This window comes from Odocoileus virginianus, unplaced genomic scaffold, assembly GCF_023699985.2.
Source record: "Odocoileus virginianus isolate 20LAN1187 ecotype Illinois unplaced genomic scaffold, Ovbor_1.2 Unplaced_Contig_5, whole genome shotgun sequence".
Lineage (NCBI taxonomy): Eukaryota > Metazoa > Chordata > Mammalia > Artiodactyla > Cervidae > Odocoileus > Odocoileus virginianus.
In genome coordinates, this window is record NW_027224322.1 from 2,877 (window position 1) to 242,991 (window position 240,115).

Sequence of the window (240,115 nt, forward strand, 5' to 3'; positions counted from 1 at the left end):
ACTTTCTTTTTTTTTCTTCTGTAATAAATAAGACTGCAGTAAGCATTTTCCTGTATGATTTTTTGTGTGATTACATATCATAAGCATTCGATTATCAGAAGTTGGAGCCCTCTGTTCAGGGACAGAATTGAAAATGTGACTGCTGACTCAGCCTCTGGAATTTCATGAAGATGGGGTGATGGACAGGGAAGCCTGGCGTGCTGCAGTCCGTGGGGTCACAAAGAGTCAAACACGACTGAGCAAGTCAACTGAACTGGGGAGACTGAATTCTCACTAAACACAGAGACATTCTCAAGACGGCCACGCTCATGCTTGAGGCCAATAGGGACACCCTCTGGAACCTTTCAGTTTGGGGCTTTTCTTTCTTACAAGCTCACATCCCTCCACCGAGGGAGAAAGGAGAGGATGGGAAACCCAAACCAGCCTTCCTGGGGAGGGGCCGCCCCAGGGAGGGTCCGTCTGCCGTCTGCCCACGACCTCCTCCCTGGCTGGCCCCGCCCCGCGTGCCAGGATTACAGCGCAGCTGTCTACCCTGAGGTCAGTCGGTCCTGATCCATCATCCGTTGGAAATGGATTCATGACTTGAATTGGATTTTCCCAAAGGCTACTCTTTAAACCAGCTGCCCCGCTGGCCCAGCAGTAAAGAACCCGCCTGTCAAGCAGGAGACATGGGTTCCATCCCTGGGTTGGGAAGATCCCCTGGAGAAGGAAAGAGCAACCCACTCCAGTGTTCTTGCCTGGGAAATCCCATGGACAGAGGAGCCTGGCAGGCTACAGTCCATGGGGTCACAAAAGAATCAGACACGACTCACTGGCTAAACAACAACAAAAGAGATGAAAGGAGATTCTTTCAACAGGAATCTCCTGCCGGAACCCTGACCTAGCAAGCCACAGGGTTCGAGCAGGGACACCTCCGGCGCTCAGGAGCACACACTCCTGGCCCCTCAGTTTTCACGTCTGATTCTGTACACGGGGGCCCAGGCACAGACACACAGACCCAGAGGTGCAAACCCACATGACACACAGATATACACACGCCCACACACATGCACCCAGACACGGATACACATGACAACACAGACAGACACACACATGCACAGACAGACACACACAGGTACAAACACAGACTCACACACACACACGCACCCAGACACTGATACACATGACAACACAGACACACACATGCACAGACAGACACACACAGGTACAAACACACACAGACACACACATGCACAGACAGACACACACAGGTACAAACACTCACAGACTCACACACACACACGCACCCAGACACTGATACACATGACAACACAGACACACACATGCACAGACAGACACACACAGGTACAAACACACACAGACTCACACACACACACGCACCCAGACACTGATACACATGACAACACAGACACACATATGCACAGACAGACACACACAGGTACAAACACACACACACTCACACACACGCACCCAGACACTGATACACATGACAACACAGACACACACATGCACAGACAGACACACACAGGTACAAACACACACAGACACACACATGCACAGACAGACACAGGTACAAACACTCACAGACTCACACACACACACGCACCCAGACACTGATACACATGACAACACAGACACACACATGCACACAGACACACACAGGTACAAACACACATAGACTCACACACACACACGCACCCAGACACTGATACACATGACAACACAGACAGACACACACATGCACACAGACACACACAGGTACAAACACACACAGACACACACACACACGCACCCAGACACTGACACACATGACAACACAGACACACACATGCACACAGACACACACAGGTACAAACACACACAGACTCACACACACACACGCACCCAGACACTGACACACATGACAACACAGACACACACATGCACACAGACACACACAGGTACAAACATACATAGACTCACACACACACACACACACCCAGACACTGATACACATGACAACACAGACACACACATGTACACAGACACACACAGGTACAAACACACACAGACTCACACACACACACGCACCCAGACACTGATACACATGACAACACAGACAGACTCAGACATGCGCACACTGACACAGGTACAAACACACACAGACTCACACACACACACGCACCCAGACACTGATACACATGACAACACAGACAGACACAGACATGCGCACACAGACAGACACAGGTGCAAACACACACAGACTCACACACACACACGCACCCAGACACCGATACACATGACAACACAGACACACACACACATGCACAGACAGACACACACAGGTACAAACACACACAGACTCACACACACACAGCCTACAAACCACTGGGGAGTTTAAACCCTGACTCACATGCTCCCCAGGCCTGGTCACTTCCCGCAAGCCTGACAGCCGGTCATCACGGCGTCCCCCATGGCCCTGACCTGGGTCCCCCTTTCCCCCCAACTTCTGGTCACGGGGAAGGCCTGCCCCCTCCCCGGGCAGGGTGGGCGTGGCCATGTCCCAGGGGCCAGGCAGAGGCTCGGCTCCAACAGAAAACAGGTGAGAGGCAGCCTCCCCCAAGGTCAGGCCTCATCCCTTCCAGAGAAGCTCCCGGGGCAAGGTGCGCCGTGGTCACCTGGTCACCTGGGGCAGGGGGTCTGGCCCTTGGCGTGAGGGCTGCGGGAGCCTCTGAGCACCTGATGGAGCACCTGCCGGAAGTCCCGCTCCTCCCCAGCCCCAGGCTCCCGCGGAGTTTCTCAGCTTTGTTGTGAGTCTCATTTCAGCCCTGCAGATTTATTTCCCTCCTTGCCTTCCTCAAGCTGTGGGTATCTTTGTTGTGCTTGAAACTAGTAGCCCAGAAAAGCAGGAAGTATTTGAGTCAGAAGAATTCACCGCTGCCACAGACAGCCGGGAGCCAGCGCCGGTGTGGGGGTGGGGACCTGTGTCTTTCCAGGCCCACAGGGAGCAAGTTCCCTGGATGGGACTGAATTTGAGAATCCCTGCCTCCGTTTCCCAGCAGAGGAAGCCTCATGGATGATCAATACAAAATAAAACTGCATTTAGAATTCTGTGACCTATGTCCCCAGAGCCCCCAGCGACTGCCCCGGGAGCAGAGGGAACAGCCCCAAATCCACGGTGCTCCCACCGCAGCCTGGAGTGGGGCCAGCGCAGCACCTCCGGGTGGACCGGGGCTCAGGGCCTGTGTGCCCGTCTGTCGCTGTGTAACAAGCAACTGCCAACTTGGAGGCTTACAGCACACATTTATAGCCTCACAGGTTCCAAGGGTCAGGAATCTGGATGCAGCCTCAGGGGTCGTCTGCCCAGGGTCTCACAGGCTGTGGTTAAGATTCCGGCCAGGCTCTGTCCTTTCTGAAACTCAAGGTCCCCCACGCTCATGTAGTCTTGGTGAAATCCAGTCTTTCCTGGTGCAGAACTGGGGTCCCCTTTTGCTACTAGCTCCCAGTCGGAGCCAATCTCACCTCTCAGAAGTCCCCACAGAAGGCTCCTGGCCAGAACCCCCAGGCCCTCTCACACGTGGCCGCTTGCTCAAGGCCATTAGGACCTCTCTCTGACTTCCAGACCCCCACCACATCTCATCTGATTAGGCCAGGCCCACCCGGCACAATCTCCCTTCCCTCAACTTGGAGTCAGTTGCTGAGGGACCCTAGTTACATCGGTGAAGATGGCTTCTTCACCTTTGCCATGTAGTGCAACCTAATCTCCAGGGTGGCCTCACTGCATCCAGGCCCTGGGCACCCTAAAGGGGAGGGGATTATCCCGGTGTGGACACCTGGGGTGGGAATCTCAGGAACCATCTGGAGTCCTGGCTGTCTCAGGACTTGAGCTAAAGCACACGGGGGTGGGGCACCCCCATCCCACCCCCACCCCCAGGTGACGCTGAGCAAAAGCAAGCCACCGGCGGATGTCGAAGAGCCTCCCCTGGGGCCCGGACTCAGGCCAGCCCCAAACAACCCACCAGTCCTCACCTCGAGAGGCCACGAGAGGCCAAGACTCAGATGGTCAGGAGGGCCTGGGGGCTCATCGCTTCTGTGGTCTTGGGGTCACCCTGCACGGCTGTCATTAGGGTGGGTCTTTCCCCTGAAACTGTGGGTTCCTCGCACATAGACCTCGGCAGTCACTTCCGCTCTCGACACCCGATTCCTCATCTCTAAGGTGAGGGGTTGGAGCAGACTGCTCCAGACCTCCCTTCACCTCCAGCCTCAGGGACTTGATCTCAGCCCTGGGTACCCACACTTAAACCAGGGGTGCCCTTCCTGTGAGGGTGTGGGGAGTCAGGCCTAGGCACAAGCAAAGTCCCTGGTGGGCAGATGGAGACTTAGAACACAGACCTTCTGACTGTGAACCTCACCGGGACCTGCATGCCAGTCATCACTGCTTGTGGTGGCAATTAGTCAAAACTTGTACATAAGCAATGGCATGCGTGCATGCTCAATCGCTTGTCATGTCTGACTCTTTGTGACCCCATGGACTATAGCCCTCCAGGCTCCTCTGTCCATGGGATTCTCCAGGCAAGAATCCTGGAGTGGGTTGCCATGCCCTCCTCCAGGGGATCTTCCCAACCCAGGGATCAAACTCACATCGTCCTGCATTGCAGGTGGATTCTTTACCCACTGAGACACCTGGGAAGCCTAAGCAATTTACTTGTGTGACCATAATTAATATTATTTTTATATGGCCATACAGACTTTTAACTTTCTCTCTCTACATTTATCAACTTTCTTGTATGGATATTAACAGGGAAAATTTCTGCCATGCCAATTAATCAGGCCACAGATACAGGCAAACACAGGCATATTCCCCTTTCAAAAGAAATGCAAAATTACAGGATTTTGGAGTTGAAGGAGCCCCTGGGGACCATCTGGCCCGAGCACCCACTGGCTGAAGAACACACCATTAGCACTGCCCACTGATATTCCAGTCTCTGCTCAGATATCCATGTGGATTCTAGGTTCTAGGATTTGACATCCTGAGATGGTTCAAACATCAGCTTTTTGTAGCTTTCCACCTATGTGTCCTCCTGGGGTCACTTGACAAATACCTGACCCACTTCTGAATAAACATTTGTGAGATTTTTGAAGAAGTTATCAGAGCTTGTAGCCAACACTGCCAACTGCCTGCCCCAGCCCCTGCTCCTTTTGAAAGAACCCCATGGTCCAGATTATCCACACCACTTTCTGGTAGAGGTGCCTAGTGACCTGCTCTAGGCATCTGTGGGGGAGGCAAGCCTCCTGTTCTTCCGTGGAGCCTCCTGGCAGGGCTCTAGGTAAGAATCAACCTCATAGTGTGATAGAGATCTGAGACACAGATCTTCCAGACTGTTCTTTCCTCCTAAGGACCTCGAGATAAGCAGGCATGACCTCCAGCCTCACCTTGAAACCCTCACCCTCGCTTATCTCAATGGAAAATTCCAACAGGGGTTTCTGAGCACCAAGTTAAATTCCTCAGCTCAACAATCAGCTCGGCGTGTGGCCGCCTGCCAGGCTGGGCAGAGCAGAGGGGAGAGGCGCAGATGAAGCAAAGCGCCGCCCCAGGGCGCCCTGGGCTGCAGGACAGGAGGAAGGTGGCATCCAGAGAGAGGTCGCCCTGGCTCAAACCACGTCTGAGAGGGGAAGAGGGCGCATGCAGAGGAGAGCCCCTCGCTTGGCCAGAGGAGAGCGGGAAGGGTATCTGCAGGAGGAAATACAGACACATGGATGGACAGATGGATGAGAAACTTACAGCCAAGAGAAGGAAGGGCTTTCTGAGCTCCTGGAATATTGAGCACACATCGTGAGCGCCTGGAACTGTGCGCTAGGGGGCGCCAGTGAGTGCAGGTCACCGTGAGGGCCTGGAACTGCGCGCCAGGGGGTGCTGGTGAGTGCAGGGTCACCGTGAGGGCCTGGAACTGTGCGCTAGGGGGCGCCAGTGAGTGCAGGTCACCGTGAGGGCCTGGAACTGCGCGCCAGGGGGTGCTGGTGAGTGCAGGGTCACCGTGAGGGCCTGGAACTGTGCGCTAGGGGGCGCCAGTGAGTGCAGGTCACCGTGAGGGCCTGGAACTGCGCGCCAGGGGGTGCTGGTGAGTGCAGGGTCTGCTGTGGTTGGCGGGATGAGTGGGGAGTGTCCTTGTCCAATTCCACAAAGACTAGGAGAGGTAACAAACCAACGTAGCTTCTTTTTACTGAGCACCTACTATTCACCAGGCTCTCTGCTAAGCCCTTAACTCGAAATCTTTGATTTCACCCCTATCCGCAGCAACCCCAGATGGTGGGTCTCTCCCCAAGGGCCTTCTGCGGGCCTTCTTCTGGCTGTGCCCACCGTCACAGAGGAAGAGTCCATGTGGCCAAGGGACGCGACTTCTTAAAACCTGTGCCAGCCCCGACTTCCAGATCCCGAGAAGTCCCCAGTAGCCCCAAGCCTACCTCCCTGCAGGCCTCTGAGGGGCCTGTACCCCCACCCCCCACCAAAGCGAACCATGTCACCAAGCGTGTGCACCCAGGCCAGGAGGCAGTGTGGCTGGAGACACGTGAACGTGAAAGTCGCTCAGCGTGTCTGGCTCTCCACGACCCCATGGACTATATAGTGCGTGGAACTCTCCAGGCAAGAATACTGGAGTGAGTTGCCATTTCCTCCTCCAGGAGATCTACCTGACCCAGGGACTGAATCACATCTCCTGGATTGGCAGGTGGGTTCTTTACCACGGAAAGTGAAAGTCGCTCTGTCATGTCCAACTCTTTACGAGTCCAATGGCTATACAGTCCATGGAATTCTCTAGGCAAGAATACTGGAGTGGGTAGTCATTCCCTTCTCCAGGGGATCTTCCCAACCCAGGGATCGAACCCAGGTCTCCCGTATTGGGGGTAGATTCTTTAACAGCTGAGCCACCAAGGACGGCAGAGACACAAGAAGGCTTGATGAATGATGAGCGGTCTGTTCCCATACCAGAGACAAACACTGCCCCTCACCAGCACTGCCCCTCACCTCACTTCATTCAGTTCAAGGAGCTGCCATGTCACGAACATGCCTGATAAAACACACAAAACCCACCTGCACAACAGAGGTTGTTGTCACCTGGCTTAAGAACCAAGGCCTCATTTCTTGTCTCAGGGGGACAATGTTTTCACTTCCAATTACACCACTTATTAATAAACATTTGGGGACTTCTCTGGTAGTCCAGAGGTTAAGAATTCACCTACCAATGCAGGTGATACGGGTTCGATCCCTACTCCGGGAAGATCATACATGCTGCAGAGCAACTATGAAGCCTGATCTTTGGAGTCGAAAGGGAAGCCACTGCAATGAGAAGCCCAAGCACAGTAACTAGAGAGCAGCCCCCGCTGGCTACAACTAGAGAAAGTCCATGCACAGGAACAAAGACCCGTGCAGCCAAAGACAAATAAATGACTTTTTAAATGATACAAATGCCAACACAGCAGAATCTACTTTAAAAACAATAAGTGTTTTGAGTGCGGCCTCTGATGGGGGAACATTTATGATGTGAGCACATTTCCTGTCCCATCTTTCCACCACATACCTTCTGAGGTCTTCACCTTGTCTGCCTCCTCCCATCCCCACAGTCATCCACGGGGCATCTCTCCAGGCCAGCCTCATGGGGCTGACCTGGGAAGTGGATGGTGAGGTATGCAACTGAACAGGAAAGAAACGGGTAAGGACCCCTCACCAGGGCAAATGAGCCAATATATCTAATCCATACTTTAATTTTCAGCCTGCTTTTATGCTTAATGTGTCTCTCGTAAAGTTGAGTGTTAACTTATTCATCCTGTCTGCCTTCCAGTTTAGCCTCTGGCCTGTTTACCGTTAATACAATTATTGATACAGTTCTGCTTAAGTCTACCATCTTGCTGTTTGTTTTCTATTTCTTCTCTCTGTTCCTCTGTCATTCTTCTTTTGATTTAATGAAGTACTATTAATGTTTTCTAGTCTCTCTTCTTCACTGTTTTTTTAAGTACCTTATTGTATGTTTCAGTTCTATGATTTCCATTTGGTTCTGTTTTAGAATCTCTGACTCTGTTCTGAAATTTGCCATTTCTTTGCCCATGATATGCATCTTTCCCTATAGACTCTCTGTTGTATTTATCATAGTATTTTAAGCTCCTTATTTACCAGTTCTGGTTTGTGGGTCTGTTTCTACTGACTGACTTTTCTGTGTTTTTCTTCACCATAGGTCACATTTTCCTGATTCTCCATTTGTCTGGGAATCACTGTGTATCAGACATTGTGAATGGTGTGTTGCTGAGACTCTGGATTCTTTCCCTGTGAAAAGTATTGAGTTGATTCTAGAAGGCAGTTAAATTACTGGTGGTTCCTCTTTAAACTGCAGAAACTGTGCTTTACACTTTGTTGGGATGGAAACTGTTTTAGTTTGCCTTCAGTCCTAAGGTGAACCTTAGCCCTGGGACACAGTCTTTGCCCCTAAACTCAAGAACTTCTGGGGTTTCAAGTGGAAAGTCTCAGGGGTCCACCAGGCCCCTCTATTGAGCAGAAATTAGAGGCCAAGCTCACTGTTCCCTGCAGTGAGTGGGCGGCAGTGAAAATCACTGCTCAGCTCTTTAAAGCATCAGGCATTGCTTCCTCTGGGATTCTGGCAACCTCACCTGCACATGAGCTCTTGAGGGGACTGCTATGGATGTGAGGAGCATTAATGTACAGTGTTTGGGGGCTCCCTTGTTTTTCAAGGTTTCACCTCTCCATTCAACAACAGCAAGCACACATTTCTCAAGCTCACATGGAGCATTCACTGAGACAGACCACTTTCTTGGCCATAAGACACATCTTAACAGATTTAAAATGGTAGAAATTGTACAGTGTCTGCTCTCTGACCACATGGAATTACACTGGAGATCAGTAACAGAAAGATAACTGGAAAATCTCCAAATACATGTAGATTAAACAACACACTTCTAAATAATACATGTGTCAAAGAAGAACTCTCAAGAGAAATTTGAAAATATTTTTAACTAAATGAAAATGAAAACACAACAAAATTGTGGGATGTGGTAAAAGCAGTGCTTAGAGGAAAATCTGTAGCATTGAATATATATATTAGAAAAGAAGATCTAAAATCAATAGCCTTAAGTTTCCACCTTAGGAAACTAGAAAAAGAAGAACAAATTAAATCCAAAGTTAGCAGAAAAATTAGTAAGAATTAGAGTAGAAGTCAATGCAATTGAAAATAAGAAATCAGTAGAAAAAGTCAAAGAAACCAAAAGCTGGTTCTTTGAAAAGATTAATAAAATTAATAAACCTCTAGCTGGGCTAAGAAAAATGGAAAGAAGAATCAAATTACTAACATTGGAAATGAAAACAGGGACATCACTGAGATTTCATGGGCATTAAACAATAATAAAATGCTGCTATGAACAACTCTTTGCCCACACATTTGGTAACCTAGATGAAAAGGACCACTTTCTTGAAAGACATGATTTGCCAAAACTCGCATGAGAAGTAATAGATAATCTGAATAAAACTATATTTATTATTTTTTAAATTGCATCCATAATTAATAATCTTCCAAAACAGAAAGCTCCAGGTCTAAACGAGTTCATTGTAAATTCTACCAAACATTTAAGAAAGAAATTACACCAGTTTTCTACAATCTCTTTCAGAGGATAGAATCAGGATAGAATCAGAGGAAATATTTCCTAATGGAAATATATTTCCTATGGGGCCAGCAATATCCTAACACCAAAACTAGAGACATTCTAAGAAAACTACAGACCAATAACGCTTCTGAACATGGATGCAAAAATCCTCCACAAAATATTCTCAAATCAAATCCAACAATGTATAAAAAGAGTTCTACACCATGACCAAGTGGGATTTATCCCAGGTATGCAAGGCTGGTCAATATTCAAGAATTAGTTAATGCAATCCACCACATCAAGAAGCTAAGAAAGGAAAATCACACGATTGTATCAGTAGATGCAGAAAAAGCATTTGCAAAAGCCAACACCCATTCATAACAAAAAACCCTTGGCAACTAAAATTTCACCCCTCCTTTTCCAGCCATCCTGGCCACCAAACTCCATCCTCTGACTTCTCAGACCTGTAAGTTCTAGCTGCCCCGCCCTGAGCAGACCGAGAAGAGCCCTCCGAGGGTTCACACTCATGGGCATTTCATCCAGAGCAGTTCCCCTGCTTTCAAGGGTCAAGTCCCCTCAAGTCACTCTCCAGTGTCCTGAAACAATGTTTTACATTTTGGGTTGTTACTGGCTCTGTCATGCCTGACTCTTTGCGACCCCCTGGACTGTAGCCTGCCAGATTTCTCCATCCATGGGATTTCCCAGGCAAGAATACTGCAGTGAGTTGCCATTTCCTTCTCCAGGGGATCTTCCCAGCCCAGGGTCAAACCCAGGTCTCCTGCATTGCAGGCAGATTCTTCACCATCGGAACCACCAGGGAAGCCCATTTTACATTTTATCTTTGTTCTTGGTGGGAAGATTAGTCCAGGACAAGCTCCTGCACCTTTACTAAAACTCAAACACCCCTGGCATCACTTTTTACCTTCAGTTGTTGAGTTGTGTTTGTTTAGGGGGTGAAGCCTAGCTGTGGCTGGGCCATGGGGTGCTGGAGTTAACATAGGTTCAACATCAATTTATCAGCTAGGTGCTTGGCTCCATACACAGGCTCCTTCACTTAAGGAGAGTCGAGACACTTCTAGAAACTGCTGCTGAGAATGTTTGTTTTTCTGGAGGACAAACTGGGAATACTTCTCAATGGACTTGATGATAATACAGCCTTTGACTCAGCTGCAGCCCCACATGCAGAAAGCACCTAGAATCCAGAGGGCAGACTGAGGAAATGATTCAGTTCTTGAGCTCATCTGCTGCTTTTAGCTACATTTCATGCTGACGGTGAAATTACTCAGCCTCCTGCCCAGCCAGCCGTGGGGCACACAAGGCAGCCTTGGGGAAACGCAAAACTGGGACGATGGCGAGAGGGGGGACTTCAGCTCGATTTAGATTAACTTCTGAGACTGGGATGTGGGATTCTTAAATCTAAGAGTTGTCTGAACCACAGACCATTGGATTCCCTCCTTTCCCAGCGGTTCCTCAGCTTCTGCTGAGATTCCCTGGCTGCCCTCCCTAAGGACGAGGCTCTGGAATTGACCTCCCCCAGCACCCACCCACCCGGACCTTCCCCAGTGCCGAGGCTCATCAGAGGGGTCACAGTCCACACCTGAGAAGCCTTGGGTGGCATGAGCACCACAGAGGCTGCAGACCGCTGTGTCCACGTCCTCAGCCAGGACAAGGGAGTAGGCAGCAAGGGGACCAGCCAGGATGCTGTCAGCGACGTTCAGAGGGAGCCAGGCAGGACTATGGGGAGATCCAGATGTAGGGAAAACCCATCTCCTTAAAAAGTGGAGAAGCAGCGCTTTCTCCCCCCAAACGTTGTGTGGGCACGTTGGCTCCCTCTGCAGCTGAGAGAAGGAAGCTGCTTGAAGCCTCTCCCCTGCTTTGGGGGTTTGCTGTAGCCTTCGCCACTCTTGGCCTCATAAAAGCACCACCTCCATCTCTGCCTTTATCTGCACAAGGCGTTCTCCCCGTGAGAGTGTGTCTGCGTCCATCCTTCCCCTTTGATAAGGGCACTGGTCATGTGGGACCAGGGCCCACCCTAACGACCTCACTGCAACTCGATGGCCTCTGTAAAGACCCTCTCTCCAATGTGGAAGGACTGATGCTGAAGCTGAAACTCTAGTACTTTGGCCACCTGATGTGAAGAGCTGACTCATTGGAAAAGACCCTGATGCTGGGAAAGACTGAAGGCAGGAGAAGGGGACAACAGAGGATGAGATGGTTGGATGGCATCACTGACTCGATGGACATGAGTTTGAGCAAGCTCTGGGAGTTGGTGATGGACAGGGAAGCCTGGCATGCTGCAGTCCATGGGGTTGCAAAAAGTCAGACACAACTGAGTGACTGAACTGAACTCCAAATACAGTCACATTTAGGGGGCTGGAGCTCAGGACTTCAACATGCAGGTTCTGGGGGGACACAATTCAACTCATGACACCATGGACATCATAAATACTCATGAGAAGGTCAACACACATTGTAGGTTCTGTGTAGATCTGTCTCCATGAGGAGCAGCTCCTGACTGTACTGACTTGAAGAGTGTGATTCACATCCAAGGAACACCAAGGGTTGCTAACAACCCCTGGAAGCCAGGACAGAGGCATGGATGCCCTCAGAGCGTCCAGAAGGGACCAACTCCACCCACACCTTGACTTCCAAGCCTCCCGGACCGTGAGACCACACTCGCCTATGGGTTTAAGCCCTCCAGGCTGTGGTGACTTGTTACATCGCTCCCAGGACACTGGTACAGAACTTAGACCAGCTCATGCCCTTTGGGAGGTCAGTAGGCCAACACAGAACGTCACGCCAAGACCGGGGCCCTCCTGAGCGCGGCCCCGCATGTCTGCACGGGTCACACACGAGAGCCCCACCTGGGCCCGAGGTGCCAGGGCTGTGCCCAGGGTCTCCGCAGCAGAGGTAGCGCTGGTGACACGAATGCACACGCCCTGTGTCACCTGTTGGTTCCGAGTGACTAAGAGAGTTCCCTTCTCTGGTTAAGCATTGGGCCATGACAGCAGGAGCCAAGAAAGCAGATGGAGACCACGGGACCGTGGGGCCGTGACAGCGGTGGCCTTCTAGAGGGGCGGCGGGTTACCCCCAGCACTGCAGAGTCTTGAACCGCTTCAGTCGAGCTCCTGCAAGATCTGCTGTGCGGACAGGATTCCCTGCAGCAGACCTCCTGCTCACTCTTCACAACTGAAGGATTGGCAACATGGTGTCCCTGCCCTGGGGCTGGACTGGGATGGGGTGGGGCTAGAGTGGGGGGGCGTTGGGGAGTGGAAGCAGGGGACGGGGAGGGCTGGTGGGAAGGGGGTGGGGGAGGGGAAGGGGGAGGGGTAGTGGGGAGTGGAAGCGGGGGAGGGGGAGGGGGAGGGGTGGTGGGGAGTGGGAGTGGAAGCGGGGGAGGGGGAGGGGGCAGTGGAGATGGGGGAGCTGCAGCAGGGAACGAGGGGCTGAGCTGGTGCTGTCACCTCCTGGGTGACAGAGCCCGGAGACCAGGCAGGAGTCCTCACCTGGAGATCACCTTCCCACCCCCAGCGGGGTGGGGCTCCTCACGGCCACCTGCTCTGCAGACAGGATGCCATCTGGGGGAGCCCTCAGAGCAATGGGGCTCTTGCCTGAAGCTGGAATCCCCCATCACCTGCTCCCCCTGGGGGCCAGTCTGGGGTCCACCGGGCCCCTACCCTGCCCTGCCCACTGCAGAGAGGGGAGTGCAGCTCGGCAAGTGCAGAGAGAGGCTGAGCCACAGCCCTGGCGTCAGAGGCTCTGACCTTTGCTGGCTGTGTGACCTTCGCAGGTCACACGACCTCCCTGAACCTCAGGTCATCTGTAAATGATGAATAAAGTCGGGCCTTAGCCACGTGAAGATGTGAGTGCTAACATGTCAGGTGTGGACAAGACCCAGCATGGAGCCTGAAACGGCAGACACTCACAAGGAGACTTTGAAAACACTCTTTTGGTTGCAAGTCACCAAACCAACTCAAGCTTATTGGAATAAAAGGGATTTTGTTGGACATCTACTCGTGTCTGACAAGACAGAGGGCAGCCAGACCTGGAAGGGAAGAGCTGTCAGCTTCAGGGGTCCTCTGAGTGTCCCCCCATCTCCTGCCTGCTGCTCTGCCTCTCAGCACTCACAGCAGCCCATGGCTCTGGGACTGACAAGGGGGCAGCCCTGCCCCACCATCAGTCCCTCCCCTGCCCCAGCCTGGCTCCCCATACGGTCACCCACGGCCTGTCAGCTGCTGAGGAAGCTGGAGGAGGTGGGGAGAGATGGGGGGACCATGACAAACATGGTGGAAAGAGGAAGCTCTGAGCAGAAGGGCGCCTCCTGAGCTGTGCAGGTACCCTGCAGAGCGATGCCTGTTACTTTAATAATTATCATTAAGCTGCCTACAGACTCCAGAGCTCATCAGCCAATCTGTCTTGTATTGTTTCAGCACCTCAGGGTAGATGTACCTAAAATGCATCCTGATTCCAGATTGTTCAGAAAGCCACTCTGATGGATTGAATGCTTCTTGTTGTTGTTCAGTTGCTCATTCCTGTCCGACTCTTTGCAACCCCAAGGGCTACACACACCAGGCTTCCCCGTCCTTCACCGTCTCCCAGAGTTTTCCCAAGCTCACGTCTATCGTGTCGGTGATGCCATCCAGCCATCTCATCCTCTGTCGTCCCCTTCTCCTCCTGCCTTCAATCTTTCTCAGCATCAGGGTCTTTTCCAAGGATTCATTGCTTCACATCAAGTGGCCAAAGTATTGGACCTTCAGCTTCAGCATCAGTCCTTCCAATGAATATTCAGGACTGATTTCCTTTAGGATTGACTGGTTTGATCTCTTGCAGTCCAAGGGACTCTCAAGAGTCTTCTCCAACACCACAGTTTAAAAGCATCAATTCTTCAGTGTTCAGTCTTCTTTATGGTCCAACTCTCACATCCATACATGACTACTGGAAAAATCATAGCTTTGACTATATGGACCTTTGTCAGCAAAGTGATGTCTCTGCTTTTTAATATGCTGTCTAGGTTTGTCATAGCTTTCCTTCCAAGGAACAAGTGTCTTTTAATTTCATGGCTGCAGTCACCATCTGCAGTGATTTTGGAGCCCAAGAAAATAAAATCTGTCACTGCTTCCACCTTTTCCCCTTCTATTTGCCATGAAGTGATGGGACTGGATGCCATAATCTTAACTTTTTAAAATATTTGTACTCCCCCAAAATTCACATGTTGAAATCTAATCCTCAATGTGATAGTTTTAGGAGTGGGGTCTTTGGGAAGAGAATAGGGGATGAGGGCAGCGTTCTCACGAATAGGATTCTGGTTCTTGTAAAAGGTACTGAAGAGAGATCTCCCATTGCCTCGACCCTGAGAGCACACGGTGAACCGGGAAGCAGACCACCAGACCCTGAAACTGCCCATGATCTTGCCTTCCCAGCCACCGGGACAGTGAGGAGTAAATTGCCGTTGCTATGAGTCACCCAGCGGACAGGGCAGCCTTGCAAAGCACCCAGCGCAGTGGATGAACCTCCCTGCTGCAATCTCAGAGCCGGAAGGGCCCGTGGCCTCGGTCTTATCAGACACGCTGTTCTCTGTTATCCCCAAAGTGGGCTCTGTGGATTCTAGATGTGTGATGTGTTTCCAGGACAAGATCTGAGGTCAGATGGGTCTGAAGTGATGGTTCCTTGTGATCCCTTCTTGGAGAGTCAAGGCATGTTGGTACACAGGAGCCCCCACATTGAAACCAGCACGTCCCCCATTTGCTGGAGCCCAGACACATTTTTCACGGACTGCCTGTTAGCATGTCCTGGAATTAGTGGTCCAGGAAATGGACATGGGGGAAACCCACCCAGCTTGAGGCCAGCCCCTCCTCAGGGGTCTCTTTGGCGGGAGGTTCATCTGAGGGTCTCTGCTTCTGCCACGGCGCCCCAGCCTCCCTCTGCCTGACCCCGAGAAACCCCTTCCTCCGCTTGCCCTGTGACCTGCACCCACGCCTGCCCCGGCCCTCGCCGCGCCCACAGTCTGCTCGGCTCCCCCACAGTGCCAGGCCTCCCAGTAGCCCTTCTGGATGCTGTGTCCGTGTCCCACCCACATTTCCTCCCAGAGCCAGACTGACTCCTGAGAGCAGGCTGACCAGCACGAGATGCAGCGGACACAGCTTTTCTCTTACATAATAGATCTCAAAACTTTTTCTCCATTCGGCTCCTATCACAACTCATCCCGTGTCCCCATAACTGTGCCAAGACCTACAAGGGCGTCTAGAAGTGCCCTCGGGGAGCTTACTGCAGGATGAGGAATGCCAAAGAAAACGTCACAAATTCAGTACCAATATAAACATTAAACGATTCGTGTCAGCTGCACAATAAGAGTATACGGGTCAGCCCCCGAGAGTATGAAAGACACTCAGAATCATCACAAACACGCAGCGTCCACCCTCGCCCACCCAGAGACGTGTAGCTGGTGCACTGAAGAGCCACCAGCCTGGAAGGCCACGCTGGTGACGACAGGTGTCTGATCTGACCCCATCTCCCTTCTCCGGGTGTGCTGTGGGGGACCCTTCTCCCTAAGTCCTGTGGCCTGAGCACACAGTGGCCCTCCCCAAACACAGCAGAGTGCAAGTCGTCTTCCCAGGACCTGAACAGGGTGGGGCAAGTCTGCGGGGAGATTCTTTGCAGCAAGAATGGAAACTGGGAAGCCGCAACAAGCGCAGGAAGCGCTGTGATCGAACGTGAGACAGGGTGTCTCGAGGACACCAGAAAAAACTTCACCCCAGACACTTTCAAAGGGTGGAGGAGGCCCACTCACCTTGTTCCCGCAGGACACTCAGGAAACACTCACTGAACTGGTGAGTGAGCGAGTGACCAGCGGGTGAATGAAAACCACAAAAACAAAGTCAGGCTTTTCATCTGAAGCAAGGCAGAATGAAAGCGCCACGTGAATGAATGAATCAGTGAGTGAATAGGCGCCCCATTTCCTTTAGAAACTGAAATCATTCGAATATGGAATATGCTGCAGTAATCTGAATGGATGGTTTTCCCTACAATACAATTATCAACCATCAGACAAAAGCAAGGTCTTGCTCTAGACTGGGAAGCGGAGAGTTAGGGATGTACTTGACACGAACACACACACAAACATATATACACTCATACTCACACGAGCAGACCTGTGCATGGTGGCCCTGTCGGTCTCGTCTTTGCTCGCTCTCAGCCGCGCACAGACGTGTCTTTGTCCCCTTATCTGGGCTTGTTCTGGAAGCTGTCCGTCCGTCCTTCCGGGACTGGCCCCGGCCCAACCTCAGCCCTGTCCCTGCCTCCCACATCCTCCTCCTCCTCAAGGCCACAGGCCCTCCTCCCGGGAGCGGGCCTCTCATCTCTGTCCTGTCAGGACAGACAGCGGCTTTGGTCAGCAGCTAAGGTCTGGGGCTGAGCAAGGAGCCTGAGTCCCCTTCTCAGTGTAACAGGATGGGGGGCTCCCTGGAGAGAGACAGATGGTTCCTTCCCAGTTCTTGGCTGAGATCTCTGAAATAAAAGAGTAACAGGAGAAAGGCAAACTGAAGTTTAGTAACATATTTGTGCTGTGCTGCTTAGTTTCTCAGTCGTGTCCGACTCCTGATCCCATGGACTGTAGCCTGTCAGGCTCCTCTGTCCATGGGGATTCTCTAGACAAGAACACTGGAGTGGGCCGGTGCCCTCCTCCAGGGGATCTTCCTGACCCAGGGATCGAATCCGCATCTCTTATGTCTCCTGCATTGACAGGCAGGTTCTTTACCACTAGTGCCACCTGGGAAGTTCCAAATCCCATCTTAACTAATGACAAAACAGAAAGGTGGGGATTCAGTCGTGGGATTTTAGCAAGTAAACAGGGGTGAGGTTTGCTTGCGGATCTAAATGGTGCCTTCACGACTGATAAGGGTTTCTTGTGATTTACAGCCGTCTTCTATTCGTGGTGCAGAGAGGGAGACCCCCTTTATACATGGAGACACCCTTAAGATGTGCAAATTTCTCTTACCAAAGGGCAAATTTGGGACTTCCCTGGTGGTCCAGTGGCTAAGACTCTGTGCTCCCAATGCAGGGGCCCAGGTTCAATCCCTGGTCAGGGAACTAGATCCCATACGAGACAGCTAAGAGTTTACACGCCGCAACTGAAGATCCCACATGCTGCAACTAAGGCCTGGTGCAGCCAAATAAATAAAAATAAATATTTAAAAAACTGAGCGATCCAAGTATTTTAAGAAAGGAGGAGGGCAACTCCTACTCTGCTTGCTGGGCTTTTCCTGGGTTTGTGTGCACGCGCGCTCAGTCTGACTCTTTGAGACCCCATGAACTGTAGCCCACCAGGCTCCTCTGTCCATGGGATTCTCCAGGCAAGAATACTGGAGTGGGTTGCCATTTCCTCCTCCAGGGGATCTTCCTGACCCAGGGATCGAACCTGTGTCTCTTGCATCTCCTGCATTGGCAGGTGGATTCTTTACCACTGAGCCACCTGGGAAGTGTATGTCTGCCGTCTCTCAATCAGCTCAGAATAAGCCTCATACCAAAAAGGCATATTTTGGGATAGCGCATCCTGCTACCTTTTGGGGTTTAACACTTGTGCCCTTTGGGCAGTGAAACTGTGGCTGTGAAGTGAAAAGTGAAGTCACTCAGTCATGTTTGACTCTTTGCAACCCCATGGACTGTAGCCCACCAGGCTCCTCTGTCCATGGGATTCTCCAGGCAAGAGTACTGGAGTGGGGTGCCATTTCCTTCTCCAGGGGATCTTCCCGACCCAGGGATTGAACCCAGGTCTCCCGCATTGCAGGTGGACGCTTTACCGTCTGAGCCACTAGGGAAGCCTGCTGTGGCTGTAATGCCTGGGTAAATGCAAGGCTGCAGCTCATCACCTCACTGCCTGGGCTTTCCGAGGTTTCCACTTCTTCCTGTAGGAATAAGTCCAGTGCATCCACAGGACTGTGCTGCTCCTGCCTGATTTTCCCAGAGAGAAGTTCCGCTGGAGCAGAGCCAGTCTAGGCCTCCTTTTGCTGCCTTGAGACCCACAGGGGACAGGAACCGGGTCTTGCTCATCCTGCTTTCTTCCTGGCTGCCTTGCACACAGTAGGTGCACTAATGTACACTTCCAGTGGGCTGGACTCTGCTGGGCACTTGGCAGGGTTGTTATTTCATTTAATCATCCCAGTGATGCTAACTTGCATAGTGATTAGATTTTACTGTGAATAAACAAACCAAAAAAAAAAAAATGTTTCCTAAGAATAAAACCTTATAACTTTTGTTCTGCTTGAGGCAAAGCTGAATTTTAGACACTGCTTGTAACAAATTTTACAAACCGCTCTTTGTCTGGGGGTGTGGATATCAAGAACTCCAACTTGAGCGCAGACTGCAAATGAGTAAGTGGCGAACTATTTTTCTATTATGTTCCTAAAATAGCCTGAGTGCTGGCACTGAGCGCTTCATCTTAGCCCGGAACCCTTGAGCACTGTCACAGTAGACAGTCACACGAGGCAAAGCTCAGGCCGCTCCAGGCTGTCCTCAATTGTTTGGTGCTATCTTAAAGTAGACAAAATTTCCAGTGAATTTCTCACGAGAAAGTCTTCAGAGTGCTCTTCAGTAGAACCAAAACGTAGGGAAATGTTTGTGCTATTTTAATATTGGCAAATTCAGCACACAGAGCGCTCTTCAAAGCTACTGCCAAAAATACGGCGAGCATCTTCCTAAAATAATGAGAAAGACCTGAAACATGTGCATTCAGTCCCCGCCAGAGAGGAGTGGTGCTGAGCAGCTGATAAGGATGCTATTTGCTCATAAATACAGCGATTCTTCAGGGGGAAAATCTCCATTTGCTAACTGGTCCGTGTAAGGGCTGGAGAAACCCAGTGACCTCGGGGTGACTCCCTGTCCTGCAGTCCCAGCGCGGGTTGGAAAAGAATCTCCCGACACAGTTTCAGAAGGGGGTGAGTTTATTAAGAACAAAGAGCAGAGATAATCAGGGTGCAGCAAGTACAGTGGGCCACCTTCTAACAGGCCAGGGAGAGGCAACACTTTTTGTGGGTTCATAGCCACTTTTTATAGCCTCAAGACAAAGGAAATTCCTGCCAGAAGGTTGGCATTAAGTGATTGGTTAGGGAGCTATGTGCTGATCACTGAGGTGGGCATTTCTGCCAAATTTAGATTCAGGAAGCCTGCTGGTGAAGATCTGGCAATGGTTATAACGGGGCTCAGTCACTTTCCGAGGTGACCTTGGCTCTGGGCTCTGCTTCTCTGGCCTTGGGTCACGGCCTTGCCCCTGTGACCTTGGGGCAGGCGTCCACACTCACCAAAGATAAGCTACAAGGATGTGTGTACAGTAAGGAGTATAGAGCCAATGCGTTATAATAACACTAAATGGAGTATAACCTATAAAAACATTGACTCACTATGTTGTATACCTGAAGCTAATCTAATATTGTAAATCAACTATGCATGTTCAGTTGCTTCAGTCATGTCCAACTCTTTGCGACCCTATGGACCATAGCCCACCAGGCTCCTTTGTCCATGGGATTCCCAGGCAAGAATACTGGAGTGGGTTGCCATTTCCTCCTCCAGGGATCTTCCTGACCCAGGGATTGAACCTGCGTCTCTCATGTCTCCTGCATTGGCAGGTGGGTTCTTTACCACTTTGCCACCTGGGAAGCCCAGAGTTGCCACGTGCTTCAGTGAAAAAATAAACTTGGCTGCAAACCAGAAAAGAAAAAGCCTCACCAGATGCACAGATGTATACAAACTGTCAAATACGCCACAGGAACCAGCCCACATCTCAGATCACCTTGCAGTACGGGACAGAAAACAGGGCAGATCAAACACAGCCAGAGTCGCCCTGGCCCTGCCTTCCAGGTCACAGATGCTCAGTGACCACAAGGACAGAAAAGCTCACAGGGAGACCGGACCACAGGAAACACGATGAGCAAGCGGGAGGGGAAGAACGGATGTGAGCTTCGGGATTCCTTTCACAACGGCCACAGTGGGCCGAACTGGATTGTGGGAAAATCACCTCTTTGTTTCCATGTCCTGATGCTACCTGTGGTCCTTCTGCAGCAAAGCAGCATGTCAATGGCTATCTGAGACCCCACCCCAAATGATAGGGGAGAAGTAGGTGGAACCACTCCTACCTCTTGACAATCCCAGGAAAAGGGGGTCAAACAGGCTGACACCAAATACCCCTTCACGGCATCCTGGACACATAGAGGTGGTGTGTAGTCAGCCATGTGTCACGTTATGGGTTTTCAAAAGTCATTACACTGTAACCATAAGTCTAACACAACACTTAGAGGGGGCCAATGCTCTCTTCTGTCGCCTCCTTATGTTTTCATTGGTTTAGTTTTCTCATCATCATTTTTTAAAAATATACTTATCTATTTATTATTTTGGCTGAACCAGGTCTTATTTGAGGCTCAGGGGGTCTTCACTGCAGCACATGAACTTCTTAATTGTGGCAGGAGGACTCTCAGGTGCAGCACCCATGTGGGATCTACCTTCCCCAACCAGGGATCTAACTCGGGTGCCCTGCATTGGGAGCCTGGAGTTTTACCTAACAGAACTTCAAGGAAGGCCTTCATCCTCATCTTTAGGTACTTTTAAAAAAAATTGTATAATTTATACATAATAGTGTGCATGCGCTTGGACATGCATGCAAAATTTCTGTGAACTGTGACCAATGTGTATATGCGTCCTTGTACTGTGACCAACTGGCTCTACTTTTTTGGGGTTATCCATCTTCGTCTAAAAGTAGTAGGTCTCAGAAAGCCCTTTGTTGTTGTTGTTCAGTTGCTCAGTCGTGTCTGACTCTTTGTGACCCCATGGACTGCAGCACGCCAGGCTTCCCTGTCCTTCACCATCTCCCAGAGTTTGCTCAGACTCATGTCCATTGAGTTGGTGATGCCATCCAACCATCTCATCCTCTGTGGCTCCCTTCCTTTCCTGCCTTCAATCTTTCCCAGGATCAGGGTCTTTTCCAGTGAGTCAGCTCTTCGTATAAAGTGACCAAAGTATTGGAGCTTCAGCTTCAGCATCAGTCCTTCCAATGAATATGCAGGACTGATTTCCTTTAGGATGGACTGGTTTGATCTCCTTGCAGTCCAAGGGACTCTCAAGAGTCTTCTCCAACACCACAGTTCAAAAGCATCAATTCTTTGGCTCTCAGCCTTCTTTATGGTCCAACTCTCACATCTGTACATGACTACTGGAAAAACCATAGCTTTGACTCTATGGATTTTTGTTGGCAAAGTAATGTCTCTGTTTTTAAATATGCTGTCTTGGTTGGTCATAGCTTTTCTTCCAAGGAGCAAGTGTCTTTTAATTTCATGGCTGCAGTCACCATCCACAGTGATTTTGGAACCCAAGAAAATAAAGTCTGTCACTGTTTCCATTGTTTCCCCATCTATTTGCCATGAAGTGATGGGGCCAGATGCCATGATCTCATTTTCTGAATGTTGAGCTTTAAGCCAACTTTTTCACTCTCCTCTTTTACTTTCATCAAGAGCTCCTTTAGTTCCTCTTTACTTTCTGCCATTAGGGTGGTATCATCTGCATATCTGAGGTTGTTGATATTTCTCCCAGCAATCTTGATTCCAGCTTGTGCTTCATCCAGCCCAGCATTTCACATGATGTACTCTGCATATAAGTTAAATAAGCAGGGTGACAATATACAGCCTTGACATACTCCTTTTCCTATTTGGAACCAGCCTGTTGTTTCATGTTCATTTCTAAATGTTGCTCCTTGACCTGGATACAGAGTTCTCAGAAGGCAAGTAAGGTGGTCTGGTATTCCCATCTCTTTAAGAATTTTCCAGTTTGTTGTGATCCACATAGTCAAAGGCTTTAGCATAGTCAATGAAGCAGAAATAGATGTTTTTCTGGAATTCTCTTGCTTTTTCTATGATCCAATGGATGTTGGCAATTTGATCTCTGGTTCCTCTGCTTTTTCTAAATCCAGCTTGAACATCTGGAAGTTCTTAGTTCATGTACTGTTGAAGCCTAGCTTGAAGTGATTTTGAGCATTACCTTGCTAGCATGTGAAATGAGTGCAATTGTGCAGTAGTTTGAACATTCTTTGGCATTGCTCTTCTTTGGGATTGGAATGAAAACTAGCCACTGCTGAGTTTTCCATATTTGCTGGCATATTGAGTGCAGCACTTTCACAGCATCGTCTTTTAGGATTTGAAATAGTTCAGCTGGAATTCCATCACCTCCATAGCTTTGTTCATAGTGATGCTTCCTAAGGCCCGCTTGACTTCGCATTCCAGGATGTCTGGCTCTAGGTGAGTGATCACACCATAGTGATTATCTGGATCATGAAGATCTTTTTTGTACAGCTCTTCTGTGTATTCTTGCCACCTCTTCTTAATATCTTCTGCTTCTGTTAGGTCCATACTGTTTCTGTCCTTTATTGTGCCCATCTTTGCATGAAATGTTCCCTTGGTATCTCTCATTTTCTTGAAGAGATCTCTAGTCTTTTCCATTTATTGTTTTCCTCTGTTTCTTTGCAATGATCGCTGAGGAAGGCTTTCTTACCTCTCCTGGCTATTCTTTGGAACTCTGCATTCAAATGGGAATATCTTTCCTTTTCTCCTTTGCCTTACACTTCTCATCTTTTCTCAGCTATTTGTAAGGCCTCCTCAGGCAGCCATTTTTTCTTTCTTGCCTTTCTTTTTCTTGAGGAGGGTTTTGGTCACCACCTCCTATACAATGTTACAGACTTCCATCCATAATACCCAGATAAATCTGGACGGTTGTTTTCCCTATGCAGCAACCACCTCGTGGAAGGCACAGAGCGGTCGCATCACTCAGTGTTCCCCTGTGCCTCTTTGGAGTCAGTCCACTCATCCTGCAGTTCAGTTCAGTCGCTCAGTCGTGTCCAACTCTTTGCGACCCCATGGACTGCAGCACGCCAGGCTTCCCTGTCCATCACCAACTCCCAGAGCTTGCTCAAACTCATGTCCATTGAGTCGGTGATGCCATCCAACCATCTCATCCTCTGTTGTCCACCTTCTCCTCTTGCCCTCAATCTTTCCCAGCATCAGGGTCTTTTCTAATGAGTCGATTCTTCACATCAGGTGGCCAAAGTATTGAGTTTCAGCTTCAGCATCAGTCCTTCCAATGAACACCCAGGACTGATCTGATCTCCTTTAGGATGGACTGGTTTGATCTCCTTGCAGTCCAAGGGACCCTCAAGAGTGTTCTCCAACACCACAGTTCAAAAGCATCAATTCTTCAGCCCTCAGCTTTCTTTATAGTCCAACTCTCACATCCATACAGGACTACTGGAAAAATCATAGCTTTGACCAGACAGACCTTTGTTGGCAAAGTAATGTCTCTGCTTTTTAATATGCTGTCTAGGTTGGTCATAACTTTTCTTTCAAGGAGCAAGCGTCTTTTAATTTCATGGCTGCAGTCACCATCTGCAGTGATTTTGGAGCCCCCAAAAATAAGTCTTTCACTGTTTCCACTGTTTCCCCATCTATTTGCCATGAAGTGATGGAACAGAGATGCCATGATCTTAGTTTTCTGAATGTCGAGTTTTAAGCCAACTTTTTCACTCTCCTCTTTCACTTTCATCAAGAGGCTCTTTAGTTCTTCTTTGCTTTCTGCTGTAAGGGTGGTGTCATCTGCATATCTGAGGTTATTGATATTTCTCCCGGCAATCTTGATTCAGCTTGTGCTTCATCCAGCCCAGCATTTCACATGACATACTCTGCATGTAAGTTAAATAAGCAGGGTGACAATATACAGCCTTGACATACTCCTTTTCCTATTTGGAACCAGTCTGTTGTTCCATGTCCAGTTCTAACTGTTGCTTCTTGACCTGCATACAGGTTTCTCAGGAGGCAGGTCAGGTGGTCTGGTATTCCCATCTTTTGAAGAATTTTCCACAGTTTGTTGTGATCCACAGTCAAAGGCTTTGGCGTAGTCAATAAAGCAGAAGTAGATGCTTTTCTGGAACTCTCTTGCTTTTTGATGATCCAATGGATGTTGGCAATTTGATCTCTGGTTCCTCTGCCTTTTCTAAATCCAGCTTGAACATCTGGAAGTTTGCTGTTCATGGTTCTGTTTGGCTTGGAGAAGTTGCGCATTACTCCGCCAGCATGTGAGATGAGTCCTTCAGAGGCCATCACTCTTCTATCTCTATCTCCACAGCTTAGAGTTTCTGTTCTAGAGTTTCATATAAACAGAACTATTCAATACACACATTTTTGTGTCTGATTTCTTTCACTCACCATTGTTTTTCAGCGATTCATCCACATTATTGTCTGTCTTAGGGGTTTGTTAGTTTATATTGCCTAGTACTATTGCTCTATAACTATAATTTGCTAATCCATGCACCTATTGATAGACATTGGGTTGCTTTTGGCTTTGGGCTACTCTGAACATTCTTGCACATGTCTTTTTGTGGACATGTTTTTCATTTCCCTTAGGCAAATACCACTGAGTCTAATGACCAGATCACAGGGTGTGTTACGTCTCTAAGAAACTCCCAACCAGCATTCCAAACTGGCTGTACAATGCCATACTCCCACCAGCCTTGTGCGAGAGTCCCAGCTGCTACACATTACCCACATTTGGCCTTGTCCATCTTTCCAATGATGGGCAATCTGGCAGATGAAAATGGATCTCACTGCGGTTTCACTTTACATATTCCTAATGACAAGGATGTTGAACATATTTCCTGCACTTTTTGGTCATTTGTGTATGTTTTTTCAAAGAACTTCTTACTGAAGTCTAGTTGATTTACAGTGTTGTGTTAGTCTTAGGTGTACAGTTAAGCAATTCAGTTTTTATATAATATATATAAATACGTGTGTGTGTGTGTATATATATATATATATATTCCTTTCCCATACTTTTCCATTACAAGTTATTACAAGATATTGAATATAGTTCCCTGGGCCATAGAGTGTGTCCTTGTTTTTCATTTTATATATAGTAGTGTGTATCTGTTAACCCCAAGCTAATTTACCCCTCTCCTCCCCTTCCCCCTTGGTAAACATAAATTTGTTTTCTATGTCTGTGAGTCTATTTCTGCTTTGTAAGTAAGTTCATTTGTATGACCTTAAGACTCTACATATAAGTGATATATGACATTTGTCTTTCTCTGTCTTGCTTTACTCAGTATGATAATCTCTAGGTCCATCCATGTTGCTACAAATGGCATTATTTCATTCTTTTTAGTGGCTGAGTAATATTCCATTGTATAGATACACCACATCTTCTTTATCCACTCATTTGTCCATAGACATTTTTAGGTTGCTTCTGTGTCTTGACTACTGGAAATCGTGCTGCTCCAAGCATTGGGATGCCTGTATATTTTCTAATTAGAGTTTGTTCTTTCCTGGAAATATGCCCAGGAGTGGGATTGCTGGGTCATATGGTAGCTCTACTTTTAGTTTTTTAAGGAAACTTCATTCTCCATAGTGGCTGCACAATTTCACCTTCCCACCAGCAGTATAGGAGTATTCCCTTGTCTCCACACCCTCTGTAAACCTTCTTATATGAAGTGTCTGTTCAGTCTTCAAATCTCTTGTCCATTATTTAGATGACTCATTTATCTTTTCTTGTTGAGTTGTAGGAAGTCTTTCATCATTCTGGATGAAGTGCTTTGTCATATCCATGAATTAGGAACTTTTTCTCCCATCTATGGCTTGTGTTTCATTTTTGTAATGAAGTTTTTAAATAAGCAGACATTTTTAATTGTGACAAAATCTAATCTATCAATTTCTTATTTGATGATTAGTGTTTTTCTATAAGGGCTTCCCTGGTGGCTCAGACAGTAAAAAGCATCTGCCTGCAATGTGGGAGACCTGGGTTCAATCCCTAGGTCAGGAAGATCCCCTGGAGAAGGGAATGGCAACCCACTCCAGTACTCTTGCCTGGAAAATCCCATGGATGGAGGAGCCTGGTAGGCTACAGTCCATGGGGCTGCAAAGAGTCTGGCAGGACTGAGCTTTTTATATACTGTCCAAGAAATCTTTCCCTACTGAAAGGTTTCATAACGTTCTTCTCCATTCTCTTCTAGAAAGCTTACAGTTTTAGCTTTTAAGTTTAGGTCTAAAATCTTTCACAATTTAATTATTCTGTAAGGTGTTAGTTAAGGGTCCAACTTTATTTTCTCTATTGATATTCAGCTGTTTCAGCTCCACTTGCTAAAGAATAGATTTTCCTTTTTCCATTGAATTACCTTGGTGCCTTGGTTAGCATCGAGTGACCTCTGTGGTAGCCTGGATCCCTGGAACCTGGGTTTCTTAAAATATCTTTTTCACTCTTTCCTTCAGTTTAGGCAATTTTATTGACCATTCCTCAAGCTCAATAATCCTTTCTTCTGCGTTATCCAACATGTTGCCAGTACTATTCAATGATTTTTTAACTAGCAAGCGTTGTGTTTTTCAGCTCTACAATTTCCATTGTGTTCATTTTTAGGATCCCCAGATCTTTTTTTAATTCCCTATCTCTTCATCCATTATATCCATCTTTGTCACGTGTGCATGCATACTCAGTTGCTTCAGTCGTGCCCAACTCTTTGCAACCGCATGGGCTCCAGCCCACCAGGCTCCTCCGTCCATGGGGTTCTCCAGGCAAGAACACTGGAGCGGGCTGCCGTTTCCTTCCCCAGGGGTCTTCCCCACCCAGGGATCGAGCTGGTGTCTCTTGTGTCTCCTGCACTGGCGGACGGGCTTTTACCACTAATGCCACCTGGGCAGCCTATTTTATCATAGTCACTGAATACCACTCCTTGCTAATTTCCACATCTGTTGTCTTCTTTTGGAGAGTGTTGAGTTGGTTCTATCAGGTAGTGAAGTTACCTGAACCCTGCATAACACCTTGATATTGTAGAGACTTGGTTCTGGCTTTTGTTACAATTTATGTATTGTGATTCTCCTGTCATAGCCCTTAGGTCTCTAATGTTATCTACTCTGAAGGCATGGTTTTTCTGGAGTTTCAGTGGAAGGTTCCTAGTGTGCGCCCTCTAACTTGATGGGACTTGAATTCCTAACTTTGTCTTCCCAGCACTGCACAGCTGCTCTCTGCCTGCTCTTCCAGGCTTCCAGCTCCCTGTGGGTTTCTTGGAGTTTCAGTCCACACACATCCTTCAGGACTCAGACACGGATTCTGCATAAGTCAGTTTGCAGATCTTGAGGCTCCACTTTCTCTGCATCCTGCTTTCTGGAATCTCCTCCTCACTTGCCAGGTGTACTTGTAGTCTCAGACCCTCATGTCTATCCCCAGTCCAGTAACTCTTGAATTCCATTCCCAGTGCACCTTGAGGACTGGAGAATGTCCTCTGGGAAAGAAGATGTCTCCTTTTTTACGTCCCTGAATTCAAAGGTTGTATCCATTCTAGACTGTATCTTCTTTGATTACTCATCAGTGGGCAATTTTTTTTGAGGTTTATAATTGTTATTGACAGGAGGATTAGTTTGATGTAAGCTTCCTCCCCATCACTAGAAGTGAAAAGCCCTCTGTCACTTATTTTTAAAACCAACTGAGTTAATAGTTAATAAATCTGATGTGAGGGAAAAAATGATATTATTGCCAGTCAGTGAGTGTTGGTAGCATTTCTCTTTCACAAGGAAAAAGATAAAAAAGGAAATTGTTCTTCACTTCCTATTTTATACATTTTCACCAAATAAAAGGACTCTAGTCAGTCAAGCCACAGGCATTTTTCAAACACCCATGGGCCCACGATCCTGATCAGCATTCTCTGGGGGATGAAATGCAATCTTGGTTTGGGGGTCTCAGGAGAGAGCTGCTGAGAGCTGACAGAGGGGGCCTGCTGAGGACTGACTCTGTGTGCAAGAGGACAGCCACCCCCAGCTGTTCTCCCAGGAGACAAACAAGGCATGTAATTATCCCAAATGTGACATCCTCCTGCTGAAGCACCTTATTTGTGCAAAATTCCTGCCACTCAGTAGCACTCAGTGGAGATGAAATTATTGTGGTAAGAATTGCTGTTGTTCAGTTGCCAAATCGCGTCCGACTCTTCGCAGCCCCGTGGACTGCAGAACTCCCTATCCGCCACCATCTCCCAGAGTTTGCCCAGGTTCATGTCCAGGGTGTCAGTGATGCTGTCCAACCATCTCATCCTCTGTCGCCCTCTTTCCTTCTGCCTTCAATCTTTCCCAGTATCAGGTTCTTTTCCAATGAGTCGGCTGTTCGCATCAGGTGGTAGGAATATTTATTGCTAATAATTTCACAAATTTCAGCATTTTAACTGCCACTAATCACAAATCATCAGTAACTCATTTGACAGCCACTGAGACTCTCCAGAACAGCTGCGGTTGCCACAATGGAGCCGTTCTTGAGTTTGGGCCACGTGATAAAAGTGTAATTTGAATGGTTATTCTGACTTTGGTGCCTAGAAGAACTCAAATGGGGACAGCTCTGAATGGGAACTTAGATGGCCCATGGATGGACTTCAAAGTATCACGCTATAAAACGGTGCTCAGATTTCCCACTTAGATGTCTTTTTCTTTCTTTTTTTTTGGTGGAAGAGAGGACTTCAGTCTTCATCAGATTTTCAAAGGAGTTCATAACCTCCCCAACTGTAAGAATTATTGATCCTAGAAACCAGACTTTTTTTACTGTGAACTCAATCACCAAATATTTTAAAATATCCCCCAAATTTTATTTACTTATGCACAAATTATGTTCACAATCTATTGTCATCTATTAACATACAAGGGCACAATAACCACTTAAAATGAGGTCAATCATTAATAGTAGGAAATTTAGTTAGTGTTTCAAATTATTTGGGATATTATTAATTGCTCTTATCATATCTAATAGATTGATATTGAGGAAAATGAAGAGATCCTCCAAATTTGGAATATGTCTCTAGTTCTCTACTTTGTCTGTGATTTAGGGGAATTACTTTTTTGAGAAGCTTTTAAATTATTTAAGGCCATCTGTCCACTTTTGAGTTTTAGTTGAAACTAGATTACATAACCCATAAATCCATTTAATCTTGTTCATGCAAATGTATCAAAATGTTCTGAAAGTGATCTAATGAGAGAGAGATCTAATGAGAGATCTAATGAGAGAGAAGGCCCTCGGAATACATTGTGACATGACCTACAACCACTTACAGTGACGTTATAGATCAAATATTAACATTCGATATATAACACTCTTAGTTTAAAATACATGTTCATAGAAGTCCTAGTATGTTTGTCCTGCACCCCAGTTGTTTGATGCACCCCACCCTGGAGATCCCAGGTCCAGGAGATGATTTCCTGTAAGGCCTCCACAGGGATGACAAGATGAACAGGTACATGTCATCGTGGAGTCAGCAAAGATGCAGAAGGGGAATAGACTCAGTCAGAGATGAAGGATAAGATAAATTAAAAAACCCAACATGATTCCAAAGTTTTAATTCCAAGAGATGTGGAAAAATAACTGCAAGTGTTGCTATCCTGGGAGAGAAGAAGCGCTTAGAACGGCAAAACTGGGCTGTGTGGAGGATCTGTCCAGTATGAGATGATGAACGAGGCAACTGACAAAGGCCATTGGAGACGTTAACCTCTCAGGCGTGGTAGAGACACTGACCTTAGCCAGCCCCGCTCTGGGCATGATTTTGGCTCTGTGTTCTGTCCACTGCCTTTCCAGCCGTCCCTGTGAAGGGTTGTGATCCTCCCCAGCCTTCCTCCAGCTGTAATCCAAGTGAGCTTTACCCATCCTCTGTTAATTGGAAGAGCAAGACTGGAACTTTGTAGTCTTACTTCCCAGGTGATGCAAGTGGTAAAGAATCCACCTGCAATTCAGGAGAAGCAAAAGACGTGGGTTCTATCCCCAGGTCGGGAAGATCCCCTGGAGAAGGAAATGGCAACCCACTCCAGCATTCTTGCCTGGAAAATTCCATGGACAGAGGAGCCTGGCAGGCTATAGTCTGTGGGGTCACAAAGAGTCAGACACGACTGAACACACTGCAACAAACAAGAAGAAGATTGGAACACGAGTGAATGATGTTTGAAGCACATAGAAGGCCTTCTCAGTGGACCTGAGTGAGTCATCTCACGGCCCAGGTGACTGCCCTTCCGAGGGTGGTGTCGGAGCAGCTCTGAGTCACCCTCCAGCGGGGATGTCCCCTCCAGAGGTGCTCATTAACATCCTCCCCCAGGCAGCTCACAGGCTCACCTAGTGAGGTCTTGAGCAAAGGGAACACTACGTCCCTGTGGGGGCCCCTGCGTGGTGCCCTTCCCCTGGGCTGCTTCGTGTTCTCAAGGACCCTTCCTGAAGGTGGCATCTGTATCTTTGTGAAGGGCCTCGGTACCAGGCTTGGAGATGAATATATTGATCGTCTCATCTGGGTCATGAGACTTGTGGTGTAGCATCTCTGTCTCCTGCTCAGAAATAACCTCTCATGGGTAGTGTAGTCACCAGGAACAGGAAAAGGGCCACATGGGAGGGGGCTTCGTAGGGCCAGGGGCAGTCTTCCAGGCAGAAGCAGCTTCATGGACAGCGATGCAGGAGCGGCTGAGCGTCCAGAGCAAAGAGCAAGCCACAGCTCCTCGGGGAGCCACGGCTCAGCCTGATGGATGGAGTCTTGTGGGTTTCTGAATCCCTCAAGGGGCACCCCAAGAACAGGGGACACCCACAAAGCTATCTAATGCCCTTGCCCACCCCCTCACGCCCCAGCAGGAGCTGCTGCCCATTCATCCCAGATGAATGGGGACAGGAGCTCAAGGACCACTTACTGACTGCCTATGTGTCAAGCCCCGAAATAGCTCATTTCATGGACTGCCTGCGCCCAGACAAGGCAGGTATCACTCACAGGCCAGCTGCTGCTGCTGCTAAGTCGCCTCAGTCGTGTCCGACTCTGCGCGACCCCATAGACGGCAGCCCACCAGGCTCCCCTGTCCCTGGGATTCTCCAGGCAAGAACACTGGAGTGGGTTGCCATTTCCTTCTCCAATGTGTGAAAGTGAAAAGTGAAAGTGAAGTCGCTCAGTCGTGTCTGACTTGTAGCGACCCCATGGACTGCAGCCCACCAGGCTCCTTCTGCCCATGGGGTTTTCCAGGCAAGAGTACCAGGCCAGAACTGATCCCCAAGGGAGAAGCAGTCAGTTTCAGAGCACATCACCAAAGAAGGAGGAAGCACACGGATGGTGGTCCAGGAGGTCATGACCTCACGGGACCACGTGAGGACTAGCAACCTTGGTTCCGATGATTCCCGAGAAGCGGCCCTTTCCCAGATGGGGGTGGCTGATGGAAGAAAGGTGGGAGACAGGATTCACCGCAGTGTCCTCAGACACTGTGTAGGGACTGAACTATTCAGAAATACCTCCAGCCAGTCCCTGAGGCAGTGAGTCCTGTCTCTGGACAAAACCCAATTGGGACAGTCAGGAGGGGGGTCGGAACCTGTCCTCAGTCCCCAAGTTCAGCCAGATGCTCTCATTATGATTGAAGCAGTGAAACATCCAGTCCCCAGTGAGGGCAGACAGCTGAGCAAGATAAGGTCAGCACAGAAGAATTTCAGTGCTGGCATAGAGAGCGGCTTGACGTCCTGATGAAGATGGGTGAGGAAAGCAGGAGCGGCCTTGAGGAGCTGGAAAGACTTCTTCCAGAAGGGAGCTGCTGGGGACTTCCCTGGTGCTCCAGGAGTTAAGACCCTGTGCTTTCCCTGCAGAGGGCACAGGTCTGATCCCTGGTCGGGGAACTAAGATCCCAGTATGCCATGCAGTATGGCAAAAAGAAAAACATTTTTAACTTTTTAAAAATTAAAAAAAAAAATGTGTTTAAAAATTTAATTAAAAAATTAAAATAAAATGAAGGAGATGTTGGAGTGTTGATGTGTCTTTGGATGAGCAGTTCCCGGTATCTTGGGTAAGTCCCAAGAGAACAGCGGCTCTGTCTGAGTCCTTGGTGGTTCTGCCCCAGCCTCTGGCACAGCACCTGCGGGGCAGCAGGTGTGGGTGAGTGAGTGAGGGAAGCCATGGGCACCAGCCTGAGCAAAGACAGAGCCTTCACAAGGCATCAGGTGCTGGGGGAGCACTGAGCCTCCAGCAGGACTGAAGACAGACCTAGGGATGCTCTTCCATCCAGGACTGCGTCATCTAAGGACTCTGGGGTTCTAAGTGGTGTAAAATGTGATGTAGGAAACTCAGTCGCTCCACTGTGACAGGCAAATGCAAGCTCTAGGAGTGCAACCAGGAACCAGGTCACCGCCCCTCTGCCCTGCTGACCCACCCCACGGCAGTCCACTAAGATGTCCTGAGCAACAGCACCTCCTGGGTCACTCCCCCACCGTCTTCTCCCCGCAATAAACCTCCAGCATCCTTCTTGGCCACTGCCGGGTCCCCTTTCTGTCCCCTCTCCCAGCCAACTCCCAGGTGACTTCCTAAGAGCACAGACTTACCTGGGCACATCACTTGGTTAGAAACATACCAAACTGTTAACCATATTTACCTCTGAGGGGGCGGGGGGCGGGGTCAGGAGTCACAGGTGACTTCACGGTGGGCCTGCCCTCCCTTCTTCCCTAGAGCATTAACGTTCTCTCCACACCCCAAATAGAGCACTAACTTCTGGACCCTGAGTTTCCACCAGCGCATTTCTTCTTCCCTAATCCAATACTGACAGGTAGTCAGGTCTTTACCCTAAGTGAGAAGGCAATGGCTTTGTAAATCTTATCTGATCCTCCAGTTTTATTTTGTTTTTAAAGTTGAAGTATAGTTGATACATGATGTATAGAATAGTTGATATGCATACTCAGTCCATCAGTTGTGTCCGACACTTTGCGACCCCATGGACTACAGCCCACCAGGCTCTTCTGTTCATGGGACTTCCCAGACAAGAATACCAGAGCAGGTTGATATTTCCTCCTCCAGGGGATCTTCCCAACCCAGAGATTGAACCCAAGTCTCTTATGTCTCCTGCATTGGCAGGACAGATTCTTTACCACTGTGCCACCTGCTAAGTACCAAATAAACTATAGTTGCGTTAGTTGCTCAATGGTGTGTGACTCTGCAATGCCATGGACTATAGCCTGTCAGGTTCCTCTGCCCACAGAATTCTCCAGGCAAGAATACTGGAGTGGTTGCCATTCCCTTCTCCAGGGGATCTTCCTGACTCAGGAATCGAGCCCGGGTCTCCTGCATTGCAGGCAGATTCTTTACCATCTGAGCCACTAGGGATGCCAATAAGTAAACATGCCTCTGATTCCATCTTAAACCATCTTTAGAGTGTGGAAGGTAAAGCTCAGGTAAAGTCACTCCTTTTTGAACATCTACTTCCTGAGAATAACTGTTCTGTCAGGCCTTTTCCTAGAAGCTGGGGACACAGGAATGAAGTCACAGGTCCCAGAAAACATGCGCCTGAAGAAGGAAGCACCATCAACACGGGCTTTCTGAATGTGCTCTAAGGCTCGGGGTGGCGGGATGGGGCATTAGTAGTGGCCAGATCCTGCAGCCTGGTAGACTAGACTCAGAGCTGAATGCCCTGCTTATTTAACTTCTATGCAGAGCACATCATAAGAAACGCTGAGCTAGAGGAAGCACAGGCTGGGATCAAGAGAGTTGGGAGAAATATCAATAACCTCAGATATGCAGATGACACCACCCTCAGGGCAGAAAGCAAAAAAGAACTAAAGGACCTCTTAATGGAAGTAAAAAAAAAAGTTGCCTTAAAACTCAACATTCAGAAAATGAAGATCATGGCATCTGGTCCCATCACTTCATGGCAAATAGATGGGAAACAGTGAAAACAGTGACAGACTTTATTTTTTGGGCTCCAAAATCACTGCAGATGGTGACTGCAGCCATGAAATTAAAAGACGCTTGCTCCTTGGAAGAAAAGTTATGACCAACCTAGACAGCATATTAAAAAGCAGAGACATTACTTTGCCAACAAAAGTCCATCTAGTCAAAGCTATGGTTTTTCCAGTGGTCATGTATGGATGTGAGAGTTGGACTATAAAGAAAGCTGAGTGTGGAAGAATTGATGCTTTTGAACTGTGGTGTTGGAGAAGACTCTTGAGAGTCCCTTGGACTGCAAGGAGATCCACACCAGTCCATCCTAAAGGAAATCAGTTCTGGGTGTTCATTGGAAGGACTGATGTTGAAGCTGAAACTCAATACTTTGGCTACCTGATGAGAAGAGCTGACTCATTGGAAAAGACCCTGATGCTGGGAAAGATTGAGGGCAGGAGGAGAAGGGGACGACAGAGGATGAGATGGTTGGATGGCATCATCGACTCAATGGACATGGGTTTGGGTGGACTCCGGGAGTTGGTGATGGACAGGGAGGCCTGGTGTGCTGCGGTTCATGGGGTCGCAAAGAGTCGGACACAACTGAGAGACTGAACTGAACTGATGCTGGGAAAGATTGAAGGCAGGAGGAGAAGGGGATGACAGAGGATGAGATGGTTGGATGGCATCACCAACTCAATGGACATGAGTTTGAGTAAACTCTGGGAGTTGGTGATGGACAGGGAAGCCTGGCGTGCTGCAGTCCATGGGGTCGCAGAGTCAGACACGACTGAGTGACTGAACTGAACTGGGGCCTGACTCTATCTGTGAGGTCAGACCCCATTTCACCTGGGGCGCAGGTTTGAACCGGGTCCCTGCACCCACCCGTGAGTGCAAACCCTTCTCGGCAACCCAACCACTGCGAGTTCTTCAGCATCCTCTCTGAGGTCGGGGCTTGAGGGGTAGCCCCTGCCCTGGGGAGGTCAGCCCAGGATTGCCAGGGAAGTCCACCCTCCAGGGTTCCCCACCTCCCAGCCAACGCAAACCCTGGGCGCTCCAGGCATCTCTGGCTCTGCCTCCTTTGTCTGAATCCTCTGCCATGGCTGGCTCCGGGTCCCCACCAACGGCCGGAGCCCCCATCACCCCCTCCCCAGCGCCCACAGGCTCCCGACTCCGAGCCATCCCGGGCCTCCTGCCATTTCCCTGTTCACTGTCCCTCCTCGTCTCCGCACCCCCATCCCGGTCTCCCACTGGAACCCCCAGCCCCTGAGGTCTCCGTGAACTGGTTCCCGTGTCCCTGCGCCTCCGCCTAGCTCTCACGCCCCGAGCCCCTGTTCCCACCGGCGCCCCCAGTCCCCTTGCCCCACGAATCCTCACGCCCTTCCCCTGACTCCCAGCTGTCCAAAACCTCCTGCATCCCCACGTTCACGGTCCCCAGGCTTCCCTGCGCCCCCAGCCCCCAGCACCGGGACCCTTGGCCCCTGGAGTCCTAGCGCACCCGGCTCCCGGGTTCCCCTCCGGCGCATCCCCGCAGCCCGGGTCCCCGTGTCCCCCTCCCCGGGCGTCCCCAGTTCCTGTTCCCCGCGTCCCTGCAGTCCCCGCAGCCCGGGTCTCCGTGCACACCTCCTCCGGGCGCCCCCATACCCAGGCCCACAGCGCCCGGGTCCCCATGTGGCGCGCCGCGGCGTCCCTGCAGTCCCCGCAGCCCCGGTCCCCGCGTCCCCCTCCCGGGGCGTCCCCAGCCCCTGTCCCCGCGTCCCCGCGTCCCCGGCCCGCGCCCGCTGACGCCATGACGCCGGCGGAGGGCGGGGCGGAGCGGGGCCGGGCGGCCAGAGGGGCGCGGGCGGCGGAGCCAGGTTCCCGCGGCGCAGCGGGCGACGCGGCCGATGGACATGGGCACTCAGGGGTCGGGGCGCAAGCGGCTCCCCAACCGGGAGCGGCTGACGGCGGAGGACGACGCGCTGAACCAGATCGCGCGCGAGGTGAGCGAGGGGCCCGGCAGGAGCGGGGCGCGGGCGCCAGGGCTCCACCGCAGCTGTCGGGCGTCCGTCCGCCGGCGCGGCGGGCGGGGCGCGGGCCGGGCCGGCACCTCGGTGGGCCGGGCGCGGGTCCTCCGCCGAGGGGACCGGCCGGCGACACCGAGCCCTCCCCCAGGCCCCCGGCCCCGTCTGGCCGCCGCCCCCTCGCCGAGCGGGACTGGGGTGCCGCCCCCCCATGCGCACGCACAGGCCGGCCTGGTGGGGGGCGAGTGCCCGACTGGGTTGTGCGCCTCATCGTGGGGGTGATGTAGGCCCGACCCCCGGAGGCCTGCGGACAGTCCCCGGAGGCCACATGGCCCTGGCGAAATGACCCCGCTCCTGTGTGTGACCCACTGTCGTCTCGATTGTCACACAGGGCGCGGCTGGGGCGCGAACCGGGGTCTCCCTGGATCTCCTTTCTGGACCCAGGCTGAGAGCGGGCCCAGGCACGCTGAGAGAGTCTCATCAAAGTTTCCAGGGCAGAGTTTACGATAACAGTCGGCGATGAACTTGAAGTGTGCAAATTAAAGGAGTCCCGCTAGGGTACTTGTACAAGCGCCTTTTTCCTCCCTCAAGAGTTCAGCCTTCGGGCTAAACAAACCGCAGGGGAAAGATGCCAGAGAGACCGGTGGCAGCAGGTTCCCTGGGAAGGGGTGAGATTCCTCGGGCCCACAGGGGACAGAGCCTGGCTTGTCATGTCACAGGACACCTTTGTGCGCCTTCTGGATTGCCTAGCCAGCGTGCTCACTCTAGACAGGCCCCCCGCCCCATCCACCCTCTTCCAAGTGTTGGAGTGTGATGGAGAGGCTGTCTGCATGTCATTATCATCACGTGGAAAAACCTCCAGGCGGTGTAGACTGTGGTGTCTGGTTGCCTCACTCAGCTATTTATGGAGGTCCACTCTAGTACCAGTTCTTAGATGATTGGCTTTTATGGACTCGTGGCTGTTGCTCAGTATTTGTTGAATATTGAATGAATAAAGGCGTTTGTTTTTCTCCATGTGGGAAGAAACTGGGCTTTCCAGGGAAACTCCTATTTATCCCTTAAAACCCATGGTAGATTTGTGTCCTGTGTGAGACCTCCCCCATCAGACCAGGCAGATGTCTCCCTGCCTGCCCTCGGGTTCCTCTAGCTTTTGCTCCCTACACCTGCCGTGGTGGTCACGTGGCCTCAGCCATATCTGCTCACCTGTCCGTCCCCCGTGGAAGGCGACCACCACGCAGGCACTGTCTTACTCATTTTGTATCCCCAGCGCTCAACACAGAGCTGGGCGCATAGTAAGTGCTGCTAAGTCTCTTTTATATTGCCTAAAAAACAGAAGGGGTACAGGCACTTACAGTACATGTGGCTAAATATAGGCGCTTGCTAAATGTAGCAGCTTGAACATAATCCCCACCCCTGTGAAGATGGTCATGTAAGTAAGTGTTTAAACATAAAACCAAACAGGTGTTCTTTGGGAGGCCTGAGGTGACATGATCTGTGCGCCTTGTCTTTCCAGCAGTGGTTGCAGACCGAGGAAGGAGATTGCGGGTCCTGAAGTCCACCGCACATCTGCTGGATTTTATTAAAACAGACTGGAAGGAAAGGCCAAGGGATGCTCCTAAGGGGGAGCCTTGAGGTGCAGAGTGACCGGGAACCCACGGGCCTCCTCCCAGCCTGGGGACCCAGTTGGCAGTGACAAATTCAGACACGGGTGTCAGACCCAGGCCTGGAGCTACACGCAGCTCCTCTGTGCTATCTGTGATAGCAGGCTGTGCTATCCTAGTCAGACTCTTCCCGGCCTCTGTTTTTTCATCTTTAAAATGGGAAAAAAGACCTCCCCTGAGGCTGTCAGGATTAAAGAAAGTGAGCAGCAGATATAAAGTGAGTCACTGGCCAGATGTAAGGACTACTGGTGTGCACATCGTCCCAATAACCCCAGCCATGTAGCTGTTCTGAGCGCTGAGTGGCAGGTATCTGTCGTGTTGGAAGGAGCCGGTGCAAATACATTTTACTGCAAACTGAATTCTGTCTCCCAACTGTGAAAATTAGAATCACTATTCAAATGGCAAATATCTATTCACCATGCAGTTCTAGAGAGTTCTTATAAAAATCAACAAAATTATCTTAAAGTTTCATATGAATACTTTCTCATTTGCTCATTGACTCAGCAGATACACGGTACTCTTTCCGAAGCCATGTCCTAGGGAGACTGGGATTCAGGGATGGACTTAAAGAGCATCTGCCCTTGAGGAACTGGGGTCTGACTTAGAGCATGACAGTAATAGAAGACAGGAAGAGATCTGAGGTTAAGAGGATATTGGGCCCTGAAGGTTTGGAAATGAGAGAGTAACAATTTATCGATGGGACTAAGAATAGCAATCAGAGGCAGCTCCCTGGAGGAAGCGGCATTTTGAGTTATTCTTGAAATGACAGAAACCCTGACCTGGACTGGCCTCCACGCGGGGAAATGTACTGGCTGGAGGGCAGATTCTCTGGGCAGCGTCCCCAGGGCAGTGGCCCCTAGCCTCCACGGCGTCTCTGCAGCTGGCTCTGCTGGGCGACCTCTGCAGTTGGCTCTGTCCTGAGAGCTGGAAGCATCTTCCCCGACAGATCTCTCGAGTCTCCCCCACTGCTCCTGAGCCAAGCTCTCTGACCAGCACAGTGGACTCCCCGGCACGGGGGCGGGGCAGGGGAGGTTACCTGGTGATCAATCAGGCCCATCCTGGAAGTGGGAAATGGGGGGACTTGGCCTCCCCCGACGCTCTTGGGGACATGCGGGGGGCCCAAAGGAAAAAATCAAGAGGCCTTACAAGAGTGGCAGGGGGTAGGTCAGGCTTGGGTCAGGCAGGCCCCCAGGAATGTGCACTCAGAGGATAAGTGGAAAATTCCAGGCAGCAGTGTTGGAGTCGGGCGGGGACTGGGGGCAATGGAGGGGGGAGCCGGGGCAGGGCCACGGTGGGGAGCTGGGGCAGGGCCACGGTGGAGAGCCGGCTGCACCCCCCCCCCCCCCCATGGCTTCAGACTCTCTTTGTGCAGGAACGGGAAGCAGGGACCCAGTGGAAGCTCTACTTTCATATTTCCGCAGTTCCTTTATGGCCTCACTCCGGGCAAGTTGATAGTAAATGGAGCTGTAACTTGAAAACGCTGCAGATGCATTTGCAGGAATGGCTTGTTTCTCTCTGTCCGAGGTGGGATTCAGGCAAGATGTTGTCAGGAAGAAGGTCCAGCAAGCTACCTTGAGACACTGGAGCAGCGTGTCTCTCATCCCTGGGAGGGGAGTCTGAAAGCAAATGTAGTTTTCTCTCCCACTGCCTTGAGCGTTCTGCTCAGGATTCTGGTAGCATCCAAAGGTAGCAACCTCTCATCCTGAGCTCCACTGGGAGTGCAAGGGTCTTGTCTCAAAACACCCAGCTATTTGTGTTTCTAGCACAAGGAAGTCAGCTCTACAGGCTGCAGGAGACCGGCCCTTGGGTGAGCTCACCATCCGGTGAACGCTGGTGGGATTCCCTTCCTCTCTCATAGCACAGCAACCCCCACGACTGTGGCCTCCCCTCCAAAGTGGTCTTGCTGGGACGCTGCCCTCAGGGCACCCCCCAAGGTACCTCCCAGATCCCCCTGCTATTGGCGGAAGTTGACCCCTGACCTGTGAGTGCAGCTGTTCCGGGTTCATGACCCCTCCCCTTCACTAGAGAAGTGCCCATGGCCCCATGAGGGTCACCCTTCAGGGGAGGGGGGTGAAGACCTCGCACCCCAGGGGCAGCGACTGACCCAGGGGAGTGAGGATGCAGGAAGCCCCACCCCACCCGCTTGCCTCCTGAAGGAGCCAACGAGGGGGGTGCAGGTCACTCCAGGGCCCCCGAGGGAGGACCCCATAGACGGCAGCCCACCAGGCTCCCCTGTCCCTGGGATTCTCCAGGCAAGAACACTGGAGTGGGTTGCCATTTCCTTCTGCAATCCTGGACGGAGCAGTCACCTCCAAACCCCGGCCCTGGGCTCTGCTTCTGGGCAACCAGCTTAGGACAGCCTCCATGCCTCGCTCTGGGTGGTCCCAGAGACACAAGATGCTCTGTCCTAAAGCCCCTGGCCACTTGCTGTCCTCCCACCCCTCATCCTTCCAAGCAGTGCAGGGGTCTTGCTCTCACAACTCCTGGTAAATCTCTGGGGCTGTTAAGAAAGCACCCTGTCCTGTCCTGACAGCTTTTCCGCTCCAACCTTGAGGCCATTCGAGGGCCCAGCCTGGGCGTGGGGTGCCCCAGCCTCTGTGCAGAGCGGCCCGGAAGCCTGGTTCTGTCGGACCCCCGCTTCCCCGTCTTCTGGCTCTCGGCAGGCAGGTCTGGCTCTTCTGGAGTCAGAGGTGAGCCCCGACGGCATGACGCAGGCTGCTGGTGTCTGGGCATGACTTGTGCCCTAGGGTGAGATCACACGGGGGCAGCATCTACAACATGGGCTTCTTGCAGCTGGTTTCCCTCCGTTTGAACCATCACCTTCACTCGTTTCTTCCCAACAAATTTGCTTTTCTGAGGCTGGCCGGTGGATGCAGACCTTCTGGACCGGAGGGTGAAATCTATCCAGTGTGGCCAGCGGTTTGGGACTGGGGTGGTGTCAGAGCCCCTACTTCCAGGGTGGGAAGAGGTGAGGAGCCTTCAGACACCCCCACCCCCAGTTCTAACAGAACCACCATGGGGTGACCCCGGGCCCCCCCCCGGCTTGTCATCCTGAGACACATGCACACATCTTGGTGCATCAGTAACAGGCATTAGAAATATGACAAGACGAGCCTTCCGAGTGGCTGTGCGTCATGGTCTGAGCTGTCAGGGGAATGGCCTGCACCCCTGCCTGTGACCTGGGGCTGACTCCCCACAAGACGGTTCTGGCTGAGGGGTGGGCAGTCCTGCTGGGCTCCCATGATCTGTGGGCCCCGCCCCGTGGCTATTTCTGTCAGAGGGCCGGCTGTCTCACTGTCCCTTTTCTGGGCGACTCTGTGATGACTCACAGGTTTAGTAGTCGGGGCTGACAATGTGTGTGGAGGACCTGAAGCGTCTGCTCCATAGAGTGACCGTCAGGGACTTGGGTTCTAACTGAGCCTGTCACCTGCGGGCCTTGTCAGAGTTCAGGAGGGACAAGGTCTGAGGTGTGTCAGGGACCCCCAGAAGCTTCTCCCCTGTAAGTGTATGCCATCCCATCGGAAGAGTGTAGAGCGTCTCTGTTGGACATGGAGAAACCTCTCCAAGATGCTCGGCGACTTGTCTGAGGTCATCTAGTAACTCAGAGGTGCCAGGTCATCATCCAGGCTGTTTCCTGAATCAGTGTCTTGGCTTCACGCAAGGCCCTATTCCAGGCAGTGCCTTGGAGTTAAGCTGACTTGCTTCCCATCTCAGGGACTGTCGTCCTCAACTGACCTCTGAACCATCAGGCTTAAAATTCCATGAGAGAACCTCATATTCTTCTCTCCCTGACTGTTCCTCCTCCTCCTCTTTTATTTTTTTAATTCTTTCATCTTTATTTATGTCATTAAAGTAATTGTTTTCACCCTGGTCCCATATTCTCAGCCCATTCTCCACACAACAGCTGGGTGGTCCTTTTAAAACATGTCAGATTGTGTCATAATGGCTTTTCATATCCCTCAGTAAAGGCCAAGCTCTTAATGGCCTTTGTTGTTCATTCAGTAACCCCATGGACGGTAGCACCCAGGCTCTTCTGTCCTCCACTATCTCCCAGAGTTTGCTCAGATTCATGTCCATTGAGTCAGTGATGCCATCCAACCATCTCATCCTCTGCCACCCTCTTCTCCTCCTGCCCTCAGTCTTTCCCAGCATCAGGGTCTTTTCCAATGAGTCAGCTCTTCTTGTCTGGTGGCCAAGCATTGGAGCTTCAGCTTCAGCAACAGTCCTTCTAATGAATATTCAATTCCTTTAGGATTGACTGGTTAATGGCCTTATAAGACCCTAAATGATCTGGTAATGGGCTCCCCATTTGTAAATAATATGCATATGCACTATTCACTGATTTTTCTACTGTAGGCACCATGTGCTGGCCTCCTGATGGGAGGAGGAGGACTTGGATCTGTGGGTCTAGCTCAGGTTCACTCCCCCGCTTTCTCTCCCCTCTTCTTCACATCATAGTGACATTGTGCTTATAGATCCATAAATGATCGCTAGCAGAATAGACTGGTTAAGAGTGTGGGGGCCTGAGTCAGCTTTCCTTTCTCCTGGGTTCAGTTCCCAATCCTTCCACTTACTCCATGAACTCAGGCAAGTTCCTTAACCACTTTGTGACTTTGTGTCTCTGTTCCCGCATCTGTAAGATGGGAACATTTTAAGAGTATGCTTCTTCCCGGGTTTTATGGGGTAAATGAAGTATTTCATGAAAAGACCTCAGAAGGATGACCAACACATGCTCAGTAAACACTACTGGTGATGATGATGTAGTGTGATAGTGTTAACTACGGAGCCAACAAGTATGCTGCTGCTGCTAAGTCGCTTCAGTCGTGTCTGGCTCTGTGCGACCCCATAGACGGCAGCCCACCAGGCTCCCCTGTCCCTGGGATTCTCCAGGCAAGAACACTGGAGGGGATTGCCATTTCCTTCTCCAATGTGTGAAAGTGAAAAGTGAAAGTGAAGTCTCTCAGTCGTGTCCAACTCTTAGCGACCCCATGGACTGCAGCCTACCAGGCTCCTTTGTCCATGGGATTTTCCAGGCAAGAGTACTGGAGTGGGGTGCCATTGCCTTCTCCGCCAACAAGTATATGATAATGTTTTTCTTACCCAACTTTCTGCTTTTTTGGAGTTAATTATTTCCTTTTTTCCCCAATTGCTCATCTCTTTATGTATCTCTCATGGCTAATTTATCACAAAGTTTTGAACAGAAACCTTTGCAATATTATTTCTATGAGATTAAATGAATCTGTCAATCCCGTTTTGTTCCCTCCTGGAAATCTCCTCCCCGAGACCTCTGTCCAGCCTGCTGTGAGCGCTCTCAGGGTTTGTTTCAGCTAGCCCTCCCCTTGCCACCATTCTGAACATTCCCTCTGCCGCTTCTTTGTTATTGTCGTTGGATCCATGTACACTGCATTCTGTACTGTCTTCTTTCTTGAGTTACTAACTCATTTTGTTGGAACACACCCTTCAGTAGCTTTCTGAGAGAGAACGCCTTTTCTAAGGCTTGCATGTCTGAAAATGTCTTTATTGTACCCTCAACACTTGATAGTTCGGCTGAGTATAGAGTTCTAGGTTAGAATAATTTTTTTCTGAAGAATGACAGAGATCTCTATGTATACTTTGAAATTATTTCCAGCATGTATTGTTAACGGAGAAAAAGCAATGTGCAGAAAATGAAGATAGCATGCCGTCACTCAGGTGAGGAAGTCTGTGATCTGCCTGCATTTGCATAAAAAAGCGCTGGCGAAAGTACAGTAAGAGCAATGTGGAGATGTAAGTGGAAATGTAGATTGGTTAAGTGTAACTTCTTATACTCTTTTGATATTTGAACCCTGTGACTGTAATATTTTTTATATTATTTTCTTTCTTTCTTTCTGGCTGTGCTGGGTCTTCCTTGCTGCCGGCCTTTTCTGTAGTTGTAGCAAGCAGGGGCCACTCGCTAGTTGCAGCTTGCAGACTTCTGATTGTAGCGGCTTCTCTTGGTGCGGAGCTAGGCCTCTAGGCATGCGGCTTCAGCAGTCGTGGCTCATGGGCTTAGTTGCTCCCCGGCGTGTGGAATCTTCCTGGATCAGGGATCGAACTCATGTCTCCTGCATTGGCAGGTGAACTCTTTACCACTGAGCCACCAGGGAAGCCCTGTATTACCTATTTAATAAAATAAAATAAAATAAAATAATAAATATCAAAAAAGTATAATTAACTATTTTCTACCACAAAGACATCTTTTCCCCATTTTATTCTAGCTTTCAGGATTGCTTTGATCATTTTGATGCCTTATATATTCTCAGTATCTTGTGTAACATCTATTTTTACACTCTACAAGTTTTCAGGGTCCTCTCTTGATTCTCAGTATTCTGGATTTTATTTTTACATTCATTCAATCTGGAAATGTGCATCCTAAAATTCTGGGATATTTTCTAAAAAATTTCCCCTTCCCACCGTCTGTTCTGTTCTTTTAAAGAAACTCCTGTTATTAAAAGTAACTTCCTTTTTCCTCTCATTTTCTAGCTTTTTGTATTTTGGTGATACTTTATGGCTGACTGCTCAGCTTTATCTTCCACTCCTGCTAAACTTATTTGTTCTATATTTTATTTCTAAGAGTTTTTTTGTTTGTTTGTTTTGGTTCTATGGTTCCTTTTAATAGCATCCTCTTTGAGTCACTTATGCAGTACCTTTTTCTGTCATTCTGAGGAGTATCTGTTTTGGTTTTCTGGTTTTTCCTAAACATCGCTTTTGTCCCTGTGTGGTGGTCTGCTCCTTCCTATCCTTTGCGTGCTTCGGCCTGTGTCTCTAGCCTTGGAGCCCCTCCCCGAGGTGTGGTGACCCCTGGATCCGTTCATGTGTAAGGATGAGACACTAGAAAACTGTGAGGCGGTTTGAGGGAAGGCTCAGAGGGCTTCCCAGGTGGCACCAGTGGGAAAGAACCCAGCTGCCAAAGCCGCAGCCATGGGAGAAGGAAGTGCAGCCCGCTCCAGTATTCTTGCCGGGAGAATCCAGAGGAGAGCTGCGGAGGAGGCTGGTGGGAACAGTGTGTGAGATCGCAGAGTCCCGCACAGCTGAGCACATGGGGGGGTAAACGCCGAGATTCGGCCAGGACCCCTCCTGGGGCACGGTGGGGTGGCGGAGGTGTTGGCACCAGACGGTAAGTAGCTCCTCAGAGCACCGCACACAGTCAAGGCCAGCACCTTGACCACAGGGTCAGTGTTCAGAGCCAATGCTGCTTAATGCGAACAAACCAAGCCTCTCTAATTTGGTACCTAGAGGTGGAGTTTTGTTTTTGATGAAGGGGGTAGAAGAGATTGAGAAGAAAGTTGAAAAATAATCTCAGACTTATACCAAGGAAGGGGTAATGTCCGTACAGCCCAAACTAGAGAACTAGTCATGACAGTGCGCTTTACTCAGAGTGGAATAAATGTCAAATTAGGTGAGCAAACAGAGAACGTTTTTTAAAAAAATAAGATTATCATAGCTGCAGGCATCAAGAAGAATTCATTTGTTGGTTCGGAAAATTCTCTAAGATCTGAGAGATACTTTCCATAAAACAAATAGAAAATACCTGGAGGGGTTAGGTAGGCAGAATGTGATATGGTCTTGGCAGCGGGTGAACCCCTGGATCAGCAAGAGTGCAAGAGCCAGAGCCGTCCAGTGCCTCCCCTGGCGGATTAAGTTGCGATGTTTCCACCCACTCCTTGGCTCAGGGGAGTGAGTGAAGAATCCCGCAGTGGTCACAATAGTATTTCAGCAAACAGAAACTAGGAGATCTAAAGTTGTTTATTAGGCTTTTAACCTCCCTCACATAAGTTTATCCATTTTTCCACCCTTACCCTTGATGGCTTTTTATTTCTTATCTTCTTTTGTGATGTCTCTTGTTGTTGTGCTTTTTAATATGCTGTCTAGGTTGGTCATAGCTTTTCTTCCAAGGAGCAAGTGTCTTTTAATTTCATGGCTGCAGTCACCATCTGCAGTGATTTTGGAGCCCCCAAAATAAAGTCTCTCACTGTTTCCATTGTTTCCCCATCTATTTGCCATGAAGTGATGGAACCAGATGCCATGATCTTAGTTTTCTGAATGTTGAGTTTTAAGCCAGCTTTTTCACTCTCCTCTTTCACTTTCATCAAGAGGCTCTTTAGTTCTTCGCTTTCTGCCATAAGGGTGGTGTCATCTGCACATCTGAGTTTATTGGTATTTCTCCTCGCAATCTTGATTCCAGCTTGTGTTTCATCCAGCACTGTGGTGTTGGAGAAGACTCTTGAGAGTCCCTTGGACTACAAGGAGACCAAACCAGTCAATCCTAAAGGAAATCAGTTCTGAATATTCATTGGAAGGACTGATGCTGAAGCTGAAATTCCAATACTTTGACCACTTGATACGAAGAGCCAACTCTTTGGAAAAGACCCTGATGCTGGGAAAGATTGAAGGCAGGAGGAGAAGGGGACAACAGAGGATGAGATGACTGGATGGCATCACCGACTCGATGGACATGAGTTTGAGCAAGCTCTGGGAGTTGGTGATGGACAGGGAGGCCTGGTGTGCTGCTGTCCATGGGGTCACAAAGAGTCGGACACGACTGAGCGACTGAACTGACTGAACTTGTTGTGCAGTCACTAAGTCATGTCCGACTCTTTGTGTCCACATGGACAGCAGCATGCCAGGTTCTCCTGACCTTCACTATCTCCCGGAGTTTGCCGAAATTCATATCCATTGAGTCAGTGATGCTCTCCAACCATTTCAGGCACATGAGAAGATGTGGAGTTTTCCAAGTTGACACTGGGAGAGATGGAATTTCCATGTTGATTGAACAACTAACATGACCCCACCCTGAATGCCCTAAAATATAGCTTGAAGTCACCCCTGATGTAGTTTTAAAGCCCTCAGAGCAGAGCTGGCCAGCAGGACTTTCTGTGATGATGGAGATGCTCCGTGTCTGTGCTGCGTTGCTGTCGAGCACTTGAAATGCAGCAAGTACAGCTAAGGAACTGCATTTTAATTCATACTTCATTCTGATTCCTTTAAATATAAAGAGCCACCCCTGGTTTGTGGCTGCCTTGTTGGACAGCACAGCTCTTGAGCAATGATTTATTCTTTGTTGAGATTTGCTGTCCTGGAGGTGTGCTCTCTATTGCAGAAACTGTTGAGTCTCATCAGGAGAGGAGTGACAGGTGGACAGGCCTGGCGTCCCGCAGGCCGGAAGTGAGTCCAGCCCAGGGAGAATGTGCCGGGCAGTGGAAGAAGCACAGTCAGCCTTTTGATGTCATGTGTCCATAGGCAAGTTAGTGTGTCCGAGTCTCCTTCCCGTTGTCTGTGACAGAGGAATAATGTTTTCCGTGTGGTTGTAGTGATGAGTGGAGCTTCCCTGGTGTCCCAGTGGTGAGGGACCCACCTACCAGTGCAGGAGGCAGGAGACTCGGGTTCGATCCCTGGGTCAAGAAGATACCCTGGAGGAGGACATGGCAACCCACTCCAGTATTCTTGCCTAGAGAATCCCCATGGACAGAAGAGCCTGGCGGGCTACAGTCCATGGGGTCAAAAAGAGCTGGGCATGATTGGGTGACTGAGCATGCACGTGGTAATGAGCCACGCCACGAAATGGAGAGCGTCTGCTGGAGACAGGAAATACACGCTGGTTCTGATGAGTACCTGGGTGCCTGGCGGGCGCTAACTGGATAGTGGTCATTTTCTCCCTCCTGCTGGCTGTGTTCCTCTCTACCGAGGGACAGCAGTATTGCTGGCCTGGCCAGGATGTGCCCCAGGCGTCACTGATGCAGAGACAGGGGTGATTGGCAGGTGGATTCTTTACCACTGAGCCACTCTTCCTCATAAGATGAGGGCTGGAGAGAGAGACCAGGATCAAGATAAAAAGAGAGTGGTCTGTAGGAAAAGTGTGAGAAAAATACAGGAGACATGATCGCCTGTGCGTTGGGGGGAAACAGACAGCCCTTGGCTCTGGTTCAGTGAACTCAGAGGAAAAGCCCTCGCTGCTGCCCCTTTAAATACACTGACTGCATAAACTTTGTTTAGTATCAGAACCCCATGTGTTTTCTTATAGTTCAGAGCTTGTGTTCAATTCTTTGGCCATAAGATGGAAACGACCCTCTGCTTTCGATCGTTTTTTGCTTCTTCGCTTTGAACTGAAGAACCAGTAATAAGACGCCGTCAGATTTTTCGAGCCTCTTTATTGTCAGGCAGCCAAGCCCTGGTGCCGGGCCTCTGGTTAACGTCCTGGAGATGACGGCTCACTTCACCCAGGCCATGTCCCGCGCCATTTATCTTTGGGTTTGTCTGACCTCTCAGAAGCTACTAAGTTACCTGCCTATTTTTAACCTGTGTCTGGAGCCAGCTCCAGAAAGAAGTGGCCACATGAGCCGCGATGAGGTGGTGACCACATAGCCTTCCAGATCTTCACTCCCCTTTCTCAGGCTTTTCCTCTTCCTTTTGTGTTGGGGTTTCTCAGCCTCGGGGTTACTGACATTGGGCCAGATGCTGGGGTTGGGGGAGGGTTTCTGGACATGGTGGAATGTTTAGCAGCATCTCTGGCTTCCACCCGGGAGTGACAACCGCGAGGGCCCCAGGGGGCAGAACGGCCCCATGGAGAACCACTGTGCGTTTCCTGTCCCCACTGGGTCTGTACCTTAGCTCTGGACCACACGCCTCATCTCCAGAAACCTGGTTCCTTGGCTCTCACCTCTGATCGGTGGCTGCGGCCGCTCCCCAGGAGGGCAGAAAGCTCCGGCTGGCCAAACCACTGGTCCTGGGAGTTTTCCCAATGAAACCTCCTGAAGTTAGTCGGAGGGGTCGCATACTCTGGAAAGCTGTGGTGGAGCTGTTCTAGGAGTAGCCGTGCAGACTCAGGAAGTTGGGACATCCGCTGCAAATTCGATGAGCCTTTGCTGAGCGCCGGAGGGGGCCCTTGAGTCAATGGTGGGGTGGGAGGGGCGTGGGGAGAGGCTGCAGGGGGGCTGGAATGGACCCTGAGAGGCAGGTACAGCAGTAACTCTGGCCGCGTCCACGGAAGGTGGGCTGGCATGAAGGTGGGGGCTGTGAGAGATGGTCTTTTGTGTTACATCCTACTGGACAGAGTGGCTCCTTTCTGCCCACTGGAGACGCCCTTTGCCCTCTGGATGTGGAGGGCAGCTAGGCCAACATCAGGCCCAGTTCGGCCGGGACCCCAGAGCAGAGATGCAGGCTACCCAGCCGTGTCTGCCTGTCTTTCTGGGAAAAGCCCCAGGCCCATGGCTCAGGTGCACCCCAGGGACAGCAGAGCCGAGGGGGCGTCATCCACGCGGTCACCACGGTGCACGCTGCGGAGAGTCAGCTCTGCCCCGGGGCGGGGCGCTGCAGGGTTGACCTTCCCAGCCAGCTGGGGTCCCAGCCCCGCAGCCCACGGGCTCTGCCTGGTGCCCGCCGGCTCCATGCTGGGGATTCAGCAAGACATGAAGACGGAGAGGTGCTGCTGGGCGCTGCCTGGACACAGCTAAGCATAGCCACCTGCGACCCCCGCATCCTGTAACCCTGAGGGGGCATCTGCTTATAGCACCCACCCCCCGGGGCAGGGGAAGCAGCCTGGGCCAGTAAGTGGCCGGGCCTGGGATGATGCTTCTGGTTGACTTGATGTTCCAAAAAGGGCAGGGATGGGCAGCGCATCTGGCCAAGGGAGGGAGCCCAAGGTGCCACCTTGTCCTAGAGCCAGGAGGCCTCCGTGGCTGGGTATGACCCTAGCACACTTGCCTGCATCACCTGCTCTTTCAAAATCCCAGGTGTGCTATGGGCAGGGAAGACCCCAACTTCAGCCTCATCAGTGGGGGTGGTGCTGGCTGCCCATTAATACTCCAGACCCCCAGGGAGGCCCCACCAAGATCAGAAGGAGGCTAGGTGTCAGACGACATGAAGACAGGTGACCAGCATACTTCCATAGGGCTAAAATTGTCCCCGTGTCTCCTAAGAGGCACACAGTTGCTTTTGTCATTTGTAGCTGAACTTCTTAAAACAGATGACCAGTCCTGGGCCCTGTGAGGACCCCTCTGTGTGCCGGGGTCCCGGGGTCTTTCCTCGTCTTGTTCTTTAGGAAGTTCTGTGCACCCTCTGTCTCCCCGTTCTCCCAGGGTGAGAACCGGGAGAATCAGCCGTCCTGAGGGCTCACCTCCCCCGCCCATCCAGGGCCTCGCTTCCCTCAGGATTCCCCGGGGCCCGAAGGCCTGTGAGTCACCCCGGAGGCTGCAGAGATGAGGCAGGAAGTGACTGTTAGCTGTGGGGATGCTCTCTATTCTGTCGTATTGCCCTCCGAGGTTTAGATCTCTGGCTTCCGTTTTAATGTACAGTTTTCAAAGAAAACCACAGACATACAGCATCCCTCTCATGCTTGGAAAATTCAACTTTAAGATTCCTTTCACTTAGATTTTTGCTTGGTGAACAGTGCCACAACTTTCATCTATTTTTTTTATCTTTCCTAAACATCTTTTCCAACTTTCCCTAAACAGGATGAGGCAGATAATAAATTACCCTGAATATCGGATACCGTGGGCGGGTTGCCTTGCAGTTTGGTGTTGTGCTCAACACTAGCCAATCACCTGCTTTTTAAATATGATTAAATATAGAAAAATATAGCAGGTAAGAAGCACAACGTATATAAGATACATTGTATACTGTACGGTCACAGTTCATTCTGTCTGTATTGCTCTGTATCCAGCTTTTCACACGTTGAATTCTGTTGGGTGAGGATGCGCCTGGCCTGTTGGTGGGTTTCACGGGCATCCTTTAGAGGGTCGTCGTGCCCCCTGTCTCGGGCTCTGGCCGTGTTCCGTGGTAGATGATCCATTTCTTCCGGAGAAGTATAAGCTGGCGCAGCCCTGCTGCCCCCTGGATCTGGGATGCGGGTCCTTGACTGTTCTTGCAGCTCCAGGTCCTGGGCAGTAGGGTGAGGATGTGGTGTTGGGAGAACTCAGGAAAAGACGCCTGTTGGTGGCCGGGGTCTGGCTTCCCTCTGACCTCACCCTCCCAGAGGTCACTTCCTCTGGGAGGCCCCGGGCCCACGCGTCTCCCACCCCCAGGCCCGAGATGAGCATCCTCCCCAGTGTCCGCAGCTCCTCCCGTCCCCACAGCTGTGGGCCGGCTGCTGCCTCCCTGTCTCCACCCTCGGCCCCCCGGAAGTCTGTGTGCTGTCTTCTTTGGGGCTGAACCACGTCCAGTCCCCAGGAGACCCCTGCACCAGGCACATGGGAGGCCCTCACAGACCACCTGGTGACTGAATGCAACTCAGAGCAAAAACCAGCGTTCCTTTTCAGTTTGCTGGTGACTAGTATCCTCTGATTAAAAGGAGAGCCTTTGAAGGTGGCCTTTTTCTTCCAACTAGCTTCAACTGCCTTTACTGCATGCAGTGGGTTTATTGGCCATTCATTCTACGTCCTGACAACCTCCTCAGGCCCCAGAATAGGTCAGGAGCTGGGGTCGCTCTGTCTGCATGCTGGCAGCATCATCAGCGTTCATCAGTGAGGGGCCACATCCCCAGAACCACACTCAGCTCTGCTGCCGAGGCCAGGTCCGCGTCAGCTCCTTTCGGGCTCTTCTTGTCCACCGTTAGTGTGGCGGACAGTGTTCCTGGAAATGCACTGTCCTCCTCATTCCTGTGGTTAGAGACATAAGATCATCTTTAGGAGCCCTCCGGAGAAGGTGTGCATGGGAGGTCAGGGTCAGAAGACCCGGGTCTGAGTCCCCAGGGCACCATTTCCTAGCTTCGCCACTTTGGACACGCCACCCAGCCTGTGCGAGCCCCGCTGTCCCCACCTGTAAGGTGAGTGATAGCCGTGGGGTGAGGACCACGTGAGGGGCTCCGGACCGAGCACTCCTGCCCTCCATCAGGGCATCCAGGTCTCCTCGTGCACTGACGCTCTGAAAACGGGTCGGGGGTCATAGGCCCCAGACCGGGTGTACACAGGGGCCATCTGCCTGCCACCCATGTTAGATGAGATGTGGACTGAGACAAGCCTGCTGCTGTCCCCAGCTCCAGGCGCTGCTCCAGACTGCCTTCGGGGGAAGTGGTGGGTGGGGGGGGCATGCATGATGGGGTGTGCCTGGGACGAGTGTCCCCCCCCCCCCCCCCCCCCGCTTTGGCCTCCTTAACTACTATAAGGAGGGATGGCCCCCACCCACCAGCCTCACGGAGTTCACTTGAGGCCCAGGTGAGAAGGCACGCGAGATCATGCTCACAAGCCCTAAAGGGCTCTGCACACGTCAGATGGTGGCATTACTGTCGGAAAAGTTGGAAATAAATGCTTGACACCTGGGCGTCTCAGGCTGTCTTGTAGCTGCTCCTGGAGCTGGGAGCGGAGTGCTCACTGGCAAGAGCCGTGCGTTTTCCTTCACTTGGGGCCCTCTCTCTTTCTTATTTCTTAAATGTTACTGGGGTGTAGTTGATTTACAGTGTTGTGTGACTGTCTCTTGTGGTGGTGATGTTGCTTTCTTCTAAGATTGGAGGAGGAAGCCCTGCGCGCCTGGCGTGTCCATCAGGAAAGAAGCAGGGTGGAGGTGTGGTGGGAAGTACAGGAGCCGTGGCCCAGAAGTGGTCCACATGCAGCCCTGGTCTGGGCCTTGGACGCCTCTGGTCCTTTCAGGTCCTTGGGGAGAGGAGGAGGAAATGGACCAGAGTCGCCATCACCATGACAACCACAGATCCCCACCAGCCCTGGCTCAGGGAGGGGTGTCGGAGGGGCCAGCAAGGGCGCCCTCCTAACCTTTTCTAGTCTCTCTTGAAATCTCCTTCTGCTTAATTCCCTGCAGTCTGGCCCTGCGTGCCATCTGCATAGAACAGGAGGGAAGTAAGTGATAGAAGATCCGATCTCATATAAGGAAGCAGCCCCTGTTCTCTGCACACGTGTGTCCTGTCACTTACACACTGTTACTGAATCAAGCCTTTTCTCAAGGACAAAGGAGTGCGCTGGACTCGTAGACTTTTATTTGGATTTTGCAGTAAATCACATCCTTTTGGCTTTGTGGCCTCTTCTGCATTTTGCAGAATCACCTGTACAGCAAACCAGCAAAAACCACCAGTCCTCATGGGGTGGAGTCAAGTCAGCCTGTCACCCTGATGGGTTCTGGTCCCTGAGAGGAATGTTCACAGAGCTTCTCTGAAACAGTAGCTGTTAAGTTACTCACACTGACTCTGGGTATACAAAGTGCACTGGGCTGGAACTGAAGGTGGTGGATAGCGTCTTAGATCAGTGGTTCTCAAGATGTGGCCTCCAAACACAGTATCCACACCCCTTGAACTCTTTAGCAATGCTGGTTTTCAGCCCACCCACCCAACTGAATCGGAGCCTTGGGGTGGGGCCCAGCCACCTGTCCTGAAAGCCATCCAGGTGGTTCTGATACCCTCTGAAGTTTGAGAAGCTCTGCCTTAGATGAAATGAGCTACTAATTATTCTGATTATAAAGAAGTGAGGGAGTGAGTGAAAGTGACTTAGTCGTGTCCAACTCTTTGCGACACCATGGTCTATCCTTGGAATTCTCCAGGCAAGAATACTGAGTGGGTTGCCATTTCCTTCTCCAAGGGATCTTCCTGACCCAGGGATTGAACCCAAGTCTCCTGCACTGTGCAGGCAGATTCTTTACCATCTGAGCTACCAGGGAGTCCCATAAAGATGAGGAATAACCTTTATACTAATACTCCTGGTTAAAATAGTAGGACCTTTTCCTGGTCAAATGCCTGAGGAGTCAATCAGGCTGGGTAAACCTGCTTGTTGAGGAGCTGACCCTTCTCACAGGTTTTCCCCACCCCATCTCCCCTCTCCATGAGATCCTGGTGTGGCTGCCAGCCCTGAGGGTCAGCCTCCTGGCACATAGCAGGTGCTCAGTTAGTAGAGTTAATGGTGAGTGAATGAACAAGTGAATGGCTGAATGAATGATTGGATGGATGGTGGGTGGATAGATGCCTGAATGGATGGATGATTGGATGGATGGATGGAATTAGCCCAACTTCAAAGTAACATTTGAAAATACAGATTCTTTTGAAACTAGAACAAGATTTTTAAAGGTTTTTGATGGTTACTTGGGTATAAATGAAGATTTTCACTTACTGAGTGAAGCTGTTGCTCACAGGATCTAATTTGGCAAGCTCTGACTCCTGAAATGTCCATTCTGCCCGCCCCCCGCCACAGCCCCACCTTGGGCAGTTTGGTCAGTGACTTTGTCCCCCTTTCGCGAAATAGGAGACGGAAGGAGAAATAAAGCAGGAAACTTTCCATTCTTTCCCAGTGATGCGTACAATTGTTCCTTCTCCCAACTCCTCCTTTTCAGACTTTGCCCCTTCTGTTTCTCCATTGTGTTGTTTTGTGATGTTGGCACTTGGAAAAAATCTTTGAATGATCCTAGTGATGGCCATTTGGACAGGGCATGGGCGATCAGGTTCCACTGCAAGTCGCCAGTGCCCCGAGCTCACAGTCCCTAAAAAGGCATTCATTGTGTCCAGGGAAACCGTTAAGGCTGGTGGCACCCTACCAGGGGCTGAAGTAACTTGGACCAGGTTTGTAGAACATTCTCCACTGCGGTTTCCCTCCTGGGGAGCAGGGTTTGGGCTGGAGGAACTTAGGTGTATTCATGTATCCTGCCAGGTGCAATAAATAGCTGTCTTTGCCTGACCTTACCCCCATGTAAGTTCTAAAAAGCCCTGTGCGCACCAGGAGGAACTGAACACTTTAGTAGGAGCAGACTGATGCTGGGGTAACACATCAGAAGCATGTTGGGACACAGAAGGCAATTGAAATGATTAAATATTGGAGATATGCCTTGTAAAACCAAAAACTTAGCTAGACTGATGATTAGAAGAAGGCCTAACCTTCTAATCACTTCTAATCTAAGTGATTTTTGTTTGCTAAACTGCAGACTTCAGACAGATTTCCCAGCTTTTTAGTTTGTTTGTTTGTTGGGGTTTTTTTTGTTTGTTTGTAATAAAGTCCTCTTTCTGTTTCAGGATCCCACATTGCATTTTGTCATTGTGTTGCCCTTGTCTCTTCAGCCTGTGATGGTTTCCAGGGACTTTTGGAGAGTGTCAGCTATGTATGCAGTAGAATGCTCCTCAGTTTGGATCTGCCTGATTAGACTGAGCTGTGGACTTAAGGGAGAATTCAGGGGCACCTCATGTCAGCATGACATCCTTGACAACGTCCCCCCTGGCCCCAAGGCTAAGAGGGAGTCTGCCAGGTTCCTCCATGACAACGTTACTGGTTTTCCGTTTCCCTGCTTTGTCCTCAAGAAGTGCGTCCCTAAACCCAGTCCATCTCAGCAGCGGGGACATCTATTCCACATCTTAGAGGGAGGACTATCAAAGAATATGTAGTCTTAGGTTGAAACTATCAGTGTAATTAGCAAATTTGAGGAGCAATACTTTTAGGATATGCAGATATCCTGTGCTATCCTAAAGTTTATCAGTGGATAAGGCATTCTTTCTTAAATGTGAGTATCAAAATCGAGTTAGTAATTACTCTACAATAGAAATGAGTTCCACCCTGGAAACATGTTCGTAAGCCCTGGATGGCATCACCGACTTGATGGACATGAGTTAGAGTGAACTCCGGGAGATGGTGAAGAACAGGGAAGCCTGGCGTGCTGCAGTCCATGGGGTCTCAAGGAGTTGGACATGACTTAGCGGCTTCCCTGGTGGCTCAGAGGGTAAAGTGTCTGCCTGTAATGCAGGAGACTTGGGTTTGGAAGGACCTGGGTCAGGAAGATCCCCTGGAGAAGGAAATGGCAACCCACTCTAGTATTCTTGCCTGGAGAATCCCATGGACAGAGGAGCCTGGTGGGCTACAGTCCATGGGGTCGCAAAGAGTCGGACATGACTGAGCAACTTCACTTTCTTTCACTTTCTAGCGACTAAACAACAGCAAAAGTCCAACACATTTAGCCTACCCAACGAACACAATCAGCTATATAGTACTGTTCTATAATAGGTTTACAGTACTTCTCACACAAATAATACGTAACATTAAAAATCAAACACAAGAAAATAAAGAAAACGTTTTTAATCTTATACTGCATTGCCTTGAAAAGTACAGCAGTTCCAGCTGCATCATCGCTGCTTTCACACTTGCTCCCTGACATCCTGGGCTTGAGATAAAGATGCTGTACTACTGTGTCCTCCGTACAGTACTCCACAGTAAAGTACGCAAAAGCGCAACCACTTGTGGAGGACCCACACATGTGACCGTGGACACCAGACACACGAGTAACTTACATGATCGGACATGTGAGTTCAGTTCAGTTCAGTCGCTCAGTCGTGTCCGACTCTTTGCAACCCCATGGACTGCAGCATGCCAGGCCTCCCTGTCCATCACCAGCTCCTGGAGTTTACTCAAACTCATGTCCATTGAGTCGGTGATGCCATCCAACCATCTCATCCTCTGTCATCCCCTTCTCCTCCCACCTTCAGTCTTTCCCAGCATCAGGGTCTTTTCTAGTGAGTCAGTTCTTCGCATCAGGTGGCCAAAGTATTGGAGCTTCAGCTTCAGCATCAGTCCTTTCAATGAATATTCAGGACTGATTTCCTTTAGGATGGACTGGTTGGATCTCCTTGCAGTCCAAAGGACTCTCAAGAGTCTTCAACACCACAGTTCAAAAGCATCAGTTCTTCAGCACTCAGCTTTCTTTATAGTCCAACTCTCACATCAGTTTTAAGCCAACTTTTTCACTCTCCTCTTTCACTTTCATCAAGAGGCTCTTTAGTTCCTCTTTGCTTTCTGCCATAAGGGTGGTATCATCTGCATATCTGAGGTTATTGATATTTCTCCTGGAAATCTTGATTCCAGCTTGTGCTTCATCCAGCCCAGCATTTCTCATGATGTACTCTGCATATAAGTTAAATAAGCAGGGTGACAATATGCAGTCTTGATGTACTCCTTTTCCTATTTGGAACCAGTCTGTTGTTCCATGTCCAGTTCTAACTGTTGCTTCCTGATCTGAAAAGCAGAGGAACCAGAGATCAAATTGCCAACATCTGCTGGATCATCAAAAAAGCAGGAGAGTTCCAGAAAAACCTCTGTGTCTGCTTTATTGACTATACCCAAGCCTTTGACTGTGTGGATCACTATAAACTGTGGAAAATTCTGAAAGACCACCTGACCTGCCTCTTGAGAAATCTGTATGCAAGTCAGGAAGCAACAGTTAGAACTAGACATGGACATGCAAACACACAGAATTTGAAAGGTCACAGTTTGAAGGTTCACATGTAGGGGACTTACTGTATTTGGTGTAACCACTGAACCCAAGAATAGAGCTTGGTCAGGGGTTGTGGCCCCTGACCCTGCCTCTTCCTGGCCCGGCCCTGTGGCTTTTTCTGTTTCTCCTCGCTGTACGGACACTGGCTGGGGGGTGGGGGGATTCTCTGTGTCCCACCAACCCCTTTGAGTGTTCCGCTCACCCACTGCTGTGGACTGGATGCTCCAACACCTCCCTGCCCTGCACCTGGCCCCTTTCTCCCACCTTCCATCAGCAGGTACGTGCTCTGAGCAGCAGCTCCATTCCCCAGTTTTCTCATGGTGCAGCCAAGAGAGGCCATGCTCCGTTCCTGGGGAGACGAGACTTGCTTGGGAAGATAATTCTCTCTTTTTTTTTGGAGGGCATTTCAAGGAGACTAAACAGTGGATCATCACTGAATGAAGGTTATATAACGAATCCCTGGAGTAGGGAATGGCAACCCACTCCAGTATTCTGAAGGTTATATAACGAATCCCTGGAGTAGGGAATGGCAACCCACTCCAGTATTCTGGCCTGGGAAATCCCACGGACAGAGGAGCCTGGCGGGCTACAGTCCAGGAGGTCACAAAGAGTCAGACACGACTGAGCATACACGCATAAGATGTATAGAAGAATGACTTTTTTCATCTTCACTCATTGTCGCTTTTCATAGTTGAGACATTTATTGCCTCAGTTTAAGATGAGATCTCAGTTTTTAAAAGCACGGGTCTGGCGTAGATATACTCTTGAATATGTCACCTTGTAAAGAAATCCGTTGGCGGAAAGCAATCACCTTTAGTCAGCTGAAGCTTGTTTTACAGTTAAACCTAAATATTAATAGTTGCTGTTCAGTGCACATATTTTTTGCTAATTTTGTTCCCTGCTCTTTTACCAATGAAGTGAGCGAAGACTTAAGGGGAAAAGTCTAGTGGAAAGAAGGGTAAAGACAGCACCTGCCTTTTAGAAATTATCCTAAACAACAGTGAGCCATAGAATGTGAGAAAAATCAGGGGGGTGAAATGCAGACCAGACTATTAAAAGACAAAACGTCTAAATTGCAGAGAATTATAGACCTTTCCCTAGAAATGTCAACCTGAAATCCACACAAAGCAGCGCTCTATCAGCACAAATCAGATTCTAGGGGGCTCTCAGAATTGCAGTTCTCCCTAAGCTCTGGCCTGGCTTTTCATCCTGTGATATGGTTCTTTTCACCTTTTCCTGAGATTGATTATCCACTGTGGGCGCCCTTGGTGATAAGATCAGGGTAACAACAGCGGAGGGAGTGGTAGCAGCTTTTACTGAGTGGTTAAGACCCTTTGATTGTTAACTCACTAAATCCTCCCGGTGACACTGTAAGCCAGTGTTTGGTCTGAATGACGGTCCTCCCCACCCCCCCCATATGCTGAAGCCCTACCCCCAGTGTGGCTGTGTTTGAAGATGGGGGCCGAAAGGAAGTAGTTAAGGATAAATGAGCTCTTCAGGATGAGACCCTGCCCCGCTGGGGCTGGCGTCCTTACAGGAAGAGCTTTCGGGCCACGCGAGCACACTGGAGAGGGTGGCGCCCACAGCAGGAGGAGCGCCCTCACCGTTACCCACACCTGCCGGCGTCTTGACCTTGGACTTCCAGCCTCCATGACTGTTGTTTAAACGACCGTGTAAGTCATCTATGTGGCTTCTGCTCTCAGCAACACTACCCTCGTTACCCTCATTCTGTTCCCACGTTAGAGTTACATTTGAACGACCTGATGCGGGTGGAGGAAAGTGCTGAGCCCAGCCTTTTCCTGAATGGCCGTGTAGCACTTGTGTGTTTAAATGGCAGGAGCCTGACGGCGGCCAGCGCTGCCCAGCGCACCTCCCCAGCACCTGCCGGCACGTCCCTGACGCCATCTTGGACTCCATTTCGGAAAGCCCGCAGCAGCACCCCAACGGTGTCCACAGTGCCCCCTGCAGGCTGGTGTAAAATCCGCCTGCAGTTCTGAAGGCCGACGTTTCATCTCGCCTCTCAGTGTGGTGACTGCAGCCGTGAAATTAGGAGACATTTGCTCCTGGGAAGAAAAATTGTGACAAACCTAGACAGCATATTAAAAAGCAGAGACATTACTTTGCCAACAAAGGTCCGTCTAGTCAAAGCTATGGTTTTTCCAGTAGTCATGTACAGATGTGAGAGTTGGATCATATAAAGAAGGCTGAGAGCCAAAGAATTGATGCTTTTGAACTGTGGTGCTGAGAAGACTCTTGAGAGTCCCTTGGACAGCAAGGAGATCAAACCAGTCAATCCTAAAGGAAATCACTCCTGAATATTCATTGGAAGAACTGATGCTGAAGCTGAAGCTCCAGTACTTTGGCCACCTGATGCAAAGAGCCAACTCATTGGAAAAGACCCTGATGCTGGGAAAGACTGAAGGCAGGAGGAGAAGGGGGTGACAGAGGATGAGATGATTGAATGGCATCACCAACTCAATGGATATGAGTTTGAGCAAACTCCGGGAGATGGTGAAGGACAGGGAAGCCTGGTGTGCTACAGTCCCTGGGGTCACAAAGAGTCGGACACGACTTAGCAACTGAACAACAACAACAGCATATTTGCTTTGTGAACCTGGACAAGTCACATGACTCAACTTTTCTTGGCCTCTCTTGCCTTCTGGTGACGAACAACCAAAGCCATTTTTTCCTGGAAACTACCTGCATCCCCATTGCAGTGTGGACTCAGGGAGGAATTACCTGGAGAGGGTCCCCTCCTAGCAAGAAGGCCTGGCAGGCTTCCTCAGGAAGGAAAGAAAATGCACTGATATCACATAGTTTGTTACTTTTGCCTCATTTTCTCAGATTCCTAAAAGACACATCTTTTCAGGATTTTTCCCTTTCTCCTTTCTGGGTACCACAGCGCCATGAAATGCATCCATTCCACTGTTCTGGCTGCCCCAAAGGGATTCTCAAAGCAGCAAGAACTGAAAACCCAGAGGAGGCTTTCATCTGTCACCTCACTTCCGCAGTCAGCATGGTGGCTGCCGGGCTCCTGGCTTCTGCAGGAGCCAGAGGGAGAGCAGGGGCCACAATCTGAGAACATCCATGGTCCCCCCCTGCAGACCCCGGCTCAGCCCAGAGCTAACCTGGCCCTGGATCAGGCCCCTCTCTCCCCACCCATGGAGTGAACAGTACTTAATTAGCTGTGCCCAGCTGCAAGCATGGTGATGTAGCTGCAATTACCAGGTCAACCTGAGGGCATTCTCTATGTATTTTTAGATTTTATTTTCAAAAAGAAGATGATATTTTTCAGGCCACTGTTGATAGCAGACTGCAAAGAAGCATGACATTTTTACTTTCCATTTTATTTGTTCTATGTTTACTGCCTCCTCTCTCCGTATGTGGTTCCGCACAGCCACAGGGGCTGGTGTGAGCCCTGGGTTGTCTTTGTGCTCAGTTACCTGTTGGCTTATGTGTTCACTCTTTCCCTGACCTGGCCATCAAGTCTTGACTAGCCCCAACAGGTACAGTGTTCTGGGGCCAGAGACGGAGATGTGGTCCTCATTACAGCAACCTCACTTTCAAATATCGCTTGACCACTGGGCAGATTTTACTGATCACAAATACACAGAGGCTAAACAATATGCTACTGAATAGCAAGTTGGTCACTAAAGAAATAAAAGAAGAAATAAAAAATTAACCTGGAGACAAATGAAAATGAAAACACAGGAAACTGAAATCTATGGAATACAGTGAAAGCAGTTCTAAGAGGAAAGTTCGCAGCAATACAAGCCTACCTCTGGACACAAGAAAAATCTCAAGTAAAAACCTAACCTAACTCTCCCTTTTTACAGTCCACATCTAAGGGATGTCATATGACATTTCTCCTTCTCTGTCTGACTTACTTCACTCAGTATAACACTCTAGGTCCATCTTTGTTGCTGCACATGGCACTGTTTCATTCTTTTTAATGGCTGAGTAATATTCCATCATGTATATGTACCACATCTTCTTTATCCATTCCTCTGTTGATGGATATTTAGGTTGCTTCCATGTCTTGGCTATTGTAAACGGTGCCATTAGGGAGTTTGGGATGGGCATGTACACACAGCTGTATTTAAACGGATAACCAGCAAAGACCTATTGCATAGCACATGGAACTCTGCTCAGGGTTATGTGCCAGCCTGGATGGGAGGGGAGTTTGGGGAAGAAATGGATACATGTATATGTATGGCTGAGTCCCTTCCCTGTTCACCTGAAACTATCACAACATTGCTAATCAGCTATACCCCAATACAAAATAAAGTTATAAAAAACAAAACAACTTAACTTTACTCTTGACCCATGCTCCCATATTTCTAACTATACTACAAAGCCACAGTAATATATATAAACAGTATGGTATTGGCACAAAAGCAGACAAGTAGATCAATGGAACAGAATGGAGAGTCTAGAAATTAACCCATACTTAGAGGGCCAATTAATTTACAACAAAGCAGACAAGAATATACAATGAGTAAAAGACAATCTTTTTAATAAGTCATGTCAGGAACACTGGACAGCTATATGCAAAAATCAAATTAGACTACTTTCTCATCATATGCAAAAATAAACTCAAAGTAAACTAAAGACTTTGATATAAGACCTGAAACCATAAAACTCCTAGAATATGTAGGCAGTAACCTCTTTGACATCAGTCTTAGCAATATTTTTTTTATTGCTGCCTCCTCAGGTAAGAGAAACAAAAAACAAAAGCAAAAATAAACAAATGGGACTACATCAACTAAAATGCTTTTGCACAGCAAAGGAAACTATCTACAAAACAAAAAGTCATCTACTCAATGGAAGAAGATATTTGCAAATGATATATCCAGACATCTTGGAGTGTGAAGTCAAGTAGGTATCACTACGAAAAAAGCTAGTAGAGGTGATGGAATTCCAGTTGAGCTATTTCAAATCCTAAAAAATGATGCTGTGAAAGTGCTTCACTCAATATTCCAGCAAATATGGAAAACTCAGCAGTGGCCACAGGACTGGGAAAGGTCAGTTTTCATTCCAGTCCCAAAGAAGGGCAATGCCAAAGAATGCTCAAACTACCACACAGTTGTACTCATCTCACATGCTAGCAAAGTAATGCTCAAAATTCTCCAAGCCAGGCTTCAACAGTACATGAACCAAGAACTTCCAGATGTTCAAGCTGGATTTAGAAAAGGCAAGAGGAACCAGAGATCAAATTGCCAACATATGTTGGATCATAGAAAAAGCAAGAGAATTCCAGAAAAACATCTACTTCTGCTTCATTGATCCTAAAGCCTTTGATGGTGTGGATTACAACAAACTGTGATACATTCTTAAAGAGATGGGAATACCAGACCACCTGACCTGCCTCCTGAGAAATCTGTATGCAGGTCAAGAAGCAACAGTTAGAACCGGACATGGAACAACAGACTGGTTCCAAATTGGGAAAGGAGTACATCAAGGCTGTATATTGTCACTCTGCTTATTTAACTTATATGCAGAGTACATCATGAGAAATGCTGGGCTGGATGAAGCACAAGCTGGAATCAAGATTGCTGGGAGAAATATCAATAACCTCAGATATGCAGATGACACCACCCTTATGGCAGAAAGCAAAGAGGAACTAAAGAGCCTCTTGATGAAGGTGAAAGAGGAGAGTGAAAAAGCTGGCTTAAAACTCAACATCAAAAAAAAAATGAAGATCATCATGGCATCTGGTCCCATCACTTCATGGCAAATAGATGGGGAAACAATGGAAACAGTGACAGACTTTATTTTCTTGGGCTCCAAAATCACTGCAGATGGTGACTGCAGCCACAAAATTAAAAGATGCTTGCTCCTTGGGAAAAAAGCTATGACAAACCTAGACAGTGTATTAAAAAGCAGAGACATCACTTTGCCAACAAAGGTCCATCTAGTCAAAGCTATGGTTTTTCCAGTAGTCATGTATGGATGTGAGAGTTGAACCATAAAGAAAGCTGAGCACCGAAGAATTGATGTTTTTGGACTGTGAGGAGACTCTTGAGAGTCCCTTGGACTGCAAGAAGATCAAACCAGTCAATCCTAAAGGAAATCAATCCTGAATATTCATTGGAGGATTGGTGCTGAAGCTGAAGCTCCAATACTTTGGCTGCATATTGTGAACAGCTGACTCATTGGAAAAGACCCTGATGCTGGGAAAGATTGAAGGCAGGAGGAGAAGGAGATGACAGAGAATGAGATGGTTAGATGGCATCACTGACAAAATGGATACCAGTTTGAGCAAGCTCCAGGAGGTGGTGAAGGAAAGGGAAGCCTGGCATGCTACAGTCCATGGGGATGCAGAGGGTTTTCTACATGACTGAGCAACTGAACAACAGCAAGTGTCCAAGGAAGGGTTAATATCCAAAATATATAAAGGACTCATACAACTCAATATACAAAGGCAAACAACCTAATTCAACAGTGGGCAGATGGCCTGAATAGATATTTTTCCCAAAGAATTTATAAGATGGTCCCAGACATGTGAAAAATTGCTCAACATTGCTAATCATCAGGGAAATGCAAATCAAAACCACAATGAGATATCACCTCACACCTGTCAGAATGGCTACTATCAAAAAGACCACAAATAACAAGACCTGGTAAAGATGTGGAGAAAAACGAACCATTGTACAAACTAGTGCAACTACTATGGAAAACCATATAGGGTTTCTTTAAAAAAATTAAAAATAGAACTGCCATACAATCCAGCAATTCCACTTCTGTGTATTTTTCCAAAGAAAAACACTAATTGAAGAAGACATGTGCGCACCAATGCTCTTTGCAGCATTATTTACAATAGCCAAGATACAGAAATATCCTGTGTCTGTGGGTAGATAACATGGATGATGGATGGACATAGAGGGTATTATGCTAAGTCAGTTAGAGGAAGACAAGTCCTGTGTGATTTCATTTGAATGTGGAATCTAAAAAGCAAATGAGCAAACATAGCAAAATAGAAACAGAGTCATAGATACAGAGAACAGACAGGTGCTCTCTGGAGGGGAGGAGCATGGAGGGTCAAGTGAAACATGGAAGGGAGATTAAGAGGTAGAAACTTCCAGTTACACCATAAATGAGTCGTGGGGATGAAATGTACAGTGTGGGGAATATAGTCTTCAGTTCAGTTCAGTCACTCAGTCATGTCTGACTCTTTGCGACCCCATGGACTGCAGCACGCCAGGGCCTCCTTGTCCATCACCAACTCCTGGAGTTTACCCAAACTCATGTCCATTGAGTCGGTGATGCCATCCAACCATCTCATCCTCTGTCGTCCCCTTCTCCTCCCACCCTCAATCTTTCCCAGCATCAGGATCTTTTCAAATGATGAATATAGTCTTAGTTTGAAAAAAAGGAAGAGATTTCTGTCCCAGGCTAGGACACAGATCAACCTTGATGACATGATGCTAAGGAAGTAAGCCAATCATAAAAGGATGAAAACCACGTGATTCCACTTACATGGGGGGAGATCGACAGACAGGAAGCAGGTGGTGGGGGCCCGGGGCTGGGAGAAAGGGGTGGGGAATTTTTAATAGACAGAGTTTGGGAAGATGAAAAAAGTTCTGGAATGAGATGGTGGTGATGGTTGTACAACAATGTGTTGTACTTAATGTCCCTTAAGTATACACTTAAAAATGGTTAAAATAGTAAATTTTATGTTTTGTATATTTTACCATGAAAGAAAAGGGGGTGGGGAGAGGGGGAAGTTGAGGTGGGGTCTACACTGTAGGGGTAAGGTGTGGAGCAGGAGAGTCAGATGGCAGGTGGAGGTGAGAATGGAATTAAGAAAAACTGGGCGGTCTTCCACACAGGAGTTTAGCTGTATAGATGTTCGAGGATGATACATAGAGAATGTGTCAAAGTTAAGGAGAGGAAGTAGCCACTTTGGGCCACTTCTCTATGGTGACCTTGGAGGCAGCAAAAAAAAAAAAAAAAAGCAAAAAACAAAATCCAGTATACTCTTGATATAATTTTTCAGGCCAGGCTAAATGCTTCCAGGGAGTGTGTCCTCAAAAACAGATCATACCAAACAGATTATATAAAACAGATATCTTTGGGGTGATGGAAAAGTTCTAAAATTAGATTGCAATAATGTTTGCATTGCCCTGTAAGTGTGCTGAAAACCCTTGAATTGTACGCTTGAAGGAGATGACCGGTGTGGAAACTGTACCCCAGTAAAGCTGTTAAAACACGCACACAGGCAGAAATGATCATGGCTTCCTGTAACCCACCTGATCCCTTAGCCAGAGGCGCTCTGTCCGTTGTCCATTTCACTAGGAAAGGAGGGTGGTGGCGGGCAGTGGGCTGTCCCAGCTGTCGGGACCCTTCGCGCTTTTACGCCTGGAAAGCGTTCTAATCTGGATGTGTGACCTCATCGCGGGCGGCTCCTTGGTGGCTGGGCGACTCAGCAGTCCGCTCCCGGGCACCCATGGGGAAGACTTCCTCATCATGGGGGGGTCACCAGGACGAGGCCAGCTCTCGGGTGCCATCCACGCTTGTCGGTCGTGGGGTGGTGAGCCCTTGGGAGGTGTGAGGGTGCTCCCACTTCTCTGCACACACTCCACCCCCCCCCCCCTGCCCCGGTCACTTGGCCTGGCTCTCTGCTGTCCCTGCCGCCGTGCCAAGCACCTCCCCAGGCGGCGGCAGCTGGGTCAGCAGAGCCGGCAGGAGGCCCCAGGCTTTCCTGAGACTGCAGTAGCCCTGAGCACAGCTTTTTGTCTGCAAGCTGTTCACCACCTCATTCCTATCCATGTTGCCACCAGCCCCCGTGCCCCCCCCCAGGCTCCACGGGGGCAGGGCCGAGCCCTTGGTGTTTGCTCTCGGGGAGGCATTTGGGCTGGGTGACTGGAGGGGCAGCTGTTCCCACCGGGGTCTGAGTCTATAAAAGGGGCATAAAGCGTCCCTGAGCTCTCTGCTTAGACTCAGCGGGGACCATTGCTAAGTGCTCTGGGAGCTTCACGGAACTAAATGCAATGACCACAGTGACTGAGAGCTGGAAGGGGCCTTCGAGACTCTTCATTTCTCTCCCATCGCCCTTATCTGAGGGACGAGACTCAGAGGGCCCAGGACTCTCCTGAGGATACACAACCACGCAGGGTCAGGAGGCAGACTTTCTGCCCCGTTCCTGGCTGGGCTGCCTTCACCCCCTCAGGCCCGATGACCCCCAGCCCCCGTTACTATATTTAAATGCTTCAGTAAGAAGGTGCTTACAGCTCTGTAGCTCCAACAAGGCCTGTCTGCTCAGGGGCAAGGTGATTTACACATCCGTAATTAGACCAGCTTGACAGTCTTAGGAAATGGACAAATGGCTGTGACCCGTGATGGCAGTAAAGCCTTAATCTGGAGTGAAATCACTTCAGATCCAACTGTGTCAGCCCCAGTAGTGGACTAGGTTGTCACCCACATGATTGTAATGTTTTATCAGTTTATTTATGCATTTAGTTGGTGTCAGTTTACAAGTGATTTTTTTCAATGTCAAGGCTGTCTGGCACATAAAAGGCATTTTAAACTGTTTGCTGTTCTTTTATGATGTGAGTCACCAGCTTGGAAACCAGGACGTGGAGGCTTTGAGGGGTGGCCTCTCTGGGAGGGCCACTCAGCCAAGGGGACTCAGAGCTGGGGGCGAGCCCTGGTTGGACATCTCGATGACTGAAAAGACTCTTCTTGTGCCCAGACTGACTTAGGAACTACTCTTCTAGGGCACAGCAATCAAAAATAATTTTTTGATATCACAATTGCATAGCAAGGTTGCAGTGATTTTAGAAGACTCTCCAGGCCAACTCAGCACCACTCATATTCTAAGGGAGAAGGGTTTTGTGTTTAAAAGGAAGACAGATGCCTACCGTTTTTCTTGGAAGCTGAATTCACGGTGGCAACACAGATGTCTCTAAAATCCCCCACTGCTGGGTGCTAAATGGGATTCCTGGTGATCTCTGAGTCCCGTACAAATCTGTTGGCAGAGCGAGAAAGCACGCAGGGCAGGTTGTCTAAACCTCCTACATTCACAGAAGCTGATCTGCTTCCTTGCATTGTGATTGGGTGTATACACTACAGCGTTTAAACTCGTAATATGATTTAACTCAAAACAGTCTGTGTACTCACTGTAGAAAACATACCAGCTTGGTGTTGACTGACATCCAATCATGTAGACAAAAGGGAAAGTATCTGAAGATATTTTTATGTCTTTTTATATCCAAAAATATCCATTGAATCTGTAGATTGCTTTGGGTAGTATAATCATTTTCACAATATTGATTCTTCCAATCCAAGAACATGGTATATCTCTCCATCTGTTTGTGTCATCTTTGATTTCTTTCATCAGTATCTTAGAGTTTTCTGAGTACAGGTCTTTTGCTTCCTTATGCAGGCTTATTTCTTGGTATTTTATTCTTTTTGTTGTGATGGTTAATGGGATTGTTTTCTTAATTTTTCTTTCTGATCTTTTATAGAATATAGCAATGCAAGGGATTTCTGAGTATTAATTTTGTATCCAGCAACTTTACCACATTCATTGCATGAGTGCTAAGTCATGTCTGACTCTTTGTGACCCCATGAACTATAGCCCACCATACTCCTCTGTCCATGGAATTTTCTAGGCAAGAATACTGGAGCAGGTTGCCATTTCCTCCTCCAGGAGATCTTCCCCACCCAGGAGTCAAACCAGCATCTCCTGTGTCTCCTGCATTGGCAGGGAGATTCTTTGCTACTGAGCCACCTGGGAAGCCACCAACTTCATTAATTAGCTCTAATAGTTTTCTGGCAGCATCTTTAGGATTTTCTGTTTATAGTATCAGGTAATCTGCAAAAGTGACTTAAAGTTTTACTTCTTGTTTTCCAATTTGGATTCCTTTTATTTATTTTTTCTTCTCATTGCTGTGGCTAAGACTTCCAAAACTATGATGAGTAATAGTGGCAAAAGTGAACATCCTTATCTAGTGCCTGATCTTAGAAGAAATGCTTTGAGGTTTTCACCATTGAATCCAAAAATATCCAAACCCTCAGTTGAAATAATCAAAGAAAAAATAAGAGAAAACCTACTTTTTTCTCCTCCAATTGTTATTGAAAAAGATGCATAATTCCACCAACAGGACAGGTATCCCTTTCTGGTCTCCTCTTGTTTTCTGAAATGTAAGCTTTTGGTTCCCAGTCTCAAATTTATTCATGTAGTAAACTGTCAGTTTTGCTATTGAAGTTGTTTCTCTTTTATTTCATTTGGTTTTGACCTTGACTCCCTGGGCCTGTAATCTGGGTGAAGGGGTTGAGAGGATGGGAAGGGCGGGGACCTACCTGGCAGGAATTACCTGAAAGTGAAAGGGTTAGTTGTGTCTGACCCAACCCTTTGCAACCCCAGGGACTGTAGCCCATCAGGCTTCTCCGTCCATGGGATTCTCCAGACAAGAATACTGGAGTGGGTTGCCATTTCCTTCTCCAGTGCATGAAAGTGAAAAGTGAAAGTGAAGTCGCTCAGTTGTGTCTGACTCTTAGCGACCCCATGGACTGCAGCCCACCAGGCTCCTCTGTCCATGGGATTTTCCAGGCAAGAGCACTGGAGTGGGTTGCCATTGCCTTCTCCAGGGGATCTTCCTGACCCAGGGATCAAACCTGGGTCTCCTGCATTGCAGGTGGATTCTTCACAGCTGAACCTGGGAATTATGTATGTAGCCTTTAAAAAAGAAGAAGACAAAATTTTTGGTGGCAATTGTACTATGTATTTGGGCTTCGCTGGTGGCTCAGGGGTAAAGAATTCCTGGGCAGGAGTGAGACATGGATTTTTAAATCTTTGAATAGATTTACTCAAATTACATTTATGCCCCTTTTTGGGCCAAGTTGAGGTACATGTTTTATTATGTTATTTAAATACATTTCAAGGTCAGTAAATCAACTAATATTTATTGAGCAACTATATGTACAAGACTTCAGCTAGATTTTGAAAGCAGTGGTTCTTGGCTGTGGATCACAGACTCCTCAGAGTCACAGTGCTCACTACTCTTGTATTCACATGAATCACTGTTGAGGACAGTAGCACATTTCAAATGGAATATCTATCCAACACACATGTGGTTACTTACTCATAAATTATACGTGCACTACCTCCAATACTCTGGCAACCTGATGCAAAGAGCTGACTGATTTTAAAAGACCCTGATTCTTGGAAAGATTGAGGGCAGGAGGAGAAGGGGACGGCAGAGGATGAGATGGTTGGATGGCATCACCGACTTGATGGACGTGAGTAAACTCCAGGAGATTGTGAAGTACAGGGAAGCCTGGTATTCCAAAGAGTCAGATAAACAACTTAGCAACTGAACAACAGCAACCACAATAAAAGTGAATTCCTTGTACAGTACAAATAAAAAATAGAAACTAAAAGAAGATGAGAAAAAATATAATTTGAAGAGCATACATTTCACTTTGGAGAAGTAGGCCTACCGGACAAAGATAAATCTGCCTTATACCTGAACACACTTTTACTTTTCAAGCATTTGTAGATGCTATTGTCCCTAGTAAGGCAGGCAATGGAGATTCAACATGTGCAAAATTGGAATCCTCAAAGAAGAAGCCAAAATAAATGGAATGCAATAGATATTTCAAAATACAGGTTAATAAGACACCTTAAAAAGAAGATTTGAATTTTCACTGCTGATCCAGAAAACAGTCATAGTGCAGTCAATACCAAGGCACAGTCTAATAAAGTTACTAGACGCCACAATAAAGATTTCCATGGGAAGCTAAGCAAAAAGATCAAGTCACACATGAAAGGAAAAACATTCACGCTGGCCTGACTTCTCCATGGTAACATTCAAAGTAAAAGACAGTTGGAGCAATGGCCAGAAAGCCAAGGACAGGAAGGATGACCCAGGATGGTATACCCCAAACTGCCATTCAAATTTAGAAAGGAAAAAAGTTGTATGCATTTATATATGCGTCGAGTTTCTCTGAAAAGATGTGTATGGAAACAAAATTCCATTTTTGAAAATGCAAGGATTCAGGAATATCACTCCTGTAACCCCTTCTCAGATAAATTATTGGAGATGGTGTTCTCGATGTAATGTTGCTCAGTGGAACCACCTGGAGATCCTTTGCAGATCCCCGTCCCCAGGCCACACCCCACACTCATTAAGTCAGGTGCTCTGCTGTCTGCACCGAGTGACCGGTAGTTTTTAAAATCCTGAGTTTGAGAATCAGTGCAACCAAAAGGCAGCCTGAGCATTGTGCCTATTGAGCTGTAGAACTAAGATTAAAACCAGTGTGGAAGTGCTGTAACCAGAGGACCACTAAAAAAAAAAGGATTACAAACAGGGAATGAATCCAGTGGGGCAGCTGGCTGTGAAGAACTGCACTGAAATCAGTAACCTCCATATACACATGCAGTGACCAGTTAGAAGCTATAACGGAAAAAAAGAGTCCCGTTTAATAACTGCAAAAAAAAAAAAAGAAAAGAAAAACAAGAAATAAAGTTAACACCAGCGCAATTTATGTAAAGTAACCTTTAAAAGACCACTTAGAGATGCCAGAGACTTCAATAGCAGGACAGGCATACTATATTCTCAAATAGGATGACTTAATATCAGAAAAATATCAAGCCTCCCACATCAATCTGCAGAATGCCAGTTCCAATCAAAATAGCAATAGGATTTCTTTTGATATGTGATTGACAGCCTGATTCTAAGATACATATGGAAAAATTAACAAGCAATAATAACCAGGAAATTCCAAAAAAGTAACATTCATAGGCAGATTATCCTTAAAATATTAACTACATTATAAATCTATAATAAATAAGGCTGTATAGTACTAGCACATCTCAGAATAGGCAGGTCAGGTACAAGGTAGGAAATGCAGAAATAAAGAGCTGTTATTTACAGCCAAGGGAGCGTTTCAAACCAGTGGGGAAAAATAAATTATTAAATGATTATTTGGGGACAGATAGCAAATTGTATGGAATAAAGCTAGGTCAGTAAATGCTTTGCAACTTATATAAAAAATAACAAGAATATCAGTGACTTAAGTAGAAAAAAAATGAAGCCATAGATTTATAAGAAGAAATGAGAGAATCTTGAAATAATATTGGAAAGCCTTTCAAAGTAAGATATGAAACAGTTACAAGAGATGCTTACATTTGTCTTAAAGTAAACATGAATATATTCATTATGGAAAAAGTGAAGTTGCTCAGTCGTGTCCGACTCTTTGCAACCCCATGGACTGTAGCCTACCAGGCTCCTCCATCCATGGGATTTTCCAGGCAAGAGTACTGGAGTGGGTTGCCATTTCCTTCTCCAAGGGATCTTCCCGACCCAGGGATCAAACCTGGGTCTCCTGCATTGTAGGCAGATGCTTTACTGTCTGAGCCACCAGGGGGGTCATTATGGCAAAAGCCAACGTTAAAAATAAGTCAAGAGACAGTCAACCAACAGAAAAAGGCCCCAGGAGTTTCCCATCGGAGGGAGAGTCCACTTTCCCAGCCGCTGCTAATTGTGGGGGAAGCAGTGGACCACGCGTCCAGCCAGCCTGGACGGCACCACCCCTGGAGCCCTCTCCTCCTCTGACTGCAGGTTCCCCCATGCTCGCAGGAGGGTGGGCAGCAGGAGTGTTGGTTCTTCGAAGCCCTCCAGCTGGCGGGCTGCCCTCCCCAGCATCCCTGCCGCCTCTGGATCCCAGTTGAGGCTGGGACTTGGCTTGGCTCTCGCTCTCGCTTACCCCACCCCCCACCTTGCTCTGGGCCCTGGTCCACCTGCCATCCCTGCCCAGGGCCGGTGGCTGTGTGGATGCCCCTGTTCTCAGCGTGGGTCCAGCTTCATCCTCAGTGCTGATCCTCTTTGGCAGAAGCAAAGGAGCAAAGAAGATACCGATGGCCTCATTGCTGTCAGTGGGATTTTAAAATGAAGCCGAGGTCTTTGACGGGCATGTGCCAGTCATGGCAAGTTCATCCGCTTGCCCCGCACGGGGACAGCCCCAGAAAGATGATGGTAGCTCTTCTCTGTCTCCCGCGTCCCTGCCTGTAGTTAAGTGGCCAGACTGCTGGCAGAGGCTGTGCCAGCTGGGTACCTGTGAACCCCCAGAGGAGGAGCCACCAGGATTCCTGTGGGCAAGATGTACAATCTGGCCGCCTACGACAGCGAGCTTGTATTATGTCCCGAGGCTGCTGCACGCTGGGTGGCTGAGAGCAGTGTAAATTCATTCTCTCACAGTTCTGGAGGCCGGAAGGTGTCACTTGGGTCAGTTCTTTCTGGAGGGTCTTGGGGAGAGTCTGTTGCCTCTCTCCAGCTTCTGGGAGTTGCTGAGACTTTGTCATGTACACACACCCCTCCAAGCCCTGCCTTTCCCTGACTGTCTGTGTCTCTGTGTCCAGGCTTCTCTCTGCTTACAAGGATGAGGGTCCATCCTCATCTAGGATGACCTCAGCTCAGCTTGACTGCATCTGCAGAGAACCTGTTTCCAAGGAAGGTCACGGTCACAGGTTCTGGGTGGACGTGATCGTTGGGAGGATAGTACACAAGCTGGGACAGTGCTCCTAAGCTCACAAGTATGATTGTGTCCCTCGGGGCTGAAGTGTGTGCTGTGTGTCCTGTGCTCCAAAGCCCTTCAACAAGATCAGGAAAACCATTTTTTTCTTTTCAAGCCCAACCACTGAATGTATTTTTTCCCTTTATCTTGGGACTTGAAGACGTATAACTGATAAACTGACCTGAAATACCTGTCTGTTCTGCAGTAAAATCCATTAATAATACCTGGTAACTAGGACAGTTTTATGCTCCCTTTCTCAATCTGGCTATTTATAGTGAAACCTATTTTCTCTGAGTTAAAGTGCACTGGTTACCATTAACAGCTGGCACTGGTTTAACTAAAAGGACTTGACTTTTCAGTTTGATCCTATCACCCCAGACCACTTGACCATCTTGATTCAACGGTTTTAAAACATGATGGATAAAGACTGTGGCTGTTCTGTAAGACAAGGAGGGAAAGAGGTGAACAGCTAGACTTCCAGGCGTGGGGAAGGAGGGTACGCTGTCATGGTACCGTTCACCCAGACCAGGGAGGCAGGAAGTTGGTGGGCAGGGTGGCGCACAGGGATGAGTTAAGATTCCATCTGAAAGCGTTGTGTTTGAGGTAGCTGAGGGCTGCCCAGATGGAAAGGTCTAGCAGATGTTCAGACGTGGTGACCTGGAATTGGGAATTGTCTCATTCGGGGATGGTCCATGAAATCTCCTAAGGAGATGGGGAGAGGAGGGCAGAGGGTGGACAGACAGGGCCAGAGAAGAATCACCCAGACTCAGGAGGGAGACCGGCAGCATCTCATGCCTCGGGAAGACCCAAAGGGTGTAGTTAGAGGATGTCAGGGGGCCTGGAGGGAGGGAGGTCCTGGTGGCCTAGCCTAGGGGTCTAGGAAGGGCCACCGTGGACTGAACCTTGGGTGGCAGCAGTGCAGATGGAGGTAGGGTTTGTGGCATGGGTGTTGCGGCAGTCCAAACACAGGTTGCAAAAGAATTTCCAGGCAGAGTATCTCAGAAAGGAGTGAGTTAATTAAGAACAGAGAGCGGAGAGCTTGTGGGCATTGGGATCACGGCAGACCGACCTCCTCAACAGGCCCAGGAGAGCAGACAGTTTTCATGCGTTAGTACCCAACTGTTATAGCCTCAAGACAAAACTCCTGCTAGAAGAGTAGCATCAGGGAATTGGTTACGGTGCTATTCCCAGGTGGCACTAGTGGTGAAGAACCTGCTTGCCAATGCAGGAGATGCAGGAGATGTGAGTTTGATCCCTGGGTCAGGAAGATCTCCTAGAGGGTGGCATGGCAACCCAGTCCAGTATCCTTGCCTGGAGAATCCCACAGACAGAGGAGCCTGATGGGCTACGGTCCATGGACTCGCAAAGAGTCGGATACAACTAAAGCGACTTAGCACTGGGCACTGTAGGATGAGTACCAGGGCGGGTATTTTTGCCTAGTTTGGGGTCAGGAAGCCTGCTGGTGATGATCGGGGGGCTTTTGGCAAGGCTCCATTCTATACAAAATGGAAAGTGATACTGCTCAGAAACTGAATGGACTTCCTTGAAGATGTGAGGTCGGGTATCTGGAAGTGTGTTTTTGCTGTCTTCTTTGAACTTTTTTGTTTGAATACTAGAATTTTGAGCAAGTATCACTTTATAAAATAATCACTGTAAATGTATATTTTTCTACCCACTGGCTGCACCGTGCTCTACCGATATTTACCGCAATCCATTCCATAAGCCCCTCGTTCCCTCTGCTCTAAATAACACGGAGATGAACAGCCACGTTTAGCCATCTCTGCCTGCATCTGTGGCATGGCTGGAGGTGAAATCACTCAGTTCAGAGGATGCGAGCTTTTGTGAAGACTTCTTGAGCATACTGCATCTCATGCTCCCTTGAGTTGGTTTTCCACTACGTTGCAGAATTTCATGACAGCCAAGAATTTCCATTCACAAAACTGCATGTAGGGATTTTTCTGGAAGCTAATAAATGACTTCAGGCTTGTCATCAGCCCACTGCACTGTGCTGACTCTGAAGGATTTTTGAGTTTCTCACATATCTTAAAGAACACGTACAATTTTAATAATTCATGAAACATTTAAATAAACTTCTTACTGGTAAATAATGCAGGAAGTCTTATGGTGAAATAAACTATTTACTGATGCTTTTTGAAGTTAGCAAAACTAAAGCCTAAGGGTTTCGAATAAAGGTTAACATAAAACACAATGGGAATTTTGTTTAAAAAGAAAGAAATGTTGATTTTGTTATTTACTGGAGTGAATTGTTCTCCTGACATATTCATATTTTGAAATGATTCTAATTTAATAGCCTGCAGTTTTGAATAAAACATATAAATGACCTGAGAACTCTGAAACACAGGAATCCTGGTGTTTCTCACAGATTTGGGAGTCAGCCTGGGAATCCAGTCTTCCTGTGAAACTGAGCTGGTTCACAGAGGTAGCTACAATGTAGAATAGCATAGTCTGATGCTGTATTGATTATCAGCACAATATTTCAGTGAATTTTTACCCTAACTCATTTCCTGCCATAAACTACCAAAGGCACTACAAAAATAAAGCAATAATATGCTCTTTAAAAAAATTTTTTATTTTATATTGGACTATGGTTGATTTACAGTGTTGTGTTAGTTTCGGGTATATAGCAACAAATATATGCTCTTTATAAGCTTCATTAGTGTGAAAACTGGATGCTCTGTAGAAACGATCTTGTGTGCTTGTGGAGGGGATGTGTGACCATTTCAGCATAGCTGAGTTGGCTGGTGTAGCAGAGAGAACCCCCCAACCTGGGTGGGTGACACCCCCTGCTCGTGGCAGTCTTGACCGGGCGGAAGGGCTGGGACTGAGGTCCACACTAGGGGCGTTGGGGCCAGCTATTCCTCACTGGCTGGATTTGCAGGACAGAGGGTTTCCATGGCAACTCCCTGCTGCTTTCCTGGCCCCTGACCCCAAGGGTCATTGACTCAAAACACCCAGGCTCCCAGACCTTCCCCTTGGAGGAAACCCTGGATCCTGGCCACACCACCCACCAGCCACATGACTTGGGGCGATTTATTCAAAATTTCACCTTTTTTTTCCCCTCCATAACGTCCCTTGGAAAATGGCCGGGGTGGAAATTCAGTGAGAGACTCAGCACGCAGCAGGCCCTGGAGTCAGACGACTGTCCCCCACGCAGAGCACATGGCTGTCTGGAGGGCGTGGACGCAGCCACGAGGCGCAGCGGGCGCCGCTCAGCCGCGTTCCTGCTGTCCCGGTGCCAGGCGGCCCCTGCGGACTGGCGTTTCACTCTTCTTGCCCCTCCTCTCAGAGACTGGCATTTTTCTCTTCCCTGGAGATGGAGCAGGAGGCAGGGAGGGAGCCGGGGAGGAAGGCTAGCCCCGCCACTGCAGAGGCCAGAAGCTGTCTTCCTGTCTTTGTGAATGGGAGCACGGCTCACTCACCCACCCGTCACCACCCGCAGTGTGGTACCCACGGCTTCCATCCGGGATGGACAGAGACCAGAAACCAGCTTCCCAGGGGCCGGGGAGCCGCGCTCTGACGCAGGGCGGCTCCTCGGCCTCCCTTCCTGCCATGTGACCCGCAGACCGTGTGTTTCCCGCCTCCCCTCTTTCTTCTCTGTCACATCCCGGGCTCTTCTCTATGCAGCTGCTCCCATGACTTTAAGCCCCCTCACAACCTCTCCACGTCCTGCCCTGAACCCCCTCTCCTTTGAATTCGGTTTGAAGATGCTACATCCCCAACACCGAGCATTTTCATCCCTAACCAGCCCCTGCCCCCCTGTATCTCCTGGCCCCACCCCGCCACGGCCGCCTGAGCCAGGATCCCTCACCCTAACCCCGACCTCCTCCACGTCCCTCTGTCTGCGGAGCTGTGAACATAGCTCATGTGGTTGCATCGGTAGCTTCCTGGCCTGTGGGCTTCCAAGACTGGCTCCCCTCAAACCTGTCTTCACCTTGGTGTCCCAGCAAACGGAGACCTCATGCCATAGGTTCCCTTTTTTACCATCCTTGTGAAAGTGAAAGTCGCTCAGTCGTGTCCTACTCTTTGCGACCCCATGGACTGTAGCCCACCAGGCTCCTCTGTCCGTGGAATTCTCCAGGCCAGAATACTGGAGTGGGTAGCTGTTCCCTTCTCCAGGGGATCTTCCCGACCCAGGGATCGAACCCAGGTCTCCCACATTGCAGGCAGATTCTTTACCGTCTAACCCACCGGGGAAGCGCCTGCACCATCCTTAATGTCTCCCTATAGCTTCCAGGGTCACAGTCCAGGGGGTCTCCCTGTAGCTTCCAGGGTCACAGTCCAGGGGGTCTCCCTGTAGCTTCCAGGGTCACAGTCCAGGGGGTCTCCCTGTAGCTTCCAGGGTCACAGTCCAGGGGGTCTCCCTGTAGCTTCCAGGGTCACAGTCCAGGGGGTCTCCCTGTAGCTTCCAGGGTCACAGTCCAGGGGGTCTCCCTATAGCTTCCAGGGTCACAGTCCAGGGGGTCTCCCTGTAGCTTCCAGGGTCACAGTCCAGGGGGTCTCCCTATAGCTTCCAGCTGTAGTCCATGGGGTTGCAAAGAGTCAGACATGACTGAGCAACTGAACTGAACTGATAGTGTCCAGCACCAATTTAAAGCTCCTGGGATAACACCAGGGGCCTCTTAGCTCCCCTTCCCATCGCCTCTCTCTCCCACAGCATCTTGCACTGCAGACGTACTGAGCTACCCAACAGTCTCTCCCATCACTGTCCATCCTTCTCTACTCAGTTTGCCCTTCCTCCAGGAAGCCCTCCCTGACTTCCACAGTCTGGGGTAAGAGCATTCACACTCATTGCATATTCTCCTGAGAGCTTTTATCCTAAAATTTGGTTTACAACAAGTTTTTGGCTGAATAAATGAAGAAATTACCAACAAAGGTAATAATTGCTGATGAAAGGAAATGTTCATTACATTAACTGTAGTACATATTCATTGTAGAAAATAATTAGGAAAATTCAAACATAGAAAATAAAAACGATGCCCTGTACTGTAACCAAGCGTAAGACCTGTTAACATTTTGCCCTATTCCCCTCTATTTTATCAACGGTATTTTTGAAGATGGCTTCAATTATATGTTTAGGAATACTGCATCTTTTGTTCTCTCCTTTAAGGAAAGAAATCAGCACAACCTTGGTACCGAATGTTCTGTAAAACGTCTAAGTGGCCACAGAATGCGGCACTGAGGTTGTTCCACTGTGTCTTGTTTCCTCTTGTTGGATGTGAAAAGGTGTCTTACAGGTGCCTCTCTTCTCAGTTGTGAATAACACGGCAGATGAATGTCTTTAAGAATAAATCATGTTTTGTAGGAAAGTGTTAGTGGTTCAGCTGCGTCCGACTCTGAGACCCCATAGGCTGTAGCCCAGCAGGCTCCTATGTCCATGGGATTCTCCAGGCAAGAATACTGGAGTGGGTTGCCATTTCCTTCTCCAGGGGATCTTCCCAACCCAGGGATCAACCCAGGTCTCTGGCATTGCAGGCAGATTCTTTACCATCTGCGCCAGCAGGGAAGCTGATTTCCTTAAATGAGATATTGGAACTGCAGATAAAGATTTTAAACACGTAAACACATGTAAGGGTCCCAATACTTGTTTTCAAACTGCCTGCCTGAGAGGCTGTGTCAGTTTATGCTGGCGTCTGTGTCGTCTGGAAGGATCTCCCCACAAGAGGAGGTGCCGTGATGATTCTCAGCCTTTGTAAATCTGGGAGCTAAAAACTGGTGGCTCTTTGATTTGTCAGTCTTGAAAGCTCTTTTTCAAACTGTCAAAGCCTGCCTTGCAGCGTTAGTATTTATTTATTTCTTGATGACTTACTGCTGCTGCTGCTGCTGCTAAGTCACATCAGTCGTGTCCGACTCTGTGCGACCCCATAGACGGCAGCCCACCAGGCTCCCATCCCTGGGATTCTCCAGGCAAGAACACTGGAGTGGGTTGCCATTTCCTTCTCCAGTGCATGAAAGTGAAGAGTGAAAGTGAAGTCGCTCAGTCGTGTCCGACTCTTAGCGACCCCATGGACTGTAGCTTACCAGGCTCCTCCGTCCATGGGATTTCCCAGGCAAGAGTACTGGAGTGGGGTGCCATTGCCTTCTCCGTCTTGGTGACTTAGAGATTACTTATTAACCCGTTTGCATTGCCTGTTGCAAATCTGTTTTCTTGGTTGAGATTAGGAGAGTGTCTTTGGCCGTGCTGGGTCTTTGTTGCTGCCCACGGGCTTTCTCTGTTGCGGTGAGCAGGGGCTGCTCTCTAGTTGCAGTGTGTGGGCTTCTCATTGCAGTGGCTTCTCTTGTTGGAGCACAGGCTCTAGGGTGTGTGGGCTTCAGTAGTTGTGGTGCACGGGCTTAGTTGCCCTGAGCCTATGAAATCTTCCCGCACCAGGGATCAAACCCAGGTCCCCTGCATCGGGACTTCCAACCACTGGACCACAGGGAAGTCCAAGATCAGGAGTTGAACATCTTCCTCCTTGCCTGCAAGAAACACGCCTGCCCAGGTGCTTGATAAGCCTAAAATAGGTTCTCCACCGGGTTTATCTTTTAAGATGTTGAAGCCGACACAGTGTGTTAGGCAGGTGAATGAGGGCAGAAAGTTGGACTTAAGCGGGACCATAAAAAGGACTCCAACTCGGGTAAAGGCGTACAGGCACTCCTCTCTTTAAAAAGAACATGATCTTAAACACCGCCTGGTTGTTCCATCACACTGTTCCCTAGGCAACAGTTGCTGACGAGCAGAAGACTGCAAGGTCTCCTTAGCTTCCACCCAGCTGAGATGTGTCCATTGGGCACAAAGTCTCCCACATCGCCTAGAGAGTGGGCTTGAGTCAGCTTCTGGCAGGAGATCAGGACAGTCTGGACAACTCTGAATGTTAGACACCAAGCCATTTAACAAAAACCAGCTGGGAGGAGTAGGTTTCCTGTGTTCTTGGACACTCGACAAATGGTGGTAGATGGTTGTAATTCCGAAAGGGAAAAAATAACACATTCTCTAAGGACGATTTGTCAACTGGGTTTTTTTCACAGAGAGGAAAAAGCCTGAAATGTCCCCAGTAAAGCTATTTGCCATCGTTATAACACAGTTGGCGGGGTGGAACGCGGAGGCTGAAGTGGAGATGGCTCTGTCCTAGGTGTGGTGCTCAGCCATGTGGTCTTGGACAGGTCACTTGTCAAGACTGGAAAAGTGATGTCTGCTGGGAGCAGCGGCCAGGCCAGATCATGTCCGGAGGCCCTTCCAGCTGTGGTTTTAAGAGGGAGAGAGAGAACATTTGTCCGGTGGAGGCAGGGGTGGGGTAGGAAAGAGCCGGGGCTAGGGAGAGAGCTGCTGAGCTCCTGGTGTGGCTGCATCATCTCGAACCTGCGTCAGCTGGAATCCATCACTCAACCCCGAGCCATGATTTCCAAAAAGACGCCCGGGAATGATAATGCCCACCTTTCAGGGCTGTCAAGGCTTAAATGAGATAAACCCGGAAAGTGCCAACGCAGTGTCTGATAGAGCATTCAGTGGCCGTCTTGTGATGGTTTGGGGACCCCTTCATACTGGTCCTGGGCTCACGTGGCCTCACTGCCTGCTGTTTCCAGGACCTCGACAAGACTCTCTCCCTGTCTCTACCTCCATCCTAAATCGGAGAGTGGGATCCTTTCTCTTGATGGGGCTTCTGTGAGAAATAACAAAGCATGTAAGGCACTTCGATAGCCTCTGGTACACAGGGTTAAGTGATTGTTTTTGTCATCAGCCTCAAGGGGAAATGTTCCCTTGAGAGTTGAGTGGAGATGCTGAGCACAGCACACAGGGCCGGGGGTGGGGGTGGGGTTCTCACAGCGAACTCTCCCCTCCCAAGGTTCTCATCCACCCCTTGTTTTATCTGAACAGACACACAACATCTTCAGGTCCTATATGGAGAACCAGTCTATTCTATTGCATTTAAAAAGGGTCCTGGGATCCTGGATTAAGGGAACCCCTTCCAGTTCACGTGGCAATTACTGCTGTGACACTGCTCTCCCCCTTTGTAAGGGACGAGCGGTGGCCTTGCGTCTGCTCGTGACATCGGTCATGGATCGTGTGACAACGTGCACCACGCACAGACTCGACAAACAGTAGCGAGTGGTTCTCAGCTGCTCCAGAGGCTCAGATCCGAGAGCCAGAGGCTTTTCACAGCAAGTCAGGTCCCCAAACACTTAATCCCAACTGGTGAAAATGAATGGTCCCGTGAAAGCTAATTCATCTGTCACACGTCAGACACTCCGGCACAGAATAGATTCCCTCTGCTGTTGGACATCCAAGTCAGACACTCTCCAGTTAAGGGTAAACCATTGCTTTCCCGGTGGCTCAGACAATAAAGGATCCTCCTGCAATGCAGGAGACCCAGATTCCATCCCTGGGTTGGGAAGATCCCCTGGAGAAAGAAATGGCAACCCACTCCAGTATTCTTGCCTGGAGAAGTCCATGGACAGAGGAGCCTGGCCGGCTACAGTCCATGGGGTTGCAAAGAGTCAGACATGACTGAGCGACTAACACACACGATAGTGATGACGTTTGTGTTGGGTCTTTTGTGTTCTTAGGACGACTACAGAGCATAGCTGGGGCCAGGGGGCTCTGCGAAGGCTGAGGGGCTGCGGCGGGCAGCACACCAGCCCCCCCACTCCCTCCCCCCGCTTCCCTGGTCCCCCCGAGAAAGCAGCCCAGGCCCAGGGCCCAGGGCCCACGGCCAGCCCTGGCGTGGTGTGTGTCTGTGCACGTGTGCGCCTGTCTCCCTTGTGAGATGTCTCAGACCACCTCTAAGTAAATTAGGAGACATGCATAACCAGGCTGGTAACATACCTCTTACGGCTTTTTCGCTGTTCACCAGGTTGAGAGTTTCTTTTCCTCACTGTATCTCTGCATCTTTTACTAAATGAAACGAACAGTACTGTAGTAGGTCCTCAAGTTTCTAGAAGTCTATGGAAGCTCACAACTAGCAGGTCAGTCTCAGGACATGGAGTCACAGATGGACCCTTAGAGGTGAAGGGTCAATGCCCCCCATTTCTTATCCTCTTGATGACTTTAAATGTGCAGACAGCATAGAGCTTCCTAAAGTAGAGACGGAAGACGTGGTTCTTAGGCAAGAGAGTTATACTTTTGTGTTCAATGAGAGTTTAATATTTGAAAAATTAAAAATTGAATACAAATAAGATAGTCAAAAATTCTTAGATAGCCATTATGATCATAGTACTTGTTCAAACTGGAAAGCAGAATTTTTTCTGTACCCTACAACACAAATTTTATCTTGCCTTAAAAAAATATTGACCTAAATTTAAGCTTGTTCTATACTTGGTTAATTATTCTGGTTATTCTAAAAGAATATATATTTTATCTTATATTAAAATAAGACCTTACAAATATCTTAGAATGGATGATACATATTATAAAATATTTCTCTTAGCTTGAAGTGCTAAACAAATCTTGCAATGTGATTCATCTTGTATTTTTCAAATATTGCTATAAATAAGCTGCAAAATTCTGACTTTCAGTGTCTTTAATAAATTGTTAGTTTTTCAGTTCTTCACAGAGCATAATGAAATGCGTTTACAGTCGGTAGCACTGTTCAAACTTTATAGATTAAGAGTAGACTTATCAACGCGTGTATATTCCATCTGTGAGACAGAAAATTGATCTTGTTTCTATGTTAAATAAAACTCTGACATAGATGAGCTTGTTACCGAAGTTCCTCAGCGGAGAGTTGGGTCCTCTTTTATTACAAACACTGTTATTAACACGGTTATAAACTGTCTCGTAGACAGAGGAGCCTGGTGGGCTACAGTCCATGGGATCACAAAGAGTCGGACACGACTAAGTGACTAAGCCCACACATAAACAAGTGTGGAAAAAAAGAAACATGGGGATTCAGCCGCCAAGGTTTGAAGTCACCACCAGGAGGCAGTCCTCTGTCGCCAGTCGGCCGTGGCAGGGCGCCAGGAGGCCGCCAGAAGGCTTGGTGACGCGGAGTTTCGCCCTTTATCCGGCTCTGGGTGGGGGGGGGTGGGGGGGGGGGGGGGAAGCCCCGCCGGCCTCACAGGAGGGCTCTCCGTCTCCCCCCACCTTGAATCACTTCTTGTTTTCTCAGAAATCCAAAGCTGTGTGTTCTGTCTGCATCCCCCACGCCTGGCATGGTGTGGGGGTATTTTCATTGAATGGTATGGCACCTGTCACAGTTATAAGTGGTTACTTATCTGTGCAATTATTTGACATCAGTCTCCCCCCAGAGGCATGACTGCCTCTGCATGACTGCAGAGATGTCCACCTCGCAGGTGGGCTGAACCTTGGACAAATCAAGAGAAAAGAAATACAGATCTGGACTGGGGGGCATCTGGGTCATGCTCAATGAGGCGGGGCTGGCCAGGGGCCTTACGGGGAAGAACTCTGAAGGCTTCCCGGGAATCCTAAAATCCGTGCCCCCCAGGAGCATGGGGCGAGGATGTAAGTGCAGCTGTGTGTTCACTTTCTTTACTTTCTGTGGCATTCAGAAGTAGGTACAATATGATGGATAAAAATGCAACAATTACTGCTTACTGCTTGCAAGATGGGTTGACCGTATCAGTGAAAAGAGACATGCGCCAAAAACATGACCTTGCATCACTGTTATTTCCTCTAGCAAAGCCTAAAGAGAAACCTGGCATCAGTGATTCACCCTGTGATCATGCGATCAAGCCTGTGACTTTTTAAAGCAAAAATTAAGGAAGAAAAAAAAGCACTTTAACACCCAGGAGGATTCTTAACTTTGAGTCCACTCACCCTCCAAGGGCCTTTGGTTAGATTTCAAAGGATCCCTGAAATTGGGTCAGAAAAAAAAAAAAGAGCAACATCACCTCCCGTTATGAGTGTCAGCCGCAAACCTGAGCAGAGTTGGAAGTGCGCGTGGTTTCATCGCTGAGTACTGACTGTTTTTGTGGAACTTCTCGGTGGTTGCAGACAGCTGGGGAAATTCACATGGTCGTGTGGATATTAAGGTAGATATGAGCTCTGGTCACTCAGGGCACCAGGAAATAAGCTGGTATGGGGCCAGCTATTCCCAGCCTTGAGATGCCGGGGCCGGGGCTCTGCACACATCTCCCCAGGGTTCTGCCCAGAGGCGCTAGGGGGAGACAGTGAGGCGGAGGAAGGAGACACGTCTGCTCCGCCCTGTCTGCTTCCTGTTTCTGTAAGCCGTCGCCCTAGCAACCGCCTTCGCCCGGCCGCCCTGGCTGGTTCTGTTTCTAGCATTCTTCACGCTCTCAGAAACCACTGTTGTGGAGCCCAGGGAGGTTCTGGAGCGCAATGCCTTCTGAGTGTCTGGGGTACACTAACTCACCCCGCTGTTCCTCCAGCCCTAGCTGTTCCCCAAATTATTACCTCTGCGTCTCTTCTGTCTTCTAAATCATTCAACACGTGCTTAGTGGGTCCCATGTATTAAATTACTCCTATTAACATAAATGGTATAATTTCTTTTTTTTTTCCCCTGTCTGTATTGCGATTGATTGATTGTTGTTGTTGTTGTCAATAAGTCATGTCCAACTCTTTTGCGACCGCATGGACTATAGCCTCCAGACTCCTCTGTCCGTACAGTTCTCCAGGCAAGAATACTGGAGTGGAGTTGCCATGTCCTTCTCCAGGGGATCTTCCCAACCCAGGGACTGAACCCACATCTCCTGCATTGGCAGGTGGATTCTTTATCACTGAGCCACCAGGGAAGCCTGTGATTGATACTGTATCACAATTTTAACATATGTCTTGACAGTATATTTCATAATAGCCACTTTCCTTTGTAACTGTGTATACTTTGTTTTACTGATCTTCCCTGTAGCTGGATGGTAAAGAATCTGCCTGCAATGAAGGAGACCCAGGTTGATCCCTGGGTCGGAAAGATCCTCTGGAGAAAGGAATGGCAATCCACTCCAGTATTCTTGCCTGGAGAATCCCATGAACAGAGGAGCCTGGCAGGCCACAGTCCATGGGGTCGCAAAGAGTCAGATATGACTGAGTGACTAACAGTATACATTGTTTTAAGCACTTACAAATACCATTCTGAGAATGGCCACAGGCTTCACCAGCCTGCTTCACCAGGGGCACCCATGGTGGTATGATAGAAAAGTAGGAAAGAAGTGAACATGGTCAAAGCAGCCTAATTAGTTGCAGTTTCCTTTTAGGTTTAAAAGCCTCTAGGAAATAAAAACATAAAGGTTTTTCTTTACATTCTTTTCTTTTCAAATAAAGTTACAGAGGAAAATGAAACTTTGTGTTATTTCTCCCCTTTAAAAGTAGTACATGTGTATTTAAAAAAAGTGGAAAATAGAAGGAAACAAAAAGCTATCCATACTCTCATTATAACATAAAAACAACCATGGCACTATTTTAATTTATTTCCTTGGGTCTAGTAGTGAAAGTTGCTCAGTCATGTCCAACTCTTTGCAACCCCATGGACTATACAGTCCATGGAATTCTCCAGACCAGAATACTAGAGTGGGTAGCCTTTCCCTTCTCCAGAAGATCTTCCCAACCCAGGGATTGAACCCAGGTCTCCTGCATTGTAGGCGGATTCTTTACCATCTGAGCCACAAGGGAAGCCCAAGAATACTGGAGTGGGTAGCCTATCCCTTCTCCAGTGGATCTTCCTGACCCAGGAATCAAACCAGGGTCTCCTGCATTACAGGCAGATTCTTTACCAACTGAGCTATCAGGGAAGCCCAATTTGATTAGGATCTTTGTTATTTATTTTTTCATAGATGTTATTGGAGTGTGTATGTTGAGTGTATGTGCACTCAGCATTGTCATAAGCACTTTGCATTCTATTACATACTCATCAAATATACCATTTTTATAGCCAGACAGGATGCCATAAAGTGGATATCCCAAGATCAATTTGGCCATTTCTCATGGTCTAAAACTTTTAACATAAATTATTTTTTAATGTGGTAGAACACACATAACATAAAATTCCCCATCTTACCCATTTTAAGTATACAACTCAGTAGTATTAAGTATGTTCACACTGTTATGCAACCATCACCACCACCATCTCCAGAGCCCTTCTCATCTTCCCAGCCTGAAACTTTGTGTCTATTAAACACTGACCCTCATTCCTGTGGGCTTCCCAGGTGGCGCTAGTGGTAAAGAACCCGCCTGCCAATGCAGGAGACATAAGAGATGTGGGTTTGATCCCTGGGTCCAGGAAGGTCCCCTGGAGGAGGGCATGGCAGCCCACTCCAGTGTTCTTGCCTGGAGAATCCCGTGGACAGAGGAGCCTGGTGGGTAACAGTCCATGGGGTCAAGAGTTGGACACGACTGAAGAGACTTGGCAGCATGCACTCACTCATTCCTGTGTCCCCTCCATTTGGCAGCCACCTTCTACTTTCTCCACAAATTTGACATTTCTAGGTATCTCATGTAAGTGAAATCTTATAATGATATTTGTCGTTTGGCAGTGCACTTATTTCACTTTGCACAATGTTTTCAAGGTCTTATTCACATGGCAGCATGTATCTGAATTTCCTTTTCTTAAAGGCCCAATAATATTCCACTGTATGGATATACCACATGTATTTATCCATTCACGTATCAGTGAACACTTGAGGTATCTGCCATTACTAGCCAATAAGAAGTCTTTAGTGCAGGCTCCTTGGGAGCACTTACCTGTGGCCACCAGGAGGCAGCCACTGGAATCTCACCACCCCTCCCAGCTGTAAATCTGCTTCTCCTTAATTTCTCCTGTTCTTCCCTACTTACAAGCTTCCCAGGTGGTGCTGGTGGTAAAGAACCCACCTGCCAATGCAGGAGATGTAAGAGACGTGGGTTTGATCCCTGGGTTGGGAAGATCCCTTGGAGGAGGGCATGGCAACCCACTCCAGTATTCTTGCCTGGAGAATCCCATGGACAGAGGAGCCTAACGGGCTACAGTCCACGGGGTCACAAAGAGTCGGACACGACTGAAACGACTTAGCATGTGTGCACTCCCTACCTACACATCCTTTTGCCTCCTTCCACAGATAAAGATTCTAGAAGATACAGTTTTATTTTAAGTAAGTAAGCAAGTAAGTGAAAGTCATTCAGTCGTGTCTGACTCTTTGTGACCCCATGGACTATAGTCCATGGAATTCTCCAGGCCAGAATACTGGAGTGGGTAGCCTTTCCCTTCTCCAGGGGATCTTCCCAACCCAGGGATCGAACCCAAAGGTCTCCCACATTGCAGGTGGATTCTTTACCAGCTAAGCCACAAGGGAAGCCCCAGTTTTTATTATATTTTATGCTAAATGTAGGACATATGTTCTAAATAATCATAGAATATCCAAACTGAAAACTTGGAATATCTTTATTCAAAACTCTTAGTTGCTTCACTGTAGGACAGTTTCTTCTTTTTCAAAAATTGTACCAAAGAAGAGACTCTTTACCCAAAAAAGAGAAGTTTGTGGGCTTCTGTTGCCTAATCCCCTTCTTGGGAGACGCAGTCGTATCTCCTTATCTGGGCTGTGAAGTTCAAGTCCAGTCAGCTGAGCAGAACTTCCTTCAGAGTGTCTGAAGGAAAATAACTTTCCCAGAGTTCAGGCCACTTGTTCTAGAAAAGAAATTATGATTCCTCCTACTCCAGCTCAAGACTTAGAGTTCCAGTTCGTCTTCTGGTTGCAGGGGCTTAGCAAACCTGTGCGTTTCCCCTGCACCAGAGCTCCCCAGCAGGCTGTGGCTTCTGAGCCTCGGAGATACAGGCAGAAATAGAAGGCGGAGTCGATTGAGGCCGGAAGGCAAGAGGGAGGGGCAGATGGTCTGGGACAAAAGTTAACTCACATCACTTAGTGAATAGTGACTGGTTCCATTAGGTTGAGGTTACAGGAGCCTTGAAGTACTTTGTAACACTGTGCACTTTGTAAACCAGACACCCGCACTGCACCTACAGCCAGCATGTTATTTATTTAAATACTGACTTCGCATAATCTCGGACTGAATCCTAATAAACCGCGTGCACTAGGTTACTGCCGCTGTTACTCCTGTCTGACGGATGAGGAAACCGAGGGGTAGACAGAGGTTATGGAACTGGCCCAGGCTGGCACCAGGCTCCTGGCAGAGCGCAGCTCCCCGCACGGGCAGTGTCGGCCCGGAATTGAAGGCCATTCCTCCTCGGTGCGTCTCCCTGCAGAAAAGAATCATACGGCGATGCTGACAATAATAATTAGCTTCTCCCTGACTTCAGGGCTAATCCTCCTTCAAGTCACTTTGCCTGTTTATCTTTCATTGTTTAAAATTAGATTCTGGCCTTTAGGAAAGAGTGTCTTTTTCTGAGCCTTATAATTTCTTTCCTTTCCGGGGCTTTATCAGGTGGCTGACAACAGAGTCTCTGTTTACTTTCTAGGCAACGTTAATGCTGTTTAAGGTCTAATAAGCCTGCTGTCCTGTCTGTGTTATTACGGTGCAAGCACAAACTCAAAAAGCTGCTGAGTCCTTACTGCTCCCCTAATCGCAGAGCATCCGATGGAAGAAGAAACGGCAGGCCGGGGCTGGTTTACCGTTACGATGATGGGAGTGCTGGTATTCAGACAGGATAAAGAAATCAGCAGTGTAACTACTGAAAAGAAATAGAGTTTGTAACTACTTGCACGCTAATCCGAAAATTCAGCCTAAAACCGAGTCCAGTGTCTGTGATTATATAAACAAACATCCATAGTAGAGGGGAAGGGTGAGGGGGAAGGGATAGTTAGGGAGTTTGGGGTGGACATGTACACACTGCTATATTTTAAATGGATAACCAACAAGGACCTACTGTATAGCACAAGGAACTCTGCTCAATATTCTGTAACAACCTAAATGGAAAAAGAATTTGAAAAAGAATAGATACATGTATGTATAACTGAATCACTTTGCTCTACACCTGAAACTAACACAACATTGTTAATCAACTATACTCCAATATAAAGGTAATTAATTAATTAAATGTGCTCAGAGAACAAGTTTCCCTACTTCTCCCCTCCCCCAAAAAAACCATATCATTCTCACACACCACCGTAGTTTTTTGGGTTTTTTTGCATAATGGCGAGAAGATAAGATTTCATTCAAAATAGCATTTAGGAATAAAGAAATATGCAAGGCCTATGTGAAGACACCTAATAACAATATACCAAAGGACATAGATTTTAAAAATGGAGTGAGAGGTACCTTGTTTCTGAATTAGAAGACTCTGTATTGAAAAGACGTTAATACATCCATGAAGTAATTCAAATAATATCCCAGTTTAGGGGACAAGGTTGGCTTAAAGTTAAAAAGTAGACTCCGAAGCTGATCTGGAAGAATAAATAGTGAAATCAGCCAAGAAACTTTTGGAAAAGAATGACAAAGGTGATTTTTAACCTTTTTTGTTGCCTACAAGTTCTTTGTTCAAACAAAATTCTACTTCCCTATTCAAACACTGAGTGGGCCCTTTACCGCCTCCTGAATAAAGTTCAAGTTCCTTAAGCTATTATATAAAAAGAGCGCTCTAACAATATCGGAGGGTGTTCTGAACAGCAATACAATTGTATCACTTAAATAGAGCAGCTCTTTTGTTTACTGTGCTTCCTTCCCGTCTTTGTCCACGTTCTCACAGAGTCCTATTCATGATACATCAAGAACGCGGAAAGCTCAGCTTTATGGACAGGAGTGCAGCCAAAACTCTGGACTTGTTAGGGGGAGGCTCCAGAAAGAGGGCGAAGCACCAGGTGCTCGAAAATGCTGACCAAAGCTTTCAACCTGATGCCAGCCAATTAAGTGACATGGGACTCTACCTGCAGGTTCTCTCAACCTATGTGTAAACTGTGAATTCCAGAGTCCCTTATCTGCAGGAAAAATAACCCGTGTACTTCAAAATAACAGCCAGAGTGTGCAGCAGGTGCCAGCCTGGGGTCTCACCACTTACCCACTGCCTGCGTCTATTCTGAGTCACACGGGGAGCCGCGGAGGTCACAGGAGCAGCCGGAACCTGCCGCCTCGCGAGCAGCAGAGCAAGAAATCTATCCAGCTTTTCTCCCAGACCTCTGATTTGGAGGTTTTTCCACTTTGTTTTCTTTGTTATTGAACTATTTAGCTGATTTACAATATCTTGTTAGTTTCAGGTATAGAGCACAGTGACTAAGTTATACATAAATGTGTATATGTATATAAATATATGTACATATTCTGTTCAGATTCTTTTCCATTATAGGTTATTACAAAATATTGAATATAGTTTCCTGTGCTGTACAGTAGATCCTTGTTGGTTATCTTTTTTATATATAATAATGTATATCTCTTAATCCCAATCTCCTCATTTATCCCTCCTCCCCACCTTTCCCCTTTGGTTACCATAAGTTTGTTTTCTGTGTCTGTGAGTCTTTTTCTGTTCTGTAAATAAGTTCATTTCTGTAGTTCGTCGCTCAGTCATGTTTGACTCTTTGCAACGCCATGGTCTATAGCCCACCAGGCTACTCTGTCCGTGGGATTCTGCAGCAAGAACACTGGGGTGGGTTACCATTCCCTTCTCCAGGGGATCTTCCTGAGCCAGGGATTGAACCCAGGTCTCCTGCCTTGCGGGCAGATTCCTAACCATGTAAGCCACCAGGGATTCCCGGGTGGCTTATTGTAGACCCCACATACAAGGTTCATCGTGTGATATTTGTCTTTGCCTGGCTTGCTTCACTCAGGAGGCTTTGGTGGTGCGAGGGCCCCTGCTCTGTGTGGACTCCGCCACCCGCCCCAGCTGTGTTGCCCATCACGCCCCCCTTTCGGATCAGCCCTTCCCAGAGGGTCCAGGAAACCAAACTCAGTTCTTTGACTTCCTCAGTTCCTGTGTTCTTCCTTCCAGCCCACCTGCACCGTCACACCCTTGCCCTTGGCCTGACTGCACCACCTCTAAAAGCTCTGTCTCTCTCTTCCCACGCTATGGCCCCTGCTTCCTACCTTTCAGGGCCAGTGCTGACTTTCTCACTGCTCCTGACCATAACATCCAGCCCCACTTTCGAGTCTTTACTTGAAAAACAGAGGGCCACGGACATCAGAGGACATGGTGAAATATTTCTGTCGTGACCGTTACTTCTGTGCACGTTGAGCTATGGATCTGTTGGTGTGACTTCTCTGTGTAAGTCAGTAAGTCCTTCTATAGCATGGGTGTCTTGGATGAAGGCACAAGCTCCCTGGATCAAGGGTTCTCAACAAGTTCACTTCGCCTCCCAGGGGATATTTGTCAGTGTCTGGAGACACCTCTGGTTATCACAGGCAGGGAGGGGACCGATCCTGGCGCCTGAGGTATTCTTGTTGCTGCTCGGCCACTCAGTCACGTCCGACGCTGCAACCTCATGGACGGCAGCACGCCAGGCTTCCCTTCCTCTGCCATCTCCCAGAGTTTGCTCAAACTCATGTCCATTGAGTCGGTGATGCCATCCAACCATCTCATCCTCTGTCATCCCCTTCGCCTCCTGCCTTCAATCTTTCCCAGCATCAGGATCTTTTCTAATGAGTCAGCTTTTCGCATCAGGTGGCCAGAGTATTGGAGTTTCAGCTTCAACATCAGTCCTTCCAAAGAATATTCGGGCCTGATTTCCTTTAGGATGGACTGGTTTGATCTCCTTACAGCCGAGAGACTCTCAAGAGTCTTCTCCAACACCACAGTTCAAAAGCATCAATTCTTTTGTGCTCAATCTTGTTTGTGGTCCAAGTCTCACATCCATACATGACTACTGGAAAAACCAGAGCTTTGACTAGACAGACCTTTGTCAGCAAAGGGATCTCTCTGCTTTTTAATATGCTGTCTGAGTTAGTCATAGCTTTTCTTCCAAGGAGCAAGCGTCTTTTAATTTCATGGCTGCAGTCACCTTCTGCAGTGATTCTGGAGCCCAAGAAAATAAAGTCTGTCACTGTTTCCATTGTTTCCCCATCTATTTGCCATGAAGTGATAGGACTAGATGCCATGATCTTCCTTTTTTGAATGTTGAGGTTTAAGCCAACTTTTTCACTCTCTTCTTTCACTTTCATCAAGAGGCTCTTTAGTTCCTCTTTGCTTTCTGCTGTAAGGGTTGTGTCACCTACATACCTGAGGTTGTTGAATTTCTCCCGGCAATCTTCATTCCAGCTTGTGCTTCACCCAGCCCGGCGTTTCGCATGATGCACTCTGCATGGCTGTCACATCAGCAGGGTGACGCACACAGGCTGTGGCGTCAAGTGTGTGCCGGCCAGGAATGCTGCTGGCCATCCTCGGATGCACAGGACGGCGCCCGGCGAACTACTTCACCCCAGAAGTCAGTAGAGCCTCAGTTATGAAACCCTGCCCTGTATTTGTGTTAAAGTTCCCTCTGGGGAGGGAGATGGGAGGGAGGTTCGCGAGGGAGGGACATACGTATACCTCTGGCTGATTCATGTTGATGTTTGACAGAAAACAACAAAATTCTGTAAAGCAATTATCCTTCAATTAAAAATAAAATAGATAAAGAAAAGTTCCCTTGTAGTCTAATCCCATATTTCATACACACGCCTCAGTGGAAGTGGGGATAAGAGGAAGGGACTGCAATGTAATCTGAGTAACTAAAAATCAAACCCACAGGTCAGAAGAGGCATTTGGAAATCCTACAATGGGCTTAGGGAGCCACGCCCTTCCATTACGGAAGGCAGGTCAAAGCTGCCTGGTGAGGTGTCAGGTGTAAAGGTGCCTCTAATTGACCTGTCGGCTGGTACTCAGAGCTGACGTGGTCAGGAGTGCTATTTGATCTCTAGTTATTCCAGAATTTCCACTCTCGAGCCAAACATGTCTCTCCAGACGGCTGTTCTTGGCTCTTCCTTAAACTTCGCTTGACGTTCATCTGCAGTCTTCATTTTTCAGAGGTGAGGTTTTTATGTTCTATGTTAAGTCTTCTGGAAAGATATCTGGTTCATCCAAATTGATGATAAAGGAGGTACCCATAATCTGGTACCTTTCTGGAGGCTAATAGTTGATGGTTTTCTTTGCACTGTATTTCAGGGGCTAAAACGCAGAAGGGGAAACCCTTATTTTAGGCTGTGGACATGTGTTTTTAGTGTTTCCCAGGTGGTGCAGTGTAAAGAACCCACCTGCTAATGCAGGAGACACAAGAGATGTGGGTTCGATCCCTAGGAGGGAAGACGCCCTGGAGGAGGAAATGACAGCACGCTCCAGTGTTCTTGCCTGGAGAATCCCATGGACAGAGGAGTCTGGCGGGCTACAGTCCATGGGGTCGCAAAAGAGCCGGACACAACTGAGCAATGAGCACACACACACAGTGCGTTACAGTCTTTGTTTTCCTTTAGAAATATGTATTTTCTTAGGGAGATTATTCTGGGGATGCTGTTGTAGAGATTTCTGTACCTTAGGTTAGAAGGTTGCTTACTTCTGATGTTTCCATTTGTCCTGAAGTCGGGTCGTCTTCAAGTCAAGTTGTTCAGCAGGAATGCTTGATTTTAAACCTTTGAATTCGTCCTAAGTGCCCTCACATTTCCCTCTTTGCTGTGGGTACTGTTTAAATTTAGGTTATAACTCCTGTGTTCCCCATACTTCCTTGCTATGCGTGACATTTGCCAGTAATATTTGTAGCCTGACTGATTTCTGGATTTTTCAGTGAGCAGGGTAAATGTTTGTTTCATGGTTCTGATTGTTAGGCACTTTTTATCTCTCCTAGATGTTAAACTGATAGGCAAGATTACTGAGGCCAGAGCCAAATAAATCACTGAGCATCTAGAAGAAATATTGCTTTTATTTTTAATCATTTTATATTCCTAGATATATAATGAAACATTTCCTTTATTTCTTGCCAGAAAGTGTTCTGTTAGCTAGTAAATATAGTTCTTGAAAGTAAAGCATATTTTTTCTGTCTATTCTGATCAAAAATATTTTAAATGTACTCTTCCAAGTGCATGTAGAGATATTTTTTTCTTTGAATTAGGGTTGACTTAGAGGGACTTTTCAGCCTTTTCTTATATGATGGAGAAGTATGTAATGGATTTCAGTTGTTTTGTCCTCAATATTTTTAGAAAATAATTGGCTGATATTTGTAGTGTGTTGTGTTCATGAAAAACAGAATTGGTTTTGCTAAGAGATGCTTTACTGAAGGTGTTTCTGGCCGTTTCCTTGGCCACAATACATGAGGAGTGTTCCTGTGATCACTCTCATCTTGGTCTTAAGGATCAACTGTTCTGAGGAATGGATTGAAAAAACTGATACATTTCCCCCCAAGATTGCTATGGACTTATTCCCGGGCACTCTTGGAGATGAACTTAATCCCAGAGTAAAATAAGCTAGAAATTACTTTAAACATGGGTAGAGTTTGCCCTGTGCCAGCATTACTGGGCTGTCTGGAGCCTCGTGGAAGGCTCCGGGCGCGGGTCCTGAGACCAGCATCGTCTGGGCTGGGCCAGACGCGGCTCCCCGCACGTCCTGCCACTTCCGCTCCACCTGCCCTTCTCCTCCCTCAGCTGTGTCCACGGTCTCTGCACCAGGCCTGTGGTTCTTGCTGTCTGTCCTACGCTGGACGCTGTGGTTTTCTCCTCCCCATCTTAGCTCGGAATCAGGCCAGATGCTGAAAGTCCGGAGGAACCCCCAGCCCACCCCCGCACCCCTTAGTCAGCGGTCTCGCTCACGCCCCCTCTGTTCTTCCCCCCTCTCCTTTTCACTGTCCACTTTGCAGTCTCCAAACTGGCTCAAGTCTCTTCCATCCTTAAAAACAGATGGACAGGTGAAGACGTCCCTCCCCACCCAAAACCCTCTTCTGGTTTGTCTTCCCCAGGACTGCAGTGTGTCAGGTACTATATGAGCAGAAACCACTGAAAATGCTGAAATGCAGAATTTCAGCAAGAGAATACAATAGCCAGTGTTTATCTAGTTGCAAATTAAAGGCTTTCCGGACCCTGTTGTCATCCCTACATCTCCCTTGCTTAACACCGGTATTCACACCAGCCTTCTGAATAGTGGCTTCCAGAAGGCACTTCTGTTATCTGTTTCTCTACCTACCCATCGTCCGTGTTGACTTCTTCTGTTATTGTTTTGATGATAATTTGGCTGCCCTGGGCCTAAATTGCAGCACACAAGATTGTCAATCTTCATCGCAGCTTCCAGGATCCGACCAGGGATCAAACCCAGGCCCCCTACATCGGCAGTGTGGGGTCCTACCCACTGGACCACCAGGGGAGTCCCTGTGTTGGCTTGTTCTTGTCACTCCTCTTATTCATGAAATGTAGGGATCCCCAGATTCCTTCCTTCAGCCTATTTTCTGTTATATGCATGCTACCATTTTCCTCATCACCTTAAACCAGTTCATACTTGTGGTGCCAAAGCACCTGCTGGACGCCTCTAATAAGGCTTTCTGCCCCCGCTTCCTTAGTTCAGCCCAACCAAAACTCGAACTCATCACCTTGCTTAGAAAATCCAAAGGAATTTTAAACATATATACTAAATGAAAAAGAAGTGTGGTGAATTGCTGGGTACTAGGTAGTTATGCATAAAAAAAAATTCCTAAAGTCATGTCACTTTTAGAAGAGAGTTTCCATTCTCAGTTGCTGCAAACATATAAAATACACAAGATTAATGAGAGTTGATGAGAAGCTATCGAAGTCCCTCGTTTTCCTGGGAGAATCATCCATCCATCCGTCATTTATGGACTGCCCTCCATTCCCCGAGGTGAGCACGTGTGCCCATCCCTGAAGAGCCCACTCGGTCCTGGGGGACAGTGAGGACCACACAGGCAGGAGTGAGGCTGAAGGATGTGGTCGTAGGACCCCTGGCCCAGCGTGGGTGCTCAGTAAGCAGGAGCTGTGTGCCAGAAACGAGCTCTCTCACTGTCCAGTCACCTGCCCCCAATATTTGTGTCCCCCGGAGGCTGTCAGGATCTTGGCTCGAGGGCCAAGTCCACTGTGGCCTGAGCTGGGCCAGCTGACTGGGAGATGAATGGCATGCAGGGCCTGACTCTCTCATCTGACGCGCCTCCCAGTGCCCTGGTCTTACCAGAAGACCTTGATCTGGGTACATTACTTTGTAGTACCCATGGAGCGGGAGATGGGGCCACTGGTCCAGACTGAGCCCAGGGAGGCAGCCTGTCTGCTGACTGTCTGTTCCAGTGAGCATCCTTGGCTGGCTCGGGCACGGAGCTCCTCTGTGTCAGACAGCATACTGGACACTAAGGGCTTAGACGTGGGTTAAACACTGGGCTCCACTCTTCCAGCATTCCTCTGTGGACACATGATACCACCTTTGTGGGCCTCAGTGTCTACAGGCAGACCTCTTTTCATTGTGCTTCACTTTATTGCACTTCAAAGATACTGTGGTTTGCTTTTTTTTCTCTTACAAATAGAAGGTTTGTGGCAACCCTGTATTTAAGAAATATGTTTCATTAGGTTATCGCTGCCATAGATAGTGATTCCTCTGATGGATTTGGGCAAAGTAAATTAAATGCCTTCTAAAAAGGATTCACCATGCTACATGCCATTAAGAACATTTGTGATTCATTGGAAGAGCTCAGAATATCAACATTGACAGAAGTCTGGAAGAAGTTAATTCCAGCCGTCATGGATGACTTTGAGCGCTCAAGACTTCAGTGGAGGAAGTAACTTGCAGATGTGGTGAAAGCAGCAAGAGAACTAGAATTAGAATTAGCCTGAAGGTGCGCCTGAATTCCTGCAATCTCATGACTAAATGACACTCACTGACTCATTGGACATGAGTCTGAGCAAACTTTGGGAGATGGTGAAGGACAGGGAAGCCTGCCATGCTGCATCCACGGGGTTGCAAAGAGTCAGACATGACTTAGCAACTGAACAGCAATAACATGACAAAACTTATGACTGAGAGTTTGCTTCTTGTGGACAAGCAATGTTAGTGGTTTCTTGAGATGTAATCTACTCCTGTGAAGATTTGTTGAAATGTCAACACAGGATTTGGAGAGTTTGAGAGGAAGGACTCCAATTTTGAAAGAAGTGCTACTGTGGGCAAAAAAATGCTATCAAACATCATTGCATGCTACAGAGAAATCATTTGTGAAAGGAAGGATCAATCACTGTGGCAAACTTCATTGTCATCTTATTTTAAGAAATTGCCAAAAAAAATTAAAAAAAAGAAAAAGAAATTGGCCCAGCAGTTCTTAGCCTTCAGCAACCTCAACGCAGAGGCAAGACCCTCCTCCAGTGAAAAGATTATGACTCGCCAAAGGTTCAGATGACGGTTAGGGCTTCCCTAGTGGCCCAGTGGTAAAGAATCTGCCTTCGATGCAGGAGACTAGGGTTCAACCCCTCTAGGTCAGGAAGATCCCCTGGAGGAGGGCATGGCAGCCCACTCTAGTATTCTTGCCTGGAGAATCCCATGGACAGAGGGACCTGACAGTCTACAGTCCATGGGGTCCAAAGAGTCAGACATGCCTGAGGGACTGAGCACACACACAGATGATGATTAGCATTTCTTTAGCAATAAAGTATTTTTAAATTAAGAGCCTCTTGAAGATAAGAGAGGAGAGTGAAAAAGCTGGCTTAAAACTCAACATTCAAAAAATTAAGATCATGGCATCCGGTCCCATCACTTCATGGCAAATAGATGGGAAAACAATGGAAACAGTGACAGATTTTATTTTCTTGGGCTCCAAAATCACTGCAGATGGTGACTGCAGCCATGAAATTAAAAGACACTTGCTCCTTGGAAGAAAAGTTATGACAAACCTAGACAGCTTATTAAAAAACAGAGACATCACTTTGCCTAACCATATAGTCAAAATTATGGTTTTTCCAGTAGTCATGTATGGATGTGAGAGTTGAACCACAAAGAAAGCTGAGCACTGAAGAATTGATGCTTTTAAACTGTGGTGTTGGAGAAGACTCTTGAGAGTCCCTTGGACAGCAAGGAGATCCAACCAGTCCATCCTAAAGGAAATCAGTCCTGAATATTCATTGGAAGGACTGATGCTGAAGCTAAAGCTCCAATACTTTGGCTACCTGATGCGAAGAACCAACTTACTGGAAAAGACCCTGATGCAGGGAATGATTGAAGGCGGGAGGAAAAGGGGATGACGGAGGATGAGGTGGTTGGATGGGTATCACTGATTCAATGGACATGAGTTTGAGCAAGCTCCAGGAGACAGTGAAGGACAGGGAAGCCTGGCATGCTGCAGTCCATGGGGTCGCAAAGAGTCAGACATGACTGAGCGACTGAACAACAATGACAATTTTTAAATTAAGGCATATACATTGTTTTTTTAGACATAATGCTTTTGCATGCTTAATAGACTACAGTATAGTGCAAATATCTTTTTTTACTCGCTAGGATGCAAAAACCTCTTGTGACTCTTTATTATGACACTCACTTAATTGCAATGGTCTGGAACCAAACCCACAGTATTTCCAAGGCATGCCTGTGTAAAATGCTTTGTAAACTGAAAGGTGTGGTGCAAATCTGGGTAATCGCTTCATGAACCAGCTTTACTATATGGAGTGTTTTTTTTATTTTAGTCAAAGGGATCCATGGGAAGTTATACATGTAAGCTCACTGTCTGTAGAAGTAATATAGAAATGTTTATTCTGCTGTAACCAATATGACTGGTGATTCATGTTCATGAAAAACAGCTGTGATGGCTATGCTTTGGAAAAATGGTTTTGTGCGAGTTATCTGAAGAGCGAGGTGGCCAAGAACCACCCTGCTCTCCCTGCCGGCCCTTTGCCTTGTCCTGCAAACTTGGAAGGGTTTGTCTCGGTTGCTGTAGCTTTCAGAACCAAACCACGGAAGCAGGCGATGCTGGTGAACCTAGCAACAGCCCAACACCATGGAGACCAGTAAACGAGTTAGGGTGTGGCCCCAAAGTGGTTAAATGTTGTGGCGTTTGCTGGTGAGCTATGAGTCTGATGTTCCCAGAACAAAGTTAGATCATTCTACTTACCTTCTTGTCCTTTATTAGGCGTCCCTTACGAAGTTAAGTTCCTGCACGTAATCTTCTTGCGCATTAGAGAACTGCTTATGAGTTCTGGGACATTACACTTTTGGGGGGATGGCTCCAAGCAGCGTAAGCATGGTGGCTATTAGGAATGCCTGGGACAGTTGGAGCTTTCACAAAAGCTGAGGCCCCTCTCAGGACAGAGTCCCTGGGTTTAGACAGTATCTGGGTGCTTGTAGGTGAGTGACTGCCAGCACCTTGGAAGGAAAGTAGGGATCTTGACCAGAAGAAGGGAAAATGGAACCTGTGTCATTAACCTCACAGCTCTTTATATAAAGACCCTGGGCCCACACTGGAGCAGTCAGGATGGATGGCCACCCTCTTCCTGACCCCTCCCCCGTCCCCCTCCCCCATTTTGCAGCTCGGATCTTTCAAAGGTGCCCTGGGTTTCTTCTGCCAACCTCCCTGAAAATAGAATCTGGGGGCTTGTCTGATTTCTTCTTACTTGACACTCTTAGGTGATTCTGGTTTTGTCTTTCCCAATATAAAGGATTTAGATTACTCTGCCTAGTGGAGGAGGAAATGGTGACCCACTGCAGTATTCTCACCGGGAAAATCCCATGGACAGAAGAGGCTGGTGGGCTGCAGTACACAGGGTCTCGGAGTCGGACACGACTGAGCACACACACACGGCTAGTGACCTAAAGCTGTGAGCACCAGGGTGAAAATGTAGTGCATGTCCCTGGTTTCCATTCAACCAAATGTCACTTTCTTTGACTTCTGCATGGACTTTCCCAGCACCAAGTGTGTAGGTGCCACTCAGCAGTCATCCTCACAAGTGTCCTTGGTGAGTTTAAAAAACAAGAGCGGGAGAAGGAAATGGCAACCCACTCCAGTATTCTTGCCTGGAAAAATCCACGGACAGAGGAGTCTGGCGGGCTGAAGTCCATGGGATTACATGACTGAGCATGTGTGCACGAGGGTGGAGGGAGATGGGTTGGTAGCAATAAACTGGTAGAACTAAAAAAAAAAAAAAACAAGAGCGGGGGGGCACTGCCGGGAGGGGGCCCCAGGAGGGCTCCTTTTCATTGGAGAGCTTATCAAAATGAAGGCAACTACACCCTCTACACTGTGTTCTGGGGCCCTGGGGTCTAACTAACACAGAGAAGTGTAAATTCTGCAGCACTTGAAATACAGACTGACATTTGCCCTACAGCTGGGACCGGTCTGAGCTGTGCCCCCAGGGTGGCTGGCTGGAACACATGTCAGTGTCGTGGCCTCTCATCTAGAAGGATGTTGGTACAGCTGCTGCTGCTACTGGGTGGAGTCAGAAGTCTCTTGTGCCTTTACTATTATTATCTTACTCTTGGTGTTGTTAGTTTGTTCCTGGGACTAAAATTAATCAGCCAGTTGTTTCTTCTGCAACAGTGTCCTGCCACCTGGGGCTTCTGCAGCTGGGCCTTCCCATAGCTTCTGTGGGGGCTGTGGGTTTGTTGTCTTCTCTGGGGCTACACACGATCTCTCCCAATTCTCAGCCATGTCAACCCGTTGTTGCCCAGCTTCCCTCCAGATGCAGGGCAAGGCAGGCAGGCCCGGGTGCCTTGCGGGGGGTTTCTGGAGGCAGGGGGAAGACAGGGGGCCAAGAGGCAGCCAGGTGGCTCCAGCGACTGTGCTCCAGGGGCCCTCCCCTTCACCCTGGCCACTTTCATTATCACTAGCACGTTTCAGATGAAACTCAACACAGGGGCTAAGTAACTTGGTCACAGTCCTACAGTCAGTGACAGGGCCAAGAACTGAGCCAGAGGGTTTAATTCCAGGGCCCACTTCCCTATGCAGTTTTCATAAAGCTGATAACTAGCAACTGGAACGAAGAAGGCAATGGCACCCCACTCCAGTACTCTTGCCTAGAAAATCCCGTGGACGGAGGAGCCTGGCGGGCTGCAGTCCATGGGGTCGCTAAGAGTCGGACATGACTGAGCGACTTCACTTTCACTTTTCACTTTCATGCACTGGAGAAGGAAATGGCAACCCACTCCAGTGTTCTTGCCTGGAGAGTCCCAGGGACGGGGGAGCCTGGTGGGCTGCTGTCTATGGGGTCGCACAGAGTCGGACAGGACTGAAGCGACTTAGCAGCAGCAGCAGCAACTGGAAGGCCACCTGGGAATTGGGGGTGGGGGGGGGTGCAGGTATCTACAGGCGTTTCCCTGAGACCAGCAGGACAAATGAAGCCTGTTCCCTTTGCCCGGCTCAGGGAGATGTGGTCATAGGGTTCCAGGTGGCAAGTAGCTATAGAATCTGCTGATCTACATCAGAATATTCCAACTGAAAGTTCCCAGAAGGCGATTTTATTAATGGGTTATCCTTCTCATCTGTGGAACTGTTACTCAAATTATCTTTGCTTTCCACCAGAGATTCCCCAAATCCCATAAGTATTTACACAAAATAACTTACAATTATTTTTTCCAACGTGTATAATCAAGAACTGTTAACACACTAACATTTTACAAGTGTTATAGCAAGAAGACAAGCTATTAAAGGTATGCATTTCAGTCTTTCTGAAAATCATTCTTGCGAACCTGACACTGCTGTGCATTAGAGCTTGGCAGCTGTGTTTAGGACCTCATCAAAGTTGTTGACACCTGCAGTTTCTTCCACAGCGGCCACTCTGGGTCTTTACTGGCCTTGCATTTCTGCTGCCCCTACTCCCTCCTAGGTTAGAACCTCCCATCCCCCCCAGAACCTCCTCTGTCCACCCCACCCCGTCCCCCCCACACCCGTACACCCTTCCTTCCAGAGCACCCTCCCCTGAAGCCAGAGCGGGAAGGTGAGCGCACAGAGGCCGCCGCGCGCTCTTTACTGGGAGCTAGGTTAGGGTGGCGGAGATCAAGATCGGGAAACCGGACGACGATTAACATTTCAGTGCGCACTGGTGGTCTCTCAAGACGCCTCCTGGAGCCGCCTTTTAAGAGACCTCGGCCCAGCCTTCCTGTTGAAAGTTTTTATTTTGAGGCGGGGAGGTGGTCTCTTCTGAGAAGGGCGTCCGAACACGTGCCCCCTGGGCAAGATCAGCAGGGGCCGGGGCCGCCTGGACGCGGGGTAGGAGCAGGGGGCGCCGCGGGCGCGGGGCTTGGCCAGGACAGGCTGGCATTCTGATGAAAAGCTGCGTCCTTCATTCCCGTAGCTCCCGCCCCGGCCTGGCGAGGTCGGGACACGTTTTCATGATTTGCTTGTAGGACTTTTAAAGAACGAGTCACGCGTGTTCTGGGGCTGGAGGAGGTGCGTGCGGAGCCGCGGGGGCCCAGTCCCGCCGCGGCCCCTCCCTCTCCGCGCGGCCCCGGCCTCGCACGACCTCCCGCAGAACCCTGGACGGTGCGGTCAACCTCCCCCCGCCCCCACCAACCCCGGCCCTGAGACCCCGGATCCGCGCCGAACCTCATTCTTCCGCCGCGGCTTCCTGAGCGGGAGCCGGGCAGGGGGCGCACCCGACCCTCAGATGCTTGTTCTCACCCCCGCGGGCCGCGCATTCTGGTCGCCCTAGAAGGCGGCCCTTTCTCCGGGGGACGCGTAACGAGGTACCCCGGCCAGCAGATGCTGCGGAGCTCGGACGAGGCTGCCGTGTCCGTAGAAGCTCAATTTGGCCTGAATTTGGGGCCGCAGCCCAGCACCGACGGCGCGGGGGCGGGGAAGTGGGGGCCGAAGGGAGAGGGAGGCGGAGGCGGGCGGGGGCCCGGGCCGGGCCTGGGGAGACTGTCCGCTCCGCCCCCGGAGTACCCCGCCCCCAGGACCCCGCCCCCGCGCAGAATCCTCCCCAGCACCGACCCTTCCCCAAGGGGAGCCGGGTCCCGCGCGCACCTCCCAACTCCCGCATTTTCCAAAGGCCCTCAGTTCGCCCTCCTTCCGCGGGTGGTGGGTGACCGGGGCCGGCAGGGGGTCTCCTCCTCGGGTGGGGCCCGGAGACGGCTGCGTGGTGATTAATGACCGCGCCGGGGGGCGCGGCGTGAGGGCCAATCGCGCCGGATGAACCCGGACGACGGCGAGGGCGGAGCGCAGGGGCGGAGCTCGCAGGAGGGGGCGGCCCCGTCTCCTCGGCTCCCCGCGCCGCCCCCCGCCCCGGCCCGCAGGCCCCGGCCACCTGCGCCCCGCCCCTGCGGCCGCGCCCGAGCCCGGGAACCGCGGAGGCGCGCTCCGCCCGGGCGAGGGCAAGGTTGCCGTCCCGACACGCGGGTCGTCTCCGGCACCGCGATCCCGCAGTTCTCGGCATGAGGCTGCGCTGAGAGCCCGCCCGCGGATCCCGGGAGCCCGGCGTCCACTGAGGATCTTTGCTGGCTGTGTGAGAGGGTGGCCTTTAGCCGGCAGGATGACCAACCCTGCGGCCGCGCAGAACCAGGAGATAGACTGCCTGAGCCCAGAAGCTCAGAGACTGGTAAGAGGAAAACACGTCTTCGAAACATTTGGTTCTGACTGCGAATGTTTGGACCTCGTGGATGTGCTGGGGCCGGCCGAGGGCGGGCGCCACCTTCCACCGCAACCATCTGTGCCTGGTGAGGTGTGGGTGGGCCCCGCCTGGCCGAGGACCCCCTTATGCGAAAGTCCGTCCCCTAGCGAGGATGTGCGGCGGGGCGGGGGTGGGATGTGCTCTGTTCAGTTCGCGGTTTCATTTGTGCTGCCTGCCTTGCGCCCCGGAAAGCACGTTTCCTCGGACGGCGTTCCTTGCCAAGGCGAAAAGGAGCTCGGTCTAGTCCGCTCTGGCCGCACTGACGGGCTCGGCCCAGTTGAGTGTTTCGACCGCGGATCCAGCCGAGATCTGAGACCTGCGCGTGGTCTAGAGTTTCACTCAGAACTGCTAGTTTGGTGTTTTACAAAACACAGCACCTGGGCACTGGTGGCCAGGGGCGGTGCCTTCGCCCTGAGACTGGCACCCCCAGTGGCTGGGTGGTTTGGAGTGCTTATCTTTCTCTGGGCCTTAGAGCCTTCTGTAGTTCCCCAAGACTCCAGCTCCCAAATCCTCTTTGGCTGGTCTCCTGGGGCCTCTGCGTCTGGAGGGGACCTTCCATCTGTGGGCTTTTGCAGTTATCCAGTTCAACACCCAGTATTGGGACCATGGATGTGAGGCATTAGATAGAGTCGTCCAGCAGGGGATGAAGTGGGGACAGTTTGTAATTACCCATTTTCCTGTGGCTTGTGGCTGATCATGAATGGGAATATTTAAAAGTGAAAGGTGCAATTTGGAAAAGACATACATTATTAAGTTAATACTGTAGAGAGAGAGAGAGACCCTAAATTTCCACTTTATTGGGCCCTTGTGGAACCTTAATCGAAGTATGAGCCCCGAATAATCACTCCTTCACCAGACAGGAATTAACCACCTACTGAGTATTTCTGGAAGGTTCAAGATGAATAAGACTGCCCTGCTCTGAGCTTCCTGGTCAACCCCAGAAAGGTGTAGCAATAGATTCTGATGAACACACACTTGAAAATTGCATTCCTTACTGAGGACTGTCAGGTGGGTATTATTTTTAATGTCCACATTCTGTGTGCTCCCCTGGCCTCACTTAAGGTTTCAGCCTCGAACCAGACCCTTGGAGCTGGTTCCTACCCCTTCGCCTAATTGGGAACCTGCAGAGAGAGCCTTGCGTCAACATCAGGGACGGGCCCTGGGAAGAAAGAAGGACGGGAATGCTCTGAGAAAGGCCGATGCTCCCAGGAGCCGCCTAGGCAAGCCATAGATGGCAAGAACAGACTGATGTTAGTCCTGGGCAAGATTTGAGCTCAGAGGAATGAACTGCTGGGCACGGAGAGGAACAGAGTGACCATGGGGAGCGGGGTCTGAGTAGAAACAGCACCTCTTGCTCGACGGCACTCCATGCAGCATCTCCTTAAGCCTTAGCTTACCCCGGGATCGGGTCTGGTGGAGATGTGTGCCTCACAGAGATGCTGCTGGGAGCCGGTGCCAGGAGAGACTGGAACAGCTGCTTACTGAGAAGGCGCCCACCTCCTCCTGCCCGTGATTCCAGGATCCAGTACAGTCAGAAAGCTAAGGCTGTTTCTCTTTTTTGTAAGTTGTGAGCAGAATTCGTTTGGCAGTGATGGGAGGCTATTTGTGTCCCCTCCCAAGTCTCATCGTATTGGGGGTCCTATGCCAAGGTCCCCAGGTCCTATTTATTTGGCTGATGGGAGGCTATTTTCAGTCTTTATTCTTCTTAGTGTGAACGCACATACATTTCTCTGCAGCCGTGTTAAGGTACTTGATTAAGGATTACTCTGAGTTGTTACAGAACATATGGTGTATGCCTCTTATTACCCTTCTAAAACCCCAAAATGCTGAATTCTGAAACATCCTTCGTCTCAGGGATTTTCAGTAATCAGTTGTGAACTTGTAAGAGTTTTTGTTTGTTTGGGAAAGGGGTTGTTGGGGAGGGGTTTGTTTTTAATTAAAAAACAGCAAAAAAAAATTTTTTTAAAGCAGAACATGGGAAACAGAAGTAAAACACAGTCCTTATTTTATGACGTTAGTGGTTGAAAGGAAACAAGTGGGCTGGGGTGGGGTGGAGTGGGGTGGTGTGGTGTGGGGGTAGGGTGTTGGGTGGGCCATGTCTGAAGGACTTACCCAGCAGCCACCCTAGGCATTAGTATTCCAGCCAGAGAAGGGTGAGCATTTCAGACTGGTTTGTGCCGGCTTGTGTTCAGTGCTGAGTGACCCTGTGTCCCAGGAACAGGGGTCCCCACTGAAGGAGGAGGAGGGCCGGGGCCCCATGGGGGTAAGGCCAGAGCTGGGATTGGCAGGAGGACGTGGATTTGTCGAGCTCCTCCTCAAAGCAAAAAGCAAGATCTGAGCAGGAAGTCCAGGCTCCTTGCAGGAGTGGATGGTGTGGAAACCATGTTTCTTTAACTTGGGTAACTTCCCCGTGTCCACGCCGGGTTGTGTCAGCTGGCTGCTTTCCACACACTGAGCAGCACTGAGTCCTCACAAACAACCAGCCCCATCCTGAGAGAGGCGTCAGGGGGAACGTGGACCCCCCAAGTCTCATCTCACTGTAGGTACCTGTGCCCAGGTCCCCTGGCCCTGGCGAGTAGAAGCACAAGGTGCTAGGGTGCCTGGCCCGGCTTAGCCCGAGACTCTGGGTGTTGGAATCCAGGTTTGTTTTAGATAGATCATTTCCCCAAGCACTTAAGATGTAAAAGCAGTAAGTTAGGTCTTTTCTCTTAGTAGTAAGAGTGTCCCACTGGGGCAAAGATGGAGACTCAATTTCCCCTTTTCTTTAAGAATTAGCTTCTGTTCAGCCTGAACTAATGTCAGCAGAGCGGAAGCCTTATTTGCACTTTTTTTTTTTTTTTTTTTCAGATCCTGCAGTCTAAACTGCTACTTACACTGAGCACAGGAAATCGCGTTATTTATAGCGGCTCAAGTGTTTTCAGACAAAGTTGATTGGAGTATTACCTGATTAAGAGTGAGGTTCTTATCTAGTCTCCACAGAATTACAAGGTCGCATGTTGGTGTGATGTGTTTGCCCCTCAAAAGGCAATGTTCAGGAGGAAATTCTTATCCTTGAAAAATCAGGCTGTGTGACTCAGCAAAGGAAATGTTTACGACCGATTGGTTACTCATATGCCAGTGTTTCCAGAATATCTGATCATACTTAAAAGTTTTAACCTCGGTGTCCCATTGGCCGTAGGGTTCGGGTTACTAACCTGTTACAGCAGGAAGGCTGTTATATCTCACTGTATGTTAGACATGGGTCAGACAGAGAGGAATTTTTGTTACTTCACTGCTTTTACTTGGACACCCCAATTTTAGCGTGTGTATGTGTTTTAAAGCAGGTTATTTCCATATTTTCATGGAATGGATTTACCAGAATTTTACTATTCAGACTATCTAGAAAAAATAAATAAACTTCTAATTTAAACAAAGCACTGTTTTAACTACATCCAAGATTCAGTGATTCAGAATTCCTGTGCGTTTGCTAGTGGACCACTACTTAAATCCCCTTTCTGAGACTGATGTTTTTGTTTAGGGGAGGGCCAGAGTTTCAAGTGGTTTTCTCCTTCTTGCTATAAGTTGAGAGCTTTAAAACCTGTGTGAATACTTTGGTCTGGACTCTGAAGGAGAGCTACTTTGTAATTTAAATTACTGTAGAGATTTACTTTTCGTTTTAACAAAATGTTTCATTTATGCGTTTGTGTCACAGAGCTTGGGACTTCCCTGGTAGCTCTTATCAGAGCAGCATCGTTTCTGATCCTCAGGTCTGTGTTCTTAATCTCTGGCCAGCGGGTGTGGAATTCTCGCTGGGGGGAGAAACAGGAGTGGGCTTTGGGTGTGGGTGGGGTGTCTCCCCAGCAGACTCACTCCTGGTGGGTGCTTCGGCATGCCCGTCTCCTCCCTCGTCTCCTAAGCCTCCTCTGAGCTGAGTTCCCTCTGCTGTGACAGACACTGTGCAGGTAGACACAGTTGGCAGCGTTTCCCAAACCCCCAATGTGTCAGCACTCTTCAGCATTTCCTGTAGCCGTCTTCCCGCGCCCTGGCAGATCTCAGAGGCGGTTGGGTTATCTCCACTTACACATAAAGAGAAGATGGGCTCAGAAAGTTCAGGGGACTTTCCCAAGACTGCACAGCCACAGGCCGCGGGGCCCGTTGGGCCCAGGCAGGCTGGTTCAGAGCTGATGCTGGTCACTGCCACCTCCATCCCGCCTGCTCGGGTGAGGCCTGGCGAGGCGGCGGGAGGGCACCCTTGCTGTTGTCAACCTGCCTCGTGAGCTCTGGGCCTGCACAGCCCCAGGGTCAGGCCGAAGGACTTCTTTCTGCTAAGGCAGCCCCTTCGGACACATGTCCTCGCAACTGAAGTCTTGATTTGATTAACATTTCCTTTCTATTTCTGGTAGTTTTTCAGACAAAAGAACACTCAATGGGTTATTTTTTCTAAATAAGGACATGAATAGAAACCACATAGCTGCCAGCATTTTATTTTTCTATAGTTCACACCGTCCCCACATTTTAGCCATCACTTGGGTCAGCCCACAGCGGGAACTGCTGGGTACCAGCCTCATTCCCACATGTTGTAAAACTCCTCCCCACCGTCCAAGCAGACGAGCCTGTTGAGGATGGAGGTGAGAGCTTCTGGCTCTTTCCTAGCTGGTTCCAGGAGTATCATTGGGCAGAGGAAAGGGTGTTAGTAATTGTGCGCCACCAGCGTGAGAAAGCATGGGGCTGCTGGAGTGTCCAGTCTTTTTTTGAGAAGGAACAATGTCAGTGTTTTGTGTTACCTTAAAGGTGTGTGTGTCTGTGTGTGTGTGTGTGTGTGTGTGTGTGTGTGTGTGTGTGTGGTTGGGGCTGGGGCGGGGCTTCCCAGATGGCTCATTGGTAAAGAATCTACCTGCAATGCAGGAGACAGTTTCAATCCCTGGGTCGGGAAGATCCCCTGGAGAAGGACATGGCAACCCATTCCAGTATTCTTGCCTGGAGAATCCCATGGACAGAGGAGCCTGGTGGGCTACAGTCCATGGAGTCACAAAGAGTCAAATACAATTTAATGACTGAACAGCAAGAGAAGTATGCGGTTTACAAGGAAGAACCTGAACAGGGCAGGTGAAGCAAAGGGCATGGAGCCCAGATGCGTGGCCCGGGGGGAGCCTGTCACGTGGAGCACTGCTCAGGTGAGGCCAGGCTGCTCTTACCCATCACCTGTCAGTCACACACGAGGTTATTTGCGGCCATTGTGTCCTTGCTTGTAGCTCCAATATTTTGAGACCATTGAAGGAAGTATGAGCATCCCTCATCTCAGAAAAACATTTAAAATGTATTAACAGCATCTGGTCCCATCACTTCATGGGAAATAGATGGGGAAACAGTGGAAATAGTGTTTATTTAGACTAAAATAATAGACTTTATTTTTGGGGGGCTCCAAAATCACTGCAGATGGTGATTGCAGCCATGAAATTAAAAGACAGTTACTCCTTGGAAGGAAAGTGATGACCAAACTGCATAGCATATTAAAAAGCAGAGACATTACTTTGCCAACAAAGGTCCGTCTAGTCAAGGCTGTGGTTTTTCCAGTGGTCATGTATGGATGTGAGAGTTGGATTGTGAAGAAAGCTGAGCGCCGAAGAATTGATGCTTTTGAACTGTGGTGTTGGAGAAGACTCTTGAGAGTCCCTTGGACTGCAAGGAGATCCAACCAGTCCATCCTAAAGGAGATCAGTCCTGGGTGTTCATTGGAAGGACTGATGCTAAAGCTGAAACTCCAATACTTTGGCCACCTCATGCGAAGAGTTGACTCGTTGGAAAAGACCCTGATGCTGGGAGGGATTGGGGGCAGGAGGAGAAGGGGCACGACAGAGGATGAGATGACTGGATGGCATCACCGACTCGATGGGCATGAGTTTGAGTAAACTCCGGGAGTTGGTGATGGACAGGGAGGCCTGGCGTGCTGCGATTCATGGGGTCGCAAAGAGTCGGACACGACTGAGCAACTGAACTGAACTGAACTGAACAGAACAGCAAGAGGAGAACTTTTTGCACGGCAGATACTGTGCGCTTTTTTTTTTTTTAGTTTTTATTTATTTAGTTTTATTTTTGGCTGTGCTGGGTCTTGCTGCACAAGGCTTTCTCTAGCTGCAGCGCGCGGGGGCTGCTCTTTGTTGCGGCGCACAGGCTCCTCGTGGCGGTGGCTCTCTCGCTGCAGATCGTGGGCTGTGGGTGCACGTTCCTCAGCCGTGTGGCCTGTGGGCTTGGTGGGTGCAGTTTTCAGACTCTGGAGCACAGGCCCGGTGGCTGTGGCACCGAGCTTAGTTGCTCCGTGGCATGTGGGATCTTCCTAGACCAGGGATTGAACCCGTGTCTCCTGCATTGGCAGGCAGATTCTTTACTGCTGAGCCAGCCACCAGGGAAGCCCTAAGTGTGCACTGTTTGTATTCATCAGCTTGAGTGTGGGTCGTACTAACCTGAAGATTGTTTTGTGAAGTTTGAATAGGTAATTGCTGTTAGTCTGCTGTCTGTTAAGTAATGTGAATACTTTTGTTCCTGATTAAAATGTTTGTTCTTTTGGTGTGTTTCTCTGAGAAGCAAAGTCAGGAGATTTCCAGTAGCAAAATGGGGAAAGAGAACTCTGTGGACTGTCTCAGTGTAACATATAATTCACCTCTGTGTAGAGTGAACATTTCAGAGGCAAAGCAAGCTCCCAGAGATCATATCACCTGGTTTCCAAAGTGATGTAATTTGTCCAAGTTCACATAATGGGCCAGCAGCAGAGCCAGAACTCCCAGCTTGGTCTTGAAACCCCTCTCAGGACAGTCTCAGTCTTTGGAAACCCTGGACCCTGCTGAGAACACCACCACCTGGAGAGGTGGTTTCTATGCCTGGTCCCCCGAGACCAGAGGATGCGATGCCAGGACTCCACCTCTGGGCCCAGACACGGGTGGCCTTGTGAGGTCAAAGCTTCTTTGAAGGCTGCTGTTTTATCATAAAATTCCATGATTGTTTTATAGTCCATAACTCATCTGATTTGATTTTGATGGCAACATGGTGTTTTAAATAACCGATTAAACTTTACCCTGATTAATCCTTAGCTGTATGTCCTCCACATCATCAAGTAAAATTGGTAACTTGTTTATTTTGTGGCTTCAGCACTGGCCCCCAGGCCTGTGCCCTGAACCTGTGGTCAGGCTGTTTCCACAAGTGTGGACATGCAACAGACAGGTTCAGCACCCCCATCACACCCCAGAGTTTTAAAAAGGGTGTTCCCAGTCATGTCAGACCCAATGTCCCTTTCTATAAAAAGTTCTTAATATCCTTGTTACTAAACCTGAAATGAAATTCCTAGGTGGTAGAAACTACCTTCACACATAATTTCAAGTCAATGTAATATTTGAACTGTAACATTAAAAAGAAATCAAATGAAAGTAAAATGCAGGAACAGAATGTGAATATTGTGACTAACTCTTGGGAAGGTTTGGAACAAAGTCATGTATAATCTTACCTGATTTCCATGCAGATTGCATTCCTGGAATATTCAAAATATGTTGAAACTACTCATGACGTATTTTGAATTTACGTGTGAGTCAAAATCAGTTTGTAGGTCTGAAAGTTATAAATGTGGTTTTTGGATCTGCTTGAGTAGCCTGTGGGAAAGTTCCTCATCTTGCAGGCCTGCCCGAGGACAGGATGGTTGGCATGCCATGCCCTGCCCCCAAATGCCTTCAGCCTCTGCTCCAATCACTGTGACTTCCCAACACCTGCCCCCTCCCCCCAGCATTTCCCAAATGCCCTCTGAGAGCTGGCACATGCTTCCTGACAGCATCATCCCAAAGTGCCTCTCCTCCCTGGCGATCATAATTACAGTCATGGCTGGAAAAAGCAGGCCCCCTCGTGGAGAGACATACCATGATTGCCTGAGCGAGGGGGTTGGAAAGATGAAATTTCGAGACTGGAGTACATTTCCCCTGGAAACCGAGAGGCATGGGGAGGGCCGTGGGCACACACACAGAGGCCCGGGTGGCCACTGAGTCTGAACTGCCAGCCGGAATGTTCCTCCTGTTCCTGCCTGTGCGGGAGGACACATGGCCCCATCCACTCCGTCGCTTTGAATAGCATGCCCTTTTTAGAATCTATTGCATATGAGGAGTTGGGGGTTTATGTAGAAAACAAAAGTTGGTGGCTATTGTCAGTTCCTGTAGCCAAGTCAACTCAGCAAAATAATAAAGATCAGAGCATGCATAAGTAAAATAGAGATTAAAAAATCAGAAAAGTTCAATGAAACCAAGAACTGGTGTTTTGAAAGGATGAACAAAATTAGCAAACCTCTAGGCAGGCTCACCAAGGAAGAAAAGAGAGAGGACCCAAACAAAATCAGAAATGAAAGAGGAGAAATAACAACAGAGACCCCAGAAATACAAAGAATCATGGAGAATACTGTGGCAGCTGTATGCCAATAAATTGGACAACCTAGGAGAAATGGGCAAGTTTCTAGAAACACAGCCTGACAAAAATCGGGAAGAAACAACTAATTTGAACAGATTGACCACTAGAAGTTAAATAGAATCTGAAATTTAGGGGGGGAAAAAACCTCCCTGCAAACAGAAGTCTGGGACTAGACAACTTCACTTGGGAATTCTACCAAACACTCAAGGAATAACTTATATGTATCCTTCTTAAACTATTCCAAAAACTGAAGAAGAGGGTACACTCCCAGGTTCATTCATTCTGTGAAGCCAACAACACCCTGATGCCAAAACCAGACAAAGACACTACAAAAAAGTGAAAGCTACAGGCCAATATCGCTCATGAATGTAGATGCAAAAATCATCAACAGAATATTAGCAAACCAAATACAACAATACATAGAAAGGATCATACACACAATCAAGTTGGATTCATTTCAGGGTCACAAGGATGGTTCAACATCAGCAAATTGATCAATATGATATATCACATCAACAAAAGGAGAGATAGAAACCACATGATCACTTCAGTAGATGTAGAAAAAGCATTGGACAAAATTCAACCTCTCACCAGAGTGGTTATAGAGGGAACATATCTCAATGTGATAAAAAGCCATTTATGATAAACCCACATTCAACGTAATAGAAAAGAAAAGTGAAGTCTCTCAGTCATGTCCAGCTCTTTGCAACCCCGTGGACTGTAGCCTACCAGGCTCCTCCGTCCATGGGATTCTCCAGGCAGGAATACTGGAGTGGGTTACCATTTCCTTCTCCAGGGGATCTTCCCACCCAGGGATCGAACCCGGGTCTCCCGCATTGGAAGCAGACGCTTTAACCTCTGAGCCAATGGTAAAAATACCATTGGTAAAAATTTTACCAATACTCAATGGTAAAAAGCTGAAAGCCTTCCTGCTAAATTCAGGAATAAGACACAGTTGCCTGCTCTCACTACTTCTATTCAACATAATATTGGAAGTCCTAGCCATAGCAATCAGACAAAAAAAAGAAATACAGAACTTACCTGGTGGTCCAATGGTCAAGAATCTACCTTCCAATGCACAGGACATAAATTTGATCCCTGATCGGGAAAAGAAGATCCCACATATCAACAGCTAAGCCCATGCGCCACAACTAGAGAGCCGGTGCACTCTGGAGCCCGTGAGCCAAAACTAGAAAGCAACAAAGAATACACAGGCCCCAGTGAAGACCCAGCACAGCCAAAATAAAAATAGGTAAATAAGAAATACAAGGTATCTAAACTGGAAGAGACGAGGTAAAACTGCTACTATCTGTACATAGGATGATATCCTATATAGAGAGCCCTGAAGTCTCCACATAAAATCTGTTAGAACTAATAAATGAATTCAGCAAGATAGCAGGATACAAGATTAATATTTAGAAACCTGAACCTGTTGAATTTCTTTAATAAGAAAATATCAGGAAAATAACGTTTAAAAAAAATTCTGTTTAAAATCACATTAAAAAAACACAAAAACCTAGGACTAAACTTAACCATGGTGGTAAAAGAGCTGTATGCTGAAAATTATTAAGTGTTGATTAAGGAAATTGAGGAAATCCATGGGGTCACAAAGTGTCAGACGCAGCTGAGCAGCTGAACTGACTGAACTGAACTGAAGGAAATTGAAGATAATTCAAAAAAATGAAAAGATATCCCATGCTCTTGCTGACAAAGGTCCATATAGTCAAAGCTATGGTTTTTCCAGTAGTCATGTACGGATGTGAGAGTTGAACCATAAAGAAGGCTGAGTGCCAAAAAATTGATGCTTTTCAATTGTGGTGTTGGAGAAGACTCTTGAGAGTCCCTTGGACTGGAAGGAGATCAAACCAGTCCATCCTAAAGGAGATCAGTCCTGGGTGTTCATTGGAAGGACTGGTGCTGAAGCTGAAGCTCCAATACTTTGGCCACCTGATGCGAAGAGCTGACTCATTGGAAAAGACCCTGATGCTGGGAAAGATTGAAAGCAAAAGGAGAAGGGGGCAGCAGAGGATGAGGTGGTTAGATAGCATCACCGACTCGACGGACATGAGTTTGAGCAAGCTCTGGGAGACAGTGAAGACAGGGGAGCCTGGGGTGCTGCAGTCCATGGGGCTGCACAGAGTCGGGCATGTCTTAGCAACTGAACAACAACGTAGATCAACAGAACAGAGAGCCCAGAAATAAATCCACATACCTATGGTCAAACTTCAGCAAAGGCGGCAAGAATGTAAAATGGCAAAACAGTCTCTTCAACAAGTGGTGTTGGGAAACTGGACAGCTGCATGTAAATCAATGAAATTAGAACACTCCCTCACACCATATACAAAAATAAACTCAAAATGGTTTAAAGACCTAAATATAAGACATGACACCATAAAACTCCTAGAAGAGAACATAGGCAAAACATTCTCTGACATAAATCATAGCAATATTTTCTTAGATCAGTCTCCCAAGGCAAAAGAAATAAAAGCAAAAATAAAATGGGACTAATTAAATTCAAAAACTTTTCTATAGCAAACAAAACCATAAACAAAAGGAAAAGACTGGAAGAAAATATTTGCAAAGGGCATGACCAACAAATAGTTAATATCCAAAATGTACAAACAGCTCCTACATACAGCTCAGTCTCAATAAAACAAACAGCCCAATCAAAACATAGGCAGACTTAAATAGACGTTCTCCAAAGGAGACATACAGATGGCAACAGACAGATGGAAAGATGCTCAACATGACTAATTATTAGAGAAATGCAAATTAAAAGCCCAGTGGGGTATCACCTCCCGCCAGTCAGAATGGCCATCATTAAAAAGTCTGTGAATAATAAATGCTGAATAGGGTGTGAAGAAAAGGAAACCCTCCTACACTGTGGGTAGGAATGTAAATTGGTGCAGCCCCTATGGAAAGCAATGTGGAGGTGCCTTTAAAAACTAAAAATAGAGTTACCATGTGATCCAGCAATCCCACTCCTAGACATATCCACTTATGTGAGGAATCTAAAAAAATACAAAAGAATTTGTACACAAAACAGAAACAGACTCTCAGACCTCAAGACGAACTTCTGGTTACCAAGAGTGAAAGGAAGGGAGGCAGGACAAATTAGGAGTTAGGGATTAACAGATCCAAAGTACTGTATATAAGATAGACAACAAGGCTATACTGTACCGCACAGGGAATTGTATTCAATATCTTGTAGTAACCTATTACTATAATAGCATAAAGTATGAAAAACAGCTGAATCACTTCGCTGTACCCCGGAAACTAACACAACACTGTAAATCAATTCTACTTTCGAGAAAAAAAAAGGATTTTTTTTTAAAGGCAAGTCACGGAAAGGCTTCTGTGTCAGAGCCTCACGGTGGTTCTGCAGAGCGCTGCGTTGTAAGCCCCTTCAGCCCGGGGCCCTGTGTGCGCTCAGGTGAGTCTGAAGGCTTGCCCGACTGGAGCTCCGTTCCTTTCTCACGTGGACGGAGGGAGGGCCCCTGCTTGTTTCTAAACAAAACCGCTTCTTTGTCCTGCTTCAAGCTTCAACCGCTTGGTATCCCTTTTACGTTGACATGCGTGCGCTTCAGTCCTTTAACTTTTCCCAAGAGGTGATAAATACAGTGGTAACATGTCCCGTGGCTGAAGGAAAATTCTCCCATCACAGAGCTTTGGGGTCACTGATCCGCACATCAGCCTGGAGCAGTAAGTCTCCTAGGCTCAGCAGGGCGGGGTAGGAACTGCTTCCAGCAGCGGCACCCCTTTCCAGGCCCTGGGGCTTCTCCGCGGAGGGGGAGGAGATGACCAAAGCTGCCAAGCTCATTTCCCAAGAGTCACCCCAGAGTTACAGCTCATAAATCCCTGCCCCTTTCCCTGTAGAATTCTGGAGCCCCAGGAGAGTCTAAGAACAGAGGAAGAGCTTTTTATGTGATATGGGATAAGGGATGTGGGGATATAGAATTCCACACTTTGCTTGAATCCCAACAAAGCTTTGGAGCTCAGAAGAAAGTGTGCAGAATCAGGACTCTGGACTTCTTGTGAGGTTTTTCCGAAAACTATTGAGTCTGCCTCCAAGCACCTCTGTCCTCTCCAAGCAGGCAGGACTTGGGTTCCACCGGCATTTATCACATTGCTGGTTTTTGAAGATTTGGGGTTAAATTGGTAGGAGCCACGAAAGGCTACAAAGAGTATTAGAGCTCTTAGAGCCCCCAGACGCCCCTGGAATTCGGGTGCAGGGTACTGGGGTGGTATGTGGTGTGTGGTCGCTCCACCCTCGGGCAGGGTCTCCCCTTCCTGCTTACGAAACCCCCACCGCAGACAGGAGGGTGGGGAGGAAGGAAGCTGTGCCGGGCGGGCTAAGAGGGCAGGGCTCACCTCGCCCGGGGCTCTCTCCTCCGCCCTGGTGAACACTTCTGCTTTAGTTCTGCTCAGTCCCCAGGCCGGCTGGGCTGTCCCTGAGCTCCCTGAAGAAAGGAGCAACTGATGTCCCTGGAGCAGTTTTACTACAGCTGGGATTCCTGGTGCTCCGAGCAGGAGGCCTGTCGGGGTCCCTGATAGAAGAGGGGTGCATCTGACTGTTGGTCCACTGACTTCTGTGCCTCACCCTCGTAGAACCCACTTCTGCTCTGTGGTCTGATCTAGAACCAGAGCCCATCACGCCCTTGGCACAGAGACCCATCACCAAAGTAACTCCTGCTCTTGCTGGTGACATTTTCACATAGCCCGCCAGCCTGTCTCCAGCCTGGTCAGGGCCTGCGCGTCCCTCGAGACAGAGAAGCATTGAAACCACTGGGTGTCGCTTCAGGGGCTCCGAAGAGCTCGGGTACTGTAGCCCTTTCTGTTTCAGTGCAGAAAGAATGCAGTGAGAGAAAAAGTTTTAAGATAAGAAATGATTTATTATTTGGTAGAAACCAATGCAATACTGTAAAGTTATTAACCTTCAATTAAAAAGTGATTTATTAGAATAGGATGCTTATGAGGCTTAGAAGTGGGCAGGCAAGGCCATACCGCACAACTTAATGAAAATCGACTGGGCTACAGTTTTATAATCAAATGAAAACTGGGAAGAGGGAGACCATCTTTGTCTTTCTTAAGTAGATGTCATGCTTCCATCATCAGCTCCTCCTCCAGGTTGAGCAGGGAGTTTTCTTGTCCCTACATGGTCAAACTAGGTCCACAAATTATTGTTTTTTTATGTGTGCAGAGAGCATATCCTGCATGCCGGTATGCTAAGTCACTTCAGTCGTGTCCGACTGTGCGACCCTATGGACTGTAGCCCGCCAGGCTCCTCTGTCCATGGGATTCTCCAGGCAAGAATACTGAAGTGGGTTGCCATGCCCTCCTCCAGGGGATCTTCCCAACCAGGGATCAAACCCAGGTCTCCCGCATTGCAGGCAGATTCTTTACCATCTGAGCCACCGGGGAAGCCCAAGAATACTGGAGTGGGTAGCCTGTCCCTTCTCCGGGGGATCTTCCCAACCCAGGGGTTGAACCCACATCTCTTACATCTCCTGCACTGGCAGGCGTGTTCTTTACCACCTGTGAAGCCTGAGCACATCCCAGGGATCCTCAGCTTGCTGAGCTCACCAGGCAGGATGTGGGTCTCATGCCACCATTGTTTTATTGTTTGGGCACATGTCTCATGCTTCTGCTGTGTGCTTTTGTTGCTAAGCAAGCCTGCTTGGTTTGCGGTTAAGCAAACCTGCTTTCCTGAGTGACCATTAACTTACAAGGGTCTCCCATAGTTTTTCTGCTTGCAGTCCCTTAGTGAAATTAACGGTTTAATCACCTACTTTGTCCCTCTACTCTGTCCTCATCAGCACTTTGGCTGTCTGTCTCTCCAGCCAGCCCGTGTGCCCTTGTGGCCAGGGCGGCTGGTCGGAGGTCTCCGTGCCTCCATCCCGGACCATGGGTGGCACTGTAGGGCTGGCATCCCAGACTCTGGCTGGGTGGGCCCGGCTGTTTTTAATTAACCCTTTGTTCAGAAGTCCCCCGAACTCAAGACTTGTGCTGCTTTGTGTATTTTTAGCATCTCTCAGACCATACTGGTTGCCTCAGTGGCAGAGTGTTATCTTGTTTGTCTCCAATAAAATAAAATGTTGCAAGTGGAACTTTGGAATCAGGGGTTCAGCTTTTGAGGATTATTATAAGGCCACTTGGGCAATAAAAGAAACTTTCTTTTCCCAACCACCTCCATTGTCAAAGGCTGGCTTGCTTTAAAGCCCAGCATCCATAAGGCTCCGTTTGTGGGGTTCCAGGTCAGGTGGGTCCCGGGAATGGGGGAGCCGTGTCCCCTGGGAGGGGCTGGGCCTCTGGCTCTCATTCCCCACCAGCACTGGACTGTCGTGAGAAAGCCAGGGAGCCTGGATCTCATCAGAGGAAGCCTGGCTGGGTCAGCTCCTCCTTCCCCTCCTCCCTGGTCCTGGAGGCGCAGCGGGACAGGGAGGGGGGCCCAGGTCGGGGGTGGGGGGCAACACTGCGGGGGTGTTTAGTGGCAGAACCAAGGGCTGCCTTCTCGTTGCAGGGAACTTGGTTTTGGTTTCAAGGCTCCTTCACTTCCTTCCTTCCTTCCTTCTCTTTCTCCCTCACAGCCTCTGCTCCCTTCCCCCACCCTTTCCTTCCTTCCTTCAAAAATGTTTGCTCTTTGTTATGAAAAACGTCAAACGTACCCAAGTGGAGATGGCATAACAGAAAGCAGAGGTCATCACCCTGGAGTTGCAGCCAGCACCCCCGGGGCATGTTGCAGCCCAGACGGGCCACGCCCAAGGCTGACTCAGAGGTCTTGGGTGGGGCTGGGCATTCTGCATCTTTAACAAGCCCCGGGGGGCGGGGGGCCACCCCTGCTGCTGCTGGGGAGCGAGACCCTACCCTCCATCCCACCACCAGCCCCCACAGCTGTCAGCCTGCCTGAGGCCGTGAATGTCTCCTTTGTACCTGGACAGAGATGCTCTTGGTCAAAGAAGGAGGGTCTGGGGTCCGGAGCCCCTTCCAGGGACAGTGGACTGAGGGACGAGCCGCAAGACTGGTGGGGCCCGATGGCCAAGCTCTGGGTGGGGTTGGGGGGCACCGCAGCCCTGCGGGTGCCCTGGGGTCACAGCCAGCAGGCCTGGGGCTCAGTGACCAGTGGGAGACTTTAACCTCCAGTGGGAACGTAAGGACGACCCCTGACAGCTGGGGACGGTGGTGGGAGAGGAAGCCTGTGCAGACTCGTTTTTTAGGGGTTTTGTTTGATTGCTTTTCTATGTGTGTTTAAATTTTTATTTTGTATTGGAACATAGCCAGTGGCTCCCCTAGCGGCTCAGACGGTAAAGCGTTTGCCCGAAATGTGGGAGACCTGGGTTCGATCCCTGAGTCAGGAAGATCCCCTGGAGAAGGAAATGGCAACCCATCCCAGTACTCTTGCCTGGAAAATCCCATGGATGGAGGAGCCTGATAGGCTACAGTCCATGGGGTCTCAAAGAGTTGGACACAACTGAGCGACTTCCCTTCACATAGCCGATGAACAATGTTGTGATAGTTCCAGGGGGACAGCCCAGGGACGCAGCCACGCGTGTACACGTGTCCATCCCCCCCAAACTCCCCTCCCATCCGGGCTGCCTCATGACTGAGCAGAGCTCCTTGTACGGCAGGCACAGTGGGTCCTCGCTGGTGTCCATTCGCATTATTGCGGTGTGTACGAGGGCTTTGTTCCAGAGCCCTGCGAAGCCCTGCGAAGCTCGTGGCTTGTACTCTGAATTCCGTGGGTCTGTCAGCCCCTCTCCATCCTTCCCCTTCGGCCTTGGTCGTCATCTCCTGTGAGGTTGGGAGCTGGGTGGGCAGGGGGTCAAGGTGGAGAAATAAGCCGTCTTCAAGGCCAGGGGCATCCGCAGACTGTGTGAGTTTGGGTGGGCATGCTGCGTGGGTCTGGGGTCTGGGCTCTCATCCCCAACTCTCTGGTTCCCGGGGCCTTGGGGCCTCAGGCTCCTGACCTCCTTCCGGAATCCTCTCCCCTCTCGGCTCAGCATCATCCTTGGCACGTGGTTCATTCTCACAGGCTCCCTGACCGGAAGCGTCCCCTCCTCGCCTCCAGGGTCTCAAGCCCCTCCTCCCCCCGCACCCATCTCTTGGCTCCCCACCCTCATCCAGAGCGCTGTTTCTAAAGCAGAAGTCAGACCCCACTGTGATCCTTCTCCTTCAAACCTGTCAGTGCTTCTGCATTCCTTCCTGGAGATAAGGTTCCAGACACCAGGGCTGCAGCTGTGGGGGACGCCCGATCCCTGGGGACCCCCCCCACCCGGCCCTGTCCTGGCGCCTCGCCACCGGCCCCCGCGCCCCAGCTTTCTCCTCTTTGCTCCTCAGGCTGGGCTCAGGGCTGCTGATCCCTGGATGGGTTGTGTTCTCCTTCAGAGCAGCCCAGCACGTTTTTTTTCTCACGCACTGTAGCGCTGGTCACTTGTCCACAGCCCCCTGATTGCTTTGTGTCCACCCCTGAGACGGCCCCCAGCCTGCATTGTGAAAGCCCTTCCCTGGCTGGCTCAGCAGTGCTGTGTGGCCTGGGCTGGTGGTGGCGACAATCCTGCAGTCAGTCCCCTACAGGCGCGGGGCAGAAAGTAAAAGTGCATTAGGAAACTTGAACAGTCCGCCGTGGCTGTGACCCCAGGTGTGTGAATTGATATTTTACAAAGTGTCAGTCTGCAGTGGATTTGTCCTGCACCATGGAGGCTCTGGCTGGGGGCACACTGACCCCTGGAACTGCTACCCGATGGTTGCCAGCTAGAGGGCAGGGCTGGGCCCCCCTGGAAACGCTGGGTGAGTGACCTCATGCCTGCAGGTCACCAGGGTGGACCATCGCTAGTTGGTACTTTTTGGTTCACTGGACAACTTGATCTTAGCGAGGATTTCCTCTGCTGCTGTCCTGAATGGTGGGTGTTTGGGATGCTCTGTGTCTGTTTTGTGTTCTTGGCAACATCAGTGTTTTAGGATGCACTGGGTTATGAGGGATCTGTGTGGTTTTCTTTCAGGCAACTTGGGCTGTGTTGGGGTTGTTCTGCTGATACTAGTTTTGTGCTGGTGAAGTTGGCTGTGCATAGGTTCTGCGCCACTTAAAACGTTGGCTTGCGTATCCGCCAGCTTCTAGCCAGAGTCCCAGAGGCAAGCATGGTTGTTACCACTTCCTGTGTCATGAGAGCCTGTTCTCCACATATGAGTCATGTCAGAATCCATGAGATGAAGGGACTTCGTACGGTGGTGACTGCAAGCATTTGAAACTGTGCTGAACCCTCTCCCTCCCTCCCGCCTTCTGATCTAAGGTGAAGCGTGGCCGTGTTGATCTGTCCGCAAGGTTGACTAGCTCGTATCCTCGCAGGGAGTTTGTCCTGGGACTTGGTTCATCCATGTGGTCCCTTTAGCAACACAGGCCCAGGTCCCTCAGATCATGGACAGGACAGACAGGCTGGATGGACGTAAGGACCAGAGAGGGGGCGGGTTCTTTCCTGGGTGAAGGGTGACCCACCACAGTACCTGGGGTCTGATGATGGGCCTTGATTTGGGAGACCTGCCAGTCTGGTGGGGAGGTCACTCCAGGAGGCAGGAGCTACCTGTTCAGACAGGTCCCTTTGAGGATCAATTGCTTCTGTCCCGAGCGGGGCAGGACAGACAGGCTGGGGAGGAGGTGGGTGACCAAGCTCGGGCTCCCTCGGATTGCAGAGGCTCCCACGGTGTGTGAGCAGGAATCATCCAGGCCTCACCCCCTCGGGTCGGTTCTCCGCTGCTGCGTAACAAATGCCCACAGACATGGCAGCCTGGAACAGCACATGTTTATCAGCTCACAGATTCCGAGGGTCGGGAGTCTGGCTGCAGCCTCCCGGGTCCTCTGCTTGGGGTCTCAAACAGGCTGCAGTCAAGGTGTTGGCTGATCTGTGTCCTTTCTGGAGTGCAGGGTCCTGAGCCCCAGCTCCCGTGGGCATTGGTGGTATTCTCGTCCTGCTGGTGTGGGACCGGGGTGCGGTGTTTCCGTCCGCTGGGGCTGCTCTCAGCTCTCAGAGGCCCCCACACTCCTTGTCGCATGGCCCCTCATGAGCAGGAGACTGACCTCTAGACCCACTTTTCCAGGCCTCCCCTGGTGAGGTCAGGCCCACCCAGAACTCAAGTCAGCAGATGAGGGGACCTTGCTCATCAGGGCATTTGTCTCTGCAGTGTGATGGAATCCAGTCCCAGAGTGACACCCGTCGGACGTGCTCTGCCTACACTTGGGGGCGAGGAGTGTGTGGAGCGTGTACACCGGTGACGGGCATCTCGGGGACCACCTGGGGACCACTCGCCTCTCTCTCTGCCCCCCGCCGGCAGCCCATCCTTCTCCAGCCCCTGGCCTCTTTCTTACATCCTCACTCCTCATCCCCCTTCTCTTCCTCCTTGCCCTCCCTTCTCTTTTCCCAACTGCCCTCCTCCCAAGCTGATGGGCTCTGACTGCCTGGTTCTCCACTGGCGTAGATCCTGAGCCAACAAATCTGGAGCCCATGGCTCCCCAGGCAGGACTGCGGAGGCCGCTGCACTCAGCGTGCATGCATATCTCTTGCTGGCCTGTCCATGGGGCTGTCTGGACTGTCTGTGGCCAGGTGTCAGTCTCTTGGACCTCCCCCTCATCCTTCCCCCCACCACATGACACCCCGGCCCTCCAAGTTGTCTCATCATTCAGTGTAACATGGTTTAGAAAACTGAAAATGGCAATGAGGTATCAAAGTTCTGATGCAGCTGTGATTTTTGACACCATTGATTTGAAGGACTCAGGCTTGGGTTGGTTCATCAAGAAACCACATGAACAAAGCAAGTTATAGAATAAATTCCTTGTAAAGACATTAGCCAGCCGATCTGTGGCAGGGTAATTAAAGTCAGTTTTCAACTTAGATTAGAATTTAGAAAGAAGATGAATTTGTAGTGCTATGCAATATAATGTGGAGAAGGAAATGGCAGTCCACTCCAGTATTCTTGCCTGGAGAATCCCATGGACAGAGGAGCCTGGCGGGCTGCAGTCCATGGGGTCGCAGAGAGTCAGACACAGCTGAGCGCCTAACACACACACATGCAGTATAATTATAGGGTGGAAGTGAGGGGCCTCCTTCACGTCAGGACCCACCATCCTGATGGGAGCCTGGGGTGCAGGGTGCCCCGCCCTCAGGGAGAAATTGGACAATAGGACTCAGGCCACCTCACAGCTAGCCAGCCGCAGTGACGACACCAGAAGCATGCCAGCCGTCTCAGTGGCCTCATTTTAGGATGATCTAAGGAACAGTGAAAGCTGGGTCAGAACTGTTGGAAGCATTACAAGTGAATTCCCATAAAAATTTAAGTGGAAAGGAAAATGGATTTGTTTTAACAGCAGGAAACCTGGATCCTGGCACCTTTGCACCATTTCACTCACTGGGCGGGTTTATCACCTGCAGCAATGAATAAGCTCAAGATTTGTAGAACAGGAAACAGGGCTCAAGTGCCAGGTCCCACGGCACTGGTTAGTTTAGGTCAAGCATTTTGGAAAGCTTTTAAATAGAATACGGCAAATCAGCTGCAAGTTGACAAGTAGTTAAATGGAGGTGGGTTTTGTTTTATTGTAACCTTTCTAAACAGCTGGAACCACTCAGCTCTGGTCTGAGATGCTCTGAGAGAAGCTGAGGCTTGCCCAGGCCCCGGTGCTGAGCCTGAGGGTACTGAGCCTGGGGGTACTGAGCCTAGGGAACAGCGAGGGGTGACTGGACCGGAGTTCTGGGAAACAGGAGCAGAGTCCTGGCACCATGACCTTGGATGGGTCTGGCAGCCTCTCCAGATCTCTGCTCCCTGCTCTGTGAAGGGAGCGCTTGAACCAGTGACCCCAGGGTCTTGTCCAACTCTGATGCTTCTGTTCCTGCATTAATCTGTCGTCCCTCCAGAGGAATGCAGACCGCCCAGTCCTGCCACTTAACAGGCTGTGTGACCTTGGGTGCGTTGACCTCTTTGTGCCCTGGGTCTCTTACTTGTTAACTGGGTGTGGTAACATGACCGCCGCAATAAGGCTGCTGTGATGAGCCTGCGTGAAGCCCACTTGGCCTTTAGCAGAGGGAGCAATCCTGACTGCTCAAAATACTGTGATTCCTGGGCCCTTTCTAACACGTACAAGTCTGTGTTACTATGTGTTTGGTAACCTCCAAACCAGAGCATCATGGTTGACCATAGCCTGGAAAGGAGCCACTGGTCCGTCTCCTAACACAATCTCTGGGTCTGTTGCAGGCAGAGGCCAGGTTGGCGGCGAAGCGCGCAGCTCGTGCGGAGGCCCGAGAGATCAGGATGAAGGAGCTAGAGCGGCAGCAGAAGGAGGTAAGGCCGGGCCGCTTGGCAGGCCCCCGGGTGGGTCCCTTCCAGGCACCTATCCCTCCTATGACTCTGGTTAGGGTCAGGCCAGGCGCGGCATCCTGGACACTCGACCTGTTGGATCCGCACAGCGCACTTGCCCGCGTGGATCGCCCTGGACCAGCCTCCCGGCCGAAAGGAGCCAGGAGATGCTACTTCCAACTGTGGAGCCACAGTTCCCATCCTCTGAATTAATACGTGAAAGAACGGATTATTATTTTTTGAGGCTATCCAAACAGTCCCGTTTAAACATACTTCCCTTGAGGTTTTTACACTCTGTAATAGGTTTCATGAGACCTGAAGCCCCGTTAAGTATACATCGAACAGAATAAACACCGGATGAAATAGCCAGGGGGATGAATGGCCCTCCTGGGAAGTGGAGAGCATTGTGTTTACACATCCGTTAATGCTGTTTGCCTCTCTTTCACCACCTTGAGGCGGAGCCAGAAGCCACGTGGGCAGCATGGGGACTGGCTCATTCCCAGTTTGAGGGGTGGGCTTTCCCCTGACCTCGAGGCTCACGCGGTGGGTGAAGGAGTCCCTCTCCAAGGACCCCACTGTCTCCTGTGGGCCTCGGCCTCTGGGGGTCTGGGGAGCAGCCACACCAGGGCCCCCAGAGGGCTCTCTCTGTTGGGAAGATTTGAACTTTGTGTTGGAGAGGGGGCCAGATGCCTTCTCACAGCTGATTTTCATACAGAGTCTGGTCTCTGGTTCACATAGCCAAATTTTCTAAGTTGAACCAGTGTTTTAAAACTTGTCAGGCTTCAGATAAAACCCTGCACTTCCAGCTTCTTGTGAAACCGCAGTTTCTGCCAGGCTCCCAAGGTCACATTCCCCGTGGGGGTGAGTCGCTCACTCTCAGCCCCTTCCGTGTGAACTCAGGGGAGGGCGTGGCCAGGTCTGAACTTGAGGAGGAAACCTCTTCCAAGTGCCTGAGAATGGGTTGGAGGTTCCAGAAACTCAAACCCCGGGGGTTAGTTAGGAGAGTCATACCTGGGTCCCAGTGGTGGAAAGCTGAAACCCATCAAGGAAGGCGTGATGTCCCTGAGAGAAAGGCCACCCCCCCGGCCAGCAGGGGTGTTGGGAAGTGACCCCACAGTAGGGCAGCAGCCACCTTTCTTGGGCATCACTTGTCCTGTGTTTACATGCAAACAAAGACTAAACAAATATTTGAAAGTAGATCACCATGTCCTCCCTCCTTGCTGGAAATACAAATGCGATTGTAAGTTAAGTTCTAGCTTTTATGATACTTTGCCTCTAGAAATTAATTTAGTATTTTAATTTGGGGGGCTTTTTAAAAAATTTACTCGGAGAAGCTTGGGTTTGATGTTTTCTCAGTGCCTCTCCCACCTAGAATCACATTTACCGTTTTAAAATTGGAAATAGAGCCTCCCGAATTCTCAAGTTAGTTATTTGAACTCTGCATTTGAGCTGAAACTGCTTAAGACTGGGGTCACCTGCAGCCCCTCCCCTGCCCTGAGGTCGGTTAAGGGCGAGGGTGGGAGCCTGACTCTTACTCTTTTGTAAACAAACTCTGGGGACTGGACCTGACCCAGAGTAATTGTTAAAGGACGTTCAAAGAGGCATTTTCAGGAGAGGCTTCAGGGAGAAGTGTTTGGGCTGGGAGGTGGAGAAAAGGCAGAGACCTCACGGTTTCATGGGCCTTTGTCACCTTCTGTCTGAGACATGTCACCTGGGCTTTAGGAATCACCCTGACACCAAGAGCCAGCACTAGACTCTGACATAGAGCATACTCGTTGGAGGCCACCCCGGTTTTTAGGTTAGGGATTTTATTTATTTATTTTAGATTTAATTTTGTTTATTATTATTTATCGGCCGCCCCGCACAGTTTATGGGGCCTCAGTTCCCCAACCAGGGGTGAGCCCAGGCTCCACCAGTGAGAGTGCTGAGTCCCAACCACTGGACCCCCGGGCAGTTGCGAGTCAGAGATTTTAAGTGACAGATTGACTGTTCAGACTGCCTGGTGATGTCTGTGTAGAATATTGCTGTTCACACAGTACCTACTTGCAAACCCCAAGTGCGGGACACCAGCAGCCCCTCCCCTGTGCCCTGGAAGCCCACGGGCAGGGACGGCCAGGGGTTAGTGCAGCGGCCTTGTCAGTTTCTGGGGCGGGGGACTGCGTTCCCCAGCCTCCAGCAGGAGCGGTGCCTTGTTCACTTGTCTGCTTGCCCTGCTTCTCCTCCAGCCCCCGTCTTTTTATATCAAGGCCTTAGAAGGGCCTTGATATAAGAGTTTCCACAGCGAGTTGCTTCACCTTTGACTGGGTGCCCACGCCGCACCCCCCTCCGCTGGCGGTCAGTGTTTTTGGTGGCCTTGGCTGTCCCCTCCTCCCTGAGCCTCTGGGCTCGGGACAGATGACCTTGAACCTGTCAGGGGGGCTCGCTTTGGTTTCCATGGTGGTGTCAGTAATCATTTTACCATTTGTCTCACAAAAGAAGAGAAAGTTACTCTCACCAAGAACACAAAGGGAAAGTTTCTACAAAATCAAGGTGAAAGTGAATTACATAGTATGTGTGTACATACCTATCCTCCAAATTACAATATATTATATCCTTAATTATGGGCAGAATTGAATTAAATATATATTAGGCAGGCCAGAAAGTTCATCTCAGTCTTCCCGGGCGCTCCCAAACGAACTTTTTGGCCAGCCCCTACTGGATCATATGAGCAGCGTGTTATTCACAAAGTTCTTTGGCAGAAGTTCTTGTTTTAGAAAATAAAGGTTAAGAGGAATTAAGCTAAGTAAGAAACTATTTGAAGTGCCTCCTTTAAAAGCAAAGCACCTCTTTCTCTTTTGAGTCAAGGGAAGTCCCCCTCTGTTCCATGTTAATTCTGCAGAGTGATCTCTTGCTGAACTCCTGCCCAGCAGTTGCAATACCTCGAGCTGCAAAACTGGAGCTGCTACCCAAAGATGGGAAATGCAGTCCGAGCCATTTGATCTCAGTATCGTTAAATGGGCTTTGGATGTCAGCAGGGGAGTGACCTTGTGGAGTCCCCCACCAGGCACAGCCCTGCCCCCAGCCCACCACGCTCCCGGGACAGAGGAGCCCTAGGACTTGAACAACCTGGCCCAGCTCCTGCGCAGCGTGGCCTGCCCTCGGGCGTCTGGTGACTGCTAAGGACCTCAGGCTTTGCAGAGAGAATTTGATTAAAACCTGGGAAATCTGATTAAAAAATGCCACAGTTTGCCTCCCTTGGTCAGACACACAAGTGCTGTTGGTTAATAGATGCCATTGGAATTTCAAAAAAATTTTTTTTAATTTTATTGAGGTATAGTTGATTTATAACATTGTATTCATTTCTGCTGTATGGCAAAGTGATTCGGTTTTACCTTTATATTCTTTTTTGTCTTTTTTTTCCCATAGTGATTTATCACAGGATCTGATAATAGTTCCCTATGGTATATAGTGGGACCTTGTTTATCCATTCTTTATGTAGCAGTTTGTACTGAAACTCTGTATTCTTACAGTAGAATGTACATGGTCATAGGGTGAAACTGTTTTGCTGTGATTCAGGTTCCGGGGAACATCTTTCAGGAAAGCAGTGTGCTGGCTGGGGAGTTCTTAGCGTTCAGCCCCTGACACTTTCAGGTGTGGGAACAGGTTTCCAGGGAGTGTGGGTCTCAGTGTGAGGACCCAGAGGAAAGCGGCCTTCACTGCCTGGAAGGTACCTTCAGTAAGCATCACCTTTTTCCACGGGCCCTGTGTGGGGCTCCTCTGCGGGACCCTTCTCCCTGCCCTGAGCTCGGGGACAGGCAGGGGGACTGCGAGGGCGCCTTCTCTGCTGAATGCAGGGTCAGACCACGTGCCTGGCGACCCCGCCCCACACTGAGAATTTTCTGGGTACAGAAGGACACCCTGAGTCGGGGGCCCTGTGTGTGTCAGGGAGGAAGCAGAGAAACTAACTCTGGTCAGCACAGTGAGTGTAGACACCGAGCAGAGAAGCTGCCGGTGGACAAAGGCAGGACGGGCAAGAAGGCTTTGTGGGCAGGGAGCTGGGTGGCGGAGGCTGGAGGGCGGACGGGGGGCCTGGCTCGGCCCGAGCTTTGTATCGACCTGTGAGCCCACGAGCGCTCACTCACACCAAGGACAGCTTCGTTCGCATAAATCCAGCGTCCTTGGGGCAGGAGAGCATTGCCATGGACTGTTTCTGTCTGCTTCCTCAACTAAGGGACTTGGAAGGTTTAAGATAAAACACATGGATGTGTATTAATAGTCAAAGCGGACTGGAGTGGCGCAGGGGGTCGGCAGGGACCTCCTGGAGCTCCCCGGCGTGTGGTGGTGCTGGGCCTGGGTGCCCTCACCATCTGGAACAGGGTCTCTCCGGGTCTTATTGACAGGTGAGGAAAGCAGGCCTTAATTAGACAGTTAATTAGACAGAAGCTGAGAAGGTGGCCGAGCCAAGATTCAAAGCTAGAACCGAAAAAGCTGCAGAGCCTGTAATCTTCACCCTCTGCCTCCAAAGCAGGCGTGTCATCACCGGTGAAAACAAAGGGCCTCGCCAGTGTGTTGACCTCGGGATTAACACCGGCAGGGCGCACGCTGGCGCTCACGTGGCATGGGAGTGCAAACACCCACATAATCCTCAGAGGTTCACAAGCGGAAGCGCACCTTGAGAAACCAGTTTTTTTCCTTGGTGCTGATTCGGGGCAAGTCTTAGGAACACAGAACAGGCCGTGGTGTCTGCCCGAGTGTTAGAGAGACACGGACAGCAGCTGTTGGTCTGGCTGATTCTTAACGTGACCCAACTCCAAGGCTGGGGGGGTATGCACAGTTGTGCCCATGCGTGTGCCCACAAGTGTGCGCATCTGGAGAGAGGAGGCAGACGGCTTTCAGGTTTGGGGCCGTGCTTTCAGGAGGGAGGATGGCATGCAGGCATACTCCTGGGTCTCCCCTTCGCATATCATATCTCTGGACCTGCCTATAATTAGATCCAGCCCCACAATCTGTGTTACACAATCTGACAGCCCGGCGCACTGGCATTTTAAGTTGTTGATGAAGTGGAAATGAATATGCTTTGGAAGACCCATGTTTAACCTGTCGCATTGGTATTTCGGTATAAAAGTTGAGAAACATGACCCCTCTTTCCTTCTGGTGGCCAGCCACCCCACCGCTGCTTCTGAGCAGGGCCAAGGCCTTCCGTGACACGGAGGTGGGCTTGGCAGCAGGCAGACAGAGCCTGTGAACGCCTGGAGAGCGGTGAGGTCCCTGAAGGCTCCTGAGAGCAGGAAGCTGACGACACCACTGGAGGGTGTCGGAGGTGGGTGGTGGCTGAAGCCATGCTGGTGCCTGGGCGCCTCCAAGGCCGGCATGGAGAATGAACACAGAGGAGAGCTGAGCCGAGTGTCCCAACCCCCCCCGCCCCCCCACCCCCTGCTGGTGCCGGAGGAGCGCGGATCTGTCATCAAGACCCAGCAGACCCGGAGGACACGGGGGCTGGGAGCAGGCTGCCGATCCATCCAGGTGGTGCAGGCAGCCCCAGCCTTACAACTGAATGGTTCGGAGGTTCTCTCTACCCCTGCGAATGCTGAGAACCGATGGCATGACTGTGCTTTGTGACTGTTTCAGAGAACTATGAGCTCCTTCTTAATGTATTTATTAGGGAGAATATGCAGATATTCTTTAGGAAATTTTTAACTCTGTCTGAGATCCTTTAACGAATGGGAAAAAAAAATTGTGGTATGATGACCAGGTGATCTGATGATCAGGGTGTGTCTCTTGTTACTGACCTGATCAACATTTCTGTTGGAGACAGAACGTTTAATGTAGTACAGGTGTTGGATATGTTGATCTCTGCTCACCTGTGTAGGACTAGAAGCATGGAGTCTGAAGTCTTATAGCTGTAGCAGTGCCTTGGACCATGCCTCAGCAGAAGTTTTGTTGGATGAATGAATAAATGAATGAATGAGTGATGGAATAGGCATCTCAGTCTTACCTAGGGATTACTACAAAATTAGGAGAAACCTCTAGAGCAAACTAGTATGTCCCGGTATGATAATCAGCGTTTCAAAATTTGTTTCCAAAAAAAAAAAATTTGTTTCAGTTTTATCCTCGTGATCCAATCTGTTTGGCTGAAGTTTTCCTGATTTGTATCTGCATGAATCAGAACATGAAAGAAATTTTCTTAACTCTTTGTGAATTTGACCAGCTGACTTTCCAGTTAAATTTCTGTATGTTTTTTGCTAAATTTTGATCATGGGAAAAGAAATTTTATATTGGGAATGAAGTTCTTTTTCCCATTAATGGTATTAGTTAACACAAAATTTTGCATTAGACTAAGAGCAGGATTATCATAGACTTGTGTGGACGTGCCTGTATTTCATCAACATATCTAAAATAGAATGTAAGATCTGTTATGAAACTACTGATTATTTCAGTGAGACTACAAGAGCATTTTTTGCATTTCCATTTTACCAGTTTTTGCTTTGTTTCAATATGGCTTTGATTCATATTTCTAGGTCCTTATAGAACCTTTCTTTCTGATTTTTCTACTTCTGTAATTGAATTTTGTATTTCTTTCCCGATTTCTTTTGCCCTTCTCTGAAGATCTATCAGGTTCAAAAGGTAGGCTCTTCCTTATTTATTTTCTGATTTGCATGTACTCTTTTTCCCTTGCCAAGGACCTAGTCACCTTTCAGAAATAATGCCTTTGATTGAGAACTCATTAAAGTTCTTACTGCTTCTTTTACTGTCATATTAGTGAATTTGGGTTAAGCACGAATGCTTAGGTGTTCACGTTAGCCCCCCATGAAAAGCAGCCATCAGCACACATTTCTGTGTACTGAATGCTTTTTCTATCTCCATTTTTCTCAAGAAATTGGAAAATTGTTTCTTTAAGAAAAAAATTAACTGTAAGACAAAATAAAATCACACTTCAGAGTTTGGAAAACCATTTAGAATCAGACATTTGAAAAGAAAGAGTATCCTTGCATGTAATTTTATTATTAATAGTAAGTGTTGAAAATTTCAGTACATATTATCATACATTGAAATTATTACATACTGATTTAAAACTGAGTAAAAAAAGAAAATGATGATATAACAATAAAACCCAGTAGTTTAAAACAACCTGCCTTTCATCCCTAATATTCAGAGTGCTAACACGCATCTCTTTTTCCTAGGGGTATTTTGTAAAGGCAGCTGAGGTTTAGAAATAAATGCACTGAGCTGTCCCGATACAGAAAAGAAAAACAACCAAGTCACTGACTCCTGATCCAACAATAATGAAGGAAGGCGTGAACGGTTCCCTGAGGATTTATAGAAAAGTGTTGATAGGAAGTCTTTCCCATAAATGAATTGGAATAGTTTCTTGTTTACAAACATATTTAGCTTATAGATAAAGAAGAGTTATATTTGTCTTTGAGAGCAACTAAGAAAATCAAAACAAGGTGACCTAATCTCATGGGTTAGAAAAAGCAAGCCCTTTAAACACTGTACATCAGTGCATTTAAAGTTCCAGAGGCTTCGGCCCCGGGTGCTGCTCTCTGGTTAGACCCCAACCTGGAGCCACTTCTGACTTCTTTAGAATCATAACCTTCTCTGGAGAGTCTAAATTGCCTCAAATAGCAATTCCCCAAATTTCCATTTGGTATTCTTCAATGAAAATGCCCATTCACCAGGATTTAGAGTTCAAAGAAGTGTACACCAGACAAACAAAATGAGTAACATCTCCATTTCCTTCTGCACACGTCTCCTCAGCCTTCACTAGCCCTCTGGGAGCCACCCGGCACTTTATAAGAATATTGAATGCAGTGTTAATTTTGAAAAAAATAAAATTGTTTCTGGATTCCTTTACCAGCTGCAGTTGCAAATTGCCTCCCCCCCGGCCCCCCTCACTCTGCATAAATATTATCCCCCAAAATGTCAAGAGACCAGTTAAGAAGGTGCCAGGATCTATTTGAACTTTGTTAGTTTTTGCAGAGTCCACTTGGAAATGTATACTGAGGCTAGAGTTCCAAACCACACATAGAGAATCCAGGTCAGAATTTCACAGGCTAAGGGCGAGGCTGGGAACTGTCACGGTAACCGACAGAATAGGACAGAGTCAGCTAAAACCTAGACAGGGACTCCTCTCTGGTCGTGTCGCCTTGACTCATTCCTATCTGATGCTGGATCAAGAATATCTCCTCCTCACTTCCAGGGATACGCCATTAGAACCTTGTCGGAGTGGTCATGTGTACACACAATGCAGGCTTCCCAGGGGGCCCTTAGTGGTCCACCTGCCAACGCAGGAGATGCGTTGGGCCCCTGGGTCGGGAAGATCCCCTGGACAAGGGCACAGCAGCCCACTCCAGTATCCTTGCCTGGAGAATCCCATGGCCAGCGGAGCCTGGTGGGCTGCAGTCCATGGGGCCACACAGCGTGGGACACCACTGAGCGGCTTAGCACAGCACACACACCCAGTACAACTAAAGGGACCTCAGGGAGCCCTCCACGGAAAAGCAGATGTCCATTATTATAAGACAGATGTGTCGGAGGGAAGGGAAGTCTTTCCTCGTCCCTGAGACCCGGGACGCAGGAGAAGGAGGCAGGAAGGTTCGGGGCCCGCCCGGCGGCTGTCTGCATCACAGTTTCTCTTGTGTTGAATCAAAGCTGTTTCTGAAAGTCAGCTCTCGTGTGCCCGTCTGGCTTTTGCTCCCCTCTGCACGGCTCACCATCTCCTCTCACAGCCTGCGTGTGCAGTGTTGTGCACTCTCTAGGGTTTGCTGTCCCGCACCTGCTACTAACACCAGGATGGCTCCTTAACCGTGCTTTTCCAGGGGTGTCCTCTCCCCACGGATGGCTTGGAAACATAGCTAGAGTTACTGCAGCTATTTATAAGGCCACCTGTGAACTCGATGTAAGGTTTTAAATACTGGTTCTTATTTTTGTCCTAAAAAGAGCAACAGGTAGAATGCAGTATTTGACATAGGTATAGAATTGGCCAAAAAGGAAAAGACAGAAATAGAAAAATGGATAACGCAGACTTCTTTTGGAATTTACTTTTTGTCGGTTTCTGTAGCCCCATTCCTTTTTAAAAGCCACAATTTCTATCTTTGTAATCAAGGCATGAGATAAAGGAAGGTTGATGGCGTCAATCTTTTCATACCTGGAGTTTGACAGTGAAAGTGGGGCTAGCATGAATTGAATGCAAAATAGCTTTAAGCTGTTGTGTTTAACTTACACTGATGTTCAAACAGGACTGTGGGAAGTATTTACTTTTATTTCCTTTCTCAATTTGTAGTCTAAGGTAAGGAACTTACAGAAAAGTGTTTGGCTCATGTGCTTTAGCTGCTCAGGTTCTATATTGGTTGAATTTTTAAAGCACTGGTAAGTTCTCTCCTAATTTTCTTCAAACTTTCTACTTACCACCATTTCTAAGAGAAAGGGGCGAGCCCATTGAAGAGCCATATGTTTTAAATCTGGCCGACTTTCAAAATAAACAGAAACTAAACCAAATATAACAGCAGCAGCCTGTTTGGGTCATTGTAAAACAATTTCAAGTGTTGTCGTGCACTTCTCAGATGCAGTTTTCTCCCTCTGATTTTAAGTTTTTCGTGTGCAAAAGGAAAATCATATCTGTGTTATATGATACGGAGGTTTAGATGATGGTTTCTTGGTTTTCTTATTGGAAATGGAGGGAAAAGTGAGGAGAAGAGCAAAGCCCCTTTATTTAAGACTCCACCGGGGTTCCCACCTAAATAGGAATTGCTGTATTTTGGTGACAGCAGTAGCCATCCTGCATCTGCTTCTGTAATTCTAACTTGGGCAGTTGCAGTTTAGACAGACAAGGTGAAAGCATGGAGATATTGGCTAAAGAAAAACCCAAACTTTTTTCTTTTTCCCCCTGTACCAAGACCTCTTCTGCAGCAGGCTGCATGGCCATCTTGCCATCAGCGGCATATTATAAAGGCGTCCACAGCCCAGAAATTCTTAAGGGACTAAATTTAGCATAGATATCAGATGGCTGGAGCAAGTGTATCAGAAATCTAGGAAGCAGGACATCGTTTCTGCCCCTTTCCTTTGGTTTTCTCATCCCTGTTGTAGCAACACAGAAATGGCTCTCTGGTTTGGCTTCTCTTAAACAGGGGTCGAAAGGAGTCGGACACGACTGAGCCACTGAGCGCACGTGTGCACACACGCACGCACACACAGTGTTTTATTGCTGCAGTACATTTTCTCTGAAGGCACAACCAGCTTGACAACGGGGCTTGACATACTGCCGGGCTGTTTAAATTCCTGGTCTCTGCAGAGGCCTCCCCCTCGCCCCAGCAATGCTTTGTCCTGGCCTGTCTTGCCTGGGTGGGGAGGGTCATCTTCACGGGCTCACAGGTGGCGTGCGGGGGTCTGCAGCCTCCTGCAGAGCCCCGCCTGTTCTTCCCCGCTTTGCCTCGGCATGTTCCCTTGACCCTGGGGCTTGGGCAGCAGCTTGGGAAATGCATGTTGGAACAGTGTCCTATGCAGACCGTGTGTCACTTCTTGCCTCATCTTCTTTCCCTTCTGTCTACAGAAATACTATGGGCTGGATACAAAATGGGGCGACATCGAGCAGTGGATGGTAGGCCTCAAATATGATTTTTCAAAGCTTGGAACAGTTTGTGATTTCATTCTCCCACAGTGTAATTGCATAGCTAGATCCCGGGTGCCCCTAATTTAATACTGAGCGGCTGCCTTCCGGGGATGTTTGCATCTGGTCTGCTTGTTTACAGCCCCCGTGCAGGCTGCTTAGAAACGGTCCCGGCGAGGCGGCTGGCTCCTGGGGCCTCCAGGCTAACGTGGGGGGGGGGGGGTCTCCAGCCCCGCCACCTCCCCCGTTTCCTCTCAGCAGGATCCCCACTGGGGACACTCAGGCTGGGCCAGAGCCCCCCCAGTGTGAGAACCTTCCCGTGACCGTCCCGTCTAGCCAGGTTTAGCCGGAACCCAAAGGACGCGCTGTGTGGCCTCCACTCCCGATTGCAGTCAGCTGCCCTGTCACTCTCCTTCCGACCTTTATCCATCACTGCTGGGCCCTGCTCACCTCGAGCACTGTCCCTGAGAAACCACAGCTCGTGGGGGAGAAAATGCCTCTACCTTCTCACCCTGTTTCCTGGCTCAGCTCGTTCTTCCTTCGTCACTTAAGAGCTGGCCCACCCCTCATGATACGTCCTTGCAAGCCTCTCGGGCGGAGATGTTGCCCCACAGCGGGAGACTCTGGAAGCGGGGTGGGTTCTGAGAGCCGTCCGCTGGTCATCAGTTCACCCCCGAGTGCCCCCACCTCTCCTGTCCTTGCTTGCTGGCCTCACAGACATCATCGCATCCTTCCACCATTTGAGAACCAGGCCAGTATGCAGCTGTCCTATTAAATGTCCCTGATACAGAAAATGATCTAAGGAAATAGAAAATTACCTACATCTTAGAGATCTGTGTATAGTATAAAACAGTTGTTGAAATACAAAGAGCACACAATTCCTCTATTTAAACAATTAACTTCAATCTCTGTTATGTGTAAACCATCATTTTAAGCTTATGTGGCGTAGGTATAAATTTACCAAATCTTAAGACACAGTTAAAAGATGTGTCATGTTTTATATACCACTGAGAAGGAAAATGCTAATTATAATTGTGAGCAGCTTTGATTATATGTCCCGGCTTCAGAGAAGTCCAAATGCAAAGTGAAGCATCTTAGGATGCACAAAATGTAGTGGATAGGGTGGCATCCATGTTGGATCTCTTACAGAAATGGTTTCTTCTCTGATTCCTGAACAGAAGTGAGTAGGTTTTGAATGTCAGAAGTAGGTTGATTTAAATGCACCAGATTCGATTAGAAAAAGAAAAAAGAAGTAAGAGCCTGCTTTTCACCAAACACATGCTTGTTTTTAAAGCCAGAATGAAACATCCCAATGATTTGTGTGCTTAAGTTCCTCCCTCCACCCCCACCCGCTTTAGAAGAAGACATTTTCCCCCAGTGGTTTAATTGAAGCCTTTAAGCAAAGTAAATATTTGTTGACATTTATATCAGAAACACTGTATTGAGACGCGGTTGGACTGTCTTAAGGCTTCTCCTGTCCGCCTCTAACCTTTTTGTGCTGTCTCTTCATTGCTTTGGTAGGAAGACAGTGAGCGCTATTCTCACAGATCCAGAAGAAACACGTCGGTTAGTACTGTCTTCCTTCGTTCCCTCGGCGTTTCCACTGGAGTCTGCTGGGCCGTCCTAGTGGCTGGAATAACATTCATTATCTCTCTATCCGCCCACCTATCTATAAGTATATATATCTGTCTACAGATCTGTGTCTATATCTGTATCTAAGAAATTAACACTGATACAATTACCTGTACAAAGACTGTAAACTCAGCTTTTAGCATTTTGACTTGACTTTGTTGAGAGGAGACTTTGAAAATTTCCTCAGTATTTATGAGTGTTTTAATGAGTATTAATATGTTCATTACAGTTTTAGTGCTTTCTTTCCTGTTGAATACCCATAAATAATTTGCAGTCATATGCATTAAGCTATATAATTGTACATAACCAGCGAAGTGAACACCACCACTTTAATGAAGTTAATGTAAAGCCATGTTATCCAGAAACAGTCCTGTGATACTGTGCACAAACAGAGCCCTTTTGGTGAACGCCCAGGTTCTCAGAGGGGCCTGATCTGCCCCCAGCTGTGTGTCAGGTCGGCCACTTTCCTCTGAGAGCTGGGCATGTCATGTTTGTTACCTTATCTCCTCATGGTTGTTTTCACTTTTCTTTCACTAGGCGTCTGATGAAGATGAGCGCATGTCAGTGGGTAGCCGCGGAAGTCTGAGGGTCAGTAACTGGGATGGCTGGGTTTGCATGGTACTGTCTGCGTCTGTGGTCCTTGCCCTCCCACCCCTGTGTTCAAAGTCCTCTTTCATTGTCAAGATGCTTATTTAAAATCTCTCCAACGGCGGGATGTTTCTTTGTGATGCAGAGAGTTGATCGACGTGCATAAGCATTTTTGTTGTGTCTTTCTCCCAAAAGTGGAAGTCATCATTTTTTCATGCTGGGTCCACATCGCCAAACTGCCCCATTTAGATTAGGTCGTCTCATTGCTAGTATGATGAGAGGAGCAGAAGACACATTCTGTCCTTATGAAAGTGCAGGCTCCCATCCAATTGGAATCTCAGTGAAGTAACTACAAGTTAAAGCAACTTATGCAGTGAGGCTTTGCGTGGCTCCTTGAAAGCTGCTGTGGGCTGCCTGGTGAAAAGTCGGGGCACATTTAATCTATCCAGCACGGGGCCTTCAGCAGCCTTGCCTTTCATCAACTGTAATGAAATCTCCTCATCATGGACAGCCTGATGGTTGATAAACACAAATACACATCCTTCCTTAAACATTCCAAAAATCTTAATTATACTTGAAAACATGGTGTGCTTTGGGAAGTTAAGTAGAGAAAATGTGTTTGGCTTATTGGTTCTTTAACTCAACGAGTTAAACTCAACATGTCAGTGTCATTTATTGTTCAGTCACTCATTCGTGCCCGACTCTTTGCAAACCCACGGTCTGCAGCACGCAAGGCTTCCCTGTCCTTCACCATCTCCCGGAATTTTCTCCAACATGGAATCAGTGTCATTTGCCACTGGGTTAAATCTGCATCTCCCTGGTAATAATTCAGTCTCAACACAGCCTCTCATTTTACTGAAGGACTGTAAGGAGCAGAAGGCTCGATTTTAATCACTCTGATGACTTAAGTTGTGATATCACGCCTAACCTTCTTATATTTGCACTAAATGTGTGTTTAATTTGGCTGTTTGTAACAGAAAACTACAAAGGTGATAGCAGTTGGCTTTTCTTATCCCCAAGTTCTGCATGACCCAGCCAACCACAGATTAAAAATAGCCAAGGAGAAAAATTTCCAGAAAGTTAACAAAAAAGCTAAGCTTGAATTTGCTGCACTGGCAACTATTTGCATAGCATTTGACATTGTGATTACAACTATTCACATAACAGAGTCAGACATGACTTTGTGACTTTGTGTCTGAACGACAACATGGCATTTACATTGTATTCAGTGTTGTAGGGACTCTAGAGATGACTGAATGTGTGCAGGAGGGTGTGCATGGGTTCTATGCAAAAACTAGGCAATTTTGAATTAGGAGCTGGAGCATGTGCAGATTCTGGCGTCTGTGGGGGTCCTGGAACCGACCCCCCAACAGATACTGAAGGACGGCTGTGCCTTGTTGCTCTGGTATAAGCAGCGGGTCATTGTGCTTGAAGTGCCAAAAGCAGATACGTGGTGATCTCGCCAGAAAGTTACAGTTTAAAGGTGAAGTCAAAGAGCTTCCTTTCTGTTTGAAACCTTCTCCTTAGCCACCTCCTTATAAATTCCTCCTCTGTGCTATGACATGATTCATGCAAGAGGAAGTAAGATTCATGTAACCCAAACAGTATCCGTGCAAAACTCAGTCTATAGAATCTGCAGACAAGGGACAGAAAGTACAGCTGTTGAGCAGACCCCGGAGAAGATAAGGTCCTTAAAACCAAGTGAAGAGGATACTTTCTCAAGGAGGAGGGGGCTGATCATGTGAGCACAGGACTCACATGGCCGTTAGCCTCCACACCACGAGGAGGTCCACAAGGGAGCTTTTGATGGAAATAGAGCAAAACCTGATTGTTTGGGGGCCCAGATCTCTCTATCAAAACAGCATTTTCCATCTGTGATACTCCTTGAACTTGTATTCAAGATTTTTTATATACTTGCATTTTTCTGGGAAAATAATCAGTTCACTTTAAGATTCTTGGAGGGTTTCCTGACCCCCTTAAAACTGTTGTACTATTAGTTAATGTTTGGCTGTTTACAGCATTTATTTCATTTTTGAGGATTTTAACCAGAAATGAGCTAAGTTTTTATGCTGGACACCTTTCTCTGCCAAGATATCAAGTGTGTTTGTTTTAGGATATGAAGTTTTAGAGGACCTCCACAGTTCGGACGCTGAGTAAGAGAGGGGAGAAAGTGGAAAGTTGGTGGTGGGTGGTATTTGTCGTTAGCCGGAGGGTGTGTTCCTTGATGCTTTCCCATGATGCTCTTGATCTGAAGGAATAGCTTAAAGATTTTAAAGATGAAAACCGCAGACCTTGAGAACCTGGATCCTGGGAATGAGAGTCAAACCTTCTAATCTTTATCCATATAGAAAAAGCCCAGAGCAATTGAGGAGGCCACTCGGGGCCAAGGCTCTGTGACCACATCACCTCTCCATCCCCTCGGGCCCAGAAGCTCTGGTCTCGCCAGGTTGGTGGGAGAGCAAGGCTCCCCAACGCCCCCTGAGGGCGGTTCATCTCAGTCCATCTCTGGGTAGGACCAATTTCTACTGTTTTACATATCTTAATGTTTGAAAATCTTTATAGTTTGCAAAGTTCAAAAACCATATCTTTTATCTCCTGAATTTCTCAAAACACAGGCCATCTTCATTCCATTCCCAGTGATGATAAGCCGTTGAAAATGGAAGAAATTCTTTTTCTAGTGTTTGTATGGACAGCCTCAGAAAATCTAGATTTAGATATCATAAATCTAAGTTTTCTTTATTTAAAAGTTGATAGTGATGCATCTGTGGACCTTCTGTCTAGTGTAAATGGAATGCACTAGGTAGGGGAGGAAATAGGATTGTTCAGAATGCTTCAGATTTCACGAGTTATAGCAGCATCTGCCGTGGAAGTCTTATTTAACATTAATGGCTTTTATGTAGCTGCCATGCTATTGTAATTGTGTTTGTAATTCAGATGAGATCCTAGAAGTCATGAAGAAAATTGATTTTAAGATTTTCAAGATTGCTTGCCTTATGTTTCCGTTATATTGTACTTCACTTTTTACCTGATTTGGGGCAACTCTCTTCTGTTGTTTTTCTCTTCCATCCTTCCTCCGACAGTCGCAGCCTGACTTGGAGTACGGGGGTCCCTACGCCTGGGTGAGATGTGCTCTGATCCTAATAGTGTTGCCTGGCAGACAATAACCTGTGGTGTGTCCACTAATATTGCGGGTGTTTGTCTAAAAAGCCAAGTTCATCTTTGTGCGAAGAGACACACATGCCCCCCTCCAGCCCTTTCCTGGAGACTGAGGCCAGCGGGCAGACACCGCCACTGGTGTGCCCACAGCTATTCTTCCCAGAGCCTCCCTGCAGCTCTGACCCTCCACCTGTCCACAGTCCCGGTGTGGGTATTTGACCATCTCCTTCACCAGGCAGCCTGCAAGCACCACTGTTTGCCAGGCTCTGGGGTAGCAGCCTTGGGCACCAGATGGAAGAGATGGGGTCTCCTTGCAGGAAAACTCAAATAAGATCAAGAATTCCCAAGCCTCTACATTTCCTGTAACAGATTAAATTTAAAGTCATTTTATCTAATGAAAAATCTATTATTTCCTAATCTGTATCTTTTCAAATTAAATGTCCCAGATGGCTCTTTGGCCAGAAAGTGCTCTTTGAGAAAGACCCCAAATTCAGTAACAAAAACGAAGCCTTTAACTTCAGCATTTCTCTTTTGACATCTGTCTAGAAGAGTTTCTGCAGCTTATGTGTTCTTTAAACTTATAAATTTAAATTACACTCCAAGGTAGAAAAATGTAATCTCACCAGCATTAATCACACTCAGCATTAAAGTGACTCAGCACTGAAATTATATCGGATCATACACTTCTCTGCTTGAAGGATTTTTTCCAAAAAGATTTTGTGCTTCATTCATTCCATTGTGCTGAAAAATTATTCAGCAAACTCCCGTTTTTAAAATACATGTTTACCCTTAAGATGATAATTAACAGGGCACAGAAACAGCTCATCTGCTCAGACATTTGTCCCCAGAGCCACCCCGTGGGGCTGCTGTTCTCCACTCAAAACTCAGTTGAGTGTGTTGAGTGCCCTTCAAAGCCTTTATTTTGCCTTTCTTTTTTTGTTTCCCGTCCCTGGTGCCCTCGAAGGTGCCCTGTCTTCTGACCTAGTAGAAACAGATGGTCAAGAATCCGCCTGGAACGCAGGCGACCCTGGTTCAATCCTTGGGTTGAGAAGATCCCCTGGAGGAGGGACTGGCTACCCAGTCCAATATTTCTTTGCCTGGGAAATCCCATGGACACAGGAGCCTGGCGGGCTACAGTCCATGTGATCACAAAGAGTCAAACATGAATGAGCACATAAACACACACATACAATAATTTTTTTAAAAAAACCTATCTAATAACTGTTGCCTTTTGCATGGTCATGTGTGAAATTGGTTGATGCTTTAACAGCACTGCGTGTTATTAGATGACTAATTAGAAGTTACCATTAGATTCATTGGTTTTGATGGGGCATCTCTTTTTGTGTCTTGCTCATCCTTTTCCAGAAAATGCTGGTTGGTAAATGTCTCTTTCCTCTGTTGTCTCTTAAGAGCAGTGCTTCTCAATGTTACTGTATGAAAGATTCACCTGGAGAGCTTGTTAAGATGCATATTCCCAGGCCTCTGGGGATTCCGATGTTTTAGGGGTGACCAGGATGCAGGGGGTCTGTGCAGTGAAGAGTGCTGAAAAAAATTTCTATAGAGCAAAGCTAGATGAACATCAGAGACCTGATGAAGGTGATATGCCTCCTTTGGACTTTTTGTTCTAATGTCATGATAGTTAAGTTTCAACTCTCCTTATTATCCTCTTATGCCACTAAAAATGGTTCCACCGACCTGAATTCAACACAGAAAAACTACCCAAGAGGAGAAAGTTGGTGTGTTCGCTAAGAATGTCAGAGAGATTCTCACTCTAGAGATGCTGTCAGTGAGATCTCTGGGTTGAGGATATGTTGTAGGAATACATCCTCTGTGACAGAATTTCATTACAACAGAGAAGTGTGGATATTCCACAAAGCCTTCAAAAGAAGGTTTTTTTCCCGCATTTTCATGGAAGGCCAGAATAGACAGGGACAACTGAAGGAGTACCTTTGCCCTCCCAGGCCCCACCTGCCCTCTGCTTCATGCTGCAGGCTAAATTGGAGAGAGAAAAGAGGAAAGGAAAAATTCATCTAAAGCAGTATGTATGTTGTAAGCAATAATGGACAGCCAGAGGGTTTATGTATGCAGTACTTTTTCTTCCTTATTTATTACTAAAGTAAAAGTCACCTAAAATTTATTGATGTTAGCCTTCAATATTATATTAATTTTTTTCCAGAAACTAGTTTCTAAACAGATATCAAAGGAATAAGATTGAGATCTGCAATGTAAAGTCCTTGACATTTAAGATTATTTCAAATAATCTCATCAGTCAAGAGAAAAAAAGGAAGGTAGACTGAATAAAATGTCTGCCGACCTCTAAAGATTTTTTATTATCAGATTTATTTCAGAAATGTTTTAATGTACTCATAGTTTTAAATTTTACTTTTGAAGGATTTCTACATACTCCTTTTCATTTGGAAACCTCATATTGACTTGCTTTTGAGTTGTAACACAAGTAAATACATAATTTTTTTTTTTTATTTTGTTTTTTGTAATTTTATAGTTAAGGTTTCCTGAACATGGATTTATAATATCTGGAAATCCGTGTATTTATGTTCATCAACAGCACAGCTGCATAGAATGTCTGCCTACCTGCACCCTTCCAACAGGGAGACATGCCCTGGTCTTCCCATCACAGCTGCATAGAATGTCTGCCTACCTGCACCCTTCCAACAGGGAGGCATGCCCTGGTCCTCCCATCACAGCTGCATAGAATGTCTGCCTACCTGCACCCTTCTAACAGGGAGGCATGCCCTGGTCTTCCCATCACAGCTGCATAGAATGTCTGCCTACCTGCACCCTTCTAACAGGGAGGCATGCCCTGGTCTTCCCATCACAGCTGCATAGAATGTCTGCCTACCCACACCCTTCCAACAGGGAGACATGCCCTGGTCTTCCCATCACAGCTGCATAGAATGTCTGCCTACCTGCACCCTTCTAACAGGGAGGCATGCCCTGGTCCTCCCATCACAGCTGCATAGAATGTCTGCCTACCCGCACCCTTCCAACAGGGAGGCATGCCCTGGTCTTCCCATCACAGCTGCATAGAATGTCTGCCTACCCGCACCCTTCCAACAGGGAGGCATGCCCTGGTCTTCCCATCACAGCTGCATAGAACGTCTGCCTACCTGCACCCTTCCAACAGGGAGGCATGCCCTGGTCTTCCCATCACAGCTGCATAGAACGTCTGCCTACCTGCACTCTTCTAACAGGGAGACATGCCCTGGTCCTCCCTGTGTGCTGGGGCTCACCCATCTGGTCAGCACGTCCTTCACAGTCAGCCATGATCTAGGCACTCACTTTAATCAGATTTAATCCTCACAAGGGCCTTGTAGAGTATTTATTACACCACACGTTTTCACAGCCACAGCGGTGGAAGTTCCAGTGGATGAAGTAACTTGCTTAAGGTCACGTGACAGAGCTGCTGCTTGGCGTCTGGATTCACGTGTGCCCCCCCCTCCCCGCATCTCCTTCCGGTTTTCGCCGTTGCACCTCCTTTTTCCGACTTGAGTGCTGGCTGTGCCCCTGACACCTGACCGCTGTCATCTTGAAGCAGCAGGCATCCTTATAGGTGGATGAGAGCAGCTATAGAATCCCGAGCAAACCTTGACGAGGCCTTGGGAGGACAGGGAGACAGACACACTCTTAATCATTCTCTCTTTTTTTCCTGGAGAACAAATTATGAAATACATCCTCAGATTTCACTTTGAAAAAGTAGGAAGGCTGGATGAATGAAACCCTAATATAGATTAGTTTTTCCATGATGAACATTTGCATTTAATTACGAATTGAGTAGACCACTCTCTTTGAGTCTTCTGAGCACAGCTTCATAATGAGCCGCAGTTTTAAGGGTATCATGCCAAAGCAAGAGCTGAAAACTAGTTGACTCAGACGGAGGTGTCAGCCGTCTTGGCTGGCATTCCGGCTTCTCGAAGGCTGGGATCCCCGCAGTACCCCCACAAAACTGGAACGCGAGTGCGTCCCGCCGGTGCGCCTCAGTCCACCAAGACGTGGCATTGCTTCCCATCCCTGAGTGAGTGCCCTGTAGTCTCCACTGACCCTAAGAGGACAGCTCTGACTCCCGAACAGGGCTGGCGTCTCCTGAGCCGCAGAGGAGCCGCTCGGAAGCGTGGAGCCGGTGGGCAGCCTGCTGGGCCCCGGGCTCTGCTGGGCGTGCCCATCCGCTCCACTCCAGAAACTCAGTCTGCACCGGGCTAACTCTTCCTCGCCAATCTGTCCCTGTCTCTTCCTTTGTGTACTGATGCCAGCTTCTCTCCTTTTCTTCCTTGACACAGACAAATGGGTATGATGGAGACTTATATGGATCACAGTCCCTGAGTAGAAGATCTGGCAGGGTTCGTATAGTAAACGTGCATGACACAAGACTCAAACAGGTTGCTGCAAAGCTTTTTTTAAAAGACTGCTAATAGCTTCTTTGGTTCTTTTCTGTGTTACACTAGTTCCCTTTTTTTGTGTGTGCGCATGACAGAATGAAAGCTAATGTTTTGCAACTGATTACCAGTCTTAGACTGTTTGTCTTCTAACATTCTAAATGTTAGTTTAAGAGATCAATGTTGAAAGGAATCTCTTAGGTACTAAAAGGTCGATTAAATATTAGCTCTCTCTTTATTTTATTGCCCTGGGTGTATGTGTATAATGTGCATATGAATATATTCAGCTCTCGAATACACTTAAATTCGACATTTTCACAATTCTCCACGTTGATCCTTTGTAACTTCAAAGACACAAGTACTAGAGCCTGTGTTTTGCTAAACACTGATGCTTGCAGTGCTCACAGCTCTGGGGTGGGAAGCAGGAGAGAAGCAGAGAAAGGCTGTACGTGGAGAGAGAGAAGAAAGGAAACGAGCAGAGCAGGCAGAAAGAAGTGGGGGAGGCCTTAGGATTTGTCACGGAGGTCGTTGGGGATCTCAGGTGGTTAAATTGGGCACATTTGAATTTAGTTTTCCTGACCTGCTGCACATCTCTTATACATTATCTAAAATCTTCCTGTTTTTCTTGACTTCATTAATTTTCTTGTTCAGTTCAGTTCAGTCATTCAATCATGTCCGACTCTTTGCGACCCCATGAACCACAGCACGCCAGGCCTCCCTGTCCATCACCAACTCCCGGAGTTTACTCAAACTCATGTCCATTGAGTCAGTGATGCCATCCAACCATCTCATCCTCTGTTGTCCCCTTCTCCTCCTGCCCTCAATCTTTCCCAGCATCAGAGTCTTTTCAAATGAGTCAGCTCTTCACATCAGGTGACCAAAGTATTGGAGTTTCAGCTTCAACATCAGTCCTTCCAATGAACACTCAGGATTGATCTCCTTTAGGATGGACTGGTTGGATCTCCTTGCAGTCCAAGGGACTTTTTCGGCTTCCCAGGTGACACTAGTGGTAAAGAACCCACCTGCCAATACAGGAGACATAAGAGACTCGGGTTCAATCCCTGGGTCAGGAAGACCCCCTGGAGGAGGGCATGGCAACCCACTTCAGTATTCTTGCCTGGAGAATCCTATGGACAGAGGAGCCTGGTGGGCTACGGTCCATAGGATCACAAAGAATCGGACACGACTAAAGTGAATTAACAACAATAAATTTTACTAGTTGTGTAAAATAGTATTTCTTTTCATTTATCTTAGTTATATTTTATTAAGAAATATTATATATACTTTTTAAAATCATATTTTCAGGTTCCAAAGGGGTAACTCAGCACCCTCTTAGCTTTCTGAAACTAGTTGATCAGGTTTTACTGCCTGCCTCCTCCCTATTAAGGATTGCATACATTTCTGTCTCATCTAAGTTTTTCCCATTCCAAGCTAAAGGATCCTCCCACTTTAAAGGCTCTGTCTTCCTGTTTATGTTGCTTTTTGCACTGACAGCCTTGGACTGTCTCGAGCTCTGTTTTCCTTTTAGGTGATACAGCACTCAAGGGACAGAAGCAGGTTGCAGCCCTTCTGTTTTCGTGGGATGTTGACAATTTTGCTTCCTGTGCTCAGCGTCCCTGCAGGCTGTCTAGGGCGGACATCACAGGATGAGAACTCTGACGGCCCTGACTGCTTGTTGGGGTTAAACTGACTAGTCAGTAACTTACCACCCTAGAGGCGTTATTCCACTGTGTTGATCACAAAGATTCATAGTTTAGAGTTGGAAGTTACTTTAGAAGTTTCTTAGTCCAACTTCCACCCAGTATCACAGTCTTCTCTAGAGCGTTCCAAACGTGTAGTTGGCAGCATGTTTGTGATGCCCAGGTGGCATCAAGCTCTATATTATATATATCCACACATTTTAATCTTTGATTTTTATATTGAAACAATAAAGGTGCGCCTTGTGCTTTCATGATTAAGTTAAGTAATGCCTCTGGAAATTAAATAGAAAAGAATTTGACCATCAAACTGTTCAGTGCAGAGCAAAATTGGATATAAAATTGATTTAATAAGTAATCAGGAGGTAGAATGACCCAAATACCAAATAGCCTACATCTAAAGCAGCATCTTGGGCTTCCCAGGTGGCACTAGTGGTAAAGAACCCACCTGCAATGCAGGAGATGTAAGAGACATGGGTTCGATCCCTGGGTCAGGAAGGTCCCCTGGAGGAAGGCACAGCAACCCACTCCAGCATTCTTGCCTGGAGAATCCCATGGACAGAGGAGCCTGGCAGGCTGCAGTCTGTGGGGTCGCCAAGAGTCTGACATGACTGAAGTAGTCAAACTTGCGTGCGTGCATTGTAACCTTCACACACACCACCTCCCCAGCCACAGTCTTGGTGGGATCTTATCTCTATAAAGTGTGTGTTGAGACCCCACAGGGGGACAGCAGGGCCCAGCCTTCTGTGGCTGGTTCTCAGCTGCAGGAGGGTGCCGCGTCCCTCAGGCTCCACTCGCCTCCCTGGAGCTTTAGAGCTGAGCTGTAGCCTTCAGATGCTCTGAGCTGAGCAGAGAGTGAAAACTGCAATAAGTGGAGTGTCAGTTACTGACGAAGAAGTGCATTGGGTTGGCCAAAAAGTTGGTAGCATCTGACAGAAAAACCCAAGTGAGCTTTTTGGCCAACCCAATAGTATGGGAAGTCTAGACTGAGGTTATAGACGGTCCACCATGAGATGTAGTTAGTAGTTACAAGTAATAATAAACGGGTACATTTAAATATAAATAGTGAAACAATAATGGTGATAGTTAAATCATCACATGACATCACTGAGACATAAACACTGGAATGTAGAACAAAGCTTAGGCCCCTGATGGTTAAGGGTTTCTGCTGTCGTGGAGCACATCTGTTCTCTAGCTGCCTGCCATTCCTGGAGTACTAACACGGGTCCAGCTCTGTGATCGCATAGTCGCCTTTTAACCGGGACCGGTGGTGCTTTGTGGGGAGTGAGAAAGCACTCATCACTTACACTGTCTTCTTTGCTGCTCAGAATTCCAGCTACAGCGGTGATAGCCGATTCTCCACTTTGTCATCATCCAGAGAGGACACCTTGGTTGGTTTCCCCTTAAATCTTTCCCATCCTCACTTCAGAAGTTGCAGGTTTTGTAGCATGTGCTCTTGCATGTGTAAACTCAGCTCTCTTTCTCTCTTAATGTCTGTTCTATGAAGTTTCATTCGCATAACTGTTAAGGTCCATTTAGGAGCAGTAACTAACATGATATCTTTAGTTCAGATTTACCCCACTACGTTGCGTTTGATTTCAGATTTGAATGTTGGAATACACATTGTGGTGTCAGGCGAGGTACAGTGAAAGAAAATAGGTGGATATTTAGTAGTTAGACTTAATCAAAGGGGAAAAAAAGAAGAAAGCCTTGAAACTCTTTCCTTGAGAGTTCTTGAAAGCAGACTGACCTTGCAGGGTAAATGCATACATGGGGTAATTTTACAGGAACAGACTAGACTTGAAATGAAAATCCAATCCAAATGTCTACACAGGAGCATTCCTTCCCATACTTTAAGAACACAATCAACCTTGATAGGCACATATTTCTCAATTATTGAAGAGCCCTGATGAGTAAGGCTCGTGTTCACTCAGCAAACATTAGGGGACTAGCTTAAGTGGGACAATCACAGAGACAGGCAGGCGCGTTAGGTCCTCTGAAAGCATTTACTTCTAGAACAGAGGACAGATCCCTGTATGGGATACACTGGAGCGGAAACTTAATTTTGCCAGGAAGTGTCATAACACAAGGATGTCAACTGACTCTTAAAGAATACATGGGGAGGGGAAAAATAAATAGAAACTAACCTGGCAGAGCCACAGTATTCTAACCGTGGTCCTCACCCCTGTCCTCAGCCCTTCCCACTTTCTGCTCCTGCTGTGAGGGAGGCAGGGGTTCCAGCTCCTCCATCACCCCGTCAACTTGCCCACTTCCCAGTCCCCCACTGCTGCCCCCCAGCCCCCTGTAATGATGAATATCCGTCCCCTCCTTCCCCGAGGAGGTGAATTCCGACTGAGTACAGGATCAACTGTTAATACCCAAGGACTGGTGGGGTTTGACACCATTAATTTTTTGTGTATTGGGGGCATTTTCTTAATCCAGTGGGAGATTTTGCTGCGGAAAAGAGCACTTTGTCATTCAGAAAACTTAACTTCCTCCACATTTTCCAAGCTTAAATACTTTCTCTAACATAGAAGACAATGAAAGAAATCTAATACTCGGATGTGATTTAGTCACCAAAGTTCAGCATATATCTGACTCCTTTAAATTCAGTTGAAATAACCCACATCCAAAGTATTAAGGTCAAAAGTAGAGCTGTCCAAAAATAAATAAAAGGTTTACTCATATAAGGGGCTTCCCTGCTGGCTCAAATGGTAAAGAATCTGCCTGCAGTGTGGGAGACCCGGGTTCAAACCCTGAGTCAGGAAGATCTTCTAGAGAAGGAAATGGCAACCCACTCAGTATACTTGCCTAGAGAATTTCATGGACAAAGGAGCCTGGTGGGCTAAAGTCCATAGGATCACAAAGAGTCAGACACGACTGACCAACACACTTACTCGTATAAAAAGTAGAGCTGGCCCGTTCAAAACCCAAAACATCAGAACTTCCCGAAGGCCCTGTGTCCCCACCGTGAAGCTGCCTGAGACCACATGTTACTCACCACCCCCGGAGGCTTCCTGGTAATTCCTGGGCTCTGCAGCGGCCATTAGCTATTCCTGCAAACACACTGGCTGCTTTGATTTGATTTTACGCTAATGATGGGCAGGAATCACGCTGCGTGCAGTACTGTCTTCAGTACTATGATACTGTCTTCCCTTCTGAAGACCCTGTCTCGTCTTAGACTTGCCAGAAGCAAGCCCTGGACATGACCGTGCAGTGTCAGGTGGAGGCCTTGGGCTCTTTCTGTGACCCTGACGGGTTGACAGGGTGGCTTCTACACAGGGCATTCTCTCAACCTCTGAAACAGTTTTCGGATTCATGTTAAATGTTAGAAACTTTCTACCTGCCCACCCCAGAATTCCACTCATCTGCCCTTCAGGTCATTCTAGGGTAGTTTCTTCAAGGCACATGGATGGCAAGCTCCAGTTATGGGATCCCCAAGGCCCACTGGAATATCTTAGGGACCATCAGGCTGTTTCAACAGCATCACTTCATCCCCTTCAAGCACTGCCCAGGCTTTGTACCGTCAGGAGATGCTGCTGAGGTGGGGATCAGCTGGCACCCTCGTCAAGGATCCTTCCGTGTGGATAGAACACTTTGGATAGAAACTATTCATCTATCTAGTAATATTCCCCGGAAATGTTGTACAGACTGCTGGCCTCAGAATTGTACCACTGAGTCAATCATATCTTCTGTGAGCCCTGAGCACATGTAGCATGTTCATACCTAGCCAAGGACTCCCAAGCTGCAGATCTTCTCCAACTGGCCCCATAGAAGGGAGATTACCATCTCTGTAAACTGTTGATTTTGAGTTTTTCCCACCAAATGTTAAATACTAGAATTTGCATTAAAAAGACCTTCAGAGCCCCTAGGGCCTTGCTGTCAGTTCAGTGATGAGCTCTGCCTCTGCCTGTGCGTAGACTCCAAGGCCTGATTTGGTCCCGGGTCACAGTTTTGTCACTTCACTGAACTGTCTCTGTGTCCTTCCCGCCTCTCTCTCTTGCCCCCCAAGTGCATGTCCTTTCCCGATGTTGTTGCGGAAGCCGATTTGGTGTGCCTTGATGGTGCCTTTGAGATTAAATGAAGCTGTAAGCTTTCTCCCCACCTCCAGCCCGTTTTCTCTGATTCCAGGGGCTTTCCTGCTCAGACCTCGGGCTTCGCAGTCGTGGCCTGGCTCCCAAATCTGCCCAGAATGGAAACCGGGTCTGTTCTGCTTTTTACCTCCCTCTTCCCTCTTCTCCCTCTGTTGTGACTTTAAGTCTGAGTGAATGGACACGGACGCTTCAACCTCTTGCACGTGACGTCCAAGGAGCCAAGCTTAGTAGTGTGTTTCCACTGGCCTAACTGCTGAAGACTTTTCTCAAACCATTTAAAACATTATCAAAAATAATTTAAGACCTTACATTTCTTTTTTTAAAAGAAGCTTAGGAAAAAGGAGGATCTACTGAATGTATATTTTCAAGAGCTCTAGTCCAAAAAATTGGTCTCTTGGGTCTCTCCTCCTTTTCCAGCAATTGTGCCCCATTTGGGGTTTCCTTTGTTTTTTTTTAAAAAAAACATTTTGCTCTTGTAAATGTGTCCAGGAAGCAATTTGGAAGGTTTCTGTGCATAACCGGACTCCTCCGTCCGGGACAGTGGGGAGAGCGGCCGTATTTCTCTGGCTGGCTCCCCGCCCTGTTTCCTGTTTGTACAAGGCCTGCGAGGTGCTTGGCGTTTTCAGCCCCAGGTACAGGAGGCCGGTGCTCTGGGAGGAAGTCGGAGTCCGGGCCCCAGGAGCGGATCACGTCTCGGAGGTTGAGCTGCCCGTCCTCGCAGCCCCATGTGCCCTGAGGGGTCCCTCCCCAGTCCTGCACCTCCACTGACCCACTGGGCCCCGAGCCCCGGGCTCTCCCGGGCAGAGTCTGCCTGCGAACGGGTCAGCATGCTCTTCTGAGCCGAGGCCCAGGCCACAGCAGCATGCCGCCTGTGTGTCCCAGCGACAGGCAGGCGTGGGCTCCCCTGTGACGAGGACGTGCCCCCACCCAACCCCTGAGCAGCTGAGAGCCTCACAGCTCCTCCTGTATCTTGGAGACGGTCACACGGATCCTCCGACACAAAGAAGCAGGTTCTTCCCGCCACACCGCTCCTCCTCCAGGGACATCTGTGCATCAAACGCTCCTACCCGCTTTCTTCACCTGGGACTTTTGAGTTGCGGGGTTGGGGCTCTTGTGGGTGCTGTTGACCTTGTCACCATCTGTCTCCTTCCCTGACCCTTTCTTCCAGGAATGCCTGAAAAGAAATGACGAGAAAATAGCCATAGTTTCCAACGTTCTGGGGAAAGTTTACTATTTTTAAAGCCAGAAATTTATTTTCCTTGTAAATGCGGACTTCCCTCTGTCAGATTTACTGAGAGCAGGGTACCTCCCTGGACCCTCTTCCTTCTGACGGTTGTACAGTTGCTTGGCTGTGATGATCACTGGAAACATCGTGACGACCTTGTCACTGTTACCTGTTGCTGTTTTTTCACGGGTTTAAAAACCTGCCATTTGCTTTCATCCTCCAGCCCTCCTACCTGTACAGCGCTGCCCGGCCGGCGGGGAGTAACCGGGTGCGTGTTCCCTCCGCCCCGTCCCTTCTGCCGCCCCCTTAGCCTCTCCGCAAACCCCCTACCCCGTCCCGCCTAACCCGACCCCCCAACCCCGCCCCCGCCCCGCGACCCCGCCCCCACTCCGCGCCCTCACCGCGCATGCGCGCCCCTCCCCCACCGAGCACCTGCTTTGAGTGCCTCGGACTGACCTGTTTGCCTGCCTTCTGAGCGTGAATCACCCCTTTACTCGGAGCTTACACGTGCAGCCCTCGCTGCCCAGATCTGGGGTTTACATCTCTGACAGATGGCAATAGCTGGGGAAGACACGTGTCTGCATAAGATGGTTAGGCAGGAAAAAATTACTGGCAACGTTTAATCTGTGGGCAAAACCAAAGCTCTTTATTGCTTTGCTATCCTTAACAGATATGAATCCACTATTCTACATTACTTTGGGAAATTTGCAGTTTTAAATACAAGGTATTAATACCCTGCAGGAAATTTAAGTATTTAAAGTAACTGTATTCTTCTTGTTAATAACTTTCTGAATTACCATCCAATTGCACATTTATGAATTAGATGTCTGACTGGCCCAGCAAACCCACTGTGTCCTCCAGGGAAAATGGGGGAAATTAAGTTCCATTTATCGTATTGTAAACTGCTGTTTGCCCTCAGTGATTAATTACATAGGATTTTCAAGTTGATGAAATGTTCTGTTCTTTAGTTAGCACTTCTCAAAGAAAGATAAAATATTGAGCTCTAATCACCATGCTGTTTTTATTCCAAAGTCACTTCATATTGGAGTAACTTTCTAAGAGTCAAGTATGAGGATGCCGTGATAAAATTCACAATGTTTGAACTATCTGCTCATTTTAAGTCTGTATTAACAATTTTTTACTTAACAAGGAATATTTTTCAGAATCCGAATTAAAGGATCTATTGGAAATTCTATTGCATGCCCGTTGACAGCAACTAAAACTCCTCTCTCCCAGATTTTTGCACGACCCTGTTTTTTGCTGCACCGTCTTTGCCTGTGGAGGTGGTTTTGAGCCTTTGATGCATGTCTGCCATCATGATGTTTTGAGGACTTGTTCCCAGCACATGTCACTTTTCTCTAGCTTACGTTTCAGTGTTTGCCTGGGGCCGATGGAAAGGAAGGCACCTTGTCCTGACAGTGTGTTTCTCTCACAGGCGTCTGTGTCCGGCGAGAGCAGTCTCGGTGGGGCTCGGCGGGGCAGTGCCTGCTGTTCTCAGGCTGTAAGGCACTTTCTGTGTTTCCCAAGCTTTCTGCTGCATGATCCAGGGGTGACTCACTCTGCACAACTCCATCCCTGGGAGATAACTAACCAGAATTATAGGGAGGAAGCACTATCTCGTCCCAGTTTTCCATGCTAGTAAGGGTCATGGATAACATGAGTCACATAGCCTTTAGTGGTTAGTTTTATGTCCTCAGTCAGTCAGTTCAGTTGCTCAGTCACGTCCGACTCTTTGACCCCACCCCATGGACTGCAGCACGCCAGGCTTCCCTGTCCATCACCAAGTCCCGGAGTCCTCACTCATCAATGTATGTTGATGTCAAGGGGAGATAGACTGACCTTCAGTGAGTTGCATCCGTTCTTTCCCTGCAGCAAAGCTGGAGTGATCTTACAATAATAAAAGACGACAAAAGGGAATTCAACAGGCCACAAAATATTCTCACCTCTTGATAGTCGAGGAAGATGAACATATTTAAGGACTCGGAATATTACACATATGGAATCTCCTTATTTTATTGTCCTTTCACCTCTTCGAAGGATTTGAAGTGATGGGCTTTCTCGATAAAGGTGTAGTAGTTGTATAAGAAATACTTGTTGCATGGAAAAGATGAGTGAATGAGTGAAGGCTAAAGGTAGACAAAATGGAAAATTGAGATCAGCCCATGGAAGTGAGGAAGCTGGTGGCCTGTCCTGAGGACCAGCTAAAACTGAGCATGAGCCCCAGCTCAGCCCTCCCCAGGGCAGAAGCTTCTGCCTCGCCTCGCGGGGCTCCTCCTCAAATCCTGGAAAGATGCATTCAGGCCTCACGTGGGATATGATGGCATAGGAAATACTTGCTTTGGGAAGTAATTGCCTACTTAATTAGGGGCTTCCCTGGTGGCTCAGATGGTAAAGAATCTGCCTGCAAAGCAGGAGACTCGGGTTCGATCCCTGGATTGGAAAGATCCCCTGGAGAAGGAAATAGCAACCCACTCCAGTATTCTTGCCTGGAGAATTCCATGGACAGAGGAGCCTGACAGGCTACAGTCCATGGGATCACAAAGAGTTGGACACAACTGAGCAACTAACACTTTTACTAGTTAATTGATGGGCTAAACCATCCAACTTTATGATTTATTATATTTCTCCAGTCATCATGAATATTTAGGAATTCCTGTGAAGAAAGCCAGCATAACTTACAGTTTTCTTCAGAATGTAATTTTTATAAATATTAAATCTAATAGAGATAGCTTGGGTTTTTAAAATTTTTTTTATTGGGGTATAGAAATCCCATGGACAGAGGAGCCTGGTGGGCTACAGTCCATGGGGGGGTCACAAAAGAGTCGGACATGACTTAGCAACTAAACACCAGCCACATAGTTGATTTACAATGTTGTGATAGTTTCAGGGGTATGGCAAAAGGAATCTAATACACACACACCCACACACACACACACACACACACACAGGTACACTCTTTAGATTCTTTTCCCATATAGGTTGTTACAGAGTATTGAGCAGAGTCCCCTGCTGTGCAGTAAGTCCTTATCAGCCGTCTGTTTTAGATGTAGTACTGTGTATCTGTTAGTCCCATGTAGCATGAGTTTTTGCTGACATCTAACTAAACAGTTGCATTGAACACTTTTATACTGTATAAAATTTTGATGCAGTGGAGTCTTCTTCCCAGTTCTTAAATATTTTTGTAGGCCCTTAAAAAGCTCACAAACCATACATGCTGGATAAAATAACTCTGGCCTATCTGACAGATACAATGCAAAGTAAATGCTTTTCTTTCATCAGTAAGAGCATCCTAGCTCTTTAAGAGAAGGAGATTTCTGAAACACTGAAGCAGAACTCCTACTGTCTGGTGGGATGTTCCTCTCATAGATTCTCTTTGATGTTACTTCTTTAGCTGGACTTTCCTTGTAGCTGATTCCTGGCCTTCAGAGTGCAGCGATCAGCATTGCAGATTGCTCTTGTGTGTGGTGGTTCTTTCATGCTTTCAGCCTCCTGGAGGAACCACCGGGGGGATGGCTTTAGGGACTTAAGGAGGTGAAAGATCTTCGTGTCCTTGCAGCAGAAAGCCTAAAATAGGGCTCCTGTGGCTGGTGTCACTCCAGGCAGGAGAAATAAGAGAATAAAAGGACATTTTTCTGCACCTAACACTGCATTCCTACGCAGAAGGGGCACAGCACGTGTTTGCTAGATTAAATGGGACAAATTGAACCCTGGGACACCATCCTGCAGAAGTGAGCTCTGTGCCGGTCAGCGAGCTGAGCAGGAGGGAAGTTTCACTGACCTCTCGTTCTCCCCCAGCTCCGCTCACACCCTCACAATAGCCCTCCAGGGGGGTACGGAGTTCCCCACGGCCAGGAATGCAGCTTCCCCAGTTCTCCCTCCAGATATGAGCTGTGGCCGCTGATAAATACGAATACAAAGACGTGAGGACCCTGCGCCTCCGGGGCCTCTTCTATCCTGACTGGTGGTGCTCCGACCTCAGAGTCCAGGCTGGCCCCAAGCCCACATAAACCAGCCCTGAGCCCCCTTTGAAAGACAAGTCCCCATCTTCCTTCTCCCAGAAAGTTTGCCTCAGACACAGGGTGTGTTTACAGCCAAACAACTTAGCACGTGCATAAGTCACTTCGGTCATGTCCGACTCTTTGCAGCCCTGTGCACCATAGTCTGCCCAGCTCTTCTGTCCATGGCATTCTCCAGGCAAGAATTCTGGAATGGCTTGCCACCCCTTGCCTCCTCCAGGGGATCTTCCCGAACCAGGGATCGAACTCACATCTCTTATGTCTCCTGCATTGGCCGGAGGGTTCTTTACCACTGGCGCCAACTGGGAAACCCCACTTGTTCATAAATGACTTATCATGGTTGCAGTTTTTTTAATGACTAGTTCTTAAAAGTAGAACAGTTTTTTTTTTAATTTATTTATTTTAATTGGAGGCTGATTACTTTACAGTATTGTAGTGGCTTTTGCCATACATTGACATGAATCAGCCATGGGTGTACATGTGTTCCCCATCCTGAACCACCCCCCACCTCCCTCCCCATCCCATCCCTTGAAACCTTTCTATTCTGTACCTTCCTTACCATTGGTAAGCTGTTTGTAGGTTGTAGGGAGGACTCCTGGCCCTGTGTGACATGACCTTCTAAGTCGTTCTGACCTTCGGTCATCACCACCAATGCCACCTGGTCCGGGAGCCGTGCACATTGTTTTATCAGGAAGAGCCAGCAGGGGGAAAGCCCAGCTTGCATTCTCTTGCGTAATCCTCCCCACCCGTGTGATCAGTAGCCCTGCTTGATGCCACCGGTGACAGGCTACGTAACTTTCCCAAGGTCTCCCGGCTGATTAGAAATGGACCCTGAACTCAGACCTTTCTACCTTACATCAGCACACAGTTAACCATGCTGACGCCAAAGCACAGGCGGCCCCAAAGGTGCCGCATGGACCACGTAATGCAGACTTTACACTTGACTTTTCCGCACCGAGTCAGTTCGGATGATTTGAGAGCAGGTTTTGACTCAGGAGTTGGGGAAACTTGGGTCAGAAAGAAGCCTTATTAACGATAATCCATCACATCTCTGCACCATAAACCAGGATGTGAACGGTATAGAATATAATAGGATTTGTCTGCATGAGGAAGTTTTCCTCACTTTTACATGAGGAAAACCCCAAAGGCAAAATACTGCTTTACGGCACTGATGTCAAGTGTTTTTCTTTATTTTGAACAGGAAAGCTGAAAGGTGAGGCTAGTGGTACTGGTGAATTCTTGTATGTGCCGTATGCGGCGGTGATTCTTACACGTGTACGTGCAGCCGTGTCTGTGCGTCTGAGAAAGCATCTTTCACCTACATGTAAATATACATGAAGTGTTTATGCAGCAGAGTGGTGAGTCCAGGCAGAACCAGCCTGGGGAACTCGCTCGTCTTGATCAAGGCTATTTACAGTCTAAAGTTGAAGGGGTTCGTTCAGCAAGTATTTCTCAAGTGCCTCCTGTGTGCCAGGCCGCCTCTGGTGGCCAAGGATTCAACAGGGAACAAAATACACACAGACTCTGCCCTCAAGAATTCCACGCTGATGGAAAACAGGCAGACGGAGCAATGGTATTTACGATAAGGATCAGGAGAACCTCTGAAGCTATGGCTCCTTGTAACCTGCAGTTGGGATATGCCTGTGGGTCTCAGGGTGGGGGTGGGGTGGCGGGCAAGGAGGGGACAGTCAGCGGAGGCCTCTTGGACCCGCTGTTCAGTCTGCTGATTCCCGCAGTCCTAAACGCTGTTCAAATCCTGCCTCCCTCACCCCAACCCCCTACCCTGCCTTGTTTAAGAGGCAGGTAAGGTCTTGTTTTAGGGCTGGAACAAATGTGAATACAGATCAAAGTTAAGAGGGCAGAGCCTCCAGATAAACGAGTTGCTGGTGTTTTCCTGTACCAGAAGAGAGAAAGTTTAGGGAAGATGGATGTGCGTTAATCCATACGGGCTTCCCTGATGTCTCAGTGGTCAAGAATTTGCCTGCAGTGCAGGAGACTCGAGTTCGACCCCTGGGCCAGAAAGATACACTGGAGAAGGAAATAGCAACCCGCTCCAGTATTCTTGCCTGGAAAATCCCATGGACAGAGGAGCCTGGCGGGCTATAGTCCACGAGGTCACAAAGAATCGGACACGACTGAGCGACTAAACAGCAGCAACATAGATACACATACAGGCAACCAGATAGAAGGTCCTGTGGCACTTGAACAAGCCATGGCTGATTTTGTATTGGCCCTGGATCTTATTTTGGATCCACTTGCAGAGATAGTAGAGAAGCAGACTTCTCAGTTGCCCCAAAGCCAGGCCCGTGCCCCCCGCCCCTTTTCTGGTCCCATGCCGGGAGGCAGCTTACTGTCCCAGTCCCCCACCAGCCTCTTCCACATCATCCAAGCTTCTCTGCGCAGAAACTGGGTGTCCCCCCACCCCCGGCCAAGCAGGTGCTGTGTGTGACCCTCACCCTACCAAGCGAGAACCCCACGTTCTTTGACAGAATGATTAAGTTGTGTGTTCTGAGTGGCCGCGGGTCGGGAGCTGGGACAACACTGCCTTCTTTTGGGGGGCCACCGCTGGCCACACTAACCTCTCCTTCCTCCCTGAGCTGCACCCGGCTGACCTCGCCGCTAACCGGGCGTTCATCCTCCTCGCTGACCTGTTCCTCTGTTTCTGTCTCTGCGTCCTCGCTGACCTTGCCGACCTGTTCCTCTGTTTCTGCCTCTGTGTCCTGCGGCCAGCTGGGTGGGCAGGCTTCGGAGCTCAGCGGCCACTTCAAGTCCAGCTCCCGCGCCTCCTCCAGAGCCAGTTCTGCGCGGGCCAGCCCAGTGGTGAGTGGGTCTCTCTCTCTCTCTGGCCCCTGTCCCCTCCCTTCCTTCCCTGCCTCCTGCCCTCAGACCCTCATCCTCTGACCCCCAAGAAGACCCCTCCCCAACCTCCAGATGCCTGAACCCGCGAGCAAGCCAGAAGGCATTCCATGCTTTAGTCCAGTCTCAGTTTAAAACATGGGATTGGGGAAGATGCTTCCAAATTTAGAAAAGGATGGTTCAATGATATCAGAATTGCCCTCCTCAAGTTCTGAAGGACAATCTTGGAAGTCTCTGACGGGCCTTCCTGGGAGGAGGGAACTTTGCATGGTGGGGAAGGAAAGGCAGCCGTGTGTGTAGATGTGTTGTTTTTTACAATTTAAAAATGGGAAGGATTCACTTTTTTATTTTTTTGTATTTTTCCCAGTTAACTATTTTTTTTAACTTTTATTAGAGTATAGTTGATTTACAATATGCTGTCAGTTTCTGCTCTACAACAAAGTGAATCAGTTATACATACACATACATCTATTCTTTGTTAGATTTTTTCCTTATACAGGTCATTACAGAGTGTTGAGTGGAGTTCCCTGTGCTATACAGGAGGTCCTTATTAGTCATCTGTTTTACAGACGGTAGTGTGTGTGTGTCCATCCCAAACTCTCAGTTTATCCCTCTGCCCAGCTGTCCCCGCCAGTCACCAAAGGTTTGTATTCCGCTTCTGTGCGTCTGTTTCTGCTTTGTACATAAGTTCGTCTGTACCACTCTTACGTTGGAGTATTCACCTTTAACCTCTGTTTGGAGTGTTGTCTGTTCTTGGACCTGATGGTTTTTAGGGTAGAGTGGGTGCCACACACCCCGGCCCTGCTCCATCCCCTCCACGCCCTGGGTCCTCTGTTCAGAGCCTGGAAACTGACCTCAGAGCTGCTCAGCTGTCTGTCACTCCGCAGGAGATGGCCCCGGGGCCCCATCAGAGAACAGGGGCCCTGCCGTCTAGTCCCCCGGCACTTAAGTCTGGCTGTCGTGCAGGTTTCTCCTGGTCTTGGGAATTTTAGACGGTGTCTCCGCATCTGATGGTTTGTAGGAGGCAACTGTGTTGTTCTTTTGACCACAAGCAGTTGGCAGGCCAGTTCTGTCCGAGGGACATGTGGGGTGGGGGCTGACACAGTGGCCAGGGGAGGGGCGTTCAGTGGGCAGGGGCTGGGGCTGCGTGCTGAGCCACACCTCGAGGTGCCCCTCCCGATAGACCCTGGGCGGAGGAGGCACAGGTGGGCAGAGCTGACCTCTTTCCTCACTCCTGCATCCTACAAGAGCTTGACTGAGGCTCTGCCCACTCACACAAGCCTGCTGTTAGCTGGCTAAAGTTTAGGGAGACTTCCTGGTCATCAGGAGACGTGGAGTGAGTCGCCTGCTTGGCCAGGCGCACCTGTGGGCATTGCTGCTTTGTTTTTTAAACGAGATGTGCCTCTGAAGGCCAGGAGGCTCTTCACCCCATGTAGGTTGTCTGCGGCTCCTGGGGGAGCAGGCCACAGGGTCGCTTTTGCAGCCGAGTCTGTGTTGCTGAGTCGAGGACCTCTGCGCCCCCACCCCTGCCCGGCTCTGCCTGCTGCCAAAGCCAAGGCCAGAGGCGTCCCTCACTGGGCTGTACGGGCGCTTTCCTGATAGGAATGTCCACTCTGCCGTTTGCATATCGAGGGTGCAGAAGCAGAAGGCAGATAAGGAAGCGGAGTGTTAGAACAGGAGAGCCTGTTTCTCTGTGGAAATGAAGGCTGCCCCATCTGTGAGCCCCCCGTCCCCCCAGCAGTGAGGCTGCCCCCTCTGTGAGATGCCTCCCTGTCCCCCCAGCAGGGAGGTCCCCCCAGCAGGGAGGCCATCCCCTCAGTGAGACATCCCCCCCATTCCCCCTGCAGGGAGGCCGCCCCCTCTGTGAGACACCCCCCACCGTCTTCACAGTCCTGTGAGCCCCCGTCCCCCCAGCCATGAGGGGAATAGAAGCCATGTCCTGACTGTGCTGAGGTGGGGCAGAGGGAACGTGGGGTGACGGACACCGCACAAAGCCCCCTGCTTATTGCTGCACCCGGGACACATCAGGCCGGGACAGGCAGACTTGGAGCTGCTCAGTGACACGTGAGTGCAGTGGTCAGACCTGGAGGGTCGCTTCCCCTGATGTGACAGACGTGAGCGAGGCGCGGCGTTTGTGAGCTAGGGACTCCACGATCAGCAGCCCACGCCTGCGAGGGCTGGCCCACCTCCACCTTCGGGCCCGCAGTCACGTGTTTCAGACACACACAGCCCGGAAACCTTCGACCTGGCGGGAGTCACATTTTGCACAATGACTAATGTGGAGTCACTCATCGTCGGGTGTGATACTCTCTTGTGCTCACCTTTTGGGAAAAATGAAACTTCACGGTTGTCAGAAGAGGCTGAGACCTGGCTCCGCACCAGTGCCCTGCCCGGCATGTCTCGGTGGGGCAGGCGGCTGTGAACAGCGCTGGTCTGACCACTTTGGGTTTGTTCAGGCTTCAGGAGGAAGCCACAGAAGAGAAGCTCAGTCAGGCTCCCCAGACCCGAGACCGAAAGTGAAAGTGAGAGTCGCTCAGTCGTGTCCGACTCTTTGCGACCCCATGGACTACACAGTCCACGGAATTCTCCAGGCCAGAACTGGAGTGCGTAGCCTTTCCCTTCCCCGGAGGATCTTCTCAACCCAGAGATCGAACCCAGGTCTCCCTTGCTGCAGGCAGATTCTTTTTCAGCTGAGCCACCAGGGAATCCCAAGAATACTGGAGCGGGTAACCTATCCCTTCCCCAGGGGACCTTCCTAACCCAGGGCTCAAACTGGGGTCTCCCACATTGCAGGCGGATTCTTTACCAACTGAGCCACCAGGGAAGCCCCAAGAGAGGGAAACCAGATACGAGTTCCTCTGTCATCTGCTGCCTAAACCTGAGAACAGTTTACTCAGAATTTGGGTTTAGTGGATGCAAGAGAGGTGAGCGTTCATCGGGCCGGTGCCCCTGGTGCCTGATAATGAGAGGTGGGCATCTCTTTGTAACTGTGGGGCCTGACCACACCTGCCCTTCCGCCTTTTGGTCCCTTGAGAGCCCTGGTTTTGCAAGACTCCCAGGGACTTGACTGAGCTGAACCAACCTTCAGTTCACTGCAAACAGGTCATTGTTCTGGTCTCTGCTCTCCCCTGAGTCATCTGCTAGTTAATAAAGGTCACTGACTCAGGTTGGCACAGTCAGTGAGCAAAGGCCAGCATCTGGGCCCCTCACGATGCGGGGGGTTGGGGGGGGACCTCAGAGCTGAGGACGCCTCTGTGTGAAGCCCTCAGGCGGCAGAGACACTCTGGCTGAGCAGGGCGGTTCCCCAGGGCATGTGGTTACAGTGGCTCTTGGCCACTGGAAGGCCAGAACATGGGCAGCACCCTTGGCCTCTGCAGAGAGTCCGGAGGATGCAGCTGAGCTAGCCCTTGGCTCTGTGCTTCCAGAGCTCAGTCTTTTCCTTGGAATCGGCTCGTTTCTATTTTCTGAGTTCTGGGCGGTCCCAGCACTGGAAAGGGGTGGGTGTTTGTATTTTGGGCTTGCGAGACTGGCAGAGTGTAAGTGGGTGTACTTGGCCGTGTTGAATGGAAAGAGGCCAGGAAACTTGTTCTCAGACTCCCCTGGCCCTCCTGCCTGGCAGGGAGGAGCCTCGGGGGCAGGCGGGGCCCCAGGGAGAGGACCCTGGGGGTGACCGATCGTCCCCACCTGGCCTCTCAGAGGGACGCAGGACAGGAAGGGAGGAAAGATTCCAGGAACCCAGGCTAAAGTTCACAGCTCTCATTCCTGGCTGGGGACACCTGGCCAGGCATGTAGACTTCCTGAGCTCCACCTGGTAATTGATATGCTTGAAACATAAAAACAGGAGATTCCAGTTGATAACGTGCTTCTCCTGGGGCAAGTTTTCCAGGGGTGGGAGTGCTGTCCACCATGGCTCATGGGGAGTGTCCCCAGCTGTCATCCAGCAGGAATGTGGTCCCGGGAGGGTGGCATGAGCCAGGGCAGGGGACAGAAGGAAGCATGGGCCATGCAGGGGCAGCTCCGGGTGGCTCTGAGTGTGGACAGCAGACTAGTGCCCTGAGGGGTGGGCGAGCGGAGTGCTATCCAAGAGCAGAAGTAACCAGGGTGAGGGGAGGTGACAGCTTGTCCCGCTTTGAGAAAACAGAGATGCCTCCACCTCCCGAGGGTGCCCCACCTGCTGGTGCTCCAGCCTCGAGGCGGGGGTGGGGGGTGGGGGGTGGGTAGTGCACAGAGAGGACCCCGCCCGGTCTCTTCTGGACCTCATGCTCACTGTCACATTCTGTAGGCAAGCTGTGTTTCCTTCTCCGACTGTCACATTCTGTAGGCAAGCTGTGTTTCCTTCTCCGACGAGCCCAGAGTCTTCCTCTTGAGCAAGCTGGGGCCTATTCATTCAGCCAGACTTTATCGAATGTTCCAGACACAGGACTGCAGGGGAAATACATACACCTGTCCCGGGCAGGGACGCACAGGCTGGGAAGGCAGACCTCAGCGGGTGGGCGACTTGCAGTATGGAACTCAGAGCACAGGCTCTGGGGTGGGGAGGGTGCTTCTGGAGAGCTGGACTCAGGAGCCGGGTGACCCAGGCCTGCAGGGGCCAGTGCAGCCCTGTCCCCCACGCCTCGGGGTCCCACGCGGACCCAGTGGAGCTGCCAGGGCTCTGAAGCATCCTCGGGGTGTCCTGCGTGGAGCCCAGCTTCACGTGCCATTGTGCTCACAAAGAAGCAAGAGTGTTGAGCAGGAACCTCAGCCCCCTGTGAGCCAGGAAAACAAAAGGCTGTAGTGACTCATGTTCAAGTCTTGTAAAGAGGTGAGGGCAGGAACCGGGTGGAAAAAACAGGTCTTGAATTATGAATACAATAGAGTCATCCGGATGAGGTCAATATTATTGGATTAAAAACCAGAAGTTTCCAGTCTAATGGTAGGCCCCAGTGCTGTTTATGTTTGAGGGGTGTCTTCTGAGCACTGTTCACTGCTGTGCATTGGGTTCTTGAGAGGGAGGCTGTGGGGACCTGCTTCTGTCTGTCGTCCCGTTTCCTGCCTAGGGGCTGGACACCACGAGGAGAAGTTCCTTTGTCCCCAAACCCTTGGCTCAGGTCTCCCTGCACCCACGTACTGGGCTCTGTCTCCAGGAAGGTGGGCAGGTCAGGTGGTGATATGCCGAACCTGGAATTTAAAACCTTACCACACATGGTACTTCAGTGAGCCTAAACAGTAAACTCGATTAGACACCATTTTAGAAGGTTGGAATTAATAAAATATTTAATGTGCTACTTTAAGCTTTTGTTTTTGGAAGGAAAAAGACAGCGTTAGTGGCTCAGTCATGTCCAGCTCTTTGGGACTGTGTGGACTGTGGCTTACTGGGCTCCTCTGTCCGTGGGACTCTCCAGGCAAGAATGCTGGAGTGGGTAGACATTCCCTTCTCCAGGGGATCTTCCCAACCCAGGGATGGAAGCCAGGTCTCCTGCATTACAGGCAGATTCTTTACTGCCTGAGCCGCCAGGGAAGGAATAGTTGACATAATTTAAAGTTTAAAAGAAATTTTTCGGGAATGATTTTCTGCCAAAGATTTTTTTAATTGTTATTGAAATGCGGTTGCTTTACAGTGTTGTATTGTATTAGTCTCTGCTGTATAGCAGAGTGAATCAGCTACATACATCTCCTTTTTTATTTCCTTCCTGTTTAGTCACAGCAAGCGCTGAGCAGAGCTCTCTGCTCTCAGCAGTAGGTTCTCACTAGTTCTCTGTTTTATACACAGTACTGTTCAGTTCAGTTCAGTTCAGTCGCTCAGTCGTGTCTGACTCTTTGTGACCCCAGTGGACTGCAGCACACCAGACCTCCCTGTCCATCACCAACTCCCAGAGTCTACCCAAACTCATGTCCATCAAGTCGGTGATGCCATCCAACCATCTCATCCTCTGTCGTCCCCTTCTCCTCCTGCCCTCAATCTTTCCCAGCTTCAGGGTCTTTTCCAATGAGTCAACTCTTTGCATGAGGTGGCCAAAGTACTGGAGTTTCAGCTTCAGCATCAGTCCTTCCAGTGAACACCCAGGACTGATCTCCTTTAGGATGGACTGGTTGGATCTCCTTGCAGTCCAAGGGACTCTCAAGAGTCTTCTCCAACACCACAGTTCAAAAGCATCAATTCTTCGGTGCTCAGCTTTCTTTATAGTCCAACTCTCACATCCATACATGACCACTGGAAAAACCATAGCCTTGACCAGATGGACCTTTGTTGACAAAGTAATGTCTCTGCTTTTTAATATGCTGTCTAGGTTGGTCATAACTTTCCTTCCAAGGAGTAAGCGTCTTTTAATTTTCATGGCTGCAGTCACCATCTGCAGTGATGTTGGAGCCCAGAAAGATGCAGTCTTTCACTGTCTCCCCATCTATTTCCCATGAGGTGATGGGGAGCAGTGTATATGGTGAATACATGCCAGCCTCAGTCTCCCAGTTCTTCCCACCCCCCTTTTCTTCCTCGGTGTCCATATGTTTGTGCTCTCCCATAGATTTTAAAAGATGCCCTTGTATACACTCTATTGTGATTTGCATATTTCAGAAGCCCGTTCCTGTGACATTTCCACGTCCACCTAAGGTGTTCAGTATTGCTCAGTAAGTGAGAACAAGAGGGTCAATAGGCTTCGAGATCTGTGGTGCCGCCGCCCTGTCTGGGACGAGGAGGCAAAACCCGAGGAGTCCCGTGGCTTGTCCTGGGCCCCGTGCTGCCACGGCTGCGGCATGTTGGGGTGTGTATTGCCCACAGCATCCTCTGGGTGACTGTGCAGCAGCCAGGACGGTGTTTGAAAGCCCATCTATTCTGTTTCTTTGTATATTACTTTCAAAGATAAAGTGCTGTGCTTTACGCCAACCTAAACTCACTGCTGGGGTTCCTTGCTTGTCTGTTCCTTTTAGGGGCTGTTAGAGGTGCCCCGCCCCACCAAGGCCCCTGGGCACGTCCTCCTCCGCGCCACACAGCCTGCCACCTGGTGGCAACTCGAGGGGCTGCAGTGGCCGCACACTAGTTCACTCGCTCCCTGACCCCGTGGCCTGCAGCTCCCCAGGCTTCCCTGTCCTTCACCATCTCCCGGAGCTTGCTCAAACTCATGTCCATTGAGTCGGTGATGCCATCCAACCATCTCATCCTCTGTCATCCCCTTCTCCTCCTGCCTTCAGTCTTTCCCAGCATCAGGGTCTTTTCTAATGAGTCTTTGTGGCCAAAGTTTTGGAGCTTCCGCTGCAGCATCAGTCCCTCCAATGAACACCCAGGACTGATCTCCTTTAGGATGGACTGGTTGGATCTCCTTGCAGTCCAAGGGACTCTCAAGAGTCTTCTCCAACACCACAGCTCAAAAGCATCAGTTCTTCAGTGCTCAGCCTTCTTTATGGTCCAGCTCTCACATCCATACATGACTACAGGAAAAATCAAAGCACCGCTTTTCTTTCTTTAATTGATGTACAGTTGATTTACAATGTTGTGTTAATTTCTGCTGTACAACAAAGTGATTCAGTTACATATGCATATATATCTTTTTTCAGGTTCTTTTCCCTTATAGGTTATTATAAGGTACTGAGTATAGTTCCCTGCACTATGCAGAAGACACTTGTCATCCATTTTCTATATAGTAGTATGTGTGTGTGTTAATCCCAACCTCCTAATTCATTCCTACCCACCACATTTCCCGTTTGCTAACTATAAGCTTGTTTTCTTGTTTTTTAAAAAATTTTACTGAAGTGTAGTTCATTTACACTGTTGTGTTAATTTCTGCTATACAGAAAAGTGATTGTTATACGTATATATATATATATATATTCTTTTTCGTGTTCTTTTCCAAGGATATTGAATATAGTTTAAGTCCCTGTGCTCTATAGTAGGGGCTTCCCAGGTGGCTCACTGGTAAAGAACCTGCCTGCCAGTGCAAGAGACACAGGCGATGTGGGTTCAGTCCCTAGGTTGAGAAGGTCCCCTAGAGGAGGGAACGGGAAAGCGCTCCAGTACTCTTGCCTGGAGAATTCAAGGACAGAGAGCCTGGCGGACTGCAGTCCATAGAGCTGCTCAGAGTAGGACACGACTCAGTTACTCACGAGCAGCAGAAACACTGCAGCCGTGGTCTCCACCGCTTTCTCTTGCTTGAAGGCCAAGGTTAGTGATATAGCCGAAAGTAAAACTCTGTGTGGTTGCGTCTTCCAGCCCCTGGAGCCCTGGTTATATCCTCACGTTCCAATCACAGTTACTGTGGTGGGTGAATGAGGCTGGTGCCATCCGGTCTACACTTGGTTCTGCACGCAGTGTAGAAACCTGTCAAATCAACCTGTTCAGATTCAGATCATTCACAAGTCACCTTCCTGTGGAAACTGTGAAAGCTGAAAAACCACACAACGGACCTCAGCCAGGCGCAGTGAGCTGCCCACAGGCCACCCGTGTGGCACCAAGAGTGTCCGAGAGCCTCATGGCACCGAGTGTTTGAATCACGAGAGAAGCCAGTGCTTCATTTTATTATTCTCTTTCCCCCTAAATCTAGATTCTCCGTTTAATCTGTTTCTGTATTTAACATGTGTCCATTTTCCCCTCCAGGTTGAAGAGAGACCAGAAAAAGACTTCACTGAAAAGGTAGAGGATTTCTGTATACTTTATATGATGTCATGTAGAAACCAGAGGGCCCCAAAATTTATGTGTGAAACTGACCAGAAAATGTATTTCTTGATCTTAAGTAAAGAATTTCACCACGAGTGAAGCAGACTAGTGAGTGACTCCCCAGCCAGCATCATCTTTGGGGGGTCCCCTCCCAGCATGTGATTAAATCTTGCAGAACAGTGAAGGAATTTAATGATGGGCCCAGGCATGGAGCTCACAGTTAATCCAGACAAACCTCCAGCATTCATGAGGCCCCTTGAGATGAGGCCCCTCTCTTTGTGGCTCGCCATAAACCCACCAGAGATTTTCCAATTTGGAGACTGACTCCAAGTAAAGGAACCATCTGGTAGACTGAGAAGCAGTTGTAGTTTTGGCTGAAATCCCATTTGCTCTTTGCCACGTCGCAGGGGTCTCGCAGCCTGCCCGGCCTGTCTGCAGCCACGCTGGCCTCCCTGGGTGGGACTTCCTCTCGGAGAGGCAGTGGGGACACCTCCATCTCCATTGACACCGAGGCTTCCATCCGGGAGATCAAGGTAAGGCTCTCTGCTTAACGTGTGAGCCAGGGAAACCGTGTGTGGAAGGCAGTCTTCCAGTGAAACAAGATCGAGTTTATAAAACCCCAGCTCTTTCTTCTCGATTAGGTCTTCCCTGGCTCCCCGAAGCTCTGTGTTCCAGTAGCAGCAGGGTCCAGCCCAGTTCTGGTGTCCTGTAGGGAGCTGCCCCTGACCTCCCCGCCCTGGTGGGGCTCACCTGTGCGGGGATTCCTCAGCTCCCCAGGCACACCTGGGCGGGAGCACTCACCATGCGCTCAGCCCCCTCTGCACACAGGGCAGGCGCAGACATCCCGTCCTCAGCGCTGGAAGGTGCTGGACACAGAGTCTTCGCGCCTCCGAGGGTCCCACCCTGCCCTTGGAGCGCCCCCGCCCTCTGCCTGCAACGCGCCCTCCCGCCCCCACTGTAATGGGCTTCCAGTCAACCCTGTCCTGCCACTTCAGCGATTTCCCTCCTCCCGCTGGAATGTGTGCCCTGTTCTGTGACGTCTCAGCACGGAGCGTGTGACACAGAAGGGGCCTCTGCTTGTCAAAGCAACTGGGGACGCCCCGTCTGGATAGGAGGCCGGGCCGAGGGAAGGCTGAGTCACCAGACCTCGTGTCCACCGGGGAGAGAGCCAAGGCCAGCGAGGTGCTTCCAGGTCAGGTCTGGCCTCATCTGTGGACAACACTTTCTAGTAATGAAAGCTGGCTGCGAAAGAACCCACCGCCCCTCCTGCTGTCTGAACGGCGGGGTGTCATTTGCCAGGGAGCCCAGAGCATCAGGGCCAGCGGGGGACCCCCTGCCCTGCAGACCCCTTCCAATTCCCCTGCTTTCTAGTACAGTTTCCGATTGCTCTTCCTGAAATGTCCCCACCCCTGAGCCACCCCTCCTTGGCCTCCTGCAGCCTGGGGCATCCTTCCTTGCCTCGAGGTAGCGTTGGCTGCAGTCATACTGTCTCTGCTCTTGGCTCATGAGCCTCATCCCCTTGATCAACAAGGATTTACTGAGCCTCCAGCTCGTAGGACACCGGCCCCGAGGAAGGTGGGGGTGGACCAGGCCGGAAGGCAGAGTCCTGGCGCTCCATCACAGCGGGGCAAGGCTTTGCTGGTTTCCATCGTCAGCATCTTGCTCTGTAGCAGAGTAGAACTCAAAACAGCGTGAATGAACTGTTAAATGTGAGCACGCAAATTGACTTGTTCCATTCTCAGAAGCTCGTTTGCCTGTTTTAAAAAGTTGTGTCAAAATACACGAAGACATCTACGTCTGATAAAGTTGTGTGAAAACATTATATGAGACACACCAAAAATTTTAATCTTTGTAGTATTGAAATTCATCTTATTTTTCTTTTAACACTTAAACAGATGAAGAGAAGAATGCTGCTAAGACTACTCAAATAAGGGAGCCGCCTCTCCTCTGTGGTTTCTGTCCTTTTTGTTTTTTCCCCTTTGACATCATTTGCCTTTTTTGCCATTTCCCCCAGGAACTCAATGAGTTAAAGGACCAGATTCAGGATGTAGAAGGCAAATACATGCAGGGATTGAAAGAGATGAAGGTACCAGCTTATGGAAGTGTGGGCTCATGGAATTAACCCAACTTAACTCTAAAATCCTTCCAGAAAGCCTGCAGATTGCATGCTTGCTCTGAAGAGGCTTCAATCTTTTTTTTTTTTTTTCTTCCATTTATTTTTATTTGTTGGAGGCTAATTACTTTACAACATTGCAGTGGTTTTTGTCATACATTGAAATGAATTAGCCATGGATTTACATGTATTCCCCATCCCGGTCCCCCCTCCCACCTCCCTCTCCACCCCATCCCTCTGGGTCTTCCCAGTGCACCAGGCCTGAGCACTTGTCTCATGCATCCAACCTGGGCTGGTGATCTGTTTCACCCTAGATATACATGTTTCGATGCTGTTTTCTTGAAACATCCCGCCCTCGCCTTCTCCCACAGAGTCCACAAGTCTGTTCTATACATCTGAGTCTCTTTTTTCTTTTTTTGCATATAAGGTTATCGTTACCATCTTTCTAAATTCCATATATATGTGTTAGTATACTGTAATGGTCTTTATCTTTCTGGCTTACTTTGCTCTGTATAATGGGTTCCAGTTTCACCCATCTCATTAGAACTGATTCAAATGAATTCTTTTTGATGGCTGAGTAATATTCCATGGTGTATATGTACCACAGCTTCCTCATCCATTCATCTGCTGATGGGCATCTAGGTTGCTTCCATGACCTGGCTATTATAAACAGTGCTGCAATGAACATTGGGGTGCACGTGTCTCTTTCGGATCTGGTTTCCTCAGTGTGTATGCCTAGAAGTAGTATTGCTGGGTCATATGGCAGATCTATTTCCAGCTTTTTAAGGAATCTCCACACTGTTTTCCATAGTGGCTGTACTAATTTGCATTCCCACCAACAGTGTAAGAGGGTTCCCTTTTCTCCACACCCTCTCCAGCATTTATTGCTTGTAGACTTTTGGATAGCAGCCAGCCTGACTGGTGTATAATGGTACCTCATTGTGGTTTTGATTTGCATTTCTCTGATAATGAGTGATGTTGAGCATCTTTTCATGTGTTTTTTTGCCATCCGTATGTCTTCCTTGGAGAAATGTCTGTTTAGTTCTTTGGCCCATTTTTTGATTGGGTCATTTATTTTTCTGGAGTTGAGCTGGAGGAGTTGCTTGTATATATTTGAGATTAATCCTTTGTCTGTTGCTTCATTTGCTATTATTTTCTCCCAATCTGAGGGCTGTCTTTTCACCTTACTTATAGTATCCTTTGTTGTGCAAAAGCTTTTAAGTTTCATTAGGTCCCATTTGTTTATTTTTGCTTTTGTTTCTAAAATTCTGGGGTGTGGGTCATAGAGGATCCTGCTGTGATTTATGTCAGAGAGTGTTTTGCCTATGTTCTCCTCTAGGAGTTTTATAGTTTCTGGTCTTACATTTAGATCTTTAATCCATTTTGAGTTTATTTTTGTGTATGGTGTTAGAACGTGTTCTAGTTTCATTCTTTTACAAGTGGTTGACCAGTTTTCCCAGCACCACTTGTTAAAGAGGTTGTCTTTTTTCCATTGTATATCCTTGCCTCCTTTGTCGAAGATAAGGTGACCATAGGTTCGTGGATTTATCTCTGGGTTGCTGTGCTTTTGAAACACACAAATTACTTGCATCCTGAGCCATTTTACTAATGGAAGCAATGTCTGAATATATATCATCTTGAATTTATTTGAGTAAATACCCGGTACTTTTAGAAGGTGGAGTTACTGCGTTGTGCCAACAGGAAATTGAGTGGCCAGGCTCCCTGAAGGTGAGGTGGGGAGTCAGGGGCTGTTCTCTGACTTCACTGGGCAGCGAGAGAGGGTAAATCTGTGCCTTCCTTTTCAACTCCCAGGAAAGTACCCCCAAAACAGTCTGAGTTCAGTATCCCAGGGGTGCCAAATGACATGGCTGGTCACTTGCTTGTTTGTGACCTCTCTTCGTGTGTGTGTGCTAAGTCGCTTCAGTTATGTCCAACTCTTTGTGACCCCATGGACTGTAGCCCGCCAGGCTCCTCTGTCCACAGGATTCTCCAGGCAAGAATACTGGAGTGGGTTGCCAGGCCCTCCTCCAGGGGATCTTCCCGACCCAGGGATCAAACCCGCATCTCAGTATGTCTCCTGCACTGCAGGAGGGTTCTTTACCACTAGCACCCCCTGGGAAGCCTTGTGACCTCTCTTTAGGGTGGGGATTAAGATTCTGGCTTTCAGCTCCTGGTGGGGCTGAGAAGGGAGCCCGGGAAGCAGCCCAGGAACCACAGGTCCCACCTGAAATCTTCCCCCTGGTTTGCAAGTGTCTCCATGGAGCCCCGTGTACCGCCCAACAGGCCCCACCCAGCAGTGCCTGCCCTTCTCCCGGGGTCGCCTTCCCCTGGTCTGTGTTCCAGAACCCACACGCTGCTACACCCTGTGGCCTGCCCTGCCAGGGTATGAGCATGTTTATTTTGGAGGCTCTTTCCTTCATTGTCTTTTCAAAGGAACAGCGTTTGCCTTTCCAGGACCTGCCCAGGGAGGCCTGAGGAGCTTGTTGAGTTTCCCTCTGAGTTGCAGATGTGAAATTGCACTTAAGCCTCTCCTGGTTCCCCAGTCGCCATGGGAACAGTGGGCAGCTGGTGGCAGGGGTTCTCTCGCCCCTCCCCTCCCTCGCACTGGCGCTGTCCCGGGTCCTGATCACGTGTCTGGAGCAGTCGCGTCAGGCGCCTGTTGAACAGCCCAGCCCAGTTCAGAACCCACAGCTGCGCTCTGCCACCTCTATGACCAGCGCCCTTTCCACCCGGGGTCCCCCTTGTCCTAAGAACTGTAAATTACTTTCCTCTCTAGACACAGTTAATAACTAATTTTCCAAGCCACGAGAATTTGAGCAAATTAAAAGGAGGACTTTCTGGGCAATCAAAACTTGCTGCGTTGCTTCTTCTGATTCATTTGCTCTAAGAAATAAAACGTAAATTTAGAGTTGAGTTTTTGGGGTGTTGCTAAAAAATGCTGAACTGATCCGTGTTTTTGTTTTCTTTCTACAATTTCAAAAACCTGACCTGGTTTCTGCAGGACTCACTAGCAGAAGTTGAGGAGAAATACAAGAAGGCTATGGTTTCCAACGCTCAGCTCGACAATGAGAAGACGAACTTCATGTACCAGGTCGACACGCTAAAGGACATGCTGCTGGAGCTAGAAGAGCAGCTGGCCGAGTCCAGGCGGCAATACGAGGAGAAGAGCAAAGTGCGTGCCCCCCGCGTGGGGAGGAGTGACTGTGTGTGTGTGATGGTGTGTGTGAAGGTGGGGGAGCATACACACAGTGACACAGGCAAGGGTGGGAGAGTGTATGTGCGTGTGCATGTATAAGGATAGTGAAAGTCACTCACTTGTGTCCGACTCTTTGCAACCCCACAGGCTATACAGAGTCCATGGAATTCTCCAGGCCAGAATACTGGAGTGTATGTATATATATGTATACACACACACACATAAATAGAGGGCTTTCCTAGTGGCTCAGTGGTAAAGAATCTGCCTGCAATGCAGGAGATGGGGTTTGATCTCTGGATCAGGAAGATGCCCTGGAGAAGGGAATGGCAACCCACTCCAGTATTCTTGCCTGGGAAATCCATGGACAGAGGAGCCTGGCGGGCTACAGTCCATGGGATTGCAAAGAGTTGGACATGACTTAGCGACTAAACAACAATAAGAACTTATATACATATATTTGGTATATATAAGGATGGTAGAATATATATAAATGATGTATGTAAGGAGAGAGTATATTTGTAAATGGTCTATGTAAGAGTGGGAGACTATATATATACACACACATATATATGGTATATGTAATTATGGTAGAATACATGCATATATATGTATTAATATGTGTTAGGATGGGAGAATATATATATGATATATGTAAGGATTGGAGACTATATATGGTATATTTAAGAATCAGAATATGTGTGTGTACATATATATATTTGATATATGATGTGTATAGATATGTATGTATATATACATGTTTATGTATATATTTGTATGTGTATAGTTTTTTATAAAACAGTCATTCTCTACTTGCCCTGGAAGCTCAAGCATCTAAGAATAAGAATACCATGCTCTTTGCTGAGATACTTGATATATTGATATGCAAAATTTCAATATGTAAACTAGAGACAATTTTACTAGGAGGACAATTGTGTGTTTTGCATGTAAAGTAAAATCATAATCGTGGAAAAACCAGCCTCCAAAAGACCCAGAATGCTTGGATAAGGCATAACTAGATGCTTCAAGATTTTCCTGTTAATATTTATTTCTCGATTTTTATTTTGTTACCTAAACACCAGAGAGAAATAGTTACAAGTGTCAAGGATTTTGAGGAAATTATATTGACTTGTTTTCTGCTGATTGGAAAAAAACACAGTTACTCCATTTAAGAATTAAACATGTTCATCAATCTCAAAAAAGAGGAGAATCTTATTTGGGCTTTCATTAAGAGGCACTGCAGTTAATGTGTTAATTTATGACACTAACAAAACGCATAAGCATGTTTGGGAATTAATGGCAACAGGTTGACTTGGTCAAGGCCAAACTTAACTGTTCTTCGTGAGACAGAGAACACGAATACTTGTTTTTCATATTTTAAGGAATTAGTTGGTTTCTCAAATCCTAGAATACTGATGACCAGTTTCTAAGAGTTGCTGAGACAAATAGAAAATTTAATTTGTGAGTGTCATTATCTTTTTTTCTAACTGGTTATATCCTCTAAAGGACTTCCCCAGTGGCTTAGCTGTAAAGAACCTGCCTGCCAATGCAGGAGACATGGGTTTGATCCCTGGGTCAGGAAGATCCCCTGGAGAAGGAAATGGCAACCCACTCCAGTATTCTTGCCTGGAAAATCCCATGGACAGAGGAGCCTGGTGGGCTACAGTCCATAGGGTTGCAAAAGTCACTAAGTCAGACCTGACTTAGCGACAAAAAAACAACAAAAATATCCTCTAAATCCCAGGAGTTAAACCCAAGGTGCTGTTAACAACTCCAAGGCCTCTTTATTTCACTGCTGTGGTTGAGTTAGAAGCTAAAGAAGAATTTTGTCCATGAAGGCCCTGATAGCTGAATGCTGAAATGAAGGAGAAACTTTTCATGAGACCTGATGTCATGAAAGCTTCCTTTGAAACTGATTCACAATTTAGGAACAGAGAGCATATTCTGAATCCCACTCAGATGGACGAGTATGTAACACATTCTAAATACTCCTCGTATGCCATCACTTAGGCATCAGGAAGTAGACCAAGAGACCCCAAATCTAATTCCAGAAAAGTGGAGTGACCCTGGAATGTTGCCCCAAAGTGGGGATCACAAACCAAGCAAAACCCAACAGATAGCCCTTGTCATGGTTTGGAGGGTCCAGTCACCCCCAAACTCCAGAAAATGAGTGTTCTCAGGATGCCACGTGAGCTAAGGTCCAGTCCCTTCTAGAATAGCCAGGTAACACATCTAGGGAAGATGTCCACTGCTGTCCCTGAAACCCTGGGAAATCCCATGGACAGAGGAGCATGACAGGTGGGGCTGCCAAAGAGTTGGACACGCAGCTGGTTGGGTACCAGACCGTCATTAGGGACTGTGCTACCGTAGTGAGCTGAGCAGAAGGCAGAAGAGCCGCAGTGTGCCTAGTTGTGAGGGTGAGTTCCATACAGGGGAGAGTCGGATGGGGGAGTGGCTTTATGTTGACAAGTGCTTTATGTCCCCTTGCCCCTGTTTTGTCTCTAGGGTACAGAGCTGGCTATCTACTGTTAGTGAGATAAACTTGCCAAAGTAGACCACATTTACCCCCTTTTTATCCCAAAGAGTATTCACTGGCATATTTCAATATCAGGGATAATTTCATTATCTGTTGTTGTTTAGTCAAACAATAAGTTGTATCCGACTCTTTAGTGACCCCGTGCACTGCAGCACTCCAGGCTTCCCTGTCCTTCGCAATCTCCCAGAGTTTGCTCAGACTCCCTTCCACTGAGTCTGTGATGCTATCCAACCATCTCATTTTCTGTCACCCTCTTCTCCTCCTGCCTTCAATCTTTCCAAGCATCAGGGTCTTTTCCATCAGAGTCTTTTTGGCTCTTTACATCAGGGGGCCAAAGTATTGGAGCTTCAGCTTTAGCATCAGTCTTTCCAGTGAATACTTAGGGTTTATTCCCTTTAGGATCGACTATGGAACTCCTTAGTCAAGAGGTTTGATCTCCTTTCAGCCAAGGGACTCTCAAGAGTCTTCTCCAGCACCATAATTCAGAAGCATCAATTCTCCGACACGCAGCTTTCCTCATGGTCCACCTCTCATGTTCGTATGTGGCCACTGGAGAAACAAGAGCTTTGACTTACAGACCTTTGTTGGCAAAGTGATGTCTCTACTTTTTAGTATGATGTCTAGGTTTATCATAGCTTTTCTTCCAAGGAGGAAGCATCTTTTAATTTGTTGGCTGCAGTCACCATTCGCAATGATTTTTATTTTTATCATCAGCCTTTTACAAATTTTATTATCAGTCTTTTGCAATGCTGCCTCCTCCAGGTCTTCAGCCCAGACAACCCTGTGGACTTCAGCAGACACCCTGTAGAGGGACCCCTTCCAGGGCACTGCTTACCTTAAAGAAATCACGAGTTACTGTCAGTTGCATCAGCTCCTTGGGTTAGTTTTATAGTAAATCATAGGGGGGTCTCCTAGAAAATCCAGAGAAATGGGCTTCTATCATTAAAAAAGCCTTGAAAACTGTGTTGACATAGTAGCAGGTGAAGATCAATCATAAGAATGTGAACTAGAGGGACAGAAAAATGTGATTCCACTGCAGCTTGAGTGTTCCTCTCCTCTTTTACAGGAATTTGAAAGGGAAAAGCATGCCCACAGTATACTCCAGTTTCAGTTTGCTGAAGTGAAAGAGGCCCTGAAGCAAAGAGAAGAAATGCTTGAGGTGAGTAGCTTTTCGTGTGTGTGTGTGTGTGTGTGTGAGTGAGTGACTTGGGAGCATTTTGTCAGTTTACTACCAAAGTTAATCAGTTTTCTTGGACACTGACTTCAGACGAATTCTCTATGCCTGCGTAAGGAGGCAGCACCTTTTATTTGAGCAGATTCTCTTTCTTTGGTGGTTTTGGGTTTGTTCGAGGACGTGTGGCAGAGAGAATAATGGCCCCCTAAGATGTCCACATCCTAATCCCTGGAACTGTAAGTCATGTTTCACAGCAAAGAGGACTTTGTAAATGTGATTGAGGACCTTGTGATGGGAGTCGATCCTGTATCGTCCAGGTGGGCCCAGTGTGATGCTGAGTCCTTGTAAGAGGGAAGCAGAGTCAAAGGCAGATTAGGAGACGTGAACACGGGTTGAAGGTCAGAGCCATGTGAGGGAGGGGCCCCAAGCCAGACTGTGGGCTCCCCTAGGAGCTTAAAGGAAGTGGGGAATATATTCTGTCCCTGCTCTGCCCCATCCCTGGTCTCCAGAAAAGACCCCAGGCTTGCCCACACCTTGGGGCCACTGCAAGACTTTTGAACTTCTGAGCCCTAGAACTATAAGAAAATAAACCTGTGTTATTCTAAGCCACTGAACGTGTGGTTATTTGTTGCAGTGACAATAGGAAATTAATACAGGCTAGATTTTTTTTAACCTTTTTAACTTGATTAGAACTGTAGCACCTGTTGGTGAGAATTTCACTCCAGGTTTTCTTCCTGCACTGGGAGCTGGGAGCATCCTGAGAACAAACTCAGGATCAGTGAGCAAACCTGGTGCTGGGATCTCCGGGGCACTTGCTGGCTCTGGGGCTGTCCACACTGCAGAGTGCCTTCCTATCTAACCCTGTGTCTGCTTTCTTTCTATCTGTCCTTATTCTTCAGGAAATCCGACAGCTACAGCAGAAACAGGCGAGTTATATCAGGGAGATTTCTGATCTTCAGGAAACAATAGAGTGGAAAGACAAAAAAATAGGGGTAGGACTCCCAAGCCTTTGACATCTGTGCAAGTGGGCAGTCTGCCTAGCAAATTGAGCGCTTTCAGATTCTTTGGTTTGCCAAAAAGCCTTGTGTGAGTTTGCATGCACGACCCCTCCCCCACGTGACACGAAATGAATAAAAGAGAGACTGCACGAACTCACCCAAATGGACATTAACTCCAGATTGGAAATTGACTTCCAGCCAGGGAGGTTCCCACTTTGTCGGCACTGCTGGGCCCTGGCCTGCCTGTGAGCGGCCAGGCACACAGAGATCAGGGGGCTGAGGACGTGCACCCGGTGGGTCCACGGGGGTGCAGATCTCTTGGAATGCCCTGCCGCCTGGGCTCCTTCTCAGAGGGCTTTGAGGAAGCTGCAAGGTGACAGGGGCAGTGGCCTTCGAAGCCCCCCTCGGGTCTCCCCAGGGAGGTGTCAGTGTCTCCCTCCCCAAGGAAAGAGGCAGTCCACCTGCATTCAGGAGTGCTGGGTGGGCAGAGAGGAGCCCACTTAGCTAAGGAACGGCTCTGCCCTATGATGCCAGACAGCTTCCAGACCACAGCAACTCACGGCCATCTCTAGACATTGGAGCAAGGCTCGGCGCCTTCACATTGTGAGGCTGCGCCTTGCTTTCACTCTGACGCACTCACCGACACTTCCCGAGGATTTTGTGTGCATGTCTGTGTGCGCGCTGTGCTTGCTTCAGGAACACTCTATGCTTATCTGTGACAACAGACACCGGGAATCAACGTAAAAAAATAGTCAGATTGCTGTTAAATAAAACAGTTGTCCCTGGGGGTTCATAAGCATATCTCCATTTACCCGTCATTGAAATGGGTGCAGTGCTTCTGTTACTTCTCTAATGATGCTGTGAAACCACAGACTGAGCCAGTACAGGATGTGAAAAAGAGAGCATCCTTCAAAATGTTGATGTTCTTCAGGGAGCATGCACAGCGACATTGCTTGGCTGGCGCAAACTACATGAAAAGCTTCACACTTGCGCTGCGTTTGTGTCTTTAAGTGTAGTCTGTTGAATGCCTTGCCGATGTCAGCGTTTTCCTTAGTGTTCATAGCAGCCTCCTTCCTAGTCCTGCTTCTGAGGTCATCTGCTCACCTGTGCCTATCTTCTGTCTCTCTGCTCTGCTACACACTCAGGCGTTAGAGAGACAGAAAGAGTTCTTTGATTCCGTGAGGAGTGAACGAGATGATCTTAGAGAAGAAGTAGTCATGCTGAAAGAGGAATTAAAGGTACGAAGCCAAAGTACTGTTTAAAAAAAAAAAAAACAGGCAACAGCAGCAGCTCCAAGATCCTCAGGGATGAGTGTGTGTGGATAGTGGTGTTCATTAATTTTATAACATTGATTTTTGTTCCGTTAGTAAAATCAAATCGTGGGTTGACTGACCCCAGAGAGACAAGTAAAGTCTGTACATCCAGTGGGGGCATGCCCATTGCCTGTCGGTGTTTACAAGCATATCTGATCTTGAAGGCAATTCTGATTTCCAAGAATTTGTTTTGATAAGCTGTCTAAATGTTTTCTCAAACTCATCAGTAAATTCTCCAGGACATTACTCCAAGTTAGAGTAGATCTTTGCTTCATATAAATATATATATATCAAGGCTAGACTGTAAGGACCTTTCTAGCTGGACAGTGTATAGGTGTCACTGGTCAGACTGGGAGATCTCATGGACTGTAGGAAGTTCTGTGTCCTGTCTGGGCCACGTCTAGGGGTCTTCTGCTGCCAGCTGGATGCTGAGTGAAATAAACAAGCGGGCAGCAGCGGGGGTCAGAGCTATGTGTGGACTTGACACCGTAGGAGGAGGTGCTGAGTCTAGGGGTTGTGGCCACAGACTGGCTCCTGCATCGCCAACAGAAGCATCAATGTCAGCTACTTACAATGAAAGGTCAAGGTCAGAACAGTAAGCCAGCAAGCTCAGAGCTCAGAGTCCCAGAGCTCATCCTCACCAGGGTGTGAGTACAGATAGAGGGTTGGGGATTCCTCCAAAGCAGAAGAGAAAGTGCTGCAGATGGCAGGAGCGCGGGAGGGAGGGGGTGGTTCGGGGTGAAGCGGGTATCCTGGCGCTGTGAAGTGCAGCTGAGTTTAAAGTGCTTTGCTATGTGAAAGAAAGTGTGAAAGTCACTCAGTCGTGTCCTACTCTTTGCGACCCCATGGATACAGTCCATGGAATTCTCCAAGCCAGAATACTGGAGTGGGTAGCCTTTCCCTTCTCCAGGGAATCTTCCCAACCCAGGGATCGAACCCAGGCCTCCTACACTGCAGGCAGACTCTCTACCAGCTGAGCCACAAGGGAAGCTATCAAGTGAGCACAAACTGTATTTCTTTGGAATACAACAGACATTCCAGCTGACTTTCACCCTTCCTTTCAGAACACGTACATTTTCTTTCTTTACCTCTGTGTCTCCTTTTAAAGAACACAACCGGGGTTTTAGAGGTAAAGACCCCTTTTATGGTTATGTGCTTCATGTTCCACTTTCTGGCCACCTGAAGTTAAAAAGGGATGCCGGATGAAAGCATTTTGTCACCAGTCCATTAAGACGTGGGTGGGAACATGGAAGAAAGAAGGGCCCTTGGAGGAAGACTTCCCAGATCTGTGTGTGTTGATAGAATATTTGCAGGGGTGGAGCCTAGCAATTCTCTATCTCTGTAGAGTTTTCCTCTGCTTAGGGAAAAGTGAGGTCTCTTACAATTACTATTTATAAAATAAAGTTTAACTCTGTATCACTTAGTAAGTATTACGATGAGCCTGTTTTTATTCCCAGAAACATGGAATAATACTAAATTCAGAAATAGCTACCAATGGAGAGATGCCAGACACTCTGAACAGCATTGCCTTGCAAACTTCCACAAAAATGACGAAGGAAGAGCTGAATGCCCTCCAGGCGACAGGGGACGGGACCCTCGGTAAGTTCGTGCTTTCCTTTGACCCTCCCATCTTCCGGTCAGCACTGGTCCACCTCCATGCATTGGTAGAGCTGATGTGGTCATCACTGATCGATTAACCATCACCCGGCATGCCCTGCATTCTGTCACTTCATGGGAACTTCCTCACCACACGGTGCCACCACCCACGTGTGTTGTCTGGCGTGTACTTCTGTTCATTGCTCACCACCAAAGGCTTAAGAATATGTTTCTTTTGCTTCTCAAAGCTACCAGTGAGACTGTGAATACACAGAAAATAATCTCAAAATTCAGTGACAGTGTTGACATTTCTATTAGGTTTTCCTCAGTTATGTGCCAAATATGGCATTGTGACTTACTCTGTTACAGAATTATCCAAAGAGCAGAATAGCAGCGGCTATACAGTGAGTTAGCTGACCGTATCTGCAAGCCGATACTGCGAGTCCTGTGCACCGCTAAACATTCTGAGAGCCTGAGGTGCCTGTGGACAGTAGACGGACAGGGAGCGCTGGGGTGTGAGTGTGGTCGGTGTGGACAGCTTTCCTTATAAATAAGAGTCTGAATGTGTCTGCCCATTTGGCAGAGGTGATGTTCCCTTGTATGTCATGTTTTTGCTTCTGAAAGAGTATAAATTGAGGAACCCAATAGATAGTAGGAATATGTTATACAATTTGCAGATATCTGAGTAGATTCACCAGTTAATATTTGTCATAATACTCGGCTTTGGTCAGCATCTGATGGACAGCTTGAAATTGTAGCTGGCAAATAAAGCCTCCCTTGCAACCGGTGATCAGTTGCGTTTCAGCTTTTCATAGTGAGGCTGGGACAAGGTCAGGGACCATGGCTTTCATTCCCATTTGGAAGGTTCTCCATGGAAGTGGAGAAAGCTGTAGGCCCAGCTTCCCAGGTCTGCCTTTCCAGAACATGTTTCATTATCTGATGGCTATTCAAGAACCACAGCTTTTTTCATCGTGTTGAAGTTACTGAAAGAAAGTAAATGATGAATGTCCATCCTCTCTTTACGTTCCTACCTGAGCAGCTAGAATTCACTCTGCTGCTCTTATACATTTTATAAATCCTTGATAGCTGCTGTGTAACACACACTTAAAGAACTAGAAACATGCATTTTGTGTATGCACATATTTTTGGATCATATATAGTAAAGAATTGTGGGAGCTTCCCAATATGTATGTTTATTTTCCATTTCTATGTGTAATATTTAAATAATATAAAACAGACACAATAGCAGAGATTTTTAAGGGATGAAGCAAAGGTGACTGTAAATGGAATCCTGCTTGTCTGTCCATTTTCCCTGGAGACTGCTGGTCCTAAGTCACCAAGCTGTGATTTTCAGTGACATGGCAGCGCCTACACTGGGGTGTTGTTTGTGTGGAGAACCCAAAATGCAATTCTTCATTTCAAGCAGTAACAAATTCTTTCATTCACAAGTCTTTAATTGATGAATGGTTTATGTTTGATTAAGTGGTCTCTTGATCAGAGGCATTGGCCTCCTGCTGTAGCCCCCCACACCCCGTCCCTCTGGGACGGAACAGAGGTGTAAAGGGCACAGGCTGCTTCCCCAGGAAGACAGGGATTAGGGACGGAGAGTGGAGTTCTTCTTACCTCCCTGAGCGGTTTCCAAAGTGGCTTCCTTGAGATGGACCTCGAGGCTGAGTTTCTCCAGATGAACTGAGTGTTTCTTTTGAAAGCCATCTGAAGGCTGCTCTTAGAGCCGGTGACGTGCAGTGCAGTTTGACAGCGGGAAGAGTAGGCGTGGCTCCCTCGTGCATCCAGAAATGAGAACGGGGACCACGAGCCTTGAGTCATTCTGAAACCCCTCGTCTTGGACGGCTGGGCTGTCTGATGCGGAGCTCTTCCTTGTTTGTTGAAAGTTCCCCTCTGAGAGCCCGTGCGCCCCACATGGCACCAGCGTGGCGGCAGTGGCCTCCGCTGACCCAGCGTTTGCTCACGCGACGGCCGCTTTGCCACACGGAACTGGCAGAGGCTTCTGTCCGCGTGCTTGTCTGACGGCGCTCTCTCTCTCTCGGAGCGGGGTTGGCTGGGGAAGAGAACATGTGTTTACACTGTAATTTGTGTTGTATGGTCAACCACATCATGGGGTCCCTTCAATTTTCTCAATGGTCTTTTAGGAAGAGCCCATGAAGTGGAGGTGAAAAATGAAATGGTGGAGCATGAGGGGAAAAGAGAAATCTTGCAGAACTCTGAGCAAAGACAGCACAAAGAGGACCCGGGAGAGAACTGTGTGGACACAGAGGTGTTACATCCTGGTGACAATGCCGAGGACCAGAAAACCTCTGAAGACAGTGCCCCCTCCCCAGGAACATTAGTCAGTTCCAAGAATGAGGAACAGGTTCAAAGCCAAATTCTAGAAAGTTCTGCTTCCTTCCCTGCAGACACCCAGCAGGTTGAGTCAAGTGAGGTCATAAACAGTGAACTAGTTGGTGAAATCCCAGATCCTGGGATTGGGTGGGGCAGTGGTAATGCTTTGGATATCGAAAATCAAAGGGAAGAATGTGCTGAAGAACGGGAAAAAGGAAAACAGGAAGATTCGAAGACCACCTTGGGAGAGATGAGCACAAAACCATGTCAGGAGTCTGCTCCTCCGCAGATCTCTGAGGCTGAACGGGAGAGCAGTGCAGACCCTAGCAAGCAGAGTGGGAGCCCCACAAAGGCTGAGCCAGAGGCAGGGCTCACGGGGCTGGGGGAGCAGGGGGGTAGTGCAGCCTCAGGTCCTCTAAGTGGTAGTGATGACCCAGGGAGTCACCATGAAAAATGCCTGGTAGATGCCCCGGAGGGCTCAGACCCCAGCGCAGGGCAGGATGTAGAGAAGGAACTTGCCAACCAGAAGTTATCTGAGCCCAGGGAGGCCCCAGTTCAGAGCACAGAGGCAGGTGGGGAGAATAAGGAGGAGGAGGAGGATGAAGGAAGGAACTTAAGGGAGCTGAAACCAATTGAGCTAGAGGGCCAAACCAGCCCTCGTTCTCCCGAAGCCGAAAGCAGTCCTCAGGAGCTGATGGACCCGAAGGTGGAAGATGCTGAAAGTGAACCCCTGGATGTGAAAGACCCCAATGAGGAGAATGACCAACAGGGAGAGGCATTGGATTTGTCGCAAAAGAAGACAAAGAACAAGAAAAAGAAAAACAAGAAGAAAAAATCACCGGCACCTGTAGAGATCAAAGATGTTCAGAAAGAGTTAACATTTCAGAACCCAGATTTAAGTGAAGTGAAAGAACAGGGAAAAGTCACTAATGAAAAACCGGTTGTAGATGCCCAAAACGAGGTCACTAAAACCCCAAAACAGAACAGTGTAGCAGAGGGCAGTGAAAATAGTGATGGTTCAGAAAATCCTAAAATTGAATTGGATGGAAAACTTAACCAAGACGATGCTGCTGTAAACACTAAGGCTGATGGAGACACATTGGATTTTGAAGATAATATGATTCAGTCGTCAAGCACCAGTAATAAAGAATTAGACGAAGGTGCTGTAAAAGATGGGGCTGAGGAAGATGGCAGGGCTCCCAGCGGTCCTCCAGGTCCAGAAAATATAGAGGTGCCCAGCAGTGCCCTGCTCGAAGATGGAAGTCCTGCAAAGGACACTAACGATGCCTCCCAAACAGAAGGCACAGAAGGGCATGTGACGTCAGAAAGTCTAGATCAGACAGACAGAGAGTTTTCAGACAGTGTTCATCTAGAAAACAATGGCCTGGCAGCAGCAGATGAGGCGGGGGACTTTAATTCAGAAAGCAAGGAAGAGAAGACAGGTGGGACTGGGAAGGGCAGAAACAAAGAGGACTGCACCATGTCATAGGTCGGGGCAGGGTCCTGGGGAGGGGCCAGGACTGCACAGCAAGTCCACTGGGAGAGACTCAGAGAATGTTCTAGATCAGTATAGATGCACCGAAGGACAGTCAGCCACCAGGTTTTCTACTCCTTCAAGCTATATAGACTGTTACCTGTAGATTTCTATTTCATCATTAAAGTTATCACCCTGATGAGGACTCTTCTGTTATCAGAGTAAGTTCTCACGGGGAGCATTCCAGAAGTATCAGGCAGCGATGTATACTGTTTTGTTTCTGCTTAAAATCACAATTCAAACATTTAGCTTTTGCCTTAAGCTGATATGAATGTGCATATTCTTGACCAAATGTATCAGCATCTAACTGAAAGGACCAAATAGTATCCTGAGATTTCCACATTATAATTTAAGTGGTCTCGTTTAAACATATGTGCGTTCATATTTGACTTTCATATGTATAATATAACCTGTATGGTATTTTATTTAAAAAGATATAAACAGGAAAGCAGTGTATAGGTCACTGAGTCATGAGATTTGCACCTTAGGACAATAATTTATCACATGAGGGATAGCAAATAGCTTACTTGCCTTTACCTCTTACAAGTATCTTATCTCGGACCAATACTATTCCATCTCATTCTTGAGGATACCTGAATTTATTTTGTAGGAGATTTTGACTTTGCGCCAATTATGTACCAAAGTTATTTTATGCAAAGACTTTTTTTGTTCTGGAAGAGATATATGTTGTAATTGCATTTCCTACTGCAGGATTTGGGCAGGGAGAATTTCTGAAATTTTATTTTTTTAACCTTAAAATTAGTTCTCTTTGTATTTGTCTAATTATTATTCAGTAGAGCAACACAAAAGGACCCTTGTGCAAACTGCTGAGTAGAGTCTAACAGGATATTTTTAATAGTTGAATCACTTTTGGTTATTTTGGTATAAATATTTTCATTTGTTGTTTTTCAGTATATTCTTAGTGAACATTTGTTGTTTTGATCCTCCTAAACAAAATATATATTTTCTATATGAAGAAACATTTTAAAATAATTGTAAAGTTAAATAAAAATCATTGTAAAATATTACAAAGGGATGTACAGTATGAATGCTATTGACACTTTATGAGATCACATGACTTCATATTATTGTTACAAGGTATAATTGAGTGCAAAAAAGACCAAAAACCTCAACAAAACTTGAGGCAAATGGAAGTGTTACTATGTCATTGAAATAAAGACGTTTTATAATTTTACAAGTCTGTGATTTCACTCTTGTGCTACTTGAATTCTGGTTGTGGCCACATAATGCTATCTTTAATCTACTTTTGTCTGCTTCTGGGTTGCTGATTCCCAGTCGGGGTTCCATAGAGAACTCCTGCTTCATGGCCTTTGCCGATAGTGAATAGCTCCGCTCCTGGCATCCACCCTGGGGCCAGTGTTGGACCGTCCTTGAGCAAGATCTTTTCCTCAGAGAATCTCCTGTGATCTGTGCTTCTGATGAAGATCTCAATTGAGAAAAGTCTCCATCCCATGCTTTCGGGTGCTTACAGGTGCCGACATTTAGACTGTTTCAAAGAGGATGGGAACTTCAAATAAACACTATTTCTGCATCCTGTCCTAAAGCCGGGGACAATGGGACTGACCAGTTCTGTCCACTTACGCCACATGCATAGGAAACTGGGAGGTCTGCTAGACCATCAGGTCCGAGGGCCTCCACAGACTTGCAAGTCGGTGTCTCTAACTTTAATAAAGCTCTGCTAGGACTGGAATACACTCTGTGAAGCAGCCCTCCTTTCTACCTTTCAAGGCCTCTGGGGAAGTGATTCAAGAGCCGAACTAACTCCATGGTGAGCTCATAAAAATCTTTTAAAGTCTTTCCTCTGTTTCTCATGTTATTCAACAGCACATTTAAGGGCTTTGCAATACACTTCCCATCCCTCAGCAGTCTCAGCTGTTCATTCCTGCATTTAATTAATGAACATGTAGATCACCTCCTACATAGAAGGTGCTGGGAGCAAGCACATAGGACCAGCCTCTAGGGGGAGCAGGAGCTGAGAATTGCAAAGGGGAGCAAAAGAGAAGACAAGAATTCTAAAGGGTCAACGATTCTTGATCATCTAAGAGCCTTCATTATGAACATCAGTGACTCTGCTCCAAGGATGAGATGATATTACTTCACCCAGTAACTAATGTGCAGGTGAAGGCCCCTGAATTACCAAGAAATGGTTGCCTCTGGTGTATTTGGTGTTGGAAGTCATGGGAGTTGTGAATTGGCCAAAAAGTTCATTTGAGTTTTTCTATAACATCTTATGGAAAAACCCAAATGAACTTTTTGCCCCACCTAATACATAAGGCAGCTTGGAAAGATTGCAATGTCAAACGAATCAGACTCAGAAAAGAATCGAAAGGTTACCCACCAGACACATCCCCAGAGAAACCTGGACCACTGAGGTTTCACTATAATAAGGACAGAGAAAAACATGGATCATTGATTCTTTAAATAAAAAAGCTGGGATATTTTTCAGCCTCAAACCAGAACATAGTGTCTATGTGTAAAATGTTAATCTTCCTTTCAAAGTATAAGTAAGTATAATTATGAGTTTATTTTAAAAGATAGAGAAAGGTACTGAGAATTTTTAATTATAGGCTATTTTATCACATACACAGGTTGGGAAGCAGTAAAATTTTTGAAAAGAGTGTTTAAGAATTACTTTCTGTAACATTGAGCATTTCTAGTTAAAGGAAAACCTAATGACCTGAGCATTTAAATTTCCACTGTCACTGTGAGCCTGGAATGCTGCTTCTGGGAGTTTAGACAGTTTAGGGTTCCTGTTTTCTGTTGATAGATCCCTTTCCTAGGCGACCCGTTTGTGCAACATGCCAGCATGACCATCGAAACGAGGACAGAACAGTAAGACTCATTCCAAGTGTTGGCTCCAAAAGGAAAGGAAGGGGTGTTTGTAAGTGTGCTACATTCGGGATATGTACTTATTATTCAGTGTGTCGGTCTTACATAGGGAAAACTATCAGGAGAAAAACCCCTTTCACCCTTTCTGCCCCTCTTACTTCAAAGACGTGCGTATTTCTCAAGACATGAAAGGCTTCAGCTGTTCAACTGAACTGAAACAGCGGCTGGTGTGAGGAATCTGTACAGACCTCTTTGGCCCCATAAGCAGGAGAAAAAAAGAATCGCCTTCAGCAGCCTGTCCTGTCCCAGTTCTCCCTGTTATAGGAAGGAGGGGTGATTCTATCGTGGGAGGCTAGGCCTGGGCAAGATGGAAACTGACTACATGGATTAAGATCAAACTAAGTCAGTGCAAGAAGGAAGCAGAGAGAGGACACACTCTGGATTTCTCAAGACCTGCCTTACGATCATTATCTTCGCAAATATGGGGGGAGATGACTTTTCTCTGCAGGGGGGCGAGGAGGCCTAAGGATGGGAGAGATTAACCTAAGGATGAAAATTATTCTTCTGAGTGTATATCATTATAAATAAGCTATTTACCTTCTCTGTGCCTCACCATACTGTCTGAAATCGGGGTTCGAACCTGCCTTTCAGAGTCACGATGAGGATTAGATCCAAGTAAAGCAGTAAAGAGAGGCGTGGTTGTTGCTGGTGGTCGACCTTGCTGCAGCCGGAACAGACGCAGTCACGGCACTTGGGGCCCCCAGGGCAGGGCTGGGGGCCTGGTGCTTGCTTGCTGCCCCCTGACTGTCTGCATGGTCTGCCACTTTGTTCCTTGTTTCACAGGCCTCTAAAGTTCACACCAGAAAGTGTGTTGGGATTTTAATATATCGGGTGAGTGGGCCAAAAATCTCGTTTGCATTTTTCCATTCAATCTTCGGAAAACCCCAAGCGAACTTTTTGGCCAACCCAATATAAAAGCCAGATTTTTTTTAAAAGGTAAACTGTTGACACTGTTAACTAAAATAACTTTAATTTCCAATTGCTTTTAACTTCCTAGTATAAAAGAAAACTCTGAGTCTGAGACTTTGTGACTTAGTTTTCTTAAATGCTCATCCTTTGGGTGTCACAGACCAGTGATGAGTAGGATTGTTTAGTGAGCATAGGTTTGTGACACTCTTGCTGAGTATCACAGTGATTACCAGTCAGGCCTCACTATTCACCTGACAAGTTAGACTTGTTGATTTTTAAAGCTGTAAAAAAGTGGTACTCATTTTCTTTTCTTATTGAAGTATAGTTGAGTTACAATACTATGTTAGTTCCAGATGTATAACATATATAAAAACATAGTTCAGTATTTTTATAGGTTAAACTTTATTTCCTGACCTATACAATATATCCTTTAGCCTTTTTATACCTGGTATTTCGTACCTGTTCATCTTCTTCTCCATCTTGCTCCTTTCCCTTCCCTTTCCCCAGTGATAACCACCCGTGAGTCTGTTTCCATCTTGTTAAATTCATTTGTTTATTTTATTCTTCAGATACCATATATGATAACACAGTTTTGTCTTTCTCTGACTACAGTGCTCATTTTCTTTATATAAGGCAATTTTGCTTCTTTTTCTTCTCCAGTTTCCTAAAACTATCTAGTTTTAATCTTCTCCAATTCTGCTTTAAAATTTCTCACATTTCTCTCTATTTTTCATGTTTCCACTGTAAGACTAAAGGTCACATTACCCTTGTTTTTTTATTGCTAGCACTATTATTACATTTTAACATCTTTTACTTGCTAAGATATTTGAAAACTTCTAATAGAAAAAATAATAATAAAATTGTAAATGGACCCATGAACCTCAAATCCTTTCCTGTTATATTCAGTGTTTCTTACACCTGTGGTTATTGTATATAGGAGTATTAAATATACAGGATAAAGTGAAAAGTGATAATGCATATGAGAGCCAGGTTTTAAATTTTCTTTAATTTTTGTTTCAGTGTTGGGTGCATTTATGGAAAGGACAAAATAAAAGATCTGTCAGAAGCAATTTGTATGTCAATTAAAACAGAACTCAGAAGGATGATAAATTTATCTTACACATAACATTTTCTGCATTCATTTATTTCGTTGTTATGCCTTTCAAAATAGCAACTTAGGATGTTGGGGAAAGTAATTGAGAAAGCATATAATTTGGATTAGAATGAGGATAGATGACTTTTCAAAAGTGAAAACAAGGGTGTGTTTTTATGAATTATTTCCGTTTCACACATCTAATCCAAATCTGGGCAGTGTGAGAGCACTGCCCCTCGGGAAGAGGAGCCTCAGGCCAGGAGTCGGTCTGACTCCGACAGCCGGGTTTAGGCGAACAGTGAGCGCAGTGTTCGGGGGTGCGGCCCGGGCCTCAGGAAAGCTGTTGGGCCAGGGTCCTCATCTGTAGAGGAGCAGTGAGGCAGCAGTGCCTCCCCGTGGGGCTCCATGGGCAGCGCGCATGCACGCGGCGTCACCTTGGCGCACCACGTCACACACTGGCATCCAGCAGCATCACCTCGTCCTGATTTTGCCTGGAAAAACTGGTGTGGGGTGTTGCCCCTGAAACCCTCCCCAGTGTTCGTTTCCCCCTCTGAGCTCTGGAGACTGTATTCCTCGATGCCCCTTCACAGAGACGTTGCGGGGATTTCTGGGTGCTTCAGTTCAGCTCAGTCGCTCAGTTGTATCCGACTTCGAGACCCCATGGATTGCAGCACGCCAGGCTTCCCTGTCCTCCACTGTCTCCTGGAGTTTGCTCCAACTCTGGGTGCTTACGTACATGCAAACTTCTGTGTCTGGGGGGAGGAATGGCGGAAACCTGAGCTGTGGCTTCGTCCTTCCGCACAAGAAGAGCAGCGCCTCACAAGTGGGTTAGCTGGTGTGTCATCAGCACACTTAGGGGCCGTAAACAACTCTGATGTGGGTGCATCTTTGAGAGAAATGAAGAAGATACACACGTCTGGGGTAGAAACTCGGAAAGTCAAGGCTAATGAAAATACTGGTTATATCTGGTCATGATTCTCGGTGTGTTTGTAATACCTTGCTAATGATGTTAAACCGTGAAGCCTGTGAGATCTTGTATTGCAGTGTGGTTTGGCCTTAGAGCTCTTGCATGTTAACCCAAAGTAGAAGATTAGCCTGCTTGCATGCAGCCGGATACTGCCCTACGAGACAAGCATGTGTGGGAGGTTGACGCGGCTCAGCCCTCCCTTGGCTGAATTCCTCCCCATCCTGTCTGTGGCCTCATTCACTGTGGTACGTGCGTAATACCCTCATCATCAGTTTCACTAACCCCAGTGCTCATTCTGCGGTTTAGCCACCTGCTGAAAGGGGCATTCACCGAGTCGCCTAAACCTGTTATCTTTCTGATTTCTTTAGATATTAGGTTGAAAAAGCTTGTTGACGAACGGGAATACTTATTGGAACAGGTAACAATCTTTTTTTTTTATTACTTTTTGAGTTCTGGAATGGGGCACCTAAAACTGGGATCCTTCTCACTCTAGCTTCTTGCTTCATCAGGAAACCCCTGATACATCATGCCTGAAAATAATTATCAAGCCAGCCAGTGTTCTTAATGTTTTTATCCAAGTAAGACATCAGAAGTCATACTGGACTTATGGGACATGTGTCCCAAAGATTCAAGGCCATGTTCTGAATTTGGCACACTTTACATGAATTGCTGCTTAAATAAAAGACTTGGGTAGAAGACCTTGAATAAACATTGAGAGGCAAGGGTGTTCCTGAAACATTCCAACACCCTTCCTCTTCTACCTGCTCATAAAGGTCAGTTTTGAGGCTTCCCTGGTGGTCCAGTGGTTAAGAATCCACCTTCCAATGCAGGAGGTGCACTATCAATCCCGTGTCAGGGAATTAAGGTCCCATATGCAAAAATCTTTTTAAGTCAGTTTTTTTTTTTTTGAAGAATAATGATTCTTTATTGAGTTTAATTTCCATTAAGTACTATAAAATATACTAACAATTTTAGATTCTTTTTTAAAATTATTTATTTATTTTTACTGGCTATATTTATTTATTTTTTTTATTTTAATTTTTCTTAAATGAATTAGCCATGGATTTACATGTATTCCCCATCCCGGTCCCCCCTCCCACCTCCCTCTCCTATCCCTCTGGGTCTTCCCAGTGCACCAGGCCCGAGCACTTGTCTCATGCATCCAACCTGGGCTGGTGATCTGTTTCACCCTAGATAATATACATATTTCGATGGTGTTCTCTTGAAACATCCCACCCTCGCCTTCTCCCACAGAGTCCACAAGTCTGTTCTATACATCTATACATCTGTCCCATATGCAAAAATCTTTTTAAGTCAGTTTTGTAATCTCTCAGTGATCAGCACCCCTCTCCGGCAGGTATTTCTTGCTTATAGCTGATCCAAGTTATTTTCACTGCTGTTTACCTACCTTGATCTCTTCTGTCTCAAGAAACCCTACACAGTGGTATGCCTTGGTCTTTTTCATAGTGGGATAGTGAAAGTCACTCAGTCATGTCCAACTCTTTGTGGCCCCATGGACCATACAGTCCATGAGATTCTCCAGGCCAGAATACTGGAGTGGGTAGCCTTTCCCTTCTCCAGGGGAATCTTTCCAACCCAGGAATCGAAACCAGGTCTCCCATATTGCAGGCAGATTCTTTGCCAGCTGAGCTACCAGGGAAGCCCTCTTTCATTATTAAGAAATTATTCCACAATCGCTTTCTAAGGAAAATGGACTCTTCTCATTTTTCCCTCGTAAGCCTAATCAACGGTATCTGCCTCACTTTTTTCAAGTTTTGAAGATTTCTCTCAAAATTGGGTAAACCACTAAATGTGGTGAGAGGATTCTCTTGAAGTGTCTGTGATCTTCTGTAAACCTGTGTCCGTGGTAATTCTGTACTTGCTTTCCAAAGCAGTATGCACCGATGGTCTATATCAATGTTCTGTTCTGCCCCTGTCAGTGGCGGAGGGGAGGACTTCCAAAAAGTCCGCAGAGATTGGAGGCTAACAGGACCAGGGCTGGGAGACTCCCCATTGCACAACAGAAAATTGCACACGCAACACACACACACACATGTGGCTGTTAATTGCAATCCCAACTACTCTAGGTGTCTCTCAGTGGGAAGAAAGCCATGTAGAGGTCAACCCCTTGAAGGTGGCAAACCTGCAACCTGATGGGGTTCTGTTGGGGACAGTGCTTCTGTGCCTGGAAGGCTCCTGGTGGCATATCTGTCTTTTTAGTGAATAAAGCAAACATAATTGTATACAGATTTACGAACTTAAAGATAAATACCTGGGCTTCCCTGGTGGCTCAGTGGTAAAGAATCTGCCTGCCAAAGCAGGAGATGCAGGTTTGATCCCTGGATTGGGAAGATCCCCTGGAGTAGGAAATGGCAACCTGCTCCAGTATTCTTGCCTGGGAAATCCCACGGACAGAGGAGCCTGGTGGGCTATAGTCCAAAGTGTCGAAAAGAGTCGGACATGACTGAGTGCACATGCATACATAGATAAACACTAAAACCATTTTATGGAAAAATCTCCTGAACTCAAGAGGAATTTCAACCTTAGAGGTAATTTTTCACCCAGAGTTACAAAATAATGCATGCCTGATACTGTAAATATAGTCTCATTTTCATCCATTATACTATTACTTTCAAAGAAGAGTGCTCACTGGTGGAAGGTTTTTCATTTATGTATTATTTGGGTTTGCTTCTTGACAAACAAATCAAAAGAGAGAGACTCCCCATCTTCCGGGTGAGTTGTAACATTTTACTGTATTTCTCTCCTGCTGCTTTACGTAACCCTTCACCTTAAAGAAACGCGAAATGATGGCAGGACAACATCATATTGTACTTGTGGGGCATGGAGTTTGACTTGACATGCTCCTTCCTTTCTGATAGGCTCTAGTCTCATTTAAAATAGAGAAATTAATGTACTTTATTGGTGGATGTTTTCAGATTAAGAAACTCAAGGGGCAGCTGGAAGAGAGACAGAAGAATATCAGATTAGACACTCTGCACCTGGAAGATGGTGTCTTACAAAATGGGACGGACGTGCACGTGATGGATCTACAGAGTAAATGTCAATCCTCATGTAGAAGGAATCCCTTAGCCATGTGCGGTTTTTATTGTACTGGTGCAGGCGGAGAAAACTATCATGGCAAGGAGTGGCCAGTGTTACCCCATCCTCGCAGAAGCCCTTGAGTAGACAAGCAGAAAGCTGTTTCTTTGCGGGCTAGGACAAGGAAGGGCAGTGGGCAGGACAAGCATGTTTCTGTCTGAGCCTAGGAAACAGAACAGGTGCCCCAGAATGAGCACCAGGGTACCACCCAATGACTTGCTGCTAGAAACCACATTTGCTCTGCTGGATACAGTCTTCGGAACTGCTGACTGTATGGGGGAAGTCAGAAGGTATTTTTCCATGCCAGTAAACTGAGTAGGAAATGGCAATCTGCTCTAGTATTCTTGCCTGGGAAACCCCATAGACAGAGGAGCCTGGCAGGCTAAAGTCCAAAGTATTGCAAAGAGTCGTACGTGACTAAGCACACATGCTTAGTTTAGATAAACACTAAAACTATTTATGGAAAAATCTCCTGAACTCAAGAGGAATTTCAACCTTAAAGATAATTTTTCACCCAGAGTTACAAAATAATGCATGCCTGATACTGCGAATATATCAGTGAAGAACTGACTCTTTGGAAAAGACTGAAGTGCTGGGAAAGATTGAGGCCAGGAGGAAAAGGGGATGACAGAGGGTGAGGTGGTTAGATAGCATCACCGACTCAATAGACATGAGTCTGAGCAAACTCCAGGAGATACTGAAGGACAGGGAAGACTGGAAGGCTGCAGTCCATGGGGTTGCAAAGTCGGACATGACTTAACGGCTGAACAACAGCAACAACAAAACTAGAAAGAGGCTTAAAGGGATAAAATCATGCCCAGTCTCTCTGCCTCCTCCCCCTTCCCCCCACCATTTCTTTGTCTTCTTTGCTCTAGGGTGCTCTCCCTGCGAGGTGAGAGCGCCTCCTCAGTTGTGGGGCCACAACAGGCAAGAAGATTACAAGGTTAAGGGCTTGGTTCCCAGTAACTATTGTTTTAACATTTTAAAAGCCCCGAGAGCTTAACAAATTTTCCTTCTCTTTCAACCTTTAGGGGATGCCAACAGACAGATCAGCGACCTCAAATTTAAACTTGCAAAATCTGAGCAAGAGATAACTGCATTAGAACAAAATGTACGTGCACACTTTTAAGCAATCACGGGCAGCCCAGACGATGATTAACTGAAATTTTATATGCTAGAAAGAACTCACCCTTCAAAGGCTGAGGACAAAAAGAGGCAGAGAATTTTAGAGCCAAAAAAATGTCCAAAGGAGGATAAACAAGGCAGCGAGACTCTCCAAGCACTTCCCACAAGGAGAGAACAGAGAGAGGGAAAGGTCACCGCTAGGATCTGGGCTGTTACAGGGCCATCCCTATGGCTCCAACTTTAAAAAGTCAGCCTGCAGTGTGGAGACCCCGGTTTGATCCCTGGGTCGGGAAGATCCCCTGGGGAAGGAAATGGCAACCCACTCCAGTATTCTTGCCTGGAGAATCCCATGGATGGAGGAGCCTGGCGGGCTACAGCCCATGGGGTCACAGAGTGGGACACTTATAATCAATGTCAATCCTTTATAGGGCTTCCCTGGTGACTCAGAGGTAAAGAATCCACCTGCCAATGCAGGAGATGTGGGTTTGATCCCAGGGTCAGGAAGATCCCCTGGAGAAGGAAATGGCAACCCACTCCAGTATTCTTGCCTGGGAAATCCCATGGACAGAGAAGCCTGGTGGGCTACAGTCCACGGGGTTGCAAAAGAGTCAGGCATGACTTAGTGACTAAACAACAACAATCCTTTATAAACAAAGTTAGTTGAAGAAAGTACCTAATGTGGCTGGGGAGTTTTCTTGAAAGTTCTTTAAAAAAATGAAAAAAATATGGTTAATTACCAAACACTTGATGCAGGCGTGTCCCTCTTGCCTGGGTTTTCCCTCTTTCCCTCCCAGCCCGGGGCTTGCTCTGATCTCCTGATTTGGGGCACTCATACCTCTAGCATGCTGGGCCCTGGGACAGACTGTGTCCTAACTGAAGGGAAAAAGAAAAACAGGTCCTCTTGCCCCCTCCATCGTGGGTGTATGTGGCTGGAACTCCTGAGAATTTTTGTAGAAACGAAAATGAGAAGCCCACCTCCAAAGCAATGCATGTTTGGAAGCATGCCTTGAGGGCAGCAGAATCCACCTCCAGCCCCAGGTGCCACCCCAAAGCTGCCTCCTGTCACCCCTCTCTGAATCCCTTGTCTCTCTCCTCCCTTCCTGCTTCCTCACCCCACCATCACTGGGAGAGATCAGACGGGAGCTGAGGTCCTGAGGGAGCCGTTGTTTGCCAACCTGTTTTGCAGGATCGACCCTCATCAGAGAGGGTGGTGTCTCAGGGTCAGAATGGTGGGAACCATACTTGGGACAAGGGTCAGAGAGGAAATGAGTCCCTGATAGGTGCCAGTACTGGGTTGCTTGTAAGTGTGAACAAACAGCTTGTGTGGCTAGAACCTATGGGACAGCTCCACGTGCTAGATCATGATTCGCGCTGCACTGTCTTCTCTCCTTTTACTGCTTTACGCCCTTGGATCGCAAATATAAGCAAGCAGTCGGGGAGAGAAAACAGGCCTATCAATTTATACACATGATTTTTTCCTTTCCTTCCAGGTCATAAGGTTAGAAAGTCAAGTATCACGTTATAAACAGGCTGCTGAAAATGCTGAAAAAATAGAAGATGAACTTAAGGCTGAAAAACGGAAACTCCAAAGAGAGGTAAATTTTCTAGGTTATTTCTAGGAAGAGAATGGGTAATGATATTCTGGTTGGGAGAGCAGGGTGAGGATCTGCTGCCTGGAAATCTGCTGCTAGACCATTCATTGTTACGTCTTCCAGGTCACTCTGAAGGGCCTTGCTCACATCATAAAGGAAACTGTAGTTCAGTCGGTTAGGAGCTTAAATCAACCATCAGTCATTTTTCTGTCTACAGTGATTGCAACTATCATGCTGCCATCCTCTGGGTTCCCCTAAAAAAAATCTATCAATCTGTTTTTTGCTCGAGTGTGTGCTCAGTCGTTCCCAATCTCTTGCGACCCTGTGGACTGTAGCCCACCAGGCTCCTCCATCCATGGGATTTCCCAGGCAAGAATAGTGGAGTGGGTTGCCATTTCCTTCTCCAGGGAGTCTTCCCAACCCAGGATCAAACCCATGTCTCCTGCATCTCCTGCATTGCAGGTGGATTCTTTACCACTGAGCCACTGAGGAAGCCCAGTATTTTTTGGCTTTTAGGTGATTTTTTTTTTCCACTCTCTAGCTGCTCTGCTGTTCTCTTTCCTTTGATTTTCTACATCTCACACTAATATATGTGGGTTTACTGCTATTTTTTCTGCTTGAGATGTGTTGTGTTTCTTTGATCCGTGAGGTCTCTTTTCTAAATAAATGTTGGAAAATTTTCAACCACGATCTCCTTAAGTAACTCCTCTTCCCGGAGTCCACCTTCCCCCTGGGACTCTGATCAGAGGATACCAGATCTGCTCATGGACCCCTCTGTATTTCTCTGCCATTTGTCTTTTCCATTTCCTGTCTCCTTACTTCCCAGTGTTGCAAAACGTACAGTTTTTAGAGATCTTCCAGCTCGCCTCCTTTTGTTTTCTGAAATATACTCATTCCTGATAGCTCCTTTGTTGATCATAGCCTCATTTCTTTAAAGATCTCATATGCAGCTGTTCTGTTTTCCACACTGACAACCAAAGCATGTTCAGTCTTTGAGGCCTGTTTCTGTTGTTTATTGCTTCTGTGACTCAAATGCTTTGTCCCAGTCTCATAAGGTTGTGCTTGATTTGAATGTATAGGAATACTGCAGGCTCGCCTTGGGGAAATTTCCACGGAGGGGCTTGCTTCTGTGTCTGCTGGTGAAAGCCAGGGCAGGGGAGTTTCACCTGTCTCAGAACCCCACCCAGCCGCCTGGAGGGTTTTGGATCAGAACCAGAACCGCAGACTCTGTTCCGACGATGCATGTCTCTACAGTCACAGGGCCGTGAACCCCCACCTTGGGGCACCCCCACTCTGCACGCTGCCTGCTGGTCCAGGCAGCTCCCTACTGACGTGGCTTCTGCTGTGTCTCCCCGGCTCTATGGCCCTGGCTCCTGGGTACGAGCATCCTGGCCTCAGGCATTCTCGCTTTGGTTTCTGGCTGCAGAATGCAGAAGCCCAGCTGCACAGGGCTGTGGGGAGCACCTTCTCCAGCTGGTCTGGCTCAGCACTTGATTGTGTGTTTGTTTGCCTCACCTTTTGTGAGACCACCAGGATCCCCAAGACTGTGCCATGTCTGGGTCTAGTTCCTGAGGGAGGGTCCCTAGTTTAGTTACTCATGAGGCCAGAATCTCGTGCCTTGTTTTACTTTTTAAATTAAGAAATATACACATACTCACCTGTAGGTATGTGTGTCTTTTCAGGATCTTGGTGGGTCTGGGTCATCAATGTGATTTTCAGTGGGGCTAGAATCAAAGCTTGCTGACTTTCACCTTTGTTTTCAGCTTCGCTCTGCACTGGACAAAACAGAAGAGCTCGAGGTGAGCAACGGCCACTTAGTGAAGCGTCTGGAGAAGATGAAAGCCAACAGGAGCGTCCTTTTGTCCCAGCAGTGAAGGCCGGTTCTGAACAGGACACGGATGGGTGGGTGGAGAGCACGGGTTCGTAGGCTGGTCTGTTGCTGCCCAGGAGCACTGCTTCTTCACCTGCTTCTCAGAACACGCCGGGGAGCACCCTGCTTTTGCCTGGAGCCCCGGCAGCCACGAGATGCCTGTGTCTGCAGACTGAGACCCGTTCTGGGGCAGCCACTCTGCACCTGCAGGCTGTTTAATAAGCACAGTGGGCCATGGAGCTCTGTTTCCGACAGCGCGGCAGCCTCTTCACTCCGACTAAAGTGGTGATCGGAGTAAAGACAAAAGTGGGACTTGAGTTCTCTTTCCATGTGTCTTGCTGAACATTAAGGGGAAATGTTTCAGTGTTGGGACTTTCTTTCATGGCTGAATCTACAATTTGAGCGACTTCAGTAGTATCTCTTAGTCTATGCTTTTCATACACAAAACACTGTGGAACCACAAGCCATTACCAAGCAAAACTCTTTCACTAGAAACAAGTGGATGGTCTAGAAGTAAAAGTGACCTTAAGAAGACTCTTTCCAGGCAACAATGAAGCTTTTCTAAAGGATTTTTGCATCAGTTCAATCAAAAGAATACTTTTTTCCAGGGTAATTAGGCAACAGCTTAACTGAAAAATGACAGCTTTTCATTCGCATTATTGAGTCCTTATATTTGGAAAATTGAAGTTGTTAACTTCTTTTAAAGAATGTACTATTAGAAAAATTAAAAATTGAAATGTTGAAAGACTTCAGCAATGTGGTTTTTATTTTTCCCACTGAGAAAGATCTTTATCTTGTACTAATTTTTCTGTATATTTTGGGCCAACTTTTCATTTTCTCAGCATTATCAAATCAACCCATATTTCTTTCCCTCTTTAAAAAAGAAGGTGTACTCATAGTGAATAGGAATAGAACACAATAAGAATCAACACTCTCAGGATAAAAAGTAAACTGAAGAAGTTACAGACCAGAGTAGAGACAACTCTAATATCTTCAAGGACAAAAGTAGAAGTCATTTTGGTACTTGCTGATTTTGGGTTATTCTTTGTATATGTTGGGTTTCATATAATGCTGGTTTAGCAGGCCAGCTTTCAGGGTATTAGCAAGTGCAAACCAAGATAATATCATCTGTAAGTATCCCTAGTGTTGACAGTTGGAGAGTGCTGAGGTAGGAGACATGAGTTGTGTGTATATAATTAAGAAAACATTCCCACCAGGGTGCTAGAGGTCACAAAGGTCCATCCCCAGAATTATCTGGATCTGGGGTACACAAGGCTGCATTTCATTGGGTAAGAGAAATTTGGTCTCCTTGTGCCAAAAATATTTTACAGTGCTATCTGCATGAAACATTCAAATAAACACATTGAGGTATTATAGGAGTACATAGAAAAAACTCATCTGAGCAGAATCAATCTGTTGACACCAAGCAGATGTGTTAATGTGTTATAACAGAAATGACCCCCACGCCTGAGATGCACACTACAACACAACAGTAAGATCTTGCCTGATGAAACAGGGAAAGTGAAATGTAGTCAACACAGTAAGTCAAAGAGGAAGACTAAGGAGTTTCATTTAGGCCTCATCAAGTTTGAGAAGCTAAAGAAACAAAAAAAAGCAACTGTGTGATGGAGGAGCGATTACTTCCTGACCACTCTGTTTAAAACCACCAGCCTTCAACAATCCCCCTTCCCTTTCCTGACTCATTTTTCTCAACTTATTGTCTAAGAAACAAGAGATCTCGTTTTATTTACCAGCTCTCATTGGATTTCCCTTGTGGGAAATCAGCTAGTAAAGAATCCGCCTGCAATACAGGAGACCTGGGTTCGATCCCTGGGTTGGGAAGACCTCCTGGAGAAGGGATAGGCTACCCACTCCAGTATTCTGGCCTGGAGAATTCCATGGACTGTATAGTCCATGGGGTCGCAAAGAGTTGGACACGACTGAGTGACTTTCACTTTTACTTTCATCCCCCACTGGAATGTAAGCTCCAGGATGGCACGGAACTGAGTATGGAACTCAGGAAAGAGACTGGGTGAAGGTGTAGATTTAGGAGTCATCAGCAGAGAGGGGATTTTTCAAATCTTGGGACTAGACTTGCCTAGTTGTTGTTCAGTCACTAAGTCATATCCAACTCCTTGCAACCCCATGGACTGCAGCACTCCAGGCTTCCCTATCCTTCACTATCTCCCGGAGTTCACTCAAACTTGTAGACTGAGTCGATGATACTATCCAACCATCTCATCCTCTCTTACCCCTTTCTTCTCTTGCCTTCAATCTGTCCCAGCATCAGGATCTTTTCCAATGAGTTGACTCTTCAAATCAGGTGACCAAAGTATTGGAGCTTCAACTTCAGTATCTTCATTCATTCAACTTCCAATGAATATTCAGGGTTGATTTCCTTTAGGATTGACTGGTTTGATCTCCTTGTAGTCCAAGGGACTCTCAAGAGTCTTCTCCAACACCACAGTTCAAAAGCATCAGTTCTTCGGCACTCAGCCTTCTTTATGGACATGCCTAGGGAAAGAGTATAAATAATTAGAGGGCACAAGAAGAGCCAAGAACAATCTGATGGGGGTTGAGTGGAGAAGGGGCCAGCAGAGGGCACTGAGGAGGATCAGCAAAGGGCTACTTACTGAAGAGATTACAAAAGGCAATAAACAGTTAAGAAATATAAAATCTAGTTCACCCTGCATAGCCAAGTCTTCTATATAAACTGAATTCTTTGTTCCCCTCCACTGCCAGTCCCAGTCGCATGCTCCTCTTCCCCAGATTCTAATCACTACAATGGCACCATTATCCAGGCTACCACTCTAGTCAGAGACCCAAGTATCATTTTTGATCCCTCCTTCCTCACCCATCTCCATGCTCATCTCAGGCACCCAGCTTTATCAATTCTTCTTACAAAGGTTGTCACAAGTCCATCCTTTTCCCATCTGGACCAAGCTATTCCTCTGGGCCAAGCCATTGTCACTGGCAGCCTACCCTTCCCTGGGTCCCTGTCCCAGTCTTCCTCACACTTCCAATCTATTAGGCTAAAATTTTTAAAAAATCTGATGATGTCACCACCTCCATCACATCTAGAATCATATTTAGTCTTTGCAATCATCCACTGAGGTGGGTTCTCCAGCTACCTCCATTTTATAAATAAGGGCACCAAGGCACTGAGAAATCAGGTACCTTCCTTAAAGGGACACAGCGACAAAATGGAGGGCCCTGGATTAGAACTAGACTCCAGCCCCTCCCCATAAGCATTCTGCTCCACAGTGAGATCAAGGGCTAGTTCAGCAGCAGGGGTCCAATGCTCAGATGTGTTTGCTGCACAGCATTCAACAAATGGTAGCACATGTTGCTTCTTCGTTATTCCGACTACAACTATTCCTGTAGGCCTAGTGTTTCCCAAGCCATAACCACTAATTCCTGGGAATGTTAGTAAGGGCTCCAGATGAAAAGAATTCTATAAATAAATATTCCTCAGTAACAGTGATAACAGTCAAAGAGTTTGCTTATCGAGGAGCATTTACTTGTGAATGTCATTGGGCATTCTTAAAAGAGAAATGGACGAGGTACAATTTCCCAAACTGTTTGATCATGGAAACTGCTTTTTTCAGAACCTTCTGGGACAAAGACTCTGCAGAGCACAATTTAGAAAGTACTGCTGTAGCTACAAGACCAGGCACAAGCATGTGAATTCTTTGCCTGAGTCTGCTAAGCCTGCCTCCAGAGGCAGCCCAGCATCCCTTTCCATGATGTTCTTCAAATCTTGACCCTGCACTGTCCAGAGAGCAAGATTCCATTCTTTAATCTTTACAAAAGGCCTTGCAAGCTGCAAACTGAGGCTCATTTTTGCTTGAGGGGACCAACCTAGACCATCTCCAGGTGTTCTTCAAGTGTGGTCACCACATTACGAGCCCATCAGCAAAACCATAACAATTCATCAAACCACTCACTCCTCACTATCTTATTCATCAGAATTTTCTTGTTCCATTATTTTTCTTTCTTTCGGAGTCCTATGCTTAGTCACTTAGTTGTGTCTGACTCTTTGTGACACCATGAACTGTATCCTGCCAGCCTCCTCTGAACATGGAATTTTCCAGGCAAGCTTATTGGAGTGGGTTTCCATTCCCTACTCCAGGGGATCTTCCCAATCCTGGGATCAACTCTCGTCTCATTGGTGGGCAGATTCTTTACCACTAGCACCATCTAGGAAGTGTAAAGGCCAGTTATGCAAATTTATGAAGATAATTTTCCCCACTTTTAAAAGATTAACAAGACTGTTTCTAATCATAAATGAAAATAACATTCTTGTTATGTTATTAACTTTGATCACAACCTTCATAATGCTTTTGACTACTCATTACAGTGCTTATGAGAGTAGGGGGCAGAACAGAGAATACAATTTCATGGCCTACTACCTGCTACAGTTCAATCTTATTTATCAGTATAGATGGAAAACCATAAGTAAAATTTTAAAGTCAGATTCTACAACATAGTAAAAGACTTTTCAACAAACAGGGTTTGTAGATGGCTGAATATTACAAAAGCTAATACTTTTCTAGCATTACACAGGTTTCCCTGGTGACTCAGTTGGTAAAGAATCTGCCTGAAATGTGGGAAACCTAGGTTCGATCCCTGGGTTGGGAAGATTCACTTCCCTGTCCTTCACCATCTCCTGGAGCTTGCTCAAATTCAGGTCCATTGAGTCAGTGATGCCATCCAACCATCTCATCTCATCCTCTGTCGTCCCCTTCTCCTCCTGCCCTCAATCTTTCCCAGCATCAGGGTCTTTTCCAATGAGTCAGTTCTTTGCATCAAGTGGCCAAAGTATTGGAGCTTCAGCTTCAGCATCAGTCCTTCCAATGAATATTCAGGATTGATTTCCTTTAGGATTGACTGGTTTGATCTCCTTGCAGTCCAAGGGACTCTCAAGAGTCTTCTCCAACACCACAGTTCAAAAGCATCCAGTTCTTTGGTGCTCAGCCTTCCTTATGGTCCAACTCTCACATCCATACATGACTACTGGAAAAACCATAGCTTTGATTAGATGGACCTTTGTCAGCAAAGTAATGTCTCTGCCTTTTAATATGCTGTCTAGGTTTGTCATAGTTTTTTTTTAAGGAGCAAGCATCTTTTAATTTCATGGCTGCAGTCACCATTTGCAGTGATTTTGGAGCCCAAGAAAATAAAGTTCCTTAAAATATTAAGATAAGTTATGCATGCACAGAAATCAATAGCTTTCCTATATATCAACACTGACTAGTTAGATTTAGATAATTTCATTGGGGATCTCCTTCATAATGGTGAAAAGTAACTCTCCCCACAACAAAACAGTAATAGCCTTAAAAATATAAGGACCTATATTAAGGAAATCTGTGTATGTGTGTTCAGTCGTGTCTGACTCTTTTCAACCCCACGGACTGTAGCCTGCCAGGTTCCTCTGTCCATGAAATTTTCCAGGCAAGAATACTGGAGTGGGTTGCCATTTCCTACTCCAGGAGATCTTCCAACCCAGAGACTGAATCCACGTCTCCTGCATTGGCAGGTGGATTCTTTGCCACAGCACCACCCGGGAAGCCCAAGGAAATCTATACATTCTGCTCAGAAATGTAAGACATGAAAAACTACAGAGATGTATAGTAAGAATAAATATCATAAAGATGTAACTTTCTCCTAAATTTATAGATTTAACATGTTTCTTATGAAAATCACTTTGAGTTTTTGGGAGGTACTCTCACAAAATTATTCTAATTGTTGTCTGTCATACTGCAAACCTAGATAATTTTGATAAAAGACAGTTTGGGGCAGTGAGTAGCCTCTGCCAGATGTTATGGATACAAAGGTGAAATGACAGACAGGTCCCTGGACAGCCAGCCTAACTCACAAGGGCACTCATGGTTTTTCTCTGCCATATTTTCCCACTGCATTTCCTGAGAATTCCCAGTGTGGCTTCCATGCCATTAAAGGAGCTCTACAAATTGACCCCACTCTTGTGGCATCTCAGTCTATTCCACACATTTAAGCTCCCAGTGATTTCTCTCTGGTATCAGCTAGACTGTATGCTCCTTCAGAGGAATTGCCTTAAGTTTTGTACTCCTTGGTCTTCCAGATACACAGTGAGACCTCAGCAGGTGTTTGTGGAATAAGAAAACAAAATGTTAGCAGCTCCTGAATAGAGATAAATATGCATAAGGACACGAAAGTCACATGGGAGAAGATTCCAATTATAACTTCCTATGTAGCACTCCCAAAAAACAAAGGGAGGCTCCGTGAGAAGCAGGATTACAAGGACTTTCTATTCTCTTCTTCACATTTTTCTGCATTAAATTCATGTGACTTTAGTAGGTTAAAGTGTTTCAGTTATAAGAAATAAAGGAAATGTTAAAGTAATCAAATCATAAAAGCACATAAAAACTATTGTGCAAATACCATTATTCTGTATTTGAAATGGGGTAAAATCACTACATTAAATCACAAATGGATTGATTGACAAATTTCATCAAAATATAACACTTCACATCAAAATTATGGAAGCCCCAAATCAATTATATAAGAGTTGCCTGACAGGAAAGGCAGTGCTGCAAGCTACACACAGAGACACCAGAAACTACTAGGAGCAAAAATCCCGCTGCCCCAAGGCTAGGGGGTAACTGGAGGTGGCATCCAAAAACTGATGTTAATGCAATCTATGTGTGTGGGGGGGGTGGGGGTGCGTACAGTCCTGTCCGACTCTTTGCGACCCCATGGACTATAGCCCGCCAGGCTCCTCTGTCCAAGGAATTTTCCAGGCAAGAATCCTGGAGTGGGTTGCCATTTCCCCCTTCAGGAGATCTTCCTGACCCAGGGACCCAACCCACCTCTCTTTAGCGTCTCCTGCATCAGCAGGCAGATTCTTTACCACTAGCGCCACCCGGGAAGGCATTGCAACATTAAACGATTTTAAACGAAATGATTTAAGCAAAAGTCAAAATCAACAGACACAAAATGATGGGAAAATGCTCATTTTAAAGACAGGATAATGGTCCCTTGAGGAGCCATATTAGAGCTGGAGGCAAAAGGAAAAATTAGGAGTACTGATATGGCTATTTTGTCCAATTTGGATTTTTCATTACGTTTGATTTCCTTAAACGACGCGTTACAATGTGATTTATCTTGATTACCCAGGGTTTTGACGCCCGCCCTGCCCCCCCCCCCCCAAATTTTGAGCCCGAGGCCAAGTTCTCTCACCCCAACCCTGTTCCTGCTAATGATAAACACTGCCCGTGGGAGGACAGGTTGAGTTAGACACAAAGGACACAGGTCTGCGGGGACAGCTGCCCGAGGAGGGCGGTCAGGCGTGGTTGTCCCGACTCTGTGGGAGCGGGACTCGGAGAGTACCGAGCCCAACACAGGAGGCAGTGGGGCCTCTGCGCGAGGGTGTGGCGCCGCCCAGCTCTTTCTCCCCATGGCTTTGCACAGCCGCGCCGTCCACACGAGAGTCAAGGGTCGCGGGCTACAGAGCAGTTAAGGTTCCGCTGGGCGTCGCTGCCTCCCGCCGCCAGCCGGCGCACAATCACAGCGGGCGACCTCGTTCCCGCCTTCCGGTCTGCACGCCCGGCCAATCACGGCGCCGATCCTATGCACCCTGACCAATGGGAGCGCCCCACCAGGCGGCGGGCGGGAGCCGCCGGCCGTTACCCGACGGGCCCCGCGGCTGCACGCGGAGCAGCACTTTCTCTGAAGCGGCGCTCGCCACTGGAGGCTTCACGCGTGGCGGCGGCAACAGCGCGGTTCTGAGGTGCGGCGGGCGGCTGCGGCTGGCCAGAGCGGAGGCCGGGGCGTGAGCAGACAGGGTAGCGAAGCCTAGTTGCGGCAGGTCCCCGCCGAGGGTCTGTCCCCGCCCAGGGTTGCGCGGTGTGAGGAGGCAGTCGAGGGCTCCTCCCGCGCCCTGAGGGGAAGCGGCCGGGGTCTGGGGGTGCCATCGTGGTCCGCGGGGTTTGCGCGTCCGTCGGATGGCCTTGGAGTTCTAGAATCCCCCAATTTGGTACCTTTGCATTCGGTTCCAAGTGAGTCCCCCAGCCTCGCTTAGCAGGCCCCGAGTCGGGGTCTTGCGCTCCCAAAGCTCTTTTAGAGCCGAGTGGCAGTGCCGGACGCTGAATTCTCCGGAGAAAGGTGGAAATTCGCTCGTGTGTTTATCGTTGTGACAAACACGAGCGGAGTCTCTAGAGCAGGCGGGCAGGGTACAGCAGCAAGTGAGACACTGTCCAGAGCCAGAAGTGGACGCTGGACATTAGTGTCCAAAATGCGGGGGATGGATGGCAAAAGCGTGGGGTGTTGTCCAAACTGACAGAAGTTCCTGCTGCTGTGTGAAGGGCCAGGAAAATTTCCCTAAGAAACGGTTACTGGGAGTGAGATCGGAAGGTTGAGCAGGAATTGTAGGTGGTTGGAGGCCAGGAGAAGAACGCGCTTGACGTAGCCTGTGTGAGGAAGTACGTGTGTTTGTGTGAAACCCACAAGTGCCAAGGTGAACGCGCTTGGCGCAGCCTGTGTAAGGAAGTGTGTGTGTGTGCGCGTGCGTGTGTGTGCGTGCGTGTGCGTGTGTGTGTGTGTGTGTGTGTCCCACAAGTGCCAAGGTGAATGCGGGGCCCAGGCCCGTGGAGGGGGAAAGACGGTACTAAGATTTTAATCACTCTCCAAGGAATGATGCCAGTCTGTTGCTTGGCTTTAAGTAGGAGGGTGAACTGATCAGATCTGCATTTAGGAAAGATTATTCTGGCCGGGTAGAGGTTGTTGCCCAGATCCACGTTAAGAGTCAGCAGTCCCTGGACTAAAAGGTGTCAGGTTCTGGTGGGTCACTGACAGGACCTGGTATGGATGAGGGAGGTATCAAAGGAGAGCAGTTTCTGGTTTGGTTCTAGGATTGAAAACACAGGAAGGAGGGAATGGTTTGGAAAATGAGAGCTGGGAGAGCAGAATAAAAAGGAGTATATGCCTGGGAATGGAATTGCTGGATCATGTAGTTATTCTTTTTTTTTTTTTTTTAAGAACTACCAGATTGTTTTCCAAAATGGCTGCACCATTTTACATTCTCACCAGCAATGTAAGAGGGTTCCAGTTTCTCCATTTCCTTGCCTGTGTGTGTGTGTGCACAGGCTCAGTTGCTCAGCTGTGTCCACTCTTGTATCCCATGGACTGTAGCCCGCCAGGCTTCTCTGTCCATGGGATTTCCCAGGCAAGAATACTGGAGTGGGTTGCCATTTCCTTCTCCCAGGGATCTTCCTGACCCAAGAATCAAACTCGCTCTTGGATTGGCAGGTGGATTCTTTACCACTGAGCCATTTGAGAAGCCCCATTCCTTACCAATACTTAACTCTCTCTTTTTTTTTATAGCCATCTTAGTAGGTGTAAAGTGTTATCTCATTGTGGCTTTTATTTGCCTTTCCCTAATGCATGGCATCACCAACTCGATGGACATGAGTTTGAATAAACTCCTGGAGTTGGTGATGGACAGGGAGGCCTGGCATGCTGCGATTCATGGTCGCAAAGAGTCGGACACCAAGCGACTGAACTGAACTGAATGCATGGTGGTGGCTCAGGCTATAAAGAATCTGCCTGCAGTGCAGGAAACACAGGTTTGATCCCTGAGTTGGGAAGATCCCCTGGAGAAGGACATGGCAACCCACTCCAGCATTCTTGCCTGGAGAATCCCATGGACAGAGGAGCCTGGCGGGCCACAGTCCATAGCGTCACATAGGGTCAGATACCACTGAAGCAACTGAGCATACACTGTGTTAAGTAGTGGGTTGTTTATGAATAAATTTTAAGTATTTGAAATTTTGAAAGTTTTTGTTTTACTTTATAATATGATAAGTGTTAATAGATATTACCCACATAAACAAATATTCCTTGGGATTCTCAATACTTTTTAAGGGTGTGAACAATTCCTGAGAATGCAAAGTAAGCAAAGAAATCACTTTTCTTTTTAATGTTAATTATTTTGATAAACTGGCTTTCTTTACATCTACTCTTTATTTTAAATATTTACCTGGCATTCTTAGAGTAGAATCTTTATTGACTTAATTAAAATCCCTTAAGCCAGGAGTTATAAACTTTCTGCTTTTAAATGTAGTATAGCAGTCCATAAATCCTTTAATTATATGTGTATGTATATGTGTATATGCATTTTATCAGACTTTTATAAAATCTGCAGAAAGTCTATAACCCCAAAGGTTAACAACTGTTTCCCCAGTGTACTGTTACCCCAGAAGAAGGCTATAGGGGCCATTTAGGGAAGAGTGTTTTTAGTAGCATATTTGGGGTTCTTCCTCAAGAAGACCCAGCCTCCCCTTCATTTAAGGAGTTCTAGGTCTCTACACAGGTCTGGGCATTGATTGAGGAGCCATGACTCTTTTTATGATTCAGGTTAGAGTTTTGTTCACTTGGCCTAGAACTTTTCTGCTTTTGGTAGCCTAATACATTTTCCAAATGTTCCTTGAAAATTCTAAAAGAGTATGTCTTATCTGTTTAAATAATGGGCTTCCAAGTTGGCTTAGTGGTAGAGAATCCACCTGCCAATGCAGGAACTTCGGGAGACATGGATTCGATCTCCTGGGGGAGGAAATGGCAACCCACTCCAGTATTCTTGCCTGGAAAATCCAGTGGACAGAGGAGCCTGGCGGGCTACAGTCCATGGGGGTCACAGAGTCAGAAATGACTGAGTGACTGATCATGCATGCACACATGATATTTAAATGATATAATCTTTTATTGTAGCTCTCTGTTCATGTCTTTTAAAAAGTTATTAAAATGTTTTGCTGTTTTATTAGCCCTCTGATATTAGAATATTTGACTATAATTACTACTCTGTCAAATTCTCATTTTTCTAATAGTTTTTAAAATATATGCTGAGTATCATAGTTCAGTATTTATACCTCTTCTAGAATATACATCCTTGAGTGATGCAATCTACTGCAGTGGTCGAGATAGCTTCTAATAAAGGCTACTACAATAATGGAAGAAACATTCAGAAAGGTAAGAGACCAATCTGGTTGGCTTTATTCTGGATGGAGAGAAATAATTAAATGTAATTAGACTTGATATTAATAGTTCCCTCTCCAGTGTTGCTATATGTTAAGGCTTCCTACCAGTAAGGTGAGATTCAGCATGTTTTTAACTTGACAGATCACTCAGGTGATTGCTGGTAAATGTGAGCAACCTAAACAGGATCTCTCAGGTAGATGGAAAATTTAAGAAAGAGAAGTGAGCTAGAAGAGAGGGTTTATGTCCAGCCAGGCTTTCAGGAACTACTGACAGGTATAGTTGCCTTCAGGGTGATAAGTGGAAAGTGGACAGGTTGACCTCTGCTACCCAAGGAAAGATTTTTTTCTTTACATGGATCTAAAATTTCTCTTTCTGTCATGAAGGTAGAAGAGAAAATAAAAAGGGCATAAAAAGCAAGATGATTAAGCTTTAAGTGTTTATGAATACATGTAGTTTTAACTGTTAAGAGGACTTCATGATAAAAATTCTTTTTCAAGTCAGAAGGGAAATAGTGGATTTTTCAGCAAATAGTAATCTTAGTCATTCTACTTAGTCAGCTGGGGCTCTTATAGCACAATACCATTGAGGTGCCTTTAATAACAGGTACTTATTTTTTCACACTTCTGGAAGCTGGAAGTCCAAATCAGTGTCAGCATGGTCAGTTCTGATAAGGGCTCTCTCCTGTCTTGTATCAGTGGATGACCACCTTCTTGCAATGTCCTCACATGGTGGAGAGAAAAAGAAAGCTGTCTGCTGTCTGTTCTCTCATATGTGCACTTATCCCATTTTTAGGGTCATGACCTCATTTAGCCTAGTTACCTCCCAATGTCCCATCTCCACATGGGGAGTTAGGGCTTCAACACATATGAAATTGAAGGAAACATAATTCAGTCCATAATAGCAATTACTTAGGGATATTTGTCATGAATAATATAAAAAGTATTCCTCCATTGGGAAGCGCTTGGGCCAGACTAAGGTCTTATGTTTAAATTCTGTGATGTTGCTAACATTTTATCGTTTTTTATTTTTTTTAATCAGATAAGCCTTCTAATCCTAAGAAAGAAAATTTGTCATCTCCTAATGGTTGTAAAGAAGCCAAATTGACTTTTCATAATGATTACTGTGATTCCTTGGCATTAGAAAAAAGAGCTAATGACAAAGAAATCAGCAATATTGACAAAATAGATTTATTGGAGCCATCTTTTACCACAAGTCCAGATACTAACATAGAGAGTGCTCACTCTCAGTCAAGTGAATTTGAAGATAGTATTGACTATGCTTTCTTGAATGAAACCTACACTATACATTATTCAGAGTCAAAACTAAAGAATGAAAGTCTTATTCATTTAAATTCAGAATTAGATTCTGAAATGCAGAAAAGAGAAGAGGTGTTTTTTGATATTTTGGAATATCAAGGTAATAAGACTACTGACTTGGAAAGAATCTACAAGATTTCATATAATGACTATGAAAAAACTGCTGAAGATACGCAAAAGCCTGATGGAGTTGAAGACTCACAGCAAGAATATCACAGTGCAGAAGAACAAGAGAATATAAATAACCATTTATCATTTGACCAGGCAAAAATATTAGACATGCCTAACCTGGAAGTTTTGGGATTAAGAAATTCAGGCTGTGAAGTTAAATGTGCTAGCAATCTAGAAAACAGTCATGTTAAATTGGAAAGTAATTCCAGCATCTCTTCAGATTCAGTTGATGTTTATGGACGAGAAGATTCACCTGGTGTCTCCAAGTTTCAGAATTCTGTTACGTTGAGAGCATTTCCCGCACCTAAGCATGAAAAGGGTAAGGAGCAAGGGGCTAGTTTACTGCTTCACACAGTACTGGATGAAGTTGTGCTCAGGAGCAGTCATCCTGAGCACAAGGGGTCTCAATCTGCAGGTTTTCTAAACCCTCAGAAAGCATCAAACACTAAAATTTATGCTTGCAGAATGAGCCCTAAATTAACTGAAAGTAAAGATTCTACTGGAAATTTAATTGTCGAGGACAAAATGTTACAGCACCTTGACAATCCAGGCACATTGCCTCAGGACAAAGATTTAGAGAGTTTACTCCAGCCTTGTAAAGATTGTCAGACATCCTCTGTTTTTGATGATTCAGTAATTTCTGCCTGTGGGTATTCACATTATGAAAGCCTACAAAGCACCCCTAACCTAGCCTTAGATGTTTCTATTACTCTACCGTGGTCTGCAATCAGAGATAATCAGGCAGTAGAAGAAAGTGGCTCCCTAAAAGTTGCTAATGGCAATACCATCAGTAAAGCACACTTTTGCAATATGGAAGGACCGTGTCCCAAATCAGTGACAGATGCAGCAGGTTGTACAGTCACAGTTAATCAGACAGTGGATGTTAGCACTGATTTTAGGGCTTGTTTCACAACAAGCAGGGCAACAAGTGCACGATCTTCTGTAGTATCCACATCAAGCAACACAGAGATAACAATGATGAATAAAAAACGGCCTAGTGAATGGCAGAGTGAGAAACAAAGAAGTGTGGCTTGTAACACAGATTGGTCATACATTCACGATACTGAAGATCCACAGATGGCTATGACAAAAGGACCTTCAGGGAAATCTCTCTCCGTTGACAGTTTAAAACCTAATGGAAATGTCCTAAATAAGGTAAAACCAATATGATTAATAATAAAAATGTATATATTGACTTTATAAAGGTACTGTATGCTAATGTAGACTTTTTGGTTCATTGAATTATGTCAGGGATTTCTGAGGCTTTGGTGAGAAAATGCTGGATGAAGGGAAAAGGTGACTAGATTGTTACCAACTGTGTTCTTTGGGGGCAGTTATTGCCACAAAATCAGTTAGAAGTTGGATTTTACATCTTAACAGATACAACATGTATTGGTTGTCATATATGTCTAATTTGATTTTAAATAATGTTTTCAGGATTCCCTGGGGTTAAAAACACCATTTGAGTTCACAGACTTAAAGAAACATTCTGAAAGGTAAGTCAGATGTATATACTTCCAGATTGTTGTTGTTCAGTCACTAAGTCATGTCAACTCTTTGCAACCCCATGAACTGCAGCATGCCAGGCTTCCCTCCTTCACTTATCCCCCAGAATTTGCTCAAACTCCCAGTCCATTGCATTGGTGATGTCATCCAACCATCTCATCCTCTGTCACCCCCTTTTCCTCTTGCCCTCATTCTTTGTCAGCATCAAGGTCTTTTCCAACAAGTCACCTCTTTGCATCAGGTGGCCAAAGTATTGGAGCTTCAGGATCAGTCCTTCCATTGAACATATGCTTGCAGATATATCAGCTTAGGCGAGTCACTCAGTCATGTCCGACTCTTTGCGACCCCATGGACTGCAGCATGCCAGGCTTCCCTGTCCATCACCTACTCCTGAAGCTTGCTCAAACTCATGTCCATTGAGTTGGTGATGCCATCCAACCATCTCTTCCTCTGTTGTCCCCTTCTGCCTTCAGTCTTTCCCAGCATCAGGGTCTTTTCCAGTGAGTCAGTTCTTCGCATCAGGTAGCCCAAAATACACAGGAGGAAATAAAATAGAAATTTGCTTTTTGTGTAGGGTACTTTCATGCTCAGTCACTGAGTTGTATTTGACTCTGTGACCCTATGGACTGTAGCCTACCAAGGCTCCTCTGTCCATGGAATTTTCCAGGCAAGAATACTGGAGCAGGTTGTCATTTCCTACTCCAGGGATCTTCCCGACCCAAGGATTGAACCTGCTCTCTTTTATTGGCAGGCAGATTCTTTACCACTGTGCCACCTGGAAAGCCCATAGGGTACTTAACCATATAGAATCATAGCTGAGAAGGATCCAAAGAGATCATCCACTTCAGCCTTTTGTCTTGAAACACATGAATATTAGAATAATATAGAACATTAAAGCTTTTCACTTACTGAAATTTAAGTCTGAATAATTCCTTCAGAAAGCTGATGTCATCTTTGTTTATCCAACCCAGACTCACGCTGATTTAATTACTTTGTTTTCTTTCATTCGATCCCCTGTAGACCAAAACAAGATAGCACATTTGGACAAAAATCATATATTGGATAAATAAATATTGTACTGGAGTATTTTAGTCCTGATTTTAATTCATTGTATAATTTACTTTGCATTCATGGAGAACCAGGTGGTGGGGAAGAGGAGAGAAAGGGGGAGATCTCTGAGAAGTCAAATTAGTTTTCATGCTCTGAGGTCATTGACTTTTTCCTTCATTTATCCTTATACTTCTAATGAGTTTAATCCTGTGTCCAGTCCTATAAAATTAAATAGTTGGTTTCAAGAGACAGAAGTATTTGAGAACAGTTAGAAGTGGCAGCTAGTAGGAAGGGAAGAGCTGTTAACATTCAAAAGAAGTAGTGATATTGGAGCTTTTTGATATGATAACGGCAAAGTACTTATACTAACACAAGCATTATTATTTTTAGAATGTAAATTATATTTTCTGTTTAAATGGGAATGTGTAAAAACCATTTCCTCCAGAATATTTATAACTTTTAAAAACCAGTGCTTGATTTAAGTTGAAAATCTATTGATTCTGGATAAATAAGTTAGTACTTTATTTTAGAATTCTTTTCTTGGTTAAAAAAAAGAAGCATGAATTTGAGAATTATTTACTCTCTTCTAAAAAGAATATATGTAGCTTTGACTCTTGACATCCTTGTTTTCTACAGCCTTTCCATCTTTAGTGGAAATTGATTTAAACTTAACAGAGAAACTATAGAAGTTTAAAATTTGTTTCTGGATGCTTTCTTTGTCGTTAACACAGAAACATATTTGCAATCTTACCTAATCCAATTTTTTGTTTCAAAGGGAACCTCAGCTTCCTAAAGAGGTAGAGAAGAATTTGCCATCGAAGTGCTGTCAGCAGATAATGCAGAGAGCCATCCAAGCCGAGTCGCATCTTTTAAATGTTCACTATCAGTTGTGCCGTCGCCATTGCAGCGATATTTACAGACTTGTGATGGAAGATAAGGAAGGACTAAATAGGTGACTGTTAGGGCTTTTTTGTTTATTACCTGTTCTTTAATTTATAATATTATATGTTTCAGGTATATATCATAGTGATTCACAGTTTTTAAAGATTATACTTTATTTGTAGTTATAGGTGATTGTTAATTTTAAATCTGTATTTTCCTAGAAACCTATCATTATAAATTTATTCTAGAAAATTTCTTTAGTTTTCATTTTTGAAGGGCAAAAAGAGGGTAGATTGTAACTGGGTTTTTAACTAGCCTAAGGGTAATTCAGTTCAGTTCAGTTGCTCAGTCGTGTCCGATTCTTTGTGACCCCATGAACTGCAGCACACCAGGCCTCCCTGTCCATCACCAACTCCCGGAGTCTACCCAAACCCATGTCCATTGAGTCGGTGGGGCCATCCAACCATCTCATCCTCTGTCATCCTTTCTCCTCCTGCCCTCAATCTTTCCCAGCATCAGGGTGATTAGAATGTAGTATTTTTTAATTTCATGGACAGGCAACAGTGCATGTTGGGATAATGAATCCAGTAAAAAGACGATTCTCTGTTTATAAAGTCCAAATATGGATGAAGTCAGTTGGAGTGTTTTTCATGCCATTCTACCACATTCTTTCTGGCTTATTTGTATACTGAGGTTTGCTTTTACTGCCCCAAGAAAAGCATATCTTCTGTGATTCATTTTCTGTTATTAAACATTTATAAAATTTTTTTAGAGATCTGTTAGAGTTAGAAGTAAATATATATAGATGTGTAATTTGATATTAGTTTTAAGTGGATGGCTTGGGCCTAAATAATTTAGTTCTGTGAACTTAACTTTTGAACAGGAATTTATCAAGTAATTCTACTAAGAAGGAATTAGGATCAGCACTACTGTCAGTTTTAGGAGACTTAAAAGTTAGATACATGAATTTGAAGGAAAAGATAAACAAGGGTATACCACTAGAAGAACTGCCTCCCTTGTCAATAGAATCAAGATTATTATCTGCCTTCTCTACTTTTGCTTCCAGGGTATGTATTTATGTTTTACAAATAAAATTTTTACTTCGTTTGGACAGGAAACACTTTAAACTAAAAGCTTTTTCTTCCCTTCTCTCTCTTTGCAGCTAATGAAAGAAGAGTCACGTATGTAAGTATTCATTTAATTTGAAATTTATTAAATCTTAAAAATTGGTTAATTCAGTTAACTTCGTTTTCTGTTTTATTCTGTATTCAGAATATTGATAAATGCTTTAATGAAATGTTAATCTGTTTAGCTTTTCAGGAGCAGATTCTGAACTAGATAATCAAAGTACACATGATGTTGGTTCTTCCAGCCTAAAGAAGACACTCTCTCAAGTGAGATTTTTTTTTTAAGTAGTTCATCAATATAAGTCTTTAATTTTATGGCTTGCACAAAGTAAACTAATTTTTAGGAGCTTTCACATCCTTCTTTTCACTCAGCTGGCTTACTTTGGGGCTCCCCTGGTGGTTCATACTACTAAAGAATCATACTACCATTTGCGGACTGTGGCTGATTAGAAGGAATATAATGCCCTGATCAAATGGATGTCAGTAGCATATGTTGAGTAACATGACCACACAGTTTGTCATCAAATCAGGAGACTTTGAGGATGAAAGGTAGTGATGTTAATAATTCACCATGACAATTAATATAAAACTTGACTGTCTCTGGCAGATCATAGTTTATGGTCCCCATCATGTTAATCCAGGGTAGTGAAAACTAATATGCTATGCCTTCATTTCATGACGTAGTATAAAATAATATCCAATTCATTTTAGATGGAGCTAAGTTTTCATTATTTCTTTGCTAAAATGATTAAAATAGTTTTTAAATGATTTTCATAGGTTTTCTTAATTGATATTTGTCAGATGACAGTCTGTGTAAGAGTACTTTGAAAACTGAAGTGATAGAGAAACATGAATTATATTCACTATCAATGGAGTAAGAAAACTGAAGTTTGTTTCTGCTTTCTGACTTTGGTCTTAACCCTGTGGTTATATTATTATTTGGGTAGTTATAAACAGTAGGATGCATCCCAAAGCCAAAAGGGAAATAAATACTTGATTGGTTTATATTCCTTTCTGTTAAGATAAATGATTAAAAATAAATTAGCAAATTAGTTATTCCATCATTCTGTTCTTTAAAAAAAGAAAATCTCAATTATCCACAAAGAATTAACAGGTCTAAAATCAGATTTTTATAACTTAAATAGTTTGCTTAATCAACTTGTCCATTTAATGATATATGATGTTCTGGAGGGGTTTTGTTTTTCATCGTTAATAAAGGTAGCAATGGTGTAACCTGCTTATTTGGGCAGAACAATCTTTAAAAGTACAAGAAGCAGGGATAACATTTATAATCTTAATTTTGATTCTGAAACAATATCTTCTTTAAGTTAGGATTACTTTTTAATACTTGTCTCATTAAGTTATACATGAAAGTATGCAATGTTTCTAAATTTCAGCTACTTACATACCTCTTCATAATTTTTCTTAGTCTTGTATTACCTATAATGTTGTTTGCTCTATATTTTTTTTAAATGATTCTCCTTTTAAAAAAAATTATATGTGAAGAGTAACTTATGTGTGGAAAAGAAATATTAGACTCCCCATTAAAAAAAGGTATAAATAAGCATACATTAAACATATAACTTAAATATCAATGTGAAAAATACTTACATGCATACCTCCAAAAATCATCTCAGGTACTTCTAGTGTGTGAATGTAACACTTTGCTAAATAATGATAGTGTTCACATACAGGGGCTTCCCTGGTAGCTCAGTCAGTAAAGGATCCGCTTGCAATGCAAGAGACCACCTGCAATGCAGGAGAACTGGGTTCGATCCCTGGGTCAGGGAAGATCCCCCGGAGAAGGAAATGGCAACCCATTCCAGTATTTTTGGAATTCTGGAAAATCCCATGGACAGAGGAGCCTGGCAGGCTTCAGTTCATGGGGTCGCAAGAGTCAACACAACTTAGTGACTAAACCACTACCACCTCACATGCAGTCACTGTATCAGTTCAGCTCAGTCGCTCAGTCGTGTCCGACTTTGTGACCACATGAACTGCAGACACCAGGCCCCCCTGTCCATCACCAACTCCTGGAGTCCACCCAGACCCATGTCCATTGAGTTGGTGATGCCATTCAACCATCTCATCCTCTGTTGTCCCCTTCTCCTCCTGCCCTCAATCTTTCCCAGCATCAGGGTCTTTTCCAATGAGTCAGCTCTTCGCATCAAGTGGCCAAAGTACTGGAGTTTCAGCTTCAGCATCAGTCCTTCCAATGAACACCCAGGACTGATCTCCCCTAGGATGGACTGGTTGGATCTCCTTGCAGTCCAACAGACTCTCAAGAGTCTTCTCCAACACCACAGTTCAAAAGCATCAATTCTTCGGCGCTCAGCTTTCTTTATAGTCCAACTCTCACATCCATACATGACCACTGGAAAAACCATGTAACCTTGACTAGATGGACCTTTGTTGCAAAGTAATGTCTCTGCTTTTTAATATGCTGTCTAGGTTGGTCATAACTTCCCTTCCAAGGAGTAAGCGTCTCTTAATTTCATGGCTGCAATCACCATCTGCAGTGATTTTGGAGCCAGAAAAATAAAGTCAGCCACTGTTTCCACTGTTTCCCCATCTATTTGCCATGAAGTGATGGGACTGGATGCCATGATCTTAGTTTTCTGAATGTTGAGCTTTAAGCCAACTTTTTCACTCTCCTCTTTCACTTTCATCAAGAGGCTCTTTAGTTCTTCTTCACTTTCTGCCATAAGGGTGGTGTCATCTGCATATCTGAGGTTATTGATATTTCTCCTGGCAATCTTGATTCCAGCTTGTGCTTCTTCCAGCCCAGCATTTCTCATGATGTACTCTGCATGTAAGTTAAATAAGCAGGGTGACAATATACAGCCTTGACATATTCCTTTTCCTATTTGGAACCAGTCTGTTGTTCCATGTCCAGTTCTAACTGTTGCTTCCACTGTATAGCTAGTTTCAAATCATAATTCTTGTGTGTGACAGACATAAGACTAAATAAACAGGTTACTTAGGTTCAGTTTGCTCATCTGTGAATTGGGTTGGTAATGATTTTGTCTCTTAGCCTTTCTTATTGTGAGGGATAAATAATGCCAGTAAAGCGTACCTGTCACATAGAGTACATAATAACTGTTAGTCCTTATTTATTATTTTTGTTTTTGTTATTAATCCTCAGACATCTCTGTTACTTGACAATGGTCATCCTACACAAAATAAATCACCTGAAAAGGGTGGTTCAAAAAATGGTGATATAGATGTAGACTTGAGTCAACTAAAGCTTGATGATAAAGGTTAGTATAAAAATGTTTGTCTTGTGTTATTGCCAGAAAGTAAATAATAAAATTTAAAATATCCCTTCTGCCCATCTATTAAGTTAAACTTTTTAATTAACTGAGTGACAAAATTCTGATTATGAATGTTAAGTATGTTCTTATTACATCTACTTGATACCTTTAAGGTTACTTAATATATCTGACAATGCCAAATAATAATACAGACTTATTTTTCTGATTCATGTTTTCCAATTCAAAAATTCTTTTTTCTGTCCAGTTTATATCTCTGTAAACTGTGTGGTTTTTGGTTTGTTTTTTTTAAGTTTTCTCTGTGAAAAGATTATGATCATTCCAGAAAGATCATTAATTCAATTTTTAATGAAATAAAGACATGTAGCACTGCTTAACCCCTTTTTACAGATGTTTACTATTATTCTGTTTATAAAGTTGTTTCTTCTTCAGTAAAGGGTAATTAAAAGTCATAAAAATATGGGAATTTTCTGGTTGTGCGGTGGTTAAAAATCCACCTGCCTGTGCAGGGGACAGGGGTTTGCTCCGTGGCCTGGGAGGATCCCACATGCTGCAGAGCAGCTGAACCTATGTACTTCAGCTGCCGAAACCCAAGCTCTAGAGCCTGTGTACCACGGCGGGAGAAGCCGCCACAGTGAGGAGCCTGCTCAGCACAGTGAAGAGGAGCCCCTGCCCACTGCAGCTGGGAAAGCCCACAGGCAGCCCCAGACCCAGTGCAGCCAGACATAAATAAATAATTTTTTGTAATCAGGAAAGTAAGACTTTGAATAAGCTAGGAATCCATGTTAATTAAAACTGGGAGGCAGATCACTCAGGTAACATCCCAATGTTAAACGTTATGTATAACTCATTGCTAATTCTGTTCAATTTCTCAGACTGCAAAAATTGCCGAGAAGTAAATGAAGACTGGTTTGACGCTAAAGAGAACCTGACTGGAGCAGACTTCTCAGGCATACAAGAAAATCAGATAGAACAAGACAAAGGGGACCGGAAGTTTACACTTGGTTGGTTCTTAAAAGTTTACTAAGAAACCCTAACCTAGCTCATTCATAAGATAGTGCTTACCTTCTTCTGTATTATTTGGGGGGGGGGGGGGGGGGCACACTGTTTTAACATTTTATTCCCGTTTGCTTGCCACATGCTAATAACTTAGTCCACTTCAAACATGTTTTCATCTTTAGATGGCATTTAATTGCTTATGAAGGTTGGAATTTCCTCTAGTAGCTGAGATTACTGCCTCTCTGTCATTTCTAATTATATGCTATTTTCTCCTATTTCTTTTATATATTTCTGTGGATTTTTGTTCTTTTGACATAATAGGATACTTTTATTTTTTCCCTGTTTTATAAATAATGTTTAAGATTTTTAAGCAAAATATAAAAGTTAAAATTATCTGAAGTGTCTCTAAGCTGCAATAACTACTAATATTCATTACCATTCTTCAATGTGTTTCTTTATCCTTATGTTTAATATACATATATAGTTTAAATGGCATCATATTGTCTAGTTTTATTGTAAGTACTTTTTTCTTTCTTTGCATTATTTTTCTCTGTATCACTTACCAAATGCTGTGTAGTTTGCTTACTTGATATTTTAACTGCCTTCCAACACTCAAAATATCAACTCAGTGAGGTTTAGTTCACTGCCTATGCCCAGTGCCAGGTACAGCATTCTACCCATGGGGTATTTAGTAGATAGGCTAAACTGGTGAAGGTGAGGTGATGGGTACAATGTATGTCTCCTGATTCTTATTTATTGCCTTTTCTACTATATTGTAGCTCCTTGCTCCCTCCACACCCCAATGTAAAATTATAAAGATAAGTAATTCATTCTGTCTATACAGTACATTATAAACAAAAGAGATTATAACAACTTAAAGTAACTTAATGAAGAAGGTTAGGTATTAATTGCCTAAAGATGAAGGATTCTGCCTAAATTTCAGCACCACCGCTTATTGGATTTGTGGTGTAAACTCCAAGACTTCAGTATCCTTATCTGGAAAGTGGACATGGTAGTGGTTGCAACTTAACAGGGTAGCTCTGAGCATTGCAAGAGATGGTGCATATAAAGTGTTAGCATATTGCATGAACATGGAAAGCACTCAAGAAGTGTTATGCTACTATTATTATTTAATGAAAAAATAAAACTTACCAATACCCTATTTCATAAATAGTTATAAATCGCAAATAGAACTACTCTAAGAATCTATTCCTCAGATATTTATTGTTCACCCTCTATGCGCCAGGTTTAGATTTTGGTGGTAACTTGAAAGAATCTCAGTTTACTAAATTCTTTTTGATTTCAGACCAGGTTTGCTTCAAAATAGAAATCATGAAAATGTCATCAAATGAATCTATAATTCCAATATTTATGTTTTTTAAAATAATACCTGCTGTTGATATTTTTGTCTGATTTAAAGGTTTCCCTAGTATGATGTTTTGCTAGCAAAGGAATGTATGTAAAGAGAGCCCTCACCAGCATCCACACAGAGCATCCTGGATAGCACTCCAACATCCTCGATAGCACTCTCTGAATCAGAGATAAATGGAGGATACTTTTTTTAGTGGTTGATGTAATTAATTAGATGTTATTGATCCATTTTTGAGCCACAAGGGACTAAATATCAACCAATCCAACCTCTTTATTTTTAACATGGTATGATTAAATCCCAGATATTTTTAAACTATACTTCAGGCTATTACTCTTTAGCCTAGTACTGATATTTGCTAATAGCTTTATAATAATCTCTGTGATAATAAAAAATGAAATCTTTAACAATTTTTACATTCTCTCAAAAATATTGATACAATAATGATTATCTTCTGCTGTATATCATGTTTATCTACAAGCAGAAATAAAGAATGTGGAACCCTTACGAAGAGATAAAGGTTACTTGATACATGTTGGTGGTCTCTGCCCTTCAGTGTCTGAGGTATGCCAGGATTTATTTTGTGAGCTTCACTTTCAGATCTATCAGTGTTCATATTTTGATTGTTCTGCCTTTCACAAACTTTTATTTATCTTCTTTTAGGCTGATTTAAGGTCTTATTTCCAGAAATACGAAATTTCTGACATTTCAATTTATGACTCTTCTCCTAATTACAGGTATGTTTCCCAAATTCAATAAATGTACCTTTACTGGGTGTCTGGTGTGTGTAGGTCTAATCAGGGGTCTTCTCTGTACTAAATGTCAACCACTTTGGTGATTAAACCAGGAGTTTTGCAGCCCAGAGTAGGAAATGGCACCCCACTCTGGTATTCTTGCCTGGAGATTTCCATAATCAGAGGATCCTGGTGGGCTACAGTCCATGGGGTCACAAAGAGTCGGACACAGCCAAGCGATTAATTCTAACACTTTGACAGCCCAGAAGAGGAATACACATTGACAGATAGCTGCAGTCATTAATGGGCGCTCTTCTTAATCAAGTCTGTCTTTCATATACTTTTTTACGTGTTACTAATGAGATACAGGAGGGTTTCTGGGTTTTCTGCAGTTACCTTGTTTCCTCCCGTTTCGTGGGGGCAGTAGAGTATGTTAGTTAGGAGAACAGGCTCTGCAGTTAGGTGGCTTGGGTTCACTTCCCAGCTCCGTCAGCACCTTGATGAATAAGGCTGGTTAAGTTACTTAACCTCTCTGTATCTCAGACTCTTCATCTATAAAGTGAGGATAATGATGGGACCTACATAGCATTGCTGTGAAACTGTTATGAAGTAAATAAGTAAGCCTTTAGAAATAATGCCTGGCATGTAATGGACACTCAGAAAATTATATTCAATTTTATTATTTTAATTACTTTTCAGTTGATACTTTATTTTTTAGGTAGACGACTATATTTTCTACAGATAGTCATTTCTAATACATATGTTGCTACTTCCTTTTTTGTGACATCAGAGCATTCAAAAGTATCAAATAAAAATGGTGATAGCTTAATGGAAATGCCTTTAGTGTTTTATCACAAAAAAGTATATAGCTTTTTATTTCAGATATGAAAACTTAAAATACATTTTAAAAGGATTCCATTTGTAGTTAGGTTGAAATTTATTAAAAGTAAGTGTTTCATTTTCTCTTAAATGTATAGACTTAAGATCATATGCTTTTTTTGACCTATTAATATGTTAATATATTTCAGTATATTAAAAGTAGTGTTGTGCTCCTAGGAGTATTATTACTATTATACTTGATGTGAAAGATTCTTTTAGTGTCTTATTGAATCCTTTGAAAAAGAGAAACTATGTATTTTTATTCCTTGAAGTATTATACATTCTGTATGAAAATTTAGGAAATATAATTAAATACAAAAATATAAGGAGGCTACAAAGATTTATCATGGTCCCATCTTTTGAAGACATCTGCCCTTCAGAGTTGATATATATTCTTGCATTTACACTGTCTAGAGCTGACACTTTCAGAAGAAGGGCTCTTGCCCAGCCTTCTCACTTAGAAAGTTAAAATTCTGGTTAGATTTTCCAACTCTTTTTGGACTACGTATTTTTTCAGTACAAGACCATAGGACATTCTCTTCTATTTTCTGCTAAATGTTTTTAAATTTTTCCTTTCACATTTAAGCCTTCAATGTATTCAGTGTATCTCTCAGACACATTTATGTATATAGGGATTTTAATTTTTTAATGTGGATAACTAATTGTCCTGAGAACACTAATCTGTGTAGTAACTCTGTCATGTATGAACTTTGCAAATGCTTTACATTAAATTTTTATATAAAATTAATCGATAATTCAGAAGAAATGCTGTTTTATTTTCCATCTTTGAGTTGTTTTTTATTTAGTTGTCTTTTAAGTATTCTTCCTGATCCCAAGGTAAGTGCGGTGACTTTTTTATTTTTAAGACCAATAGTTATTGTGAAAGATACACACTAGCCAATTATTACACAATAATGTTTAAGGCTATTTAAAGTTATTAACAAGAACCTTTTGGTTTTCTGCTTTTATGTTTTAGATATGCATCTCTTGCTTTTAAAAAAAACAGTAATGCAAAGATGGCTGTGAAAGAAATGAATGGTATAGAAATAAATGGGAAATCAGTAAATGTGCGGCTTGTCAAAACTCCTGGAGAATATACATCACCACTTTCCTCCAAAAATGGAAATAAAGTTAGTTTCAGTAATTCGGAAAAAAGCACCAGCAAAGAAATCAGCTCACCCTCCTCTATTTCTAGATTGCCCAGAACTCGGCCGAGACAGCTGGGGTCTGAGCAAGACAGTGAGTTCTTCCCTTTTGACCAAAAGGTTAGTTTTCTTTACCAAGCCCTTAAGTGGTTGTCTCGTATGCTATATTTCAATAAGAAACTCTGTAGACAAATAACTCTAGGACAGCATCATGAAATGGGAATAAGGACGTTAATCTGAATAGTTTCTAACGTTGACTCCGGACTAGGCTGCTTCTGTACAACTCCAGTTGCTCCTGGAGGAAACAGGTCTTTGCAGACCTTGCTGCAGAGAAACTCATTTCTCCTTAGCTAGGCTCTTTGCCAGTTCTGTGCAGTCTTTTATCTCTTTATCTTGGACAGTAGTACTCTGTAAGTGGCTACTTACACTTTCGTCATTCTCTATTTTTCATAGCTAACCTTGTCTCATAATTATTAAAACCATAAAATATAGTCATTTTTATTATGTGTGCTCTCCTCTTTACCTTGTTGAGGTTTTAAATGGCACATGGAAGGTGATAAAGTGGAAGCTTACTCATTCTTATCTCTGTACTGCTCAAGAATATACCTGGCATCCTATAGGCATGCCATAGATTTCTTTCTTAATTTACATGCAATAAAATTCACTCTTTTTGCTGTCTTGAGTTTAGACATATGTACATAGGCATGTAACCACTGCCACAATCAAGATATAGATCAGTTCCGTCATTTCAAAACATTCGTGTGCTCTGCTCTGTTTCCTGTTCCTTTTAATATAATTTTACCTTTTATAGAATATCCTATGAATAGAATATTATATAGCCTTATTAGTCTGGCTTCTTTCACCTAGCTTTATGCATTTTATTACTGAGTTCTAAGAGGTTTTCATATTTTGAAGATAAATCATTTATCAGATAGATATGAAATTTTCAAATACTTTTCCTAGCCTATACTTTGCATTATTTTAAGTGTATTCTCAGAGCAGGAGTTTTAAATGTTGATAAATTGCAATAATCAGGTTTTTTAAAGTGCGTTTTTAGTGTTGTTTCTACATTTCTACATAAACCTCTGCATAACCCATGGTCACAAAGATTTTGAGTTCATTTTTATATGATATGTGAAATATAAATTGAGGAGGCTTTTGGTTTGTGTTTTTGTTTTGTGTATGGAATTGTTCTAGCATAGTTGTTGAAAAGATTAGCTGATCTCCACTGAATTATCTTTGTGCCTTCGTCAAAAATCAGTTGACCATATTTGTGTGGGTCTATTTCTAGAGTGGTCTTTTCTACCTCTTTCTCAAATTTTCCACTAGTACTACATATCTTGATTATTATAGCATTCAATGAGTCTTGATATCAAGTAGAATTAGTCCTCCAATTTTATTCTTTTCCAGAATTGTTTGGGCTATTCCACTGTCTTTGCCCATAAGTCTCATAATTCTGCTTGTCACTGTCCATTAAAAAATCCTACTTGGATTTTTACTGTAGTTAGCTGGACTCTACAGATCAGAGAAAATTCCTTTTTAATAAATGGATGAAAGGAAAACATATTTGTTGAGTAAATGAATTTAGTTTTTTTTTTCCCTTGAAAATAAGATAAAGGGATCTCTTCTCTCTGTGTCTGTATCCCATCCTTTCCACTAATTCCTGGAGTTATGCCATTGTTTTTCTGTACCATTAGTGACTCTGTTTCTACTCATAGGCCTTTCTCCACTTAGAGTTATGCACAGCTCTTCCTAATCCTGCCAACATTTCCACTTGACTTTTCATTCTTTTGACATGACCGTCCTTAATTTGTTCTGTGTTTTTCCTGTCAAACCTCCCAAACAAGTAGTTATATCCAATGTCTGGGTTTCTTTGGTTATTCCTTTTCTTCATCGTAATAATCTGACTTCAGTCTCTTAAAATTTTATTTATAGTGTTCTTTCTATAGTCAATAGTGACATTATGATTGGTCTTTCTCCCTATCTTCCTTCTTTTTGACCATTTAGCCCATTTGATGTTGGTCATTCCTTTCTTTAAACTCTTTTCCTTTCATTTAATGACACTTGGTGTTTAGGATGGGTTTCTTGGTGTTTAACTTCAATCCATAATAGGAAGGAAGGAAACAGACTACAGTTGGGATACAGGGGGACTTGAGCTGGACCTTTGGGAGCTGTGGCTCCTACCTGCCCCTCACCTGGTCTCTTGCCTCTACATCCCTGGAAGTGCCTTCTGCTTCTCTCTGCACACTGGCTTTCTCTGTCTGTTCATGACTTCTCTCACCCTCCAGGAGGCTTTATTTTGCTTAATTCTGACTACAGTATTTTTCAGTTCAAGCTCCTGTCATCATTTAACTAACTCATTTGCTTTGTGTTCCAGTTCCACATTCTTTAGACAGGGAATCTGATCCAGCCTGATTTTGGTGTTCATGGGTTCAGGTAATAACAGCACTCTTGTCCTGTCAGCAGAGGCAGCAGGCCATGGAGCTGGTAGAGGGAAGGTCATGTGTTGTAAATCGGGCACCGTGGGCTAGGCCAGAAGTCTGCTGTCCTCGAGTCTATGGACAGGGCAGCTCTTACTGCGTCTTTGTTAAATTGTACTCTTACTTTTCTAGCAGCTTCCTGTCACCTTTCTTCTCAGATTCTTAACATTTTTTCATTATACTCATTCATTTATAAAATATTTATTGTCTATAACAAGAGGTAGAGAGTGATGATTAAGAAGAACAGATTCATAACCTGGCTTTACTACCTACTCATCATGGGCTGGGCAAGTTACCACCCTCTGTGTCTGAGCATCCTTGTTTTAAAATGGGGATAAGTTTTCCTGCCTCACGAATGTTGTGAGCTTTAAATGAGTTTAATACAGAACAATACCTGTCATGGAGAGTGTACTCAGTCCGTAAGGAAATGGCAACACACTCCAGTATTCTTGCCTGGAGAATCCCATGGACAGAGGCTACAGTCCATGGGTTCACAAAGAGTTGGACATGACATTGAATAACACACACCACCACCACAAACTGTTATTCACTAGTAACTTGGCTTTCTTGGAAAACCCACCCTCTCTGTGGTTTCAACTGCTATCTAACTATTATATCAGAATGATTTATTTAGCAAATAGTATACCAACTGTGTACACTATTGCAGGCAGCGGGAAAATAGCAATGAACAAAACAGACAAAAATCTGTGCTGTTAAAGAGTTAAGGTGATTCCCTCGTGCCTCAGACAGTTAAGTGTCTGCCTGCAATGCGGGAGACTCAGGTTCGATCCCTGGGTCAGGAAGATCCCCTGGAGAAGGAAATGGCAACCCACTACAGTATTCTTGCCTGGAAAATCCCATGGACAGAGGAGCCTGGTAGACTGCAGTCCATGGAGTCACAGAGAGTTGGACACGACTGGTCAACTCAAAGAGCTTAAATCTAATGAAGGAGATAAGGCAATAGGCAAATATTTAAAATATATAACATTGTGATTTGGGAGATCTAATATTTTATATATCTTACCATGAATTTTCATCTAGATTGAAAGTGTCAACTCTTTCCTTGTTGAACTTTTATGGGATGTACAGTGGTTTCATACAATTGATAGCCTACTTGCATTGTTGTTGTTCAGTCACTAAGGCGTGTCTGACTCTGCAACCCATGGACTGCAGCTTGCCAGGCTTCCCTGTCCTTCACTATCTCCCTGAGTTTGCTCAAACTCATGTCCGTTGAGTCAGTGATGCCATCCAAGCATCTCATCCTCTGTTGCCCCCTTTCATGCTCTCAATTTTTCCCAGCATCAGGGTCTTTTCCAGTGAATTGGCTCTTCGCATCAAGTGGCCAAAGTATTGGAGCTTCAGCTTCAGCATCAGTCTTTCCAGTGAATATTCAGGGTTGATTTCCTTTAGGATGGACTGGTTTGATCTCCTTGCAGTCCAAGGGACTCTCAAGAGTCTTTTCTAGCACCACAGTTTGAAAATGTTAATTCTTCAGTGCTTAGCCTTCTTTATGATCCAACTCTCACATCCATACATGACTACTGGAAAAACCATAGCTTTGACTGTATGGACCTTTGTCGGCAAAGTGATGTCTCTGCTTTTTAAAACACTGTCTAGGATTGACAAAGCTATTCTTCCAAGGAGTAAACGTTTTTTAATTTTGTGGCTGCAGTCACCATCCACGTTGATTTTGGACCCAAGAAAATGAAACCTGATGCTGTTTCCACATTTTTCCCCATCTATTTGCCATGAAGTAATAGGACCAGATGCCATGATCTTAGTTTTTTGAATGTTGAGTTTTAAGCCAGCTTTTTCACTTTCTTCTTTTACCCTCATCAAGAGGCTCTTTAGTTTCTCTTCACTTTCTGCCATTAGAGTGGTATCATCTGCATATCTGAGGTTGTTAATATTTCTCCCTGCAATCTTGATTCTAGCTTGTGATTCATCCAGCCCAGCATTTTGCATGATGTACTCTGCGTATAAGTTAAGTAAGTAGGGTGACAATATACAACCTTGATGTACTCCTTTCCCATGTTTGAACCAATTGGTTGTTCCATGTCTGGTTCTAACTGTTGCTTCTTGTCCTGCATACAGGTTTCTCAGGAGGCAGGTAAGGTGGTCTGGTATTCCCATCTCTTTAAGAATATTCCACAGTTTGTTTTGATCCACACAGTCAAAGGCTTTAGCATAGTCAGTGAAGCAGAAGTAGTTGATATTTTGGATGGTTAATAGTAATTAATTGATCATTTTAATTTTGTCTCTTCAGTTTAATTATAAGATATATAACTGATGGTTCTATTTTATAGCACTAATTTCCCCCCTCCCCAGCATGTTCTGGGCATATAGATTGTTCATTAAATGTTTAGTAAATAAGACACAGATTATAAGATATAAATATGTATATATAATTACCATGTAGACTAGCCTTTCTCTGTCCGGTTGGGTAAAAGAATGAAGCCTTCATGCCCTAAGCCTAAGATATCCATTGTATGTAATGAATGAACCTCTCTCCTATGCATCTAGAACCAGTTATGTCCTATCTTAGGGAAAATTGAGAAAATAGTTAACATTATTTTCTGAGACCTGTGGGTCAGATGAGTAATCCTTTTTGAAAAAGGCTAATTTCAACATAGCCCATATACTTGCCCTGTGTTTGGCATTTTTTAAAATAAGTGGCCCTGAATACATTTCAAGTAAATATACTGGGTGGAAAAAAATAATCTCAAAGTAAATGTTTTAGAAATTTTGATTTTACTATTTGTAACTTTTAAATTCAGAATAGGCTGAATTGCCTCTGTAATCATCACTGATTTAAATAAAACTTTAAAATGTTTATTTAGAGTGTAAAGAAGAATTGTAAACAGATTGAATCTACTAAATTATTACCTGATACACCTATTCGATTCATACCTCCAAATACATTGAACCTGCGTAGTTTTACCAAGATCATGAAGAGACTGGCTGAACTACATCCAGAAGTTAGCAGGTAATGACTACAGTTATATTTTAACTGGCTTTAAAAGTTTGTATAAAACTACAGTTCCTTTCAATAACTTAGCCATGTTTTGAATGTGCTACTTTGGAAAAGACAAATGCTCATGTATGTTTTCCTTTGGCATAGAGATCACATTATAGATGCTCTTCAGGAAGTAAGAGTAAATCATAAAGGTTTTCTGAATGGCTTATCTATTAATACGATTGTGGAAATGACTTCCTCTGTTTTGGAAAACTCTGCTTCCAGTTAGGAGTAAAACAGGCAATAAGAGGTAAGTCAGTCATATCTTTCATATTTAAATAGTAAACATTTTAAGCTGTGGATTCCATTTCCTTTTCAAATAAAAATTATATTGAAAATAATAAGATAATATTATAAAAGCTAAAACAAGCATACTGTATTAGTTCACTGTTAATGCAAAACTAGCTACCACAAAATTAATTGACTTAAGCAATCTTTATCATCACCTAGTTTGCAGGTCAGAATTCAGGAATGGCATAACTAGGTGGTTTTAGCTTTGTGACTTGTGATGTTGCATCAAAGTGCTGGCATGGGCTGTAGTCATCAGGAGGCTTGACTGAGACTGGAGGACCTGCTCCTGAGACAGCTTCTTCCCATGACTGTTGGCAGGGGCCTCTCTTTGTCACCACGTGGGCCTTGCTGTAGGCTGCTTGAGTGTCTTTACAGCATGGCCTCTGGCTCCTTCAGCGCAAGAGCCATCAGAGAGAGAGCAAGCTGGAAGCTGCAGTGTCTTTTGTGACCCCAACCCTCAAGTCATACTCCATCATTTCTACCACATTCTGTCAGGTGCAAGTCACTATGTGAATCCACACTCTTGAAGAAAGGTGTTTCAAAGAATTTGTGTATGTACTTTAAATTACCACATACAAACATAGAATCCCTGTTTATAAAATAATGGATGAGGCCTTGTTCCTATTTATAGATGTTTGGGTGAGTAAAGCCAGCTTTCCACAGCGAATAGTTAGAAAAGCTGAATAAATATAAAGACTGTGCCTGCTTGAAGACACAAGAGAGCTATCAAGATACTATGAATTATTGGGCCAGGGTAAGAGAAGATTGGGGCTTCCCTGATGGTTCAGTGGTAAAGAATTCGCCTGCCAATGCAGGAGACACAGGTTCGATTCCTGGGTCAGGAACATCCCTAGACAAAGAAATGGCAACCCACTCTGGTATTCTTGCCTGGGAAATCCCATGCACAAGGAGGCTTGGCCTGCTGCAGTCCATGGGGTCGAAAAGAGTCAGACACGACTGAGTGACTGAACAATAACAGCATGTGGTAGATGGTTTGCAAAAACGGCCACAGTTATTCCTTCCCTGTAACCATGCCCCCTCTGCCGTGTGACTTGTACGCTCCTCTGACCAAGAAGTGGATTCTCTTCTCCCACCACTTGAATCTAGACTGACCTTTTCACTTGCTTGTGCCATTTCCAAGCCTAGCCCTCAAGAGACTTTGATCACTCTGCTCTCTCGGAAGTTTACTGCAGCCACATAGGGATACCCAGGATGCCTGCTAGAGGACAAGAGACTATAGTCACCCCTCGCCCCTCACCCCTCAGCATCCGTGGGAGATTGGTTCCAGGAACTCCTGCAGATACCAAATTAGAGGTCACCCAAACCTCTTATATAAAATAGCATTATTCAGTCACCAAGTCATGTCCAACTCCTTGTGATCCCATGGACTGCAGCATGCCAGGCCTCCCTGTTCCTCACCATCTCCCAGAGTTTGCCCAAGTTCATGTCCATTGAATCAGTGATGCTATCCAACCACTTCGTCCCCTATTGCCCTCTTCTTCTGCCTTCAGTCTTTCCGAGCATCCCAGTCTTTTCCAGTGAGTCAGTTGTTCACATCAGTGGCCAAGGTATTGGAGCTTCAACTTCAGCATCAGTCCTTCCGTTGAGTATTCAGGGTTGATTTCCTTTAGGATGGACTGGTTTGCTCTCCTTGCTTTCCAAGGGACTTGCATATAACCTACACACATCCTCCTGTATACTTTAAATCATCTGTAGATTATTTCTAATATGTAATAATACAATTCTAAATAACTACAAATAGTTGTAAATACAATATGAATGCTATAAATATTTGCCCGAGCACAGTAGATTTCAAGTTTTGCTTTTTGGAGCCTCCTGGAATTTTTTTTCAAATATTTTCAGTCCATTGTTGGTTGAATCTGCAAGTGCAGAACTTGAAGATATGGAGGGCCAGCTGTACATGGAGGCTAGCCGAGGCATTGCATCCTGCATCCACCTGCCCCTGAACGCATGACAGAACCTAGCACAGATCAGCAGGTAACCTACCAACCAGGCAGCTGTCCATAGAGGCATGAGTGAGCCCAACCAAGGGGAGCCAAATCACCCAGAGGAGTCTAGCCCATTGCTACCTGCAGAATCAGAGGCTAAACAGATGCTCATTGTTTTAAGCTACTAAGCTGTGAAAGTTAATTGTTGCACAGCAAAAGCTAATTAATACAGATGTACTATGTTCAAGGAGACAGAACAGGGTTAAGAATTTTAGGATAGAACTGGAAATATTTTAAAGGAAATTCCATTAATGAAAAACAGAATAACTTAGATGAATAATTCAGTTAATAAGTTCTATAGCATATTAGACAATTGGAAAGGTCAGAAAAATTGTGGAATGAAGCACAGAGATAAAGGGGTGAAAAACACAAAAGAGAAGAAACAAAGATATAGCAAGAAAACCTCTAATAATTTGTGCAACTGGAATTTTAACCAAAAAATAAAAAGAGGGAGAAAATAGAACAGATACAGTATTTGAAAAAAATTTAAATGATAAAACATTAGAAATTTAGTAAAACTTTCAAATGCCAATCAGGAAAAATAAAAAGACCTCAGTACATCAGAAAAACTGCCTGAATGTGATCCTGGTGACCACCATGCAAAGCTGCTGAAAGTCGATCAAAGCCATTTAATGAGCTCCAAAGCTTTATGAATAAGGGAATAAGCAAGAAAAATAAAAAAAGCGGTGCTCACCTGCACATCCAGACACATACACATAGGAAAACTGAAAAACAAAAAGAAACGCTAGCTATAAAGCAACTAGAGGGAAAAAAAGTACAGCAATTAAACTGACATCTGATTTTCAACAGAAGCTGTCAAATAATTCTACCAACCTAGGATTCTGTACTCACAAAAAGAGTCTTCAGGAGTAAATGTGAAATAAATTTATTTTTACTCAATTAAAAGCTAAGATAATTTGTTACTTAGAGGACCCATTGTAGTAAAGAAAATACTAAAGAGTGTTTTCTAGAAAGAAGGAAACTTATTTCAGATGAAAGGTCAGAGATGCAGACAAATTGAAGAATAAAGTGTATAGATCAACTGATACTACACAAAACAAGAATAATAGTATTTTATAGGGTCTAATGTAATTAATATAAGACAATAGTAGCATGTAAGTTGAGAGATAATTAAGTACTGCAACTGTTCTGAGCACCTGGTGACTTGGGAAGAGAGTGAAATGTACTGTGTTGGGGTCCCCAGCACCACCCCAAGAGCTAGAACTAAAATCTAAGAACAGAGGAAAAGCCTCACACTGTTGGATTTGTCACTGATTTCTTGGATATGACAAAAACACAGACAAGAAAAGATAGATAACCTGCATCAAATTTAAAACTTTGTGCATCGGCACTATCAACAGTGAAAAGGCAACCTACAGAGTAGGAGGGAGTATTTGTACATCATTTATCTGACAAGGATTGATATCCAAAATATAATAAAGAATAGCTGCAGCTCAGCAACAACCCAGTTTAAAAATGGGCAAAGGATTTGAATAGACATTTCTCTGTAGAAGATATGCAAATGTCAATAAGCGTATGAAAATAGGCTCATTATCACTAATCATTAGGGAAATAACCAAAACCACAATGGGATATTCACTCCACACCCATTAGAATGACTGTTATCCTCCTGCCAAAACCAGAAGATAACAAGTGTTGGTGAGGATGTGGAGAAATTGGAAACTTCCCCATGCATTGCTGATAGGAATGTAAAATAGTGCAGCCATTGTGGAAAATGGTATGACTCTTCCTCCAAATATTAAAATAGAATTATATGATCCAGTATTTCCACATCTCAGTATTTACTGAGTTTAGTGATATGCCTAGTAGGGGGTAGAAATTAATGGCAAATAAGTTTGAAAAGTTAAAGTGTTAGTCGCTCAGTCGTCTCCCACTCTTTGTGACCCCATGGACTGTAGCCTGATAGGTTCCTCTGTCCATGGGATTCTCCAGGCAGGAAGACTGGAATGGATTGCCATTCCGTTCTCTGGGGGTTCTTCCTGACCCAGGGATTGAACCCTGGTCTCCTGCATTGCCGGTGGATTCTTTACCGCCTGAGCTACCAGGCAAGCATATATAAGCGTATAAGTAAATATGGTATTAATTGATACGATAAATGAGTTAACTGACAATGATTGGTTTAGTAATAAAGTGTACTGATAACTATGTACTTTTATGGAATTTTGGATTTAGTGTAACATTTTATTTTTGGTTTCTTCCTTCTCTTGACCTCTAGAATTTCCTTGGAAAGCATGAGTTCCTTCCTACAGAGAATGTTCTCCAGCACTTAGGAAAAAATTGTGGTAATAGCAAAATGATATAATTAAATAGGCTTGATATATGGGGTTAGCTGTTATAATATTCTACTTTATATAGCCATCTCTTAAAATCTAGCAACTGTTGTTTTGACAATATATAGATCTCTATATATAAATTAAAAGATACTTTTTAATGTTTATAGACTTTGTATTTCAAACTTCTCACTTAGAGACTTGAAGCTGCATGTTTTGGAGCAGAGACAAAAATGGTGTCAATTTCAAAAAAAAAAGTCTGTGTTAAGTCAGTTTTTAAAATATTGACCAATAGAAAGTATTATTTTATGTGTGAAAAATATAATCTATCTGAAGTTCTTATTTTCAGTTTTCAGTTGTCTTAAGACTCTTATATTGGACCATAGGATAACAGATAAACAAACTGGATCTACAGATACACATTTTGTAATGTGTATGTTTTTAAGTTTCCAAAATAATTACTGTTGTGATGCATTAATAGGTTTAGATGTATTTTCCCTGTTTTCACTAGGAAGAGTGAACCCGTTTGTGCTCTGGTAAACTGTTTACCTAAATATAAAATGGTCACTGTATTGATTATGTTCATTTTGTAAGAAGTTCTGTTAGGTTAGAGTATACATTGGAACACTTTTCAAGACCTATTCTTCTGCTTTATCTGATAACATACATTTCTTTAATTGCTTACTTTTAAAGGTAACATTGTTTAGAGTCTTACTAATAGTAAGATGAACACTTAAATATGTATTTTCTTCAAATGTTTAAAATGTTTATAGCATTCAATATGTAGCTGGTATTGCTTGATTAAAAGTTACCTATTTAACATTTACAATTGGTGTATTATATTTTAATAAAGGTAGAATCTATAGTAAACTTTAATACTTTCTGCACATTTGATGGCATTCCAAGTGTAAATTAACCTACCAGTGTTTATATGAAATATACATGGACAGTAAGACTATAGATCAAACTACTGGGTTTCAATTTTTTTCTCTTCCATGGAATTTTTGGGCTTATTTCATATATTGATTTGTCTCAAGTTATTACCAGATCCACTCCAAATGTTTACCAGAAATTGAGTTCCAGGATGCAGGAAGTAATAATAATGATTTAAAAGGACACTATTAAATGAAATTTGATAACCATCAGGTTAGTAAGTGATTCTCTCCTTTAGTAGAATCAAGTTAGTAGAATCCTAGAATTATGCAAATTGCTTCCTATAATGACTATTTATATTAAAAGGCTACATTCAGAGTACCCTTTTTAAATAAGGTTGAAACATGGATCAGACATTATTTTTAACATACTAGTGGCAGTGAGGAGTATATGTATGTGCTTGTGTGCTCAATCATGTCTGACTCTTTGCAACCCCATAGCTGTAGCCTACCAGGCTCCTCTCTGTCCATGGAATTTTTGCTTCTAGTCATTTGTTTCTAAAAGGATTTAATGAAGTGGAATTCCCTTTTAAAAAATATAGAGACCAAATTAATGAATTCATTTTGGGGAAATATAGAAAGGATCACTTGAAATTATAACTTTGAGATTTTTTGGAATAAAGATGTCCTCTTCAAAACATAAAGGAAAGATCAGGCAACTTTTAGATGAAAAGGTTTTTAACAATGACCATGTAAATTGATCCCTGTTATTAAACTTCCCAAGTAAAATGTAGAAACTAGAATAATTCATGAATCTTTAGAACTACAAGTGAAAAAGCAATATTTATTTTCTAAGTTCTCTAACTTGATATTGGTTAATTATATAAAATTGTTAGAAAATTTTAAAGACTGGTCAGATTATCCAAGTTTCTAAATATCTTCAGCAAAGTTTCAGATAATTTCAATATGATTAATTGTTGCTCAGAATCATTTTTTATTTCATACTGTATTAGTGGGACACCAAAGAACACTTTAACTATATCAGCTAGGATATACAGGTGTTATGTTTAGAGATAACCAGAGATCTATAATGTTGTAAAATACCCTGAGAATATCCCCCAAAAATTCTAAATTGGGACTGAAAATTCTAAATTGGCTCAGCCTAATGCCAGTGTTAATTCTGGTCAAAAGAGATAATATGTGTAACTGAGAAGCTCAATATTTCAGGTGATTTCTTTTTAAAAAAAAAGTTTTTCAGCCAAAATTCTGTATATGTTGACTTAACTTCTTTTTCATTATTGATCAGTTACTTATTACAAAGTATCTATCTGGCATAATAGTAAAATGTTTAATACTTTTAGCTCTTGTGGTCAGCAAAGTAATGGCCCTCCAAACTGACCAGTCTTCATGCCCAAACCTGTGAATGTGTCACATGGCAAAAGGGAGTTAAGGTTATAGAAGCAAGTAAGATTGCTAATCAGCTGACTTTTAGATGGGAAGATGATTCTGGATTATCTGTGGGCAGAAGAGAGAAGCAGAGAAATGGCATCTCGAGAAGGGCTCCACCACTGTTACTGGCTTTGAAGATGGAGGAAGGTGGCTAGGAGCCAAGGGATTGCAAGTGGCTTCTGGAAGCTGGAAATGGCTTTGAAGATGGAGGAAGGTGGCTAGGAGCCAAGGAATTGCAAGTGGTTTCTGGAAGCTGGAAAGGGCTGGTCCACTGGAGCTACCAGCAGGAATGCAGCCCCACAGACATCTTAATTTTAGCCTGGTGAAACCCATCTCCAACTTCAGACTTCTAGAAGTATAAGATAGTAGATCTGTGTTGTTTAAGCCACCAAACTTGTGGTAGTGTGTGACCTCAGCAATAGAAAACTAATACAACTATAGGGGTTATCTCTCAAGAGCTGCTGGGAACAAGATAAGATTCCTGCCTGAATTTTGATTCTTGGGGATAAAGTGTTATGAGCTATGAGCATTAAATAACCCCTAGCTTTGTTGTTCACTCGCTAAGTCATGTCTGCCTATTTGCAACCCATGGACTGCAGCACCCCAGATTTCCCTGTGCTTCACTGTCTCCTGGAGTTTGCTCAAACTCACGTCCATTGAGTCATTGATGCATCAAACCGTCTCATCCTCTGTCATCACTTTCACCTCCTGTCCTCAGCTTTCCCACCATCAGGGTCTTTTCCAGTGAGTTGGCTCTTCATATCAGGTGGCCAAAGTATTGGAGCTTCAGCTTCAGCATCAGTCCTTCCAGTGAATATTCAAGATTGATTTCCTTTAGGATTGACTGGTTTGATCTCCTTGCAGTCCAAGGGACTCTCAAGAGTCTTCTCCAACACCACAGTTCAAAAGCATCATTTCTTCAGTGCTCAGCCTTCTTTATGGTCCAACTCTCACATCCATACATAACTACTGGGAAAACCATAGCTTTGACTAGCTACCCTTTAGCTGCTAGTATTTATATAGAGCTTAGATCTTAAGGTGGCTCAGATGGTAGAGAATCTGCCTGCAATGTGGGAGACCTGGGTTTGTTCCCTGGGTCCAGAGGATCCCCTGAAGAAAGGAATGTCTACACACTCCCAATATTCTTCCTGGATAATTCCATGGATAGAGGAGCCTGGTGGGCTATAGTCCATGGGGTCGCAAAGAATTGAACACGATTGAGTGACTAACGCTAACAGTTTAGATCTTAATGACATCATAATACTTAGGGTTGATGGTAATAGTCCCCTGACAGATCAGAGGATGTTAATATGTATATTATGGACATTGATTGTTTAAAATGGCTTGGCTTTTCCTGCCAGGAAGCTGAGAGCCAAACTCCTGCATCACTTGTAACAGTGTACTGTTTAAGAAGGCAGGCTCTGAAGCCAGATTTCCTTGATTCAGATTCCTGGCTGAGTTTGTCAGCTGTGTTTGACCTTGGACAAGTTAGGTAATAGCCCTATGCCTCAGTTGTCTGGTGTGTCAATGAAGGTGGAAGCACCTGCCCTCACAGGACTGGAGTAGAGTGTTTGCCTCAGTACTTGTCGCAGTGGACGAGCCTTTCAAGCTTTGCTGGTGCTGGAAGGGCCTCTGCAAGCAGTGTGCAGTGATGCGTCTTTCTGTGCCGTGACTACCCTGACTTGTGCTGTCCTGCTGCTTTGCTTTCATTCCACTTTTTTTTCTCCCTCTTCTATAAATGCCTATACACTGCCTCAAAATTTCGTAGAATGAAGCAGGCCATAAGTTAGTATGTTACTCGGGGGCAGCTGATTACAGATGACAGAAATACAACTCAAACTAGCCAAAGCACACAAAAAAGTAAAATTTAACTCACTTAATTGACACCTCCAGAAAATAATTCAGATTTAACTGGATCAAAAGCCTTTGCTTTCTTCCCATTTTCTTTCTTTCTCTCCTCTTACTTCTTCCTTTCCTCCCCCACCCTACCACCCCTCCACCTCCACACACACACACTCCTGAGTACGCAGGAATGGTTACAGTGCTCACTGAGAACTGGGAAATAGGCACACAGCAGTGTTGAGGTTTGAATGCCCAAACTTGAAGCTGAGTGCTCCCAGGATGCCGCTGGTTATGTTTCACGTGTATCCAACAGTTGTGCGGTGTGAGCAAGCCACAGGGTGGCGCTGTCGCTGCTTACAGGCACGTCTTTGGGACGCTCAGTCCTCACTGAGGACGACTAGAGCGCCACCTCTGAACTGCCACGCTGCGCGTGGGGGCTCCAGCAAAACCTTGCCCCTGTATCAGCAGACGACTGAAAAGCTGTCCATAGAGCACGGGATGTGCTTTCTCTCCGTGCTCACTAGCGTTGCTCTGTCCTGTCTGGTTCGCATCGTTTCCCACGAGAACCCTGCTGTTGCTGTTATCTCTGCTCCTCTATACATAACAGTTTTCCTCCAGTCGCTTTAATAAAGGTTTTCTCTTTATTACCGGTTGTAAGCAATTTGATTGTGGTGTGCCTTGATGTATATTTCTTCATTCTTGTTCTTGGGGTTTGTTGATATTCTTGAATTTATAGATTTATCAAGATTTTTACACAGTACTTCACATATTTCTGTCTGACTGAACTCCAGCTGCACATATATTAAGCCACTTGAAGTTGTCTCATGGTTCTTTGCTGTTTTGTTCTCTTAAGTCTTTGTTCTGAGATGTAGTAGTTACTTAGAGTTTATTAGATCTAGCCAGTTCTTGCTTTGAAGCCTTGTCAGGTGGCCCCAGGGCAGCCTTTATAGGTTTTTTTTTCCGACTCTAAAGGCAGTAATTCTCACTACTCTTCTACTTATCTCAGGGTTTTTCACTACGGTTGGTGGAGCTGGAGCTTTTCCAGGCCCTGCGTGAGCTCTGAGAGATTGTTCTAACCTGCTCCTGGCCAGGGGTTTGTTTACCTGCCTCAGATACTGTCCTTACATGCATACTCTGATCAGTATTCAGCTGCAGCTTTCTCTATGCAGCTCTCTCCTCTCTGGTACTCTGGCATCCTGCTAGCTCCAGCTGCCTTGGCTGCCCCCCCCCCCCCCCCCCCCCGCAACCCTGGGAGCCCCTAGACTGTGGCTGGAAACTGCGGGCAGTGAGCGGTCATACAGCTTGCCTCACTTGTTTCCCTGCTCTCGGGGCCTCTGTCCGGTGGTCCAGGGTGACAACTGTTCCTTGATCTGTTTTGTCCAACGTTTTAGTTTAAGCAAGGAGGGTGAATCCAGTCCCTGTTACTTCATCATGGATGGAAGCTGAAGTCTTCTTTTAACTTTGAATTTTTAGTCATGTTGACCAGGTCTTGTTGATCTGTTTAGATTGTGTCTAACCCTGCTGTGCATGTAGTAAAGCATTTGGCCATCTTCTCAACTCTTCCATTGCTTAACCTAACATTCATGTAGATGGAGGTGCCCAGGGAGACGATTGTCCATGCTACCAGCAAGAAATATGACTGGGGCAAAATTGGCAACTCTTAGGATATCATAGGTATAAAGACATTAGAGTTTGTCCCACTTCCCTACCTCTGCCAAAGGGAAAACCCACAGTAATTACTGGGGCAGCTCTTACCCAGACCCAAGTGCAGATAAAACCATTAGGGGAGAAAGTGCCATGGTGGCACCCCCAACCATGGCATTTCCAAGAGCATTGTGAGCTTCCTAAGTCCACAGACTTGAGACATACACTGTGTCTTGTTAGGTACATGTATCTGTCAGCCTGGGGAGCATGAGAAAATGGAGAGGACAAACGGCAGAGGGCTCCCCACCCAGACCCTGCCTCCTGCCGACCCCAACAGTGAAAGGAGAGGGGTCCCAGGTGCCTTGGGTAATGAAGAAAGAGCCCAACCATACGCAGATGCAGAGAGGCCCACAAGCCACGGGGGGAAGGGTGAGTGGGGGGTTCTGAGAGAGCAGAGATCCCGCGCTTCAGGGGCGGGGCTGGGACCTCACTCCCCACCACCCCCCCGCCCCACCCCCCGTAGCTGTGCCTTTCTCAGCAGGCTCTTCACTCTGGCCGGCAGCCGCCTCATACACTGGCCCGCCCAGGCTTCAAGGCTCCTCACGCTGCCGCTGAGCCAGCCATCAGGCCCAGGCCTGTGGTTCCTGTGTTACTCAGAGTTTTGCAGGCGCCTCACTGGATTCACCAACTGAAGGGCAGAACAACCTGCCTTGTTTACCCAGCAAAAAAACATGTAGTTGGGACTCATCTGTCTCTTGAATCAATAGAGAGAGGGAGGCCAGGCCATGTGCTGGGGTGTATCTTCCTAAGTTTGGGGAAGAGGGGCTTGGCCCGAGCGAGCGCATGCTCTCCCCCATGGGACACAGGCCCCTTGGGCTCCAGGCCGTAGGCACGCAGGTCCTCGGTGCCTCCCGCCCGGCCGGCTGTCAGCCGCTGCCTATTCACAGAGCTGTCGGCAGAGGGGTATGTTGGGTTGGTACACACGGACTGACCACAGAACTCTGCACTAGGCACTCTGCTAGGCATCAGAAGCTTTGGTCACAAAGGTGTGATTCCTGCTCCTCCCAAGGGCAGTGGTTGATTCCTTAGCATGAGCATAAATGTATTCAATTGCTGAGAGTTCTCAGAATAGGCTGTTAGAAGCAAGAACCTCTGCAAAGTGAAGCACAGCCAACAGCAGAGCTCAGAGAGCCCAGGTCCGCTCAGCTAGGCCCGGCCGATGCCTCCTGGGTCAGGGGGAAGCATGCGGGTAACCTGCACTTCCCCGGATTCTCAGGGCTCTCATGTGTCCCCTCCAGGGAGCCCTTCTCTTCCTACAAGTTCAGAGTCAGAAAGGCCCTCCCAGCCTCCTTTCACACCCCTGTGTCAGGCAAGAAGTCCACAAGGGCCACCTTTCTGTACCCCCAGGAGCCCTCTTCCCGCTACCCCAGGACCTACACATGCCTGCCAGGCACCTCCCCCCCTGCACCCACACCTCCCCATTCCCGTCTTCCAGCTCCATTCCAGCTCTTCCCTGGACCCGTGGGTGCTTTTTGTGGTTACTCTGAATGTCTCCAAGCGCCAGGGCTGGTTTTGTCCTCTCAGAAACCCCAGTGCCTGCACCTCGGGCGAGGCGGATGGGCCGGGGTGGCCTTGGTCTTCTGCAAAGCAGACCCCCCGAGGTAGAGCGGTGTAACCCACAGAGCGAAGGAGAGAGGGTGCCCGGTTTGGCATTGAGAGGCCCTGTCGAGACGGGCCGCCCCAGTTA

At 46.8% G+C, this 240,115-nt stretch overlaps 2 protein-coding genes and 1 non-coding gene across 32 annotated transcripts; all 3 read left to right on the forward strand.

Annotated features, from left to right (window-relative positions):
- Positions 1–17,634: 17,634 nt before the first annotated feature.
- Positions 17,635–17,706, forward strand: TRNAG-CCC (transfer RNA glycine (anticodon CCC)). Its single transcript has one exon. It is a non-coding gene; the product is annotated as a tRNA-Gly (tRNA).
- An 18,410-nt stretch (positions 17,707–36,116) lies between these two features.
- Positions 36,117–197,763, forward strand: LRRFIP1 (LRR binding FLII interacting protein 1). Of its 29 annotated transcripts, XM_070463752.1 has the most exons (25): positions 36,117–36,288; positions 123,682–123,768; positions 130,369–130,386; positions 134,312–134,359; positions 135,890–135,934; positions 136,538–136,588; positions 139,669–139,707; positions 144,040–144,099; positions 147,161–147,223; positions 151,375–151,419; positions 152,587–152,652; positions 157,898–157,987; positions 166,590–166,625; positions 167,057–167,182; positions 168,664–168,735; positions 171,764–171,934; positions 175,558–175,650; positions 176,565–176,657; positions 177,809–177,901; positions 179,434–179,575; positions 189,694–189,743; positions 192,262–192,379; positions 193,456–193,535; positions 195,040–195,144; positions 196,905–197,763. In XM_070463752.1, the coding sequence occupies exons 1-25, from the start codon at positions 36,193–36,195 to the stop codon at positions 197,013–197,015; spliced, it is 1,998 nt and encodes a 665-aa protein (XP_070319853.1). In that variant the 5' UTR covers positions 36,117–36,192; the 3' UTR covers positions 197,016–197,763. The 29 variants fall into 29 exon arrangements, with proteins under 29 accessions (XP_070319853.1, XP_070319829.1, XP_070319831.1 ...); XM_070463728.1 differs by lacking the exons at positions 189,694–189,743; positions 192,262–192,379; positions 193,456–193,535; positions 195,040–195,144; positions 196,905–197,763 and adding an exon at positions 181,723–184,644 and having other exon boundaries at positions 36,128–36,288; XM_070463729.1 differs by lacking the exons at positions 36,117–36,288; positions 189,694–189,743; positions 192,262–192,379; ... (1 more) ...; positions 195,040–195,144; positions 196,905–197,763 and adding exons at positions 102,625–102,963; positions 181,723–184,644.
- Positions 197,764–204,693: 6,930 nt separating this feature from the next.
- On the forward strand, positions 204,694–233,437 carry RBM44 (RNA binding motif protein 44). 2 transcript variants are annotated; one of them, XM_020876430.2, is made up of 16 exons: positions 204,694–204,782; positions 207,925–208,015; positions 209,063–210,666; positions 210,949–211,007; positions 212,843–213,019; positions 213,833–214,016; positions 214,112–214,134; positions 214,262–214,343; positions 217,222–217,336; positions 218,224–218,352; positions 220,198–220,280; positions 220,380–220,453; positions 222,306–222,594; positions 227,795–227,940; positions 228,076–228,220; positions 232,507–233,437. In XM_020876430.2, exons 2-15 carry the CDS (start codon positions 207,943–207,945, stop codon positions 228,197–228,199), a joined length of 3,162 nt encoding a protein of 1,053 aa, XP_020732089.2. In that variant the 5' UTR covers positions 204,694–204,782; positions 207,925–207,942; the 3' UTR covers positions 228,200–228,220; positions 232,507–233,437. The 2 variants fall into 2 exon arrangements, with proteins under 2 accessions (XP_020732089.2, XP_020732090.2); XM_020876431.2 differs by having other exon boundaries at positions 220,201–220,280.
- Positions 233,438–240,115: the final 6,678 nt, after the last annotated feature.

Bases quoted from the DNA above. Each gene is read 5' to 3' on its own strand.
- LRRFIP1 (XM_070463728.1), top strand. From the start codon at position 36,193: ATGGACATGGGCACTCAGGGGTCGGGGCGCAAGCGGCTCCCCAACCGG. The intron at 36,289-123,681 runs GTGAGCGAGGGG...GGTCTGTTGCAG, and splicing joins TGAACCAGATCGCGCGCGAG to GCAGAGGCCAGGTTGGCGGC. The intron at 176,658-177,808 runs GTAGGACTCCCA...CTACACACTCAG, and splicing joins GGAAAGACAAAAAAATAGGG to GCGTTAGAGAGACAGAAAGA.
- RBM44 (XM_020876430.2), top strand. From the start codon at position 207,943: ATGCAATCTACTGCAGTGGTCGAGATAGCTTCTAATAAAGGCTACTAC. The intron at 222,595-227,794 runs GTTAGTTTTCTT...ATGTTTATTTAG, and splicing joins TCTTCCCTTTTGACCAAAAG to AGTGTAAAGAAGAATTGTAA. The intron at 227,941-228,075 runs GTAATGACTACA...CCTTTGGCATAG, and splicing joins CTACATCCAGAAGTTAGCAG to AGATCACATTATAGATGCTC.